General features: G+C 42.9%; 1 protein-coding gene across 1 annotated transcript; it reads right to left on the reverse strand.

Annotated features, from left to right (window-relative positions):
• Positions 1 to 52,319: 52,319 nt before the first annotated feature.
• On the reverse strand, positions 52,320 to 186,028 carry LOC135544395 (leucine-rich repeat transmembrane neuronal protein 4-like). The gene is given in 4 exon segments (XM_064971962.1): positions 52,320 to 54,468; positions 184,482 to 184,787; positions 184,844 to 184,973; positions 184,975 to 186,028. Coding segments are annotated over 4 exon segments (1,773 nt in total). The 5' UTR covers positions 186,018 to 186,028; the 3' UTR covers positions 52,320 to 54,174.
• Positions 186,029 to 288,358: the final 102,330 nt, after the last annotated feature.

Consider the following 288,358-nt stretch of genomic DNA (forward strand, 5'->3'; position numbering starts at 1 on the left):
GACTTTAAATTGTAGCGAATTTAACTAATTTACTCTCTCAAAATGTACCAAGTATAATACTGTCACGCCCTGGCCTTAGTATTCTGTGTTTTGTGTGACATGGGTTGTTTTGTCTAGGGTTTTTGTAGTCTATGGGGTTGTGTTCAATTGAGTTCAGTTGAGTGTTCTAGGTAAGTCTATGGTTGCCTGAAGTGGTTCTCAATCAGTGGCAGGTGTTTATCGTTGTCTCTGATTTGGAACCATATTTAGGCAGCCATATTCTTTAGGTATTTTGTGCGTGATTGTTCCTGTCTCTGTGTTTTGCACCAGTTAGAACAGTTTCGGTTTTTCCACGGTTTCTTATTTTGTATAGTGTTCACGTTTTCATCTTTCATTAAAGATGTTTATAAATAACCACGCTGCATTTTGGTCCTTCTCTCCTTCCCAGGAAGAAAACCATTACAAATATACTATAATTAAACATAGTATTTACATATAAATACAACAATTAAATATTAAACATTCAGATAGTATTTTAAAACTCACACAATGTAGTCTATTTGATTGACAACAATTCTTACTTTTGTAAAAATGTCAAAATGCAAAACTATTCAGAGACTATTTCAAAATGTAAGATTTAGTACAGGCCAAAATGTAGAAAAAGTAGGCTATTTTGACAACAATTCAGCAAATGCAATAAGTATTAGATATAGACAGATAAAGAGAGTAGATACAAACTCCGTAACTATTCAGAGAAAATAAAAGCATTCTAGTACACATTCATATTTCACACTGTGTACGAGTGTATGCATTTAAACTACATCATGTCATAGAACTTCTGCAAGCATGGCCCCTTCCTGCAAAGTCGCACAGAACACATAGAGCACCCAAAGGACGTTTCTACTCATCCCTCACTCTTTGTCCTGCCTCGACTCCAGATGCACACCACACACCCTCTCATACCCTTCAAACTTCACCTGCATTCAAATGAGTGCCTTCTGGGAACAGCACCTGGGATTTCTGGGAAGGGACCTCCACACAATGTACACATTTGTTTTAACTCAACTAGGCAAGTCAGTTAACAAATTCATATTTTCAATGACAGGCTAGGAATAGTGTGTTAAACTGCCTTATTCAGGGGTAGAACGACAGATTTTTACCTTGTCAGCTCAAGCATTGGATCTGGCAAGCTTTGGTTACAAGTCCAACGCTCTAACCACCAGGCTTCGGGATTTCTGTCCACACAATGTACACATTTACCTTTACTCAACTAGGCAAGTCAGTTAACAAATTCATATTTTCTTTAGTGAAACTGCCACGTGAAAGCTTTGGTTACAAGTTCAATACGGTTAAGTCTTTACTTCATCTCTTCAGTAGAGCATCCCAAAAACACACACAAAAACACACACTCCCACCATATTCTGCCTGTGCGTCCAACATTGTAATAGCCCCTCAGTTGGTCAAGATGGTCAACCCCGCACATTCTCTTGGTGTAATCCATTACAAGCTCTGGAATAGATAATGTTCCTACCACTTGTTGAAACAACTGCCACTGTCATTTTAGGCCCAGGTTGTGTGATACAGCAGTGAATGGTAGGACTTAGGGCAGACTCACGCCAAGGAAATGTAGGCTCCCCTCTCAGGTGTGCTCTCCCTCTTCCTCTCTCTCTGCTTTCTCCTCTCCTTCTGCTTCATCCTCTGCCTTTGCATCGCCCTCTCTCTCTGCTTTCTCCTCTCCCTCTGCTTCATCCTCTCCCTTTGCATCGTCCTCTCTCTCTGCTTTCTCCTCTCCCTCTGCTTCATCCTCTCCCTTTGCATCGTCCTCTCTCTCTGCTTTCTCCTCTCCCTCTGCTTCATCCTCTCACTTTGCATCGTCCTCTCTATCTGCTTTCTCCTCTCCCTCTGCTTCATCCTCTCCCTTTGCATCATCCTCTCTCTCTGCTTTCTCCCCTCCCTATGCTTCATCCTCTCCCTTTGCATCGTCCTCTCTCTCTGCTTTCTCCTCTCCCTCTGCTTCATCCTCTCCCTTTGCATTGTCCTCTCTCTCTGCTTCATCCTCTCCCTCTGCTTTGTCCTCTTCCTCCTCCTCCTCCTCCTTCTCCTCTCCCTCTCCCTCCTCTTCACTCTCCTCTTCCTCTCTCCCTTCATTCTCCTCTCACTCCACTCCTCCCTCCTCGCTCCACATCTCTTTACCTCCAATCATCTCTAACTCCTCTTCCTCCCTGCCTTTTGCTGCTGAGCCCTGACTCTCCACATCACTTCCTTTGTTTTCACTGACCTAGAGGAACAGAGGAACAGAGGGAGAAGAGAGGAGCAACAGATAGGCTACAGTTGTAGTCAGGAACATCATCTCTCTCTCGCACACACTCTCTCTTCCTTCCTCCTTCTTTTCTCAACCATACACATACTCGTTTCCATAATAAATTGTGTGATACAGTTACACGCCTCCTATTCACACACACACACACACACACACACACACACACACACACACACACACACACACACACACACACACACACACACACACACACACACACACACACACACACACACACACACACACACACTCTCTCTCTCTCTCTCCAATCAACTCTTGTATTCTTGCTTGACTAACTGCAGAGTTTGCCAATTTTAGGTGATTTGTTACAAAGCTGGGAAAGTTTCCAAAATAATTGTATTGGTAGAAACAGGACAAAACAAGAAACTTGTTAGCGGGCATCTACTACCATAACACAACATCTAAGGTGTCAAATAATAGGAAAATGAGACAATGTATAGCCTATGAATTTCTGCACCTAGCAAACATGACAAACCGTAACCGATTAACATTAATTACTTTAGTCTTCATTTCGGTGACTAGTTAGCAGGTTGTTTGTATAGCTGGCTAGTGCAAGTGACAGCTGAGGTTGAGGCTTCGTAAGCACTACCCAAATTTACCGCAACACACAACTTTTCTTGCATGATAGACTAACTAGTTAGCTAGCTAGCTGTAGCAAAGCATCTTGGGCCGTTTCAGTATGAATTGCATCAGAGGTAACAAGACAAAATAACTAACAAGTTATCAGACTATATAAAGCTAAAGACGATATAAACACTCCCAAAAGAGAGAAAATATCTCACTCGGATTCATTTTAATAGAAATTTAGTGAAAATAGATAAGATAATGCTACCATGGAAAGGAAAATACCTGCCTATTTGTGGAAAAATCCCCCCTGATTAACTCTTTAGTCATATCTCAGTTTACCTATTTGATTGTGGTCTTGCCTACACCTAGTGAACAGTTAAAAATATTCAATTTTATTTAGAATGGCAAGCCAGACAAAATTAAAAAGGCTTATTTATATAGTGAAAATGAATTTGGATGCAGAAATGATTAAATATTAAAGCATTAGACCTCTCACTAAAGGCATCAGTCATACAAAAGTTATACTTAATTCCGAACCGGTTCTCTAACAAATTATTAAGAATGTCTCACCCCATGTTCAGAATGGCCCTTTTCCCTTTATTCAGACTTCAACCTCTCACTTTCGGATATTTTAAAATGAAATCATCTCCAAACTCTTGCTATTTTTTCAACAAGCCATAGAAGGTTGGTTACAATTTCATTTTAATCCACCAGAAAAGACAGAACAAAATAATACAACAAATATTATTGTTAAACTCAAATATACTAATTGATTAAAAAAAACATAAGAAGGGTATAATCTTTGTAAATTCTATCATAATTAGGACTGGTGGAGTTATGTCACACATGCAGCTAACAAAAATATATGGAAATGTCTGTTCCACCCAAAATTATAACCAAATAATTGCCGCAAAGTGGAAGTGGAAGTGGGAAAAAGTAGAGGAACTTGTCGGTCGGCATTAAACACCAAAATTGATTTCCAAAAAATTGTGATAAATAAAAAAGTATACCAGATTCACTTAACGACCCAAAAATTGACCGCTGTCCCGTATAGATTGCAAAATAGTTGGGAACAGATTTTCAATCTAACTATTCTGTGTCACATGGTTTATGAACTGATAAATAAAACAATGCCGGATTCAAAATTAAGAATTTCTCAATTAAAATGATTATACAAAATTCTAGCAACCAATAAAATGTTAAATAAACTCAGCAAAAAAAAAGAAAAGTGCTCTCGCTGTCAACTGCGTTTATTTTCAGCAACATTAACATGTGTAAATATTTGTATGGACATTACACGATTCGACAATTGAGACATAAACTGAACAAGTTCCACAGACTTGTGATTAAAAGAAATGGAATAATGTGTCCCTGAACAAAGGAGGGGTCAAAATCAAAAGTAACAGTCAGTATCTGGTGTGGTCACCAGCTGCATTAAGTACTGCAGTGCATCTCCTTCTTATGGACTGCACAAGATTTGCCAGTTCATGCTGTGAGATGTTACCCTACTCTTCCACCAAGGTTCCTGCAAGTTTCCGGACATTTCTGGGGTGAATGGCCCTAGCCCTCACTCTCCAATACAACAGGTCCCAGACGTGCTTAATAATGGGATTGAGATCCGGGCTCTTCACTGGCCATGGCAAAACACTGACATTCCTGTCTTGCAGGAAATCATGCACAAAATGAGTAGCATGGCTGTTGGCATTGTCATGCTGAAGGGTCATGTCAGGATGAGCCTGCAGGAAGGGTACCACATGATGGAGGAGGATGTCTTCCCTGTGACACACAGCGTTGAGATTGCCTGCAATAACAACAAGCTCAGTCCGATGATGCTGTGACACACTGCTCCAGACCATGACGGACTCTCCACCTCCAAATCGATCCCGCTCCAGAGTACAGGCCTCGGTGTAACGCTCATTCCTTCAACGATAAATGTGAATCTGACCATCACCCCCGGTGAAACAAAACCGTGACTCGCCAGTGAAGAGCACTATGTGCCAGTCCTGTCTGGTCAAGCGACTTTGGGTTTGTGCCCATAGGTGACGTCGTTGCCGGTGATGTCTGGTGAGGACTTGTCTTACAACAGGCCTACAAGTCCTCAGTCTATTGAGGACAGTCTGAGCACTGATGGAGGGATTGTGCATTCCTGGTGTAACTCGGGCAGTTGTTGTTGCCATCCTGTACCTCTCCCACAGGTGTGATGTTCGGCTGCACAGATGCTGTGCAGGTGTTGTTACACGTGGTCTGCCACTGCGAGAACCATCAGCAGTCCATCCTGTCTCCCTGTAGCGATGTCTTAGGCGTCTCACAGTATGGACATTGCAATGTATTGCCCTGGCCACATCTGCAGTCCTCATGTCTCCTTGCAGCATGCAGATGAGCAGGGACCACGGGCATCTTTCTTTTGGTGTTTTTCAGAGTGATTAGAAAGGCCTCTTTCGTGTCCTAAGTTTTCATAACTGTGACCTTAATTGCCTACCGTCTGTAAGCTGTTAGTGCCTTAACGACCTTTCCACAGGTGCATGTTCATTAATTGTTTATTGTTCATTGACCAAGCATGGGAAACAGTGTTTGAACCCTTTACAATGAAGATCTGAAGTTATTTGGATTTTTACAAATTATCTTTGAAAGACAGGGTCCTCAAAAAGGGACGTTTCATTTTCGCTGAGTTTATATGGGGGATACAACCTTCCCAGCTCTGCAGAGTTTGCAGCTGAAGAGACCGAGTCATTAGATCAGTCATTTTGGAACTGTCAATAAGTAGCTTGTTTTTGTTCACAGGTCCAGGATTGGTTGAAGAATTGCAACATTTACCTGCAGCTCCTCTGCAGATAGCACTAATGGGTGATTTGAAAAGTCATACACCATCGATCAATAATATAAGAATACTTTTAGCAAAAAAATGTTTACCTTTAATTAACAACCTGTTTAAACTATGACAGTAGAAAGGTTCAGTACTTTTGTGAAACCTCACAGCACAGTAGAAAAATATATGGCAAATAGAAATCCAATATGGATGATTTTAAGAGATTGATGGGAGGGGTTGAATTGAGCTGAGGGGTGGGACTAATATCTGCAAGATAACTAATGTAAAATATACTTTGTCCGTAAAATGTACATGGGCTCAGAATGTTTGGGAAACAGCACAGCTAAAACTATATGGCAAATAGAAATCAAATTGTATGGACATTATACATAGATGGGAGGGTTTGAGGGCAGAGGAAGGACAGGACCAAAAACAAAGAAAATGTAACTATTGTAAAATAGATTCTGTCCGTAAAATGAATTTAGTATGTATAAGCTGGAAGTAGAAGCCTCAGTGCTGTTATTCATTATTTTACTCCAATTAGAGGACGGGTGAAAGGGTTCGTGGTAAATAATGACGTCAACAATGAAGACGCAACTCCGGGATGTTGGCCTTCTAGGCAGAGTTGCAAAGAAAAAGCCATATCTCGGACTGTCCAATAAAAGGAAAAGATGGGCAAAATAACACGGACACTAGACAGGGGAACTCTGCCTAGAAGGCAGCATCCCGGAGTCGCCTCTTCACTGTTGACGTTGAGACTGGTGTTTTGCGGGTAATATTTAATGAAGCTGCCAGTTGAGGACCTGTGAGGCGTGTGTTAATCAAACTAGACACTCTAATGTACTTGTCCTCTTGCTCAGTTGTGCACCGTGCATTCCCACTCCTCTTTCTGTTCTGGTTAGAGACAGTCTGCGCTGTCCTGTGAAGGGGGTAATACACAGCGTTGTACAAGATCTTCAGTTTCTTGGCAATTTCTCGCATTTAATAGCCTTCATTTCTCAGAACAAGAATAGACTGATGAGTTTCAAAAGAAAGTTCTTTGTTTCTGGCCATTTTGAGCCTGTAATCGAACCCACAAATGATGATGCTCCAGATACTCATCTAGTCTAAAGAACTAGTACTTAAGATTTACATGTAAGATACTTCAAATTAGCCAGCCTTTGCCTTGATGACAGCTTTGCACACTCTTGGCATTCTATCAACCAGCTTCATGAGGAAGTCAACTGGAATGCATTCCAATAGAATTTAAACAGTCACCAAATAGATGCAGCCTCAGGACCACCGGGGCAATCTTTGATAACCTAATTTCTATTCCTATGAAGACTTGTGACTTACTTAATGATGAAGTTTATAATCACCTAGTTAGGGTAAATCAAATCAAATCAAATTGTATTTGTCACATACACATGGTTAGCAGAAGTTTAATGCGAGTGTAGCGAAATGCTTGTGCTTCTAGTTCCGACAATGCAGTAATAACCTACAAGTAATCGAGCTAACAATTCCAAAATGACTACCTTATTGACACAAGTGTAAGGGGATAAAGAATATGTACATAAAGATATATGAATAAGTGATGGTACAGAGCGGCATAGGCAAGATACAGTAGATGGTATCGAGTACAGTATATACATATGAGATGAATATGTAAACAAAGTGGTATAGTTAAAGTGGCTAGTGATACATGTATTACATAAAGATGCAGTAGATGATATAGAGTACAGTATATACGTATACATATGAGAAGAATAATGTAGGGAATGTAAACATTATATTAGGTAGCATTGTTTAAAGTGGCTAGTGATATATTTCCCATCATTTCCCATTATTAATGTGGCTGGAGTTGAGTCAGTGTGTTGGCAGCAGCCACTCAATGTTAGTGGTGGCTGTTTAACAGTCTGATGGCCTTGAGATAGAAGCTGTTTTTCAGTCTCTCGGTCCCAGCTTTGATGCACCTGTACTGACCTCGCCTTCTGGATGATAGCGGGGTGAACAGGCAGTGGCTCGGATGGTTGTTGTCCTTGATGATCTTTATTGCCTTCCTGTGACATCGGGTGGTGTAGGTGTCCTGGAGGGCAGGTAGTTTGCCCCCGGTGATGCGTTGTGCAGACCTCACTACCCTCTGGAGAGCCTTACAGTTGTGGGCGGAGCAGTTGCCGTACCAGGCGGTGATACAGCCCGCCAGGATGCTCTCGATTGTGCATCTGTAGAAGTTTGTGAGTGCGTTTGGTGACAAGCCAAATTTCTTCAGCCTCCTGAGGTTGAAGAGGCGCTGCTGCACCTTCTTCACGATGCTGTCTGTGTGGGTGGACCAATTCAGTTTATCTGTGATGTGTACGCCGAGGAACTTAAAACTTGCTACCCTCTCCACTACTGTTCCATCGATGTGGATAGGGGGTGTTCCCTCTGCTGTTTCCTGAAGTCCACAATCATCTCCTTAGTTTTGTTGACGCTGAGTGTGAGGTTATTTTCCTGACACCACACTCCGAGGGCCCAGTTGCACAGGGCGGGGTCGAGACCCAGGGTCTCGAGCTTGATGACGAGCTTGGAGGGTACTATGGTGTTAAATGCCGAGCTGTAGTCGATGAACAGCATTCTCACATAGGTATTCCTCTTGTCCACATGGGTTAGGGCAGTGTGCAGTGTGGTTGAGATTGGATCGTCTGTGGACCTATTTGGGCGGTAAGCAAATTGGAGTGGGTCTAGGGTGTCAGGTAGGGTGGAGGTGATATGGTCCTTGACTAGTCTCTCAAAGCACTTCATGATGACGGAAGTGAGTGCTACAGGGCGGTAGTCGTTTAGCTCAGTTACCTTAGCTTTCTTGGGAACAGGAACAATGGTGGCCCTCTTGAAGCATGTGGGATCGGGATTGATTGAATATGTCCGTAAACACACCAGCCAGCTGGTCTGCGCATGCTCTGAGGGCGCGGCTGGGGATGCCGTCTGGGCCTGCAGCCTTGCGAGGGTTAACACGTTTAAATGTTTTCTTCACGTCGGCTGCAGTGAAGGAGAGTCCCCATGTTTTGGTTGCGGGTCGTGTCAGTGGCACTGTATTGTCCTCAAAGCGGGCAAAAAAGTTATTTAGTCTGCCTGGGAGCAAGACATCCTGGTCCGTGACGGGGCTGGTTTTCTTTTTGTAATCCGTGATTGACTGTAGACCCTCCCACATACCTCTTGTGTCTGAGCCGTTGAATTGAGATTCTACTCTATACTGACGCTTAGCTTGTTTGATTGCCTTGCGGAGGGAATAGCTACACTGTTTGTATTCGGTCATGTTTCCGGTCACCTTGCCCTGATTAAAAGCAGTGGTTCGCGCTTTCAGTTTCACGCGAATGCTGCCATCAATCCACGGTTTCTGGTTTGGGAATGTTTTAATCGTTGCTATGGCAGCGACATCTTCAACGCACGTTCTAATGAACTCGCTCACCGAATCAGCGTATTCGTCAATGTTCTTGTTTGATGCAATACGAAACATATCCCAGTCCACGTGATGAAAGCAGTCTTGGAGTGTAGAATCAGATTGGTCGGACCAGCGTTGAACAGACCTCAGCGCGGGAGCTTCTTGTTTTAGTTTCTGTCTGTACGCAGGGAGCAACAAAATGAGAGATGACCATGAACCAAAATGTGTATTTGTTGCTGGAGTGTATAGGCTTCCTGCTGCTTTAGTTGATGTGATTCGTATCAGAGCTGAGGATTTAAAACCTTTTTTAATCATCTGAACTGGTGCTCTTAGGTGACTTTAACCTGGACTGGCTGACACCTATCTCAGATAACTTTAAGAACACTTGTCTTGTTCTTGATCTAACCCAGCTAATCACACAACTGACTTGGGTAAATGTGAAAAATCTAGATGGATCCTCATTATTAGATTATATTTCACAAATAACCCCCATAAGTACATGTATTTTGGTGTGTTTGCAAGTGACCTTAGTGATCATTGTATTAGATATACTAGACAGGATAATTTGATTCCCAGTATTACAGTTTTTTTCGCGATTGCTTAAACCTTTTCGGGATAGGGGCAGCATTTTCACTTTTGGATGAATAGCGTGCCCAGAGGGAACTGCCTCCTACTCTGTCCCAGATGCTAATATATGCATATTATACTATTATTAGTTTTGGATAGAAAACACTCTGAAGTTTCTAAAACTGTTTGAATGATGTCTGTGAGTATAACAGAACTCATATGGCAGGTGAAAACCTGAGAAAAATCAAACCAGGAAGTGGGACATCTGAGGTTTGTAGTTTTTCAAAATTTGGCCTACCGAATACACCAAGTCATGAGCCTTGGACTCATGACGTGCGCTCCCGACAGTTACCTCGCGTTTCAGTGCTTTTTCTGAAGACAAAGGAATTCTCAGGTTGGAACATTATTGATGTTTTAAAAACATCCTAACGATTGATTCCATACATCGTTTGACATGTTTCTAAAGGACTGTAACGGAACTTTTCGAGTTTTTGTCTGGATGAAGTTCCTGCCCCTCATGAAGATGGATTACTGGGCTGAACACGCAAACAACAAGTGGCTATTTGGACATAAATGATGGAACTTTATGGAACAAATCAGTCATTAATTGTCGAACTGTGATTCCTGGGAGTGCTTTCTGATGAAGATCATCAAAGGTAAGTGAATATTTATGGTGTTGTTTCTAACTTTGTTGATTCCAAAATGGCGGATATTCCTCTAGCTGTTTAGGGCTCTGAGCACCGTTCTCAGATTATGCTTTTTCCATAAAGTAAAAAAAAAAATCTGACACAGGTGTTGCATTAAGGAGAAGTCTATCTTTAATTCTGTGAATAATACTAGTATCTTTTATGAACGTTTATTATGAGTATTTTTGCAAAATCACTGAATGTTTTGGAATCAAAGCATCTCTGCACGTAAGGCGCCAATGTAAACTGAGATTTTTGGATATAAATATGCACGTTATCGAACAAAACATACATGTATTGTGTAACATGATGTCCTATGAGTGTCATCTGATGAAGATCATCAAAGGTTAGTGTTTAATTGGATCTATATTTCTGCTTTTTGTGACTCATATCTTTGGCTGGAAAAATGGCTGTGTGTTTTTTTGACTTGGCGGTGATCTAACATAATCATATGTTGTGCTTTAGCTATAAAGCATTTTTGAAATTGGACACGATGGGTAGATTAACAAGATATTTATCTTTAATTTGCTGTATTGGACTTGTTGATATGTGAACGTTAGACATTTCTAAAAATATGACTTTTCAGCGGAATGTTGTCGAGGGGTTCCGCTAGCGGAGGTCCGTGGGGCAACGCACAATTGGCCTAGTGTCGACCGGGTTGGGGAGGGTTTGGACGGTAGGGATATCCTTGTCTCATCGCGCACCTGCCTCTCCTGCGGCGGGCCGGGTGCAGTGCGCGCTAACCAAGGTAGCCAGGTGCACGGTGTTTCCTCCAACACATTGGTGCAGCTGGCTTCCTGGTTGGAGGCTCGCTGTGTTAAGAAGCAGTGCGGCTTGGTTGTGTTGTGTTTCAGAGGACGCATGGCTTTCGTCCTTCGTCTCCCCCGTGCCCGTACGGGAGTTGTAGCGATGAGACAAGATAGTAATTATTAACGATTGGATACCACGACATTGGGGAGAAAAAGGGTAAAAAAAAAGGTTAAACACAAAAACTGTTTCCTGTAGCACAAAAATTACCCTTACGTTATTCCCCAAAACACACACACGTTTCCCATAACCAGAAATATTATTCACCTCTTTCCATACGCTTCAATATTCAAAACTCTTTCTGAAAAACTTTACAGAAAAGTGGCCAAATAAATAATTCATTGCACTATGTATTTTGATTCAGCAAACACATTCTCTCAATATTAATTAACTCAAGTCATCACAACCTAAACTCAGTGAGCACACCTTTCTCCAGGTGCAAACACTAGGCCTCAAAATTGTTAACACACCAATCTGAAGTGCAGGATCAATACATAGAGCCTAGAGGCATGTCCATGTGCTTTGGAACAATGGAACCTAACAATGCCAAAGTTGCAAGACAACAGAGAGGAAGAGGAAGAGGACGACAACGACAACAACAAAGACAAGTAATCTCAGATGAAATCCGTGCCACCCTAGTTCATCATGTACTATGAGAGAAGCTGGACAGCTAGTGCACCAATCCTAAGCCATTACACGGTTGCATCCATTGTCCATACTTTCAGAGGGGAAAACAGGTCATTTGCGTCATTGTTACTGTGATACATGTAATGTTGTAGTGCATATAGACTGAATCTCCGCTTTGTTCTCAAGTGTAGTTTTTACCACACTAATGGATGACCATAGATCAGTAATGGTCACATTTTTTTTGCAGAACTGAGAGGCGGCCAACTATTGGAGTTGAACAGGAACAGGTGAACAGGAGACTGCCCTGGTGGATGTGGTGATTGCCAATAATGCCATCCGTTTGAGGGACATTCAAACCCAAATAGTTGAAGACCAGGTATTCTTCCAAGGAACTGACAGCATCAGCATTTCCAACATCGACCGGATCATTCAGAAGAACCACATAAGGACAAAGCAGCTGTGCCGTTTTTTGAAAGGAATTCAGAGTTAAGGATCAACGATTCCAATGTGTGCTTGTAATTGCTATACTGTACAGAATTTTTACAGTATGTAGAGTATGGCCCGTCTCTCCAGCATATCAAAACTGTACTGTATATTACTGCTACAGTAACTGCAGTACACAACATTTCATTCCGGTACAGTAGTACACTACAGTACTGTATTTGTTGTACAGAATTTTGTAAATATTTTTTTTTACTTCTGTAGAGAATCTTTGAGCTGGATGCCATAGCTGACCCACAGGAGTACATATGCATCAACGAGACAAGGTTCAACCTTACAAAAAGGCGCAAAAGGGGGAGCAACATCATTTGTTCACCGTGTCTTCATACAAGTTCCTGGCCAGAGGGGAGGCAACGTCACCCTATGTGCAGCCATCAGCAGTCCTGGCGTCCATGTCAATGTGGGTCCATACAACATGGCACAACTCTTTACATTTCTAGATCAGCTGCACAATAACTTTCTTCAACAGAAAGGGAGCCAGGGTAACCAGAGCAAGCCCAACATGTTGTCATTTGGGATAATGTGAGTTTCCATCGGGCTGCTCTGGTTTGTGCCTGGTTCAATGACCATCCCAGGTTCACCGTTCTTTTTTGCCAGCATATTCCCCATTTCTAAATCCGATTCTCAGCATTGCAGTGGAGAGTGTATGACCTCAAACCCTACGCACATCAACACCTCCTCGAGGCAATGATGGACACCTGTGGTGATGTGTCTGTGGAGTCTATCTAGGGTTTTCTAAGGCACACAGGGGCATTTTTCCCACGCTGCCTGGCAAGAGCAAACATAATGTGTGACGTTGATGAGATATTATGGCCTAACCCAGACCTGAGATGAGATGATAAGAATGCTGATGCTGAGTAATCTGTACATTTGCTGATTTGGAATTAAAGCTTTTGGAAATTGGGTATTTTACCATGCATAGACTCTTCCTTACATGTTTTGTCAGTGTGATATTTCAAAGGTCAGGCTTTTTACCAAAACCACATTTACAGTATAATTCCCTTCATCCACTAATGTAAGAGGTATTTATTACCGTACTGTTGTGAATTTCTCTCGCCAGGGTGTTCCTGAATGGGAAATCTGGATAGTCAGTGCTGTGATTTTACAAAGTTCCAAATAATTTCTCTGAAAATCTATTCTAAACATTTTGGTAGCAGTGGTTTGAATGAATCCCCCCAGTGTGTAACTAACAGTCATGTAGTCTGTGTTTGTCAGCTTGTGTGTGTTGTATGTGTGAAGATTTGAGAAAATGGTGAGTTGTTCCAGGAATTGTGTCTAAGCAATTGAGAAACTGTTTTCGGGAGAGATTTTTAAAACGTCTCTCCAAGCATTTATGCATGACTTCTACTTTTCTGAACTTTCCTCCAAGTACCTATACCTGACCCTAAATTTAGCTCTTGAGCATTTCTCATCTATTTTTATATCACTGGCAGATAAACATGCTTCTTTAAAATGCTATAGACAAAAAATAGATAAAAATCCCTGTTTTTTTTATAGAACTTTCAGATACTTTTAGAACAAGAAAACATGCCTGGGCAAGAGCTAGATTAACTGATGCTGTTGTGGACTGGCAGATTTTCAGGCAACTGAGAAGTAAATGCATGTCCTTAGTTAAAAAGGCTAAATCAAGTTACTTCCAAAGTTCTATCGCTGACACTGCTGGTGATTCATCTACATTTTAGAAAACAGTTAATGCCGCTAGAGTGTGGAAATTCCTCTCCTTCCCTACCCAAGCAAGTTATACTGAACTCTGACATCATTATTTAAAAAAATATATATTAGTCATGCTTTTAATCAACATTTTATGTCCACTGGTTTTTTGTTTGAAAGAAATCTTGGTTTACTACACCCGGGTCAGTCAGTAAACTGATCGTCCCTCTCTCAGCTGGTAGTCGACCCCCAGTGAATACTTGTACTTTATGGAGCAACTGTCTACTTCTGATGTATTGGAACAACTACTTATGACTGATGTAAAAACAATCTACTGGGGCTGAAATGCTTGATCCCTTCTTATTACAGCTTTCTGCTCCATTGACTGTGGAAGCATTAACACATATTTTTAACTTGACAATTATATCAAGTACTATCCCTAGACTTTGGAAAGCTGCCCATGTACTTCCTCTACATAAAGGTGTCGACCCAAGTGATCTAAATAATTACCGTCCCATTTTCAAACTCTCTTGCCTAGCAAAAATCCTGGAATCATTGATTAATACTCAGCTTAGATCCCTTTTAACTGCTACATCTTTTCTGAATGTTAAACAGTCAGGGTTCAGACCAGGTCATAGTACCATCTCTGCTACGTTATGGTTTTAAATGATGTCATAAATTGTTTAGATACAAAGAAACACTGTCCTGCCCGAGTCATTGACATGTCCAAGGTATTCGACACTGTGGATCACACCTTACTTATTCAGAAACTCTCTACGGTTGGTTTAGATCGGGCTGCTTGTAGCTTGTTTGAGAATTATTGAAAAGACAGAACACAGTGTGCACTTACTGATGGTGATAAGATTTCTAGAAAAAAGGTGTCGCACAGGGTTCGGTTCTTGGTCCAGTACTTTTCACTATATATATTAATAGCATTGGTCTATTTGTACAAAACCGCATCTTTCATCTGGACTCAGATGCCACTTTTGTATATGCTACTGTCCCTACGGCTGCTCAGTCTCTGGTGCCTCTTCAGTCTGCTTCTACAACCTTGCAGAAAGCCTTGGTTAACGTGAAGTTGGTACTAAATGCTGATAAAACCAAGTACATGTTATTTTCCAAATCATGTAATAATGTAACTAATGATTTGTACATAAGTACGTTAGATGGTGCCCTCATTGATCGTGTCCCCGCCTAGAAATATTTGGGCATCTGGATTGACGAAAAGCTATCTTTTAAAAAGCATGGTGACAAGTTAGTCTAGAAATTAAGAATTCAATTGGTCTTCTTCTATAGGAATAGGGCTTGTCTTTCATTAAATAGTATAAAACAGATCATTCCGTCTACATTCATTCCTGTGACAGATTATGTTTGTTTTATAACATCTGACAGTTTTGACACTCCACTCACCACTGCATCCTTTATCATAAATTTGGTTGGACCTCGATAAAAACACATAAGGCACTTCATTATTGTTATTTTGTTTATAAAGCCTTACTCAATAAACTGCCAATTTACTTAACATCATTGTTGAAATATAGAAACTCGGATTACAACGCTAGATCATAAGATTGGTGAATGATAGAGAATCCACATGTATTCACAGGTTGTGTAAATCTGCCTTTTCCTACCAGGCCCTAATCATGTGGAATAATCTCCAAGTAATGTTTAATTTGGATGTGTTGTTGTCTCTGGGCCAGTTTAGGAGAAAGGCTAGTGATTTTTATATTGATACATGTATTTGTTTTGTTTGATTGTTTATATAATATTTGGAAAATATTTCAAGTACTTTGAAAGTTGCAGTGGCAAAAACCATCAAGCGCAATGATGAAACTGTCTCTCATGAGGACCATCACAGGAAAGGAAAACCCAGAGTTACCTCTGCTGTGGAGTATAAGTTCAATAGAGTTACCAGAGTCAGAAATTGCAGCCAAAATAAATGAATCACAGAGTACAAGTAAAAGACACATCTCAACATCAACTGTTCAGAGGAGACTGCATGAATCAGGCCTTCATGGTCGAATTGTTTCAATGAAACCACTACTAAAGGACACCAATAATAAGAAGAGACTTGCTTGGGCCAAGAAACACGAGCAATGGACATTAGACCAGTGGAAATCTGTCCTTTGATCTGATGAGTCCAAATTTGAGATGTTTGGTTCAAACCGCTGTGTCAGATGAACAGATGGTGAACAGATGATCACCGCATGTTTGGTTTCCATCTTGAAGCATGGAGGAGGAGTGATGGTGTGGGTGTGCTACGCTGGTGACACTGTCTGTGATTTATTTAGAATGTAATGCACACTTAACCAGCATGGCTGCCACAGCATTCTGCAGCGATACGCCATCTGGTTTGTGCTTAGTGGGACTATCATTTGTTTTTCAACAGGACAATGATCCAACACACCTCCAGGCTGTGTAAGGGCTATTTGACCAAGAAGGAGAGTGATAAAGTGCTGCATCTGATGACATATAGTACCAGTCAAAAGTCTGGATACATTGTAGTATAATAGTGAAGACATCAACACTATGAAATAACACAAATGGAATCATGTAATAATTTTATCAATCAACCTCAGAATCAATCAACCTCAGCCCAATTGAGATGGTTTGGGATGAGTTGGAGTAGAGTGAAGGAAAAGCAGCCAACACGTGTCCAGGATATGTGGGAACTCCTTCAAGACTGTTGGAAAAGCATTCCAGGTGAAGCTGGTTGAGAGAATGCCAAGAGTGTGCAAAGCTGTCATCAAGGCAAAGGGTGGCTAATTTGAAGAATCTAAAATATGTTTTGATTTGTTTAACACTTTTTTGTTTACTACATGATTCCATATGTGTTATTTAAAAAGTTTGATGTGTTCACCACTATTCTACAATGTAGAAAATAGAACAAATAAAGAAAAACACTTGAATGAGTAGGTGTGTCCAAACTTTTGACTGGTACTGTGTAAATATATATATATATATATATATATATATATATACACACACACATATACATATATATATATATATATACACACACACACACATATACATATATATATATATATATATATACACACACACACACATATACATATATATATATATATGTACATATATATACACATATATATATATACATATACATATATATATATATATATATATATATATATATATGTATACATATGTGTGTGTGTGTGTATATGTGTGTGTGTGTGTATATATATATATATATATATATATATTTACACATATTTACACAGTACCAGTCAAAATATATATATAGATATATATGTATCAAAAAAAATAAATGGGGGATTGGAAATTATGCAGACAATTACATTGATGGAAGCTACAATCTACAGTATATGCAATATTAAAGCTGATAAACCCCCTAAAAAATACAAAAATGAAAATAACACTGAAACTATTTCCATGAGACAGAGAACAATCAATCTGCTCGCCTGTCCCAACAAAGTTATCATGACATGACAGGATTTACTAATCTTTTAGCTATTCCCTAAGTTTCACAGCATCAAACATCAACAACACCAAATGTATATCTGCTGTTTACTTATGTCACTAACCTAGACATAATTGCTTTTCAAAGTACAAGAACATGTGCGAATCTGTATCACCAACCAACATAGATAAAGCCTCTTTCACAGTGAAAAGTCATGTCTGTTTTAGCACTTTGATTTTGAATACTGAATTGAAATGACAGCATACCCTGTTTCCGGTTTCTGGTTGATGACAACAGCCACGCGAATATGACAACAGGTTGTTAGCAGGTTCATTTTTCAATATTGACAAAGATATTATTCTTGAAAAATAAGCTAGTTCGCGGCCGCTATAGTAAATTAAAGAAAGCCAGTTGGCGGCTGCTATGTATTCTAAAGGGTTAAATGAATGAGTATTGATCATTTCCACATGGAGGAAACAGCAAAAATAAGGCCAAACAGTGGGTGATAGGACATTATATCAATATTTATCGTTCTTGAAGTGCACAGCAATGTGTATGCGGGCTACATTTTAATTATGTACAGGTACAATGTTTAAAATGTATAAAAATCATTATGTTCAACAATCATTATGTACTGCTGACCTCGCATCTTTGTTCAAATGAACACTTTTCCAGTCCTTGCATTGTGTTTGGATTCAAAGCCAACAGCTGGGTGTCTGTCTTCCTCCATTCCCTATAGATCTCTCACATTCGCTCACTTCTCAGACACAGTGGCAAAGAACAACTTCCGGCCAACGATGCCTCACCACAACACTTATTGAAGCACAGCTATGTATTTTTGAGACCTATTATTCAAACTGTCAGACAGCTCATTTACTCTGTCATCTACTATACACTCTGTCTGAGGATTTTAGCTGTTACACAGAGACAGAAGTCAGACAGAAAATTTTGTAAATGAAGATGGATACACTAGAATATCTGTCATTACAGGCTCCTTCTGAGGTATCTAGACTGCTAATACATTATATTTATCATCTTTGAAACAAACCAAATAAACAAATTGTGTTTTCGACATTGTATTCTGCATAGAAGCGGCCTGCTCATTGATGTATTGTTTCTGAGCAAGGCCATTACAACTCAAAAGGCTTTTCATTAAATGCTGGCATTGATGTGATTGCCATTGAAGCATTACGGTTTGATTGAGAAATGTTTTCGTAGCTCTTTGTAAAGAAGTTTAATACTCACCTTCACAGGATATCTCTTCATCCATCTTTTCCTTCAGGGAGTTAAGTGTTATAGCTGCTGCATACCATACCATAGTTAGGCACATTTGTTTGAACATACACACATGTTCAGATAAAGAGAATCATATTTATTTCCTTGGGAAACCTTCTAAGTAAAGCTTGATGTCTGCCTAGTTAAATCAAAGTAAATACATGATTATGCAAATGAACAGAATACACATGTACACAACATAGCTTAAGGGCTTACATTGCCTAGATACCTCAAACAGAGTAATAAATCAGGAACAGCAGTGATTGTATTGTAATAGGAATCAGGATGACTTATCTTTAAGCTGTAACGGAACAGTGTGCTACTAGCTGAGTACACATTCTGTGCTCTTCCATGGAGCTGGCAGGAGGAGTGATTTCCAAGAGAGGGCATTATGGACGGTTGGGTTCCTCTGTTGCTCCTCCAAGGGAGTTATTGCCTTAGTTAAAATAACTAGTATAAATGATTCACATTTTCAGAGATGCCGAAATGACTCTTCTGTGCTTTACTATATTATATATTTTCTCCAGGAATACAAAAAACCTAGATAAAAGTGTAATACCTATTTTCTATGAGCAGGTATAGTTTTTTTTAAAGCGATATGTCTTTTTGAACAGGACAAATTGTGTCGTCTAGGACAAGCCCTGTCTCAGGATGATGCTCTATCAAAGTGTTGTAAAGGACAGAGTGATGGGAGCTGGTTTATGCCTGTTGCTCTTATCGCTGTGGTGCAATGCATCTCTTTACGAGACAGCAGCATTGATGCCAACTAAAAATAACACGCAAGACATTTTCAAAGACGAAATGCAGGATAAATATTGTTCCTGTTTTGTTGTTGTTGTTGCTGTAAAATACAGAGTTATTTTTGTATTTTTCTTTTTTTTTACACCGTTGAGCTCTCTGGCTGAGACAGATTCGGGACGATAAGGTTTGGACTCCCTGACATTACAGATGACCACAGGTAGAGTTAGAGATTGAAGTTGGGAGTCCGAGAGGAAGGATATCAAAACAGCAGAACTGTTTAATTATTTGTCTTTGAATGAATGTGATGGTCAAAGTACTGTATGTCTACAGGCTGGTGACAAAAAGTTTAACTGTTTCTCTTCAAACATCAATGACTCTCAGACTTATTCCATTAGCTACTTACTATAATGATTTACCGCAAACCTAAACCCATATACAATATACCCATAGAGCTTCAACCCTTTCCTCATAGGCAAAGTTCAAACATATAGTACCAGTCAAAAGTCTGGATACATTGTAGTATAATAGTGAAGACATCAACATTATGAAATAACACAAATGGAATCATGTAATAATTTTTTTTATTTTAGATTCTTCACAGTAGCCACCCTTTGCCTTTTGATGACAGCTTTGCACAGTCTTGGAATTCTCTCAACTAGCTTCACCTGGAACAGTCTTGAAAGAGTTCCCACATATGCTGAACGCTTGTTGGCTGCTTTTCCTTAACTCTGCGGTCCAACTCATCCCAAACCATCTTTTGAGGTCGGGTGATTGTGGAGGCCTGGTCATCTGATGCAGCACTCCATCACTCTCCTTTTTGGTCAAATCAAATTGTATTTGTCACATGCACCAAATACAACAGTGAAATGCTTACTTACAAGCCTTTAGTCAACAATGCTTTAAGAAGTTTTAAGAAAAATAAATGTTAAGTAAAAAATAAATGAGTAAAAAATAGAACATTAAAGTAAAAAATAATAAACAGCAGCAGTAAAACAACAATAGCAAGGCAATATACAGGGGGTACCGGTACAGAGTCAATGTGCGGGGAGCATCGGTTTGTCAAGGTAATTGAGGTAATATGTACTGTACATGTAGGTAGCGTTAAAGTGACTATGCATAGATAATAAACAGAGAGTAGCAGCAGTGTAAAAGAGTGGTCTGGGTAGCCTTTTGATTAGCTGTTCAGGAGTCTTATGGCTTGGAGGTAGAAGCTGTTAAGAAGCCTCTCGTACATAGACTTGGTGCTCCGGTACCACTTGCAGTGCGGTAGCAGAGAGAACACAGCCTGGAGGTGTGTTTTGGGTCATTGTCCAGTTGAAAAGCAAATTATAGTTCCACTACGCGCAAACCAGATGGGATGGCGTATCACTGCAGAATGCTGTGGTAGCCATACTGGTTAAGTGTGCATCAAAATAAATCATTTAAATAAATCACCGACAGTATCACCAGCAAAGCACCCCCAAACCATTACAACTCCTCCTCCATTCTTCACGGTGGGAACCACACATGCGGGGATCATCTGTTCACCTTCTCTGCGTCTCACAAAGACATGGTGGTTGGAACCAAAAATCTCTTATTGGTGTCCTTCAGTAATGGTTTCTTTGCAGCAATTCGTCTATGAAGGCCTGATTCACGCATTCTTCTCTGAACAATTGATATTGAGATGTGTCTGTTATTTGAACTCAGTGAAGCATTTGTTTGGATTGCAATCTGAGGTGCAATGAACTTATCCTCTGTAGCAGAGGTAACTTTGGGTCTTCCTTTCCTGTGGCGGTCCTCATGAGAGCCAATTTCATCATAGCGCTTGATGGTTTTTGCGACTGCCCTTGAAGAAACTTTCAAAGTTCTTGAAATTTTCTGAATTGACTGACCTTCATGTCTTAAAGAAATGACGGATTGTCATTTCTCTTTGCTTATTTGAGCTGTTCTTGCCATACTATCGACTTGGTATTTTACTAAATATTTTACTAAATATCTTCTGTATTCTATCCCTATCTTTTCACAACACAGCTAATTAGCTCAAACGCATTAAGAAATTCCACAAATGAACTTTTAACAAGGCACACCTGTTAATTGAAATGCAATCCAAGTGACTAGCTTATGAAGCTGGTTGAGAGAATGCCAAGAGTGTGCAAGGCTGTCATCAAGGCAAAGGGTGGCTATTTTGAAGAATCTCAAATATATATATATATATATATATATATATATATATATATTTTACACATTATTTTGGGTTGCTGCACACATTATTCCATATGTGTTATTTCATAGTTTTGATGTCTTCACTATTATTCTCCATGTAGAAAATAGTAACAATAAAGAAAAACCATTGAATGAGTAGGTGTGTCCAAACTTTTGACTGGTACTGTATATAAATGAGACTTCTAACTGTGCCACCTGCTCTCCTCCCAGGGACCAAAGCCAAATAATACCCAGCTACAAAACGTTGCTTCCCTGCATCTCCCATAATCCTTCTCTCTCCCAAATTTGCAGGAGCTGGAGGTCGAAGGTTATGGATCCCTCCTATTCTTTGGCCGTCTCTCTTCACCTTGATGATTATTATTTCCCCCTCCAGCCATTAGACCCCTGCCAGCTCATTCCAAACCCTGCAGAGACCAATGTGGCTTGATGAATTTGCCCTATTATTTTGATAAATTGCTGTCTCGTCTAAGCTTTCTGCAGTGCTGGGGTCAAGGCGCCTTTCATTAGCCCAACTAAAAGCCATTTTATCTAAACATAAAATAGCAAGGGAAGATAAAACAACATTTACAGAGTAAATCAGATTGACATTCGCAGCCACATGCTGACACGGACTGTAACGGCTTTTGTCTGGTGAAGGAGAAGCGGACCAAAATGCAGCGTGGTATCCTTGATACATGTTTAATGACGAAGAAAAAACGAACAATACAAAAACAACAAACAGAACGTGAAAACCTATACAGCTTATCTGGTGACTACAAACACAGAGACAGGAACAATCACCCACGAAATACTCAAAGAATATGGCTGCCTAAATATGGTTCCCAATCAGAGACAACGATAATCACCTGACTCTGATTGAGAACCGCCTCAGGCAGCCATAGACTATGCTATACACCCCCAAGACAAAACACACCACAAAAAACCCATGTCACACCCTGGCCTGACCAAATAAATGCAGACAAACACAATATACTACGACCAGGGCGTGACACGGACATTGGATATGTTGATATGAGATGTGAAAATTAGGAAATACACTTGCAAGAATGTAACGTTACATCCTGCAAGACTTTACCAACCAGGGTGCCATTTATTTTCACTATCTATATGGGATAAAAAAGAGCATTATGAATTTCCTTCCGCCTGCCTTCTGTTTATTTCATTCACACTGCCTCTCATCATGTGTAGCCTATTAATAAAATAAAAAATATGTCATTTTGTATTGTACGCAAAATGTGGATTCCATCGTGAGTGCACTTACAGTATATTGTCAACTAAAATGATTGACATTGGGGTTGTTAGTTTTCAATCTTTTTATTTTCCAATTTTGCACAGCACATGACATGTGATTGACTGCAATCTCACCATATTCTCCCCATCCTTATTGGTTTTGCTCTTACATCCTGAGTCTGTAATCCATTATGTACTGCAGTAAGAGTTCATACCGGTAAGCATACTGTAATCCTGTATTATTTACCACCGAGAATCCTCTAAGGCAATTCCAATTTGCATTGGGTAAACATCCGGAGAGAAACAGAGAGCGAGAGAGTAAAAGAAGAGACAATATAAACCAGAACAACACTGTGCAATATTAAATGTTGACCTGGAAATAAATGACCCTTGTGGCCAACCTCTGATATACAGTAGTAGTTTGTGTGTGTGAACATAGGGTCAACAGGAGGACATGGGATGTTGGAGGATTCTGCCGAGGGGAACATGGAGAAGAGCCAGCTCCTCAGCTCCTCAAATACAAAAGGTTCAGACTGTATTGAGATGGTGAGTACAAGAGGTTCAGACTGTACTGAGATCGTGAAAACAACAAGTTCAGACTGTATTGAGCAGTGAAGGCTCCTCGGAGGGGGAAGGGGAGGACCATCCTCATCAGTGATTTTCAGAAAAAAAGTTAAACATTTAAAAAGTTATCATTTGTAGATAAAACTGTGTATAAATATAATCATTAAATAATTCATTAAAACATAATATTTTGCTCTGAAGATCTACAGTAGCCTCAACAGCGCTCTGTAAGGTAGCACAATGGTGTAGACGGAGGACAGCTAGCTTCCGTCCTCCTTTGGATGCATAGACTTCAATACAAAATTTAGGAGGCTCATGGTTCTCACCTCCTTCCATAAACTTACATAGTAATTATGACAACTTCCGGAGGACATCCTCCAACCTATCAGAGCTGTTGCAGCATGAACAGACATGTTGTCCACCCAATGAAAGGATCAGAGAATGAATTTTGTACTGAAAGCATAAGATACAGCTAGTTAGCACTGCAGTGCATACAATGTGGTAAGTAGTTGACTCAAAGAGAGAGAAAAACAATAGTTTTTAACAAGTTAATTTCTTCCAAAATGAAGGAGAAGCAAGAGAGAGATAGAGATTTCATTTTTTTCACTTTCAGTTTCACTTACTTATCTAGCCTATGCAGCTAGCTAGTTTAGCCTACTAAAACACCATGCTCAAGCTAAGCTGGCACATTACATTTTTAACAGTGCTCAGTTTCATAATATTACCATATGTCCCAGTTGCCTGACATAGTTTTGAAGTAATCACACAAAAAAGGCCTTATTTTAGGGCCTTTTTCACCCTGCCAGCTCCTATTAGTTCTATTGAACACACTGGCACCAACTCGCCCTCCGAACATTCCGATCCCAGTTTATTGTACAATGTCACAATGCCCGCTTTGCTATTGTTGGTGCCACAGTGTTGTTTATAGTTAAAATGTAAACAACAAAAAATTACTCATGGAAGGTCATCCCATTGCTTACTAAATGGAAATTGTCACGCCCTGGCCTTAGTATTTTGTGTTTTCTTTATTATTTTGGTCAGGCCAGGGTGTGACATGGGTATTTATGTGGTGTGTTTTGTCTAGGTTTTTTTTATAGGTAATGGGATTGTGGTTTAGTGAAGTCGTCTAGGTAAGTCTATGGTTGCCTAGAGTGGTTCTCAATCAGAGGCAGGTGTTTATCGTTGTCTCTGATTGGGAATCATATTTAGGCAGTTTTGTGGGTGATTGTTCCTGTCTCTGTGTTAGTTTGCCCAGTATAGACTCAGTCACTTTGGATTTTCTTTTTTCCTGGTTTTGGAAGAGAACGTGAGCCGGGTGCGCCATTCTCCTTGCGGAGATGGTGCAAAATCCACCAACACGGTCGGTCCCTGGGATTGGGCTGGCCAACACGATTCGGTTTGCTTGGAAGGAAAAGGAGTTGGAGCCTTTAGGACGGGAAACTTTTGGAAGGACAATCTTGATGGGGATTCTAAAGCTGACGGTGAAGGACGTGTTTTGCTTCCAAGTCAACTCGTTGGAGGGAGCATACGACGTATCACTAAATACAGAGGAGAAACATAATGATTTCCTGAGAAGGGCAAGAGCAGTGGGATGTGAGAGGCCGATGAGTCACTACGAAATAACAAGCCTGGCGAGGAACAACTTTAAGGTTGTAACTGTCAACATTTACAACCCATACGTTAAGGACAAAGAGGTGAGGGCCTTTCTGGGGAGATACATGGATAACGTCTCCTCAGCAAGGCACCTCAAAGACTCCTTTGGGTTTTGGAATGGGAGGAGAGGCTTCCAGGCCCTCCTCAGGGAGGACCTAAAGGGACATGGTGGCTACCTCCATCCTCCTGCTATGTTCTCCCTAGGGACTGACAGGGGGATGTTTTTTTATGCACGTCAGCCCCCATTTTGCAGGCACTGTATGGCCTACGGGCACATCTTCGCTTCGTGCAGCACAAGAAAATGCAGATTTTGAGGATCTGGGGAGCACGAGGCGAAGGATTGTGACAAGCCTAAGGCATGCCACACCTGTGGCGGGGGTGCCTGGCTCGTCACAGGTCATACGCGTCTGCGGCTGGGGGGGAACAGGAGCGGGGGATGGGGGAAGAAGAGGAGGGGAAGGAAGCACGCCTCATGACCAGAGTACAGGTCCAGAGGGAAAGGCCGCAAGGAAGGAGGAGGAGCAAGAAGCGGAGGATGGAAGAGAGAAGGAAACGGAAGGCACGGGAGTCGGAGAACCAGGAAAAGTGGCGGAAGAAGGCAACCGAGTAGAGGAGCATGAGAGAGAAGAAAGCGAGGGAGGGGTGGTGGAGAAGGAGACGGTGGAAGAGCAAGTGGAGTGGGGGGAAAGTGCCCTGGTGGAAGAGATGAGGGGTATGGGGAGGAGCTGGCGGGGGGGGGGGTGGTATCTCTCCACTGCCGCCATCACCAAAGAAGAGAGTGAAGAGGAGGGTGCGATTGGCCGACAGCGAGAGAGAGGGGATGGCCAAGATGTTACGCACGCCTCTATGAAGAGGGAACGCAACACCCTGCTACAACTCAACTCTCCGTGAAGTGAAAAAGGTATGGACTGTAGGTGCGAGTAAGGATGACGACAGACAGAATGTGGTACCGTTTACAAGGAATTTATTCCTTTACACGGTAATATGGGGAAAAGGGGCTGGACGGAACCAAAGCAAAGAAAGTAAATCTCAAAGCCCCCCCCCCATCTTACCTGCCTAACCAATACCTAATTTAGCACCACCTGTTGCCCTAACCAAAATACAGGGGTGGTCCGTCCAGGTCTTACCTATTGTGCCTAGACAGTGAATATGCTACGGGTATATGTATGCCCGCGGGCCTCTTGCCTAAGCACTCCCTAGGTGCCTTCCCCTTCCCCTCTGGGAACAAATGAAACAGGAGAACAAATAATTTCAAACAAACTAAGAAACAAAGGACATCAAATAAGCTCTATCTGAGCAACAAACTCACTGAACATACCAACTGCTACCAACAACTAACATAGTAAATTATCCACAGCCATCAGCCTCCTCTTTCAGCAATGATTCTCTATCACATTCAATCTCTCTGCAATGACCTCCCAGCCATCGAACCTCCTGAACAGAACACTGGCTTTTATATAGCTTCAGAATGAATGTGTAACTGGAGACAGCTGCGTCTTGACGAGGGGGCGGGGTCAGCTCTCCAATTAGCCATGGAGTCGACCAATCAGCTGCTTGAGGGATTTCAGGAAGCCATTTCCTGAAATAAACACATGCAAATACACAAACTACAACACATTAAATGGTGAACGTAACACGCCCACCACAAAAATTGCAAACCAAGTTTTGCAATAACAAAATCCAACGCATCCCCAGTTAGTAAACCCGTGATAGAGTGTCAGCAACCACATTCACGTAAGTGATCTGTACATTATATCCTTGAGCCCTTCACGTAAGTGATCTGTACATTATATCCTTGTACAATCAGAGCCCACCGCATAAGCATATAAGGGAAAACGATACAAGAGTCCTTAGGGTTCAGCCCTGCTGACCTTGTGTGGTTGTACATCTCCTGTTAAAAATCAGTAAGAACACGCTGCATGTGCGTTAGCCCAAAAGTCTCTCTCCTCGGCATTATGACAAAAAGGCTGTTGGCCGTTCATAAAAGGCTGTTGGCCGCTTATCCAGAGCGACTTACAAAATGGGATTATGGTCCGTGAAGAACATTACAGGCAAGGCACTGGAGCCCACATATACCTCAAAGAACTGTAAGGCAAGCAATAAAGCCAGCGTCTCTTGTTCAATTGTAGAGTACCTTGGCTGACACGAGTTGAACTTACGGGAGAAGAAACTGACGGGCCGATCCACTCCGTCTTCATCTTCCTGTAAGAGAACCGCACCCACCCCCACAATACTAGCATCTACCTCCAACTTAAGAGGTTTGTCAAAGTTGGGGGCGGCAAGCACTGGAGCACTGTAAAGTAGCGCTTTAGCGGACTCAAAAGCATAGTTACAGTCCTTGGACCACTTGAATGGTACCTTGGGACTAAGCAGAGATGAAAGGGGAGCTACTACCGTTGAGAAATTCTTACAGAATGTACGATAGTACCCAACCATCCCTAGGAATCTGCGCAACTGGCGGCGAGTCGTGGGAGCAGGAAAAGCAACAATTGCTTCCACTTTGCCAGGTACTGGGCGCACTTGACCTCGTCCCACTTGTTTCCCTAAGTAAGTCACTGTAGCCTTCCCAAACTCACACTTGGCCAAATTGAGGATTAAAGAAGCCTTCGCCAACCGCTGAAACACACTTTTCAAAGTGGAGAGATGATCAGACCAAGTAGACGAATGAATCACCACATCGTCAAGGTAAGCAGTACAATTTGGCACATCTGCAAATACAATGTTAACTAGCCGCTGAAAAATAGCAGGTGCATTACACATGCCAAAGGGCATCACAGTGTATTGTACAAAGTTATCTGGCGTAACAAAAGCCAACATGTCAGAAGCTTGAAAGGTCAGAGGCACCTGCCAATAACCTTTTAGCAAATCTGACTTACTAACGTAAGCAGCAGAGCTAATTCTATCAATGCAGTCATCTAAGCGAGGTAGAGGAAAAGAATCAGACTTTGTAACTGCATTTACGCGACGATAGTCCGTACATAAGCGGGACGCACCGTCAGGCTTAGGAATAAGAATACATGGGGAACTCCAGGAGCTGTTACTGGGTTTTGCCATGTCATTCTGTAATAAAAAAGCTACCTCACTTTTCTTTACCTCCCTTTTCTTAGCATTAACCCGGTACCGATGCTGACGTATAGGAACAGCATTCCCCACATCCACGTCATGTTCCAAGATGGATGTGCGACTTGGAATGTCCTGAAACACACTGAGAAAACTGTTTATCAACAGGATAAGATCCTTAGTTGGATCGTTAACCAAATGTTCCATTTGAGAGGGTAACTTCTTCAGCATCTCTGAATTACATAGGCGTTCACCTTGCTGTAACGTATGGCGTAACTCGAACCCGTCCTCCTTATCCTCATCTAGGTCCCAGCCAGGCTTCAGCACCACCGCAGCCACACTGGAGACGGCGGGCTGGACCGGCTTACTTGAGGACCTGTCGGGAGAATCATGCACATAATGTTTTCAGCATGTTAACATGACACACACAGGAAGAACGCCTTCGATCTGGTGTCTTTATCACATAATTGGTGTCATTGAGTTTCTTTTCCACCAGATATGGTCCAGAAGAACGTGCTGACAGAGATGAGCCAGGGATTGGCAACTAAACTAAAACTTGATCCCCTGGTGCAAATGAACGGCCAACAGCCTTTTTGTCATAATGCAACTTCATGCGTTTTTGAGACGAGGAGAGAGACTTTTGGGCTAACGCACATGCAGCGTACAGTCTCTCCCGCATCTTACTGACATAATCCAACACATTTTTAGGGGCGCTACTGGGTGTAGGAGATAAGATATGCTCCTTCAAAACTTTCAGCGGACCCCGTGGGGTGTGTCCAAACACAAGGTCAGCAGGGCTGAACCCTAAGGACTCTTGTATCGTTTCCCTTATAGCAAATAGGACAAAGGGCACCCCCTCATCCCAATCAGGACTGGTATCCTTACAATACTTGCGTAGCATTGCCTTCAGTGTCTGATTCCAGCGTTCTAGAGCCCCTTGACTCTCTGGATGATACGGACTGGAGACCTGATGGGAAATACACAATGTCTTTAACACATTTGAAAACAGTTTAGACATGAAGTTTGATCCCTGATCAGTTTGGATTACTTTAGGGAGTCCAAACGTAGAGAAGAACTTCACTGGTGCCTTCACCACAGTCTTAGCCGTTATAGTACGGAGAGGAATAGCCTCTGGGTATCGAGTAGCACTGCACATTATTGTTAATATGAACTGGTTACCTGACCTGGTTTTCGGCAATGGACCTACACAATCAATTATCACTCTTTCAAACGGTTCCCCCACCACAGGAATCGGGCAGAGCGGCGCTCAAGGAACTGTTTGATTCACTTTCCCAGTGAGTTGACATCTTTGTGATCCCCAAATGTCCAGACCACGCCTGGTCATGGGCGAGTGACAGCACCTGCTGTCGGAACGGTGTAGGAACAACCACTTGACACACTTCACTCCAGTCATTAATGGTGTCATGAGATGCCCATTTACGCATCAAAACTCCTGCTTCCATAAAGTAGGCAGTCTCTCTAGTTTTAGCTTCCTCAATGGAAATTACTGAAGCAAACACTTGCGAAGACTGGTGTCTTCTTTTTGACATTCAATCACCTTCTCGGGGGTGACAGACAAAAGAATGTCATGTAATTGGGGCGCGATTTCGTTTTTACGGGGGTAAAAACTGTCGGCATTGCAGAAGGCATACTCGGTGCATTGTCTTCTACCTCAACATTCTCAAAAATAGAACTAGCCAAATCCACCACATCTCCTAGCTTGCGAGATTGTGCCCTCGTTAACACACAAGCAGGAAAAACATGTGGAAATGCTTGAACCAATTTCTCATCTGTAGTTCTGATTTCTGGGTTGTCTACTACCTCTAACACAGGAGTGACATTACCACCAGCAATATCATTCCCTAGTAGCAATGTGACTCCTTTTACTGGCAGTGTAGACACTACACCAACACGGAAACGGCCTGATACCAAGTCTGACACTAAGTGGACCCAGTGTAATGGTACGGTTTGTCTCTCTATCCCTGTAATATGACATGCGAGCCACAATACGTTTCAGGAGACCAGGGTAAAGCATCAGTAACGATTACTGATTGCGCCGCCCCGGTGTCTCGTAGGATTTGGATAGGCTTTTGATCAGCTTGTTCTCCTGTTAAGGAAACACAACCGGCAGAGATAAACGGAGCATAGACAGGATCCGATTTCTCAAATGCTGAATCAATTACTTGATCCAATGGACAAGCCAAAGACTTGACTAAACCCACACTTTTCATTTTTGGGGACGGTGACTGGGACTGTTGCGGTTTATTTTTCAAAACCGGGCAGTCCGCAATCACGTGACCTTTTTGGTGACAGTAAAAACATTCACGGATTTCATGAAAAGGCTTAGGGTTGTCAGAAGTAAAGCGACCTGAACGAGGAACTGATGACGTAATCGTCCGGCCTTCAAAACAAGGTGCCCCAAAGACAGTCTTGTGTCAGGACCCGGTTACGAACCCAGGTCTCCAGAGTGAGAAACAGTCACTTAACCAACTGAGCCACGAAATTTAATAAAGTAAAAAGGGAAGTCCTTCAGGCAAACATATAACTCCACAACCTCAAAAGGAATTCCATGAGAACAAAGGTAATTCTCCGAGACAAAAAGGTAAATCCACAAGTTAGTAGGTATAGCATGAAAAAGCCTCAAAATATACACAAAAATAAATAAACAAGAACAAAAACAGAATTCCACAAGAGAGTCCAATGGGAGCAACAAAAGTTCACAGCATGGGTGCTAACATACAAACACAGAGCAAAGAACTGAGGAAAACTAAGGGTTTAAATACAATCAGGGGAAACGACGCACAGGTGCAAATATTAACGGGGAACAAGGGAAAACAAAAGGTCAAAAAGCACAATGGGGGCATCTAGTGACCAAAAACCAGAACAACCCTGGCCAAATCCTGACATCTTGTGTGTCAAAGCGTACTCATCTGGCAACACTGCTGCTTGGGCCAATGTCGCCACTTTCTGTTAATTTAACCTCTTTGAACTCTAGGGGCAGTATTTAATTTTTGGATAAAAAACGTTCCCGTTTTAAACAAGATATTTTGTCACGAAAAGATGCTCGACTATGCATATAATTGACAGCGTTGGAAAGAAAACACTCTGACGTTTCCAAAACAGCAAAGATATTATCTGTGAGTGCCACAGAACTGATGCTACAGGCGAAACCAAGATGAAACTTCAAATAGGAGATGAGCAAAATTTTTGAAGCGCTGTTTTCCAATGTCTCCTTATACGGCTGTGAATGCGCAAGGAGAGAGCCCACATTTTCTGCCATTTCCCCAAGGTGTCTGCAGCATTGTGACGTATTTGTAGGCATATCATTGGAAGATTGACCATAAGAGACCACATTTACCAGGTGTCCGCCCGGTGTCCTGCGTCGAAATTGGTGCGTAAAGCTCAGCTGCAAGTATTTTTCCATTTAATTCAGAGAAGAAAGCAGACTTCCACGAACGATATATCAATGAAGAGATATGTGAATAAATAAAGTTCGGCGTTTTGGTGACTGAATTTTCGGTTTATTTTGGTAGCCAAAAGTGATGTACAAACGGAGCATTTTTCTCCTACACAAAGAATCTTTCAGGAAAAACTGAACATTTGCTATCTAACTGAGAGTCTCCTCATTGAAAACATCCAAAGTTCTTCAAAGGTAAATTATTTTATTTGAATGCTTTTCTGGTTTTTGTGAAAATGTTGCCCGCTAAATGCTACGCTAAATGCTACGCTAGCTATCAATACTCTTACACAAATGCTTGTTTTGCTATGGTTGAAAAGCATATTTTGAAAATCTGAGATGACAGTGTTGTTAACCTCTTGAAACTCTAGGGGCGCTATATCATTTTTGGATAAAAAGACGTGCCCGTTTTAAGCGCAATATTTTGTCACAAAAAGATGCTCGACTATGCATATAATTGGTAGCTTTGGAAAGAAAACACTCTGACGTGTCCAGAACTGCAAAGATATTCTCTGTGCGTGCCCTAGAACGTGAGCTACAGGCAAAACCAAGATGAGACGGCATCCAGGAAATGAGCAGGATTTTTGAGGCTCCGTTTTCCATTGTCTCCTTATATGGCTGTGAATGCGAGAGGAATGAGTCTGCCCTTTCTGTTGTTTCCCCAAGGTGTCTGCAGCATTGTGACGTATTTGTAGGCATATCATTGGAAGATTGACCATAAGAGACCACATTTACCAGGTGTCCGCCCGGTGTCCTGCGCCGAAATCGGTGCGCAAAACTCAGCTGCAAGTATTTTTCCATGGAATTCAGAGAAGAAAGCAGGCTTCCACGAACGATATATCAATGAAGAGATATGTGAAAAAACACCTTGAGGATTGATTCCAAACAACGTTTGCCATGTTTCGGTCGATATTATGGAGTTAATTCGGAAAAAGTTTGACGTTGTTGGTGACTGAATTTTCGGTTCGTTTCGGTAGCCAAATGTGATGTACAAAACGGAGCGATTTCTCCTACACAAAGATGCTTTCAGGAAAAACTGCGCATTTGCTATGTAACTGAGAGTCTCCTCATTGAAAACATCCGAAGCTCTTCAAAGGTAAATTATTTTATTTATTTGGTTATATGGTTTTTGTGAAAATGTTGCGTGCTAAATGCTACTCAAAATGCTAAGCTAGCTTAGCATACTCTTACACAAATTAGTGAATTGCTATGGTTCAAAAGCATATTTTGAAAATCTGAGATGACAGTGTTGTTAAAGAAAAGGCTAAGCTTGAGAGTAGGCGCATTATTTTCATTTTATTTGCGATTTTCAGAAATCGTTAACGTTGCGTTATGCTAATGAGCCTGAGGCTTTATTCACGATCCCGGATCCGGGATGGGGAGTTTCAAGAGGTTTAAGAAAAGGCTAAGCTTGAGAGATAGCATATTTATTTCATTTCATTTGCGATTTTCATAAATAGTTAACGTTACGTTATGCTAATGAGCTTGAGGCTATAACTGGATACAGGTTTTTTTCATAGCCAAACGTGAACAAAACGGAGCGATTTGTCCTACACAAATAATATTTTTTGAAAAACTGAACATTTGCTATCTAACTGAGAGTCTCCTCATTGAAAACATCTGAAGTTCTTCAAAGGTAAATGATTTTATTTGAATGCTTTTCTTGTTTTTGTGAAAATGTTGCTGGCTGAATTCTAGGCTTATAGCTATGCTAGCTATCAATACTCTTACACAAATGTTTGTTTAGCTATGGTTGAAAAGCATATTTTGAAAATCTGAGATGACAAATTCTAAGCTTGAGTGCAAATATATTTATTTAATTTCATTTGTGATTTTCATGAATAGTTAACGTTGCGTTATGCTAATGAGCTTGAGGCTATAAATAGGATCCCGGGATTGGGATTGCTCGACGCAAGAAGTTAAATGAACTACAATTCTATCTGGGAGGTTGATTTTAAAGTCCTCCAACATCATCAACTCCCGAATATCAGCAGAGGTGTTAGCGACTAAACAGAGACTCTTTGTCCCTAGCAAATTCAACAAATGTATGGTGAGATGTTTTTTTGTGGTTCCTGAACCGCTGTCTATAAGCTTCAGGCACCAACTCATAAGCCCGCAACACTGTAGTTTTAACTGTATCGTAGTGTAAACTGTCTTCCAGGGAATGAGCAGCTACTACTTCCTGGGCTTTCCCAGACAATTTACATTGTAGCAGGAGCGGCCACACGCTCAAACGTAGAGAAATAAGAATCAACTTCCGACTCTCGGAATGGAGGGACTAAAGCTATGTTTTTACTCACATTGAAGTGGGTTTGATGAAGAGCGGCTTGTGGAGTCGCACTGGAGCCAGCGTCTAGCTCCAATTGTCGGATCCTCACCTCCTTGTCAGCTTCTATTTTCCTAATTTCAAGTTCAAAATTCATCTGTCTCTCTTTATCTTTTTGCTCCATTTCTAACCGAGCCAGCCTCACCTTCAGCCTAGCAGTCCCATCTGAACGACCTGAAGCAGAAGATAAAGGATAGAATTGGGGCGATGTAAAGGGGGTACGAGGAACCCCTTCCTCCGCCCTGTCCTCCAACTTGGCATCGGAAGGTCTACCCGTCTCCTCTCCTTGCAATGAGAGAATCCGTGTGTCACAAATAGGAAATTAGTGATAGGGGTATTTTAATACAGATTTAGGAATAGGGGGGGATAGCAGTGCAGGCGCCATCACCGGGCTAATGGCTTGCCATGGTCTGGTTGATGGTGGCCTGCACACTACACCGAAAATGGCCGGTCCTACATGACGCAACTCCAGGGGCAGAGGCTCGACTATATTTTTGTACCCAGGTCTTTGGGTAAGTTGTCTGGGCGGCTGTTGCCTGTTTTCTTTTCAGATCACAACGGGGTGCTCCTGCAGGTGGGGTCGCCAGTCTGCCTCTTTGGTAGGGGGTACTGGAAGCTAGATCGGGATGTGCTGGAGGAGCAGGCTTTTGTTGACGGGTTTTTTTGGTTTCTTTTGGAGGCTTAAAGGCCTCCGGTCCATGTGCGAGGGGGTGTTAGAGTGGTGGGAATTAGTTAAGGTGAGGATTAGGGCTTTTATAATAGGGTATTGGAAGAGGAAAAAGGGGAGGCTAGGAGGGCGGTGGATCGTATCCAAAGGTTAATTGAACTCGAGTACGAGGCAGGCAACCTCGGCGGGTCGTTTGACTGGGAGAGATCCGCAACCCTAAAGGCGCAGCTCATGGAGTTGCAGGAGTGGAAGGCTCGAGCTTTCCTGGAGCGTGCGCATAGTGGCTTTCTAGAACACAATGAGACTTGTTCTTCTATGTTTTTTAAGTCGGTTAGGGCCAGACAGAGTAGGAAGGTAATGCATGGCGTTAGGGAAGAAAATGGTAGTATAGTTAGAAAACCAAAGGAAATGGTCAGGGTGACAACTGATCATTTCCAAGGTTTATTTAAGGAAAGGGAAATAGATGTAGAGCAGGGAAATGTGTTTTTAGAACACTTGTCCAGGCGGTTGCCGGAGGAAATTAGAGAAGTGATGGAGGCCCAGATCTCACTAGAAGAGGTTGAGAGCGCTCTTAGGAGGATGGGAAAAGGGAAGATGCCTGGGATGGATGGGCTGCCGGCTGAGTTTTATCTCAAGTTTTGAGGTATACTTGGACCAGTGGTTCTCGAAGTCCTGAAGGCCATCCTTGAGACGGGGGTCCCGGAGGGATCAATGGCTGTGGGTGTGCTGTCACTTTTAAATATAAGAAGGGGGAAGTAACAGACCTTGGCAACTGGCGGCCGTTGACCATGCTGTGCGTAGATTACAAGCTACTTGCAAAGGTTTTAGCAGACCGGTTGCGTACAGCCCTTCCCTACGTCGTCCATGAGGATCAGACGTGCAGGGTAGAGGGCCGCTCTATTAGATGGAACCTACAGTTAATCAGGGACTCCATCGCTTGGGTTGAAGATAGAGGCCTGCCTTTAATGGTAGCAGTGCTAGATCAGGCGAAAGCTTTTGATCGCGTGAATAGATCTTTTCTATTCAGAGTGTTAGGTCGATTAGGATTTGGGGAGAAGTTCATGGGATGGATTGGTACATTATATATCGGAGCGGGGTGCCGAGTTAGTATAAATAGTCACTTGGGTGACGTTTTTGACCTCTCGTCTGGGGTCAGGCAGTGGTGCCCACTCTCGGCTCTATTCTTCGTTCTGTACGTGGAGCCTCTGGGGGCTGCCATTAGGTCAGACACAGGGGTGGAAGGCTTGTTGATCCCTGGAAGTGGTGGGCTGCGTGTTAAGATGACGCAGTATGCCGACGACACTTCCTTGCTGCTGTGCAAGGACTCGTGCCTGACAAGGTCCCTTGTCATCTTTGGAGATTTCACCCGAGCGTCGGGAGCGGTTCTGAACCATGCAAAGTCTTCCGTTAAGTTTTTCGGAAGATGGCGCGGTAGAACGGATGTGCCCGGGGGGTTATCTCTCTGTGAGGGTGCCCTGAGGATTCTCTGGGTCCATTTTGAGACCTCCGGCTCAGCGACACTGAACTGGAACATGGGTATCGCAGTGCTAGCGATGTGGAAGGCTAGGTATTTGTCTTTTATGGGCAAGGTCCTGGTCCTAAAGGTGGATGTGTTGCCGTCTCTTTTGTATTTGGCATACATCTACCCATTGCCAGCTTGTCTGAGGAGGCCTCTAGTGAGGCTTGTGTTTCAGTTCATGTGGAGTGGCAGGTACGAGTGGGTCGCCAGGGCACGAATGCTCTGTCCCATCGGGGAGGGAGGTAGGGGGGTACCACATCTCCCTCTCAAGCTGGACACAGTTTTTGTTTCTTTCTTGTTAACGGAGCTTGCTCATCCAGTAATACACCCGTCCGGTTACCTCCTGCGGGTGTTCTTCTCGTATCAGGCGAGAAGCGTAATGGTGTGGTCTAACACGGGTCCTCGGGCGGAACAGCTGCCGTGGCACTTTGGCCATGCGGCCTGAGGTTGAAGTTGCCCGAGTAGGTTTAGATCACAGGCACCTGTACGAGGAGGTCAGACAGGCGGGGAGTCCGGCGCCTGTAGTGGGCATCTCGGCAGTGGTCTGGGAGGGAGTGCAGGCGCAGGGCCTGGACAACAGGCTCAAGGACCTGAATTGGTTGAGCCTCCACAAGTGCTTGCCGGTACGTTCCATCATGTACCGGCATAGTTTGGAGCAATCCCCCACCTGTCCAAGATCCTCTTGTGGCAGGGAGGAGACTGTGCGCCATGTCTTTTGGGACTGTGCCTTTGCCGGAGTAGTATGGGCTAGGGCACGGGTGTTGTTCTGTTTGGTAAGAGGGGATTTTGTATTGACGTGGGCCAGGTTAGAGAGAGGGACGGATAGGGACAGGTTTCTGCTCTGGCTTCTCATGAGTCTCTTTAAACGGGGGCTGTGGGAAGCCAAGCAGAACATGGTGAAGACAGGGAGAGATTGGGGGGTGGAAGGAGATTTGAGGGGGAGGATGAAGAGGGAGGAGAGGAAGTGGGGGCAGCATGCTGCCCGGGAGAGGTGGAAGGGGGGTTTAGGGCTGGGTATCATTTAGATTTGTAAGGGGATAGATTAGGGACAGGGAGATAGGGAAAGATAGTTTGTAGGATGACGGGGAGGGAAGATGCTCCCCTGAGGTTTTGTTTGGGGTTTTTGTTGAGTTAAATTAAAATACCATTATTGAAGTATGAATGAAAATTATAAGTTGTAAAGAATGAATGGTATTGAATGTAATAAAAAAAAAATCCCCCTCAAAAAAATGTTTTGGTTTTTCACGTTTCTTGTTTTGTATATTGTTCATGTTTCATCTTTTATTAAAGATGTATAAAGATAACCACGCTGCATTTTTGGTCCTCTTTCAACAGAAAACCTTAAAAATATAGGTATGTCTGTATATTTTGCCAAATATCTCGCAATGTGTACATTTACATTTTTTTCAATTGGACACCATTTTAATCATGAGAATCTCCTATTTCTAATTATGTAAGGCTGTGCAGTGTATCTTGCTGTCATCAAACGCTAGCCCCAAAATACCTTTTGCCCTTGGAATGCTGATCTCCCCCCATTGTTTTCCTATGGAGAAGCATGCTGGTACATTTGACCAAATATCTCGCAATGTGTATATTTCGATTTCTTTTTATTTTCATTTCGGACACCATTTTAATCATGAGAATCTCCTCTTTCTAATTATGTAAGGCTGGGCAGTGTATCTCGCTGACATCAAATGCTAGACCAGAAATAGTCCGAATTTGACTTTTTTTCCTAATTCCTCGTTATGCAGACATAAGCACACCTGGCACCATCGAGGTGCAGATGTTAACTTTCTACACAAGTTATTGTTCAGTTTCTTCCTAAGAACAGATTGTAGTGGCAAAATAAAAAAAGGGATACATTTTTTGGTTCCATTTAGGCGAAATGTAATTCTAAGCATCACTCTAGTCAAAACAGCCTCTGCGCAGGTGTTCTAGCTTAGCCAACATTTTTCGGCAACTTTCAGCCTTGGGTGAATTTTTATTCGTTCCATTGTCCAGCCTACTCAAACAGAGGGATGCTATGTTAACTAGCTGACTATCCAACACAACATTGGAAGTCAAGGTAAGCTATTGGTTTTATTAAGTGAGTAGCAGTTATGATATGTTTTAGCTTGGCACGTTTTTTTTTGTTGCCTGGTCACATACATCTGATGTGGTGTTCATTGACATTCACAAGCGATGAAGGGAAAAGGTGAGAGGAGGAGAGCGCATAGATGTGAGAAGGAATACAATGTGGCGGTTGTGAGTGAACTGTTTTTACGCGTGATCAGGGTTGTATTCATTCTGCTGAATCTGTTGAAAAATGTTTCTTAGACGAAACAAAACACATCTTAATTTGTCCATTAAAAACTCACAATTGCAAGTGATGGATTCATGATTACACCCCATTTCAGCTACTGTAGATGCAGGCAAGAGTGTGCAAGGCAGTATTGAATGTGTTACTGTCTGTCCATGTGTCACTGTCACCTCAATTTTTTCTCTCTACCTTTGTGCATCTAAGTTGTAAACGTTCCTTCTTAGGCTAGGTTGTAGCAACCTCATGATGGGTATAGGACAAATTAGAGTATGATGTAGTAACCTGAACCTATCTATGTTACATTGAACTGGGTGAATGGAATATGAATGACAGTAATCCAATATGTTGTAATAGAAATAAGGCCATGCTCATAAATAAAACATTTTTTTGTCCTTCCTCATCTTAAACGGCACTGACCACCACTGGTAGTGAGATGTATAAGAGGTTCAGACTGTACTGAGATTTATAAGAGGTTCAAACAGTAGTGTGATGGTGGCCCTAACCATGTACAATAGTTTCCTTTCTCCCTGCACATTAAATTCATTACTTGACCTGATGTTACCATGTTGCAACAGAATAATTGACTGCATTGCCAGTTGTTTAAAACCTGGACAACACAATAAATCACCATGTATGCAAGAGAGCATCCCCAACCGCTCAACTCTCCACCCCAGCACTTTCTCCTCTTGTTTTTTCGCCTCTCAGCAGCACAGAGGAAAAGGTCAGGAGAAAATCACTCTCCAAATACAGAGGAGGCATCTGACCAATCAGCCACAAGCTGTGTGCCATTTGCTCCAGATTAAAATGAAGAAGGTGTCAGGTGAGAGAGACTGACCTGGCAGGCAACTGCAGGCGGCTAAACAATACCCTTTTATGTTTTGGGGTTTACAGTCTGTTTAGTGCTAGGACTTTAATGACTTCTTTGTTTTGGAGGCCATATCCAGTGCTGGGTTTCAATATAATCAGACACACACCTCAACTTAATTGGAATTAATGTGAAATATTTTTTTTCCTGCTATAAGTATTTTGATTTGTTTGTGTGGGTAATTGAAGGCCAAACAGACTGGTAAATCTCATGGTGACTTAAAAATAATTTTACTGTAAGCAGGCCTACATATACACTACATGACCAAAACTATGTGGACACCTGCTCATTGAAAATCTAATTCCAAAATCAGGGGCATTAATATGGAGTTGGTCATGCACGCCTTTGCTGCTATAAAGGCCTCCACTCTTCTGGGAAGGCTTTCCACTAGATCAAGTCAACTAAAAATGTATTTGTTCACATACCCATATTAGCAGATGTTATTGCGGGTGTAGCGAAATGATTGTGTTCCTAGCTCCACAGAAATACCCACAAATCTACAAGTAAAATAATGGAATTAAGAAGTATATAAATATTAGGATGAGCAATGTCAGAGTGGCTTTGACTAAAATACAGTACATACACAAATGAAATGAGTAAAGCAGTATGCAAACATTATTAAAGTTACTTGTGTTCCATTAGTGACCAGTGATTCCATCTCTATGGAACAGGGTTGAGTAACGGTGTGGTAGCCGGCTAGTGATGACTATTTAACAGTCTTGAGCCTTGAGATAGAAGCTGTTTTCAGTCTTTTGGTCCTAGCTTTGATGCACCTGTATTGACCTCGCCTTCTGGAGGATATCGGTGTCAACAGGCCTTGGCTCGGCTGGTCGATGTCCTTGATGATCTTTTTAACCTTCCTGTGACATCAGGTGCTCTAGGTGTCCTGGAGGGCAGGCAGTGTGCCTGCCTGTCTGGACCGCACCACCCTCTGGGGAGCCCTGCGGTTGCGGGCGGTGCAGGTGCCTTACCAGGCGTCGATACAGCCTGACAGAATGCTCTCAATTGTGCATTTGTAAAAGTTTGTCAGGGTCTTGGGTGCCAAGATGTCCCTTCTTCACCACACTGACTGTGTGGGTGGACCATTTCATACTGTTGGAACATTGCTGCGGGGACTGGCTTCCATTCAGCCACAGGAGCAAAAGTGAGGTCGGGCACTGACGTTGGGCAATTAGGCCTGGCAAACTTTTAACGCCACTCCATTCCAATTAATCCAAAAGGTGTTTGAAGGGGTTAAGATCAGGGCTCTGTGCAGGCCAGTCAAATTCTTCCACACCAATCTCAATTAACCATTTCTGTATGAACCTCGCTTTGTGCACGGGGGCATTGTCATGATGAAACAGGAAAGGGCCTTCCCCAAACTGTTGCCACAATGTTGGAAGCACATAATTATCTAAAATGTCATTGTATGCTGTAGCGTTAAGATTTCCCTTCACTGGAACTAAGCCTTAACCATGAAAAACAGCCCCAGACCATTATTCCTCCTCCTCCAAACTTTACAGTTGGCATTATACATTGGGGCAGGTAGCGTTCTCCTGGCATCCTCCCAACCCAGATTTGTCTGTTGGACTGCCAGATGGTGAAGTGTGATTCATCACTCCAGACAACGTGTTTCCACTGCTCCAGAGTCCAATGACGGCAAGCTTTACACCCCTCCAGCCGACGCTTGCCATTGCGCATGGTGATCTTAGGCTTGTGTGTGCTACTAACTTCAGCACTCAGCGGTCCCGTTCTGTGAGCTTGTGTGGCCTACCACTTCACGACTGAGCGGTTGTTGCTCCTAGACCTTTCTACTTCACAATAACAGCACCTACAGTGGACTGGGGCAGCTCTAGCAGGACAGAAATTTTACGAACTGACTCGTTAGAAAGGTAGTATCTTATGCCGGTGCCACGTTAAAAGTCACTGAGCTCTTCAGCAATGCCATTCTACTGCCATTGTTTGTCTTTTGAGATTACATGGCTGTGTGCACGATTATATACACCTGTCAGCTGGTTGTGGTTGAAATACCGGAGTCCACTAATTTGAAGGTGTGTCCACATACCTTTGGTAATGTAGTCTATATCAGATTCTAGGCAGTGCATTATAGATGCATTTACTGGGATATACATTCACATAGGCTGTTATAAGGAGCCATTAGTTGTTTGAAAGTGCTGTCAATGTTATTAACACCTGTTTTGGTGGTTATGTTCTCATTATATTGATAATGCCGTATTAATAATAATGACGTATTAACCATTCAATTACTCCATATTTAAAGTATTTTAACATCTCTCAGGGTAAGATCATTGGATTGAGAGGCAAAGGATGTCATGCCTCGTGCCATGACAGCCACCGCAAGCTACACTGTAAACTGTGCTGTCATATTCCTCCAACATGCTGATATGTTGATGTGTGCATATGAACTGACAGGCCTCTCAAGCAAGACCGTGCCCGTCTCTGACAGTATATTGTGGCTGAAGGGATTACAGAAGGGATTACATAAATGAGTGACTAGTTTAACATTGTGGCAATAACAAGGAAAGCCAAAGTCCCAAAGGTTGCTTCTAAGAGATCATACAAAGGTTTTCTCAGCACTATTTGTTTATTTTTTTTATTTTGGTCTGATGTATATGAGGAAGTGAATCCAGAAGCAGCACTGGAAGTATTAATTCATGCCAATTGTTGACAAGCATGCACCAGTTCTAACGATCTTCTTCATCTGATGAGGAGTATGAAACATCGGACCAAAACGCAGCGTGGTAAGTGTGCATTTTAATTAAATATATCTGAACACTGAATACAAATTAACCAAAGTGAAACAATGAAAACCGAAACAGTTCTGTGTGGTGAAACAGAGACACAAAAAAACATCTACCCACAAACACCAGGTGGGAACAGGCTACATTAGTATGGTTCTCAATCAGAGACAACGATTGACAGCTGCCTCTGATTGGGAACCATACCAGGTCAAACACATAGAACAGAAAGATAGAATGCCCACCCCAACTCACGCCCTGACCAAACTAAAATAGAGACATAAAAAAGGAACTAAAGTCAGGACGTGACACCAGTTAAGAAATTAACTGTGATAACTGTTATAGCCCCCAAGATTGATGCAGAATTGAAAAAAATATGGTTCATACAAATGATGCAAAAGAGGTGGCAAACAAGTCGGGCTGCTCAGCTGATTGGTTGAAATACTGTAAATTGAGGCATTTGGTGACTAAAGTTAACAAAAATTGGAGTATCTTAAATTATATTATGGGCTGAAAACCCAATTCATCTCCATCATTTATTGAAGTTGATGGGTTAACAATTTTCAATTTTGTCATTAATTTCAATGAGTATTTCACGAATAAAGTGGAAAAACTCAGAAGTGAAATTACAATATTGAATAGTGAACCATTATATTTTTGTATAAAATATCTGAAAGAGAAGGATTGCTGTTTTGAATTTGATCAAGGTAGTGTGGGAGATGTGGAAAAACTATTTTTATCCATCAAAAATGATAAGCCACCAGGAATACAGTGAATTCTGTAAGTATTCAAACCCCTTGACTTTTTCCACATTTAGTTAAGTTACAGCTTTATTCTAAAATTAAGGAAATTGTTTGTTTTTTCTCTCATAAAACTGCCACCACCATGCTTCACCGTCAGGATGGTGCCAGAATTCCTCCAGACGTGACGCTTGGCATTCAGATTGTTTCTCATGGTCTGAAAGTCTTCAGGTGCCTTTTGGCAAACTCCAAGCGAGCTGTCATGTGCCTTTAACTGAGGAGTTCCGTCTGGCCACTCTACCATAAAGGCCTGATTGGTGGAGTGCCGCAGAGATGGTTGTCATTCTGGAAGGTTCTCCTATCTTCACAGAGGAACTCTGGAGCTCTGCCAGCTCTAGGGAGAGTCTTGGTGGTTCCAAACTTCTTCCATTTAAGAATGATGAAGGTCACTGTGTTCTTTGGGACCTGCAATGCTGCAGAAAGTTGTTGGTAACCTTCCCCAGATCTGTGCCTCGACACAATCCTGTCTTGGAGCACTAAGGACAATTTATTTGACCTTATTGCTTTGGTTTTTGCTGTGACATGCACTGTCAACTGTGGGACCTTATTTAGACAGGTGTGTGCCTCTCCAAATCATGTCCAATCAATTCAATCAAGTTGTAGAAACATTTCAAGGATGATCAATGGAAACAGGATGCACCTGAGCTCAATTTTATGTCCCATAGCAATGGGTCTGAATACTTTTTCTTCTTTCTTTAAAAAAAAATACATTTGCAAAAATGTGTTATTATGGTGTATTGTGTGTAGATTGCTGAGGACTTAAAAAAATATATATAATCAATTTTAAAATAAGGCTGTAATGTAACAATGTGGACAGGTTAAGGGGTCTGAATACCTTCTGAAGGCACTGTAGACAACCTTAATGGGAAACGATAGAGAATGGTAGCAGACTGTAGGGAGTTTGTGTGTGTGTGTGTGTGTGTGTGTGTGTGTGTATGTTTTTATAGATATAACTCTGCAAAAACTGAGTTGTTGGTTTTTCCCGTGGATGTCCCCCTGTAGGTCATTCTTGGGACGTTGTTTCATGGTCCCCTGGAGGTTTTTGTGTAATTCCCGGTTTGTCTTGTGGCGTCCCGTAGGATGTTTTTAGGACAGTCTTGGGAAGTTGTGTCACGGTCCACCTGAAGGTTTTTGTCTGGTACCCGGATTGTTCCAGGGACAACACCTGATGGTCGACACCTGATGGTCATAATGAAATAGTTTAAACCTAAATAATTACTATCTACCAGGACACACACAGCCTAGTTTCATTACACATCACCCCTTGTTACTGTTGCCAAGGCCCTGATTGGTGAACCACTGATCCTTTCACAGCGCTTTGTCTTTTGGCAATGTTAGTTAGACAGACACACAAAAACACACATGCACACACAGTGCTTTTTAAAAGTACATATTTGGCACACTTTGACATACTGTACATGATTACATTGTGTAATCATTGTTACTTATTGATGCAGTAATTATTACATGTCCTCACCTGGGATTTCAAGTCACAACCTTTTCCGATCTTCAATGTCTGTGTCAATTTCTTGTATTCCTACACTTTGCACTTAAAAGTAAATCTCAGCTCCATTAAATATACTCAAGAATAACTATTATATGTATCATAGTGATTCTGATGTAACATTAAAACAGAATATTCCCCACCAACATTAGACAACTATAATGACAACTCAAACTGCTGAAAAGCAAGGGAAATCATTGATGAGGAAATGCAGTGCAGATGGCAGAGCTTTATTTTAGGTATGAATGTGTGGGGGACTTATGAAATTCTACAGCCTTTGTGGCACAGAGGTTAAATTTCAACTCAGTGCTAAGTGATCATGTCAAATGTAATCATATTGTCATTGATTCAAGATTTTACACTATTTTAGCTTAACTGTCACGCCCTGGTCGAAATATATTATGTTTATCTTCATTTATTTGGTCAGGCCAGGGTGTGACATGGGTTATTGTGGTGTGTTTTTGTCTTGGGGTTTTGTGGGGTGTCTAGCATAGTCTATGGCTGCCTGAGGCGGTTCTCAATCAGAGTCAGGTGATTATCATTGTCTCTGATTGGGAACCATATTTAGGCAGCCATATTCTTTGAGTGTTTCATGGGTGATTGTTCCTGTCTCTGTGTTTATGGTCACCAGATAGGCTGTATAGTTTTTCACGTTCCGTCTGTTGTTTTTGTACATTCAGTTATTTCATGTCTAGTCGTATTTTCATAAATAAACATGAGTAACCACCACGCTGCATTTTGGTCCGCTCCTCCTTCAACAGAAGAACGTTGTTACATTAACAGCGTACCACTTACCTTAAACACACCATAACTTGAATTACTTTACTTATATTGGTTTGGCATACCTGGGACCATCAAGTGAAAAAAACCTCCGTCGACCATGACACAACGTCCCAAGAACATCCTAAAAAAATTAATTGTGGATGTGCTTGGAAAAAAACGGAAATTAAACATAACCTCCAGCGGACCATGACACAACATCCCAAGAATGTCCTAAAAACACCCAAGGGGATGCCACTGGGACAAACTGGAAACTAGACAAAACCTCCAGTGGACCATGACACAACGTACTTACCACTTTAGGCAACCATTTTGTGACGTGTCGGGGAATTCGTAAAGACACATTGTTGTTTGCAAAGACGTTCCCTTGGGATAATGACTAGTAACATAATACATCTGAGAACGTCCTACAAAGATCCTGACATGGTTCTGAGTGATGTCCTGGTAACCTACAGGAAACTGTGGTCATTGAATGTCCATTGATAACGTTCTATCAGAACCAAATTGAAACCAGAACCAAATGGAAACGTTCCTTAATGGACATCAAAATATCTTATTATAATGTTATGCTGCGACCAAACCGGGACCTGTCCTGAGCGTCCTCTCATGGTTCTGAGGTTAACATCATGTTTTAATGTTCCTAGACTGGGATAACTTCTTGCTGAAACCCTTAACGGGACCTAATGGGAATGTTATCAAATGTCCTTAGGACTTTCCCTGCTTGCTGGGAACTGAGTTGTAGAATGAACTGAACCATACCAGAGAGATGGAGGTGAATCGAGAGCCATATATGTCCAAATATATGTCCACATTAAGCAGATCCTTAATAATTAGGTGAACAGTTTTTGTATGGGGGGCAATGAGAGTATTTCATTTAATCAAGATGAACATGAATTGCTATTTCGATACGTGAGTCTTAGGTTATTACGAGTGATGCACCTAACATCCCAGAAACATTGAGATGAAACACTTTTTATATCGGAATTGTTCCTGTTGAAATTCAAGATGGGCTATGCATATTCATGAGGTCGATGAATTTCAAATACTTTCGCCATAGAATTCAGGCAGTTGACGACAACACCCCTCATCGAATATTCAACACCGCTCATCTTTATATCAGAGTTCGGAGCTTCTTGTTCACATGCATATCTGCACTCTCATTGGCTAGATTGGTCCCACCTGATCTTGCCTCCTCCCGTCTGCGTTCCATCTTTGAGGACATGTATTTGGGGGATCTGGCATGGACCTGCTTCCATATCCACTATTTAGGGCAAAGTGGCCTGGTCAATCAGCAGGGCAGGGTGGCCTAGTGGTTCGAACATTGAACTAGTAACCGAAAGGTTGTAAGTTCAAATCCCTGAGCTGACAAGGTACAAAATCTGTCGTTCTGCCCCTGAAAAGGCAGTTAAGCCACTGTTCCTAGGCTGTCATTGAAAATAAGAATTTGTTCTTAACTGACTTGCCTAGTTCAATAAAGGTAAATCATGGGATAAGTGAAACTCCTGTTGAATTCTTGTGATCATTGGAATTTGGCTAATCACATGACCACAAGGTTTGTCTTGCATCAGTGTTTATTTTTTTCCACACGTTTTCAAGGTCAGAATGGAAGTGTAAAAGTAACAGTTAAATGGGTAAAATAAATGGTTAATAAGATGATACTTGGAGCGGTATTGTTATATTTCAGTGCAGCCTTTGATTCATAGAACCCTATGCCTGGGTCTAGTTTTAGTAATGCACTGTCAGGGTATTGGAACTGACGCTATTTGCTGTCCTCAGCCCAGTCAAAGCTGTTCTTTGTCCTGACACATTTTTATTGAGGAAAAATGAACTTACTATGACTGAGAAACAGTTGAAGTTGGAAGTTTACATACACTTAGGTTGGAGTCATTAAACCTCGTTTTTCAACCACTCCAGACATTTCTTGTTAACAAACAATAGTTTTGGCAAGTCGGTTAGGACATCTACTTTGTGCATGACAAAAGTCCTTTTTCCAACAATTGTTTACAGACACAGATTACTTTACTTATAGTTCCACAATTCCACAATTCCAATGGGTCAGAAGTTTACAAGTTTACACTAAGTTGACTGTGCCTTTCAACAGCTTGGAAAATTCCAGAAAATGATGTCATGGCTTTAGAAGCTTCTGATAGGCTAATTGACATCATTTGAGTCAATTGGAAGTGTAGCTGTGGATGAACGCCTACCTTCAAACTCAGTGCCTCTTCGCTTGGCATCATGGGAAAATCAAAAGAACTCAGCCAAGACCTGAGAAAAAAATAGTAGACCTCCAAAAGTCTGGTGCATACAAAGGTATCTATATCCACAGTAAAATTAGTCCATATATTGACATAACCCGAAAGGCCGCTCAGCAAGGAAGAAGCCACTGCTCCAAAACCACCATATAAAAGCCAGACTACAGTTTGCAACTGCACATGGGGACAAAGATCATACTTTTTTGAGAAATGTCCTCTGGTCTGATGGGGAAGGATTGCAAGCCAAAGAACACCATCCCAACCGGGAAGCACCGGGGTGGCAGCATCATGTTGTGGGGGTGCTTTGCTGAAGGAGGGACTGGTGCACTTCACAAAATAGATGGCATCATGAGACAGGAAAATTATGTGGGTATATTGAAGCAACATCTCAAGACATCAGCCAGGAAGTTAAAGCTTGGTCACAAATGGGTCTTCCAAATGGACAATGACCCCAAGCATACTTCCAAAGTTGTGGCAAAATGGCTTAAGGACTACAAAGTCAAGGTATTGGAGTGGCCATCACAAAGCCCTGAGCTCAATCCGATTGAAGATTTGTGGGCAGAACTTAAAAAGTGTGTGCGAGCAACAAGGCCTACAAACCGGACTCAGTTACACCAGCTCTGTCAGGAGGAATGGGCCAAAATTTACCCAACTTATTGTGGGAAGCTTGTGGAAGGCTACCCGAAACTCTTGACCGAAGTTAAACAATTTAAACACGACTCTACAAAATACTAATTGAGTGTATGTAAACTTCTGACCCACTGGGAATGTGATGAAAGCTCAAATAAATCATTATCTCTATTATTATTCTGACATTTCACGTTCTTAAAATAAAGTGGTGATCTTAACTGACCTAAAACAGGTAACCTTTACTAGGATTAAATGAGCCAGCAGCATACCACCCTGCATACCACTGCTGGTTTGCTTCTGAAGTTAAGCAGGGTTGGTCCTAGTCAGTCCCTCGATGGGAGACCAGATGCTGCTGGAAGTGGTGTTGGAGGGCCAGTCAGAGGCACTCTTTCCTCTGGTCTAAAAAATATCCGAGTGCCCCAGGGCAGTGATTGGGGACACTGCCCTGTATATGATGCTGTCTTACGGATGGGACGTTAAACAGGTGTCCTGACTCTCTGAGGTCATTGAAGATCCCATGGCACTTATTGTAAGAGTAGGGGTGTTAACCCTGGTGGCCTGGCTAAATTCCCAATCTGGCCCTGTAACCATCATAGTCACCTAAGAATCCCCAGTTTACAATTGGCTCATTCCTCTCCCCTGCAACTATTCCCCAGGTTGTTGCTGTAAATGAGAATGTGCTCTCAGTCAACTTACCTGGTAAAATAATGGATAATGGAATAATGGAAAAATAATAATGTCAGGAATTGTGAAAAACTGAGTTTAAATGTATTTGGCTGAGGTGTATGTAAACCTCTGACTTCTACTGTATAGAACATGGTATTGAGACAGTGGTTGGTTATATGATTTGGAGTTACACAACAATAACAACACAGAGGAACATGGCATCACAAATATTAACCTTTAAATTTCTTTATTTTTGATTTCGTCATCAAAATTTTTACAAAACATTTTCTGACAATAATATACTCAAAGAGAAGCCATATTTTGCGTTTGGACCAGGTTTCCACAACACCGCTTTAGGTCTGAGCACAGAAAATAAGAATTGAAACCAAAACAACAACAAACCAACTACAGAATAAACAATGCAGCTCATATTTACATCCCACAGAAATCAATGCCATCAGTAGGAGATAGATGAGGGAAAAGTAGAAATTCACATGGAAATATCATGGGAAAGAACAAGTGATATTGGTGGAAGGGGAGAATGTGGAGAAGCTTGGAGCAAATAAGGAATTATTAAAGAATATGATAATATTGCTTTCTGTCAGTTTTACTGCATGTCTACATCGCCTCTATCAGCAAAATTGATTCTATATGAAATTAGTGTTCCTTTTCTTATTCTGTTCACATAAATCCAATTAGTGGTTTAAACATGCTTTGTTAGACCGAAATAGTTTATATCTCTGAAAGAGGTTAATGGTTATGCTTAGAACCCCTATTGTCTTGACCCTGTTTTGTAACCATTGCTTATGCCAAAGGGCAAAAACCTCCAGCTAATGATGTTAGAGCTTCTCCTACTGTCCTGTATGCCTCAGGTCTCCACATGCTCTGGGCCCTACAGAGGCCCTATAGGGGCTCTATACTGTAACTGTATAATGCCTCAGTTCAGGAGGGAATAGAGAAGATGAGAAGATGACGCAAAGCCACATCTGGCTGGGAATTAATTTGTTAAACGTATTTATCAGGTAATGACATCGTCATTGAATCTCTGAGGTTGGCTTCAGGTGAACTGGAAGGAGAAATGTGTTGTGTTGATGGCAGGGAGGTGAGGCGCTGCAGAGTCCAGAGCCGTGTTGAGATGTAAGGGCCAGATTTGAGACAGCAGAAACTAGGTGTGCACCAGCAGTGACAGAGCCTAGACAACAAAAGCCACGATTCATCAGCAGCAGATGTTACACCCTGTGGGGGGGATGCAGTTCACGATGATGTGTTCACTCACTATACCCTCCTGCATCCTCAGCCATGTGCATTAGGTGTGATCAGACTGCATACAGCCAGGGTGTGGAAGTAGGATTTGGGAGATTTAGGAGGATGCAGGTGTCTGTGTGCCCCATTCAATGTGTTAATGAGGTACTGTACATGTGTACCAAGGTGTTAGGATAGCATCCCTTGGTGTGCATGGGATGCAAAACCTTTGTTTTAAGCAAATACAATGCAATTCTCTTATTCTTACCCCTTTTCTTCATTTCTGTTATTTGCTTCCCATTTTCTCGATTTCTCTTCCCCCCCATCTCTCTTGCCTCATCTCTCTTTCCCCTAGAGATTTGCATTTAGCCATTCCGCTGAGCATAGACATGGAAATATGAAAGGCTTTCTTGCAATACTTCAGACCTTCATTCACCCTCCCTTCAGCTAAATCTGTTCCCAAAAGGGATTTGATCCCAAACTCAGAGGATTGGGGTAGAGGGGGGAACAGATCCCAAAACAAACAAGGCAGAGGAAAAAAACAAAGCCTGTCGGCGTTTCTGGGCGAGACGTTCCTGAATTTCAGCTTAAACTTGCACAAGTTGTATGCATCCCCTGTGCTGAAAGCCCCGTACAGTACAACATTATACAAATGGGACAAAAGACTTGTTCGTGGAAGACAGCAGGGTCCCTTTATTCCAATGGCCTTATCAGGGATGTAGATCATGGTAAACCAATGACTTATTAGCCGCTAATTTAATTGTGGTCACCATGACTCCATTTAAACTTCCAATTACATATTGTTTTGATCGTTGTTGGACTGCTGATGAGTGATTACTGCTCAAGGAAACATATTAATGAAGAAACTAAATAATGATAATTAGTCTGGAAATGCGTTACCATAATAGAAGAGGGAAGCCTCTCTCTGGAGTATAGCCTCGTTCCAACACAAGCATCTCTTTCTGCAATGTGCATAAAGACAGCATGGAGACTGGAGGGCCCATGGGGCGGGAGACATCTACTCTGGAGAGGATGGGCTACAGAGGGGTCAGTGAACAGCTTGCTTGAGAGACACCAAAGTAGCCAGCGTGTGTGTGGAAACACATGCTTGTGGTTCTAGGGCATGTCAGACAGGAAATAGTCTAGCTCTATACTATCTGTTTCTCGTTCAGTGCACACCCTTATATTTTGACGTGGTTTGCCCAATCGTCAGCATGCGGACAGAAATAGAACATTATAAAAAAGGGTCATCGAAGGCAGACATGATATCCAGGCCAGGAGATGGCAGGGGGCAGGGGAGGTTTAAAGAGCAAGGCAAGACAAGACATTGCTAGAACTGAGAGTGGGATGTCCCATTTGTGAAGACATTGGCACAACATTTATTACAAGGTCAACTAAAACCAGCACTGTAGTCAGAAACCATTTTGAGTAAACCAACAGTTTGTATGTAATATGTGGGGCATACAGTATCTCAAAACTCTTCTAGATCATGACATAATTATCAGAGCATTATCGGTGGGTTTTTGCTTGGGGGTTGGTCAATTATTCAATGAAACTAAGTTATCACGGCTTCAGTAGAAATAACTCACTGTATCTCAAGCATACTGAAAACTAGTCATACACGAGAACATGGGTTGATAAAAATAATAATAATTGTAACAGCGGCCTGAACAGCTGCTACTCTGTTTATTATATATCCTGATTGCCTAGTCACTTTTACTCCTACCCACATGTACATACTGTATTACCTCAACTACCTTGTACTTCCTTGTAGCTTCATTATTGTTTTTATTGTGTTACTATTTCCTTTTTTTATTTAGCAAATATTTGTCTGACTTTAAAATTCCGCACCTTTGGGAAGCTTTTCACTGTAATGTGAACAATACTTTTTTAGGGGGGTGCATGTGACCAATAAAATTCTACATTTGACACTTCAAATCTTAATGATTTTGCTCCCAAATTCCTTATCATGTGTGGTTCTGGTAGGGGTGTGACTTTAAGACATTAGTAAAAACCACAGTGATGGACAATGTTTTCAGGAATAGTGACATGCTGGAGGGAGGTGGGAGCAGGTAGAAAAATATTTATAATTAAAACAAGGAGAGGAGAGGATATGGTGGGAATCATCACCTCCCTCCCAAAGCCATCTTCTGGACAGACTCCCTCCCTCACTCCGGCTCGTGGATAAGGCTCCTCTTCTGGCCACAAGCAGTTTGTGTTTCAGAAGAAGCAAAATACGTAACTTTTTCCTTTTTAAAGATTCTCTATTTACAAGATAAATAAGTCCCGAAGGATTTTGTCCTTTTTATGTAGTCTTTTTATAGAATTGCTTGACATCATTGATCATCTCAAAAATGTACACTTTTGCTTCCGATGAAGAAACATACAAAAAAGCACCCCCCCCCCGGCCGGCGGTCTCCTGGCCCTCCCTTCTCTTTGCCCTCTCAGGCTTTCTCCTTCATGGGGAGCCATATACATAGGTGGCTTGATGTGCTCCCTCCTCCATTATACAGACCTCAGGGTGTTGAACTTGACAGATAAAAAAAAAAAAGGACCGCAGTGTGTGTGATTGATTTGGACATGGGGAGTGAGGGGTGGGGAATCTCCGTTGAAAAGCCACCACAACAAAGGATCCAGTCCATCTTCAACCTCCATCAATTGACGGTAAAGGATGTCCAATAGTGCTCATGGGTAACAGAGACAGTGTCCACATTCATCTGGTTGGAGTTGAAACACAGTCAGGCACACTTACTGGCAAAGGGCTGTGTTATTAACAGGCAATATCCATCCCCAGTGGTAGTCCACAACAGTCAATGAGTTTTTCTGGATGCCAAAGACGCACCAACGTGCCAGTCAGTCAGCCCAACAAGCCCCCGTGAGGCACTGGGCTCTTTGTCTGCTGCGTTTCTAAGGGAGTAGAGAGGAGAGGGCAGCACAGGAGCAGTGCATCACCAATCCACCAGCATACCTGCCGCTCACCTCACAGACAGGCCAGTTACAAGAAAATCAAGCGTTGTTTTTAGAAATCAAATATATAAAATGGTTAGTTCGGCCTTTACAGGTGGTAAGAGATTCAACCTTTAGTTGACCCCCTTGACCTCCTTGTTCATTGCTTTGCCCAATTGGATCAAATTGAGCATTACAAAGCATCAGCATGTAAAACACCTTAATTCTGCCCAAACACTTCACATCCAGCAATTCCATTTAAAAGTATTTAATGAAATAGATATACATCTCATGAATTAGTCAGACCATAGATAGTATAATCTGGTGGGCCAACTCGAGCCAGCTGCCAAATCTTGACACCCCATTGCACATGCTTCCTACATTTTCTATCGGACTCCATAAAATTGTATTTTTGTAATGATGACTGAGTAGGCTCTCTCATCCATTTATAGACACAGGACTCGGCAGCCTCTGTAGATTGTACATACTGTATGCAGATGGCAGACGTACATTTATAAAAAGGTAAACCATTTAATGCATGTATTTAATGTGTACCAGTTATGTTTACAGAAACAAAAAGTATAAAGAAAACAAATGCTATTATTGTACATAAAAATAATACATCTTTGGTACGACATGAGCACATGAATAAAACTCAGACCTTGACCTCCATCGTTGAACATACTGACAATACAGTATGGAAACAATACAATAATCTACTTGTTCTCTCACAACAACATTCTTCTTTTTTGAGAATTTACTCATTTGAATGAAATAATGATTTCCATGGCATTATGACCCCTGACTGGCAATTTTAATGGGAAAAAGAGCGAGCCTTTGAGTTCTGGTAAACATTATTTTGTTTCATGACGTTGCTCTCTTTCTTTTCTTGTCCTCCAGACACATAGTTTATTGCACATTCCTTTCTCACTCCTAACACAACATGAGAGACCCGCCATGATCCATTCCTTGGAACAGGCACCATACAGCATTGTCGCCACATTGGCCAGAGCTATAACCAAATGGATGCTTTAACGTGTCATGCACGTTGCATCACGTTTCTATTTCCCAGGAGCCAAGAGGAGGGGAGCAGCAGGTCCACTTTGAAGTGTTTAGAAAAAAAAAAAGAGATAATAGCAGAACTCCCAGGATGCATCAGCCTTCATAATGATCACATTCCAGTTGCCAATGGCCTCGAGCCATGTTTTTAAATTTATCATTTTTGTTCTCCTCTTTTTACCTCTGCCCCCTTGTGGCCATCCCATGCCAATGTGCCGAAAAAGGCCCCACAGAACCCCCCTGCTCCCTTGCCCTCTATTCAAGAGTCATGGTGGATCTGTGGCATCCCCCCCACCTCAAACGACAGACTCTCGCTCCAGTTGTTAGCGTCCAAAGGTGAGCGTGGTGGTGCGCTCTTGGGGAGGGAAAGAGCCACCGGGGACCTGGGACGGGGCTCTGAGGATAGAGGGCGGTGAGCGGGGCCCGGCCCCCACTGTGGCAGCAGAGGGCAGCGATACAGTCTGTATGGTGGTTCTCTCACGTGGCCCCAGCTCCTCCAGGCCCTGCGGGGGACCCTCATAGCCCATGTTGAGCCGCAGGGGCTGATGGGCCTGGCAGTAGTCCACGATAGGCTGCTCGTACCGGTAATACGCCAGCGTGCCCATCTGGTGCGGGACCTGTGTCGAGCAGGGAGGGATGGAGGGTGACAGGGAATGAGAGTGGCAGAGGGAGAGAGAATGTGTGAGTAATTAAGGGAATTTATATGTAGGTGGGAGAGGGAGAGGGGGAGAAAAAAACAGAGAAATATACATTAGAGATGTCAATCTCAATCTGTTGATTGCTCTGATAAACCTTCTAGATACCAACTAGCAGATGGGAACAAATAATCATCAATAATTAAAATAATATCTGCAATTAAAACAAATGTTTTTGTCAAACAGTGATTATTTTGTCAGAAAAACAACAGCAATGTGTATCAACTGCCTAAATGTGATGTTAAAATGTACCCACTAATCCAACCATTACCACTGGGCTGTCATCTCAGTGCCAGGTTCATGGATATGTATGCAGTAAGACAACAGAGATATTTTTACCCAACGTGAGCATACGCCTGTCTTGTCATACAGTGTGAACTCCACTTGCCAGTGACTCATAATGCACACTCAAATTGCACAATGCACTACAACATGCTCATTCACATGTTCAAATAGGTGTGCAGCCGTGCACGTATATAAATGTGTCCATATACTAGCATAAAGGGAGGATCAGTGTAAACTTAAGCAGAGTTCCATAGAGTCTAGACAACCACGATGAGACTAAATCACCCACCCACCCTCCCACACACACACACACCGCTTTTCCAAACAAACAGATGAGCGACTTCCAGGCGTTTTCCCCAACTCACTGCCTGAGTTCATTGCCTTAATAAAGACCAATTAGCGAAGGTTGAAAGGGGCCCAGAAAAAAAGTGGGGAGAGATGGCAGTCGTCAGGAATGAAGTGCTTGACAGGGTTGACAGACAATCAGATCTTACAAGAAGAAATAAGAAAAAACAAAAAAACAAACAACACATAGGAGACCAAGAAAGAAAACAGAGAGATAAATAATGACAAGGGTGCTGTCTGGGTGGATGATGGGAACTGGGCACGGTTCATAAATTCAGCCCTCCTATAGGCTATCGTCTGTTGGCTGACAGAGCAAAAACGAAACAAGGCTCCACTTTGGGTACCCGAGATTCAAGGTCTATGTAAGAGTAGAATTCATGGACCCAGTCAGTAGAGTAAGATCAGTCGTTCAGACAGAAGACTTGCCACAAGCGAAATAACCCTTATGTCTCGAAGAACAATCTATATGTAGCCTTGAGGAAGGTTAAAGAGAACATACAGTACATAAAATATTGTCCCGCTGAGCTAAGTTAATATGATTGCTAAGGAGTGAGGTGTTATGGGTTCCCATTCCTGGCTAGGCTGTAAAGTCAATACACTAACCTGACTGGGAATATATTGGGCTATGTCAATAAATACAGCTAACAAACAAACACTGAAAAAGTATGATAAAGATACTCTTTGAAGTCACGTTGCAAATATCAGACCTCTTTTCACAAATGTGTCTCTCTCCCTTATAATAGACCCTTCCCCCTCTCTCTCTCGAATGGACTCCATTAAGCTAGACCTGTATTCATTACATTATGGGCACTCAGCGGATTACTCCCCTCCCTCTCTGTTGAGCCCCCCACCCTTCCCCCTGACCCCTCTGCTACCCACAGCTCCCTGCTTGCCCAGGTCCTACGAATTAATTAACGGATATTAACTCCTAACCGTTTCAGCGGATTCTGTCCTAGTGCTGGGGCATTAATCTGGCCCGTGTGCTGGGAACGTGTGTGTGTGTGTGTGTGTGTGTGTGTGTGTGTGTGTGTGTGTGTGTGTGTGTGTGTGTGTGTGTGTGTGTGTGTGTGTGTGTGTGTGTGTGTGTGTGTGTGTGTGTGTGTGTGTGTGTGTGTGGGGGGGGGGAATGAGTGTGTGCGTGAGAGAGAGAGGACATGTTAACACACACCTGGCGGTCTAGCAGCATATCCACAGTAGTCTCTGGCCTCAGCGTTTTGTGATTGAATTGTCTCCTCAGAGAGGTGGATTTTAATAGAATTAGGTGTAAATCTCAGACTGATACATTTGGCGTGATGAACCAGTTTAATAGGCTTACATTGTTATTTTTGTCGGTCTCTAAGGAGGTTAAAAAAATCCCCATTAATTGATATTCAAGATTTGTCAGAAATATATTTTCACTGTAGCAACATTATGTTCTTACCCTGTACATAATCCCACAGAGATATAGCTATGAGGAGCCGCCAGTGCCCCACGCAATAAATCCCCAGTCACACACTCCATAAAATGCAGTTTTACTGAGTTTCTCTGCAGCTGGGACGTGGTGTTTCTTTTCTGGGAAATGTTTCCTCTTGGCTTTAGGAAACTTGGATCACTTTGACAAAAAAACTTCAGTTTGTCCTCTCAGTTCTGCCTCGTCGGTCTGTCTGGGCACTAGGATACTGTAGCAAAGGGGAGAGGAGGAGAGCATACCCACACTCATACATGTGCAATGTGACCTTATGTTTCCAGTTAGTCTCTCAGGAAGCAGGAGGTGAGAGGTATTCAGGGCCTCTTATACTCTGTGCTGTGGAGAACAGAAACACACTGTCATTTACAACTGCTAAAATACAATACAGTGTGGAATACATTACCATAATGTATTTAAACAGGATTTCTATATTTAATGCAATGGTATTCACTTGTCATGGAAATAGTTAAGCATTGTGTCCCAGAGAACTGTTTTGGTAGAGTACTTATACTGCCATGTGTGTTTCACTTTGTTTGTCCGTGAGTCTTCATATTGAATGTTGTCCTTTCCTAGCGTGCATGCGTAGTCGGGCACAGATGTTGAACTGGGGGCATCCATCACATGGAGCCCACCAGACAAGCATTCAGCCCAGAGAAAACACACAGAACTGTCTGAGGGGGAGTTTAGCCAAATTTACATCAGATTTACAAAAACAAAGCATGGCCCCAGAGGAAAGCGAACCATGTTCCATCTTAATTTGACCCGAAAATAATCCTGCAGCCGTAGGATTTGAATATCTGAAAAATATTTAGAATCTCTGTCAGGGGGCAGCTAAAAGTAGTGTTTGTATACAATGAAGTACATTACCTACATTATTTATTTAACCTTTATTTAACGAGGCAAGTCAGTTAAGAACTAATTCTTATTTACAATGACAGCCTAGGAACAGTGGGTTCTAACTGCCTTGTTCAGGGGCAGAATTATATATTTTTTACCTTGTCAGCTCAGGGATGCGATCAAGCAAAGTTTCAATTACTAGCAAAGTTTCAAACCACTAGCCTACCTGCCATCCCAAATTTTACCTTAGGCACCAGTTAAAGTTTCCTCTGTAGGCTACGTACAGGCTACAGCACGTCTCATGTGAATTATTGTAATCAATTGACATATTTGTTGGGGTTTAGACTTATTTTTTGTTTGTGAAAATTGTAATTTTTTTGTACATTTTGTAAATCATCCAAACTACTGCGTGAAAAAAGATCATATTTAAATCTGAAATGTTGTAGACTACAAATTGCAAGACATCACATTGGCATCATATGCTAACATAATGTGTCATTTAGCCTATTAAACACAAAAATAATGTATCAAGTGAGAATTGAATTGAATTATCACTATTGTAAAGTGGCTGTTCCACTGGATGTCAGAAGGTGAATTCACCAATTTGTAAGTCGCTCTGGATAAGAGCGTCTGCTAAATGACTTAAATGTAATGTGAATGTAATTAGGGAGGTCTGATGTAAAAAAAATAAAAAAATAAAAAAATAAAAGGAAATTCTTTCCTTCTTCGCCCATATTTAATAGAGTAGTATTTCTAATAGTTAGCTACACTGTGACATGGCAAGAAAGTAATTAACTACTGAAAATCAAATACAATTGTATTAGTTACATGCGCCGAATAAAACAGGTGTAGACCTTACAGTGAACTGCTTACTAACAAGCCCCGAACCAACAGTGCAGTTAATAAAACAGGTGTAGACCTTACAGTGAACTGCTTACTAACAAGCCCCTAACCAACAGTGCAGTTAATAAAACAGGTGTAGACCTTACAGTGAACTGCTTACTAACAAGCCCCTAACCAACAGTGCAGTTAATAAAACAGGTGTAGACCTTACAGTGAACTGCTTACTAACAAGCCCCTAACCAACAGTGCAGTTAATAAAACAGGTGTAGACCTTACAGTGAACTGCTTACTAACAAGCCCCTAACCAACAGTGCAGTTAATAAAACAGGTGTAGACCTTACAGTGAACTGCTTACTAACAAGCCCCTAACCAACAATGCAGTTAATAAAACATTTAAAAATATGGATAAGAATAAGAGATAAAAGTAACAAGTAATTAAAGAGAAGCAGTAAAATAACAATAGCAAGACTATATACAGGTGGTTACCGATACAGAGTCAATGTGCGGTGGCACCGGTTAGCTGAGGTAGTATGTAGGTAGAGTTATTAAAGTGACTATGCATAGACGACAACAGAGAGTAGCAGTGGTGTAAAGAGTGGGTGGGGGGGAGGCACTGCAAATAGTCTGGGTAGCCATTTGACTAGATATTCAGGAGTCTTATGGCTTGGGGGTAGAAGCTGCCTCTTGGACCTAGACTTGGTGCTCTGGTACCTATTGCTGTGCGGTAGCAGAGAGAACAGTCTATGACTAGGGTGGTTAGAGTGTTTGACAATTTTTAGGGCCTTCTTCTGACACCGCCTGGTAAAGAGGTCCTGGATGGAAGGAAGCTTGGCCCCAAAGATGTACTGGGCCATTTGCACTACCCTCTTTAGTGCCTTGCAGTCGGAGGCTGAGCAGTTGCCGTACCAGGCAGTGATTAACCAGTCAGGATACTCTTGTTGGTGCAGCTGTAGAAACTTTTGAGGATCTGAGGACCCATGCCAAATCCTTTCAGTCTCCTGAGGGGGAATAGGTTTTGTCATTCCCTCTTCACAACTGTCCTGGTGTGCTTGGACAATGTTAGTTTGTTGGTGATGTGGACACCAAGGAACTTGAAGCGCTCAACCTGCTCCACTGCAGCTCGGTCCTCTTTTTCCTGTAGTCCATAATCATCTGCTTTGTCTTGATCACGTTAAGGGAGAGGTTGTCGTCCTGGCACCAGACGGCCTGGTCTCGGACTTCCTCCCTATAGGCTGTCTCGCGTTTTCGGTGATCAGGCTGTTGTGTCAATGGCAAATTTAATGATGGTGTTAGAGTCGTGTAGACATGAGTGAATAGGAAGTACAGGAAGGGACTGAGCACGCACCCCTGAGGAGCCCCCGTGTCGAGGATCAGCGTGGTGGATGTGTTGTTACCTACCCTTACCATCTGGTGATAGCTCGTCAGGAAGTCCAGGATCCAATTGCAGAGGAAGGTGTTTAGTCCCAAGGTCCTTAGCTTAGTGATGAAATTTGAGGGCACTATGGTGTTGAAAGCTAAGCTATAGTCAATTAATAGCATTCTCACATAGGTGTTCCTTTTGTCCAGGTGGGAAAGGGCAGTGTGGAATGCAATAGAGATGGCATGATCTGTGGATCTGTTGGGGTGGTATGCAAATTGGAGTGCATCTAGGGTTTCTGGAATGATGGTGTTGAAGTGAGCCATGACCAGCCTTTCAAAGCACTTCATGGCTACAGGCATGAGTGCTATGGGTCAGTAGTCATTTAGGCAGGTTACCTTGGTGTTCTTGGGAACAGAGACTATTGTGAATGTTGACCTGTTTAAAGGTCTTACTCACATCGGGTGCGGAGAGCGTGATCACACAGTCTCCTGGAACAGCTGGTGCTCCCATGCATGTTTCAGTGTTATTTGCCTCAAAGAGTACAGAACTAGTTTTGCTCATCTGGTAGGCTTGTGTCACTGGGCAGCTCTCGGCTGTGGTTCTCTTTATAGTCTTTAATGGTTTGCAAGCCCTGCCACATCCGACAAGCGTCAGAGCCGGTGTAGTGTGATTCGATCTTAGTCCTGTATTGATGCTTTGCCTGTTTGAGGGTTCGTCGGAGGGCATAGCGGTATTTCTTATAAGCTTATAAGTCCCACTCCTTGAAAGCGACATCTCTACCGTTTAGCACAGTGCGGATGCTGCCTGTAATCCATGGCTTCTGGTTGGGGTATGGTCACTGTGGGGATGACGTCATTGATGCACTTACTGATGAAGCCAATGACTGATGTGGTGTACTCCTCAATTCCATTGGAGGAATCCCGGAACATATTCCAATCTGTTCTAGCAAAACAGTCCTGTAGATTAGCATCTGCTTTCTCTGACCACTTTTTAATTGATCTAGTCACTGGTGCTTCCTGCTTTAATTTTTACTTGTAAGCAGGAATCAGGAGGATAGGTCAGATTTGACAAATGGAGGGTGAGGGAGAGCTTTGTATGCATCTCTGTGTGTGGAGTATAGGTGGTCCAGAGTACTTTTTCCTCTGGTTGCACATTTAACATGCTGATAGAAATTTGGTTAAACTGATATACATTTCCCTGCATTAAAGTCACCAGCTACTCGGACCGCCACCACTGGGTGAGCGTTTTCTTGTTTGCTTATGGCGGAATACAGCTCATTCAATGCTGTCTTAGTGCCAGCCTCTGACTGTCGTGTTATGTAAACAGTTACAAAGAATAGATGAAAACTCTCTCTGTTGGTAGTGTGGTATGCAGCTTATCATGAGATACTCTACCTCAGGCAAGCAATAGCTTGAGACTTCCTTAGATATCATGCACCAGCTGTTGTTTACAAAAATACGTAGACCGCCACCCCTTGTCTTACCAGATGCCACTGTTCTATCCTGCCAGTTCGTCGTATAACCAGCCAGCTGTGCATTGATATTGTTGTTGTTCAGCCACGATTCCGTGAAGCATAAGATTTTACAGTTTTTAATGTCCCAGTGGTAGTTTAATCTTCCGCGTAACTCGTTGATTTTATTCTCTAAAGATTGAACATCTGCTAGGAGAATGGAGGGAAGAGGGGGTTTATTCGATCGCCTACAAATTCTCTGAAGGCAGCCCGACCTTCAGTCCCTCTTGCTCCACCTCCTCTTTGCGCAGATCACAGGGATTGGGTCTTGTTCCTGAGGAAGCAGTATATCCTTCACGTCGGGCTCGTCAGAGCCTTGAAAGGAGAAAAAGGATTCTGCTAATCCGTGGTGAGTAATCGCAGTCCTGATGTCTAGAAGTTATTTTTGGTCATAAGAGACGGTAACAGCAATATTATGTACAAAATAAGTTAAAAAGTTACAACCAACACAAATAAACGAACAAAAAAAAACATTGGCTTGGGGCAAGTAAAACTTCTGCCTTCTTCTCTGGCACCATTTTAACATGACCTAGATTAGAATGACCTAGATTAGATTTTAGTTAAACTACCACCAATATACTGCAAAATGTAGTTAATTTACTAGTTGAGCTACATGGAGTTCACTACTCCCCAACACTGACAACAAAGATGACTTCAAATGTTGCCATCAAAATGAAAGTACAGTAGGCCGATGCTACTTTAGCCGGCGCACAATTTAGCAATGGAAATCTTACCCACTGTAAGGGCCATCCACACCAAAGATCGTAACTATATTGACAGATTATACATAGCCTAACTATAAAACGTGGACGAGCATCCAAACTTTAGGAAAGTTTATTGTTTTACAGTAGGCCTACATCTGTCTGTCAACTGATGGCCCAAATCAGCTCATCAACTCAGTCAGGGAAACACAATCTGTAGCCTATTATCAGTTCCCACACCTTTAACTTTGATAATTTATAGGCTAATTGGGAAGCCTACAGAATGTAGCCTATTGGAATATAATCAAATAACATGTGGACCGCCTCCCCTTGTCTTACCAGATGCAGAGAAAGCTAAGGTAACTGAGCTAAACGACTATCGCCCCGTAGCACTCACTTCGTCATCATGAAGTGTTTTGAGAAACTTGACAAGGTTCATATCACCTCCACCCTATCTGAAACCCTAGACCCCACTCCAATTGTCTTACTGCCCCAATAGGTCCACAGATGACGCAATCACAATCACACTGCCCTGACCCATCTGGACAAGAGGAATACCTATACAAGAATGCTGTTCATCAACTACAGCTCAGCATTTAACATCATAGTACCCTCCGAACTCGTCATTAAGCTTGAGACCCTGGGTCTCAACCCCACCCTGTGCAACTGGGTCCTGGACATTCTGACGGGCCACCCCCAGGTGGTGAGGATAGGCAACAACATCTCCACCCTGCTGATCCTGAACACTGGTGCCCCACAAGGGTGCGTTCTCAGACCTCTCCTGTACTCCCTGTTCACCCATGACTGTCTTCCCATGCACGCCTCCAAATCAATCATCAAGTTTGCAGACGACACTACAGTGGTAGGCTTGATTACCAAGACCAACGAGACAGCCTACAGGGAGGAGGTGAAGGTCCTCGGAATGTGGTGTCAGGAAAATATCCTCACACTCGACGTCAACAAATCAAAGGAGATGATTGTGGACTTCAAGAAACAGCAGAGGGAGCACCCCCCTATCCACATCGACGGGACAGTAGTGGAGAAGGTGGAAAGTTTTAAGTTCCTCGGCGTACACATCACGGACAAACTGAAATGGTCCACCCACACAGACAGCGTGGTGAAGAAGGCGCAACAGCGCCTCTTCAACCTCAGGAGGCTGAAGAAATTTGTCTTGTTACCAAAAACACTCAAACCTTTACAGATGCATAATCGAGAACATCCTGTTGGGCTATATCACAGCCTGGTACGGTAACTGCTCAGCCCACAACCGCAAGACTCTCCAGAGGGTAGTGAGGTCTGCCCATCGCATCACCGGGGGCAAACTACCTGCCCTCCAGGACACCTATACCACCCGATGTCACAGTAAGGCCAAAAAGATCATCAAGGACAACAACCACCCGAGCCACTGCATGTTCACCCCGCTATCATCCAGAAGGCGAGGTCAGTACAGATGCATCAAAGCTGGGACCGAGAGGCTGAATAACATCTTCTATCTCAAGGCCATCAGACTGTTAAACAGCCATCACTAACATTGAGTAGCTGCTGCCAACATACTGACTCAAATCTCTAGCCACTTTAATAATAAATAATAATAAATTGGATTAAATAAATGTATCACTCGTCACTTTAAACAATTCCACTTTATATCATGTTTACATACCCTACATTACTCATCTCATATGTATATACTGTACTCTATACCATCTACCGCTTCTTGCCTATGCCGTTCGGCCATCGCTCATTCATATAGTTATATGTACATAATCATATTCATTACTTTACACTTGTGTTTATAAGGTAGTTGTTGTGAAATTGTTAGATTACTTGTGAGATATTACTGCATGGTCAGAACTAGATGCACAAACATTTCGCTACACTCGCATTAACATCTGCTAACCATGTGTACAGTGCCTTGCGAAAGTATTCGGCCCCCTTGAACTTTGCGACCTTTTGCCACATTTCAGGCTTCAAACATAAAGATATAAAACTGTATTTTTTTGTGAAGAATCAACAACAAGTGGGACACAATCATGAAGTGGAACGACATTTATTGGATATTTCAAACTTTTTTAACAAATCAAAAACTGAAAAATTGGGCGTGCAAAATTATTCAGCCCCTTTACTTTCAGTGCAGGAAACTCTCTCCAGAAATTCAGTGAGGATCTCTGAAAGATCCAATGTTGACCTAAATGACTAATGATGATAAATACAATCCACCTGTGTAAAATCAAGTCTCCGTATAAATGCACCTGCACTGTGATAGTCTCAGAGGTCCGTTAAAAGCGCAGAGAGCATCATGAAGAACAAAAGGTCGCAAAGTTCAAGGGGGCCGAATACTTTCGCAGGGCACTGTATGTGAGCAATACAATTTCATTTGATAACAGGGGCCTGTTGCAGTCATTGCTGGCACTAGATTATCATCAGCGAGTCTCATGAAACCATCAATGCGTGCTAAATTCACCTGCACAGCTGATCTCAAGTCCTACCATTGGTCACCTTTACCGCTCCCTAAAATATTATGTTGGTTTTACCTTAGTCCTGCTTGCAACCAAAGTCTTTCAAGATATGTTCGCCCTCTGGTTGGTATTATCATCGCAACAATTTAGTCCTTTTTGAACAATTGCTCTATTTGACAAGCATTTAGTTTCAATAGAAATAAAGTATTTCCCTGTTTACCATGGCAAATCTACTGTGGCAATTTATCCAACACTTTGTATGAATTAAAACTAATTCTGGTTATTTATGTTATCCATTAAATACAACTGTCTTCAAAATGGAGTGTCTGGTACAGTCATTTCTTATTAATATTGGGGGTAATTATCGCCAGATTGTCCACATTTTCAATGTATATCTAAATAAAGTCAATGGGGGGCATTAAGTTATTTGTGCCAGAAGGGCGTTGGCTGGAATCGAACCGCATTCGGAAAATATTCAGACCCCTTGACATTCATTAATACTAAAATGACATTTAAAAAAATGTCCCTCTTGAATCTACACACACTACCTCATAATGACAAATAAAAAAGCGTTTTTCAGAAGTTTTTGCAAATGTAAAAATAAAAACTGATATCACATTTACATACGTTTTTAGACCCATTACTCAAATTTTGTTGAAGCACCTTTGACAGTGTTTACAGCATTGAGTCTTTTTGGGTATGACACTACAAGCTTGGCGCACCTGTATTTGGGGAGTTACTCCCATTTTTCTCTGCAGATCCTCTCAATATCTGTCAGTTTGGATGGGGAGAATCACTGAACAGCTATTTTCAGGTCTCTCCAGAGATGTTCGATCGGGTTCAAGTCCGGGCTCTGGCTGGTCCACTCAATGACATTCAGAGACTTGTCCCGAAGCCACTCCTGCATTGTCTTGGCTGTGTGCTTAGGGTCGTTGTCGTGTTGGAAGGTGAATCGTCGCCCCAGTCTGAGGTCCTTAGCACTCTGGAGCAGGATTTCATCAAGGATCTCTCTGTACATTTCACCGTTCATCTTTCCCTCAATCCTGACCAGTCTCCCTGCTGCGGAAAAACATCCCCACAGCATGATGCTGCCACCACCATGCTTCACCGTATGGAATGGTGCCAGGTTTCCTCCAGACATGACGCTTGGCATTCAACTCCCTGACCAAGGCCCTTCTCCCCTGATTTCCATGTTTGGTGGGGTGGCCAGCTATAGGAAGAGTCTTGGTGGTTCCAAACTTCTTCCATTAAAGAATGAAGGAGGCCACTGTGTTCTTGGCAACCTTCAATGCTGCAGACATTTTTTGGTACCCTTCCCCAGATCTGTGCCTCGACTCAATCCTGTCTCGGGGCTCTACGGACAATTCCTTCAACCTCATGGCTTTGTTTTTGCTCTGACATGCACTGTCAACTATGGGACCTTATATAGACAGGTGTGTGCCTTTCCAAATCATGTCCAATCAATTGAATTTACCACAGGTGGACTCCAATCAAGTTGAAAAACATGTCAAGGATGATCAATGGAAACAGGATGCACCTAAGCTCAATTTCGAGTCTGATAGCAAAGGGTCTGAATACCTTATTTATTTTTAATACAATTGCAACAATTTCAAAGAAACGGTTTTCAATTTCGTTGAATTTGATTACAGCCAACCTGATTAGAATGATTCACCTTCCTGGTTTTAAGTGACAACATCTGTGGCACGCTGGCAATGCAACTTCTGGAGATGTGTGAATGAATGCTATCTGATTTGTAAGATGGTTCCGATTATGTTCATAAAACAAAGGCCTACTTGGGAGCAGTATAACAGTGAGTGGACATTCTCCCTTTCTATTTGTATAGGATCTTTTTCCAGCTCCTGTGAAAAGTATGGATGTGCGTAAAAAAAACTCTCCATAATCTGCATTGTTTTAATATTGTATGTTTTAATTATGGTGCCTGAAAATGTGCCATGGTCTATTTGTAGTTTCATTTTGATTAGAATTTGTTTTAATTATTATTTCTCTTTTTAGGCCTTATCAATAATTAATGTAATCTTGCTTATTGACAATGTTTGGCTAGCCCCTATATCAGTGCGAAGGCTATTGAACCCATGCAATTACTTTGAACAATGTGGATTGCAAATGGGTTTAAGTTAACGGTATTTAGCAAAGATAGGTCTATATTTTGTTATTTAGTTTCTGTAAGCTATTTAACAAACTATAACAGACTAACATTGGAATTGGAGTTAATTCCAAGGCAATACATAAAAGACCCTAAATACACAACTTGAAGCAATCACATATTTTGCCAAGGAGAACATGCTGATTGGCCAGTGAGGGGCCAAACCTGGAGACACCAACAACTTGTTTATTCATCAAAACCCAACCCTTCCGTACAAACCCCAGCAAGTGTGCCGATAATTGAGATCGTGCAAATACAAAAAATATTTCTGACACACCCCTGAACCTAGATTAGATTCAACTTTGTCACTGAACAAAGTACAAGTACAGAACAATGAAATGCAGTTAGCATCTAAACATAAGTGCAAATAAAAGAGTGCAAAAAATGTACAAGTGAAACAATTAAGTACAATGTATGTTATTAAATGGGAAGTACAAATGTTTAGTGAAGGCAAATTGAAAGTGCAAGGGGGCACGCAACTGAAATGCAGGAATAGCAGCAATGAAGATACCGAGGTAGACATGTACATGTACAACTGAATAATGTCCTTCATCAGATTTTGCAAAGCAATATCAGAGTCCAGTAGTACCATGAAGAGTGCAAAGAGAGTAATACAACAAGGTCCCTGAGAGGCAGTACTAAGCGGAGGGCAGGTGGATATGGCTAGTGCCGTGCCACAGAGTTCAGCATGGTTACAGTAGCTGGAAAGAAACTGCTCTTGAGCCTGGCAATGCAGGAACGTAGAGACCTGTACCGCCTGCCTGATGGTAGGAGGACAGTTTGTGGCATGGATGTGAAGGGTCCCTGATGATGCCACGCCCTATGCAGACACCGTTGCGCTGGAAGTCTACGAGGGAGCTGGTCACCAATGATGTGCTGGTCGGATTTCACCAACCGTTGCAGGGTCTTCCTTTTGGCCACGGAGCATCTACCAAACCACACTGTGGCACAGTTTGTCAGAATGCTCTCGACCAGGCAGCGGTAGAAGTTCACCAGGATCTTGGGAGACAGGTGGGCCTTCTTCAGCCTCCTCAAAAAGAACAGGTGCTGCTGCGCCTTTTTGATCAGGGTTGAGGTGTTGACGGTCCAGGAGAGGTACTCGGGGATGTAGACATCCAGGAATTTGAATCTGGGCAAACGCTCCACCTCAGTGCCATCAATGAGAACTGGGGCTTGGCTGCAGCTTTTAGGCTTCCTGTAATCCACAATGAGCTCCTTGGTTTTCTTTGCATTGAGGGCCAGTCTGTTGTCAACGCACCATGCAGCCATATGCTTGACCTCCCTGTAGGCTGACTCGTCATTGTCACTGATCAGGCCTACCACCGTTGTGTCGTTTGTGAACTTGACGTTGGTGTTGGAACCGTGTATAGGAATGCAGTTGTAGGTGAAGAGGGAGTTAAGGAGGGGGCTCAGCATGCAGCCCTGTGGCACACAGGTGTTCAGGTTCAGAGTTGAGGAGGTGAAGTTGCCTAACCTGACAGACTGGGGTCTGTTGGTTAGGAAGTACAAAATCCAGTTACAGAGAGAAGGGATTATCCCTAGGTCATAGAGTTTGGGCCAATGACAGGCCTGGGCCAATGACAGGTTGAAAATGTCAGTGAAGACCTCGGCCAGCTGCCCAGCACTTGCTCAGATCACACGACCGGGGACGTCATCAGGACCAACAGCCTTGCGTGCATTCACCCTGCTCAGTGCAGGCAACACATCTGCGATGGATAGTCTGAGGGGAAAGTCGTCTGGGGGGAACTTTAATGGCTGGACCTTTGTTGTCCTTATCGAAGCGAGTATAGAACCTGTTTAACTTGTCGGCAATGGAGATATCGTTGGCTGTGGTGGTAGGGTTTTTTGGGTGGTAGTCTGTGATGGCTTGGATGCCCTGCCACATGTGTCGAGGGTCGGAGTTGTTGAAGTGCTCCTCAATCGTCAGTTTTTGGTCATGTTTAGCCATCTTGATGCCCTTTTTCAGGTTAGCCCTGGGAGAGCTGTAGGCTTCTGCATCGCCAGATCTGAATGCAGCTTTGCGTGTCTTTAATAGTAGTCCGACCTCTCGGTTCATCCAAGGCTTCCGGTTGGGGAAGGTCTTTATTAGGTTATGGGTGGTGACATTGTTGATGCAGATGTTGATGTAATCCAGAATGGAAGAAGCATATGTTTCAATGTCCTTATGGGAGTCAAGCGTGGCTTGAGGTGCAAACAATCTCCAGTCTGTGTGTTGAAACTGGTGCTGTAGTAATGAGTCTGACCCCTCTGGACACACTTTGACTGTCCTCACTGATGGTTTCACGTGTTTAATGAGGAGCAAATACTTGAGGAGTAGGAAGAGTGAAAGGTGATCAGACTGTCCCACGTGGGGGACGGAAATGACTTTGTAAGCCTCCGGAATGTTTGTATAGACGTGGTCTAGTGTATTGTCTCCTCTAGTGGGGCAGGAGACATTTTGGTGGAATTGTGATTGTGATTCTTAGTCGTATTTCGTCCATTTTGTTCATCAGTGACCGGACGTTAGCAAGGAAAAAGCTAGGTAGTGGAAGATGATGTGGGGTTAGCTTTTGCCTAGCCTGGAGGCCAACCCGCTTCCCTCGCCTTTGTTTGCGATCGGGCACTTCCTCTCGGCGATGTTTCAGTCTCCCGGAGCGTCTTCGCGATCTCCAGTGGAAGATGCAAGTTGTCAAAAACTCTCTTTGTGCATTGTGTTCAAATATCCATGAGTTCTTGTCAACTATATAAAGTGTACGTCAGGCTGTACTGAGTGAATAAACTAAGAACTATTAAGTAAATTACAGCTAATTCGCAAAATCTGGGTAGATGCCGAGCTTCGCTCTGTACACGCTCCGCCATGATGTACCTATAGCGGTACCTTAGATTCACCATGGTGTTAAGTTTGTTAAAATTGAGCCCTGTGTCAGGATTTGGCCAGGCTTGTTCCGGGTTTTGGTCACTAGATGCCCCCATTGTGCTTTTTGACCTTATGTTTTTTCCCTTGTTCCCCATTATTATTTGCACCTGTACCTCGTTTCCCCTGATTGTATTTAAACCCTTAGTTTCCCTCAGTTCTGTGCTCTGTGTTTGTATGTTAGCACCCAGCCCTAGTGTTCTGTGTTTTCTTGTCGATTCCGGTGGATGCTCTTGTGGAATTCTGTTTTTGTTTTTGAGTGTCTCTTGAGGCTTTTTTGTGCTATTCCTACCACCTTTTGGATTTGCCATTTTTGTATTTAAGGACTTCTCCTTTTTACTTTATTAAATACACCGTCTTAAGTACTGCTGTGTCTGCCTCATCTTCTGGGTTCTGCTGACTATTCGTGGCTCAGTTGGTTAAGTGACTGTTTCTCACTCCGGAGACCCAGGTTCGTAACCGAGTCCTGACAGAAACACAGAGCCAAAATGAACCCAGAGGCAGCCAGTTCCCAGGACCTTTTTGCCATGCTGTCCCACCACCAGGAGACTGTCCAACGCCATGAAGCCGCCCTGGTTCAGCAAGAGGCCTTAATGGCTAGACATTCTCATCTTCTGTCGGAGATGCTGACTTCCATTAAGCAAATATCTGATCGTCTTACCCCGGCAACAGTCCCAGTACCTCAGATTCACGTACCCATGGCAGTTAACCCCCTGGCTGAACCTCGTCTTCCACCTCCCCAACGGTTCTCAGGTGATCCAAGTGCTTGTAAAGGGTTTCTCACCCAATGTTCTCTCTCCTTTGAGCTACAACCCTCGTCGTTTCCCACCGACCGGTCTAAGATCGCTTATATCATCACCCTGCTTTCGGAAAAGCCCTGGCCTGGGCTACTGCTGTGTGGGATGCCCATAGTTCCTGCTGTGCCAGCTACTCTGCCTTTGCTGAGGAATTCAAACGAGTGTTTCAAGGCCCAAGCAGTGGTTCTGACTCAGCCAAACAGCTCCTGACTCTCCACCAAGGTTGGCGCAGCGTGACGGACTATGCCATCCAGTTCCGCACGGTGGCAGCAGCAAGTGGCTGGAACAACGAGGCGCTCACGGTGTGCTTTCTGAAAGGCCTTTCCGACACTATCCAAGATCAAGTTGGCCTCACGCATTGACCAGCGTCTGAGAGAGAGAGAACTCAACCGTAGACCTCTAGCCCCTATCAGTCCCAGCTCCGAGTCCCCACCTTTATCCTCGCTGGCTCCATCGGAACCCATGCAGATTGGACGCATCTCCCAGGCTGAGAGAGACCGCCGGATGAGGGAGCGACGCTGTCTATATTGCGGCAAACCGGGCCATTTCCGTTCCACGTGTCCCGGGCTCCAGGGAAACGCTCTGTCCCGTACAGACCGGGGGAACTGTAACGGGAAACATAACCTCCTCCCATCCGTCCAACTCCCGTCTGCTCATTCCAGTCACCCTCTTCTGGGACAACCACAAGCTTCACCTTCAAGCCTTGGTAGACTCTGGAGCCGCAGGTAACTTCATGGATGGTGTCTGGGCGAAGGAGAATGGCGTTCCTCTGAACCTCTAAGTGAACCCATGAGGGTCACTACATTGGATGGAAGCCCTTTGGGATCTGGACTTGTCACTCATGTCACTACCTCCTTGCGACTTTCAGTTTCACAACACCAGGAATTGATGAACTTTCATTTGATCTCCTGTTCCGAGTTCCCTCTCGTCCTTGGATACCCCTGGCTTCACAGCCATAACCCTCACATCGACTGGTCTGTGGGCACTATCAAGCAGTGGGGTCCTGTGCCAAGCTACTTGTATTTTCCAGAATTCCCCGAGTTCTACTCCCGAGTCTTTAGAATCCATCGACCTGACCCGAGTTCCCGAGTGTTACCATGACCTCAAACTGGTGTTTAGCAAACAGAGGGCCACCATGCTACCACCCCATAGACCTTACGATTGCCCCATCGACCTGTTTCCGGGCACTTTCGGATCTTTTCCCTATCTCCACCCGAACGAGCTGCTATGGATACCTACATCAAGGACGCTCTGAAGCAGGCCTGCGTCCATCCACCTCCCCGGCGGGAGCAGGGTTTTTCTTTGTGGCCAAGAAAGACGGTGGATTACGTCCTTGCATCGACTACCGGGGACTCAATGCCATAACCGTCCGTAACCGTTACCCGCTACCCCTTATGGCCACAGCCTTCGAGCTGCTCCAGGAAGCAGTTGTTTTCACTAAGCTTGACCTGCGGAACGCATACCATCTTGTGCGGATCAGACCTGTGACCCTACTGGTCACTATGAATACTTGGTGATGCCCTTCGGCCTGACCAACGACCCAGCGGTGTTTCAAGCGCTCATAAACGATGTGCTTAGGGATATGCTTAACATTTTTGTGTTCGTTTACTTGGATGACATCCTCATCTTTTCGAGCTCCCTTCAAGAACACACTAAGCATGTCAGACAAGTACTCAAACGCCTCCTGGACAGCCATCTGTACGTTAAGCCGGAAAAATGTGAATTCCATTCATCCCGAGTACAATTCCTGGGATTTGTAGTGGAACCCGGTCGAGTCCAAATGGACCCCAGGAAGGTAGGGGCGGTAGCGGATTGGCCCACCCCCAAATCCGTTAAGGAAGTTCAGCGTTTCCTGGGCTTCACAAACTTTTACCGCAAGTTCATCAAGAACTTCAGCTTGGTGGCAGCCCCTCTCTCAGCTTTAACCAAGGGTGGCAATGCAAGGTTTTTGTGGGGAAGAGAAGCTGAGACGGCCTTCCAAGGACTCAAGCAGCGCGTTTCTCTGCTCCCATCCTGATACTACCGACTACGGATGAACCATTTGTGGTGGAGGTAGACGCATCAGAGGTTGGTGTTGGAGCTGTCCTGTCTCAGAGGGGTGAAGACAAGAAGCTTCATCCGTGCGCTTTCTTCTCACACCGGCTTACCCCGACTGAGAGGAACTACGATGTGGGGGATTGTGAACTCCTAGCGGTTAAGATGGCATTGAAGGAATGGAGACACTGGCTCGAGGGGGCTTCTCACCCGTTTCAAGTGCTTACGGACCACAAAAATCTGGAGTATATCCGGCAGGCGAAGCGGTTGAACTCTAGACAAGCTAGATGGTCTCTTTTCTTCAATCGATTCCAGTTTATCCTCACCTATCGGCCCGGGTCGAAGAATCTCAAACCGGATGCCCTGTCCCGAGTCTACGCTCCTGCCATTCGAGATGACACGGACATGCCTGTCCTTCCTGCTGCTAAGATTGTGGCTCCGATCTCGTGGCAAGTTGAGGATACCGTGAGACGTGCTCAAGCTAGCGAACCGGACCCGAAAGGAGGTCCTGCCAATCGGTTGTTTGTCCCCAAGGCAGTGAGGACTCAGGTCCTTCTGTGGGGGCACTCCTCTCGCCTCACCTGTCATCCGGGCGTAGGTCGCACCTTGGAGTTCATCCAGCGTAAGTTCTGGTGGCCTACCATAAGAGAAGACGTTGCCACTTTCGTCAATGCCTGTCCCGTGTGCTGCCAGGGCAAATCTTCTCACCTCCGCCCTCAAGGACTCCTTCACCCTTTACCTGTTCCCCACAGACCCTGGTCCCATATCTCATTGGACTTTATTACTGGACTTCCTCCATCCCATGGCAATACTACTATCCTAGTCATAATCGACAGGTTTTCAAAGGAGGCCAGGTTCGTCCCTCTGACTAAGTTACCTTCTGCCAAGGAAACGGCTGAGTTGGTAATTAATCATGTGTTCCGAGTCTTCGGCATTCCTCAAGATATGGTTTCTGACAGAGGTCCCCAGTTCGCCTCAAGGTTTTGGAAGGCCTTCTGCCAACTCATGGGGGCTTCTGCCAGTCTATCTTCAGGGTACCATCCGGAATCCAACGGCCAAACAGAGATGATGAATCAAGAGCTGGAAACCACCCTCCGATGTATGACTCGTGACAACCCGTCCACATGGTCATCCTTTATTGTTTGGGCCGAATACGCGCACAACACCTTGCGCTCCTCCTCCACTGGTATGTCCCCGCACGAGTGTCAGTTTGGCTATGCTCCTCCATTGTTCCCGGACCAGGAGGCAGAAGTCAGAGTGCCTTCAGCCTTGAAGTTCGTCAGACGCTGTCGGCTTATGTGGAGGAAGACCCGTCTTAATCTTATGCGTTCCTCACAGAGGTACCAACAACAAGCCAACAGACGTCGCCGTCCCGGGCCTACCCTGCGCCCCGGCCAGAGAGTCTGGCTCTCCACAAGAAACTTACCTCTACGGGTGGAGTCTCGCAAGCTGTCCCAAAAATACATCGGTCCCTTCAAGGTTGCCAGGAGAGTTAACCCAGTTTCTTATCGCCTACACTTACCCAGATCCCTTAAGATTAATCCCACATTTCACATTTCATTGTTAAAACCTGTTGTTTTTTCTCCCCTTGTCCCGGCAGACAGACCTCCCCTCCGCCTCGTGTCATTGGAGGCCAGCCGGCTTATACCGTCCATCGGATACTGGATTCCCGCCGGGTGCAGCGGTCCTGGCAGTATCTGGTGGACTGGGAAGGCTACGGTCCTGAGGAGCGCTCCCTGGGTTCCTGCCAAAGACATCCTGGATCCTGACCTCATTCATCAGTTCAGGGCCCTCCACCCTGAGAGAGCTGGTAGGAACGTCAGGAGCCGTTCCTAGGGGGGGGGATTCTGTCAGGATTTGGCCAGGGTTGTTCCGGGTTTTGGTCACTAGATGCCCCCATTGTGCTTTTTGACCTTATGTTTTTTCCCTTGTTCCCCATTATTATTTGCACCTGTACCTCGTTTCCCCTGATTGTATTTAAACCCTTAGTTTCCCTCAGTTCTGTGCTCTGTGTTTGTATGTTAGCACCCAGCCCTAGTGTTCTGTGTTTTCTTGTCGATTCCGGTGGATGCTCTTGTGGAATTCTGTTTTTGTTTTTGAGTGTCTCTTGAGGCTTTTTTGTGCTATTCCTACCACCTTTTGGATTTGCCATTTTTGTATTTAAGGACTTCTCCTTTTTACTTTATTAAATACACCGTCTTAAGTACTGCTGTGTCTGCCTCATCTTCTGGGTTCTGCTGACTATTCGTGGCTCAGTTGGTTAAGTGACTGTTTCTCACTCTGGAGACCCAGGTTCGTAACCGGGTCCTGACACCCTGAGTGTGTTATCCACGTGTTTCTCTAAACAAGCTGCTACCCTCCTGCTAATTCCTTAATGACCGCCCCTCCCTTTATATGCACGGCAGTGTTGATCACAGGTCTCTGACACCCCACAGATAACCCTGCCTCACTCCATTCTACATAGACACACACACAAGTACACACACACGCTCGTTGTTTGCACACACGCACGCGTGCACACTCATATGCCCAATTCAAAAAAATTAGAGCGTTGCCCCCTTCACGCTCCAGCGCCTGCCCATCGTTGGCTTATCACTCTGCTCACACTGTACAGACACCAGAGGAGGTTCTACAGACAGACAGCAAATGGGACGTGAAATGTTACTCAATGCTCAACACTAGTTCTCCTGTAATGCCTGCCCAAGTCTCTTTCCTGTGCTGCATGCCTGAGTATTTTTCTTACACGTTCAACACAGTGCATAATTACCAGTGCTAATGATTTCTCTGCTGACTTTCTGCAGTTGCATATAGAAAAGGTAAGTCTAAGATGGCAAACAACTCTAACCTATCTCTCGCAGTCTGACAGTCTCCAGCTGTCTCACACCTTGCTGCTGTTAAGGAATATAAAACCTTTGCTTTTCCTGTACTCCGAGTGGGAATAAGAGATTGTGTTGTAACATTTCATCTGCTGCTCTCTCAGTCCACAGTTCCCTGCATCGTTCAAGGACAAATCTCTGTCTGCACTGACATGACATAGGGGTCGAAGACCTTAGATATATTCATCAGGGAATCTGTCCATCAACTCCTTTATGGTTTCTTTTTTTATTCAATAGCAGAGCTTAGCGTATTTGCTCATTCAAGGTCATCACCAAGCATCCCTCATGAATAAGGGAGCGGATGGGGCTTATTCAGTTAACTCAAACAAAGTGGATGAGAATGACCATAAAAAGACAACAGAGTGTCTTTGTGGGTACTATACTTCATACAGCTTTCATTTAGTTGAAGTCAGCATGGTAGTGATGTGTAGTTCCGGAACAATTATTTCATGATTCATTTTTCTGAGTGACTTCTTCATTTTAGTTGTTTGTTTGACTCGCTGGCCGCAATTAGTCCTACAGCTGGATTGATACACGCTCCTCTGGATCAGCGGCCCCAGAGACGTGCTCCGACCTACAACTGTCTGTCAGAAATGTGCACAGAAAAATAGACAATGCTGCAGGCAGGCAGCATAGAGAAGAAAAATACATGTATATAACTGATAATTGATTGCATGGTGCAAGAATGACTGCAATTAATGTATTATTGAATGTGATGAATGACACAGCTTTGTAGAACCAAAACATACACACCCTCTGCTCAACAAAAATGTATGATTTAGGGGGCTGATGTTTGCAAAGATATTATGCTTATCACCCTCAATGTAGTCAAGCAATGCACTCCCCAAGAGTCATTCACAATCTAGTCCGGTTGCGGCCACAACTAGACCTCATTTCAAATGTATCAAGAAATAATCTTATTTGTATGCCTAGCAATCAACAAATGTATATTGCTTAAAGCACACTTTTACAAGTCTCAGTCGCAAATGACAGCTCAAAAAGCCCCCTATGGTGAATGACGTGAACTAGAGGATTGTAGAAACATGACTACTCTTTCAAATGCTCTGTTCGTCATTCGCCAGTAGGGAGTCCTGCATGCATTACTGACTCAATTGAACGAAATGAGTTGAAAGATTTGTTCTTTTGACTGAACGAGTAGAGAAAAGACCCAAACTTCCCATCACTACAGCATGGGGCTATACCTTGTAGAGTGAGTCATCTATAGTTCATCGTGCTAATGCTATATTGACTAAAGGCTGTCAACACATCTTTCACATACTGTAATTAGGAGTAAAACTCTGTTTTCGACATAGTCTTAATCTGATGCAAACACTAACAGCAACAGCTAAAACCTCCGCTCTGAATCAGGTGTGTCTGTGGCAATGCACGAAAATGCATATTTTTTTTTTTACCATGAGGTGCTTTTTGTGTCAAAGGGATACCATTCTTTTTCATATTTTTCTCCTGTTCTTTGAGAATTGAAACTTTATAGTTTTCACTTTTCGCTTGGCCTAAAATGGCTGTCTCCTGGGGGTGCTCTGTCAAGGAGGACCATTGGCTGTGTGTCTGAGTGATGAGCGCAGCCCAAAGTAAGCGCTCTGTGGCCAGTCTTGGCTCGATGCTGGGCTGCATCTGTCTGACTTTAATCAAAGATATTGGGAAGGAGTGTGCCTGTCTGTGTACCCAGGCCCAGGCTTTAAAGACCTGACTAATAACACATGTCAGGACGCCCTGGGTGAAGACCAGCCCAATATATACCTTTACCATAGCTCTCTCCATCCCTGTCTCTTCTTCTCTCCAAAGGTAATACGAACAAAAATTATTTTAAAAGACGGGCAGAACTTTGAGTTCACTTAATTTTCAGACATTCTTAGACAGTAAAAGCATTGGGTGCTTTTGCTGGTAAGTACCAGACAAAAGGAAGTATACAAATCACATTTTATTTGTCACATACATGTGTTTAGCAGATGTTATTACTGGTGTAGCAAAATGCTTTTTTCTCAAGTTCCAACAGTGCAGTAATACCTAACAAGTAATATCTAATAATTCCACAACAATACACACAAATCTAAAGTAAAATAATGGAATAAATTAAGAGTATATAAATATTTGGGCGAGCAGTGTCAGAGCAACATGGACTAAGATAGAGTAGAACAGGATAGAATACAGTGTAATGCAAAATATGTAAACATTATTAACTGCATATGGCTGCAGGGGCAGTATTCAGTAGCTTGGATGAAAAGGTGCCCATTGTAAACGGCCAGCTCCTCAGTCTCAGTTGCTAATATATGCATATTGGATATTGGATATTGGATAGTATTGGATAGAAAACACTCTAAAGTTTCCAAAACTGTCAAAATATTGTCTGTGAGTATAACAGAACTGATTTTGCAGGCGAAACCCTGAGGAAAATCTAATCAGGAAGTGGCTTCTATTTTGAAAACTCCATGTTCCATAGCCTCCCTTTGCTGGATTTAAAGGGATATGAACCAGATTCCTTTTCCTATCGCTTCCTCAAGGTGTCAGTCTTCAGACATAGTTTCAGGCTGTTATTTTGAAAAATGAGCCAGAACGATAACATCACGTCAAGTGGTCACATGAGTTTTGCTTGCGCAACAGAGTTTGGTTAGGTATTGCTTTTCCCTATCCTACTGTGACAGACATTTACGATTGATATATTGTCGATAATATATTTTAAAAAAAACCTGAGGATTAATTATAAAAAAGCGTTTGACATGTTTCTGTGGACATTACGGAAACTATTTGGAATTTTCGTCTGCGTTGTCGTGACCGTTCTTTCCTGTGGATTTCTGACCATAGCGTGACAAACTAACGGAGGTATTTTGGATATAAAAATAATCTTTATGGAAGAAAGGGAACATTTGTTGTGTAACTGGGAGTCTCGTGAATGAAAACATCCGAAGATCAAAGGTAAATTATTAATTTGATTGCTTTTCTGATTTTCGTGACCAAACTTCCTGATGCTAAGTGTACTTAATGTTTTGTCGTGCGATCGATAAACTTACACAAATGCTTGGATTGCATTCGCTGTAAAGCATAATTTCAAAATTTTATTCGACAGGTGGGTTAACAAAAGGCTAAGCTGTGTTTTCCTATATTGCACGTGTGATTTCATGAATATAAATATTTGTAGTAATATTTATTGAAATTAGCGCTATGCTATTCAGCAGTTGTTGATGACACTTATCCCAATAGTGGGATTGCAGCCATAACAAGTTAAAGTGACTAATGTTCCATTATTAAAGTGGCCAGTGATTTCAAGTCTATGTATATAGAGCAGCAGCCTCTAATGTGCTAGTGATGGCTATTTAACAGTTTGATGGCCTTGAGATAGAAGCTGTTTTTCAGTATCTCGAGCCCAACTTTGATGCACCTGTACTGACCTCACCTTCTGAATGATAGCAAGGTGAACAGACAGTGGCTCGGGTGGTTGTTGTCCTTGATGATCTTTTTGATCTTTCTGTGATGTCGGGTGCTGTAGGTGTCCTGGAGGGCAGGTAGTGATGATGCGTTGGGTGTTGCGCCTCTGGAGAGCCCTGCGGTTGCGGGGGGCGCAGTTGCCAGACCAGGGGGGGATACAGCCTGACAGGAAGCTCTCAATTGTGCATCTGTAAAGGTTTGTGAAGGTTTTAGGTGCCAAGCCAAATTTCTTCATCCTTCAGCCTTCTTCACCACACTGTCTGTGTAGGTGGACCATTTCCGTTTGTCCGTGATGTGTACGCCATGGAACTTGAAGCTTTGGTCGGCTGTCAGGAAGTCCAGGACCCAGTTGCACAGGGTGGCTTCTCACCGAGGGCCTCGAGCTTAATGATGAGCTTGGAGGGTAATATGGTGTTGAATGCTGAGCTATGAACAGCATTCTTAAATAGGTCATCCTTTTTTCCAGATGGGATAGGGCAGTGTGCAGTGTGATGATGATTGCATCGTCTGTGGATCTATTGGGGTGGTAAGCAAATTGAAGTGGGTCTAGGGCAGTGGTTGCCCTTTTTAAAAATCATGTTGAGCTGTTGCCAGTAGGTGCACTTGACTTCAAAGTCCTGCGCACCGCGTAAGCAAAGTGTTGCCATGAGACAAATCTGTGACTAAATCGAGTGCACCTACTGAGCTGCCCAGTCGGATAGCTCAAATCACCGTGGTTACAGAGCTTCCATGACCCTGGCCACAGCCAAGTTCAGGCTACTTGCCTACGTAAGATTTAATAACTTTTAAAGACATAACCACAGAGAGACTGTCAATGAATACACAAAATAGCTGCTGTTTTTTATGAGTTCATGTTTAAGTTAATATTCAGCACTGTCACTGTTTTTTTTCAACACTATTACAAAACGCGCTTCTCCGTACTTCCGCCCAGGCTGTATCTGCAATGAATGAGTAGTATTGATAGCTCTGCATATTTACTATTATTAGCAGCTCAACGTGTCAATTTTAATATTAAGGAATATTTAACTTTCTTTGGTCATAGGAACAACATGAATTTGTGCATGAGGTGGATGCAGTGCGACTCCAGTTTCACCATCAGGTGGAAGACGGTGTCCCCTCTCCCTGGTCAGTCTCACCAGAGGGAAGAAAGAAGAGATCAGGGACCGTGAGAGGTTGTTGGGAAAAATGGTGTTGAACAGTCATCCAACTCTGAATTCCAATCTTTCTTAGAGCTCCGACTTATAGACCTGAAAATCACTGACGTCGTGATTTGACCTCACTGACCATCAGATGCACCATCAGTCCAGTAAAATAAAAAAGCTAATTATTTCAATTCATGCTCCACAGTGCCTCACAAGTGTTAAACCAACTGACCTATTTTTAAATATATTATTGTCTGATTAACAATATTGGCAGGCCGATCATATAGCCAATATGCTGTGATAATATATTAGGTCAACTGCCCAAACCTCATTCCTACAAAACTGTTTGTGTCAGGTTCATTTAAAATTAAAAAAATCTGAGCAGTAAATCTCAGCCCTCTTTTTGACTGCGAAAGTGATCTTGACTCAGAAAAGGTTGGTGACCACTGGTCGAGGGTGTCAGGTAAGGTAGAGGTGATATAATCCTTGACCAGTCTCTCAAAGCACTTCATGATGACAGAAGTGAGTGTTACGGGGCGATAGTCATTTACATCAGTTGCCTTTGATTTCTTGGGTACAGAAAGCAAAGGGGGGCAGCAGACCCATAGGGAGAGATTGAATATGTCCGTAAACACTCCAGCCAGCTGGTCTGCGCTCTGAGGATGCGGCTGGGGATGCCGTCTGGGCCGGCAGCCTTGCAAGGGTTAATTAATACACTTTAATGTCTTTATCACGATGGCCACAAAAAAGGAGAGCCCACAGTCCTTAGTAGTGGCCTGTGTCAGTGGCACTGTGCTATCCTCAATGCAGGCGAAGAAGGTGTCCGCGATGTGGCTAATTTCCCTTTGTAGTCTGTGATTGTCTGTAGACCCTGCCACATACGTCTTCTGTCTGAGCCGTTGAATTGCGACTCCACTTTGTCTGTATACTTACGTTTTGCCTGTTTGATTGCTTTACTGAGGGATTAACAACACTGTTTGTTTTCGGCCATATTCTCTGTCACCTTACCATGTTTAAATGCAATGTTTCGGGCTTTCAGTTTTGTGCAAATGCTGCCATCTATCAGGGTAGGTTTAATAGTCACAGTGGGTACAACATCTCCTACACACTTCCTGAAAAACACAATTGTCAATGTTATTCTCGGAGGCTACTCGGAACATATCCCAGTCCGCGTGATAAAAACAATCTTGAAGCATGGATTCCGATTGTTCAGACCAGCATTGAATAATCCTCAGCATGGGTACTTCTTTTTGAATTTCTGTCTATAGGAAGGGAGGAGCAAAATGGAGTCGTGATCAGATATGCCGAATGGAGGGCGGGGAAGGGCCTTGTAGGCATCCCGGAAGTTGTAGTAGCAGTGGTTGAGTGTTTTAGCAGCGTGAGAACTACAGTCAATGTGTTGATAGAAATGTGCTTCGTTAAAATCCCCAGGTACAATAAAATGTGTCTTCGGAAGCGGTGGGTGGTGTGCGCGCCTCCTGAGTTGGACTTGTAGTCCACTCCGAGTACCTCTCCTCCACCCGCTGTGTTTTGGGTCAGCCTCTGGAATCAGATCAATTGCCCTGGGGGGTACGAACAAAGGATCTGATTTGGGAAAGTCGTATTTCTGGTCATAATTCTGGTAATGCTGGTGAGTTACCGCCGTTCTGATATCCAATGTTCTTCCCGACTGTATGTAACAACACAAAACATTTTCTGGGCTAGAAATAACACACAAAAAACTAAATACTGCAGAGTTTCCTAAGAGCTAGAAGCACGGCAGCTCTATCTGTCGGCGCTATTTTCTCTAGTATAATGCAGGTGCAGCAGATTCAACAGTGTTTTTACTCTTAACGTTGATTTCCTGGATCAACAGAATTTCGTTTAGGGCTTACACAGATGAGATGGGAAGTTTTCTGTGAAATGCCAGGCTGTAATTAGTTTGATGTAATGCCACTCCTCTCTCATCACCCACCACTCTCTGTGTGATTGCATTAGCGAGAAGGTACCTCAGTGTGTGAAGCAGCCTCGGTGCAACGATGGGTAGCTTATTTGATAGTGTGTGCGTGTGTACAGTATGTCGGTGTGTGTGGTATCGTTTAGTTTTACTTAGTTTTCTTTGTGTGATTAGGCTGTATGTGTTTGAATGAGTGTGTGTGTGCATGTATGTGAGTGTGTGTGAGGGTGTGCATGCATGATACTGGGTGTTGTTATGAGTGAGCATCACAGCCACTAATTTAAATGAAAGCGATAACAACAACATATTTGGCTGTAATTATGATAGATTGTGGAGTGCGGAATTAATGAGGGGGCGTATGTTTTCATCTGCAAAAATAATTAACCATGGGGGCTAAAGTAATGGGGGAAACAATAACCCAGGTAGTTACAAACAGTCCCTAAAGAGACATGTTGTTTGCATACACGCAGCTTACATCGTGATCACAGTTCACAATCAAACATAACCTTTCACTGAGAAACCTTGACCAGGCAGCAGCTCTGAGGCGTGTGCATCACAGCACTGAATATCAATCAGAGGTGATGCATACAGTCTAGGACTGCTAGGCAGGAAGAGTTAGGCTCTATTCAGACAGTGTAGGGCCAGGTAATTAGTGAACAAACTGGGAAACATCCCTAGACCTAGATACCACAATGCAACATCCCTAGACGTAGATACCACAATGCAACATGCCTAGACCTAGATAACACAATGCAGCAGATGGAAATGGCACAGCTGTCTCCCATATAAAGCTTTTCCTTACAATTACTTTTACTCTCTCAGTTCAATTTAAGGGCTTTACTTTCTCTCTCTCATCTCTCTCTTCCACTCATCTCTCTCTCTCTCTCTCTCTCTCTCTCTCTCTCTCTCTCTCTCTTGACAGGCTAGTGCTTTTGCTGTTCGTAAGGCCTACTCATCTTGTTGGCAGACAAAAAGTAGGTTAAATGTGGACAGTTCCAACATCTGTCCATCTTCATTAACTTGTAGCCTACTTCTTTGCTGAAATGACTATGATAAGGACCCAATCACATGACAGGTATTGGCTACATCTGAGACAGCCATGTGAGTGATTGGTGCTTCATAGCACGGTAGCCGGGAGAAGGGAATTATAATCATTATATTCAGCCCAAGGGCACAACGGCCATTTTGGCCGCAAAAGGCATGGATTTTTAGTGGGCATTACAGCCACACAAGGGGGATGCCGGAAAATTTGAGGCCTAGTGAGAATATTGTCAAGTGCTTGTCAAATTGTGAATGAAAGACTGATGAAGTGTGTGCAGCTTGAGACTTTATCATTAGAGTTCCATCATGCAGCCTTAGAATGTATTAAAAAATATAACCATATAACCCAATGTTTATCACAACTAAAGATGCATAAATAACTCTAAATTAAGCATATAGGAAGAACTGATTCTTTCTAAACCGCTTAACACAGAATAGCCACATGTGCACACTTCCTTTGAAATCTTTCAGAGAAGATTTCCTTTCTATTTCATTAAGCTTTGTTCAATTGAGTTCTTCATACCATAAAATAATAATTAAAAAAAGAATGCCATGGAATTCTAAGCAAATGTGGTCTGGTAAAATAACTAGTGTAGCCTACAGCCATATGGCATATCCATATCAGGGCCTAACATAGGGACAACTCAGAGTATGCTATTCCCTTCTTCTGAAATAGACTACATTTTCTTCATATCATGTTTCTTTAGAGTGGTCTACAATAAATGCATTTATTGTAATTGTGTAGACTATATTAAATGGATTTATTAGACTTTTTTAAATGTAGATGTTCCAAAGGTCTGCATCTGGTTTATAGGCTGTGTGGAAGCCAGAAGTTGCTAAAACATGTTTATGTTCATTAACGGTCAATTACCGTGAGACTGGCAGTTAATTCCTTGACAATCACCGCCCCTAGTCATCAGACCATGGAATATTTTGCCTTACTTTTTTGCAAACTCCAGTTGTGCTGACATGTGCCTTTTTTCTCAAGAGCTGCTTCCCTCTGGCCACTCTCCTATAAAGCCCAGATTGGTGAAGTACTGTATAGAATGGTAACCTGGCAGGTTCTATCTCTGCCAAGGCGCTCTGTAGTTCTGTCAGAGTGGTCATTGGGTTCTTGGTCACCTCACTGACCAAGGTCCTTCTTGCCCGGTGGCTCAGTTTGGTCAGTCGGCCAGCTCTAGGCAGAGTCTGGGTAGTTCCTTCCATTTTCCATTTTCCAATGATGGAAACCACTGTGCTCTTGGAAACTTTAGCACTCTAGAAATTGTTTTCCCTAGATATGTACCTCATCACAATTATCTGTGATCTACCGACAGTTTCTTGGACATGGTTTAGTTTCTGCTCTGACATGCTCTGTCAACTGTGGGACCTTATATAGTCAGATGTTTTCCTTTCAAAATCATGTCCAAATAATTGAATCCAATCAAGTAGTAGTGACATCTCAAGGATGATCAAAGTAAATTGGATATACCTGAGCTCAATTTAGAGTGTTTTAGCAAAGGGGTGTGAATACCTATGTAAATTAGATATTTCTGTATGCAATTTTCAATAAATTTGCACAAAAAAAAATCTAAAAACATGTTTTCATTATGGGATATTGTGTGTAGATTGGTGAAAAAAATATTTAATCCATTTTGAATTCAGGCTGAAACCCAACAAAATGTGAAATAAGTCATGGGGTATGAACACTTTCTGAAACCACTGTATGAAATACTTGCTCACAACAGTAATGACACATGCTTGTGCTGGACATAACAACAGACATATCAAACACACACAGGCACACACACAAAGATGTGTTTACATACCAATAATGAATGGCCTTGTTGCCAAATAACAACCGTGCTGGCTGTATAGCAACACGCACCACCACATCCCGGGAATAGGTTATGAATAAAGGGAATAGAAGATCAGAATATGTAAATATTAGCATATGCAGATTAGGACTAAGAAGAATTCACATGTCTAAAATATGAAGATCTGAATTCTTCTGAAAGTTGAGACATTGGAGACCTTGAAGATTGGAGACCTCTTTTCCTCACTTCTCCCCTTCAATCATGTAGCACATACAGTTTCAGTTAAGACGTAAAAGAGGGTCGGTGGTTTTCCCATGTTGCCATCTTCCTGAGGTAATTGCTGTTTCCTGGTGTCTGTGATAGCTCAGGCAGCCTGACTGAGGAACTAAATGACAGCCTTGGGGTAACCCAAGCAGCACTGTCTATATACAGTCAACAGTTTGCACACACCTAATCATTCAAGGGTTTTTCTTTGGTTTTACTATGTTCTACATTGTAGAAAAATAGTGAAGACATCAAAACTATGAACTAACGCATATGGAATCATGTAGTAACCAAAAAAGTATTAAACAAATCAAAATGTATTTTAGATTTGAGATTCTTCAAAGTAGCCACCCTTTGCCTTGATGACTGCTTTGCAAACGCTTAGCATTCTCTCAACCAGCTTCATGAGGAAGTCACCTGGAATGCATTTCAATTAACAGGTGTACCTTGTTAAAAGTTAATTTGTGGAATTTCTTTCCTTCTTAATGCGTTTGAGCCAATCAGTTGTGTTGTCATAAGGTAGGGGAGTTATACAGAAGATAGCCCTATTTGGTAAAATACCAAGTCCATATTATGGCAAGAACAGCGCAAATAAGCAAAGAGAAATGACAGTCCATCATTACTTTAAGATATGAAGGTCAGTCAATCCAGAACATTTCAAGAACTTTGAAAGTTTCTTCAAGTGCAGTCGCAAAACCATGATGGAGATAATTATGATGAAACTGGCTCTCATGAGGATCGCCACAGGAAAGGAAGACCCAGAGTTACCTCTGCTACAGAAGATAAGTTCATTAGAGTTTCCAGCCTCAGAAATTGCAGCTCAAACAAATGCTTCACAGAGTTCAAGTAAGACAGATCTCAACATTAACTGTTTGGAGGAAACTGCTTGAATCAAAATATAAACGCAACATGTAAAGTGGTAGTCCCATGTTTCATGAGCTGAAATACAATATCCTAGAAATGTTCCATATACACAAACCGTTTATTTCTCTCCACTTTTGTGCACATTTGTTTATATCCCTGTTAGTGACCACTCTGCTCCTTTGCCAAGATAATCCATCCACTTGACAGATGAGGCATATCAAGAAGATGATTAACCAGCATGAAAAAAAAGATTCCTGGAATGTGAAAATTTCCCAGTTCTTCCATGGCCTTCATACGCACCAAACATGTCACCCATTAAACATGTCTCCCATTAAGCACGTTTGGGATGCTCGGGATTGACGTGTACAACAGCATGTTCCAGTTCCCGCCAATATCCAGCAACTTCACACTGCTATTGAAGAGGAGTGGGACAACATTCTACAGGCCACAATCAACAGCCTGATCAACTCTATGTGAAGGAGATGTGCTGCACTACATGAGGTAAATAGTGGTCACACCAGATACTGACTGGTTTTCGCTACCTTTCTTTTTAGGAATCTGTGACCAACAGATGCATATTTGTATTGCCAGTCATGTGAGATCCATAGAATAGGACCCCATGAACGTATTTAAATGAACTGATTTCCTTATTCGAACTGTAACTCAATAGAATCTTGAAATTGTTGCATGTAGCGATTATATTTTTGTTCAGCATAATAAGAAAAAGTTGATATCAAAGGAAGCCCAGATTCACAGTACTCCTTTATGCTCCCCGATATAAGTGATCTGAATATGTCAATACATTGTGAACATCTGGCACTGACAAATGGGAACAGGTCGCGATTGACAATAGCTGGTTCAAAACCTCTCACAGGGAGGCTGCTTCGTTATAAAACCGGTAACACTTTACTTGAAGTATACATCATAACAGTACCATAATATATTGTCGTAAACATGACATAATAAATGTAATGAGACTGAATTTCAAGTGACAGGACAGTGAAACAAAAATCAGCATGCAGCACATGCATTAGGAGAGTATGAGGAGAAAATAAAAATATTCCATGCATGTTTTCTCATTAGAGCTTTCAGAAATGTAATCTCTTGTTGTCCTGCTTCGCATGTGCAGCTAAAGTTGCCTTATACTTCCATTATGCTAAGTTGATGTATCTCCTTTGTAGCTGTTGGAGACTATTTGGAGTCATTAAGGAAGGCTCACAGGGGCAGGCATCATTATCAGTGTGTTTATTCACAGCAAGTCAGATGTCTGAAAGGACACAACTGTTCCTGTGTGTCACTCTAGGCCTATTATAGGAAGTACTTTCTCCTTCTAACCACTGCTTCTAGCCACTGTTGGTACATGTACTGTATCTAGGAGACTGCTGTGATATTTCCTAACATATTAGCTATGATTTGTCACCATAGTTAGCTACACATATTTATTCCTATAAACATCAGAGACAGGTTCCAGCCAACAGGTCCTTTCAGATTCTACACCTCTGGAGTAGTTTGCTGTGTTTTTATGTTAAAACAAAAATTGCATTATACTGGTGTACTGTATGATTCCCTAAACCATCCACACAAACAATATAAAAGCAGGGAAACTATTTAAGTTGCATCAAACTCTTTGTTGGATGGAAGGGGTGTGTGTCTACTGGCCTCTCCACTTCCTGCTAGTGGGATACAAATCAGCTGGGCTATAAGCAGGTCTCCTTTTGGCTGATTGGTGCATAATTGAATGGCTTCTGCGGACGTTTTTCAAGGCTAACTCTATAATCATTTTAATTTAACTGTGACTCAGGGTGCAGGCCTAATCAGAGAAGTCAAAGACTCTGTGAAGCCAAGAGCTCTGTGGCTGCAGAACCCACTCAGCAGTAAGAGGGGAGCTTAATCTAGCGCTCTGCTACAGGCTATGGGGAGAACAATAACAGAACAATATCATTATGCTGTGAGCGGAATGTTCGATGCTGTAAAAACAGTTTCGTTTTGGTATGTTGCTTTGATACTTATATCTGTATCATGATATGAAACATGAACAATGCATGTTAGGCCAGTTAGGACCAATGACATGGGCTGTCAAGTGAGTGTTCATGTTTTTTTCCCCAACTTGATTTTAGTTGTGCCGAACTGAAATGACTGCATTACTAACCACCCTTTCCCCTCTGTTTGAGACTAACATAGGCTGATGCTCAACAGTGGGTCTCTCTCTCTTAGTCTTTCTCTCGGTGTCTGGCAGCCCACAGGCAGTGTCATTTCCACTCTTTGAAAGCCAGTTACGGTGACGTGCCACTGAGCTTTCGCTCCGACTTCATGAAAACCCCAGCTGCATCTGAGTGTCACGCCGTCACATCATCCATCGGTCCCCGTTGCTCCAGGATGTCACCCCCAACCGCCCGCCTGCCATCAACCTTCTCCTTACTTATCCTCTGTTTCCATAGCGACGTCAGCCTGTGCCCATGATGACTGTTTGTCTCCATCTAAAGCAATCTAAATCTCTTAGAGTTGAAACAAAATCCCACAATGCCAAAACTCAACACTCTGCTGCATATGCATGTTCACCTATGGGGAACTTAAGGGGGATGTACAGTATGTGCTTTGGCAAAGAAAAGTGCTCACTGCTTACTGACATTTATGTCAGCTTGTGTAACAGGACAGTTCCTTGAGTGTCTTTGTCACGAATAACAGAAGGTAAAATAACGAAGTGTCTTCTAAATCAACTTCCTGAGCATTATATGCTATGTTTTATATTGCTAAAAGCATTGGGGAATTACATTTAGAGTTAGTGGTCTATTTAATGTGTTTTGCGTTTCCGCTTCCTCGGGTGTTGAACCCCAAATTAATTGGACTATGATATTAGTTGCACATAAAGATGTATGTAATTCATCTCTATTGAACACAAAAAAAGGTAATTCTGGAGTCCTAGTTTGACAGTAAAATAACAACTATAGTCCAATTGTTAACCGACAATTCATGACAACCACTGGATTAGGATGCACATCAAAATATCTTGAATTATGCATTTCTGCTTGGACAACTTTTTTCTGTAATACCTTAGCAGTCTATTGATTACACCAGGCTATTGATTACACCAGTCTATTGATTACACCAGTCTATTGATTTTAAAGGTCCAGTGCAGCCAAAAACAATATTCTCCTGGGTTTTAAAAATACACTGAGCATACAAAACATTAGGAACACCTTCTTCATTTCGAGTCAGGGCATGGACTACAGGGTGTTGAAAGCATTCCACGAGGATGCTGGCCCCATGTTGACTCCAACACTTCCCACAGTTGTGCTAAAGTTGGCTGGATGTCCTTTGGTTGGTGGACCGTTCTTGATGCACACGGGAAACTGTTGAGCATGAAAAACCCTACAGCATTGCAGTTCTTGACACACTCAAACCAGTTGGCAGTGTGCCTGGCATCGACACTAATTGAGGTGTAAGGGATCAATAAGGGATCATAGCAACACCTGGATTCACCTTGTCAGTCTATGTCATGGAAAGAGCAGGTATCCTTAATGTTTTGTACACTCAGTGTATTTCCACGCTATAATGTCGGAATAATAGTGTGACATTGATTATAATACCCTTTTAGTTTAAGAGCTGTTGGAAAATACTGCCTGAAATTTCTGCTTGTTTTGGTGGGAGTGGGTTTTGGCCTTACATGGTGACATCCTCATCATGCAATAAATCAGTCAATATGTGCATATATTTCCTGACGTAGTCAGTTAAAGGGATAACCGAGTGGCGCAGTGGTCTAAGGCACTGCATCTCAGTGCTAGAGGCGTCACTACAGACATAGGGCGGAGCACAATTGGCCCAGCGTCGTCAGGGTTTGGCCAGTGTAGGCTGTCCTTGTAAATAAGAATTTGTTCATAACTGACTTGCATAGTTAAATAAATAAGAAAGAGTTCCAAACCCCTCTGCCAACAACAGCCAGTTTTCCATTCCATACTCAGACAGTCCCAGAAAAATGATTGCTTGAGGAATTGCTCTTTTTTTAATTTTTTTTTATTGAAAACAGTCACAGTAAGGTACTTAATTGATATTGAGACATGATTTGATAATAAGATAAAAACGGCTGCATTGGACATTTAATAAAGCACTATGAATTACTTTATAAGATGATTACTCATGATTTGTGTTCGACCAAATCATGAGCTTGTGCAACACAACTCTTAAAGTTAGTGACACATGGGGAAAATGTTAGTCTGGAGCCCTGTAATAGTATTTAACACCTACTGTAGGGTATGTGTAGATTCAGGGGAAGCGAGTGTTGCAAAATGCATTTCGAAATCTATATTATTCAATGATTGTACCCACACTGCTCGGACGGGCCAACACGCGTCTGCGTTGTCAAGGGCTAAAATAGAAGTCAGTTCTATTTGTGATGCAGATCGCGCTGCAAGTCCGGCCTCTCCCATCTCCTCATTGGTTTATAGAAGCAGGTACCCACGTACCATCTCATCATTGGTTATACCCACGTGGGTGACTGAAAGATGAACGAGGTCAGTGGCGGTAATGCACCTAATTTATGAAAGGTGCCAATCACAATATAAAGTCCAGAGAAGAAAAGCCTGGAAGGAGGAGAGATGACCAGAAACGATTCGGTTGACTGTTTTATGTGTGGATTAATTGGCGGAGTAGAGGACCTTGTGTATTTCAGGTAAAATAACAATTCAATGTTTATATCCCAGGACAAATTATCTAGCAACAGCAAGCTAGCTAAATAGGACAAATTAGCTAGCAAGTGCAAGCTAGCTAGCTAAATTGCCATAAATGTTTAATGCTTTTCAAGTCCCCAAACTCTTATAATTGGTTGAGAGTTTGTTTTTATATTTTAACCTGTGTGTCGTGATCGTGTTTGGTGTTGGGAGACAAAATACATTTATGCACGATGGTGCACGTGCGCAGCTGGTTTGAGTTCCGTGTGAGTCATTAACTTGGCGGCGCGCAGTGACGTAGGCTGGTGTAGATAAAATGCCAGGGCCAAATTCTTGTCCTAGTCTGCCCCTGAGTGTACTCGTGGTATGCATAGAACACATCAGTATCAATTCTTAGTAAAATACATGCACATAATAATTCCACCTCAGTAGGAGGGACAGCATACCATTTGTATAGTGATGCAACCTTATGTTTTATGCGCATAGTGATGTGCTGAGCTGGTACAGGTAGGTGATGTGTCTGTGGAGTCTCATTAGCCTGAAGAGAATAGGCTGCCTGCTATAAGCCCTGGCAGCTGCCATCGTAGCTGCTCTCCAACACTAGCCAGCTTTGGCTGTCATCAAGCTGAGGACAGGCCTAAAAACACAGTGCAATAACACAGACCCAAATAGACTTGGACTGGCACTGCAGATCCAACACACTGAATGTGCTACTGCCATGATGTTACTGGGCATGCTCCCTGGGGCAGGGCAGCGAAACTACATACAGCAAGGCTGAGTCTGAGAGAGGACACAGGAGAAGATGAGCACGAATGGGATGTTTCCAACACATGGACCCGCTGTGAACTTTGAACCTCTGTCATAAAGATCTGTGTTAAAGATCGCTCCGCCATTTCCTGGTTGCTAAAATTCAAATAGTTTCAGTTCCTAACAAAACAAGCAAGTATAGTGTAGAGAATCATTGTACCATCTATTTTCTATAACTACACATATTGTATTGTCAGCTGTTTGAAGCTGGTGTACAAAACCGAAAGTAAAAGACGTAAAATCGAAACCTAAGAATGGAAGTCATAGAAATAGCCCACATAGACTTGTTTTCAATGAAAATTACAGATCTACAATGCCCCTTTCTATGAGAATTTGGTCAGGTTGCCCAGAAAGTTACATATTGCAGCTTTAACTCCCATATGTACTTTTAAAATGAAACAAAATGTCATACAGTATATAGACTGATTTGATATTTGCTTTCCTATTTATACCAATAAATGAGAATTACAATCTAAACATTTCAAGCTGTTTGCACGCTAAGCATCACAGCTTCCATCCACTGTCTACAAGTCATCAGAATGGGGGTCAGATAGCAATCCAACTTGTAGGTGATCCCTCCTTCCAGTGTGAACCACTCAGCTATAATTACAACCGCAGAAAGACAAGGCTTGAAATGCTGCGTAACTGCACTGCACCTACCAATCCCCCCTCCAACACACACACACACACACACACACACACACACACACACACACACACACACACACAAACAAGGAGCTACAAGGAGAGAGACATGGATAAGTGTAAAAGGCAGGCTAGATGTGGAGGCTTTCTGTAGTCTTGCTCTCTCCCTTATCCTGCTCAGCAGTAATTGCTTGTGTTGGATTTCAGGTTATTTCTTCAGATCCTTTGAAGGGTGTTAATGGCTTTGTTTGGCATTAAGTGAAACGTCAATAGGTGACACATGCGCTAGATCCCATATTCTTTGTCCCTGCCTACCTCTGGAGGCTGGTGGGAGGAGCTACAAGAAGACAGGTTCATTGTAATTGCTGTAATGGAATAAATGGAACTGTAAAAAACACATCAAACATTTGGAAACCACGTTTGACTCCGTTCCATTTATTCAATTTCAGACATTACAATGAGCCCGTCCTCCTATAGCTCCTCCCACCAGCCTCCACTTCTGCCTACGTTCCAGCTCCTTTTAGGGGTATATAAAAGGAGAGGTACTTATTCTGGTGCTTGATTGACTGAATCATGATGCTTTTTAACCCCATGTGTTAAAATATGTGCTTTTTTTATATCCCGGAGTCACTATAGAACTCATGAACAACAGAGTCCTTGTGCCTGCTAGGATGGTATTACAGTGTAAGAACATGCTGTACTGGGTGACTTGATGGCTTGTACAGTGTCTTGATGGTTTTGTGTAGAATATATTCCAGTGACTAACAGTAGAGCAGTAACCTTCATCACCACATCTAATTTGCTACACTCGGTGCCGAGGGCCCTCATCGTCCCCATGCCTCCTGCGTGGTTGTGGTAAATGTCACACTGTGTGCCGCAGATGTGTGTAATGGAAAAGGGGTGTGCTGGGTCGGGTGTTTGTTCAGCAAATAGGTAATGCAGCTTTCTGTTCCAGCCGCTCACAGGATTATTTACAGCTGTCCTTTAATAGAATCCTGCTTCAAAACACAGGAAGCTGATCAGCAGGCCTTTGAGCTAGGTTTTAAAATGATACATTTCACACTTTTAAATTGTTTTTATTTAACCTTTATTTAACTATGCAAGTCAGTTAAGAACACATTATTATTTATAATGACTACCTACACCGGCCAAACCTGGACAACGCTGGGCCAATTGTGCACTGCCCAATGCAGCCACTTCCCCAAATGATATTTGCACAGGTTTGTTTATTTTCTGCTTTCCCTCCTGATTCGTCTGAGTGCATCCTCAGGACCAGTAAATAAAAAAATGTAATGTCACGGAGGTAAGAAAGAATATCTCCACATAGACCTGTCAGTGATTTTCTGTTCCCCTTTGTCATCGGGAGCAAGTTTAAAGTTCACCTACCTCACAAATTGGACGGGAGAATTATTTTTCCCCTGACATTTCACTTGAGATGTCACTAGGCCCTCTGCTCTTTTGAGAGGGGTGACAGGATGACTGTTGGGTGCCCATCTCCAGTACCTCTCTGGGCCCTTTTATCCCTTTTCGCTCTTCATTATATGCATGAAGACAGCCAGATAAAGACAGGTGTCTACTTTCTCTCAGGTGTTGAGTCAGTGACCTCTTGCTCTTCCTGCTATCCAGGCCATGAATAAAGCGGCAAGGAACACACTTGTTCTCTTTTCACCTTTCCTAATAGTATTATTGCAATAGCCAAACTTCCATATATTCCAAATCTCACAGGGTAATGTGAGACAATCATGATGGTACGGATGGCAGGTGAGAATGTGTATTATGTCAGATAGTAAGGATGACAAATCCCTTCGGCTTTGCAGTATGTGCCCCTGGAATACAAAATGTGTAATTCCCCCGAATATATACACCTCTTCTCTCTCCATGCCCATCCATATACTCATTTCCTTACTTATGATGAGACAGGCAACCATTTGGTATCTCATTGCACCCCCACACCCCTCCCACACTGCAAAATAAACTCTGTATTATCTGGGGAAATAGACAGTGCGATCCTCTGCAAATTAAGAGTATAAGTGACAAATCCCGGTGCATATTTCTGGGGCCTTATAAAACCCCGCTGTCTTTAACATGAGTGCTCATTTACATATGAAAGATTAGGCGTTTCCCAGGAGATCAACATCAAGAGCAAAGACATCAATTCAACCCTCGCAGGCCTTGTGTAATTTTCGAAAAACAATCTGTGCATTACAGTCCACTGTGTTACCACCGGCACAAACAGCCGATTTACCACCGGCACACACGGCCGATTTACCACCGGCACACACGGCCGATTTACCACCGGCACACGGCCGATTTACCACCGGCACACACGGCCGATTTACCACCGGCACACACGGCCGATTTACCACCGGCACACGGCCGATTTACCACCGGCACACGGCCGATTTACCACCGGCACACACGGCCGATTTACCACCGGCACACACGGCCGATTTACCACCGGCACACACGGCCGATTTACCACCGGCACACACGGCCGATTTACCACCGGCACACGGCCGATTTACCACCGGCACACACGGCCGATTTACCACCGGCACACACGGCCGATTTACCACCGGCACACGGCCTATTTACCACCGGCACACGACCGATTTACCACCGGCACACGGCCGATTTACCACCGGCACACACGGCCGATTTACCACCGGCACACACGGCCGATTTACCACCGGCACACACGGCCGATTTACCACCGGCACACACGGCCGATTTACCACCGGCACACGGCCGATTTACCACCGGCACACACGGCCGATTTACCACCGGCACACGGCCTATTTACCACCGGCACACGACCGATTTACCACCGGCACACGGCCCGGGTTACCACCGGCACACACGGCCGATTTACCACCGGCACACACGGCCGATTTACCACCGGCACACGGCCCGGGTTACCACAGGCACACGGCTGGCTGTGATAAATGCTCTAGATTAAGATGCTCTGTGACAGTTGGCAGCTCATGGCCCTCCATTGTGGTGTGACATGGTTGACTGGGTCTTACTTCCGCTGCCTCTCAGGAGGCAGCAAGGGCTGCTGGTAGGGCAGCGTGGGCAACGAGTCCGGGGTTGGGGCAAGGCCAGGTTGGGACCAGGACTCCTCATGGAGATGTCTTCCCATCCAGGCAGATTAGGGGAGTATGACACGGCAAACTCCTAATCCCTTATCTGACTGAGATTATAGGAACATGACACAGTGCACCACCAAATCCTTTTAATCATCCAAATGTTCCTTCGTCTGCCTATGGCTATGCTGAGTTGGGACTGGGAGTCAGCTCCTGGGAACAATAAAGATTCCGGGGAGGAATTGTCTGAGAACATTGTTCTATTCTGAGGTCTCACAGGTCGCACTTATGATACTGACAAGCAGCTTTAGCCTCAGAAACACAGAGGAGTTATTCCAGTAGGGGCCAAGTCAATTAAACAGCAACACATAGTGTGTTTGAGTGATTGGAGACAGAACAGGGCCGTACAGACTATGTGTCTCATCACTGATGCTCTGTGGGGCTGACGTCTCTTTCTGGACTCATTAAAGACTGGGAGCAATTGGTCTGACTCTGATAATGACAGCGGGTTGTTGATAGTCCTAGTCCATCTCAATAATGTCTATGAGATGTCTTATTCATTTCAACCCCAATTATTAGAAAAGCACCCATTAAAAATGCTCACAAATTATATTAAATTGTCAGGGGGGAGTTCAAGGCAAATACTATTGTAATAGAAGTGTAGTTTAACAGAGAGACATTGCACTCTTGTACACTATCATGTATCCATGGTCTTTGTGATGTTTCTATTCTATTTTCTGAACTGAAAGTATAGTTCAGAGATACAGTTGAAGTCGGAAGTTTACATACACCTTAGCCAAATACATTTAAACTCAGTTTTTCACAATTCCTGACATTTAATCCTAGTAAAAAATCCCTCTCTTAGGTCAGTTAGGATCACCACTTTATTTTAAGAATGTGAAATGTCCTCCAGGGTGGTGCAGTGGTCTAGGGCTGTGCCACCAGAGACTCTGGGTTCGCAGTTGGCTGCGACCGGGAGGTCCGTGGGGCGATGGCCTAGCGTCGTCCGGGTTAGGGAGGGTTTGGCTGGTAGAGATATCCTTGTTTCATCGAGCACCAGCGACTCCTGTGGCGGGCCGGGTTCAGTGCGCATTAACCAGGTGCACAGTGTTTCTTCCGACACATTGGTGCAGCTGGCTTCCGGGTTGGATGCGCGCTGTGTTAAAGAAGCAGTGCGGCTTGGTTGGGTTGTGTTGTGTTTCGGAGGACGCGTGGCTTTTGACCTTTGTCTCTCCCGAGCCCGTACGGGAGTTGTAGCGATGAGACAAGATAGTAGCTACTAACAATTGGATACCACGAAATTGGGGAGAAAAAGGGGGTACAATTTTAAAAAATTAAAAAGAATGTGAAATGTCAGAATAATAGTAGAGAGAATGATTTATTTCAGCTTTTATTTCTTTCATCACATTCCCAGTGGGTCAGACATTTACTTACACTCAATTAGTATTTGTTAGCATTGCCTTTAAATTGTTTAACTTGGGTCAAATGTTTTGGGTAGCCTTCCACAAGCTTCCCACAATAATTTTGGCCCATTCCTCCTGACAGAGCTGGTGTAACTGAGTCAGGTTTGTAGGCATCCTTGCTCACACACACTTTTTCAGTTCTGCCCACAAATCTTCTATAGGATGAAGGTCAGGGCTTTGTGATGGCCACTCCAAAACCTTGACTTTGTTGTCCTTAAGCCATTTTCCACAACTTTGGAAGTATGCTTGGGGTCATTGTCCATTTGGAAGACCCATTTGCGACCAAGCTTTAACTTCCTGACTGAAGTCTTGAGATGTTGCTTCAATATATCCACATAATTTTCCTGTCTCATGAGGCCATCTATTTTGTGAAGTGCACCAGCCCCTCCTGCAGCAAAGCACCCACACAACATGATGCTGCCACCCCCGTGCTTCACGGTTGGGATGGTGTACTTCGGCTTGCAAGCCCTCCCCTTTTTTCCTCCAAACATATCGATGGTCATTATGGCCAAACAGTTCTATTTTTGTTTCATCAGACCAGAGGACATTTCTCCAAAAAGTACGATTTTTATAGCCATGTGTAGTTGCAAACTGTAGTCTGGCTTGTATTTGGCAGTTTTGGAGCAGTGGCTTCTTCCTTGCTGAGCGGCCTTTCAGGTTATGTCAATATAGGACTCGTTTTACTGTGGATATAGACATTTTTGTACCTGTTTCCTCCAGCATCTTCACAAGGTCTTGCTGGTGTTCTGGGATTGCATTGTACTTTTCGCACCAAAGTACCTTCATCTCTAGGAGATAGAACAAATCTCCTTCCTGAGCGGTATGATGGCTGCATGGTCTCATGGTTTTTATACTTGCGTACTATTGTTTGTACAGATGAACGTGGTACCTTCAGGCATTTGGAAATTGCTCCCAAGGATGAACCAGACTTGCGGAGGTCTACATTTCTTTTCTGAGGTCTTGGCGGATTTCTTTTGATTTTACCATGATGTCAAGCAAAGAGGCACTGAGTTTAAAGGTAGGCCTTGAAATACATCCACAGGTACACCTTCAATTAACTAAAAGTATTTTAATTAGCCTATCAAAAGCTTCTAAAGCCATGACATCATTTTCTGGAGTTTTCCAAGCTGTTTAAAGGCACAGTCAACTTAGTGTATGTAAACTTCTGACCCACTGGAATTGTGATACAGTGAATTATAAGTGACATAATCTGTCTGTAAACAATTGTTGGAAAAATGACTTGTGTCATGCACAAAGTAGACTGTAGTTAGTTAACAAGACATTTGTGGAGTGGTTGAAAAACGAGTTTTAACCTAAGTGTATATAGACTTCCGACTTCAACTGTACAGTATATGCAGCTTTGTTGTACAGTACAGGGGAAAGGTGCCCTCTTCAGGTTGTTGACCATACAACAGTTCATTGTATACCCATGTAGGATTGTATTGAGCTGGGATGGAAGGGAGATTAATGAAATGCAGGGGATGGAGGACTTGTGACCCAGTGCTTGAGAGCTGTGCCATGCTGCAGCAGGAGAAGCAGCAGCAGCTGTATGTCTGCCATATTCTGGGTAGCTGGGGTGACATCAGACTGATTCCAAGTCATATTCCCAACTCTGGGCTGGCCCTACTATGCCACTATGCACTCCACTCTCAACAAATGGCTCTGAGAGTGTGTGGCTTGCAGAATGTGTTTGTGCGACAGTCTTTCCGACTCTCACTTTCACTATCCCTTTCACAGGCAAACAAAAACACAATGTTAAGCTAAACATGTTTGGGCATGCTGCCAGCATGTTAAGACACATCTTGCACAGCCTCTCCATGCTTCCTTTGGAGAGTTGTACCTTGAGTTTACGGTAATTTTGTTTCCTGTTTCAAAACTTCCGGCCCTTCTGTTGGTTTATTCATGAAGAAACAGACGATAGGGGGATGAGAAGAATGAAGGAGAGGACAAGAGAAAAACCTGCAAAGAAAGGATGAAAGAGCAAATCCAATCTGCCTCAATTTGACTATCAATCAGTCCAGCATGTCTTTGGGAGAGAGGCCCTTATTATAGTCCAAATGAACATTGACTGTTTTCTAATGGAATAATTCAGACGCCCTGTGTTTGTGTATGCTAGTCCCTCGCTCTCTATTCCCATTCATTAGGCTGCATTTCATTTTAGTGGATTTTGGCAGCCGATATTTGCTCAGCGAGTTCAGAAGCCAGATCATCCTCAAAGAGAATTACTTTCCCTTGTCTTCCGTTTTCTCTCCTTCCCTTCCCTCCTCTTTTTTCCTCTAGACTGTTTGGAAGGAGTTTCCGGCACTCGCAGCGCCCTGTTGAGCAAGGCATGGGATTACAGTGGCTTGCAAAAGTATTCACTCCCTTTGGAATTTCCCTATTTTGTTGCCTTTACAACCAGGAATTACAATAGATTTTGGGGGGGTTTGTATCATTTGATTTACACAATATGCCTACCACTTTGAAGATACAAAATATTTTTTCTTGTGAAGCAAACAAGAAATTAGACAAAAACATGTTTTTGGAGCGTGCATTCACCCCCTCAAAGTCAATACTTTGTAGAGCTACCTGTTGCAGCAATTACAGCTGCAAGTCTCTTGGTGTATGTCTCTATAAGCTTGGGACATGGCATTGGCACATCTAGCCACTGAAATTTTTGCCCATTCTTCAAGGCAAAACTGCTGCAGCTCCAGCTCCTTCAAGTTGGATGGGTTACTCTGGTGTAAAGCAATCTTTAGGTCATACTACAGACTCCCAATTGGATTGAGGTATGGGCTTTGACTAGGCCATTCCAAGACCATTAAATATTTCCCCTTAAACCACTCAACTGTTGCTTTAGCATTATGCTTAGGGTCATTGTCCTTCTGGAAGGTGAACCTCTGTCCCAGTCTCAAATCTCTGGAAGACTGAAACAGATTTCCCTCAAGAATTTCCCTGTCTTTAGCGCCATCCATCATTCCTTCAATTCTGACTAGTTTCCCAGTCCCTGCCGATAAATAACATCCCCACAGAATAATGCTGCCACCACCATGCTTCACTGTGGGGATGGTGTTCTCAGGGTGATGAAAGCTGTTGGGTTTCTGCCAGACATAGCATTTTCCTTGATGACCAAAAAGCTTTTAATTTTAGTCTCATCTGACCAGCATCCTTTCTTTCATATGTTTGGGTAGTCTCCCATATTCCTTTTGGTGAACACCAAGCATGTTCGCTTATTTTCATCTGGCCACTCTTCCGTAAAGCCCAGCTCTGTGGGGTGTATGGCTTAAAGTGGTCCTATGGACAGATACTCCAATCACCGCTGTGGAGCTTTGCAGCTCATTCAGGGTTATCTTTGGTCTCTTTGTTGCCTCTCTGATTAATGCCCTCCTTGCTTGGTCCATGAGTTTTGGTGGGCTGCCCTGTCTTGGCATGTTTGTTGTGGTGCCATATTCTTAATTTTTTAAATAATGGATATAATGGTGCTCCGTGGGATGTTCAAAGTTTCTGATATTTTTTATAACCCAACCCTGATCTGTACTTCTCCACAACTTCGTCCCTGACCTGTTTGGAGAGCCTCTTGGTCTTCATAGTGCCGCTTGCTTGGTGGTGCCACTTGCTTAGTGACGTTGCAGACTCTGGGGCCTTTCAGAACAGGTGTATATATACTGAGATCATTTGACACTTAGATTGCTCAAAAGTGGACTTTATTGAACTAATTATGTGACTTCTGAAGGTAATTGGTTGCTCCAGATCGTATTTAGCGACTTCATATCAAAGGGGGTGAATACATATGCATGCACCACTTTTTCGATTTAGAATTTTGGACAATTTTGGACAATTTTGTGTATGCCCATTGCTTGAAATCCAAATAAAATCTATTTAAATTACAGGTTATAATGTAACAAAATAGGAAAAATGCCAAGGGGGTGAATACCTTTGCAAGACCCTGTATATCTCAGTGGCTCAGCAGAAACCATGTGGAAAAGGAAACGCTGTGGACAAACGCGCCGCGTGTTTTCCCGCCCACCGTTGGACATGGACCGGGGTAACCATGGGCAACATGGCACAGCGTGAGACATCACCCTGAACACAGAGGGTGGGAATTGTTGGAGATTGGCATTTAGCCAGGGTGAACCAGACACTGTGAGATACTAGAAGGCTTTGCTGTTTTAATGAGATACTGTGTATGAATATCAATGGAAAAGATTAAGAATTAAAAATGTCAGGTTTAGTCACCCTGTGCATTTAACAGCTCTAAGACTTGCATCTTTTTCTCGGCATGAAATTGATGTTGTATTTGTTTTGGAGAGACATTGTGGTAGAGCGAGCAACATGTTGCCGCCATCATGATACGCCAGGGTTTCCTGAAGCCTGACGGAGACATTATTAAAGATGCATAACATCTTACGACTGCCGACAAGGATGACTTATGTATGACATCTGTCACATTGCGTCATGTTGTCTGTCACTGGAAGTAAAGACACTGTGGTGGTTAGAGCAATCACTGAGAGGATGTATTACTGTAGCTACTGTTGTTTTCACCATATAGCTCCTCCTTCTAATGGCATATATGTAAAGAGGTCACGGGGAGGAGGATATAGACAAACAACAATGGGCTTGCTAGGGAGGGACGCACGATGTCATGGGTAGACCAAGATGCTATGTAGACCAAGATGATATGTAGACCCAGCAGGGTGGGCTGTTTTAGCGTGTTTATGACAAACAGGTATTCTCAGCAGCAGGACAAACAGGTATTCTCAATAAGAAAGTTTCCAAAGTTGAAATATTCTGCCCAAGGACACATTTCACATTTTAATATTGATCTATGTACTTTATTTTCAATAAGATGGAAAAGAGTGAGCAATTGACTCGGGACAAAGTAAACACTACACCATATGCACGCTGATTTGGGAAGTAAAAATTAATAAAGCTATCTTATTGTGTTTAACGTGGGAATGGCAGAGGGGGGCTGTTATTAACGTGAAACCTTGAATCTATCCGTCCCATCTGTAGAGTTCACAGTGGGGCATGAAGAGAGAGAGAGAGAGAGTGCTAAACTCACGGATGAAAGTGTGGATTGCGGAGCAGCGAAAAGATGCAGGAAGGACTTTGCTATCGGGAAAGGCAAAGCTATTTACAGCGGCAATGTCTGGGGAAATAGGAGGGGAGAAAAAAAGAGAAAGCTTCAGGAAACATCTCACTGAAGACTGTTAAAAAAAAGAGGCAAACAAACAAACAAAGCACACGAAATGGAGCGAGAAGGAGAGCTTCAAAGCCTGCAGGTTGATTTTCAAAATGAACTTCATTAGCATATAGTCGACTGAAGGACTTTTGAAAAAGCAGAGACATTGGTCCAGAAGAGAACAGCCTTAATATCACTAATAACAAAGATATAAGAATGATTAGCTTTTACTAACAATGATAATGATTAGCGCATTTAAGAGAAGAGTTTATTCACACTGTGATTTATAATAATAATATGGTGGGTGCGTGAATTTGTGGTATTATACACGTGTGAATTGGTCATGTTTTTTTTGCATATCTCCAAGACACCCTCGGAGAGTGGGGTCACAGAGCCAGGGTCAACTATTATCATTGGCTATCCTGGAGCAATTAGGGTTAAGTGCCTTGCTTAAGGGCACATCGACCTTGTCGGCTCAGGGATTCAAACATGTAACCTTTTGGTTACTGGCCCCACGCTCTAACCGATAGGCTAGTACTCGTTAGTGAGTACGGTACTGCGTGTAAGGGAACATAGTTGAATAATTTACCTGCAAGTAAAGCACGCAAGAGATAGCCTAACCAGTTAAATAGTTAACACTTAGTTGAAGAAGAGAAGCCTGTAGCTCATTGACTCAAGCCCAAATCATGCAACATTCTTTAAAATAATTAACTTTTTTAACAGGCATGAATAGAAATTCCCTTTAGCTACACCACTAGGCTCATGACCTTGACACTACTGTTAGTGTTTGTTTTTCCCGAATAAAGGAATATATTCCATCAACCTCGAGCATCTGTGACTTTATACCCCTCAACAACAGAGTTTGAATCCTTTACTTATGACTTAATCCTGTGTACAATAGAGTGGAGGCTGGTGGGAGGAGCTATGGGAGGACAGGGTCACTGTAATGGCTGGAATGCAATAAATGGAGTGGAGTCAAATGTGGTTTCTATATGCATGATGTGTTTGATACCATTCCATTTATTCCATTCAAGCCATTACAATGAGCCCTTCCTCCTATTGCTTCTCCCACCAGCATCCACTGGTACAGTATAAAGGACAAAACCTGTTGTAGTGCTTTTCCCCTAGCATTTTATCATCAATTGCCTCTCTGAATGGCTTTCTTGTACAACTGTAACCCATTTTACTACTGCTCTGATAAAAGCACGAGAACAGTAACTTCCTAACCGTACCAATCTAGGCATCAAATAGCTTCCACTCTCCTGTGAAGCACCGGAGAGAGAAGTGACTCTCTAAACAGTTTGGCAGATGTCTTATTCTGAATCTATCAGAGGGTAATACCCCAATGTGTTCAACTACATCATCCGACGCATAGAAACACTCTCGTCCTGCTCCATATCCTGAGAGGAAGCATCCAGAACAGAACATGTTGTGTTGTCCGTAGCAACAGCAGACAGAGCATAGACCTATACCACAACCATTCTCCACCATATTGAGTCTGGGGATGGTGGCGTTGATAAAATTACACAATTCTAGTCCAGACGTTGATTTGTCGATTAAAAGATTGCATGAGCAAAGTAACAATCTATATGAGACAGCTGATGGAGCACCGATTCATTATGGAAAATGTCCTTCCACAACTAAGAATGGAATGGGCTCACATTTATAGCACTATGACCATTCTCTGTTCTCTCCGAGGGTAGTTATTAGCAGTCACCTGCAATGTCAAGTCAGGTCTGTACATACATATTCTAGCCTTTTAAGCCTACTGTATATGAACAAATAATTCAGTATTTTCTCTGGTGACTTGTCAAAAGAGGACCGTCACATTCTCCCAAAAGTTTGGTTAGTGCATGGTTGCCCAGGTCTGTCGGCCTGTGAAATTGCAGCAGCATGCTAGCGTCTTGGCCCAATATTCTCTGTGTGCAAACCAAACTTTTGGGAGAATGTGATGGTCCTCTTTTGACAAGTCACCAGAGATTAAACAAAGAAATTGAAATTCATGTTGTATGTAGTGCATGCATTTATGTGCCGGTGGGTGTGTCTGAAAGGCTTTGTTCATATACAGTAGGCTTAAAAGGCTAGAATATGTATGTACAGACCTGACTTGACATCGCAGGTGCCCGCTAATAAATACCCTCTGAGAGAACAGAGAATAGTCATAGTGCCGTAAATGTCAGTCATCCAGTATTCTACATAAACCAATTCCGGTTGAAAACCCACAGAGGCCAAGGATTTTTTTTTCTTTCACTACATTTCATTTTTGACATCTTAAAAGCTATTAGTTCAGCAATGCACACCAATGCTTTATTCAATATAACTGTCGAGACTCCCCCTTAGACTAGATGTGGGGGTGAACTACAAAACAAAAATAGAATAAGAATAGGTAAATGAAAGGAATGGGGAGCCAGAAAGAGGACAGAGGGGTAAAGGGAAGGAGGAAAAAACAAAATGTCTAGTGAAAAATAGAGAATGGTTTGAAACAGGAAGCTCAGACATTTGTCTGGCAAAGCCAACCCATTAACTTTTAATAAAGGTCCATTGTAAGGCCAGTTAACTTGACATGGACTCCATATATATTGACAACATTCTCTCTTTAGTTTTTATTATCAAACAAAGGGCATCAAGCTAGCCTCCAGACACTCTTTAGAGGAAAAGTTATAGTATCTGAATGGATAATCGTATGTATCAAATATTGACTTTGTTTCACTAAGCACCTTGGGCTCTCTCTGGAAGCAGAGTGAATTCAGAGGCCTTTGAACTAAGGCTCCCCTATGCACAGAGACCATTATTCAACAGAAAGCCTCACCATTCTTCATATATATTTTTTTAATGTATTCAACATATTAACAAGAGCAATTCCTGGAGTCATACACTTACTTGTGACTTGACACTTTCACAGTCAAAAGGCACAGTCATGCTGTCCAGAAATGTGCTGTGTACTGGCTGTCTAGCCTACTGTATTTTAGTGGCCACAGCCTTGACTAATGTCCTCTGTCGTCCATCATATCGTTTAAACCTGGTGAGGCTGCTGGCGTGGACAATTTGTCAACCTCAAGACCTATGACTACTCCCCTCATTTCCTTTGATTCCTGTCGTTACCGGGCCTCTGGAGCAGATTATCAAGAGCTCGACCAAGTTAGAAGTGTTTTCTATGAGGCTAACGAATGCTCCATTAAGGGGAGTCAGATCTCTGTGTTTGCCCTCTGTGAGGTAGTTAAGGGACGTGTTATCAGTCTCTCTCAACAACCCTCCCTCTCAAGGCTCTCCTGCTTCCCCTTTCTGACTTTAAAAGTGATAATTTCCATGTATCGCTCTTTCTTTCTTTTCTTTCCCTTCTTTTTGTCTGTATGTAAATGGGAACACGAGATAACAAGGAGAAAAGCTTCGAAAGCTCGTGCTGCTGTATCTGCAGATATGTACTTACAACTTGACTGAGTTTCTCTATTCATGGTAGTTGAGATAAACAGATATTTAGTGTTCGGTACCCAGCTAACATTTCTAGGGTCAGAGAACTTTTTTGTAATGTTCCTCTAATGTTTGAGTGTCCAGTTTTCCATCAGTTAGGGGAACATCCCTTAATGTCAAACAGAACAAACCCAGAAAGTGGTTACCTTTTTCTCAGAATATACACAACATTAATGTTCTATACACATTACATGGGAACGTTCGCGTCCAGTTTTCAGAAGGTTATGAGAATATTATTTCAACTTGCCATGTTCTCAGAATAGATATTAATGTTCTAGACACGTTTCATGCATAGACATTAAAACCAGTAACGTTAGATAGTGATAGCGCTGACGTCATCCACGTATTCCTAATGCAAACTCCTGATGGCGCATGAAGCCGGAAGAATTCGAATTTGATGCGCACCATATTGCTGAATGGCAAAAAAAAAAGTCACTAAGGATCATGGTGAAAAGGGCCATAACTAGCAAAGGATCATGGTCAATGTAGTCATTTTCATCCCGCCGGAGAGAGTCAACCATGGACATTAAAGTCATCATCTTAACTGCTTATCATGAAAACGAAGACGACAAATTTAAGTTAGGTTAGTCGATCAGGTATGCCCATAACCTGCATAATCATGTAATAACCTGATGCTACATACCATCATAACAACCACTCACAACTTTTCATGAGAACGTTGCATGAACATTCTTGTGTCCTGTTTTCTGATGGTTAGGAGAATATTCCATCAATGTCCCACCAAATTTGCCATGTTCTCAGGACAAAAACGTTCTTCAACATTCCCATGAAACGTGCCTAGAACATTAATCTTGAATATTCTGAGAACATGGTAACCATGTTCTAGGTAAGTTCTGTTTGGCATTAAGGGAATTATCTCTTGGAAACAGTCCTTGCACTTCACTGGAACATTCCTATGAAAACGTGGGAACATTTGTTGTTGACTGGGTAGTACCTGTAATTTTATACGCCCACCTGGTCTCAGAGAATTTCGTATTATTCGGTACATAAATCCAAGACACTCCAATTAATATGATATGTTACATTTTGTGGAGTATGTTTTAATTTGTGGATGTCCATCACCCATTTCGTATGATATATTATGAATTATGATTCATATTATATGTTATGAATTTGCAAAACATACAATATATTAAGAATTTGCTAAACTTATGATTTGTTACAAATTCTAGCTAGGTGGCTAACATTAGCTAGGCTAAAGATTAGGGCTTAGGGTTAAGGCTAGGTTTAAGTTTAGGAGTTAGGGGAAGGGTTAGCTAAAAGGTTTAGGGGAAGGGGAAGCTAAAGGGGACAAATCTAGGTTTAGGGTTACGGGAAGGGTTAGCTAACATGCTAAGTAGTTAAAAAGTAGCAAAATATGTGTAAGTAGTTGAAAAGTTTCTAATTGTTGTCCATGAGATTTGAACACACAACCTTTGGGTTGCTAGACATTCGTGTTATACGCCCACTCTTCCACTCTGGCCAACCACCCTACTTTTGTTTTTGCCTTAAATAACCATACCAAACATAACATATTATAGAAATTTGAGTGTCCTGGATTTACAGTTACTATGTTACATTTACTAGTCTATGAAACCAGTCTGTATACGCCCAAATCATGCAAAAGAGGACAAATTCAACATGAATTGTCTTAAATTGGCTTACTTTGCACCATAAAATAAATGATTAAACAATAAATGCAACAGCCAGTTGAATTTGATACTTGGAGACCGGATGAAGTCTAAAAAGGAAAAGATGAAAAAGACAGGAGGTCATTGGATTCGGCTAGCAGATAGTGGGTAATGGGAGGGTGTGTATGTTCTTTGTGGATGTATTACCATTCAGGGCATGCACTCCTCAGCAGTCAGTGGCGTTTACCGCCATTCACCGGCCAGCATCGTTTGATCAGTACTTAATGACACTTAACGCTTCAAGACAACCCTGCCTGTTTAGAGTGGAACAGATGTTTTGCCAAAGCCATCTCACAGTTCTAATTAGCCATTGATACTAAATGCATTAGCACTGGGAAGCAATGCAGTTTGAAATATAGCTGCCTTCGATAGGAGCTGAAAGTGAGCGGCATTGGAATTAGATGGAGGAGAGAGGGGAAGGGTAATAATCAATGGGGCTCATTAAGATAGCAAAATCGTGGGTTGCCATTACAAAGTGCTATTTGACTGTGCTCTCATGCTCGCCTCCTCGGTTGTTGCTGAAGTTGAGCAGATTTATTAGTGTTTTTTGCGATGCTCAAACATCTGGAGCTTTACCTAGAATACAGACTGCATGTTGGGAGTGTTTAGGAGTACATATCTAGTTGCCTACATTACGCCTACATTATACTCCTAATCAGCATGACATAGAGACTCACACTCCTTGTTCATATAGTTGCACAGGTAAGCCAGTATCTATACTCTCCAGGAGAGTTGGTCTTACTGAATGCAATTAAATACAAGGATCCTTACTGTAGATTAGAAGCTTTAACTTTAATACCACTTTTTCTGTGGTATTACGTGAATGTTTAAAGTGCCATTTAAATACAGTAGACAACAAATTGACAACATAAAATTGATATCAGTTACATACTGTATATACAGTATATACACCAGCCTGGTGGCCTTAGTTATCACGACTTCGGCCGAAGTTGATGCCTTTCCCTGTTCGGGTGGTGTTCGGCGGTTGACGTCACCGGTCTTCTAGTCATCGCCAATCCATTTGTCATTTTCCATTTGTTTTGTCTCGTTTTTCCACACACCTGGTTTACATTTCCCAATTACTGGTAATGTATTTAACCCTCTGTTTCCCCCATGTCTTTGTGTGTGATTGTTATTTGTTCAGGTCGGAATGTTCCGGCTGGTTTGTACCGGGTGCTGTTTATCACCCATGTTTTGTGGCAACCGTTCTTTTTGCACCTTGTAAATTGTTTACTTTGTGCTGTCAAGTAAAGTGCGTTGTTTCACTCATGTCTGCTCTCCTGCGCCTGACTTTCTACACCAGCTACACCCACCTGCCTGATATTAGTGGGTGGATAGAAACATTAACCTGAGCTGTTTAGGAGGGATATCACACTTGCACCCAGAGGGGAATAGATCAAAGTCCAGGTACATGGGGTGGCTTGTGTCTAAAAGGATTGTGTGAGCCTTGCTGAGGGCCCTGACCTTAAAGATCTCATCCACCTTTTTTGCTGTGGCAATAATCCTTCTCAGAATATTTGTGAACCGTTTCAAGATACTAGGCTTATGTTGCACATCTCTACCTCACAGGAGAGACATTTAAATGAATTTTATATATATGTTTTGGCAGAAATGCCTTCTGGAACACGTAAACTTTCATGTGCCTTAAAAACAAATGTGTATGTCATCTGTAAATATGAATAAAACTGTTAAATTATGAGCCTAGTTGGTTTAGCGATGGAAAAGTACAGGAACCTTCCCGCTAGCCATGAGTGGCTGAGGTAATGGATGAGCTGGACATGCCAAGAGATGAGTTTGGATTGGTCTGTCATGTACTGTAGCATGCTTCTGTCTATAAAATGAGCTCCTCAGAATGTGTGGATAATCCTGTCTAACACAGCTTTTTTTAAATATATCATGGAGAACTGAAAAAGGACTCTGAAAATGAACCAGACAATGAGGAAATCCCTGATTTAGGTAAAAACACATTCATTGAACTAGACACTGTAGAGTCTTCTGATGACAAAGGTGGGGAAGAAACGGTGTTGTTGTCACGGAAAGAAGTTGACCGAGTTTTAAAATCACTGGAATTCCCAGTGGAGGAAAAGAGAGGATTGCCAAATGTGTAGAGTCCAAAAATAGAACATAGAAAGAAGGCTAGTGAATAACGCACCTGTCATCGGTATACATCTTCAAATTAAGGGCAACCAAGGCATCCATGACAGTGGGAGAAACATTAATTCATGTATATGGGTAATAGTAGCTACATTTTCAGATATTATACATTTCTAATTTTGGCAGAAATAAGTTTTCATTGCAAATTAAAGCATACTTTTAGGTAGGTAGCTAATGTTAGCTGGCTGGCTAGCTAGCTAACATTACGTGTATGATCTGTGTAATAATATTATTTGTATCTCAGAAAGGCATTTGCAATGCTGGTTATAGCTTAATATTAGCTAGCTATCTAACATTGGACCTAGTTGGTTCGCTTCAGCTACCTGCAGATGCATGCATGGTAGTATTGTCGCTTTCAAAACAACTGGGAAGTCAGAAAAATAGAAGGTCAAATCATGACATCAGTGATACATGTCTAAACAAAAGAATGTGACTATTTCAATGTACCGTTTACACCTTCTGTATCCTGTGCATGTGACAAATAAACATTGATTTATTTGATATAGGGTGTGTTTGCTAGAGATGGTAATATGAAGAACTACATGACCTGGACCAAAATCAGATTAGGATATAGGCCAAGGACTAGATTAAGCATATTTTTACTACTACTTTTTGCTACTACTTTCACCACATTTAGTCTTGAAATCTTAGTTTTGTTACTACTCTGTGAATCCTTAAAAAGATGGGTTGGGCTAAGGCTTAAGAGGGTGACGCTGACTGGGCATGGACAAAAAAGAGCTTCCCAGTAGGTGTACCAAAACAGACCATTTTCTCAAAAGTGGGATAACAAGGTTATCCACTTTCAAAGCAGAATTATTTCCCCATTGTACCTAAACTGCAGTATATGATAAACAGACTAAGTATGGTACTTAACATGAATAGATCCCACCTTTTTCAGAAAATACAGTCTCTGCTGACCCTTTTTGTGCATTTAATCCACTGAAGTTTATTGTCCAAGAGGACACCCAGATATTTGTATACAGCTACAATTTCTTCAAATAAAATAAAATACAATATTATTGGTCACATGGTTAGCAGATGGTATTGCGAGTGTAGTGAAATGCTTGTGCTTCTAGTTCCGACAGTGCAGCAATATCTAAAATATAATCTAACAATTCCACAAGAACTACCTAATACACACAGATCTAAGTAAAGGAATGGAATAAAAATATATGCATTTAAATATATGGATGAGCAATGCCAGAGCGGCATAGGCAAGATGCAATAGATGGCACAAAATACAGTATATATATATATATACATTTTGAGATGAGTAATGCAAAATATTTCAACATTATTAGTGGCATTATAAAAGTGACTAGTGATCCATTTAATAAAGTGGCCAATGATTTCAAGTCGGTATGTAGGCAGCAGCCTTTCTGTGTTAGTGATGGCTGTTTAACAGTCTGATGGCCTTGAGATAGAAGCTGTTTTTCAGTCTCTCGGTCCCAGCTTTGATGCACCTCGCCTTATGGATGGTAACGGGGTGAACAGGCAGTGGCTCGGGTGGTTGTTGTCCTTGATGATCTTTTTGGCCTTCCTGTGACATCGGGTGCTGTAGGTGTCCTAGAGGGCAGGTAGTGTTCCCCCGGGGACGCGTTGTGCAGACCGCATCACCCTCTGGAGAGCCTTGCGGTTGTGGGTGGTGCAATTGCCGTACCAGGCGGTGATACAGGCCAACAGGATGCTCTCAATTGTGTATCTGTTAAAGTGTGTGAGGGTTTTAGGTGACAAGCCAAATTTCTTCAGCCTCCTGAGGTTGAAGAGGCACTGTTGCTCCTTCTTCACCATACTGTCTGTGTGGGTGGACCATTTCAGTTTGTCTGTGATGTGTACGCCGAGGAACTTAAAACATTCCAAATTCTCCACTGTTGTTCCATCGGTGTGGATTGGTGGGTGCTCTCTCTGCTGTTTCCTGAAGTTCACGATCATTTCCTTTGTTTTGTTGACGTTGAGTGAGAGGTTGCTGTCCTGACACCACACTATGAGTGCCCCCACCTCTTTCCTGTAGGCTGTCTCCCTTGTGGGGCCCAGTGTCGAGGATCAGCGAAGTGGAGATGTTGTTTCCTACCTTCACCACCTGGGGGCAGCCCACCAGGAAGTCCAGGACCCAATTGCACAGGTCACGGTTGAGACCCAGGGCCTCAAGCCTAATGATGATTTTGGAGGGTACTATGGTGTTGAATGCTGAGCTATAGTCAATGACCAGCATTCTTACATAGGTATTCCTCTTGTCCAGATGGGATAGGGCAGTGTGCAGTGTGATGGCGATTGCGATGGCGATCGTCTCTGGACCTATTAGGGCGGTAAGCAAATGAAAGTGGATCTAGGGTGACAGGTGATATGGTCCTTGACTAGTCTCTATATTCTGCTCTCTGATAGATGTTGCAGAGGTGGCTGTTGTTCGCTTCCTGAGGCCTATGCACATCTCTTTGGTCTTGTTGGTAATGAAGACCAAGTGGGATTCATCACACCACTCTACAAAGTAATTTAGGACTGGCCCACCATCTTCCTCATCATCATGCAACAGGCTGAGCAAGGCAGTGTCATTAGCGAACTTGATGAGGTGTCTGTCAGGATGGGAACTTGTACAACTGTTGGTGTACAAGATGTACAAGAGTGGAGAAAAATCACATCCCTTTATTGAAACCATTTTCTATAACCATTTTTCCTCAACCACGGACATATAATTTGGCAAAGACTACCTGGGTTTCAAGCCGTCAATTGTCAGAATAGAATTATTGAAGTTTATTTTTTTTACTAAACAACACCAAAGCCCTATTCTAACTATAATGAAGACAGTGGGGGCTTTTCAAATAGCTTCTGTGAAGTCTACAGTACAATACCATCCAATCCACCAGCAGCACTCCAACCCTCTTGAAAGGATCACTCCATGATGTACCCAATTCCATCCTCCAACTGATTCCCTTCCACACAATGCCACAGAGCTGATTGCTTTTGAGCCACGTGTGAATGGCCAGCCACCAGCCACCTGCCTCCCCTCCTGCAAAACATCAATAGAGTTTATCAGAGTGGCCAGTGCCAGTGCCCCAGCAGCTGCCCTCTTCAACCTTAAAGACATGGAGCTGAATGTCTTCTCTGCCCTCAATGCCATGTCCCCTGCTCTCCTACAGGCCTAACCACCTGGTTTCTCTTTCGTTCTGCTGACACTGCAGCATGGGCTACTACTAATATGGCCCTGTCCTCTCCATTCTACAGCTCCAAGTACCTTAGCTGTCTTCTCCCTTCAACAGCCCCAAGTACCCTGGCTGTCCTCTCCTGACACTGCTACAGCCTGGGCTACTTCTAACAGTTAACACTGCCATGTATTCTCCCTGCTATCTCTAAGCTGCCTCAGCTTGGCTGCCTCTATGTGCCTCTGTCGTTGACTCCCCAGGCCACAGCCTCATCAAACACCACTACAATGGATCCATGGGCCCTGAGAACTATATAGGGCTGATGTAAACCTTTTGCCTTTAATGGCACAGGAAATTAATCTCCTGTTCGGGATTACTGTGGCGTGTAACAGCCCTTGAGCGGCCCACTTTAAAGGGTTTAACAAGGTTAAATGAGTGTGCAGTGGCGGTGGTGGTATGAGGAGGTGGGCGTGGGGTGGGTGGGGGGGGTTTCATACCCAAATTTATAAAAGGGAGAAGATGCGTCATGAGTCTTTATAAACTCGTAAACACCCCCACTAGCACCGCAAGCATTAAAAAGAAGGCTGGAAGGAGGTGAATTGCGGCAGTAAACGCGGCACAAACACAAGCTGGAACACTAGCTATCTGCAAGTGAAAACACGTATAATAGAAGTGTTTTAATGGAAAATGTCCCCTCTTAGACCTTAATCTATCCAAGCATCCTATTAAACAGGCCTAGTAAAGACCGTGAGGACACAAGACACGTGGTATAGAGAAGGAGAAGTGACGTGGTGTTTAGCTTGGACAACAGCAGTGCTGTTGGTGCCAACTGGTTAATTTGGGGAAGATTGACACTGTGGATTCTGTCACCTTTCTACAGGCCAGGGTCAGGGCTTGGGGCAGAGTAATCTCCTGAGGAAACAAAGAGTGCTTCCACCTCAACTCACACACACACACACACACACACACACACACACACACACACACACACACACACACACACACACACACACACTGAAGCACGCACGTATGTTCTGTGCCTTAGTTGCACCTTTACACTCTAGGCCTGTTATGTAGCCTTTCACTGCGTTTTGTAAGCTCTGACAAAGGTCACATCGACTGAAAGCTTTGCACAATAAATCTGAATTTACATGGACACTAAGTGTGCAGAGGCTTTCTTACGCAAAGTGAATAAAACCAGTCTTGACCCACGGGTTGAAGGTTCACTGCCAAAAAGCAGCATTCAGTAATTTCCTACATTGAGGCATTCAACTGCACAAGCCCTTTATATTTCCATAATAGGTGCTGTGGAGGCCATGTAAGACAACAGATTAAAGCCGGACGGAAGCGATAGAATAACAGGTAAAATGCTGCGACAGAGTGTGTGCCTGTGCATTTGTGGGTGTGGGTTTTTGTTGGAGAGTGTGATTGTATTTCCCTTTTCTCCTGTCCCCTGAGGAGGTGACAGGGTTGGAGAATTCCACTCTCATTTCCTGTATCGCCACGGTGACTGTGGACTTGTCACTCAGAGGAGGCGGAGAATGAGCCTGTCAATCAATCAAGGGCCCATTACGGAAACATTTTCTAAAAAGCCTGCTTTTTCCTTCCTCTTCCTTGTTGGCATAACACAATTTCAACACTTTGTCATTGACATGGAGTGTGATTAGCCTGCTAAGTGAAAGGCGGCTGCAGGGAGAAAGAGAATGAGGAGGAGGGAGAGTAAGGACGGAGAGTGAAAAAAAGCAAAGAGTAGGGGCATCAATACATTACAATGCCCTTATCGTAAGACAAATATATGGTAAGGTATAAATGGAACTGAATGGTATGTTGAAAGGGAAATATTGAAATAAACCGACAGGGTAGATAGGCCAAGGAAATGAAAGGTGAGGAAACATAAAAAGGGTGGGCTTGAGAGAGGAAAAGATCGAGTGAGATTAGGTAATGCAGGTAGACGTGAATATGGTGATGGTGAGTCGAGTGACAGGCGGGGGGAGACGAGATGGAGCCATGCTGTGCGCCTTAAACAAATGCGAGCGTAAACCTGCATATAGTACCATCCTTCACACACGCAGACACGTGTGACATGACAGCTAAAACCACTCTCATCGTCTCAGCAGAAAAAGACAGACAATAGAGAGAGAGAGAGTGAGACAGAAGGAGAGAGGAGGGAGAAGGAGAACACCAGAGAGAAGAGCCCCATCTTGAACTGTATGATTCTGTTTACCCTATTCTGACATTCTGCCTCACATGACAACCATCGCCACGATGAATCCTCACTTCACTGTGGTCTTGCGTCAAACGGAGCAGAGAGCTGCAACCTTGACCAGGCTTACCTGCCCCTCTAGAATGAAGCTTTGACCTCAGCATAGCAAAATACTGCCCTCACACTTCTTCACCATGGCTTTTGTGATCAATGTTTAGTAAAGTTAAAACATTTGGAAAATCTGGACTAGGATTGACATTCTGTTGTCACCATTTGTGTGGTAATGATGCAAATAGCCAAGGGATCTGTATAGTATCAGTGGAGTGATCCCCATTCCCCATAATAGTGCATTTAAGGAGAGAGATACATTTAGGGCAGTGGTTTTCCACTGGTTTTGCCTCAGGGCCCAAATTGAACCTGGTTGTCTCATCCCAAAATATAATCGCCAAAATACAATAAGAAAAAGTGTTTTTAATGCTATATTGATAGTAAATATAGCAATTATATGACAAGGAAAGAACATTCCCACTTCTTTCATTGTCAATAATACAATTTTATTGTATTATTATTCTATTGTTAATGAGGAATGTTAATAAACTCACTAACTTGAGATGACAAAATCAACCAAAATGGTGCTGCTAATAGCTCTTCATTGAAAATGCTGTGATTTAATAAACAATTTTCAGAGATTCAATTATTTGAAAATGTAAATTCATTATAATTTCTACACACTTTCTACCTGGTTTAAATCATTTAAGTTCAATCTGGAGTATTTTCTCATAAAACCCACAAGAATTGAGAATTGACGATTTAGCGATGCTCCTTGAGATGCTGTTCTTTCTCAGTATTTTTCATAAACTGTGGCCCCAACTCAATAGAAACCATTTACTTGGTTTCTGGGGTATAAGAAAACATTATGCTCTTCAGAAGCGGGAATACTGCGGCAATACATGTTTGGATTCAAGCACTCAGTTAAAATAGAGTTTACGGTTTAAGACATCATTTTAATTCAGATATGCTATCTTGGAGAGTAATACATATGTTATTTATAACCAGTTTAGATTGAATAGGGCCATGTGTCTCAAAGGCCTTATTGTTTCCAGGCGAATAGAATCCTGTGTTATTAGTTAGGATCCCCTGGGATCTAGTGAACATCCCCGGAGTTTAAACCCCATCAGTCATAGAGGTGGTTAACTACTCCTCTCCTCCTCTCTCCTCCTCTCCGCCCTTTCATTTCCTTGGTCTCATTTCCCCAGTTGTTTTCTTCATTCTTCACAACGCTCTTCTTCAACCCGCTCTTCTCATTCATCTCCTCTTAGCCACCTCTACCTTTACCCCTCTCTCTCTCTCCACATCCTTCTCTTCTCATCCCTCTCTCCTCCTCTGTCTCCTGCTACTGCTGCTGGCACAGTGAGTAGAGGGCTCCACGGCGGACCAGGTATCGATTGCACTGAGTCAGCTATGTCCACTTTAATTCATTAAACCTCCTCTGTCAATGCCCCTTGGGCAATTCCAATAATCTAAGGGGACGAGCCAGGGCCTACACACATAGGGGTTTAATGTATACCCAGTGGGCATACGACGTGATAAAGACTTATTTTTCTGGTTGAAATCTGGTCGGGAAGTCATAACCAGATCACAACTTGTCACAACTTCCACAGAAGGTGGCTCCCCTGCCTGTTCGGGTGGCGCGGTCGTTGTCGCCGGTCTACTAGGTTCCACCGATCCCCTTTTCCTTTTCTGTTTGTTATGTTTGTTATTGGTTACACCTGTTTCTTGTTTGAGTTTTGGTTCAGGACTATTTAAGCCTGTTAGGCCCGCCTGCTTTTGTGTGAGCTTGTTTTCTATTAGTCTAGGTTGGTTGCGTGTGGTGTTCCCTGTCTGTTTGTGCCCAGTTTTCGGTTGGACACTTTTGTCTTCGCCTGTTGTTGTTGGTGTTAATTGTGGATACCACAATAAAGTTTGGTTTCCCCCATTTTCCTCTGCTCTCTGTGCTTGACTCCGCACCCACCACTCCTGGCTGTGTGACAGAAGCCCGCACCATTACCCATGGAGTCAGCAGGAGCAGCTGCACCCCCTCTCCCATCCATGGAGGAGCGTGTCTTCCATCATACGTCCATTCTCCACCGAATGGGGTCAGCAATGGATCAAATTATGGAGAGAATGGACAGATGGGAGAGGAGTGGTCTCCCTACCTCACCCCCAGCTCCTCCCCCGCCGGCTCAACCTATTCCTCCGGCGGCGTCCGGATCCAGTGCTCTGCGTCTGGCGCTCCCCAGGGAGTACGATGAAACGGCGTCTGGGTGCCAGGGGTTCTTACTTCAGCTTGAGCTGTATCTGGCTACCGTTCGTCCAACTCCCTCGAGCCCTGGAGTGGGCCAATTCAGTGTGGAATGGCCCAGACTATGCGAGGGACCACTATCCAGAGTTCACCCACCGGTTCCGGGCCGTGTTCCACCACCCACCAGAGGGCCGAGCGGCGGGTGAACGGCTGTTTGACCTTCGACAGGAGACGAGGAGCGCGCAGGACTTCGCGCTGGAGTTCCGGACCTTGGCCGTTGGGGTGGGGTGGAACAACAGGACTCTGATGGACCACTACTGATGTAGCCTCCGGGAGGACATCCGCAGGGAGCTAGCTTATCGGGACGCCACCCTCTCCCTCGACGAACTCATTGACTTGCCGATCCGACTGGACAACTTGCTCGCTGTCCGCGGGTGTCCAGAACGGGCACTGTTAGTTCCACCTCCTGGCCCTCCCACTCCAATCCCTATGGAGTTATCGTGGGCGCATCGAGGGGGACCAGCTGTGGTCGGAGAGGACACACTGCCGATCGGTGCTGGAGGAGCTCGTCTGGGAGTCGAGAGGGCAGGCAGAGCACTTCTCGGTCAGCCCAGGTGAGTCAGTACCAGACTCCCTGTTGGTCACATGCTCTTACTATTTTCTTTCTCTGAGTTTTCTCCCTCTCTCCAGCATAAGGAGCTAGTCTATTCAGGCGCAGCTGGGAACTTTATGGATCGTGGACTTGCATTAAGGCTAGGGATTCCGCTGGTGCCGCTAGACCAACCCCTCCCTGTGCACTCCTTAGATAGCAGACCATTAGGGTCAGGGCTTGTCAGGGAGGCCACGGTTCCACTGGACATGGTAACGCAGGGGGATCATAAGGAGCGGATTAGTCTCTTCCTTATTGATTCACCTGCGTTTCCAGTGGTGCTGGGGATTCCCTGACTGGCTAATCACAATCCTGAGATTTCATGGAAACAAGGGGCTCTCCAAGGGTGGTCAGAGGAATGTTCAGGTAGGTGCAGAGGAGTTTCCATCAGTGTGACGATGGTGGAGAGTCCAGACCAGGTTTCCACTGTGCGCATTCCCTCTGAATATGCCAATTTGGCTATCGCTTTCTGTAAAAAGAAGGAGACGCAATTACCACCTCATCGACGAGGGGATTGCGCGATAAACCTCTTGGTAAAGCTGCACTTCCCTGGAGTCACATGTACCCGTTGTCCCAGGAGGAGACAGTGGCTATGGAGACATATGTCAATGAATCTCTGGGACGGGTACATTCGGCCCTCCACGTCACCCATCTCCTCAAGTTTATTTTTTGTGAAGAAAAGGGAGGGAGGTCTGTGTCCGTGCATTGATTTAGAGGTCTAAATTCCCTCACAGTGGGGTTTAGTTACCCTCTACCTCTCATCGCCACGGCAGTAGAATCATTTCAGAGAGCGTGTTTTTTCACAAAACTGGACCTTAGGAGTGCGTATGATTTGGTGCATATCCGGGAGGGAGATGAGTGGAAGACCGCGTTTAGTACCACATCTGGCCATTATGAGTACCTCGTCATGCCGTATGGGTTGAAAAATGCTCCAGCCGTCTTTCAATATTTCGTATGAGAGATTCTCAGAGACCTACACGGGCAGGGTGTGGTGGTGTATATCGATGATATACTGATCTATTCTGCCACACACGTCGCGCATGTGTCTCTGGTGAGTAAAGTACTTGGGCGACTGCTGGAGCATGACCTGTACGTCAAGGCTGAGAAATGTGTGTTCTCCAAACAAGCCGTTTCCTTCCTGGGTTATCGCATTTCCACCTCTGGGGTGGTAATGGAGTGTGACTGCGTTACAGCCATGCGTAATTGGCCGAATCCGACCACGGTAAAGGAGGTGCAGCGGTTTTTATATCCGGGGTTTTGGTCAGGTGGCTGCTCCCATTACCTCACTGCTGAAGTGGGGGCTGGCGCGTTTGAGGTGGTCAGCGGACAGAGCCTTCAACCATCTGAAGAAGCTGTTCACTGACACTCCCGTGCTGGCTCATCCGGACCCCTCTTTGGCGTTCATAATGGAGGTGGACGCGTCCGAGGCTGGGGCTGGAGCCATGCTGTCACAGCGCTCGGGCACGCCACCGAAGCTCTGCCCCTGTGCTTTTTTTTTGAGGAAGCAAGGTCCGGCGGAGCGGAACTATGACGTGGGGGACCGGGAGTTGTTAGCTGTGGTCAAAGCTCTGAAGGTGTGGAGACATTGGCTTGAGGGGGCCAAGCACCCTTTCCTCATCTGGACTGACCATCGTAATCTGGAGTATATCCATGCAGCAAGGAGATTGAATCCTCGTCAGGCAAGGTGGGCCATGTTTTTTACCAGATTTGGGTTCACAATCTCCTATAGGCCAGGCTCACTTAATACTAAGGCCAACGAACTGTCCCGTCTCTATGACACCGAGGAGCGGTCCATCGATCCTACTCCCATCCTTCCAGCTTCATGTCAGGTAGCACCGGTGGTATGGGAGGTGGATGCGGAAATCGAGCGGGCGTTACCGGTGGAACCTGCACATCCTCAGTGTCCCGCTGGTGTTCAGTACGTGTCGCTTGGTGTTCGTGATCGTTTGATTCGATGGGCCCATACGTTACCCTCTTCAGGTCATCCTGGTATTGAGAGGACAGTGCGGGGTCTTAGGGGGAGGTACAGGTGGCCCACTTTGGCCAAGGATGCAAGGTTTTATGTCTCCTCCTGCTCAGTGTGCGCTCAGAGCAAGGCTACTAGACACCTGCCTAGAGGGAAGTTACATCCCCTCCCCGTTCCACAATGGCTGTGGTCTCATTTGTCGGTCTCACCGACCATCCCCAGTCTCAGGGGAACACCACGATCCTGGTCGTTGTGGATTGGTTTTCTAAGTCCTGCCGTTTCATCCCGGTCTCCCTACGGCCCTACAGACTGCGGAGGCCCTGTTTACCCACGTCTTCCGGCACTACGGGGTGCCTGAGGACATTGTTTCTGATCAGGGTCCCCAGTTCACGTCCAGAGTTTGGAGGGCGTTTATGGAGTGTCTGGGGGTCTCGATCAGCCTGACCTCGGCTTTTCACCCCGAGAGTTATGGAGAGAGTGAAGCAGGATGTGGGTAAGTTTCTGAGGTCGTATTGCTAGAACCGGCCAGGTGAATGGGCAAGGTACGTCCCATGGGCGGAGGTGGCTCAGAATTCACTCCGCCACTGCTCCACTAACATGTCACCTTTCCAGTGCGTGTTGGGCTACCGACCGGTCCTGGCCCCATGGCATCAGAGCCAGACCGAAGCTCCTGCAGCGGATGAGTGGGTGCAGCGCTCGAAGGAGACCTCGAGAGCAGTCCAGGAATCACTTAAACAAGCTGGTGGACGACAGAAGAGGAGCGCTGACCGTCACTGCAGTGAGGCCCCCATGTTCGCACCGGGGGACCGGGTCTGGCTCTTGACCCGAAACCTGCCCCTCCGCCTGCCCTGCCGGAAGCTGGGGCCGCAGTGTGTGGGGCCATTTAAAGTCCTGAGGAGGATAAACAAAGTGTGTTATAGGTTACAGCTTCCTTCTAACTATCGTATTAACCCCTCGTTTCATGTGTCTCTCCTCAGGCCGGTGTTGGCTGGTCCCCTGCAGGAAGGTGAGGTGCCGGGAAGGAAGGTGAGGGCCTACAGTACCCCGTGGACTGAGAGTGGTATGGTCCGGAGGAGAGGTGCTGGATACCAGTGGAGGACATATTGGATCCATCACTACTGAGGGAGTTCCACCGCCTCCATCCGGATCGCCCTCGAGGCCGGCGGCGGCGCGCTGGTCTACTACAGTGCCTTGCGAAAGTATTCGGCACCCTTGAACTTTGCGACATTTTGCCACATTTCAGGCTTCAAACATAAAGATATAAAACTGTATTTTTTTGTGAAGAATCAACAACAAGTGGGACACAATCATGAAGTGGAACGACATTTATTGGTTATTTCAAACTTTTTTAACAAATCAAAAACTGAAAAATTGGGCTTGCAAAATTATTCAGCCCCCTTAAGTTAATACTTTGTAGCGCCACCTTTTGCTGCGATTACAACTGTAAGTCGCTTGGGGTATGTCTCTATCAGTTTTGCACATCGAGAGACTGATTTTTTTTCCCATTCCTCCTTGCAAAACAGCTCGAGCTCAGTGAGGTTGGATGGAGAGCATTTGTGAACAGCAGTTTTCAGTTCTTTCCACAGATTCTCGATTGGATTCAGGTCTGGACTTTGACTTGGCCATTCTAACACCTGGATATGTTTATTTTTGAACCATTCCATTGTAGATGGCACAGCCGGAAGAGGACTGGCCACCCCACATATGCTCTCTCTAATTCTCTTTCTTTCTCTCTCTCGGAGGACCTGAGCCCTAGGACCATGCCCCAGGACTACCTGACATGATGACTCCTTGCTGTCCCCAGTCCACCTGCTGCTCCAGTTTCAACTGTTCTGCCTTATTATTATTCGACCGTGCTGGTCATTTATGAACATTTGAACATCTTGTCCATGTTCTGTTATAATCTCTACCCGGCACAGCCAGAAGAGGACTGGCCACCCCACATAGCCTGGTTCCTCTCTAGGTTTCTTCCTAGGTTTTGGCCTTTCTAGGGAGTTTTTCCTAACCACCGTGCTTCTACACCTGCATTGCTTGCTGTTGGGGGTTTTAGGCTTGGTTTCTGTACAGCACTTTGAGATATCAGCTGATGTAAGAAGGGCTATATAAATAAATTTGATTTGATTTGATTTAGATGTTGCTTTATGTTTTGGATCATTGTCTTGTTGGAAGACAAATCTCCGTCTCAGGTCTTTTGCAGACTCCAATCAGGTTCTTCCAGAATGGTCCTGTATTTGGCACCATCCATCTTCCCATCAATTTTAACCATCTTCCCTGTCCCTGTTGAAGAAAAGCAGGCCCAAACCATGATGCTGCCACCACCATGTTTGACAGTGGGGATGGTGTGTTCAGGGTGATGAGCTGTGTTGCTTTTACACCAAACATAACGTTTTGCATTGTTGCCAAAAAGTTCAATTTTGGTTTCATCTGACCAGAGCACCTTTTTCCACATGTTTGGTGTGTCTCCCAGGTGGCTTGTGGCAAACTTTAAACAACACTTTTTATGGATATCTTTAAGAAATGGCTTTCTTCTTGCCACTCTTCCATAAAGGCCAGATTTGTGCAATATACGACTGATTGTTGTCCTATGGACAGAGTCTCCCACCTCAGCTGTAGATCTCTGCAGTTCATGCAGAGTGATCATGGGCCTCTTGGCTGCATCTCTGATCAGTCTTCTCCTTGTATGAGCTGAAAGTTTAGAGGGACGGCCAGGTCTTGGTAGATTTGCAGTGGTCTGATACTCCTTCCATTTCAATATTATCGCTTGCACAGTGCTCCTTGGGATGTTTAAAGCTTGGGAAATCTTTTTGTATCCAAATCCGGCTTTAAACTTCTTTACAACAGTATCTCGGACCTGCGTGGTGTGTTCCTTGTTCTTCATGATGCTCTCTGCGCTTTTAATGGACCTCTGAGACTATCACAGTGCAGGTGCATTTATACAGAGACTTGATTATACACAGGTGGATTGTATTTATCATCATTAGTCATTTAGGTCAACATTGGATCATTCAGAGATCCTCACTGAACTTCTGGAGAGAGTTTGCTGCACTGAAAGTAAAGGGGCTGAATAATTTTGCACGCCCAATATCCAATAAATGTTGTTCCACTTCATGATTGTGTCCCACTTGTTGTTGATTCTTCACAAAAAAATACAGTTTTATATCTTTATGTTTGAAGCCTGAAATGTGGCAAAAGGTCGCAAGGTTCAAGGGGGCCGAATACTTTTGCAAGGCACTGTAGCTGCCACCAATCCCCTTTTCCTTTTCTGTTTGTTATGTCTTATTGGTTGCAACTGTTTCTTGTTTGAGTTTTGGTTCAGGACTATTTAAGCCTGTTAGGCCCGCCTGCTTTTGCGCGGGCTTGTTTTCTGTTAGTCTAGGTTGGTTGCGTGTGGTGTTTCCTGTCCAGTTTTGATTTGGACACTTTTGTCTTCGCCGTTAATTGTGGATACCGCAATAAAGTTTGGTTTCCCCCGTTTTCCTCTGATCACTGTGCTTGACTCCACACCCACCACTCCTGGCTGTGTGACACAACTAGATGAACACTTGTTTTTCATGCAGTCTATAGACATCATGAAAAATCTGTCTTATTTTGGTTGATATCTGTTTTTTGGATGACTACTGACCAGTTATCTAAATGCTACTCAATTAATCCTTTCCCTTGCCCTTAATAGTCACTCGTCTAGATAAACACCTGCATAGTGTTTGTGGGCCATGCACCCATTTGGATATAAGAAACTAGAACCATTAAAATTATTAAAATCGGATACATTTTATTTTTCAGCAAGGTTTGCATGACTCAGTTTAGCACAATTGGCAAACAACAGCTGGCAGAGCGCATCAAAGTGGCTCAGGCTCTCATGGCATACTGTATCCAGTAAAACCGCTGGGCTCGGGCCTATTCCATTAGAGTCTCATGGAATTAGGCATGGAATTGGACTCTGGGGGGGGCATCATGCTTGCAGAGCTCTTCCAGAGTCAGGCAGAATCATACTACTTTGGGCTCGAGTTAATGGTGCTTCAGCCGAGTCCACTTCAGCTCCTCCAGCCCAATTTGACTTTTTCAGGAGTAGGGCCATTTGAGGTTTTTATTCCACAGGTGATTAAATGGCCATTTTTATAACAAAGAAATGTGCTATATTTCACTTCTAGGTCATTGAATATGCAAAGTCAGGTTTTCAGAATTTAACAAATATCATCTAGGCCTATGTAGATTATTTCAATGTCCTAATCAAATTTATTTCCATCTATAATGAGTAAAACATTATTGCACCTTTTATTTAACTAGGCAAGTCAGTTAAGAACAAATTCTCGCATTCAATGACAGCCTAGGAACAGTGCCTTGTTCAGGGGCAGAATGACAGACTTGTACCTTGTCAGCTCAGGGATTTGAATTTGCAACCTTCCGGTAACCAACGCTCTAACCACTAGGCTACCTGCCGCCCCAACCTGAATTTGACCCTGAAAATACGACTATTATATTTTCACTTAAAGCTTTTATGCAATTCACATAATGTGTGCATTCATTTTATTTTAATTTCAGTAGCTAAATAGGGAGGTACTGCATATCAGTTCCAGCTAAAACTTGGAATGGAATATGTGCACAGAAATAGATCTCTACGCGCAGGTAGCCTCCTTGCTCGAGCATCAACATTCCATACTGCCATTGGGACAGAGCGCCCAGTAGGCTACACAACAACACAGCTGGTAAAGTTTCTCTAAATTTACACGCAAACATTTCAGAAGATTTGACTGTTCTCCCCAATTCTTGTTTTACTTTTGTAAGTAAAGCGGCAGTTTGTTGGGGAGAAGAACGTCAAGGAAAGATTTGCTAGCTAGCTAAAGTTAGCTCTGGCTCCTCCTCCATCGAAATGGTACATTTTCATTTTTACCTGTTGTAGCATTTTTACCTGTTGGCAAGCTAATGTTTTGTCATATTGATATTTGTTCAGTTAATGAGAGAGAGAGAGGATTAATAATTTTAAAGTACACTGAGTGTACCAAACATTAAGAACAGCTTCCTAATATTGAACACCCTCCTTCATTTTGCCCTCAGAACAGACTCAATTCTACAGGGTGTTGAAAGCATTCCAACCAATCGACATTGCAGCTATTTACACAAACCATTTTGCAGTCTATCTCTGTATACCTGACTGCCAGATTACTTAGGGGAAACATAGTCAATGTACTTGCTAGGCTAAGTCTAAGTTAGTGAAGACCTTAGCTAACTGTTAATCCTGACTTGTCTCTGTCTTTACTGTTCCTGAAACACATCAATGACTTGATGCATGGTCTCTACAGCAGTGCTTGGCCATCCACTCATTTACCAGTGACCTATTCTGCCGAATACCAGGGAAAGGAAAGAGCAGAACCATCCTTCCTTGAATCCATAGTCATTAGCTAGGTTTTCATCCATTTGGCGACAGATTTTCATGTGAATATAAAACAATCCTCATAAAGAAAATATGCATATTTTCCCACCCACGATGTGTTTCCACCAAACTGTCTTCAGTGCATGATGACATAGTGCACACATTTTTTTTTTAAAGCCCCGAATAAATGACTTTCCATTGCATTTTCTACTCTAGAGATAGTTTTGTCACAAAAACTGTTGTGTTAAATAGCAAATCTACATGATGAGATTATTATGGATAAGAGCGAGAATATTTTTATTTGCCAAATGGCAGTCAAGCATCGATCATAATGTCACCAGAACAAGACCCTCATTATTGATTGGAATGCCACATCAAGCTCATCACCATACACTCTCACCACCCTGCGAAGTACCTCATCATTTATTTCATCTGTAGCCAAAAAAAATGCATGGTTTCCTGAGTCATAGTGGGTGGACCACACAACATATCATTTTGTGACTCCAAATTTACTTCAGTATCATGGTTATTATACCAATATTTGCCCATAAAGGCATTGTCACTGCCATTTTTGCATAATGTTATCCTACCATGTCGTGCAAACAAATGATCTGTCTGCATTTATCATTTTTTACCGAAACGTCCTGTTTCCGTCAAAGCTGTCATGATTTTATATTTACAAACTGTGGATGGAAACATGATTATTGACAGTAAGTTTTGTGTGCTAAATGTTGTATTTTTTGTACTTTGACTTCATAAAAACACATATTTTCAAACAGATTTTGCCCACTGGATACGAGCGAGAAAATAAATACTGTATTGTATCAGTGGTTACATGTACAGTGAAAAAGGATACTCTGAGAGTTCCAATACTGGTATAAATGGGGAAATAATTTTGGTTTTGAATAAATTATTGCTCAATCTAATTATTTGTGAATCAGACATTTTTTGGATAATGAGTATATGCGGTATAATGATATAATTGTAAATGGGCTATCAAAACCTTATGCTTATCAAATTGAATGTAATTAACGACAGAAGAGATGATGATAAACAGATGTATTTTCTCTATGTGTGTGTGGTTTAATGTTTGTGTGTGTGTGTGTGTGTGTGTGTGTGTGTGTGTGTGTGTGTGTGTGTGTGTGTGTGTGTATGTGTGTGTGAATCTGTAAGTGCTTGTGGAGGTATATGATGCGACATGACATGCTAAATGAATACACAAAGAGGCTCATCACATTTCCTTTGATGTAAAATTATGTATAGATGTAGGACCTTAATTTGATTCAGTTTGCTGCAGCAACAGGAAACGTGAATTATTACGTGGATTTTTAATTAATTGACATTTACGTAGGGGTTGATACATTTTCCGTTAGGAAAATTAAGTCTGAAATTTCTAAATGGAAATATCTTACTTCTGAAATAAAATAAAATGTATTGATGAAGTCCTATTTATATTATCAGATGCCACAAAGTGCTTATACGGAAACTCAGCCTAAAACCCCAAATGGCAAGCAATGCAGCTGTAGAGGCACGGTGGCTAGGAAAAACACCCTTGAAAGGCAGGAACCTAGGAAGAAACTTAGAGAGGAACCAGGCTTTCAGGGTTGGCCAGTCCTCTTCTGGCAGTGCCAGGTGGAGAGACATTTAAAAAACGAAAATACAAAATGTAAATGTGGAAGTTCTCCTGCAACAGGGTGATCAAATTGATATCCTACATCTGTAAATCAATTCCACACACCTCCTCAACCAACCAGCATTCTATTATTACATACACTTCAGAGAGGATGGCAACAGAGACCAGAAACAGGGAATATGTGAAAACGGCCACATGTAGACAGCAAAGCGTATCAGAATGGATTTATCTGCAATGAGACATTGGACTGTTCAATCTCTGGCCTGCTTAAAGGGTGAAAGATATCCAAATCGCCATGATCCCCCCTCTCAAGCCCTTATCCTGCAGTGTGAAGAAAGAATATCCAGAACACGCTGGGGCTCTGTGAATGCAATCATATTATACACTAGTCAGTTTAAAAGGTCAACATATTAGTTTGGTCTCTTCTCCAGCTGCTGATTCTATACTCGCCCCATCTTACACAAAATGTTCCGCTCTTGTTACGAAAAGGAGAAAAAATAACTGAACATGTCTCTGAAGAGGAAAAAGGACAGCGAAGGGAAGAACGTTTCAGTGTAATCTATAAACGATTGGCTCACATCCTACTTCCTCTCTTTATCCCCAGTGGTCTGAGTGAATATGAGTAGAGGATGATATTATAATGTGGCCATATGCATCCAAGCGGATAGCCACAGACCAATGTGACAAACCTACATAGACGGATATGTGTGAATGAGGAATCGGGACTTCAACCATCCAACACAGAGGGGGGACACTTGACTGAATCCACGCGGATCTACTCCACTGCATCCGCACTAATCTACTCTAGGCAAGAAGACTAGCGGTTAAGAGTGTCGGACCAGTGACCAAAAGATCGCTGGTTTGAATGAATCCCAGAGCTGACTAGGTGAAACATTTGTAGATGTGCTCGAGCACGGCACTTTACCCTAATGACAAAAAAAAATTAAAAAAAATATCCACACTGAGAGCTTTGGTTAATAACTTAAACCTGCACTGCGTGTTTGTGTGCATTGTAAGCCCATCTGCATTAGTTGCTAGCAGCTCCCATCTATCCAAATCTGTTCTCCTCACAGATACTCTCCAGTCTCTGCTGCACTTGCTAGCTCTGCATGATACATCCCTATGTTCTATAGGCAGAGAATATTTAATCCTATTCCAATGCAGTGTACTGCAATCAATGCAATCCCACGATTCCCTCCTACTCGTCATTGTCACCCAGATGTGTGGCTGCTTGGCTAGATGGAATGTGAAGCTTCCTGTATGCTCCTCTCCTCTCTCCTCGTGTACGCTCCTCTATGCCCTCCTGTGCTGTTCCTGGTTGGGCCTGGACAGGAATGGCATTTGGCTGCTGGTGAGGGCCTTCCCTTGTGGCAGCCTATGCCAGACACTTCATTTGCAGTTTATAGTTTAACCACGGCAGTAATTTAATCATCTGCCCACAGAAACATCTCTGCCAGGCTTCTGCATATGTGTGTCCCTGCCTAAAATATGTGTATATACACTGACAAAAAAATATAAATGCAACATGTAAAGTGTCGGTCCCATGTTTCATGAGCTGAAATAATATATCACAGAATTTTTCCAGAAGCACTAGAAGATTATTTCTCTCAAATTCTTTGCACAAATTTGTTTATATCCCTGTTAGTGAGCATTTCCCCTTGCCAGGATAATCCATTCACCTTACATGTGTGGCATATCAAGAAGCTGAATAAACAACATGATCATTACACAGGTTCCCTTTGTGCTGGGGACAATAAAAGACCACTCTAGAAGTTTTGTCACACAAAACTGCAGTTTTGTCACACAACACAATGCCACAGATATCTCACATTTTAGGGAGTGTGCAATTGGCATGCTGACTGCAGGAATGTTCAGCAGAGCAGTTGCCAAATAATTTTATATTCATTTCTCTACCATAAGCCGACTCCAACGTTGTTATAGAGCAGGTATTCCCAAATTGTGCGTACCCCCAACAGTCCTGTAACGATGTGTTGGGAAGCAATTTCAGGGAGTGAGTGTTTTAATAAATAAACACAACATAATACAAAATAAGAAACAAGAACACCGCACAGACATGACACAGGAATAGAAACAATAACTCCTGGAGAAGGAACCAAAGGAAGTGACATATATAGAGAAGGTAATCCGGGGGGTGATGGAGTCCAGGTGAGTCTGATGACGCGCAGGTGAACATAACTATGGTGACAGGTGTGCGCAATAATGAGCAGTCTGGTGACCTAGAGGCTGGAGAGGGAGCAGAAGTGACAGTACCCCCTCTCCGACACACGGCTCCAGCCGCAGGAGGCAGACCAAAATGACAATCCCAGGGATCAGGAGCGGACCGGTCAACCCTGCTGATGCGTGGGAATCTGTCACCGGCTGGGGCGCGGGAACCAGACAGACCGGCTGAGGCAGGGGGGCCTGGCAATCCAGTTGAGACATGAGAGCCTGATGAGCCGGTGGAAGCAGGGGAGCCTGGCAATCTGTCTGAGGCATAAGAGCCTGTAGCGGCTCCCAGACCCGACAACATTCCCACCAAAACCCCCCAAAAATAACAAATAAAAACTCCCTGATGCTTCCCTTAGGTGAGGTGTTATTCTGTAACGATATGCGTTGAGAGTCGGGAAGCAAGTTCAGGGAGTGAGTGTTAATAAATAAACACAACATAATAAACACGAACAACGCACAGACAAGAAACAGGAACAGAAACAACAACACCTGGGGAAGGAACCAAAGGGAGTGAAATAGAGTTGGATGTTTACATACACCTTAGACAAAAATATTTAAACTCAGTTTTTCACAATTCCTGACATTTAATCCAAGTACAAATTCCCTGTCTTTGGTCAGGTAGGCTAACCACTTTATTTTAAGAATGTGAAATGTCAGAATAATAGTAGAGAGAAAGATTTATTTCAGCTTTTATTTCTTTCATCACATTCCCAGTGGGTCAAAAGTTTACAAACACACAATTGGTATTTGGTAGCATTGCCTTTAAATTGTTTAACTTGGGTCAAACGTTTTGGGTAACCTTCCACAAGCTTCCCACAATAAGTTGGGTGAATTTTGGCTCATTCCTCCTGACAGAGCTGGAATAACTGAGTCAGGTTTGTAGGCCTCCTTGCTTTTTCAGTTCTTCCCACAAACTTTCTATTGGATTGAGGTCAGGGCTTTTTGATGGCCACTCCAATACCTTGACTTTGTTGTCCTTAAGTCATTTAGCCATAACTTCGGAAGTATGCTTGGGGTCATTGTCCATTTGGAAGACCAATTTGCCACTAAGCATTAACTTCCTGACTGATGTCATGAGATGTTGTTTCAATATATCCACATAATTTTCCTGCCTCATGATGCCGTCTATTTTGTGAAGCAACACCACAACATGATGCTGCCACCCCCATGCTTCACGGTCGGGATGGTGTTCTTTGGCTTGCAAGCCTCCCCCTTTTTCATCCAAACATAACAATGGTCATTATGGCCAAAAAGTTCTATTTGTCCCCATGTGCAGTTACAAACCGTAGTCAGGCTTTTTAATGCGGTTTTGGAGCAGTGGCTTCTTCCTTGCTGAGCGGCCTTTCAGTTTATGTCAATATAGGACTCGTTTTAGTGATATAGATACTTCTGTACCTGTTTCCTCCAGCATCTTCACAATGTCCTCGGCTGTTGTTCTGGGATTGATTTGCACTTTTCACACCAAAGTACGTTCATCTCTAGAAGACAGAACACGTCTATGTGGTCCCTTGGTGTTTATACTTGTGTACTAATGTTTGTACAGATGAACGTGGTACCATCAGGCGTTTGGAAATTGCTCCCAAGGATGAACCAGACGTGCGGAGGTCTACAATTTATTTTCTGAGGTCTTGGCTGCTTTCTTATGATTTTCCCATTATGTCAAGCATAGAGGCACTGGGTTTGAAGGTAGGCCTTGAAATACATCCACAGGGACACCTCCAATTGCCTCAAATTATGTCAATTAGTCTATCAGAAGCTTCTAAAGCCAAGCTGTTTAAAGCCACAGTCAACTTAGTGTATGTAAAATACATTTATAAAATAAAAACTTAGTGTATGTAAACATTTGACCCACTGGAATTGTGATACAGTGAATTATAAGTAAAATCATATGTCTGTAAACAATTGTTGGAAATTACTTGTGTCATGGACAAGTAATTACTTGTGTCATGCATCCTAACCGACTTGCCATAACTATAGTTTGTTAACAAGACATTTCTGGAGTGATTCAAACACAAGTTTTAATGACTCCAACCAAAGTGTATGTAAACTTAAAAATTCAACTGTATATAGGGAAGGTAATCAGGGAGGTGATGGAGTCCAGGAGAGTCTGATGAAGCGCAGGTGCATGTAACAATGGTGACAGGTGTGCACCATAATGAGCAGTCTGATGACCTAGAGGCAGAAGAGGGAGGACACGTGACAAGTCCATTTATATTTTCCAACTGGGCTATACATTTTGGATGAGTTTTTTCTCTCATTTGAGTAGCCTCGTTTGACTGCCAAAAATAAATTGAAACCATCTAGTGTTCAGCGAAATAAGAACAATGTCAAATACAGTTAGCCTAGTCAAATAATTAACATTTACTCTCTCCTGGAATTCCACTAACGGTCCATATGTAGCCAAACGTAGCTGCTGCTCATTCCGTTTGCTCGAAATTGATAAATGGTTAAAAAAAGAAAGGCCTGTGTCCATAGAGACACATACCAGCTCTACAGGTAATAATGCTACCACCAGCAGTACTACACCTGCAACTGTCCATGACCACATCCAATGCTAGCATCAGTAATTCTGTTAGCCAAGCTAACTGAGAGACGAGATTAAAGTTTTCTTTACTTTTCTGACTGCTTGCATGATGACGAGTTTCTCACACGACTGGCCTATCTAGGTGATGTTTTTTTCTCGCCTGAATGAACTGAATCTAGGATTACAGGGACTCTCCGCAACAATATTCAATGTGAAGGACAAAATTGAGGCTATGATTAATTAATGTATCCTATAGTGTGTGTGTGGCAGGCTTACAATGATGGCAAAAAACAACATTTGACATTTGAGAGTGCGCTGACCCTAATTCTAGAGGGAGTACTCAGCTGGAGGTTGAATGTTTGAAGGGGTATGGGTCTATACAAAGTTTGGGAACCACTGTTTTAGAGAATTTCGCAGTACGTCCAACTGGCCCCCAACTGTATGGCATTATGTGTGCGAGCGGTTTGCTGATGTGAACGCTGTGAACAGCCCCATGGTGGCAGTGGGGGTTATGGTATGGGTAGCAATAAGCTACGGACAACAAACACAATTGCATTTTATCGCAATTTGAATGTATTCAGACCCTTTACTCAGTACTTTGCTGAAGCACCTTTGGCAGCGAATTCAGCCTTGAATCTTCTAGGGTATAATGCTACAAGCATAGCACACCTGTATTTGGGGAGTTTCTTCTCTGCAGATCCTCTCAAGCTCTGCACAGCTATTTTCAGGTTTATCCATAGATGTTCGATCAGGTTCAAGTCCAGACTCTGGCTGGGCCACTCAAGAACATTCAGAGACTTGTCCCGAAGCCACTCCTGTGTTGTCTTGGTTGTGTGCTTAGGGTCGTTGTCATGTTGGAAGGTGGACATTTGCCCCAGTCTGAGGTCCTAAGCACTCTGGAGCATGTTTTCATTAAGGATCTCTCTGTAGTTTTCTCCGTTCATCTTTCCCTCAATCCTGACTAGTCTCCAATTCCCTGCAGCTGAAAAACATCCCCACACATTGATGCTGACGCCAACATGTTTCACCGTAGGGATAGTGCCAGGTTTCATCCAGAAGAGCCAAAGAGTTCAATCTTGGTTTCGTCAGACCAGAGATTCTTGTTTCTCATGGTCTGAGAGTTATTTAGGTGTATTTTTGCAAACTCCAAGAGGGCTGTCATGTGCCTTTTACCGATTAGTTTTTTTCCGTCTGGCCACTGTACCATAAAGGCCTGATTGATGGAGTGCTGCAGAGTTGATTGTCCTTCTGGAAAGTTATCCTATCTCCATAGAGGAAGTCTGGAGCTCTGTCAGAGTGACCATTTGGTTCTTGGTCACCTCCCTGACCAATGCCCTTCTCCCCTGAATGCTCAGTTTGGCCGGGAGGTCAGCTCTAGGAAGAGTGTTGGTGGTTACAAGCTTCTTCCATTTAAGAATGATAGGGCCACTGTGTTCTCGGGGACCTTCAATGTTGCGTATATTTTAAAGTACTCTTCCCCAGATCTGTGCCTTGACACAATCCTGTCTCGGAGCTCTATGGACAATTCTTTCGATCTCATGGCTTGGTTTTTGCTCTGACATGCACTGTCGACTGTAGGACCTTCTATAGCCAGGTGTGTGCCTTTACAAATCATGTCCACCTTCCGGAGACACTTCTTCAAGGAATACCTAGGATAGGATAAAGCAATCCTTCTCAGATTTAGATGCACTATTGTAAAGTGGCTGTTCCACTGATGTCAGAAGGTGAATTCACCAATTTGTAAGTCGCTCTGGATAAGTCCAAATCTTAAATGTAAATGTAAATGTAATGTCCAATCAATTGAATTTACCACAGGTGGACTCCATTCAAGATGTAGAAACATCTCAAGGATAATCAATGAAAGCAGGATGCACCTAAGCTAAATTTAGAGTCTCATATTATAGGATCTGAATACTTATGTTAATAAGGTATTTAATTTTTTTTTATACATATGGGCAGCAGGTAGCCTAGTGATTAGAGTGTTGCCTAGTAACCTAAAAGGTTGCAAGATCAAATCCCTGAGCTGACAAGATAAAAAGCTGTTGTTCTGCCCCTGAACAAGGCATTCTTAGGGCTAGGCCCCTATTTTCTCCACTTCCTGTCTGACTGACGTGCCCAAAGTACACTGCCTGTTACTCAGGCCCAGAAGCCAGGATATGCATATAATTGGATAGGAAACACTTTGAAGTTTATAGAAATTTTAAAATAATGCATTAGACTATAACACAATTGATATGGTAAGAGAAAAACCAAACAGAATTATTTTTTGGGGGGAGATCCAATGCTCTTCCATTAGAACGTGTTGGGACAATGTTAAATCCGGCTCCCAGATTACAATTCCCATGGCTTCCACTAGATGTCAACAGTCTTTGTTCAAGGTTTCAGGCTTGTTTCTTCCCAAACAAGGAAGAATTTGGAGTTGTGGCATCGGGAGTCATATCTGGAAATCAGTCAGTGCACCTGCTAATTTTAGTTTTCTATTGAACATACTTCTTTCCGTATTAAATAATATTGAATAGAAATGTAGTTTGACTTGTTTTAACAAAGTTTAGCGGTAGCTTTTTGGATTCCTTTGTCTTCAAGTTGAACAAGTGGCTTACTCAAAACGATGGCGCGATATAAATAAGGACTTTATCTAACAAAACGACCATGCATATTGTAGCTGGGACCCTTTGGATTGCAAACTGAGGAAGATTTTCAAAAAGTAAGTGATTATTTCATTGCTATTTGTGATTTTATGAAGCCTGTGCTGGTTGAAAAATATGTTGATGTGGGGTCCCGCCCTCAAACAATCGCATGGTATGCTTTCGCTGCAAAGCCTATTGTAAATCGGATAATGAAGTTAGATTAACAATAATTTAAGTTTTTAAGCGATATAAGATACTTGTATGTACCAAAATGTTAATGTATAAAAAAATACAAAAAATTATAATATTTTCATTGCACACCCTCCAACCTCCAATTTCACCGGAGGTTGTCGACAAGTGTCCTGCTAGCGAAATGCCTATCCCAGAGAGTATTTATTAATCCACTGTTCCTAGGCCATAATTGAAAATAAGAATTTGTTCTTAACTGACTTGCCTTGTAAAATTTAAAATAATATACATTTGCTATAATTTCTGTTTCCGCTTAGTCATTACGGGGTATTGTGTGTAGATTGATAAGGAAAATGTTTTAATTTAATACATTTTAGAATAAGGAATAGGCATTGGTCTGAAGATGAAGAAGAAAGGAAATTCACATGAGCACCACAATGCCTATTCCACCCATGTTTTACCAAGGTTTTCCAGCACACAGCTTTGATCTACTACAGTAGCTATGTTGGTATTGTAGTTCAAACTATGTGTAGGCAGATTGCTTAGGATTCAAAACTTCTCAAACTTCCCAAACAGTGTCTTGCTATTAAAATTATGCATACCAGCATGCATAATTGAATATAATTTGTCTGTATGTATTTTTAGACATAGGCCTATTGTAAATGTGTATTAATGTTGCGTCGTCATGTCTATTGCAAAAATAAAAACAAACATAACCTTAAACTACATATTATTTTGATAGAGATAATGAAGCATCCATTGATCAGCACAGCAATTGATACACAACTGGTTCAATATTTCAAGGGAGGGTAACAGTTGCAGAAATCATTTAGCGTTAGGGTTACAATTAGGGGTTAGGGTTAGGAGTTATGTTTAATTTCAGGTTTGGGTTTGGATTAGAGTTATGAGTTAAGGTTAGGGTTATGGGTTAGGGTTAGAAGGACTGAAAAACAAGTGTTGTCTGCGTGTGTGGGCACATGCAGTCTGCGTGTGGCGTGTTAATATCTGTGTGTGTGGTATGTGGCTGACCCCTGTGGGATGAAGCAGTGCTACTCACAAGGGCATTAAAATGCCAGTCCTGACCTGGTTTCACAGAGTCCGGGAGGGAAGGCAGAGATAGCTGTCCTTGCTTTACCACCCTGAACTGCAGCCCAAGACCTGCTGAATTCTCTCTTCCTCTCTCTCTCTCTGTCTCTCATCCCTCCCTCTCACTCTTTGTAGGCTGCCTAAAGACAGGATGAGAAGACTAGAAGGAGGGACTTTACATAATTACACAGCCACCACAGTCAAATGAGGCAGTAGACTGTCTTTTTTAATGCATGCTGTATAGACTACCCTACTTTATGTTTTGGGTATTTATAAATCCATTACTGTCTATGGAGGCAGTAATAATTAACATTGTTTATCTATCAGTTTAGACAGAGGATTTAACTTTGTCTTGCAATTGGAAGAGCAACACTAAGCACACAGGCTATTCTCACCACCACACAATACAACAGAGTGGCAGGCTAATTGGAGGGCATGGAGTGTTGCTATGCGTGTCCATGGCACTGCATGACTGTTTCATGACTAGTGTTTTCAAAAGGAGCCCTCAACACAGAAGGGACTGCTATTTACTCATCCCTTTGAGGCTCCCCAGCAAACTTGGGACGCCCTGAGGGCATTCAGCGACGTTTCCATTGGGTCCCTTAAAGAGCGACTAAAAAATGCAATTGGAACTTGTGTTTTTCCGTTGCTCATTACACAAAGGAGACATCAGTCTTGGAGGTGTGTTTCCTAACCGATTCCACATTTGATTAATTATGTTTGTTCCGAATGAGACACTGCAGACACGGAAGCCAATTTTACTTTCTCAAAATCCCATGAATGAATCTCAGATTAGTCAAGAAATCTCTAATTTTTACGTTTTGCAGAAGATATTTTATTTGATACATTTTACATCTAACTAAGATGTACCTCTTTTTTTATGTACGACGTGTTGTCTTATGTAGACCAAGTCGGCACTGCTGGGCAGGTCTGTCTCACTGTCTATGCTATTGGATAGAGAGCAATCACCACAGCTGTTCACCCCATATTAGTGGTCAAAATCAAAATCCAACCTTCATTTAACCCGTAGTAACGCACGGATGTCCCAAACTCGTTTTAGATGAGACTGACTTTATGACCAAAATGTATCCTGTTTACACTTTGTAGTCAACTGTTTCCGACTCATCTTGATGCCACATTGGCTGTTTTCAAAGGTATGAATTGGTTTTTAAAGGCAATCACTCTTTAAATGTGCGATGTTATCCCACTGACATTCTGAGAACGGTCTAAGAAAGTCACGTGATGGTCCCAAAGGCAACATTCTCTGGGGGACCTTTGTCTAATTCCCTGTACGTGGGCAACCATTTCGTGACATACTGGGGACGTCCTAACAACTTATTATTGTTGCAGGGTGACTTCTTCTTCTATGACTTCTAAAGGACTTCTTCCTTTCTCTGTATCTAACAAACACTCTGTCTTTGTATGTTACTCTTTATTCGTTTACATGAAAAATAAACATTCGGACTATATTTCACTATAGCATAACTGAAATTTCCCAAAATGAAAATGTTCAACCCAAGGGATATGCGCTTAACTTTCCAGATATGCCTTCCATCTTGCTATTGTTCTTCTCTCTCTCTCTCTCTCTCTCTCTCTCTCTCTGGAAGAGAGCTAAACTTCAGAAGCTAATGAACACATTGGAATTCAATGAATTCTAATTTGCCATTATATTGGAACGAGGAGGAAAAAAGAACAATTTATAAAGAGGGAAAATTGAAAAGGGGGAACTGCACTGCTTGATTTCCTGCATATCCTCCATGAAATAAAAAAAAGCAATTAGCTTTGTGGCTATAATAGTAGTAGAAAGAGGTATTAAAGAGCAGAGAAAAGAAGAGAGGATGTTTCGTGGCTCAGATGTTCCTTGCCCCCTGAGGAGAGGGGGATTAAGATAAGAAGTCCTTCTGGAAAAAACAACACAAACTGCAACAAAAGCTACGTTTATTTTCCCCACTGGCACTATTCTCTTCTTCTAAGCATTGATCAGGTGTAAATTACAGCATAGAAATTTTATTCATGCTTCAAAACTCAGACGTGTTTTGTTTTTTTACGATCTAGATGCACATATGTTTTCTGTGTGTGAGTCAGAGTGTGGGTGAGAATAATAACAGAGTGCAAAATGCATATGACATTCTCTTCAGTTTGACCGAGGGTATGAGCTGTACACAGTAGTATTCCACTTCAGGTGCCCATATATAGCTAGTGGATTAGAGTGCAGCTCTCACTAGCGATTCTGAAAACCATGGCTCATAGAGACATACAGACAGACGCCCTGACAGTCTCCATGCACCTAATTAACAGCTGGCCCAGCAGCAGCAGTAAGAGCAGCAACACATCTCTCTTCTCACATCCTGCCAGGAGCTCCACTCCACCAAGCAATAATGAAATAGAATGAACCCATAGGCCAGCCCACTATATCAGGCTGTATCACATCCGTCTGTGATTGGGAGTCCCATAGGGCGGCGCAACAATTGGCCCAGTGTCGTCCGGGTCTGGCCGGGGTAGGCACTCATTGTAAATAAGAATTTGTTCTTAACTAACTTGCCTAGTTAAATAAAGGTTCAATCAAAATAAAACGTAAAAAAAATGGGGAAAAGACATTTCAACGTCTTCCCACTCATTCAGCAGTTACACTGTTGAGTCATGTGGTGGAGGTCGTGGTGGGAAAGTGAAAAGTGGTAGTGTGATGTAGGTGGATGGTACAGCAACATCCCAATGGAGGGCTTGAGGTTGACGGCTCTGTGCAGAAAGCAGGGCAATGTCACTGGAGAGGTCATTGTGAATTGTCACCAGTGAGCCCGCAGTCATCAACTTTTTCCAGTATCTCACCCCTCCAGCTATATCCATGTTCCTTGGTTCATCCACAAGGGATTTACACCCTCAGTTTTATCATGACCAGATGGGATAACGGCGACGATGAGACTATAGGAAGGAGGTCAGTGACCTGGCAGTGTGTTGCCAGGACAACAACCTCTCCCTCAACATCAGCAAGACAAAGGTCTTGATCGTGGACTACAGGAAACGGAGGGTCGAGCACGCCCTATCTACTTCAACGGGGCCGTAGGGGAGCGAGTCGAAAGCTTCAAGTTCCTCTGTGTCCACATCAACACAGTCGTGAAGAAGGCACCTTCCCCCTCAGGAGGCTGAAAAGATTTGTCACGGGCCCTCAGATCCTCAAAGTTCTACAGCTGAACCATCGAGAGCATTTCGACTGGCTGCATCACCGCTTGATATGGCAACTGCTTGGCATCCGACTGCAAAGTGCTACAGTAGTGCATACGACCCAGTACAGCACTCTGGCGGGCTTAGTTCCCCGTCATCCAGGACCTCTGTGCCAGGTGGTGTCAGAGGAAGGCCGTAGAAATTGTAAAAGACTCCAGCCACCCGAATCATAGACTGTTCTTTCTGCTACAGCACGGGAAGTCTCGAACCAACAGGACCCTGAACATCTTCTACCCCCAAGCCACAAGTCTGCTAAATAGTTAGTTCGTCTGGCTATTGGTTATCTATTTAACTATATGACTTGACCCTTTTTGCGCTAACTCTTTTGACTTATCACATACGCTGCTGCTACTGTTTACTATGTATCCTGTTGCCTAGTCACTTTATCCCTACCTATATGTACATATCTACCTCAATTACCCCGTGCCTCTGCACATCGACTCAGTACTGGTACCCCGTGTATATAGCCAAGTTATCCTTACTCATTGTGTATTTATTCCTAGTGCTATTCTTTTTCTATTCTTTCATTTGTTTCCCTCTGCATTGTTGTGAAGCATTTCACTGTTCATCTACCTTTGTTGTTTACAAAGCATGTCACAAATACAATTTGATTTGATGATTTGAGAAGCTGAGGGACTTCATAGCCAATAAGGTTACACAGCAATATTGAACTTCCAACTCTCCTGACTCAGTTTGTTGCCTGGGTATGCGTGTCTTTTGACATAATGTTAGGTGTGTTGTAACAATTAATGGAAAGTCATGACAATGTTTACTCTTCCACCAAATCCATTGCTTGGAAATATGCATGTCCACCACCTGGAAATTGAAACTGCGATTGCTTACTGTGACACGTTTGTGATGCTTACTGATAGCAATGTACACTGAGTGTATACCTTCCTAATATTGAGTTGCAGCCCCTTCAACCCTCAGAACAGCCTCAATTCATCGGGGCATGGACTCTACAAAGTGTCGGAAGGTGTTGGTCAGTCTATGACATGGAAAGAGCAGGTGTTCCTAATGTTTTATACAGTGTATACCCGAGTCACACTATCTGACCTAGACTAGCATTATGTTGCTTCACTGTGTGTCCCATTCTCATTTCACTGGAACAGATTAACAGCATGAAACACTGTGGTACTGTTTCAGTTGGATGTGGAATTGGAAGTACATTACGGGCTTACCCTGGTGATCGCTCTGAACTACATCCCCAAGTCAAGACAGACCACAGCTAACTCTGCATTCCCCTAATTTAGCCTGTACATCAAAGCAGAACCTTTAAAAGGCACATCTGCACTGTTGCAGCAAGCTAAAAAGCCTTTCTTTATTCCTGAAAGAAGATTAGCACATGACGAAACAGCCTAGATGATGTAGGCTGGGTGTTGAGATTTTCTTACATTTTTAAAAACATTTTAAGAAGAAGGAAATTAAACTCTAGCCTCAGCTTGTAAGATCCCAGAAAATCCAATACGTTTTAAAATACAGAAGCCAGAGAGAGTCCTAATGCTTTATTTTGTTATGAAGTCTTCATTGAGCTTTGGGGTTCAGCAAAGACTGCTTCTTAAGAGTATAAATTAAGACAAATGTTGATATGGTCCTCAATTAAAAATGCAAGGCTACGAATCATCCGTTTAATTGAAAAGTATTTAAATGCATATATGACTTCAAGAGTAATTCTCCTCACCCTTTCCATTCCACTTTGATAAGGCAAATTGCTAATGTATGGCTATTAGTTATTACCAGGGTTATCTATTACATATCTATTAATTGCTATGCTGAATAAAGAATTAGTGGGTTGTAAAGTTTCCTCATCACTATTCTTTAGGGAAAATGGGACCAAAGCATTTCCGTGCTAACTCTGCCATTAACAGAGGCAAGCCTGTGTGCTGCAAGTTGTTACTGTAAAGACTGAGGTCATGTAACTGTAATGCTATGACATGAGTGGACTGGTTACGGACTGGTAACATTTACCTTTAGAAGTAATTGACATGGTTTACACTATAACAGATACAGATCATGATGCAAACATGCAATCCAATTGCAAACGAAACACACCTTCTCTATCTCTCTCGCTCTCTCTCTCGCACACTATTTTTCCCTCTCGCTCTCTTACACACATACACACACACAAACACGTACACACTTCACTCTAACTAACCTTGCTCTCTTCTTTGATTTATATAAAAGGTGTGGGGACTAGCTGCCACTGAACTCCACCTCCATATATCCCCCCTCCTCTGCAGTCTCCATCCCTCAATCCCTGCTCTTTCTCTGTGGGAGTGAGGCAGCCTATCTGCCTGCCTTCCCTTCACTAACCCCCTAGCCCTGTGATGAGGGGCTCATAGTTTGATATCCAAGAGCAAAGCCCACAAAAGATGTGGATTTCAAAAACATCTTCACAACTTGTTCTCAAATGAGTGTATTTAAGGGTGGGAGAGGGGGGGGATAGAGAGGGCGGCTATTGGAATGTGGATTTTCTTGTTGCCTAGAGACCATGCAGGGACAGTCAGTCAGCTAAACGACCCTTATTGTTTGAATTCAAATGGATGATTTCAGATGCAGTGAAAAGATGAACTCGGTGCTCTGGTCAACAGCAAGATGAAGTCAAGGACATAACGGAGTATGATTGCTTTTGAGGAGTTTTTTAACTGCAGTTTTTATGCTTTCTTTGCGTCCTTCTGACATGGCTTTTTGTGACTGACTGTGGCAGAAAAGATATTGAAAGGTCTTCATGAGACTTAGAAAAAACACATTCAACTTAAATTTGAAAGGGAAAAAAAGAAATACTATTCCTTAATTTGCACGGGAGCAAGGGGACTATAACGTACAGATGGATTAACTAAACCTCCAATTCCCCTAGCTTCTTTATGGCACCTCATTCGAGTTGGAAGTCAGAGACTGCGTTGTTATGCCTTCTATAAAGGCACAAGGCGAGACTCAAATGCAGACACAGGAGGCAGATGGTAGGAGTCTTACAATGTTTATTAATCCAAAGGGGTAGATAAGAGAATGGTCGTGGACAGGCAAAAAGGTTAAACCCAAATCAGAGTCCAGGAGGTACAAAGTGGCAGACAGGCTCATGATCAAGGCAGGCAGAATGGTCAGGCAGGCGGGTACAAAGTCCAGAAACAGGCAAGGGTCAAAACCAGGAGGACTAGAAAAAGGAGAATGCAAAAAGCAGGAGACCGGGTAAACCACTGGTTGACTTGGAAACAAACAAGACAACTGGCTCAGAGAGACAGGAAACACAGGGATTCAATCACAAGGACAGGTGAAACAGATCAGGGCATGACACATTCGGCTCTCGATTTTTGCTTCCCAAGCCCAATGGAGAGAGTAGCTGATTACTAGCTTTGAAAGATTGACATGCTATTACAGAACGACTCCAACCAATAATTTATTTAGATGTTTGATTTGTTTACTTATATATTAGAGGGGAAATTAAGTGATTAAAACCCAACGTAATGAAGGCGGTCATGCCTCTTGGAGTGGGTATTGAGTTCTGCAGTGTTTTTTAACATATTTTTTTTTAAGTGAACACATATCCACGGGTTTTTGGGAAGAAGCCGGCTTGAGTTGGAAGGGGAAATCATGAGCCAAGCCGTTAAATTAGCATCTAAAGCTGGCAGTCTTAATTTCCACAAATCAGAGGGAAATAACAACATCGATGAGGTAAAAGACCCTCCTCTAGAGAAAACGCTTCTCTTTGGTACGCTGAGCACTCTTCTGCTATTTTGTAGATTTTGGTACCTTTCTAAAGCCCAATCAGAAGCATCTGTTGTGCAAGTGTAATTTGGCTGTGCAAAATTGGATGGGAGATAAAAATTGGATGGGAGACTACCCTTTGAATGTCCACAGGGATGGCCGATTTCATTGGCTGTAATTGTTTATCACTCATGTATAGAGGAACACACTGGTACCCACTCTGCTGGGGCGTCAGATGAAGGACTGGCTCTGGTTGGAGACATCCTCTTTGTTATAAGCAAATAACTGTTTTGGAACATATGGCTGGTTGCATAATGGCAGTATGCAAAATGGCAGTATAATACAGTACTGTGCAATAAAATCCTATACAACTCTCTAACTGTGCAACAAACAACACATCTAGTACAGAGAGCAACTGTTGAATGTAATAATATAGACACACACATCTATATGGCTCCATCTTGTTATCGATCAGAGCAGCCCCTTTGAGGCTATATCCCATGTGCCTGTGGCAAGCTAGGCGTCCGTGCCCTGTGGGTCTGTGGCAGGCTAGGCATTCGTGCTCTGTAGGTCTATGGAAGGCCTGGTCTACGTGCTCTGTGGGTTTGTGGCAGGCCTCCCAATAGGCCTCCCTGCAGGCTTGTCCTAGAGCCAGTAGAGTGGCCTGGAGCCAGCTAGGGAGCCATGGGTCATGGCCACACGCAGGGGGTAATAGAGGCCAGGGGTGAGTCATGAGCAGTCTGAATAAGAGGAAGAGAGGGAGATGGGAAAGCACCGGGGAGTGGGGAGGGAGGGCAGGGAGACGAGAGATGGAAAAGAAAATAGAATGGGTGAGAGAATGAGAAAGAGAATGGAACACTGTAAGGAATTAGGGGAGAGGGGGTAAACCGAAAATCTGAGAGAGGGAGTGTAAGAAAAGGTAGAGGTTGAAATAGAGTGAGTGGATGGTGGGAGAGGGAGAGGTAACGGGTAGAGTCAAGAGGGAGGGAGGAGGATGGAAAGAAATGTTATAACTCAGGCCTGCTCTCTGGGGGAAGGTCTCTAAATTACAGTGAAATGTGGACAGCTTGTCAATGCCAAGGCCAGGGCCCTTGCTCTGGAAAAACACCACACTCCTTTCATTAGGTCGGCCATGTCAGTGCCTGACTCTAAATCTCTGGACCACTATGTATTTATTTCTACCTCTATATATACAGGTAACTGCCAAAATAATTGAAACACTGAGTGTACAAAAGGACACCTGCTCTTTCCATGACAAACACAACCAGGTGAATCCAGGTGTTGTTATGATCCCTTATTGATGTCACTAGTTAAATCCACTTCAATCAGTATAGATGTAGGGGAGGAAACAGGTTAAAGAATGATTTTTAAGCCTTGAGACATGGATTGCGTATGTGTTCCATTCAGAGGGTGAATGGACAAGACAAAACGTTTAAGTGTCTTTAACGGGGTATGGTAGTAGGTGCCAGTTTGTGTCACAGCTGTGGGAAGCATTGGAGTCAACATGGTCCAGCATCCCTGTAGCACGCTTTCAACACCTTGTAGAGTCCAAGCTCCAACGAATTGAAGCTGTTCTGAGTGCAAAAGGTGGGGGTGCACCTCAATATTAGGAAGGTGTTCTTAATGTTTTGTACACATTACATACTGAACAAAAATATAAATGCAAAATGCAACAATTTCAAAGCTTTTACTGTTACAGTTCATATAAGGAAATCAGTGAATTGAAATAAATTCATTAGGACCAAATTTATATATTTCACATGACTGGGAATACATCTGTCACAGATACCTAAAATAAAAAAGGTAGAGGTGTGGATCAGAAAACCAGTAAGTGTCTGGTGTGACCACCATTTGCCTCATGCTGCGTTACACATCTCATTTGAATAGAGTTGATCAGGCTGTTGATTGTGGCCTGTGGAATGTTGTCCCATCATGCTGAAATATGAGGTGATGGGGGAGGATGAATGACATGACAATGGGCCTCAGGATCTCGTCATGGTATCTATGTGCATTCAAATTGTCACTTTTAAAATGCAATTGTGTTCATTGTTCGTAGCTTATGTCTGTCCATACCATAACCCCACCGCCACCACGGGGCACTCTGTTCACAATGTTGACATCAGTAAACCGCTCACCCACACGACACCACTGCCGTTGTGAGGCTGGTTGGACGTACTGCCAAATTCGCTAAAACTTATGGTAGAGAAAGGCATGCAACAGCTCTGGTTGACATTTCTATAATCAGTATGCCAATTGCACACTCCCTCAAACTTGAGACATCTGTTGCATTGTGTTGTGTGACTAAACGGCACATTTTAGAGTGGCTTTTATTCTCTCCAGAACAAGGTGCACCTGTGTAATGATCATGCTGTTTATTAAGCTTCTTCCATCCATCTGTCAGGTGGATGGATTATCTTGGCAAAGGAGAAATGCTCACTAACAGGGATTTAACCACATTTGTGAACAACATTTGAGAAGAATAAGATTTGTGTGCGTATGAAACATTTCAGGGATCTTTAATTTCAGCTCATGAAACACTTTACATGTTGCGTCTATATTTTTTGTTCAGTGTACGGTATATTGAAAGCAGGTGCTTCCGCACAGGTGTGATTCTTGAGTTAATTAATTAAGCAATTAACATGCCATCACGCTTAGGGTCACAATGCTTATTTGTAAAACCCTCTTTGGCCTCACTCACCCCTATCTGAGATATCTACTGCAGCCCTCATCCTCCACATACAACACCCGTTCTGCTAGTCACATTTTGTTAAAGGTCCCCAAAGCACACACATCCCTGAGTTGCTCCTCTTTTCAGTTTGCTGCAGCTAGCGACTGGAATGAGCTGCATCAAACACTCAAACTGGAAGTTTTATCTCAATCTATTAATTCAAAGACTCAATCATGGACAATCTTACTGACAGTTATGGCTGCTTTGCGTGTTGTATTGTTGTCTCAACCTTCTTGCCCTTTGTGCTGTTGTCTGTGCCCAGTAATGTTTGTACCATGTTTTGTGCTGCTACCATTTTGTGCTGCAACCATGTTGCTACCATGCTGTGTTGTCATGTGTTGCTGCCTTGCTATATTGTTGTCTTAGGTTTCTCTTTATGTGGTGTTGTGTTGTCTGTCTTGTTGTGATGTTTGTTTTATCTTCTATTGATATTTTATTTATTATATTTTTTTAACCCAGGCCCCGGTCCCCGGTCCCCGGTCCCTGCAGAAGGCCTTTTGCCATTGTAAATAAGAATTTGTTTTTAACTGACTTGCCTAGTGAAATAAAGGTTAAATAAAAATAATAATAATAGACGTAACAAAATGCTGGGCAGGCCACTATTTTGGCTGCAATGGCTATGTCCCCATAGGATGAAAATGCCCCCATCCATAGGGCACCAGTGGTCACTGAAGAGTTTGATGAGCATGAAAACGATGTTAACCATTTGTCATGGACGTCTTAGTCACCAAATCTCAACCCAAATGAATATATTTTTCAGAGACTGGAGCGGCTCCTGAGACACCATCCTCAACAAAACACCAAATGATGGAATATCTCCAATAGAGATCCTACGGAAGCCCTGAAGCCCAAAAAAACTATAACTGAAAGGTAAATTATCTCATTTCAACAACATAGTATCTCATTTCAATAGCTTAGTATCTTGTTTGAATGACATAGAAAAATATACAGTCCCTTCAGAAATACACCCCTTGAATTTTTCAAATCTTCTTGCCTTACAGCCTAAATTTAAAATGTATTACATTTGATTAGTTGTGTCACTGGCCTACGCACAATTCCCCATATTATCAAAGTGGAATTATTTTTTGAATTATTTTTTTAATTAATGAAAAATGAAAAACTGAAATGTCTTGAGCCGGGCCTCCCGGGTGGCGCAGTGGCTAAGGGCGCTGCACTGCAGCACCAGCTGTGCCACCAGAGACCCTTGGTTCGCGCCCAGGCTCTGTAGTAACCGCCGCGACTGGGAGGTCCATTCGGCGACGCACAATTGACCTAGCATCGTCCGGGTTAGGGAGGGTTTGGCCAGTAGGAATATCCTTGTCTCATCGCGCACCAGTGACTCCTGTGCCGGGCACAGTACGCGCTAACTCAGTTTGCCAGGTGCACAGTGTTTCCTCCAATACATTGGTGCAGCTGGCTTCTGGGTTGGATGCGTGCTGTGTTAAGAAGCAGTGCGGCTTGGTTGGGTTGTGTATCAGAGGATTCATGACTTGCAACCTTTGTCTCTCCCGAGCCTGTACAGGAGTTGTAGCGATAAGACAAGATAGTAGCTACTAACAATTGGATACCACGAAATTGGGGAGAAAAAGGGATAAAAAAAATAAATGTCTTGAGTCAATAAGTATTCAACCCCTTTGTTAAGGCAAGCCTAAATTAATTCAGGAGTAAAGATTTGCTTAATCTTGAAGCTAGGGGGCACTATTTTTATGTTTGGAAAAATAACGTTCCCAAAGTAAACGGCCTATTTCTCAGGACCAGATACTAGAATATCCATATAATTGACAGATTAGCATAGAAAACACTCTAAAGTTTCCAAAACTGTCCAAATATTGTCTGTGAGTATAACAGAACTGATATTGCAGGCGAAACACTGAGGAAAATCCAATCAGGAAGTGCCTCTTATTTTGAAACCCTTCTGTTCCTTTACATCCCTATCCTCCATTTAAAGGGACATCAACCAGATTCAACCAGATTTTTCTCTGGCTTCCCGAAGGTGTCAACAGTCTTTAGACATACTTTCAGGCTTTTATTTTGAAAAATGAGTGTGGAGGATCACATTGCGTAAGTGGATAGGTGGGGGCTCCCAGAGTGAGTTTTTGCGCTAGTAAAGCCACCATTGTTCCTCCCGCTGTTATTGAAACACCTACACACTCAGTTGATATATTATCGAATATACATATATTTTTAAACTACCGGAGGAATGATTATAAAAAACGTTTGACATGTTTCTGTGGACATTATGAAGACTATTTGGAATTTCCGTCTGCGTTGTCGTGACCACTCTTTCCTGTGGATTTATGAACAGAACGCGACAAACAAACGTCGGTATTTTGGGTATAAAAATAATCTTTATGGAACAAAAGGAACATTTGTTGTGTAACTGGGAGTCTCGTGAGTGAAAACATCCGAAGATCATCAAAGGTAAACGGTTAATTTGATTGCTTTTCTGGTTTTCGTGACCAAGCTTCCTGATGCTAAGTGTACATAATGCTATGCTAGGCTATCGATAAACTTACACAAATGCTTGGATTGCTTTTGCTGTAAAGCATAATTTCAAAATCTGAGACGACAGGTGGATTAACAAAAGGCTAAGCTGTGTTTTGCAATATTGCACTTGTGATTTCATGAATATGAATATTTTTTAGTAATATTATTTGACTGTTTCGCTATGCTATTCAGCGGTTGCTGACGAAAATTATCCAGCGACAGGGATGGGTAGCGTCAAGAAGTTAACAGGTCACATAATAAGTCGCATGGATCACTATGTGTGTAATAATAGTGTTTAACATGATTTTTGAATGACTACCTTGTATCTGTACCCCATATATACAACTATCTGTAAGGTATCTCATTGAAGCAGTAAATTTCAAACACAGATTCACAAAGACACAAAGAACACAAAGACCAGGGAGGTTTTACAATCATTCACAAAGGGCATTTATTGGTAGATGGGTAAAAAAAAGCTGACACTGAATATCCCTTTTAATTACACTTTGGATGGTGAGTCAATGCACCCAGTCACGACAAAGATACGGGATTCCTTCCTAAGTTGCCGGAAATGTAGGAAACTGCTCAGGGATTTCACCTCGAGGCCAATGGTGATTTTAATATAGTCACAGTTTTTTAAATGGCTGGGATAGGAGATAACTGAGGATGGATCAAGAACATTGTAGTTACTTCACAACATGCATCCTGTTTGTAATAAGGCACTAAAGTAATACTGCAAAAGAAATCCTGAATACAAAGCGTTATGTTTGGGAAAAATCCAACACAACATCACTGCATACCACTATTCATGTGTTCAAGAATGGTGGTGGCTGCATCATATTATGCTTGTCATCGGCACAGAGTTTTTTTGGGGGGGATAAAAAGTAACAGAATATAGCTAAGCACATGCAAAATCAGAAAAGGAAACCTTCAGTGGTCTGTCCCGGATCCCTCCAGAACTTTCATTACGCACACCTGTCCCCTATTCCCACTGATTAGTATTTGTATAAATGTGCCCTTTGTTTTCCATTGGGCCGTGAGTACTTGTGCTGTGTGTTTTGGCTATCGTGCCATTGTGGATTGCACAGATGATTATGGGTCTCGTCCCGTGTGTTAATCATTGTGCGCGTGCTATTTATTCGAGGTACTCCTCGCTCTTTTGTTTGGGTTTCAACCCTGTGTTTTTGTTACGTGTTTGTTTGGTCTTCGTCCCCGTGCTTTTTCATGGCACGCTGTAATTTGGGTTAATTGTTTTTGAACTATTACGCATTCCTGCATCTGTCTCCCGATCCTTCATGCCAACGTGACACGGTCAAATGATCTGTGCACAGAAGCAAGCATAAACATTTTGCAGATGTGCATTAAACTTGGAAAATGTGCTCAACAAATTAAATATTATTATTATAAAGACAGACATACATATGTTAAAGCTTAGTTACATAAAGGCATATTATAGCCATAATATAAACAAGAGAAAGAAGAATGGAATATTTTTGAAAAGCCAAACATTTTATAATACATTGAAATGAAACTGCCCCCATATGTGGATGGTTTTCATTTTTTTTCAGTGTCTATTGTAGTCATTTATTTAATTTGATTGTCGAAAGAAAACAATTAGGCAGTCAGTACGGTGCAATAAACTTTGAACTATTTGCAGAAAATATAGACAAAAAACATACAGGAGCAAATCAAAGTGTGTCTACAGCTCCATATATTGTATGTTCATTCCACCTGGGTCTCTTGACCGAGCAGTGGATACGTACTACAGACTGGTGCATAAAGACATATCCAAGCTAGAGCCCTCTATCCCCTATGTCAGGAATAACGTCGCCCGGTCTGAGAAACAAGCCCTTAAATCTCCAGAATGACACCTCTATAGTCATCTGCCCAGCGGACAAGGGAGACGCTGTTACTGTACAAGACTACATTATCTATAAGACACCATTTCAAAATGTTTCTACATAAGAACGAATCGAGCCGGTCGGTCACATATAGACTAATGTGGGTGGGGTCACAGTAATAAATAAATGAATAGTGATAAAGGAAATGAAAAGGCAGAGCATGCCCAGAGCTTGTGGCAAAGCAGTACCAGAGCAAAATTGGAGCGGGAGAGAGACATTGTTTTTTAAATCTGCTCCTCACTCCACACTTGCCCACTTACATGCTCTAGCATTTAAAAGCAGCTTTGTTTTAGGCTATCAAATAACTCTGTCACGCCCTGACCTTAGTATTCTTTGTTTTCTTTATTGTTTTGGTTAGGTCAGGGTGTGACATGGGTGATGTATGTGTTTTTGTACTGTCTAGGGGTTTTGTAGGTTTATGGGGTTGTTTACCATCCAGGTGTTTATGTATGTCTATGGTTGCCTAGATTGGTTCTCAATTAGAGGCAGCTGTTTATCGTTGTCTATGTTTGGGAACCATATTCAGGCAGGCATCTCCTTTGGGTATTTCGTGGGTTATTGTCTATGTGTTAGTTGCCTGTGTCAGCACTATATTTAGCTTCACGGTTGATTTGTAGAATTTGTATAAGTGTTCTTCGTCTTATTAAAGATGTATTCATATCACGCTGCGCCTTGGTCTCCTCCATTCAACGAACGTGACAAACTCTCAATGCATAATAATATAAATGGATGGCATCAGTGACCATTACATGGTCTGACAAGTTGCATAACAAATTAAGCCTAATTAGACAAAAGAACAATTAAGCTGTTCAAAGTCATTCAAACAACTTAGTATTTATTTTGAATGTCTTATTATCTCGTTTGAACGACTTAGTAAAATAAATGTGTGTATATATAAGATACTAAGTTGTTTAAACAAGATACTTCAAAGAATCTATGTTTTTTGTTGTGTGTTTTTGCCTTGGGCTTCAGGGCTTCCATAAATTCCAGACACTTGTAGAATCAAAGCCAAGGTGTATTGAAGCTGTTCTGGCTCGTATGTTGTTAATTTTTTATTTTGGCAGTTACCTGCAGTTACATTAATATTTTATTATAAGTACTTAATTATTTATGTATTAATTTCCATATATGTGTGTATATATATATTTATGTACACTGCTCAAAAAAATAAAGGGAACACTAAAATAACACATCCTAGATCTAAATGAATGAAATATTCTTATTAAATACTTTTTTCTTTACATAGTTGAATGTGCTGACAACAAAATCACCCAAATGATCAATGGAAATCAAATGTATCAACCCATGGAGGTCTGGATTTGGAGTCACACTCAAAATTAAAGTGGAAAACCACACAACAGGCAGATCCAACTTTGATGTAATGCCCTTAAAACAAGTCAAAATGAGGCTCAGTAGTGTGTGGCCTCCACGTGCCTGTATGACCTCCCTACAATGCCTGGGCATGCTCCTGATGAGGTGGCGGATGGTCTCCTGAGGGATCTCCTCCCAGACCTGGAATAAAGCATCCGCCAAGTCCTGCACAGTCCGTGGTGGATGGAGCGAGACATGATGTCCCAGATGTGATCAATTGGATTCAGGTCTGGGGAACGGGCGGGCCAGTCCATAGCATCAATGCCTTCCTCTTGCAGGAACTGCTGACACACTCCAGCCACATGAGGTCTATCATTGTCTTGCATTAGGAGGAACCCAGGGCCAACCGCACCGGCATATGGTCTCACAAGCGGTCTGAGGATCTCATCTCGGTACCGAATGGAAGTCAGGCTACCTCTGGCGAGCACATGGAGGGCTGTGCGGCCCCCCAAAGAAATGCCACCCACACCATGACTGACCCACCGTCAAACCGGTCATGCTGGAGGATGTTGCAGGCAGCAGAACGTTTTCCATGACGTCTCCAGACTGTCACGTCTGTCACATGTGCTCAGTGTGAACCTGCTTTCATCTGTGAAGAGAACAGGGCGCCAGTGGCGAATTTGCCAATCTTGGTGTTCTCTGGCAAATGCCAAACGTCCTGCACGGTGTTGGGCTGTAAGCACAACCCCCAGCTGTGGACGTCGGGCCCTCATACCACCCTCATGGAGTCTGTTTCTGACCATTTGAGCAGACACATGCACATTTGTGGCCTGCTGGAGGTAATTTTGCAGGGCTCTGGCAGTGCTCCTCCTTCCACAAAGGCGGAGGTAGCGGTCCTGCTGCTGGGTTGTTGCCCTCCTATGGCCTCCTTCACTTGTCTTGATGTACTGGCCTGTCTCCTGGTAGCGCCTCCATGCTCTGGACACTACGCTGACAGACATAGCAATCCTTCTTGCCACAGCTTGCATTGATGTGCCATCCTGGATGAGCTGCACTACCTGAGCCACTTGTGTGGGTTGTAGACTCCGTCTCATGCTACCACTAGAGTGAAAACACAGCCAGCATTCAAAAGTGACCAAAACATCAGCCGGGAAGCATAGGAACTGAGAAGTGGTCTGTAGTCACCACCTGCAGAACCACTCCTTTATTGGGGGTGTCTTGCTAACTGCCTATAATTTCCACCTGTTGTCCATTCCATTTGCACAACAGCATGTGACATTTATTGTCAATCAGTGTTGCTTCCGAAGTGGACCGTTTGATTTCACAGAAGTGTGATTGACTTAGAGTTACATTGTGTTGTTTAAGTGTTCCCTTTATTTTTTTGAGCAGTGTATTTACGTGACTCGCTCAGAGCTCTGGATTTCTCTAGTCTAGGATAACCACCCAAACCTTCTACACACATGAGCACCTCCACACACACATGCACCTACTGAAGCAGAAAATGTATTAATAGCCCATCCAAATTCCACACTGGCCACTTTCCCGTATTCAAAGAGGTCTCTCTGAAGCCTACAGTAAAGGCCCTGTCACTCTTGAGTTGATAATTACAATGACAAGTGAAACTCATAATGGCTGATAAGAACCTTTTGTATTGTTCACCTTTGCTTCATCACATAACCTTTCATGGCAACAGCTAAATCATGTTTGAGCAGTAGGAAAAATGTCAAAGAGAATGATAAAAACAATAGGTGTTTATTGTCATAAGTAGTGGTTCCTATTTGGATGTGAATCAGACAATATATGATTTGGTTTTTGTAATGTCAAGTTAGTGTGGCAAAGGAGCACCAAGCTTTTGCTTACGTTACCTAAAACTGTTATTTTTGCTTCACTCAAAAAAGGAAAGTGTTCGCTAACAGGTTCAATGCGAGATACGGATCAATCCAATTTTCATATTCCCTTTTCAGCTTTTTAATGAAGCTATTAGATTTCACATGTAACTTTATACATAAAATGGCAAATGAATTGTGAATGGTAATGTAGCCTGTATGTTTGCATGATAGAAAAGGTATGCGTACTTTCGGTTGCATCCAAAGTTAAATAACTGAGCGTGTGCCTCCATGTTTATATACGACCATTAAATCATACATTACAGTACATGTTCTTCCCACCTCCATTAGTTGATGTGGAACTGGCCTACAGTCTATCTGTTGGAGCTGGCAGAGTCAGGCTTTTCATTTTGGGGGACCGGCTTATGTTTTAGGTAGCTAGCTAAGTCATATACATTATTTACAAATCACAGGTTTGTTCAGAAAAATCTAACACTTCAGTGCAGTGGGGAGGCAGGTGCACCGCATTGGAACACGTCATTTAATACATGGCTGCCTCTGCCGCTGTGCTCAGAAAGACCGTAAGGAACTGCTATTTCGCTGCAGGTATACATCTCCGTTTGTTCAATAATTCAACTGCCCAAATGCCTTATTTAGTAGACCCCCTGGCTCTGTCTAATTCATGTTTCTGTCTCTGGAGAGGCACGACAACGATATCTATAACGGCCAGGAAAAATCCTCAAACCCTGGACAACGATGACTCACCTCTACATATCCATATGTATGCTATTGAAACAGACAAAGTGATAATAGACTACTGTAATTCATTGGTCTCCAGTGAAACAATGAATTTTGTCATTTGCGGCTGCGGGGAAACATGGCGTTGGTCGTTGGAAGCCCCCTGGTCTGCAGTTTCTTCTGAATGCAGTCATACATTGACCAGCTGGAGGACAGTCAATTAGCCCCCGCCCTCCCCTCTCTCCACCCTGCCAAGAGGGTCTGAGGCAAAGCATCAATCAATGCAGATACCTGTCAATCATATAGAGAGTCAATGAAAAATAAAGAAAGTGCCATAGAAGCCCCGCTGGGTTCAAGCAAGTGTGACCGATCTGAAATGGAGTGGCACTGTGGCGGCATGTCTAGGGCCAGGGTCTGATGCCTGGTGGTTTCTGGCTAGCCCACAGCCCACCACAGCCCACAGCTCAGCTGATTCAGAGTCAGCTCTGTTAAATTCGATTTGGTCGCCCTTTCATTCATTTTCTCCAGCTGTGCTGCAGACGTCCTGCCTCAGCCCGTCCTCTGTTCGGCCACTTTAGAGATTGTTTTGGGTTGGGGGATGACCACCAGCTGAGCCCAACTAAAGCTGCCCCATCACTTGCCTGATCCACCATGCAGGACCGTGAAGAACCATAAAGGACACTTAAGACCTGGCCACAAAGAAGTAGGCTCAGAGATAAGAAGTTTATTTTGCCTGAGACTACTGATCGATAGAAGAATCCAAAAAGGATAAAGTGTGTTTAAAATGATGAAAACCCATTCTACTTAACTTTACACAACACAAATTGTAATTAAGAGAGGATAAACAAACAAAATTCTGCTTCTCGGTAAGTAAAATACTAACGCTAAGGCTTTTGGTCCACACACACACACACACACACACACACACACACACGCTTCATCTCCCACTGCGAAGCACACAGGACCACAAGTCCTACAGATCTGGGCTGGGTGAGAAACACTCCATGTAAATAAAGGTAAACAAACACATTAATACACCATTTTAACTTCATGTTCTATAATAGTCTCCTCCTCTTCTTCTACGACATCCTTTTTTTAAATAAGAAGCTGATTCCCAGCCCCTCCTTCCACTAGGCAATTTTCTGGGAAATATTGGCGGATTTGTTCAGCTTAGCCGTGATGGAATCTAAACCAGCTTAGAGAGGAAGAAAGGGGAAGAGAAACAAGGGGGAGGGGGGGGGGTAGAAAATAGAGAGAGAGAGGGATAGAGGACCAGTGAAGCTCATTTCCACAGTCTTCGGTCTCCCTCTGCTTCTGGGCACCCTTTCACCAGGAGAGGGGCTTAGTGGATCTCCCTCCAGTCAAACAGAGACTGAGCTAGCACTGAGGGAATAAGAGGTGGGCCCCGCCATGCCAGGGTGGCACAGTAAACCTCTCCAAGCATAACGATAGGTAGGGGAGGAGGAGGAAGAAGTGAAGGGTGGAGGAGAGGGGGGGAAGGGGAGAGGGAGGAGGCTGCTTGAAATAAACTCGATTTCAGACGATGCTGAGAGAGAGAACGTGAGAGAGCGATATGGAAAGATAAATAGTAAGAGAGGCCAGGGGTATAATTGCTGGATGGTTGTTTGTCTGAAACCACAGGTAGACCCAAGACTGTCTCATCTGCAATTACAGTGCAGTATGCGTTTAAAATAAATAAACTGCCAGAAACTGCAGCATTTTCCAACATAAGTTACCTTACATGCCTCTTTGATAAAATACAGTGTTTGCTGTATTCCAAAGGGAATTTTTTGTAGCTTTTCACATCCCTGAGGATTGAATGGCAGTCTAGGTTATCATGTTGGACCACACCTGTGTACTGGGGAAGGAGCTAAGTACCAAAGAAGAAGAAGTGGATTGAGGATTTGTGAAATCTAGATTTGTGAGACTTCCCATGCAGGTTATTGACTGGTCCTGGTTGAATATGCTGGGGTGTTTTCCGCAGCATCCATACTCCTCCTATCTCCAACAGACGTGGAGGTGAAGAGGGGGGAAGCAGGAATACAGCAACAATATTTACCAGGGGGCTCATTAGACAAACATCAGGTTTGAATCTGTCAAAGCTGGGCAGTGTACACCTCCACAAAACTGGGAGCCCACAGCTCACCATAGCTCACCACAGCTCACCTTACACCTCGCTAATCTAATGGTCGTCGGTGGTCATTAGGGAGGTAGCCTAGTGGTTTGAGCGTTGGACTAGTAACCGGAAGGTTGCAAGTTCAAACCCCTGAGCTGACAAGGTACAAATCTGTTGTTCTGCCCCTGAACAGGCAGTTAACCCACTGTTCCTAGGCTGTCATTGTAAATAAGAATTTGTTCTTAACTGACTTGCCTGGTTAAATAAAGGTAAAAAAAATGATGGCCCTCCAGTGACTCACTCACATGCACATGAATGCAGCCTCCATATCTTCACTGGGACCACTGCTGGGGTTATATGTACAAGCAGAAGGCAGTTGACCATTACTGCTACTGGTGTTATTGATGTTTGTTCTCACTTTTTCTCTATGCAACAAGTTATTTTACCTGCCAGGTAAACCTCACACACAGCACAACACTACACATATACAGCACACTCCATTGCCCTGCCAGGCCACATAATCCTCCTCCCTGGGGCCAGATTCTATACCTGCAAGCTGGGTGATCTAGATATACACACACCTACACAGACCTGCAAAAAAAAAAAAAAAACACGCACACACACACACACACACACACACACACACACACACACACACACACACACACACTCGAATGGAGATCCCTTTCACTGTCTCTGAATGTATCTTTCGTTCTCTGTCCCCCTATCATCTAACCTGGCTGCCACTACTTCAATCGCAGGGAGAGCTGTGACACACTGGTCTGGACAGGAGGCCACTGTACCAGTATTCGCTCAGAAATTGCGACGATGCAGTGATTGGTTCTCTCAAAAGTATTTTTTTCCTGGGGGGTTGAGACCTATCGTTGTTTGGACTTGAAAATCCAACAGCTGTAATGGAAGGGGGTGGTGTGTGGCTTTGTGTGTGGGTGTTTGAATGAGAATGACATGGAGGAGAACAAACCAGTAAAAGCACAGCCCCCTTCATTATCAACGCATCATGCCGACAACATCAAAACAGCCTTTCCAGACTCTGAAGTCAGATCTCTGTCTCTCGCTCCCTCTCTCCCTCCCTCCAGTGGATTAGATCTTTGTGGGTAAACCCGTCTCGATGGGTTGTGTTCCATAAGGAATGTGAGTGGTGGGTCATTTCATCACAGAACTCATCCTTCTTGTGAGAGCTAAAGCACTGTGGGCGAAGTCCCTGCAGTGCCCAGGGATGGCTGGGCTGTGTGGATGCAGCTCATATACCCTCATATAAAACAGTGCTGCAAAATAAAAGCACAAATCATAAAAGGATGTGGGAAATTAATAGGCTCTGAGCTTGGCCCATGGTGACTTTGTGTTTGTGCACAGGGGTGGACAGGTCCATTTTGACAGAGTGTGTGTAAGTCCCCGCTGCGTGAGGGTGAATATATATGAGTTTCCTAGTATTGGTGTTGTGTGTGTGTGTTTGTGTGTGCTGATATCACTGTCAAAGCATGTGTACCTGTGTCGATGCATCAATGCATGTGTCCATGCACATGCCTTGTCTTTCTATGATGTGCTTTTTGTACTGAGAGTAGCAAGAGCATTAGGTTAGTGTACTTCTCTGCCTCACCACTAGTGAGCATCACCCAGCAGGCCCTCTAACCCGTGCAAACCTCCCTGGCTTCCCTGTGGTTTAGTAATTACACCACCCATCAGGGTGGAGCCTGACAGACGAATACCAACATGAGACAAAGGGAGGGAGGACAACAAAGCAGCCATGACAGCATATACACTCATTCATCCATTCATGGCCTCAGCTTCCTCCTCTGAAGCACGGGGCCACTACTACGGATGGATGACACCACTCGCTGGGGATGGCATATAGCAGCTATTCCATAGAAATTCAATTACAAAGTAAAGAATGGAAAACAGAGTGGAAGCGACCCTCAGAAGGAGCACACTGGTTGTCAAATATAATGTGTACTTTATCTACTGACTATGGATTTCTCCTTCTGTTTTTCCCAGTTGACAACAGTGGCATTTCATGGCTATTTGAGTTGGAGAGAGGCTACATTCATACAGGGTAAGATTAAACTTGTTTTATTATTGAGTGGGGCCAATCTCCTCTATCCAAAAACATAGTCCAAGTACATCATATCTCATATAGAGGGGAAATGGCAGGGAGAAGAGACTGGGAAGAAGACACAGCGATCATACACACAGTCCATCTGGCTCTGAATGGTCGAGACGCCAAGGCCTTCTGGGATTCTGGAGGACTAGGATGGTTCCCCTCAGTGCAGACCCTTATCTGGACTGGGATCCTGCACCTCCAGGGCACTGTGGTGACATCACAGCCCAACGGACAGAAATACAAACACACAGACAGACACCCAGAAAGTCTTGCTGCCAGAGGAAAAATTCAAACTGCATCCCAACTTGGCAGAGTGGGTATGGAAACGAGTCCTGTGTTTTCATTGATAAACGGGTGCAGGGAGATGGAGTGGGATTCGTTCCTCGCTCTATCATCCAAATTTCCCTCTTTCCCAGAGGGAGGGCATCCGCTTCCCATACCCCCTTACTGGCTTTTGTCTGACCCTGCTCTGCCAAGCCCCTCGTCCATAGAGTCAAACTGAGACTTATCCCTCACTCACTCCCTCTCTTCCGTCCCTCACTCGCTCCCCTTTTTTAGTGGAGTGAAGCCACTGATAGGCAGATGAGCAGATGGGGATGGACAGAGCTCCCCGGGCTGAAAGCTAATTGGGGATGACTGGGGAGGACTTTGGCGGTGCTGAAACTCTTCCCATGATGGGAAAATCAATGCACACTTTTCAATGCGCTTCCATCAAACTGAACTGAGGGACTCGCTGTGCTAATGTTCCCTCCAGAGGGACTAATTTAGACTCATGTTTCACCCCTGACACTCATTCTGAAGGCCAATGTCTCATCTTGTGTTTCTATGAGGTTCACCACACCATGTAACATAACACATGAAACTAACATGGACATATTGGCATTTAATAGGCCCATAGTTCATGATGATAAACTCCCCTGGTAGTGACCAGGTTGTCATTGTAAAATAGAGGTTAAATAAAAAGAAAGAAATAATAAATAAATAGTGCATCTAAGACACTAGGGGCCAATGCTACAGAGATAACCTCAACACACAAAATCCGATAGGAGCAGATCATTCACGTTCTATGCAGGTGAGGTTACATAAGTGCACTTTGAAGCCAACACCTTCTGTTTGTGACAATGACTCAGTTGTCTGGAGAACATTGGATAGTCAGAGTCAGCCCAGAGTGTGGCCCACCTGCTGCTCTAATAATGAAGAAACGGTCACATAGACGCTGGACAGATCGAATAGCACATCAATGACCTGCCTACAGATCAGTCCGCAGGAGACCTCTCTGCATGCATGGGAGAGAGTTGCTCACCATCTCACTCCTTAGAAGTGCTCTATACTTTTCTTCAGTAAAATATGCAACTTTTCAAACTACCTCTCTGATTTAAGGGATTTGGTTAATGTGTTGATGGCCAAAACATTTATCTTGCCAAATAATCATTACCATTTACTGTTGGTAGGTTCAAGGATCGTATAATGATATGGCAACATTTGTGTGTTTATTACACTGAATATATAAAGTCTTCCACTAGATAGTAACCTATATTCTCCATAGGACGATGCAATATACATAGGTATTTTATATATTTTCACACAGTATCCATCAATGTCGATAGATAAAGAGTATCACTAAGGAGATCCAGGACAAGCACCCTGCTCAAGGATACAGTCACCTTGGGATCTAAACCTGTGAACTCTTTGTTCTTTCTGATCTGCAATCCTTCTTCTGGCTTAGTGGGCGGCTAGCAAAGCCTACACTCTTAGAAAAAATGTCCTATAAGGGTTCTTCGGCTGTCCCCATAGGAGAACCCTTTGAAGAAACATTTTTGGATCCAGGTAGAGCTCTTTCCACAGAGAGCTCTACATGGAACCTTAAAGGGATTTATCCTATGGGGACAGCCAAGAACCCTTTTAGAACCCTTTTTCGGAAGAGTGTAGTCTTTCAGAGATGATGACTTGATTTTTTGACTTTGGTCAGGATGAAAAACATGACATTAGATGGGCGGGGCTCGCCTGATTATAAATTGACTCCCTCCGGCATCATTTGATGTGGGATAAACTCGCTTGGCAATCAAGAGGAGCGGTTTGATTAGACAGATAAAACGCAAACCAAAAAAAGACTAATCTGAAGGGGGAATGAGACGGATGAAAAGGAGTAATAAACAAGGCCCTCGCAGCAAAGGGAGAACAGGGCCGTATTCCACTTTTCAGTTGAGTTAGTTCAGCGAGGGGCGGTCACAGCGAGGGTCCCTATAGTAACGACGAAACGAAAGGGAAAGGACTGTGTTGCCATGGCAACACATGGGTCATGGTGAAATTGCTCTTGTTGAGACAGGCACTCCGGCACCAGTGACAGGTGAAACAAGAACTCTCTTGTCTTTGTCAGTCTCCCGTTAACTAGACTTCCCCATCTCTCACTACTTCATCTCTCTCGACTTCTCCATTATTTTATTTTTGGGGGGGGGGGTTTCATTATGATAATCTCCTCCCCTATCTAGGTTAACCATGTTCTGTCTCTCTTCTGTTCCTTCAAATAAAATCAGACACAAAACTCTGAGAAGTTGTTTATAGGGCAGTCGTTCCCTCATGGGGAACTCCTGTCCCAGAATGCCTTGCAAAATGCTACGTAGTGGGAGATTAACTTTCCGACATTCTTTGTTCTTGATGAGCACACATGCACGCACACAACTCCAACCTAAATATAGTGTCTACGGCGAGATGATGGAAGACTGACACAACAAACTTCTCAGAAATTCAATAGTGTACTGTACTCTCAGCTATAAGTTTGTCAATGCAATATGTGGAAAGAAGAGTGAAATAGCTCCCCAATAGTTTGTTTGTGTGAGAAAGACAATCTATGATATTGAGGACAAACCTAAAGGTACTACACATGATTGTCTGTGGTGAATTTACTATCGGCTCATACTGGTGATTGATTGGCTTAGAGGGCTAGAGCCCAGCATTATCTGGACACACAGATGTGTGATTGGCTCCGAGAGAAACGGGTGGGAGTAATTTGGCTCCTGACGATGCGGAGGGCACAGGCCAAGTGGGCCTTAAGTGTATCATTTCATTGGGGAGGGCCCGCTGGCACTCACGGCAAGTAAAGTGTTTACTGCTCAGGAGCCCCTCGATGGGGGTATTAACTGAACCCCACACAGAACAGAAAGTAGGCCATGCAAATCATACCAAGCATGGACTGAGAGGGAGAGGAGAGGATTGGGGAGAGGCTTGGGAAGAGGGAAAGGGAGTGCAGACAGAATCACACGGAAGAAATGGATTTGTTCACCAGAGCAGAGGAAGAGTGGCTGGGAGCTTTATCCAACCTAACAACACAATACAAGGAACATGCGAGAACAGGGACAAACACATTGAGTTCATGAGTTTTAGAGAAGGGAGCAAGAGGAGCGAGAGAAGATTGAACAATACAGTAAGAGACAGAACAAAGTAAGATGCAAGTCATCAAAAAGTAAATAGGTGAGCGAACAGAGGGGGTGAGAGAGCAAGAGAGAGAACAAGAGAGAAAGAAAGAGTGCGAAAATGTAGAAGATAAACAAAAAATGAATGAACAAGTACATAAAAAGTAGACCGTAATCACAATTAAAGAATTCTTGTTAACTGTGTTAGAGTGTTCTCAACAAACACTCTTTTCAGACCAGGTAGCTATTGCTCTTTCCAAAGTCAAGACAGAACTTAATTTATTGATAAGACAGAGAGCAGAATTTGCCATCCATCGAGTAAGACTTAACCATTACTTCCATGGTAATTGTCCCAGTCTTTTACTGGCCAACAAGCTATGCAGAAATTGTCAATTAGCAGATATAGCAACTATGGAATCTGAAACAGGGGAGTTATCAGACACTAAATTAATCAATCAAAGATTTTCCCACTTCAATAAAGAACTATACACCACTGATTGTAAATCAAGCCAGACTAAGTCCTTTCCAAATCTCACTCAATGCACTCAAAAGGGCATTGGAGAGCATGAATAAAGGCAAATCACCTGGACGTGAGGGATTCCTCTAGGCCTATTTAACATTTTGGAATCAATTAGGTCCACTATTACTAAAAATGAATAATACAGCCATTCACAAAGAGATGTGAATACAGCACTAATTTCAAAATCAGCCCCCGATGGAAGACTACATCTATCAGGGATCAAGGTAAGACCCAGATGCCTGAACGAACAAGACGATCTGGCAAGAAACAGACAGAGAACACAGGTATAAATACACAGGGGATAATTGGGATGAGGGGCGACGAGCACAAGGACAGGTTAAACAGATCAGGATGTGACAGTATCCCCCCATCCCTCTTGGGACGCCACCTGGCATTCCACCTGGGCGGATACCTGGTTGACTGGGGTGCCTGCGGTGCCTGCGGTGAATAGTCGGCGATGAGGGCTGGGTCCAAGATGTCTTTAGCGGAAACCCAGCACCTCTCCTCCGGGTCATAACCCTCCCAGTCAACCAGGTACTGGAAACCCCTGCCGCGTGGTTGAACCCTCAGGAGACATCTCACCGTGTACGCTGACTGGACATCGATGGGGGGGATAGAAACAGAAGACTAGAAACAGAAGACAATGGGCAGTCAGTCATGGTTTTGACTCTAGACATAGAAAAGGTAGAAAAAATACAGAGGGTACAGGGCAAAAGAGGATGAACAGCAAAGGGGCTAATGATCCTGGAGCGGGGGGACAGGTCTCGGCTTCCGGGGGTATAGCCGCGGCCCTATAGCAACGTTCCAGTGCCTTAGACTTGACCTTCTTGGATACCAGTCAGTGCTGCAGAAGCGAAGTGGCCAGGGCTATACTGAACCCCTCCCGGAGGTCCTGGTACTCTGCGTAGCTGGCAGAGATGTCCGGGGCAATTTCCAAGCCCCCAGGAAGACGTCCCGGGGCAAGCAGAGCTGACTTCAGGCAATGAGTGTGGCAGGACGGGGTCCAGCCCACGATGGCACCAGTAGCCCAGTCAATGGAGGGATTGTGTCGCTGGAGCCAAGATAATCCCAATACCATGAGAACCTGCGGAGACTCAACCAGCCGGAATTGGATCACCTCGCTGTGGTTCCCTGACACTGTGGTCTGGTGGATGACCCGGCCTATAGAGCGACCATCCAGTCCTCTAACACCCATGGGAATGGAGAGGAGTTGAGTTGGGATGCCCCGATCAGACGCCAGGGTAACGTCCATTAGATTCACATCGGCCCCAAGTCGATGAGTACCTGGAGAGACTTGGACTGGTTTACCCACAGCAGGGTGGCATAGAGAGGGGGCGAGTAAGGGGAGAAGAACAATTATCTTTAAGACCCACCAGAGTACTCACTCCAACTAATGAGCTGGGTCTCTTGAAGGGACAGGTAGACACATACTGACCGACAGTACCACAATACAGACAATTCTGGGTGTTCAGTCTGCGTATGCGTTCGGCTGAAGGCAGCCTAGCCCTGCCGGGCTGCATCGGCTCGAGTTGTGGGGAATTGGCAGTCGCTTGGAGGGACTCGGGTAAGCACAGATCCTTTCGTGGGTGTAGACGCCGGGGACGTCCAGAGTTTATCAGCTGCAAGGTGGGATCCATGAGTGAGTGGAACAGCAATTGAACCTCTTCTCCCTCCTACGTTCCAGTAGCCAACTATCGATCCGGATGGTTAAAGCGGCGAGTGAGTTGAGATCCGTCGGTAGTTCTAGGGCTGCCAGCTCATCCTTTTCCTCCTCTGATAATACATGCAGGAACGTGTCAAACAGCGCTTCCGCTTCCGAGCTCCACCGCATAGTCTGCCACACTGAGGGTGTCCTGTCGAAGCTGTAGTAACTTCCGGGCAGACTCTCTCCCAGACATTGGAGCCTCGAACACATTTCTCATCTCCGCCACGAATACCTCCAGACTGAGGTAGAAGGCAGATTGTTGCTCCCACACAACCGTGGCCCAGGCGAATGCCCTCCCGGATATCAGTGTAATAATATATGCTATCTTCGACCGGTCCAAAGGGAACGAAGAAGGCTGCAGCTCGAAAATTAGGGAGAACTGGGAGAGAAAGGCCCGGCAGGTTCTGGAATCTCCATCATAGCGCTCCTGGGGAGGTTCCCGGGAAACCGTGATGACGGCGCTGCAACCAGCCAGGTTACAGAGGACTGGGAGGTTACTGTCGTGGTTGGCTGCCGAGTAGGCAACCCACGGACTTGCTACTGCAAATTGTCCAATGCTTGGTTGTGATGTTCGGCCGTGGTCTGGAACCCCTCCATCATACAGCGAAGCAACTCCTCGTGCCTACCAATGGTGGCTCCTTGGGAGGAGATGGTGTAGCAGAGCTGGTCCAAGTCTGCCGGGACAGTTATGGCCAGTTAGTACTATCAGGGATCAAGGTAAGACCCAGATGCAGACTGTCAAAGTAACCATTTTTATTGTAACAACCTGGCAGGCAAAGACAGGTCAAGGCAGGCAGGGGTCAAAAATCCAGGTTAAGGCAAAGGTATAGGACGGCAGGCAGACTCAGGGTCAGGGACGGGCAGAGTTCAATAATCCAGAGGTGGAGCAAAGGTAGAGGACGGCAGACAGGCTCAGGATCAGGCAGAGAGATCAGGTGGGCGGGTACAGTGTCAGGACAGGCAAAGGTCAAAACCAGAAAGACGAGGAAAGAGAGGCTGGAAAACAATAGGAGCTGACAGGAAAAACGCTGGTTAGCTTGAACGAACAAGACAAACTGGAAACAAACAGACAGAACACAGGTATACATATACAGGGGATAATTGAAAACAGGGGTGACAACTGGAGGGGGTGGAGACAAGCACAAGGGCAGGTTAAACAGATCAGGGTGTGACAACATCTCTATATATTTCCTTCCTGAGATAGAACAATAGGCAGAAACTTTAACAGAACGCTCAAATCAATTCAATCTGACCTCAGTTGATGAACTAATATCTGGCAGAATACTTCTTGTCAAAATGTATATACAGTGCCTTGCGAAGGTATTCGGCCCGCTTGAACTTTGCGACCTTTTGCCACATTTCAGGCTTCAAACATAAAGATATAAACTGTATTTTTTTGTGAAGAATCAACAACAAGTGGGACACAATCATGAAGTGGAACGACATTTATTGGATATTTCAAACTTTTTTAACAAATCAAAAACTGAAAAATTGGGCGTGCAAAATTATTCAGCCCCTTTACTTTCAGTGCAGCAAACTCTCTCCAGAAGTTCAGTGAGGATCTCTGAATGATCCAATGTTGACCTAAAATACTAATGATGATAAATACAATCCACCTGTGTGTAATCAAGTCTCCGTATAAATGCACCTGCACTGTGATAGTCTCAGAGGTCCGTTAAAAGCGCAGAGAGCATCATGAAGAACAAGGAACACACCAGGCAGGTCCGAGATACTGTTGTGAAGAAGTTTAAAGCCGGATTTGGATCCAAAAAGATTTCCCAAGCTTTAAACATCCCAAGGAGCACTGTGCAAGCGATAATATTGAAATGGAAGGAGTATCAGACCACTGCAAATCTACCAAGACCTGGCCGTCCCTCTAAACTTTCAGCTCATACAAGGAGAAGACTGATCAGAAATGCAGCCAAGAGGCCCATGATCACTCTGGATGAACTGCAGAGATCTACAGCTGAGGTGGGAGACTCTGTCCATAGGACAACAATCAGTCGTATATTGCACAAATCTGGCCTTTATGGAAGAGTGACAAAAAGAAAGCCATTTCTTAAAGATATCCATAAAAAATGTTGTTTAAAGTTTGCCACAAGCCACCTGGGAGACACACCAAACATGTGGAAGAAGGTGCTCTGGTCAGATGAAACCAAAATTGAACTTTTTGGCAACAATGCAAAACGTTATGTTTGGCGTAAAAGCAACACAGCTCATCACCCTGACCACACCATCCCCACTGTCAAACATGGTGGTGGCAGCATCATGGTTTGGGCCTGCTTTTCTTCAGCAGGGACAGGGAAGATGGTTAAAATTGATGGGAAGATGGATGGAGCCAAATACAGGACCATTCTGGAAGAAAACCTGATGGAGTCTGCAAAGACCTGAGACTGGGACGGAGATTTGTCTTCCAACAAGACAATGATCCAAAACATAAAGCAAAATCTACAATGGAATGGTTCAAAAATAAACATATCCAGGTGTTAGAATGGCCAAGTCAAAGTCCAGACCTGAATCCAATCGAGAATCTGTGGAAAGAACTGAAAACTGCTGTTCACAAATGCTCTCCATCCAACCTCACTGAGCTTGAGCTGTTTTGCAAGGAGGAATGGGAAAAGATTTCAGTCTCTCGATGTGCAAAACTGATAGGGACATACCCCAAGCGACTTACAGCTGTAATCGCAGAAAAAGGTGGCGCTAAAAAGTATTAACTTAAGGGGGCTGAATAATTTTGCACGCCCAATTTTTCAGTTTTTGATTTGTTAAAAAAGTTTGAAATATCCAATAAATGTCGTTCCATTTCATGATTGTGTCCCACTTGTTGTTGATTCTTCACAAAAAAATATAGTTTATATCTTTATGTTTGAAGCCTGAAATGTGGCAAAAGGTCGCAAAGTTCAAGGGGGCCGAATACTTTCGCAAGGCACTGTATTGTCACGACTACATTTCTGTAGTTAAATGCTTTCCATGGCTTACCCTTGTAGCTACAGTTGATGTCAGAAGTTTACATACACTTTGGTTTTAAAACAGGATTAATATTTACTAGGATGAAATGTCAGGAATTGTGAACAACTGAGTTTAAATGTATTTGGCTAAGGTGTATGTAAACTTCCGACTTCAACTGTATTTTTACAACTTAGGTCAGTTATGCTGGCCTATGGAGTCCCGTGGGAAACCCAACTAGTGAGCCATCCAATTATGGGATTTATAAATTATCTGGATTCCCGAAAGGACTGAGCTCTATAATATATATATATACATATTGGAAAGCTCATATTCTAAGCTAGCCATTAAAAAAGTATGGTCAATAGATCAAATTGAATCTGAACAACCCTATAACCTTTTACTGCAGTGAGCTAAATCATGGTCACACAGAGTGTTTATTGGTAGATTTAAAAAAATCTACTTTGAAACAAAAGTATACCCCTCACACATCATTATGGGCTTTAAAAAAATGTAAGACATCCGGACCATGTCATATATAGAGCTGAAATGTATTCCATTTTTAGTTTGCATCCCAATAATACACTTTAAATACACCACAGAAGACTGAAATATAACCAAACCGTTTGACATAGAAACACTTTATTTTCAGCATTTTTTTTTCTATGAAATGATATAGTTAATACACATATGAATGACATTTCACCCATGAGACCCCTAGAGGGCAAGTTGGTCATTTGACTGCAGGAATGGGCTACCTGGAACAGAATATGGCATCCTGAAAACGGCATTGTTTGTAACTTATTTTGTACAAAATGTGCTGCTACCATCTCTTATGACCGAAAAGAGCTTCTGGGTAGCAGAACAGCGATTACTCACCCCAAACTTTAATCTTTAATGAGTCCAACGTGAAGGAAATACTGCTTCTCTGAGACCAGGCCCAAATCCCTGTCATTCGTGTGAAGAAAAGACGGAAATACAGGGGGCGGAGATCGGGGTGCCTTGTGAGAATTCGTCAGCGAGTGGGTAACACGCCTCTACCATCCGTTCTATTGGCCAATGTGTAATCACTGGAGAATAAACTGGATGATATCCTTTCGAGACTATCCTACCAACAGAACATTAACTGTAATATTCATTTTTTTTGTGCAGCGGCAGGACAGAACAGCTACGTCTGGTAGGACAAGGGGTGTGGGTGTGTGTATATTTGTCAATAACAGCTGGTGTACGATGTCTAATATTAAGGACGTCTCTAGGTATTGCCCACAAGATATAGAGTCCATGATAAGCTACAGACCACACTATTTACCAAGAGTTTCAATTTATAATTTTCATAGTCGTCTGTTTACTACCACAAACCGATGCTGGCATTAAGACAGAACTCAACAAGCTGTAAAAGGCCATAAGCAAACAAGAAAATGCTAATCCAGGAATGGAGCTCCTAGTGGCTGGGGACTTTAATGTAGGTAAACTTAAATCAGTTTTAAATAATTTCTACCAGCTTGTCACATGTCCAACCAGAGGGGGAAAAAAACTCTGGACCACCTTTACTCCACACACAGAGACAGATACAAAGCTTTCCCTCAACCTCCACTTGGAAAATCTGACCATAATTCTAACCTCCTGATTCCTGTATACAAGCAAAAACTAAAGCAGGACGTATCAGTGACTCGCTCAATACAGAAGTGGTCAGATGATGCCGATGCCACGCTACAGAACTGTTTTGCTAGCACAGACTGGAATATGTTCCGGGATTCATCCAATGGTATTGCGGAGTATACCACATCAGTCACCGGCTTCATCAATAACTGCATCGACGACGCCATCCCCAAATTGACCGTACGTACATATCCCAACCAGAGGCCATGGGTTACTGGTAACATCCGCACTGAGCTAAACGCTAGAGCTGTGGCATTCAACGAGTGGGCCACTAATCCCAGGTCTTTTTCGCCCTCAGACGAAACATCAAACAGGCAAAGCGTCAATACAGGACTAGGAGTGAATCCTACTACACTGGCTTTGACGGATGAGGCAGGGCTTGCAAACCACTATAGATGACAAAGGCAAACCCAGCTGTGAGCTGCACGGTGACACGAGCCCACCAGACGAGCTAAATGCCTTTTATGCTCCGTTCGATGCAAGCAACACTGACGCATGCATGAGAGCACCAGCTGTTCCGGACGACTATGTGATCAGGCTCTCCGTAGCCAATGTAAGCAAGACCTTTAAACAGGTCAACATTCACAAGGCCGTGTGGCCAGACGGATCACTAGGACATGTACTCAGAGCATGCGCTAACCAACTGGCAATTGTCTTCAATGACATTTTCAACCTCTCCCTAACTGAGTCTGTAATACCTACATGTTTCAAGCAAACCACCATTGTGCCTGTGCCCAAGAAAGTGAAAGTAACCTACCTACATGACTACAGCCCTGTAGCACTCACGTCGGTAGCCATGTAGTTCTTTGAAAGGCTGGTTATGGCTGGTTACATCAACACCATCATCCCGGGAAAACCTAGACCCACTCCAATTCACATACCGCCCTAACAGATCCACAGATGATGCAATCTCAATCGCACTCTGCACTTCCCTTTCCCATCTGGACAAAAGGAAAACCTACGTGAGAATGCTGTTCATTGACTACAGCTCAGAGTTCAACACCATAGTGCCCACAAAGCTCATCACTAAGCTAAGGAACCTGTGACCACACACCTCCCTCTGCAACTGGATACAGCCTCCTGGTTTCTTCTGCTGTACTCCTTGTTCACCAATGACTGCGTGGCCATGCACGCCTCCAACTCAATCATCAAGTTTGCAGATGGCACTACAGTGGTAGGCTTGATTAACAACAACAACGAGACAGCCTACAGGGAGGAGGTGAGAGCCCTCGGAGTGTGGTGTCAGGAAAATAACTTCACACTCAATATCAACAAAACAAAGGAGATGATCGTGAACTTCAGGAAACAGCAGAGGGAGCACCCCCCTATCCACATCGACGGGACAGTAGTGGAGAAAGTGGAAAGTTTTAAGTTCCTCGGCATACACATCACGGACAAACTGAAATGATCCACCCACACAGACATTGTGGTGAAAAAGGCGCAGCAGCGCCTCTTCAACCTCAGGAGGCTGAAGAAATTTGGCTTGTCACCAAAAACACTCACAAACTTTTAGAGATCCACAATCGAGAGCATCCTGTCAGGCTGAATCACCGCCTGGTATGGCAAATGCTCCGCCCACAGCCGTAAGGCTCTCCAGAGGGTAGTGAGATTTGCACAACGCATCACCAGGGGCAAACTACCTGCCCTCCAGGACACCTACACCACCCGATGTCACAGGAAGGCCAAAAAGATAAGCCACTGCCTGTTCACCCCGCTATCATCCAGAAGGCGAGGTCAGTACAGGTCAAAGCGGGGACCGAAAGACTGAAAACAGCTTCTATCTCAAGGCCGTCAGACTGTTAAACAGCCATCACTAACATTGAGTGGCTGCTGCCAACATGCTGACTCATCTCTAGCCACTTTAATAATTAAAAATAGGATGTAATAGATGTATCACTATCCACTTTAAACAGTGCCACTTTATATCATGTTTACATACCCGACATTACTCATCTCATACGTATATACTGTACTCTACACCATCTACTGCATCTTGCCTATGCCGTTCGGCCATCGCTCACCCATATCATTTTATGTACATTTTCTTATTCATTCCTTTACACTTGTGTGTATTAGGTAGTTGTAATGAAAATGTTAGATTACTTGTTAGATATTACTGCATGGTCGGAACTAGAAGCACAAGCATTTCGCTACACTCGCATTAACATCTGCTAACCATAATAATGTGACAAATAAAATTTGATTTGATCCAGGACCTATATACTAGGCGGTGTCAGAGGAAGGCCCAAAAAATTATCAAGGACTCCACTAACCGAAGTCATAGACTGTTCTCTCTGCTACTGCATGGCAAGCGGTACAGGAGTTTCAAGTCTAGTTTCAAAAGGCTCTTTAACAGCTTCTACCCCTTCTATGAGACTACGGAAAAATTCATCAAATGGCCACCCGGACTATTGAACCCCAATCCCCTGCTGAAAAGAAACCACTACTAAAGGACTCCAATAATAAGAAGAGACTTGCTAGGGCAAAGAAACACGAGCAATGGACATTAGACCGGTGGAAATTTGTCCTTTGGTCTGGAATCCAAATTTGCGATTTTTTTTGTTCCAACCGCTATGTCTTTGTGAGACGCGGTGTGGGATGATCTCCGCATGTGTATCTCCCACTGTAAAACACAGAGGAGGAGGTGTTATGGAGTGGGGGTGCTTTGCTGGTGACACTGTTTGTGATTTATTTAGTATTCAAGGTACACTTCATCAGCATGGCTACCACAGCATTCTGCAGTGATAAGCCATCCCATCTGGTATGGGCTTAGTGGGACAATATTTGTTTTTCAACAGGACAATGACCCAACATACCTCCAGGTGGTGTAAGGGTTATTTTACTAAGGAGAGAGATGGAGTGCTGCATCAATGATTCCCTATACTATTAAGCTCTTGTTTTCTCACATAAACTGAAATTGAGCGAACAGTGTAGAACTAGGAAATTAGCGATTTCCACTCGATAACAACAGATGCTGCTTCGGAGGAAAAAAATCAATAGGCAAATATCACATCCAATCACAACATTGGCGGTTAAGTAGTTAAGTAGCTATCATTCCACTATTAGCACCATATATATTATGGACCTTTTCTGAAATGTCTATACAATAATCAAATTAAATCCTTTGTGTAGCACCTTTTAAGTTTGATCCAAACTGTATTTAACACCATGGATACATTTTACGATGAAATTGGACCCATCTACAGTACAAACTGTTCACTGTGTCCCCTAAATCAGTTAGGCACATTCCTTCATATGATGTGGGAGTGCCCTGCAGTTAAAAGCTTTTGTGGAAAAGTTACAAAACTAATTTAGAAGTGCATTAATTTAAATATTCAATGCTTTGCAACTATTATGATGATAGCCCCTTGAATCTCTCAATCAATTAGAGAAGATTACTGCTGGCAGGCAGCACTGCTGCGAAACAAATGTTGGCTTTAAGACGCCAACCACCCCACTCTCTCCCATCAGTTTCTGTTAGAAGTTCTAACATCAGAATTATCCACAGAGAGAATGAATGTTGCTAGTCAAGGAACAATTCAGGCCTGGACAAATATATAAGCGGTGGTATGGGGGAGGGTGTCGGGGGAGACTCAGGGGATGGATAGGTAGAAGGGGGACTGATGGGTAACCTCGGTTTGCTGGGTGGAATGGTAAGGGGTTGGAGGCATTATAAAACTAAATAATAATTTGGTCACAAAAAAAGAAGGAAGTAGATAGTTTTCCAATGAAAGACATATGGTGGAGCCTGAGGGTTATGGTCGTTAAGTCTGCAGCCACACCACGGTGAGCCACCACCGCTGACACCAGCTACACCGCAGAGCCACAGAGCCTCACACACTGTAGAGCCTTCATAGACTGAGCGGAGGTCAGCTGGCACAGGAGGGAGAGATGCAAACTCTCCAGGCTTCTACAGACCAACTAGAGAGAACCAAGCAAACCAAGAAACACTGGAACATGTAAGGCAGAAAGACACCATCTCTGAAAGCAGCAGCTCTATTTCTGGCATGACATGTTGCTTTCTACAGGGTACAGGTGCAGTGTTACAATGTTGTCCACCCTGACCTGTCATTGCTCGAAGTGAGATTGGAGGTTGCTCTTTGCAGGACCATGCTTTACCTTTAGGAAATCTCTGCCTGACGAGGCAACATTTCACAAAGTGAAACTCTAGCCTGTATCAAAATGGGCATGACATTACACAGTATAGAAGTTCAATCAAACCTTTAAAGTGGTCCAAGGTTTTCAAAGGCATGTACCTGAAACATATTAATCATAAAATACCCCCAATATGAACATCTTAAAGTATACATTATAAATAACTAGCTTATAAGCATTTCAGTGGGGCAAAAAAGTATTTAGTCATCCACCAATTGTGCAAGTTCTCCCACTTAAAAAGATGAGAGAGGCCTGTAATTTTCATCATAGGTACAATTCAACTATGATAGACAAAATGAGAAAAAAATCCAGAAAATCACATTGTTGGATTTTTAATGAATTTATTTGCAAATTATGGTGGAAAATACATATTTGGTCACCTACAAACAAGCAAGATTTCTGGCTCTGACAGACCTGTAACTTCTTCTTTAAGAGGCTCCTCTGTCCTCCACTCGTTACCTGTATTAATGGCACCTGTTTGAACTTGTTATCAGTAAAAGACACCTGTCCACAACCTCAAACAGTCACACTCCAAACTCCACTATGGCCAAGACCGAAGAGCTGTCAAAGGACACCAGAAACAAAATTGTAGATCTGCACCAGGCTGGGAAGACTGAATCTGCAATAGGTAAGCAGCTTGGTTTGAAGAAATCAACTGTGGGAGCAATTATTAGGAAATGGAGGACATACAAGACCACTGATAATCTCCCTCGATCTGGGGCTCCACGCAAGATCTCACCCGTGGTGTCAAAATGATCACAAGAACGGTGAGCAAAAATCCCAGAACCACACAGGGGGGACCTAGTGAATGACCTGCAGAGAGCTGGGGCCAAAGTAACAAAGGCTACCATCAGTAACACACTACGCCACCAGGGACTCAAATCCTGCAGTGCCAGACGTGTCCCCCTGCTTAAGCCAGTACATGTCCAGGCCCGTCTGAAGTTTGCTAGAGAGCATTTGGATGATCCAGAAGAAGATTGGGAGAATGTCATATGGTCAGATGAAACCAAAATAGAACTTTTTGGTAAAAACTCAACTCGTCGTGTTTGGAGGACAAAGAATGCTGAGTTGCATCCAAAGAACACCATACCTACTGTGAAGCATGGGGGTGGAAACATCATGCTTTGGGGCTGTTTTTCTGCAAAGGGACCAGGACGACTGATCCGTGGAAAGGAAAGAATGAGTGGGGCCATGTATCATGAGATTTTGAGTGAAACCTCCTTCCATCAGCAAGAGCATTGAAGATGAAATGTGGCTGTGTCTTTCAGCATGACAATGATCCCAAACACACCGCCCGGGCAACGAAGGAGTGGCTTCGTAAGAAGCCTTTCAAGGTCCTGGAGTGGCCGAGCCAGTCTCCAGATCTCAACCCCATAGAACATCTTTGGATGGAGTTGAAAGTCCGTGTTGCCCAGCAACAGCCCCAAAACATCACTGCTCTAGAGGAGATCTGCATGGAGGAATGGGCCAAAATACCAGCAACAGTGTGTGAAGACCTTGTGAAGACTTACAGAAAACGTTTGACCTCTGTCATTGCCAACAAAGGGTACATAACAAAGTATTGAGATAAACTTTTGTTATTTACCAAATACTTATTTTCCACCATAATTTACAAATAAATTCATAAAAAAAAAAAAAAAAATGATTTTCTGGATTTCTTTTCTCATTTTGTCTGTCATAGTTGAAGTGTACCTATGATGAAAATTACAGGCCTCTCTCATTTTTTTAAGTGGGAGAACTTGCACAATTGGTGGCTGACTAAATACTTTTTTGCCCCACTGTACTTAGATTCCGACTCAACATGTGAGAGATCAAACACATTGGATGCCATGATCACATTATCCAAGGGCAGACAGAAAGTAAAGAGATGTTTACATTTCATGACTCAAAGAGAGAGCTTCACCTCTAACCACCCCTTGACCATTACCTCCACTCCTCCGTTACCCATAATCCAACAAAGTGTGTCCTCCCCCATGGAAATGAGAGGTCACAGATGAAAAAGAGTGGGTGATGATAAAAGAGAAAGAGAAAAAGATCTGGCGAGTGTCCTGTTGAAACGCAGTGGGAGAGAACTATGACCTTGATATGCAAATAGACCATCTTTAGAAAGAAATATCTTCCAGAAAGATATTTATCATATCAGGGTCCATTGGCAGTGAGGTAGATTCATTTAATTATCTTCATCTATTCAGCATAATTTTTCATAGTCTTTATTCTATATCCAAATGGGGTTGGGAGCTGTCTTTTACATGCATGTGAGCAATTTAAACACCATTGAGAAACAGCCAAGTTTTACATTGGTAAACTTTTCCTTAATGCCTGCGCTTTCAATACTAACCATAAAGTACTGGTGATGTGTCATAATAAACTGATATGAATGTTAATTCCACAATGCGGTATTAACATTAATACGATGAAGTGCTATGCTGATAAATGAGTTCATGTTGATACAGGTAAAACATATTTTCAATTAAAGTGAGCCTGTACATGGTTTTTCTTTTAGCATTAAATAGCCAAGTCATTCTTATATCAACACTTTTATCTATTTTATTATCCTTAATCTGGCATCAAACTTCACTGAAGACATGTGACAAGGAGAAACCCGGATCAAAACACAAATTAATCATGAAGTTCATCAAAATAGCAGCGAATGAGAATGTTTGTCATGATCAGCAGTACGCTCAGGATGATTGGTCAGGCCAGGGAGGGCTGCTATGGAATAACAGACTTAAGCCATCATTATGCTGGTAACAGACAGAACGCCTGGGACATAGAGAGGGAAACGTCAGTCATGCCGACATCTTGCCTCCCAGCATAGCTGGCACGGTTTAGCAGCAGCAGCAGCAGCACCAGCCACAGCAGCTCGAGCCACAGCCTGACATTCCAGTCTAGCTGGAGGCCACTCTCTCTGTGTTCACCAATGGCATAGGCTGTGGTCCACCAAAGTGATGCATTAGTAATCGACACGAACATGGAGGGAGGTGCAGTGTTCGGGGCTCTGTGCCATCACGCAACACAATGACCACCTGCCTCGCAAGACACGCCGCAGATCTCCCCCAAAACAATGTAAGACCAAAACACCCGCAGCCCTACAGCTGGGCTTTTGTCTCGTCCTCTCGTGGCAACACAGGCGACAGCTCAGACACCTACACCCTCCGTCTAAGCTGCCCTCCACAGCGAAAAGAGCTTGTTTATCACCTTGTAGCATATTGTCACCGTCCTCACAGGCCGAGGGAGAAAGATGGCAAAACAGACAGAGACAGAGAGACATAGAGAGAAAGAGAGAGAGCACTGGAACTTGCATAAGAGAGGGGACATAGGCTAATTAAGGGAGGCTGGATTAATTAGGCTTTCAGTCTGACTGCCTCTCATACTCCCACTGAGCTCAGTGCCAGCTCCCCCCCCCCCACACCCCTACGTCTGCATATTGTTACATGGATTTGCCTGCTTCATTCGCTGTAATGTGCTGCATGTTCCTCGTCATGCCTTAGCTTGCACAATGGGGCGTGGGAGCTCTAGACAAGGTAAACACAAGGTAAAGGCCAATAATCTCAGCAGAAAAACAAGTTAACACTAACTGCATGGCTGTCAGCCTACGGGAGACTAGGAGGAGAATCGAGGTCACATAAATGAGCACTTCATTTGAAGAGGAAATAAACACGTCTAACTTAATACTCTCTCCTCACCAGATGCACTGCCAGAACCCATCATATAGGCAGGAAAACACGAAGTCATGAGCTCACTCACTGAGCACTGAAGGGGTATAGGCTGAGGGTGAGTGTTTGCAGTGCTAAGACACTTACACCCATGTGAAGTGCAATGAGTCAGAGGGCAGGGCTTTGACAAAGCAATCAAATGAAAATCCCTTTATTAGGTTAAAAAAAAACTTTTTGTTGAGTGCTCCAAGAATACTTCAGGACTCTCCAAAAGGTATTCTTGGGTCACAAACTTCAAAGCTTCCTCAATAATCCTGCCCTTTGTTCCCCTGCCTTACACACTCATCTGCCAACTCTACTGTAAGTCATTTAATTTATTATCAATGGATCAAAATCCAGTTTATGCAAGTACCAGGGAGAGGGGGCCCTTACTACTTGTAAAGACAGAATATAGCCTCCCCACTGCATTCAAGAAGACACTTTCAATGGCTCTTGCATCACCCTGCATAATCAAAACAGAGGGAGAAGACTTTGCTGAGTGTTCCTTTGGTTCATTCTACTACCCACACAGACACAGAGAACAGCCAAGCTCCTTCAGCCCTTCCCCACCTAACATCCTTGGCCCTCTCCATGGTGGAGTATGACAAGATTAATATTCATCGGGGTCTTGGCTTTGCCAAGCTCCAGGGAAAGGTTGGGGAAAAACAAAGTGGAAAAACCTGGAGAAGTCCATTTCTGACTGATTGACGCCCAGCCTGGCAGCAAGTAATTCATTTTGAGGGGGAAGCACAAGTGTCCTTGCACCAGCTCCCAGCACAAATTTATGATAATCCTAATAAATTATGATGCGCCACGCAGACAATAAAAACTGTGATTGGCACTAAATAAAGCAGGCTGTACCTCTCAGGTCAGAGTGAGAACTATGTGCAGCCAGGCAGCCTGTCTCTGTCCACATCTCTCCCTACAACTATCCATCTGTCTGTCTCTCTTTCAATAACTCTTCACCTCTTCCCTGCTCTCTGGCTTTTGCCCTTTCCTTCCATAGTTCTATTTAACTTTGTATATTTCAGCTCAGTTGGTATTACTTCTACCTAACTGCACTTCTCCTTTATCTACTATTTGAAGTAAAATGAATGAACTGGTAAACATAATCACTTTAAAACTTTTCAAAGTTGTTTTTTTTTAACCAGAAATGCAGATACAACAGCTAAAACATGTTAAAAAATGATTTGGAAAGTGTTCTACCGGTATTTCTGTGAGACAGGATTTAAAACGTTTGCAAGAAGGAGGTTTTAACTAATTAAACTATAGGCACTCACCATTTACCAATGAAAATACATTTTCCTTTCTCTGTCCTACATTCTATCCATGCTGACCTACTGTATGTATTTTGGGGGGTGTTTTTTTATTTATTATTGATGTAATTCACGCTTCAATTGATAGCCAGATTGAAGTCGCCAGTTTTAATCTCACTCAAGCACTGCACTGTCTACCGCACGGATTAATCCACTTTCATCATCTATAGCGGTCAAACTAAATCTGGTTATTCCACTGACTGTTGATTACTGCCTTTAACATGCCCATTATTATGTGCAAATGGAAGTAGTGGGCCTTGATTAAAACAATAGAAAAAACTAACAGTATTATCTGCCTAATCCTTTAATGTGAAAGTGGTTGGTTTATCTCTGCTCTGACATGGAAATGCCAGCGTAGCTGCCACTGGGCCACATCCTTGGGTCAAACCACAAGGACATCCACACTAGTCACAGGCTTACATTAGAAAATAGCCGTTTCTCTTACCATCATGAGTGTGCAAAGACATAACTCAAGGCATTATGACCATATGAATCTTACTATCTTGTAAAAATGGGAGTCAGCTGAAATCTGTCAGCGGAGAGAAGCTACAGTAGCAATTCAGAAATGCATTAAATGAGAGAGAGAGATTTAAGCCTAAGAGAAATGGACTCAAAGTAGTGTGTGGCATAGTCTGATTAAAAGTGCAGCCCCCCTTTGCACTGATTACACTGCATTTTGGAAAGCTTCCCACTTCAGATAGTAACAACCCAAAGCAAAAGGCAACATGTCCATTGATCTTAACCGGACATACAGTACTGTAACTTGAATGGACTGATGAATGGTCTGAAATGAGAAAGCAGAAGTCCCATCCCTTCAGAGTGAGACTCTAAAAACTCAACAGATGCAGCCATCAAAGGCTAAACATCTGTTGGTATTATATCTCTATCACTGGAAATGAAGCATGATTGATTGGCCACTGATGCAAAAACAATCAGAAAGTACCAGATGACACCATGAGGGGCATTGTGGGATATATTCCCCATAGAGGTCAGTGGGTATGAAGGCCCATTTTAAGAAAATCTCCACATACATTCCCATGAGTTATAATAATCATCATCATTTGGTGGGTGCTTATATTTGTCCTGTTTCACACATATATAAGTGTATATTACATGCATGTGTGAAATGGACAATCTGTTTTTTGCATATCCCACCTCCCCGTGAAGCATCCTCAGAAAGTGGAGTCACAACCATGGTTACGAATCGCTGGTTCTGGACAGATTTCCAAGTATAGTTACCATAATAGTTACCATCATTTCTGTCCCACAATGATATATGTGATTGAAATCCTGAAAAGAGGCTGAGTGAAATTCTGCATTTATGTATCGTCTCTTTCATTGTAATCAATAATTATGATCTTCCAAGAGGCGATCAATGAGTTGGATGTAGGGGCTCTGGTCCATAAGTGTCCTTGCTGGCGTCATGGCACAATCAATCCCAAACACATCCACTGCTGATTTTGTCAATGAAGACCTTTTATTACCTTGCTAATCTAATCGATGAAAGGGAACATTATATTTCAAAGTGAAAGACGGACATAGAATATATTACATTTATGGCAAGCTGTGCTCTCAGGGTTGCTTCATGGGCCAGATAACTCTAGAGAAGTTATGTGGGTGAGTGCCCACGCTCCCTCATCAAACCCTCTCTCTCATGCTCTCTCTCGCTCTGTCTCTCTGTCATGCCGCCATTGCTTCTCTCTACCTCCCTCCCTCCCCCATATCTCTCTCTCTTGCACCCATTCATGCCAGTCAACACTTGGTATGCGTGACATTGATGAAAACACAGGTTGTTGAGACGGTAAATGACTTCAAACACGTGTTTGAATCTATCCTGTCCCTCTATAGTGAAAAGGCTGTACGCTGGACATGTGAGGGTGGAATACTAAACCACGGCATGGGAGAATAGAGCTCATCAATCATGAGTGGCATGCATTTTCCTGCAGTGGAATGCAGCCAAACAGCATTAGAGTCTATGCAGCAGCAACAGTAGCAGTACTGCCATAGAGCAGGAGCCTGGCTGAGGCTAAAGATAGATAGATAGATAATTAACTAAACATGATGTGTGCTTGAAGAAGCATGGGAAAAGGGTAAAAAAATTAACTAATATATGAGACCTCGAAGAATAGCCTAGCATGAGCCAAAGGTTACTTGTATGTGCCCACATGTATATATCCTGCACATGCAGTCAAGCAGAGACACGCACTTAAGCACAGGAAGAAGGTATATGAACTGGGAAACTGTGTCGTACGCCATAAGCAGGAAAGCATGAATACAACTATATACACTACATGACCAAAAATATGCGGACACCTGTTTGTCGAACATCTCATTCCAAAATCATGGGCATTAATATGGACTTGGTCCCCCCTTTGCTGCTACAACAGCCTTCACTCTTCTGGGAAGGTTTTCCACTAGATGTTGCTGCGGGGACCTGCTTCCATTCAGCCACAATAGCTTTCTTGAGGTCTGGCACTGAGGTTAGGCGATTAGGCCTGGCTCGGAGTCTGCGTTCGAATTCATCCGATAGGTGTTCGATGGGGTTGAGGTCAGGGCTCTGTGCAGGCCAGTCAAGTTCTTCCACACCGATCTAGACAAAAAATGTATTTATTTCCTCCCAATTTCAATGTTGTCGGGAGGCAAAGGTCAAGGCATGCATCCTCCAAAACATGACCCGCCAAACGGCACATCTTAACACCCACATGCTTAACCCAGAAGCCAGCCGCACCAACGTGTCAGAGGAAACACCATTCAACTGACGACCAAGGTCAGCCTGCAGGTGCCTGGTCAGCCACAAGGAGTCGCTAAAGTGCGATGAACCAAGTAAAGCCCCCCCCACCCCGGCCAATCCCTACCCTAACTTGTACGACGCTGGGCCAATTGTGCGCAGACCTACTGCGATGCAGTGCTTTAGACCGCTGCAACACCCGAGAGGCCCCTCGACAAACAATTTCTGTATGGACCTCGCTTTGTGCATGGTGGCATTCTGAAACAGGAAAGGGCCTTCCGCAAATGGTTGCCACATAGTTGGAAGTACAGAATCGGCCTAGAATGTAAGTGTGTGCTGTAGCATTAAGATTTCCCTTCACTGGGTCTAAAGGGCCTAGCCCGAACCATGAAAAACAGCCCCAGATTATTATTCTTCTTCCACCAAACTTTACAGTTGGTACTATGCATTGGGGAAGGTAGCGTTGTCCTGATATCCGCCGAACCCAGATTCATCTGTCGGACTGCCATATGGTGAAGCGTGATTCATCACGCCAGAGAACACGTTTCCACTGCTCCAGAGTCCAATGGCAGCGAACTTTACACCACTCCAGCCGACGCTTGGCAATGCGCATGGTGATCTTAGGCCTGTGTGTGGCTGCTCGGCCATGGATACCCATTTCATGAAGCTCCTGGTGAACAGTTCTTGTGCTGATGTTGCTTCCAGACTCGGTTTGGAACTCGGTAGTGAGTGTTGTAATCGAAGACAGATTATTTTTGCATGCTATGCGCTTCAGCAGTCAGTGGTCCTGTTCTGTGAGCTTGCGTGGCCTACCACTTCGCGGCTGAGCCGTTGTTGCTCCTAGACGTTTTCACTTCACAATAACAGCACCTACAGTTGACCGCTGCTCTAGCAGGGCAGAAATTTGACAAACTGACTTGTTGGAAAGGTGGCATCCTATGAAGGTGCCACGTTGAAAGTCCCTGAGCTCTTCATTAAGGTCATTCTACTGCCATTGTTTGTTTATGGAGATTGCATGGCTGTGTTCTTGATTTTCTACACCTGTCAGCAACACGTGTGGCTGAAAAAGCCAAATACACTAATTTGAAGGGAAGTCCACACACTTGTGAATATATAGTGCATTCCTCAAAAGTGAATCTATGAGTAGTAGTGTGTCACATCGTGATATATTCAGCACAGCTTGCCTCAATAAGTTACAGACATACTAATTGACTCAGTCTTAATTAGGTTAAAGGATTTGATATTGGTTTGATAGGATACTTCTTCTCTGTTATTTCCACTTTTGTCTTGCAGTTTGGTCCAGCCAGAGAGGATAACAGGCCAATCTGCTGGACTTTACTCTACAGACCTCTGATCTCCCTAAACAAATGTGTCAGTGATCACAGGATGGACAGCTGTCTGTGGAGAGCTGTCTACGTGTCTGTGTGGACCCAGCCCTTCCAATCCATCTTCTAGTCTGGATGGCTTCCGATTTCTCGGCCTGCCTAACTTCCTTTTCTGTCTGTGTGTCCACGTTCCCTACCATCTAAGCATCCTGCCCTGCAAACTTACCTGCTTTCACCTGTCTTGCTGCCAGCCTACTGTTATACCTGCTTCTCTGCCTATCTCACTGCCTACCTGCCAGCTGACCTCTGCCAGTATCTCCAGCTGTCTATCTGCCTACCTACCAGCTTGCCTGTCTGCCTGTCTGTTGTGCCTGCCTCTCTGCCTACCTGCCAGCTGACCTCTGCCAGTATCTCCAGCTGTCTATCTGCCTGTCTGCCTGTCTGTTGTGCCTGCCTCTCTACCTACCTGCCAGCTGACCTCTGCCAGTATCTCCAGCTGTCTATCTGCCTGTCTGCCTGTCTGTTGTGCCTGCCTCCCAGCTCTCCAGGCTGCTGTGCCTCCAGCACAGGATGCCTCTAATGGCACCGTCAGCCACAATAACCTGACAAGGTTATTTTTGTCCGTAGGAGAAAAAGGTCTGCATTACAATCGCAAGCATCCAGATACGCAACTGCAACAAAAATTCTAACACATGCAAGTAACGCATACATGAATTGACACAGCAACCATTAACATAAAGTACCTGAAAACACACATAGTCTTTTATAAATACTGAAATACAAGTAAACCTATATGCTACAATTCTCTATGCCGCAGTAGGAATAAACAAATTCAGGACACACACATACCCTGGGGTTGGATATACATTACTAGAGAATAGTGGCCGATCATGTTATAAAATAACTATAGAGGCTTAAGTTAAATAAGTATAAGTATATTTTAAAAGGAAAGAGAGGAGAAAGGGCCAGAGAATAAGAACGGAAGATGTAGAGATAATAACATGAGCAGGACAAGGAGAGAAAGAAAGAAGGAGAGATAGCTAGGTAGAGAGTATAAGTGCAGAGTGCCAAGTAGGAGAGCAGTCTTTGCTTCTTTTCCAGGTAATGTGATTGCTATACCGGTGATCTAACACCCTCATTAAGAACGGATCAAACAGAGCTGCGAAAGGCGACGGCACAGAACCGCAGTGTGTAAGAGACAGGATTAGGAGGATGACAGAGTTGTTCTCTCACTAGCGGTGAATGTTTGAAGTTTCACACATGCCTAATTGTCGACCGAAGACACTAGCATCTATACGTTTTTCTATACTATTTTTGCCCACGGCAAGCCTCTGAGGTGTATTGGCTTTCAAGCAATTCACAATCTGACTTTATGACCTTGATATTGATAAGAAATAAATATACAATTACCTCAGGGAACACCCTGATGTCATTAGAAAAAAGTATCATTATATTTTAATGTGATGTTTTTGTATCCTTTTAGCAGACACTGTTTTGCTTGTCACATTTTCAGGCCTGGATAAATATGAGAGTTGCCAAAAGGAGAAGGGGAAAATGACCTGAAATTGCAGTGGAATATTAATGTATCTTTTACCTTTGTACTTGCTGAAGAACCATTTTGAGTCACAGTGGGCCAACTCACCAAAGCCACAAAATCCAGACAGACAGACAGACAGACAGACAGACAGACAGACAGACAGACAGACAGACAGACAGACAGACAGACAGACAGACAGACAGACAGACAGCTTTCAAAGGCAAGAGTCAGAATACAAAAAGACACTTAGCTTTATCAAAGCTTAACAGTCACATTGAACACAGAGAACACTGATCTTAGACCAGTTTATTCAGATCCGTATTTGAGGCCATATGCAAGTTATCTGAGAGAAACAACACATTATATATAATACAATCCTAAAAATAAACCAACCTTTTTTAGATGGTGCAACTTAGAGGACAAAACAGACAGTAGGAGTACATGGAAACTTTTAAATTACAATGAAATGTATGCTTAATTTATCTCTGTTGAGACTGTGCCATGTTGTCAAAAAAGAACTGGACATTTGTTTATTTTAATTTTAAACATTCCCAAGCAGTGGCACTCCTTGTGGGAGTTTCAGACACTGCATCTTTGCAGTAGTACATGTACCACTGTGTGGTGTGTGGTGTGTGTTTGTCTATTTTGTTTAGAGGACATGTTGCTGTAAATGGAAATGTTGCAGTCCTACATCATACTTTGGACATCGTTAGTGACTCATACTATAGAGCAGCTAGCTAATCATTTTATAATAAGGTTAGCATCTTATAGTAAAGTTAAAATGCTTTGTGACATTTCAGAGCTGGGGTTTTTTTTCACTATAATGTGTGTGTGTGTGTGTGTTTGTTTGTGGGGAGGGGTTTGAGGTGTGTGTGTGTGTGTGTGTGTGTGTGTGTGTGTGTGTGTGTGTGTGTGTGTGTGTGTGTGTGTGTGTGTGTGTGTGTGTGTGTGTGTGTGTGTGTGTGTGTGTGCCGTGTGTGTGGCCGTGTGTGTGGCCGTGTGTGTGGCCGTGTGTGTGTGTGTGGCTTTGAGGCCATGTGTGGCTGTGAGGCCGTGTGTGGCTGTGAGGCCGTGTGTAGCTGTGAGGCCGTGTGTGACTGTGTGGCCGCGTGTGGCTGTGTGGCCATGAGGCCGTGTTTGGCTGTGAGGCCGTGTGTGGCTGTGAGGCCGTGTGTGGCTGTGTGGCCGTGTGTGGCTTTGAGGCCGTGTTTGGCTGTGAGGCCGTGTGTGGCTGTGAGGCCGTGTGTGGCTGTGTGGCCGTGTGTAGCTGTGAGGCCGTGTGTGGCTGTGAGGCCGTGTGTGGCTGTGAGGCCGTGTGTGGCTGTGAGGCCGTGTGTGGCTGTGAGGCCGTGTGTGGCTGTGAGGCCGTGTGTGGCTGAGGCCGTGTGTGGCTGTGAGACCGTGTGTGGCTGTGAGGCCGTGTGTGGCTGTGAGGCCGTGTGTGGCTGTGAGGCCGTGTGTGGCTGTGAGGCCGTGTGTAGCTGTGAGGCCGTGTGTGGCTGTGAGGCCGTGTGTGGCTGTGAGGCCGTGTGTAGCTGTGAGGCCGTGTGTGGCTGTGAGGCCGTGTGTGGCTGTGTCTGAAACCTGCACTTGTGTTCTAAATAGCAGGCATGTGGGGTTTGTGAAAAGAGAACATCTTGTAGTATGTGACATTTAGAAAATGTTGTATGCTTTAATTGCCAGGATGTCATACTCATTTCAGCTTTCATCTACTAGAATTTGCTGCTTACTATTGAGGAAGAGAATCGTCCTTCTAGACCCAAGCGTGTTTGACAACAACTGATAATCACATAAGGTGACATGCTGTACCAAAATGAACTAACGGCTGGAATAAACGCAACTTGTGCATTAGATGACTCATTATCAGTGTAGATGAGCCTAGTACAGTACGCTGAGATGTGTTGCTTACTGCATTTGTTAAATTAAACAGTGCCTTTTAAAAAGCATTAGCACACAGCATGCCGTTTTAGTAAGTAGTAGGCAAGACTACGGCCACAGTCTGTGTGAGTGTGTGTAACTTACACCTGTAATTATGAATGTAAGATGAAGAAAGAGAGGCAAAGGTGGAAATACATTGTGAGTCATTGCTATATCAGGAATAAGATGAAGTCATCAATGGAGTTTGAACCTCTTTGCTGTCACAACAGTGACCATCACGAACATGTGTCCAGGGACGAATCCGAACAAAGTGGCTCATCAAAAACAGACCCGAGATAAAGGTAAACACACACAAAACAATGCCTTTGCCATTTTGGAGAAAAAAAACCTGCACCAAAATAAGCAATTGAAACTACCTCTCAGAATTCATGGGAAAAAAAGCTATCACTCATCACAAAAAGCCAGCAGCACACTTTGAGCTAGTGATATTATTTAGGATCGTAAATGTAATTGTTTGTACTTATTTGCGTTTCAACACAATTTTACATCAAACAACGTTTTCCTCTCAACAGAGACAAGGGTGTAAGTGAATACCGAAACTCTTCTTTGAACACAATGAAAACTACTCAAGGAAATCCCAAAGCGATCCTAAAGCGGCGCGTAACTTCTACCCGTCACAACACACCATTCCTAACCTCTAAAAAAGAGATACAGTCAATCCAAGAGGGGAGATACTAAAGTAAAAGCCACAGATGTTAATATCTATCAAAAGCAGTGTAAGAATTTACCTCAGATAGCCTCGCTGTGGAAGAGATTTGTTTAGGAGGGGTGGCGGGTGGTGTGGTTCATACCTCGCATTCCCTGGAGCCTGAGATGGTGCAGGTGCAGGAGCCAGTCCCGTTGACAAGCACGTCCATGGCCTCCGAATTGGTGGGCTTGTAGTCCACATAGTACTCCTGCAGTGGGGAGCTCAGCGTGTGCTCTGTCTCTCTAGCTTTTTTCCGCCGTTTGCGAGCCGCGGCAGAGTGCTCCTGCAACTGCTTGACGCTGCTGGGATAGCGCTTCCACGACACGTAGATCACCAACAGGATCATCGCTACAGACAAAAACAGGGCAACGCTCCCCGCCACAATCTTGTGAAAGGACACAGGCTCAAACTCATGCCCAGGTGGTGGTTCCATGGGTGGGGTGACAGCTGAAGATGTAGGGCCACCTCTAGATCCCTCTCCCCTCTTCCCAGCTCCGGTGTGGGGCGTGGGGTAGGCTGGGTGGTGTTCTGTCTGGTCTGGGCCTTTAGAGGGGGTGGGCTGGGTGCTGGCTGTGAGGGGTGTGATGGCGGTAGCCCGACACACACCGTGGGTGTCTATGGCATCCATGACCTTCTCACCTTGGGCCTCCTTGGGGGCGGCACAGATCATGGTGGTCTCCTTGTTCCCCTTGAAGTTCCTCAGCCAGACCACCAAGGGGCAGATCACAGGGCCACAGTCCCACACGTTCCCCGCCAGGCTGATGGTGGTCAGGGAGATCCAGGCCGACACGGTCTCCTGGGACACGTTGGTCAGTTTGTTGGAATCCAGATTGAGTGTTTGAAGGTTGGGCAGGCATTGGTAGACAGTAGCATCCACCTCTTGCAGATCATTGCCAGACAGGTCCAGTTTCTGCAGGGAGGTCCAGGTCCAGGTCAGGCCCTGGCTCATGGAACGGATGCGGTTCCACTGCAGGTACAGCGCCCGCAGGTTGTAGAGGCGTGGGAAGTGGGAGAAGTTGATCTTGGAGAACTGGTTGTGCTCCAGGTGCAGCTCAGTCAGTTTCAGCAGGCCTGAAAAGGCGTTGCGGGTGATGCTGCGCAGGCGGTTGTAGCCCAGGTCCAGGAACTCCAGGTTTCTGCAGTCCTGGAACAGACGCACAGGGATGCTCTTCAAGGAGTTGGAGCGCATGTGCAGGCTGAGGAGCTTGCGGAGGCCCTGGAACTGGCCCGGCTGCAGGGCTGCCAGTTTGTTGTAAGACAAGTCCAGGTTGCGGAGGTTGGGTATAGGGTGGAAAGTGGTGTTGTGGAGCATTGTGATCTTGTTGGAACTCAGGATCAGCTCCTTGAGCCTCCGAACGCCTTGGAAAGCCAGTACGTCCACAGAGGCAATGTAGTTGTGGTCCAAGTAGAGCCAGATGAGCTGGTTGAGGCCCACAAACTGTCCGGCTCTGAGACTCGCCAGACTGTTGTAACGTAAGGACAGGCCTTGGCAGCCCCCTGAGAGGTTCTTGGGAACATCACGAAAGGCGCTTGACTCACAGTAGACGATTTTCCCATCGCAGCGACAGCTTTTGGGGCATGGACGCTCGCTGAGGGACGGAGATGCAGCCAGCCACACCTGCATGAGCAGCGGTACCATCAGCCAGCGGCGCCGCATAGCAGAGCCTGCAGAGAGGGACAGATTGAGAGAGAGAGAATATCACTTTTTAGTGAAAGCATCTAACAACATCCCATCTGTCACGTTAAATGTGGGTGGCAATGATGGTCCATGTTATTATCAACCATGTGGGTCAATCATTCCTTAGCACCCAAGACTACCACTACCTGCTTACTGTTCAGATATAATGTATTCAACAGGTGAAGAAAATGGTGGTTTTAATTTGGTTTTAACTGCAACCTGTCTCTGTCTGAATTTAGTCTTCCCACAAGCCGCCACAGTGCTTAAGGCAAACAAGACAAGTCATAAAAGCAACCCGGCTCCCAGCAAATTAACATTCAGGAGCTGGCGGTTGTGTATACAAATCCGGAAGAGTATCAATTTAGAATTTAGCCACTTCACATTGAACCATAACAGAGTAGTTAAGGGGTCTGAGTAAATCATGGTGTTCACTTCCACCAAGTTCAAATAAAGAGTCAGTTCTCTAGAAACTCTATGGAGTTAAACAATTCTGCTGTGCACAAGCAACATATATAAATGTTCTGTAAGTGCCAAAATAATAGAAACACTTGAGGGATATGAGGGATACAAAGGGGATTGAAAGCAGGTGCTTCCACACAGGTGTGGTTCATGAGATAATTAAGCAATTAAAATCCCACCATGATTAAGGTACAAAAATGTCACGTAAAAGAAAAAGTCAAATACTTCAGCCACCCAAGTCATAGATTGATCTCTCTGCTACCGCGGTACCGGAACGCCAAGTCTGGGAACAAAAGGCTCCTGAACAGCTTCTACTACCAAGCAATAAGACTGCTGAACAGTTCATCAAAATGGCCACCCGGACTATTTACATTGACCCCCTTTTTATTTGCACTGACCCACTTGCACTGGCTCTATGCATACTCACTGGACTCTATCCATACACTCACACACACCACACCGATACTCCAATACACACACACACACCCTACATACTCTCACACCCGTGCGTATTGACGCACCACACACTCACACTCTTTAACACTCTTAACATTATTATCTATCCTGAATGACTTGTCACTTTTGCCCCTACCTACAGTACATGTACTCTATATATTACCTCAACTATCTCGTACCCCTGCACATTGACTCAGTACTCAGTACTGGTACTCCTTGTATAACGATGTCTAAGAGCCACTCCAGAAAAGGGCTCATAAGTAAGCGTTACACGCTAAAGTCTATACCTGTTGTATTTGGCGCATGTGACAAATACCGTTTTATTTTATTTGATGTATAAAAATGCTGTTCAGGCCATTATTTTGAATACCATGGCTACTCCCCCATAGGATGACAATGCCCCCATCAACAGGGCACAATTGGTCACTGAATGCTTTGATGAGCATTAAAATTATGTAAACCATATGCCATGGCCTTCTCAGTCATCAGATCTCAACCCAACTGAACACTTACGGGAGATTCTGGAGTGGCCCTTAGACAGAGTTTTCTACCACCATCAACTAAACACCAAAATGATGGAATTCCTCCTGGAAAAATGGTGTTGCATCCCTCCAATATAGTTCCAGACACTTGTAGTATCTATGCCAAGGTGCATTGAAGCTGTTCTGGCTTGTGTTGGCCCAACGCCCTATTAAGACACTTTATGTTGGTAGTTACCTGTACATGAACACTAACCAATTGAATATGAGTACAGACAAAAACAGTTATCTGATCATGCTGTGCTGTGTCCTTAGATATAATGTTACTGCTACTTGGGACAAGAGATGATATAGAAGAAATACTGCAGATGCAGACTATTGAACCACTGATGGTGATAATGAGAATCGGTCGGTATGTAGCAAGGTTTGATATCCCACTGGGCCTAGACGTCAATTCAATGTCTATTCCATGTTGGTTCTACGTAATTTCATTGAAATGACATGGAAACAACGTTGATTCAACCAGTGTGTGCCCAGTGCAATCGGTCTTTGTCCGTAGGTGAGAGTGAGCTGTTTCCATTAAAAGCACTCCCCTTACAGAGTCACTAACGATCTGTCATTAAGATGCATTGATTTCCTCTTGAGGAGAGCTTCCACTGGTTGTGTGCTCTTTTCTCTGGGCTAAACCCCTGTAATACCTGGTTAACATCCTTTAATCCAAAGGTAGGATAAATGTGTGGTTTAATATAGCTCATAGTTGTTTTGAAATTGGTTATCATATGTATGTCATAAGCTAGGTTGGCGACAGATTTTCATGCAAATATAAAAGACAATCAGCATAAAGAAAATATGCATGTTTCCCAACCTGTAGTGTTTCCACCAAACAGACTTGTTCAGGAGAGAAATCTGTGCGTGCTGACATAATGCATATAAATTGTACTTTTCAGCTTAAGTTTTCAGGTACCTAATAAAAATCTAAAGTTCAACGCATGTCCATTGCATTTTTAACTCGATAGTTTTGCCACAGGAACTGTTGTGTTAAAAGTTGCCTAGTTAAATAAAAAATAATAAAATAGCAAATTTGCCTAGTCTGGTCTTGACACGTGTGCTCTAGACAACAGCTCACAGATACAGTGAAAGTAGGCTGTGTGGATAGGCTAGTCTACATGAGGAAATGATTATGGATAAGAGTGAGAATATTAAGCATCAATCATCATGTAAACCAGAATAATATCTTTATGATATGTTTTTTGTAAAGGAGCATCAAGATCATCACCATGCACTGTCACCACCCTGTGAAGTTCATCATAATTGATTTCATCTGTCGCCTAATAAACTGCATGGTTTCCCCAGTCGTAGTAGGAGGACCAGACACCCTATCATCACTAGACTCCAAGTTTACTTCAATATAATGGTTATTATATCAATATTTGCACATAAAGGCATTTCCACAGCCATTTGTTGCATAATTGTTTTTATTGACACAAAAATATCCCACCATGTCAAAAGAACAAATTACAGTGTATATCAGCATTTATCAAACTGTAGGGAAAGTTTCCATTACAGCTGTTGTGATTTTTTTTACACAGTCTGACTTCACTCACATAAAAACCGTGGATGGAAACGTGGTTAGTGTGACACTCCAATCATCCTAGATGTTCCTCTATGATGGGAAATGTGACAGTGATGGTGTATGCATGCTAACGTTTCAGATGTGTTGCAAAACTGAACAAATTATGAACCCAGAGTATCAGTGAGATAGAATAAAATGCCTTTGACCGTACTTGAGGCTTAAAGATAAAATTCTTAGTTGAAACAATAACAAAAGCAATCACCCCTCTTTTTGTAAAAAGCTGAGGAACGGGCCTGGAGAAATGAAACCACTCTCAAATTCATCCATGATATCAAATGTATAGTTTTAACCATGTTTTGAGCCTACAGTGTTTGTTTCCATTTTATTAAATTACAAACACTGGAGTAAAACAAGCTTATATTTTGGGTTCTGATGAGGTAGTTGAACTAAGCCTATGATGCCCACATAATGTATTTACTCTTCAAGAATCCATAGGCATATAGTATTAATGTACAGTATACAGATACCCGGCTTAAAACCCCAAAGAGCAAGCATCCTTATTCCTTGCTGAAAATCTGCTCCAGAGTGCTCAGACTGTGGCAAAGGTTCACCTTCCAACAGGACAATGACCCTAAGCACACAGCCAAGACAACGGGACCAGTCTCTGAATGTCCTTGAGTGGCCCAGCCAGAGCCCGGACTTGAACCCGATCGAACATCTCTGGAGACCTGCAGCAACGCTCCACATCCAACCAAACAGAGATTGAGAGGATCTGCAGAGAAGAATGGGAGAAACTCCCCATAGTAGCATCATTACCCAAGAAGACGCAAGGCTGTAATCGCTGCCAAAGTAATGAGTAACGGGGCTGAACACTTATGTAAATGTGATATTTAAAAAATAACATTTTAATGAATTAGCAAAAAAAATTAGGGGAAAAAAAAATCTGAAAAAAATGTTGCTTTGGCATTATGGGTCATTGTGTGTAGATTGGTACACAACTTTTTGTTAGAATAAGGCTGTAACGTAATAAAATATGGTAAAAGGATCTGAATACATTCCCAATGCACTGTAAGCACTTTGTGATAACTGCTGATGTAAAAATGGCTTTATAAAATACATTTTATTGATTGATTCTCTGTGTGTGTGTGTGTGTGTGTGTGTGTGTGTGTGTGTGTGTGTGTGTGTGTGTGTGTGTGTGTGTGTGTGTGTGTGTGTGTGTGTGTGTGTGTGTGTGTGTGTGTGTGTGTGTGTGTGTGTGTGTGTGTGGAAAACCTTGGGATTCTAAAGATAATGTATGACAGTTTTTGATTGTACCAGGTCCTCCATCAATTATTTTGTTTTCTTTAGTTAGTCTCTAGTCTAGTAGTTAAATTACTAACAGGAAAATGCTGATCAAAGGCTTAACAAATTATTTCTCTATCTGCAGTGTTTTTTACTCATGTCAAATTTGTTACAATATCAGTACAACAGAAAAGCAAAACATGTATATTCCTGTATTTCAAAAGCTTACAAAGTTTTGTATTTTTTTTATACTCTAATTAGGCAAGTCAACATTATAGAACACAACATTGTTTATTTACTGTGAAGAAAATGTCATTGGATGTTTTTCCATGTCTTTCATGTGATGCATTGTGGGCAGCTTAAACAAATTGTGTGTTCATCAGATTTAGTGTACATTTACACATCCTCATAAGAGATGTGTAGCTTTATTAACATAGCTTGTGAGATACATACTTTAGCTTGAGCCTTCTTCATTAGGCACCTTTATGCCCTGACTGACACTATGTGTGGTTTAATGAGCACTCTGTGCACTAATGATTCACTAAGCCATCTTCCTCTCCTCATATAACTCTTATCTTATTCAGAGAAGAACATAGGTTGCCTTCAGTGGTGTCACTCATAAGCTGTGTATATCGATTACCACCTCTCTACCATACTTCCCTAATCATTACCATTTGGTTACCATATCAGCCGATTAACTATATATCACCTCTTCATGCCTAACACTCCCCTATTACCACTTCAGTTGTTAGACTTATTTTTTCCCCTTGAACTGCATAGCCATAATCATCCATGTTCCAATCATTGGTTTGTTCCCCATATCCTTGGTACACCTTTGCTTTTTATTGTGATTACCATGCTAGGATTAACTGTATAAGTCAATTTACTACTTATCCCCTTATAATAACAGAATCTCTCTGCTTCAGCTACTCCTACTACCAATACTACTACCACTACTACTAAGATTGCTACAATACAACTAAGATGGCAGGGATATGGATCCTTTTTGTTTTTAAACTTTAACAAAGAATGAGAGGAAGAGCACAAAGCTGACCCACTGTCAAGATAAATAAATCATAGCTTGGAAAATATACACTACGGTATGATCTTTGAACACCCAAGTGGCTCATTGTTGTGTTTTTTTTTTGCCATTAACAAAACTGCTATCAGGCGCAGCCATGCCCACATTGTGTCTGGACACGAGCCTAATGCTTAGGGAAGGACGTCCTTTCAGACCAGCCTAAGCCATCCTATTAGTCTCCAATTAACATTGAGATGAGTACTAGCCAGCCCAAGCAGTCCAATTTCCCTGGTGCTTGGGAACCAGCGCTTCCTGTCCTGTGTGTATTGCCTCAATGTTCTGAGGATACAGAGATGTATTTGTGTAATCACAGAAATGCAGAGCAGATACATTGGCTATTTGCCGTTACTGAAGTAGGTGGTCTACAGTACAATCAAGGGCAACTGGATGAAGAGAAAGTTTGTGGTGGATTCTCCTCAATACACCAGTATCCAAAAGCGCGTGCACGCACACAGAGACGTGTGTTAGTGTCGAGTTGTTTTGTCCTTGTGTCTGTTTTCTGATTTCCCCTGGCGGGAAGGGTTCCGTCAGGTTGGAGTGACTGAGAATAACCAATCAACCTCCAGCACTCACAACACTATTGATGACTCTGTCACATCCTCTCTCAGAGCCACCCCTGCCCTGCTGCCCTCTCGAGGGGCCTCATTTATCAACCATGCGTACATTTCTTACTAAATTCTGCCGTATGTGGAGGTTCTAGGATTTGCGTGCGCAACAAATTATTGTTATTTATCAAACTGTCACATGCAACATACAGGCATGTTTTCATTGATAAATCAGAACCATATTATATGTGTGGTCGTAAAACGAGCGCTACAACCTCGACTAGAAAACGCCCTCCATTTACCTTTTTTGTTAATAACTACTTACACCCCCCCCCCCCCACACACAATGGCAAATGTGATTTCTGTAGAGGTGTGGGCAGAACGTTCTAGTGACTTATCCAAATAAAAAATGCATGCTGCTTAGCGAGTTCCAAACAGTGGCTGCGCATTCTACAAGATTACAAACAAATGAAAAGTAAATGCTACAACCCACACCTCTATGCGAAAGACAAATTGTTATTCAACATTTTGTTTATCAATACATGATTGAGTTTTTCTATACTGCCTTTGTAGCCTATAGGCTCTGAAATTAAATAGACTTTGATGTCGTGCTCCTAAACCTATCGCACAGCAAAACAGTAGCAATCCCATACTGTCAATTTACCGTTCTATTTAGACTGAACAAAAATATTAACGCAACATGTAAAGTGTTGGTCCCATGTTTCATGAGCTGAAATAAAAGATGTTCCATACGCACAAATGGCTTATTTCTCTTATATTTTGTGCACAAATTTGATTACATCCCTGAGAGTGAGCATTTCTCCTTTGCCAAGATACTTGGAACAAAGATGTCTCAAGTTTTGAGGGAGCATTCAATTGGCATACTGACTGCAGGAATGTCCTCCAGAGCAGTTGCTAGAGAATTTAATGTTTTCTTCTCTACCATAAGCCACCTCCAACATTGTTTTAGAGAATGTGGCAGTACGTCCAACACGCCTTACAGCCGCAGACCACGTGTAACCAGCCCAGGACCTCCTGTGGGATCGTCTGAGACCAGCCACCAAGACAGCATTTGAAAATGTGGGTTTGCACAACCGAATCATCTCTGCACTAAACTGTCAGAAACCATTTCAAGGAAGCTCATCTACAAGCTCCTCGTCCTCATCAGGGTCTTGACCTGACTGCAGTTTGGCGTCGTAACCAACTTCAGTGGGCAAATGCTCACCTTCGATGGCCACTGGATCATCTGAGACCAGCCAGAGGGACAGCAGATGAAAATGTGAGTTTGCACAACCTAATAACTTCTGCACAAACTGTCAGAAATTGTCTCAGAGAATCTCATCCGCATGCTCGTTGTCCTCACCAGGGTCTTGACCTGACTATCGTAACCAACTTCATTCGGCAAATACTCACCTTCGATGGCCACTGGCACGCTGGAGAAGTGTGCTCTTCACGAATGAATTCCGGTTTCAACTTTACTGGGCAGATGGCAGACAGCATGTATGGCGTTGTGTGGGCAATCGGTTTGCTGTCATCGCTGTGAACAGAGTACCCCACGGGTTATGGTATGGGAAGGCATAAGCTATGGACAACGAACATAATTGCATTTTATTGATGGCATTTTGAATGGACAGAGATACCGTGACGAGATCCTGAGGCCCATTGTCGTGCCATTCATCTGCTGATATCACCTCATGTTTCAGTATGATAATGCATGTCACAAGGATCTATACACAATTCCTGGAAGCTGAAAATGTCCCAGTTCTTCCACTGCAAACTCACCACACATGCCACCCATTGAGCATGTGTGGGATGCTCTGGATCGACATGTATGACAGTGTGTTCCAGTTCCCGTCAATATCCAGCAACTTCACACAGCCATTGAAGAGGAGTGGGACAACATTCCACAGGCCACAATCAACCGCCTGATCAACTCTATGTGAAAGAGATGTGTCGCGCTGCATTAGGCAAATGGTGTTCACACCAGATACTGACTAGTTTTCTGATCTACGCCCCTATCTTTTTTTAAGGTGTCTGTGACCAACAGATGCATATCTGTATTCCCAGGCATGTGAAATCCATAGATTTAGGCCTAATGAATATATTTCAATTGACTGATTTCCTTATATGAACTGTAACTCAGTTAAAACTTTGAAATTGTAACATGTTGCATTTATATTCCCGTTCAGTGTACAGTACTTTCGAGCATGCTTTTCTATTGAATGAGCGATTGATAAATGGTAGTGGGAATAATTTAAACCAGTTATGTCAGAAAAGGAGAGACATGTCCTGCGATATGATTATGATTTAGGCCTATAATAAAAGTTAAATAAACACATTAGATGACATGCTGCTATGCAATCTCTTTACCAAACGGCAAATGCATCTGTTTTATCATCAGGTCTATATCTAATGCTTTTCCTGTCATTATTATAATTCCAGTGCATCAAACACCTACCATTTCCCCAAACAAACAATAAGCCTATTTCTTGCAATACAGTAGATCCTTCTAGAAGTTGTGTGCACTCATGGTTTGAGATTTGCGTGGAGATACGCACACTTCCCATCAAGTTCAAAACCTTTGCGGGAAAACGGGCACACACAAGTTTTAGAGTCTTTTATGTGACCACACCCCTTTGATAAATGATGCCCCAGGGGCCTCAACCGAGTATACATACAAAATTTACCCCAAAATGTGCATGCGCCAGTTCTCACAAACGTTGGCATTGATAAAAAATGTACGTGATGTGAGAATGTGCTCTCCACCCCATAAACTTTAGACCATACATATGCATCTGCTAGAGGTTGAAATATTGTATTGCAAGCTGGCAAGTATGTTGTGCAAATGGGGGATATGATAAAACAGCCTGGTCTCATAGACTAGATATAACATAGCAAATGTTATGTTTGGTATGGTTACATAAGACAGATGGTTACTTAAGTCAAAAACGAAAGTAGGGTGGTTGGTCAGCGATATATTGGGAATGTCTAGCAATATAAAGGTTGCGAGGTCGAATCTCATCACTGACAACTTTAGCATTTTTGCTAATTAACAACTTTTCAACTACTTACTACTTCTTAGCTATTTTGCAATTACTTAGCATGTTAGCTAACCCTTCCCCTAACCTTAACCATTTTAGCTAACCCTTTTAGCTAATCCTTCCCCTAACCCTAACACCTTAACCTAACTCTTAAACTTAACCCTAACCTCTAACCCTAATCCCTAGTCTAGCTAATGTTAGCCAGCTAGCTAATGTTAGCCACCTAGTTAAAATTAGTAAGATATCAAAGGTTTCGCTAATTTGTATAGTATGTTTTGCAAATGTGTCAAATATTGTACGTTATGCAAATTTGGAACATATAATGTGAGTTGTAATTAGTAACAAGTCATACGAAACGGGTGATGGACATCCACAACTAAATACATACCATATGAAACGTGACATATCACACTAAATGGAGTGTCTCAGATTTACATACAGAATAATATGAAATGCTCTGAGACCAGGTTGGATTGAAAAGCTTATTCATAGAAAACAAACAAACAAACAAACAAACAAACAAACAAAAAACAGGAAACAATGCATTAAAATACAAGTATACGAGTATTTTGCCTGTTGCTTAAGGAAGAGAGAAAAAAGCATGATCAATGCAATCCATATCTATATAGACTAAACTCTTAGAGAAAAGATTCTAGATATAACCAAAAAGGGTTCAATGCTTGCTTCATATATGGCACCCCTAAAGGTTCAATATAGAACTGAAATTGGTTCCATAGAAAACCCTATATGCTACCCAAGGCTTCTATATGGAACCAATTCTGGTTCAGTGAGGAACCTTTAGAGGTGCCATATATGAATCAAGCAATATAAACCTTATTGGTTCTATCCAGAATCTTTTTTTTCCTAAGAGTGGACGGGCTAGTGCAAAACTAACTATTAAATAATGTGCAGTCATATTTATATGTGCGCATTTAGAATTATTATTATTGTTATTTCAGAGCAAGTGTACAATTTAAAACTGAGCCCATATACATTGCATTGGCTCTTTGATTCCAATGTTCTTTTAGGTAAACAATGTATCGATGCAGTGCAGTAGCCTACTGTAGGTCGATACATCGTGCCACCTTACAATTAATGGCACTGCATAGCCAGCGCACTTGGCCATCTGTAAGTTAAATAAAGGCTGTGGAGATTAGGCTATACCTCGGGCGACAATAACAGAGGTAGCAAAGACAGAGAGAAAAACACGTAGGCCTAAATGAACTGTCAACACAAAAATACTGATGATTTAAATAGTCAGAAACTCAAGCAACCACATGCATAGACACACGCACCGAACACACACACACACACTTGAATGAACATGCTCACACAATTTGATGCACGATTTGCAGTCTGTTCGCGCTCCATATTGCATTCATTAAGCCTATTGTAGATGCCAGGTCAAATAACAGAAATGCTTCCCAATCGGCTCTCAACGATCAAAGAGCAAGAGAGAACATAACAGACTGTCTTCACCGCTTAACAAAGAGCAGGTGCACACACGACACTAGCCTATATGTATGATTTGATATAGCAAAGCAAAATGATGATCTCATGAGTAAAGTTTATCTGCGTAATTAATCTGCATGTAGCTTAATGTATCGAACTACAGATCAAAATTACAGTTTATAACAGATAAAAATGCACCTTATGGATCAGCGGGGACTGTGAAGAGAAACACAGACACACGCATACACACTCACACATGATAACATACGCACTATACACACGTACATGGATTTTGTGTTGTAGTATGTAGTGGTAGAGTAGCGGCCTGAGTGCACACACTTAATCTGTTGTGGAATCAGTTGTGAAATGTAATGCAATGTTTTTAATTGTAAATAACTGCCTTAATGTTGCAGGACCCCAGCCAGAGTAGCTGCTGCAAAGCAGTAAATACAAAATACAAAACGCATATATACTCATGAAACTCAAATGATCTGTTCTCGGTTATTGTTGGACATAGGCTACCACTGACACGTTAGATCATTAAATGAAAGAAAACACAACCATGAACGGGTTGTCGATAATTATGCAGGACCACGCTTTGTGAAGTTGACTTGCATCCAACATAAAACATGATTAGCATTTCAGTCCCAATCAATGATCCGGATTCAGTCTGCTTCTTAAAGCAGTAAAGAAGAAATAGGAGGCTCCAGACATAAGCTAATGAACGGATGCATTCGACTATAGAGCTTTTTGTAAACGGAACAGTTATTTCAGATGCAATCACAGGCTAAACTAGAACGGCATATTTGCATATTTGTTATGTGTCCAATTCTTAATCTCACAAAGACATTCATCGCATGTAATACCGCAAGGAGATAGAAAAAACGAACCATATTGCAGCTCTGACTGTTGACTGTTTTGGGCACATGATGGCTATTCAAAACGATAAGAGTGTGCTGAATTTGTTTTATAACACTTACAAATTAACAATATTTTGGGAAATCTCGAAATTGCATAGTTTTTTTTATCTGAACATCCCAGATCTTTTCGCGTTACCGGCATTGTGTGAGTGAATTTTAGGGAAAATACGCATTAGCTTACTCTCGTTTTCCCTACATGAAGCAGATATGGTACATTTACATGCACATATAACCTACTTACCCATATCCGCTTATCTGTCAGCTCCTGACCACAGGTTTTAAAGCCTTCCAGCGTGCGACACCCGAGTCCGCATGACACGCGCTCTCCTCAAACGGTGTGGTTCTAATCCACGACCCCAGTCACTGCGCGCAGCCGCCGATTCCAACACGCACCTGCCCGTCGCTGACCCCGAATTTAAGCGAGTCAGAGGGGTATCCGTGTGTCAATCCCTTAGTTTCACCATGGAACATATCTCACTATTCCCAACGACAGACGAAAATCCCGATCTAGTTTTCTATCATATCCGTGCATATAATTCCCGCGTAAAATTGTTGGGTCCAATATCAACAGCGCCACAGAGAGTAAACAATGCCACATCCAAGTCATAAATGACAATTCAAAAATAAGCATGACAGTTGAAAGAGTCCAGTTGATACTTTCTCGTCACTCTCTATCCATCCATTATCGCATATAGCTCAAACAACGATTTGCCCAAGAGGCTTTGTGAACACCAGAAGATCTCCCCAGTGAAAAGCGACATATAAATCTTGCGATGACTGACAGGGAATTCACACCTAAAGAATCTTTACCTGATCAGAGGAAAATTCAAAAGGGTCTGCTAACGGTAGTTTAACTCGTTAAACAAACCAAAATCATTCAGTATGAACATTCCCCCTTTTCACCTCTATTATCTCTCCTTGTCGCTGAAACCAAATAGAACATAAATGCAAGCGTTTGAGTCGTTAACACTTCCGCGTGTATCACGGCAACTTTTTCAGGCAGAATCGGAATGCCCTCTTCTGGTGAGAGAGTACCCCCCGCATAAATATATATTTCCCTCGGCTCTCCCTCAGCATACAGTACACGTCTCTGCAGGCTGTGTATATGTTGAAAGTAGCACGTAGCAAAAATTTGACAGAGAGAAAGGGACATTCTCTGATGCTGACAATTGACACGCTCTTGCACGATAGCAATTAGCACACTAGCCTACATTTATGCCTAATGAAAGGCTACATGTACTTTCACCGTTTTCGAATTGTTTGATTGTGCGATTTGAGATTGTGTTTTTACCGTAGCCGAATGTACGAGAGAGAAAACGCATTAGCCTAGATACCACAGAGAATAGAAACCAGGAAATAGTATGCACCAATCCTCAATTTTATTTGCGATGAAACAAGCAACCCAGAACTTGGGTTGGTTGGGGAATGAAGTTAATTTGAGCGTGTCACATTGGCTGGCTGCGGTGCATTTAGTCTCTGAAGGTTTCAAGCATAAATAGGGGTTGCGCACAACGACACTTAAAATGAAACAAGATGCCCGGTCATTGGCTGTCATTTTTATCGGACGTGTCTCCCGCGGCTCCTCGTCGCAGAACTAATTACGGATGATGTTCACTTTACCTCCCGCCTTTAATGCAGAAACCTACAGTTGGCCCGTGCTGTTGGTTGTATTCTCATGCAATGAGAGTAATAAACAACTCTGTGCTGTAAGGCTGTTTGATGGATTGTTAAATCAAATAATATCTGGACCTTTGCAGCAGTGTTTGTATGCCACTTTTGTTTTGGGAATACAACATTAACCCAAAGAAAGAAACAAGTAGCGTATTTGCCGTACCTCTGTTTTATCAGGTTTCACTATTGTGCAAATAACCCAAACAGCATGCGTGACCAGATGTCGTTGTCCAGTGCTGAAATGGAAGCAGGGCGCATTGAAGTGCAATGGAGTGCACGAGCAGCTCGCCCTGATCGCTGTTCAGGTGCTGAACTGGCTGGCTGTTGTTGCCAGTCTCCAATGTACGTTGAGGGAATTTACTGAGATCCTGCGTTGCATTTATTATCGCTGGAACGATGTGTAACTGACTACAGAATGATGCTGATTAGACACATACAAGATAATTGATTTACATACAAGATAATAATCATGAGCCTCACTGGAAACATAAACTGGATGCTTATATAAACACTAAAGATCAAAAGTTTTAGAACGCCTGCTCATTCAAGGGTTTTTCTTAATTTGTATAATATTCTACATTGTAGAATAATAGTGAAGCTATCAACCAAAATAGTGTTAAACAAATCAAAATATATGTTATATTTGCCTTGATGACACCTTTGTACACTCTTGACCTTCTCTCAGCTTCATGATGTAGTCACCTGGAATGCATATCAATTCACAGGTGTGCCTTGTAAAAAGTTCATTTGTGGAATTCCTTTCCTTCTCAAAGCGTTTGAGCAAATCAGTTGTTGTGACAAGGTAGGGGGCTATTCAAAAGATAGCTATATTTGGTAAAAGATCAAGTCCAAATAATGGGAAGAAGAGCTCAAATAAGCAAAGAGAAACGACAGTACATCATTACTTTAAGACATGAAGGTCAGTCAATATGGAACATTTCAAGAACTTTGAATGTGTCTTCAAGTGCAGTCGCAAAAACCATCAAGTGCTATGATGAAACTAACTTTCTTGAGGACCGCACAGAAATGGAAGACCCAGAGTTACCTCTGCTGCAGAGGAGAAGTTCGTTAGAGTTACCAGCCTTGGAAATTGCAGCTCAAATAAATGCTTCACAGAGTTCAAGTAACAGAAACATCTCAACATCAACTGTTCAGAGGAGACTGTGTGAGTCAGGCCTTCATGGTAGAATTGCTGCAAAGAAACCAATACTAAAGGACACCAATAAGAAGAAGACACTTGCTGGGGCAAAGAAACACGAGCAATGGACATTAGACCTGTGAAAATTTGTCTTTGGTCTGTAATCCAAATTGGAGATCTTTGGTGCCAACCGCCGTGTCTTTGTGAGACACGGTGTGGGTGAACGGACAATCTCTGCATGTGTATTTCCCACCGTGAAGCATGGAGGAGGAGGTGTTATGGTGTGGGTGTACTTTGCTGGTGACACTGTTGGTGATTTATTTAGAATTCAAGGCACAATTAACCAGCGATACGCCATCCCATCTGGTTTGGACTTAGTGGCACTATCATTTGTTTTTCAACAGGACAATGACCCAACACACCTCCAGGCTGTGTAAGGGCTATTTGACCAAGAAGGAGAGTGATAAAGTGCTGCATCAGATGACATATAGTACCAGTCAAAAGTCTGGATACATTGTAGTATAATAGTGAAGACATCAACACTATGAAGTGCTGCATCACATGACCTGGCCTCCACAATCCCCCAACCTCAACCAAATTGAGATGGTTTAGGAAGAGTCAGAATGAAGGAAAAGCAGCCAACAAGTGTTCAGCATATGTTGGAACCACTTCTAGACTGTTGGAAAAGCAATCCAGGTGACGCTGACGCTGGTTGAGAGAATGCCAAGAGTGTACAAAGCTGTCATCAAGGCGAAGGGTGACTATTTGAAGAATCTCAAAATATAAAATCTTATTTGATTTATCTAACACCTTTTTGGTTACTGCATGATTCCATAGTGTTATTTCATAGTTTTGATGTCAAAAAAATATTATTCCACAATGTAGAAAATAGTAAATATAAAGAAAAACCATTGAATGAGTAGGTGTTTTAAAACTTTTGACCAGTGTGTGTATATATATACTGTATAAATATATACAGTGTATATATATATACAGTGTATATATATATATATATATATATATACACACACACACACATACACTACACACTACGGTTCAAAAGTTTGGGGTTACTTAGAAATGTCCTTGTTTTTGAAAGAAAATCTTATTTTTTTGTCCATTAAAATAACATCAAATTAATCAGAAATAAAGTGAGGACATTGTTAGTGTTGTAAATTACTATTTTAGCTGGAAACAGCTGACCTACACAGGTGTACAGAGGCCCATTATCCGCAACCATCACTCCTGTGTTCCAATGGTACGCAGTGTTAGCTAATTAGCAATGTCTACACTGTATTTCTTATCAATTTTATTTTATTTTAATGGACAAAAATGTGCTTTTCTTTCAAAAACATGGACATTTCTAAGTCCTTGTTTAGAACGGTAGATTATATATATGTACAGTTGAAGTTGGAAGTTTACATACACATAGTTTGCAGTCTTTCAACCACTCCACAAATTTCTTGTTAACAAACTATAGTTTTGGCAAGTCGGTTAGGGCATCTACTTTGTGAATGACACAAGTAATGTTTCCAACAATTGTTTACAGACAGGTTATTTCACCTATAAATCAATGTATCATAATTCCAGTGGGTCAGAAGTTTACATATACTAAGTTGACTGTGCCTTTAAACAGCTTGGAGAATTACAGAAACTGATGGCAGGGCTTTAGAAGCTTCTGATAGGCTAATTGACATAATTTGAGTCAAATGGAGGTGTACCTGTGGATGTATTTCAAGGCCTACCTTCAAACTCAGTGCCTCTTTGCTTGACATCATGGGACAATCAAAAGAAATCCTCCAAAACCTCAGAAAAAACATTGTAGACCCCCACAAGCCTGGTTCATCCTTGGGAGCAATTTCCAAATCCCTGAAGGTACCACGTTCATCTGTACAAACAATAGTACGCAACTATAAACACCATGGGACCACACAGCCGTCATTCTGCTCAGGAAGGAGACGTGTTATGTCTCCTAGAGATTAACGTACTTTGGTGCGGAAAGTGCAAATCAATCCCAGAACAACAGTAAAGGACCTTGTGAAGATGCTGGAGGAAACGGGTACAAAAGTATCTATATCCACAGTAAGACGAGTCCTATATTGACAAACCTGAAAAGCCGCTCAGCAAGGAAGATGCCACTGCTCCAAAACCACAATAAAAAAGCCAGACTATGGTTTGCAACTGCACATGGGTACAAAGATCGTACTTCTGGAGAAATATCCTCTGGTCTGATGAAATAATAATAGAACTGTTTGGCCATAATGACCATCATTATGTTTGGAGGAAATAGGGGGAGGCTTGCAAGCCGAAGGACACCATCCCAACCATGAAGCACAGGGGTGGCAGCATCATGTTGTGTGGGTTCTTTGCTGCAGGAGGGTCTGGTGCACTTCACAAATAGATGGCATCATGAGGTTGGAAAATTATATGGATATATTGAAACAACATCTCAAGACATCAGTCAGGAAGTTAAAGCTTGGTCGCAAATGGATCTTCCAAATGGACAATGACCCCAAGCATACTTCCAAATTTGTGGCAAAATGGCTTAAAGACAACAAAGTCAAGGTATTGGACTGGCCATCATTAAGCCCTGACCTCAATCACATAGAATATTTGTGGGCAGAACTGAAAAAGTGTGTGCGAGAAAGCATGCCTACAAACCTGACTCAGTTACACCTGCTCTGTCAGGAGGAATGGATGAATACTAACTGAGTATGTATGTAAACTTCTGACCCACTGGGAATGTCATGAAAAAATTAAAATCGGAAACAAATAATGCTGTACTATTATTCTGACGTTTCACATTCTTAAAATAAAGTGGTGATGCTAACTAGCCTAAAACAGGGATTTTTTACTCTGATTAAATGTCAGGAATTGTGAAAAACTGAGTTTAAATGTATTTGGCTAAGGTGTATGTAAACTTCCGATTTCAACTGTATATTATTTTTACTATTATCTGCAATTACCTGACCTCACCCCAATTGAGATGGCTTGGGATGAGTTGGACCGCAGAGTGAAGGAAAAGCAGCCAACACGTGCTCAACATATGTGATAACTCCTTCAAGACGGTTAGAAAAGCATTCCAAGTGAAACTGCTTGAGACAATGCCAAGATTGTGCAAAGCTGTCATCAAGGCGAAGGGTGGCTACTTTGAGGAATGTCAAATATAACATTCATTTTGATTTGAATAACACTTGTTTGGTTACTACATGATTCCATATGTGTTATTTCATAGTTTTGATGTCTTCACTATTATTCTGCAATGTAGAAAATTAAGAAAAACTCTTGAATTAGTTGGTGTGTCCAAACTTTTGACTGGTACTGTATATGCTGAACAAAAATATCAATGCAACATGCAACAATTTCAAAGATGTTATATATCTTTTTTATATATTGTTATAGTTCATAGGAAATCAGTCAATTGAAAGAGATTCATTAGGCCCTAATCTATGGGTTTCACATGACTGGGCAGCCATGGTTGCAGCTATGGGCATAGGCCCACCCACTTGGAAGCCAGGCTCACACACTGGGGAACCAGGCTCAGCCAATCAGAATACGTTTTTCCCCACAAAAGGACTTTATTACGGAGAGAAATACTCCTCACCCCTCCTCAGACGATCCCGCAGATGAAGAAGACGGATGTGGAATTCCTAGGCTGGTGTGGTTACATGTGGTCTGAGGTTGTGAAACCGGTTGGACACACTGCCAAATTCTCTAAAACGGCATTGGAAGCAGCTTAAGGTAGAGAAATTAACTTTAAATTATCTGGCAACAGCTCTGTTGGACATTCCTGCAGTCAGCATGCCAAGTGCATGCTCTGTAGCATTGTGTTGTGTGACAAAACTGCACATTTTAAAATGGCCTTTTATTGTCCCCAGCACAAGGTGCACCTGTGTAATTATCATGCCGTTTAATCAGCTTCTTGATATGACACACCTGTAAGGTAGAGGGATTATCTTGGCAAAGTAGAAATGCTCACTAACAGGAATGTAAACAAATGTGTGCACAGACTTTGAGAGAAATAAGCTTTTTGTGCATATGGAACATATCTGGGACTATTTATTTGAGCTCATGAAACCAGACCAACACTTTACATGTTGCGTGGACATTTTGTTCAGTGTATATCTTGCAACTTCAATTGTAAATGTACATGATACTCAATCATAGTCTTTCAGGTTTGACTGTAACTGTATAGGGAAAAACAAGCAAAAGCTCACAGCTGATCTAGTTAGGGATAGCATGCTTGCTCAATGTTAAGAATAACTTCAAGACTAGAGGAGATATTTCCTGTTTATTTTTCTGCCGAAGTTTCAGGATATTGAACTCTAACACATCTATGGTGAAGTAATCAAGGATAAATATATCCAGTAAAAATAGTGTAAAATATGTAGCCAGTAAATTTCTGATCTAAATATGTATTTTAGCTGTTGTTGTTTGTTGTTGATGTCTGTAGCATTTTACTATGTGGTTTCTGACACTAATCTCTATTGGAATGCCAGTGGCACTTTGTCGATTCTATTCCCTCGGCACCAACCCAAGCAACATTTGCAGTGCTGGATGTTTTAAAACAAGCAATAACACAGCTGAATGTGTAATGTGTCATTGACTCTGGGGTAGTAACATTTATTAACTCCAAGGTGAAACAGACTTTACAGATATAGGAATATAACATATTGTCATATTAAATATGTATGCCATGTCTCATTTGATAATTTCATGTGTGTAGTATTTTTAGATGTTTTATTTGAAAGCACTCTGCACTTTTATGGAGGTGTCAACCCTTGGAGGTTCTGAGGGTTTGAGTGTAACATCTTTGAAATGTGTTGGGAGGCATTCAGAGCATACAGTATAACAATGTGTATCTGAGCACACTGTTGTTCATCAGACATTATAATGTTGTTCAGTGTGTACCACTCACAGGAACATTTAGAGTTTACTTAGAACTCCATGCTGCTGCCACAGTAACATGTTATCACAGAGCCTTTTGTGATATCAATAGAAATAACACTTCTAAAAATCATTAAGAATCAATGCTAGCATATTGCGAAAACATTTTTTTATTTTTCCTTTATTTAACTAGGCAAGTCAGGCAAGAACAAAATCTTATTTTCAATGACAGCCTAGGAACAGTGGGTTAACTGCCTGTTCAGGGGCAGAACAACAGATTTGTACCTTGTCAGCTCGGGGGTTTGAACTTGCAACTTTCCGGTTACTAGTCCAACACTCTAACCACTAGGCTACCCTGCCGACTTTAGATGAAAGGCCCTGAGCATTAGAAAGTGGAGTGAAGTTTAGGGGAGTGGGTTTATTTGAGTTGAGGCCAATTAAAGTGAGTTCTGTTAAGTTGAGAGAACTGGACACAACCTTTTCAGTAACTCCATCCCTCAGAATGGCATCAGGGCATGAATAGGTCACCGTGATCATAGCTGTCTTTTATGGTACATTTTGTATCTAAATATCTTTCCATCTGTCAACCATGCTGGAATCCCTTCCTGCTTATCCTCCGTATCCCCTTGATGATGGGCATTAACCAAAAAGGCTGTGACATTTTACCTGTGTTCAGCGCACTCCTTCAAATGGAGCCAGACACTTATTCGGACACTTTCTCTGCTCCTTTTAAAACACACCACCCTGTAGAGGGACGTATATCCAATTTGGCTGATGAGTTTACTTTTGGATGGAGTTCAACCAGCCGAGACCATTCTGCTGACAGGGGTGAAACAATAAATAGCCTGTGATGTTCTGGATCCAGCAGCAACGCCAGCCCATGGACCACAGCTGTGAATTCTCCTCCTCCGGAAAAACAGCCCATGGATGTCACGACTTCCGCCGAAGTTGGCTCCCCTGCCTGTTCGGGCGGTGCTCGGCAGTTGTTGTCACCGTCCTACTTGCCGCCACCGATCCCTTTTTCGTTTGTCTGTTTGTTTTGTCTTATTCGTTTCACCTGTGTTTCTGTTGTTTGGTTTAATGAGCTTCCCTATTTTTAGTAGGTGGACCCGCCCTTGTTTTGTGCGGATTGTCTTTATGTTATTTTAGATAGAGGTGGATTTTAGGTAGAGGTGGATTTATTTTCTTAACTTGGCACCCTGTGTTTTTGGGGTTGTCACGTTGTTGTCCGCGCCCTTTATTGTTGGGCTTATCATTTTGTGTGCCGAAGTAAAGAGCACTTTTCCCCAGTGGAACTCTCTGCGTCTGATTCCTTCACCCACCTAGTCCCGCGTGACAGAATCCTGCACCAACATGGAATCAGCAGGAGCAGCCGCACCTCCTCTCCCATCGATGGAGGAAAGGGTCCTCCATCATACCAGTGCTCTCCACAGGATTGGTTCTGCAATGGATCTAATGATGGAGAGGATGGATCGATGGGAGAGGAGTGGCCTTCCCACCTCATCTCCAGCACCCTCTCCTCCAGCACCTCCTGTTCCTGCTGCCGCATCCGGCTCCGGGGCTCTTCGGCTGGCGCTCCCACAGGTGTCAGGGTTTCCTCCTACAACTGGAACTTTACAAGGTGACCGTACGTCGTACTCCCTCCGGAGAGGAGAGTGTGAGCGCCCTCGTCTCCTGTCTTACTGGACGAGCCCTAGTGTGGGCAAACGCAGTGTGGATTGGTCCAGACTCGGCGAGGGATCATTTCCCAGAGTTCACCCGCCGATTCCGAGCTGTATTTTGACCACCCACCAGAGGGTCGTGCGGTGGGTGAACGGCTGCTCCACCTGCGTCAGGAGACGAGGAGCACGCAGGACTTTGCCCTGGAGTTCAGGACCTTGGCCGCAGGAGCGGGGTGGAATGACAGGGCCTTGATAGACCATTTCCGATGCAGCCTCAGGGAGGATGTCCGCAGGGAGCTAGCGTGTCGGGACACCACCCTCACGCTGGATGAGCTCATCGACATGGCCATCCATCTCGACAACCTGCTGGCTGCCCGCGGGCGTTCGGAACAGGTCCTGTCGTTTCCACCTCCTAGCCCTCCTGCTCCTATCCCTATGGAGTTAGGGGGGCAGCTTCGAGGGGGACCGGAGGAGGAGTGTCCTAATGCACCAGTTGTGGTCGGCGAGGACACACGGCCGACCGGTGCTGGAGGACCTCGTCTGGGAGTTGGGAGGGCAGGTGGAGCACTACTCGATCACCCCAGGTGAGTCAGCACCAGAATCACCCAGAGCTTCCTGTCGGTCATATGTTTATGTTAACCTCTTTCCCTGGTTTTTCTCCCTCTCTACAGCATAAGGCGCTAGTCGATTCAGGCGCTGCTGGGAGTTTCATGGATTGGGGGCTCGCGTTAAAGGCTAGGGATTCCCCTTGTGTCGTTAGACCTACTGTACCTTTCTCCGTGCACTCCTTAGATAGCCGACCATTAGGGTCAGGAGTGGTCAGGGAGTCCAGGGTGCCACTGGACATGGTAACGCAGGGGAGACATAAGGAGCAGATTAGTCTGTTCCTTATCTATTCACCTGCGTTTCCAGTGGTGTTGGGAATTCCCTGGCTAGCTCAGCACAACCCTGTGATTTCCTGGCAACAGGGGGCTCTTAAGGGGTGGTCAGAGGACTGTTCAGGCAGGTGTATAGGAGTTGCCGTTGGTGTGACTACGGTGGAGAGTCCAGACCAGGTTTCCACCGTGCGCATTCCCTCTGAATATGCCGATTTGGCTATCGCCTTCAGTAAAAAGAATGTGAACCAATTACCACCCCATCGTCAAGGGACTGTGCGATAGACCTCCTGGAGAACGCTGCACTTCCTAGGAGTCACGTGTATCCATTGACCCAGGAGGAGACAGTAGCTATGGAGACATTTGTTGTTGAAGCGCTGGGATAGGGGTACATTCGGCCCTCCGTATCACCTGTCTCCTCGAGCTCCTTTTTTGTGAAGAAGAAGGATGGAGGTCTGCGTCCGTGTATTGATTATAGAGGTCTGAATTCCATCACAGTGGGGTTTAGTTACCCACTACCTCTCATCGCTACGGTGGTGGAATCATTTCACGGGGCGCACTTCTTCACAAGACTGGACCTGAGGAGTGCGTATAATCTGGTGCGTATCCGAGGAGGAGATGAGTGGAAAACCGTCACCGTCCTACTAGCCGCCACCGATGCCTTTTTAGTTTGTCTGTTTGTTTTGTATTATTAGTTTCACCTGTGTTTCTGTTGTTTAGTTTAATGAGCTTCCCTATTTTTAGTAGGTGGACCCGCCCTTGTTTTGTGCGGGATTGTCTTTATGTTACGTGTGTGCGTTTCAGGTAGAGGTGGATTTATTTTCTTAACTTGGCACCCTGTGTTTTTTGGGTTGTCACGTTGTTGTCCGCGCCCTGTATTGTTGGGCTCTCTGCATCTGATTCCTTCACCCACCTAGTCCCGCAGCCCATGGACCACGGCTGTGAATTCTCCTCCTCGGAAATACAGCCCATGGGCACACCTGTGTCATCGCTCTGCACTTTATGGATTGATCTTTCAATTGTCTTTTTAAGGTCCCTCACTGATACCTTCTTTTAACTGTGCTGTAGGAAGCTGAGGTAGTGGATTCAGATATGATGGTGCATTGTATATTTTTCATGCACAAAAAAACGTCCTTATTGACATATATTTACTGTACCTACAGTACCCAATCAACACCGCCATTAACTAGTAGTTCTGCATTCACAATGATTTAAATAAAATAAAATAAAACATTTGCTAATGATCTTGTGAGAAAGAGACATTTACATAATGTGACATGACAATGATATATAAAGAAGACAGAAACTGAAACCTCTAAGGATGAAAGAACTAATGAGTTTAGAAAAAAAAAAACGTTTTAATGGATGTCCATGTTGATTAACACCTGAATAGATGGCGAATGTAGAGACCCGGCTTGTGTGTGTGTGCGTGTGTTTGTGTGCGTGCCTGTGTCTGCAGCATGTGTATGCAAAGTGGCTGTGACAGAATCCTCCCTTTCAGACACCTATCTCCAGGGTGTGATGGACAGCCCTGTTCTATCACCTTCATGTTCCCATTAAGCTAGGCCATGTTGTTAGTGCTGCTGGATCATGTCTAAACCCATTTCCTCTGATCTTAACTCTGCCACAATCACCTCCATCTGCCTCCAGCGTTTCTCTTCCTGACACCAAATTCAGGTGATGACACTTGAATGGGAATCATCTGTGAAACGGTCTATACAGAGAAAAAGATCCTAACGTAAACTGAAGATAAAGAACAAGTTCTGTTTTTTTTATGTTACCATGTCTTTTTTTCAGTGTTTCTCCAGGAATTAGGAGGTGTTGATGCCAAGGTTGCAGCAACACAAGCTGGGGCCGGTGAATCCTTATTTGTGGGTCAACTCCATTAACCTTTACCCCAAGCTGTGGGCCAATCTGGAGGCTTGTGTTACAAACAGTGTAGCAGAGGTTGCTGCAAGTGGCTGTACATGGAAACAGATAAATGGGCGATTGTTTAACTACCCGGAAGACAAAAAGCACAAAGCACCTCCATCAGATGAGATCAGAGAGTAGGATTGTTGAGTTGTTGATATACACATTTTGGCACTGCACTGCCATAATCCTTTGAAAGATGTCACAAAACATATCTCCCGCACATTAGATGTAATCACTTGCAAAGAGAGAGGGTGGAGCTCCTCGTTCCTGTTCCGCTCCTTGTTTTAACGTTTCTTCATCTCTTCTCTTCTCTGGGCCCAGAACTTCATCAAGCAGCTGACCAATCACAGGAGACTTTAGTTCTGGGTTAATCGAGATGACACTAGATGTGATTTTTGAATCAGACTCAAAACTTTCAGTGTGGCTGTTCAGGCTCACTGATTTGCTGTGTTTTGATTTTACTATTAGTGTTTTTTCATAAAGAGCCTGTATTTCTTCCACTCTGTGTTTGTCCTATAAAGACATGGTAAAGATAGCTAATACGTGGGCATTATATGTGTGGTATGTGGTAGAGAGTGCCTTTCCATCTATCTCTGCCCGCGGGGTCTCCATGGACACAAGCTCACACGGGTAGAACATGGGCAGGCCACTAATCTCAAGTGTGTAAGCATATACTCAGTTCACAGTAGATCAATACATCTCACCACCATGTGAATGGAATTGAAACAATGAGAACAGGTCCTTCACAAATTAACATCACTTCCAATTTTGTTATTGACAACAGAGTCACTGCTTTCCACATGGTACCATGTTTACATTCTCAACATGTCAAGAGCACCTGCCTTAAACATGGTCATACATTGTGCACTTGGCTGACACTGCCACTCTACCCTGTGTGTCATAAAGGCCCACGGCAGCTGTTCCACGGTGATTTAAATAAAAGGAACGGGATATTTGCTAATGCTCTTGTGAGGAAGAGACATTTACATAATGTGACATGATAATGATCTATAAATCCGAACGGATCAATGAGGTCCAATTACAGACTGCTGAAGTTTCTTATCTTCTCCGGTTTAACTTTGAGCAGCCTGTGGTCTTCCACTTTCATTCCATCTCCAATGTGATTAGAGACACTCATCGGCACAAATGAAAGATAATCATCAAACAGAATCACTATTTACTGGCTTCGTCTTTTTCCAATTTAATTGCATGAGCAAAACATTCTCAAGGGCACATGTTTAATGTTGTTGGTGCTAAATATTAATGTGTTGGGTTTTGTTGTTTCCTTAGAAAAGTCATTGTTTGTTTGGTCCAGCTAATCTGTTTGACTTGTTTGAGTTTGTTGTTTCATTTCATATCTAATGTTCCCTATATGAGAAGAACTGTTCATGCAACATGAACCTCCTTTACCTCTGCCATTTGTTAAATGATAGAAGGCAGAAACAGAGGGGAAAAAAGGATAACCCACAGTTTCTGGGGCCTTTGGGAGCAGGCTGAGCTATAGGAGGCTGCACCTTTGTTGAAGTGCATTCACCTGTGATGGAGAAGCAGAGCCATCCAAGGTCAGTGCCAGAAGGGAATGGGGAAAATAACCTATTTTACACTCACACAAACACACAAAAGACAATGTGACTGACTTGAGACTTGTTTTAAATCGGTTTATAATTGTATAATTAACCTAGCGTTAGCAATTATAGTGTTATGGGTTTGATGGAATGATCTACAGTATGTGCATCGTATTTGGGCAGAGGAAAGTACAAAGGGGGCCTGTCTCTGACTGCAAGAATGATTCCATAAGGGTTCAATAGGAGCCTGGGGGTTAGAGTTGATAGATTGTAAATTACTGTTCTATAAAACTATCTTAACTGTTTCATATCATTACATACAGTGCGTTGCAAAATAATTAATGCCCCTTGGGTATTTTGTTGCCTTACAATGTGGAATTAAAATGTTTTTTTTGGGGGGGGTTTGATTTGATTTACACAACATACCTATCAATTTGATGATGAAACAAACAAGAAATAAGACATAAAAACAGAACGCCACATTTTGCAGCAATTACAGCTGCAAGTCTCTTGGGGTATGTCTCTATAAGCCTGGCACATCTAGCCACTGGGATTTTTGCCCATTCTTCAATGCAAAAACTGCTCCAGCTCCTTCAAGTTGGATGGGTTCCACTTGTGTACAGCAATCTTTAAGTAATACACCACAGATTCTCAGTTGGATTGAGGTCTGGGCTTTGACTAGGCCATTCCAAGACATTTAACTGTTTCCCCTTAAACCAAACCAAGTGTTGCTTTAGCAGTATGCTTAGGGTCCTGCTGGAAGGTGAACCTGTCCCAGTCTCAAATCTAAGGTAGACTGAAGCAGGTTTCCCTCAAGGATTTCCATATATTTAGTGGCATCCATCATTGTTTCAATTCTGACCAGTTTCCCAGTCCCTGCCGATGGAAAAACACCCCACAGCATGATGCTGCCACCACCATGCTTCATTGTGGGGATGATCTTCTCAGGGTGATGAGAGGTGTTGAGTTTGTGCCAGACATAGCATTTTCCTTGATGGCCAAAAAGTTCAATTTTAGTCTCATCTGACCAGAGTACAAAATGGGGTGAATATATATGCACGCACCACTTTTCCGTTTTTATTTTTTATATTTTGAAACAAGTCATTTTTTTCATTTCACTTCACCAATTTGGACTATTTTATGTATGTCCATTACATGAAATCCAAATAAAAATCCATTTAAATTACAGGTTGTAATGGTTGTATAATGCAACAAATAGGAAAAACTCCAAGGGGGTGAATACTTTTGCAAGACAATGTACTCTTAGTACAAATTATTATTATTATTTTTATTTTTATTTTTTATTAATTAACAGACTGCAGTAGACTAGAATGTGGGCCTCTCCTGACTGATAAGAATTCCTTATGCACAGAGGAGCACAAAGCCTCCTGAATCAGGCTGGGCAATGATAGTAGCAATAGGAGGACAAGACTCAGTTATTTCCCAGCAACAGAAACGGATTGTTTATCCTCAAAATACAAGGAGGGGATTCCACCTAATTGGAAGGTATAAATATACAGTGCATTCGGGAAAATATTCAGACCCCTTCCCTTTTTCTAAAATTGATTAAATGACATGTTTTCCTCATCAATCTACACACGCTCACAATACCAGAGCGAAAACAGGTTTTTACAAATGTTTGCAAAAAAATGAAAAACAGAAATACACTTATTTACATAAAAATATTCAGACCCTTTGCTATGAGACTCGAAATTGAGCTCATGTGCATCCTGTTTCCATTGATCACCCTTGAGATGTTTCTACAACTTGATTGGAGTCCACCTGTGGTAAATTCAATTGATTGGACATGATTTGGAAAGGCACACACCTGTCTATATAAAGTCCCACAGTTGACAGTGCATGGTCAGAGCAAAAACCAAGTCATGAGGTCGAAGGAACTGTCCATAGAGCTCCAAGACAGGATTGTGTCGAGGCACAGAACAGGGGAAGGGTACCAAAACATTTCTGCAGCATAGAAGGTCCCCAAGAACACAGTGGCATCAATCATTCTTATATGGAAGATGTTTGTAACCACCAAGACTCGTCCTAGAGCAGGCACCTGGCCAAACTGAGCAATCGGGGGAGAATGGCCTTGGTCAGGGAGGTGACCAAGAACCCGATGGTCACTCTGCCAGAGCTCCAGAGTTCCTCTTTGGAGATGGGAGAACCTTCCAGAAGGACAACCATCTCTGCAGCACTCCAACAATCAGGCCTTTATGGTATAGTAGCCAGACAGAAGCCACTCCTCAGTAAATGCCACATGACAGCACACTTGAAAATTGCCAAAAGGCACCTACAGACTCAGACCATGAGAAAAAAGATTCTCTGGTCTGATGAAACCAAGATTGAACTCTTTGGCCGGAATGCCAAGAGTCATGTTTGGAGGAAACCTGGCACCATCCCTACGGTGAAGCATGGTGGTGGAAGCATCATGCTGTGGGGAAGTTTTTCAGTGGCAGGTGCTGGGAGAGTAGTCATGATCAAGGGAAAGATGAACGGAGCAAAGTACAGAGAGATCCTTAATGAAAACGTCCTCTAGAGTGCTCAGGACCTCAGACTGGGGGCGAAGGTTCACCTTCCAACAGGACAACGACCCTAAGCACACAGCCAAGACAATGCAGGAGTGACTTCGGTCAGGTCTCAAAGTCCTTGAGTGGCCCAGCGAGAGCGCGGACTTGAACCTGATCAAATATCTCTTGAGAAACCTGAAAATAGCTATGCTGCGACACTCCCCATCCAACCTGACAGAGCTTGAGATGATCTGCAGAGAAGAATTAGGAGAAAATCCCCAAATACAGGTGTGCCACGCTTGTAGCATCATACCCAAGAAGACTCGATGCTGTAATCGCAAACTATTTAATACATTTTAGAATAAGGCTGTAACGTAAAAAAAAAATGTGTATCAAGTCAAGGGGTCTGAATACTTTCCGAATGCACTTTATGCTTGTATGAATTGTATGGGTGTGTTTGCAGCTGCAATGCCCATTGTGGTGAATAAATATTTTGGTGTCTGACTGGATTTGTACCAGACTTTAGAACTTAACAGCGCATTAACTTTAACTCTAAAATAAGCATTATAGTTTACCTTAGCACTTTAGATTTTTGATAACATGCTTTATTAGTAAAACACATTTTAAATATCATTATTGACATGCAGTATGAAGATTCATATTGTGTCATTGTTTAATAATGAAAATATAATTTGCATTTGATTGCATTTATTCTTGAAGTTGAAGCTCTTTCCTGCAGTCAAATGACCAAAGTCCTATCTAGTGGCTCCATGGGTGGAATGTCATTACTTTTTTCCTAATTTCATATTTAATAAACATTATATATACATTTTCTGCAGAAAATCCAGTGTTTCTATTTCAAATGGTTTTGCTATTTTTCAGTATTCTGTGATGCATGTAAAGTGTAATATTGGGATTCAGACTCAAAATTGAATACATTCCAACTCTACATATGACATGTTATAGGTGCTTTCTTCTTTTAAGCCCATTACCAATTGTGTGAGGTGTTTACTTTTGTTTCAAAGTAGATTTGTTTAAGACTACATGATTTAGCCCACTGCAGTAAAAGGTTAAATTACTCCAAAAGAAACAAGAGAAGCTATAAGTGTATTTGTGTCTGTCACTGTGTTCTCCGTGTCTGACTTTGTTTACTAGGGGGTAATGTAAATTAATTATTTGTCTGCCATCTTGAATTAATTACATTAAGACTTCAAAAGAAGATGTCCTTTCTATTAAATAAAATACTCCATTGTTGTTTGGTGAATGACAGACAGCCAAGACATCCCTTTTAGTGAGCAGGCTGTGGACAGGGCTATACTATAAGTAAATAGCACACACAGTGTTTGGATCATGGTACACAGAGACAGACACAGCTGAATAGAGCTCAGAAGAGCAACTCTTGTGTGACTCAGCAAGACTGGCAGATATCCCAGCATGCCACATTGTCCCATCCCTAGACACACCCACTCTTTCTCATCCTGTCTTATCTGTCCCTCCCTTCATCCCTCCTTTCTTGGCATTAGCCATTCCAGGCACAAAGACCTTAGCACAATGTAAATTATTCAGCTTTGACTGCCGGAGGCTGGGAGCGAATCATATAACGTGCACAGTCTGGGGCTATTACATACAGGTAACCATGCTTAAACACCAAAGCAAAAAATGATTTCCAAACTCACACAAAAATAAGGTTGCATTGTTTGCAACCTATTTGATTAAATGTTAAATTCTACCATTTCATTTATTTCATTTAAAATGTTGTGGTTTGTTTGGACTTTGTGTCGTCAGGTAGATACTTGGGTGGGCTTCAAAGGGGACTGAGAGACTGATTAACCCTTAATTAATGCACAAAAACCTGGGGCTTTGTGCAACCGCTTAAATAATGCATGACCTCTGAATCACTACAGTACCTAACACTGTTCTCCCCGTCCTCCATCTTTCTTCCTCTTTCTCCCTTTTTCTCTGTAAAATAAAAAAAACCCGTTATAATAAGCTTTATCGCTAAATGTATAAATCTTATGCTTTTTCTTTTTCTTTGTTCTATTTGAAAAATGATGAATATCCATCAGAATGTTTTGCTTAGTGGCAGCATTTGCAATTCAGAGGGAGCAATTTAATATCTTTCTTTTTTTCTTCTGTTTACAGATTTGGCAAGCAGTGGGTTCCTTCATCATGTCAGCAGCTGGACCAACTGCTTATGAAATGCTTTTAGGCAATAAGGATTATGATAATGAGATCAATATGGTGGGGAAAACACATTTAAACAGGGACAGGAAATAAAGCTGAAAAACGACCTCCCTTCATACAGCAAAAATAAAAATCCCCATGATTCATGTTCTTTAGCATACTTACAAAAGTCCTCAACTATTTAAGAGGGGGAGGTAGGCTAGGAGGTACTTAAGTTGACCAGCACAAGGACTTGTTTGTATTACTAAGCAGGCAGGTAGGTCGCCATACCGTACACGTTGAAATATGGTCACAGCACAGGGAGAGACTAAATAGTTCCAAACTTTCTTTCACAACAAGACATTATGCTAATAGCATCTACCTTTCTGTCTCTGAAAGCCATTATGAGGCACTTTTAGATGTGTTACTTATGTCTGGATTATAGCCTGTCAGGCTGATGGTTTGGTGCACTTTTTTCTCTGATGCTCGTTACCTTGTTTGACGGAGTGATGAGTACCATGAGAAGTGGGTGATGACTGCCAGTCTGGTGGTGTTGGGCACAGATGCCAGTTTGTGGATGAGCTTAGCAGGGCAGCGGCCATGTTTAGTGAAGCAGTTTGTTGTTTAATTACGCACTGTGGGAGGCATCTTCCTCAGAGTGACTCTGTTCACATGCCTGGGCCAAGGGCTGGGGCTCTCTACCTCCTGTACATGTAGGAGCGCACACACACACACACACACACACACACACACACACACACACACACACACACACACACACACACACACACACACACACACACAAAGACACACAAAGACACACACACACCATTGTTATTGTACTCTTCTAACTCACGTTGGAATTTCAATTCAGAAAAATTCAATAGATTACTAACAGATTCCTGGTAGAACCTAAGAAGCAAGATGGCGATCGGGAAGTTTGGCATGGTGGCAGAACTTTTACTTCATGTGTTTATTTTAAACCTCACTGGAAGTAGTCACATCTGCAATCTAAATGGCAGACTGGTAAATCGTCAGCAACTTCTCAGTCATGTCAACACATCTGACGGCATCCAGCACTTCGGATTTGGAAGGGATGTTACATACCAACCTTTCATTACACCTTGGCACAAACCATAATTATCATCCAAGACCAGTCTGAAACGCCACTTAAATGTTGGAGATCTTATAACTCCATGCCTTCTCTTATAGGGTGAAATTCATCAATGCACTGGTCCTCAGTTTATCATGAACACCATCAAACGGCCTAGGCACCCATCCACCTCCTGCGAACATGGGGTTAAAGGGATAATAAGGGATTTTGGCAATGAGGCACTTTATCTTCTTCCCCAGAGTCAGATTAACTCTTTGTATCTAGTATGAAGGAAGTTAGAGGAAGTTTCGCAAGCCCATGCTAACTAGCGTTAGCGCAATGACTGGAAGTGTATGGGTATTCTGCAAGCAGGCTTGTAGATACCCATAGACTTCCAGTCATTGCGCTAATGCTAGTTAGCATAAAGGGAAGCGGTGCAGCGGGACATGAGCTGGCAATACACCCACCTGGGAGAATACGCCCACCTGGGGAAGGGTGCTCCACAGCGTCGGAGCGGCCGCCTAGGCCAGAGAGATGGGGGACGCGGCGGTGAGGATGGCAGCGTGAGCCGAGCCACAACTGGATCGGGAATTCAACAAGGCCTTTGGGAAGAAAGGTTTATATTTTGTGGTATGCCTGGTTCATAAATTAGAGGTGGATGTCATCTGCTTTACAGAGACAGAGTTGTATTAATCTGTTCGTGACTCAGAAATTGAGATAGGCAATTACCCTGTTGTCAGGAAGGATTAGAATCGGGACGGTGGGGGATATGTGTCTTTGTTAGATCAGACATTGCTTATAACGTCAGATCGGACTTAATCAATAAACTGGAGATTCTCTGGCTGGATATTTGCCTTCCCAAAACCAAGCCAATTTTCTTGGGGGTGTGTTACAGGCTGCCCAATCAGAACACATTCTACGAAGGTCTCAATTTTTTTTTTGTCAAACTGTAATGATTCGCTGGAGAAGGAAATCATTTTGTTAGGTGATTTCAATACTGATGTTTGAAAAAAAGCTTAACCCAACCCACAATGTATTATTGCACTTCTGTAGATCATTTGCTCTGACCCAAATGATAAAAGATCCCTCCAGGGTATGTGAACAGTGCAAAGTATGATTTACTTAAAACTGATAATCCAAAATATAGCAGAATAATAGTCTATGGAATCAGTGACAATTTTATAACATTTTGCGCTAGGGTTTTAAACATATATTTAACTGTCACAAAACTGTTAGAATCAGAGCACTCAAAAAATACTGTGTTGAAATTCTTTGGGAGCAACTAGGTAAAATTGACTGGTAACCTGTGCTGGATAGTGTGAGTGTAGCGTAGACATTGGCTGGGAAGCCTTTAAATGTAGATTCCTTAATGTGGTGAATGCTTTGGCACCCATTAGACAGGTCATATTAAAGCAGGGGTCTAGGCCTTGGTTTAATCATGATATCCTAGAATATATCCAAGCTAGGAATAAGGCATCTAAGATATTTTAGAACTCTCAAGAGCAGTATAATTCTCTCCTATATAAACACCACAGAAATGAAGCACAGCACAGGATGAATGAAGCTGAGAGGGGACACTTTTCAGATAAAATCACTGAGAACAAAAATGACCCTCAAAAGCCTGGAAATCATTCAAGGAACTACGCTGTAGTAGTCCTACCAAAACCAAATTCAACAGTATAGGACTGAACATCAGGATGAAGACGGTACATAAAAAATCAGAAGTTGCCAATGAATTCAACTTTTTTTTTTACTTCTGTTGCCAGCAAGCTGCCCACCAAGCTGCCCACCAAGCTGCCCACCAAGCTGCCCACCAAGCTGCCCTCCAAGCTGCCCACCAAGCTGCCCACCAAGCTGCCCTCCAAGCTGCCCACCAAGCTGCCCACCAAGCTGCCCTCCAAGCTGCCCAACAAGCTGCCCTCCAAGCTGCCCACCAAGTTGCCCACCAAGCTGCCCTCCAAGCTGCCCACCAAGCTGCCCACCAAGCTGCCCACCAAGCTGCCCACCAAGCTGCCCACCAGTTCTGGTTTGTATGGAAATGACTAAGTCAAGAAGTATTATGCCGAGTTGGGGATTCAAGCAAACACTTTTTCTTTTGCAAGGTAACAACGGCCAAAGTAGCCAGTATGATAGCAAAACTTAAGCGCTCCAAAGGCACAGGCCTGGATAAGATGCTTGCAATGTTCCTTAGAGATTCTGCTGAGCAAATGTCCACTTGTATAACGCATTTTTTTATTATTATTATTATTTTTCACCTTTATTTAACCAGGTCTGCTGGTTGAGAACATGTTCTCATTTGCAACTGCGACCTGGCCAAGATAAAGCATAGCAGTGTGAACAGACAACACAGAGTTACACATGGAGTAAACAATTAACAAGTCAATAACACAGTAGAAAATTTGAAAAAAAGAGTCTATATACATTGTGTGCAAAAGGCATGAGGAGGTAGGCGAATAATTACCATTTTACAGATTAACACTGGAGTGATAAATGATCAGATGGTCATGTACAGGTAGAGATATTGGTGTGCAAAAAAGCAGAAAAGTAAATAAATAAAAACAGTATGGGGATGAGGTAGGTAAAAATGGGTGGGCTATTTACCGATAGACTATGTACAGCTGCAGCGATTGGTTAGCTGCTCAGATAGCAGATGTTTGAAGTTGGTGAGGGAGATAAAAGTCTCAAACTTCAGCGATTTTTGCAATTCGTTCCAGTCACAGGCAGCAGAGAACTGGAACGAAAGGCGGCCAAATGAGGTGTTGCCTTTAGGGATGATCAGTGAGATACACCTGCTGGAGCGCGTGCTATGGGTGGGTGTTGCCATCGTGACCAGTGAACTGAGATAAGGCGGAGCTTTACCTAGCATGGACTTGTAGATGACCTGGAGCCAGAGGGTCTGGCGACGAATATGTAGCGAGGGCCAGCCGACTAGAGCATACAGGTTGCAGTGGTGGGTGGTATAAGGTGCTTTAGTGACAAAACGGATGGCACTGTGATAAACCGCATCCAGTTTGCTGAGTAGAGTGTTGGAAGCTATTTTGTAGATAACATCGCCGAAGTCGAGGATCGGTAGGATAGTCAGTTTTACTAGGGTAAGTTTGGCGGCGTGAGTGAAGGAGGCTTTGTTGTGGAATAGAAAGCCGACTCTAGATTTGATTTCAGATTGGAGATGTTTGATATGAGTCTGGAAGGAGAGTTTACAGTCTTGCCAGACACCTAGGTACTTATAGATGTCCACATATTCAAGGTCGGAACCATCCAGTGTGGTGATGCTAGTCGGGCGTGCGGGTGCAGGCAGCGAACGGTTGAAAAGCATGCATTTGGTTTTACTAGCGTTTAAGAGCAGTTGGAGGCCACGGAAGGAGTGTTGTATGGCATTGAAGCTCGTTTGGAGGTTAGATGGCACAGTGTTCAAGGACGGGCCGGAAGTATACAGAATGGTGTCGTCTGCGTAGAGGTGGATCAGGGAATCGCCCGCAGCAAGAGCAACATCATTGATATATACAGAGAAAAGAGTCGGCCCGAGAATTGAACCCTGTGGCACCCCCATAGAGACTGCCAGAGGACCGGACAGCATATCGTTAATCTCTCTTGAACAAGGCATCTTTCCCAAGGTCATGAAACAAGCTAAAGTTATACTTCTGTCAAAAAAGGGGATATTATAGGGAAGTACAGGCCTGAATCTATTCTCAGTGTAACTTCAAAGATCCTGGACAGAGTTGTTCATGAGCAGATTTATGAATATGTCAACAAACAAAGCCTAATGTATGATTTTCAGTCGGGGTTTAGAAAAACACTGCACAGATTCATGTCAATTGTACTTGACTGACTTCATCAGTAAAGCGATTGATGAGGGAAATCTTTGTGGAATGGTACTGCTTGACTGACAGAAGGCCTTTGATACAGTTAACCGCTGCCTCCTAATCTCCAAACTGGAGTTAAGCAGTATCACTCGAGGCAGGGTAAAGTCCTACTTGTCAGGTCGGGAGCAAATGGTGGTGGTTATTGGTTCACTGTATCAGGCAAAACGAATAAGCTGTGACGTTCCGCAGGGGAGTGTGCTTGGGCTACTACGGTTTTTACTGTAGATAAGCAATATGAAAGATGCATATTCTTGTCGTCTTTTTCTTTATGCAGACAACTCTACACTTTTTAAGTAAAACCATGTTAGAGAGCATACTTAGCACAGAGCTTACTAACATTAGCTCATGGCTTGGACATAATATGCTATCTCTGCACTTAGGTAAAACTGAGGCAATTCTTTATGGGTCCAGGCCTAAATTGTGTAGGTCCTCTGAAATCAGAGTGGAGTTAGGGGCTGAGATGCTGACTGCCAGAATCTCTGTTAGCTACCTGAGGTGTATCCTTGATGGAACTTGGGGGGTTTGACCATGGCCCCAAAAGTGCTAGGTGGGGTTAATGCTAGGACCAAGTTTTTGGCTCGAAAGTCCATGCTGCTTGATAATAAGGACTCCATAAGAATGCTAGTGTAACCGATTTGAAATGGCTAGCTAGTTAGCTAGTAGCGTTTCAATCGGTGACGTCACTCGCTCTGAGAACTTGAAGTAGTTGTTCCCCTTAATCTGCAAGGGCTGTGGCTTTTGTGGAGCGATGGGTAATGAGGCTTCGTGGGTGTCAGTTGTTGATATGTGCAGAGGGTCCCCGGTTCGAGCCCAGGTAGGGGCGAGGAGAGGGATGGAAGCTATACTGTTACACTAGCATCTGCCCTCATTCAATGCCATTTTGACTATGGTGACAATTCATGGTTTGGGGGCTTATCGAAGCCTCTGAAGGGGAAGCTCCATATAGCCCAGAATAAGCTGATCAGGGTAGTATTGAAGGTGAGTCCAAGTACTTACAATGGCAGGAGCTGCTTTCAGGAACTCAACTTGCTGCACATTGAGGCTCGGGTGTCCCTGATTAGACCGTGTCTGGTAAACAGGATTATTTATGGTTCTGCGCCCAGATATCTGACTGATTACATTCCCCATGTTAGGGATGCACACAACCACAGCAACAGATCAGGTGTTGCTAATGTGTGCTTATAAAGGTTCAGGAGTAAAGCTGGGAAAGGTACTTTCTTGCATACAGGAGCCTCAGAGTGGAATGAGCTTCCTCCGCACACAATGTCCTCTCTGGGCAACTTTAAAAATAACGTTAAAAACTGTCCATGTCATGCCCATATGAATGTCCCCTACGATGTAACTGCAATAATGTATATTTTTCTTCTTTGTTTTACTGTTTTATATATCTCACTGCAATACTGTGTCCAACCGTTTTCCTGATTTTTTTGCCAAGCTATCTTGTCACAAGCGGACCACAATGGAAATCAGTCCCAGAGTTTGTGTGTTGTTCTCAATGATTTTACTCAAATGCATGTATGTCTTTTTCTAGTTTTATGTGTGCTTGTTTTTAAAATGGTCAAATGTATAAACTATACGAAGAATACGACTGTACATCAGATGGAGACCGTACATCAGTGGCGGTCGGTGCCGTTTCAGAAGAGGAAGGACGATTATTATTTTCATGAGCATGGCCTTATTTCTAATACAGCATATTGGATGACTGTCATTCATATTCCATTCACCCAGCTCAATGTAACATTGATTGGTTTAGGCTACCACATGATACTGAAATGTCCCTATACCCATCAGGAGGTAGCTACAACCTAGCCTATGAATGAAAGTTTCCAACGTTAGTGCACAGTTCGAGAGAAATTAGAGTAATCAAGGTGACAGATAGACACATTCATTACCGCCTGCATCTAGCTGATCTAGGGTGCAATCATTTGTCAGTTGCAAACGAGTTTCAATTGGATAAATTCAGGTATGTTTATCCCCATTTCGTTCAGTTTACTTCCGCTTAAGAAAGGTTTTTCAACAGAATTGGCAGAATGAATACCCCCCTGATCACACACGAACACAGTTCACTTTCATAGCAGCCACATAACAGCATGATCACTTTGATCGTTGTATTCCTCCTAGCATCTACCCACTCTCCTCCTCTCACCTTTGTAACTAGATGAGAAAAAAAAATCATATTATAACCGCCAACCACTACAAACAGCCCACATTGTTGTCACCATATTAATATCATAGTCAACATAGCTACTAGAATTAACGCCTTAGTAAACCTGCTACTGTCATGTAGTATAGTGTACAGTCAGCTGCAAGCAGTTTAGCAGTTACACCAGTAGGCCCCGATAGAAATAAGTTAATAAAACTAAACACTCAGCTTGACTTGGAAGAGTTCCAGTGCTAGATAATCATAGCCGGTTAGCTAACTTAGCATCTCTCCGTTGGAGCCGGGGGTTTGAGTAGGCTAAACTAGTTAGCTGCATTCGCTAGCTAAGTAAATGAAAGTGAAACAAAAAAATAACAACAAAATACAGCTATCACTCTCTCTCTCTTGCTTCTCCTTCATTTTTGAAGAAATTAATATGTTCAAAACTGTTCAACTATTGTCTTTCTCTCTGAGTCAACTACTCACCACATTTTATGCACTGCAGCGCTAGCTAGGTTTAGCTTATGCTTTCAGTACTAGATTCATTCTCTGATCTTTTGATTGGATGGACAACAAGTCAGTTCATGCTGGAAGAGCTCTGATAGGTTGGAGTACGTCCTCCAGATGTTGTCATAATTACTGTGTAAGTCTATGGAAGGGGGTGAGAACCACAAGCCTCCTAGGTTTTGTATTGAAGTCAATGTGCCCAGAGAGGACAGAAACGATCTGTCCTCTGTTTACACCAGGCATGGGCAATTATTTTCCATGGAGGGCCACATTAGAATATGTTTTTTCTATTGCAGGCAATAATCAAATTACATGATTACAATGATGACCGTGTTGACAGATATATCTACTGTAAATAACGTCCAGATATGCTACTTATTTTACTTTTTTAACATGCACAGAAATAATCCACATCCATGTTCTCCTTTTGGTAGGTATTTTCATTATTAAACATGAAAAAACTACACAGAGGGAAAAGTACACTGTGCATTCAGCACCACGGACAGAACTCAGAACTCTGCATAAAAACACAAGAACAAGAGAGAGCTCAACATTACATTTAAACTACTCAATCAGTGTGAGGAGTGAAGTCTCTGATGGGCATTGACTAGAGCAGTGAAGTCAGGTATAGTTTCTGACTATTACTATGCTCAGGATTGCTGAGGTGAGAGTCGGTAAGATTACCTTGACGTGTTATATTTCATCACTGAAAATGTATTTTCACATGCCAAAGGTTGACCCAAACAGTACAAAATAAAATCGTCTGAGCATGACTCCTAATCTTTGGAAAGTTTTGTTCATTGAGACATGCATAGTACCTCGTCAGTAACATTGTTTTGAATAGTTCTTCAATCACTGTACCAGACTGAAGATCGATAAGCTAAAGTTGCAGGTCAGTGAGAGTGTTATCCACATTGAAGGTGAAAGGAGAGGAAACCAACAGCATGTCATTTTCCAATACTTTGACATCCTAAAAACTACTCACCAGTCAAAGCACGCAGCAGAAATGTATACTTCTCCCGCTGGTCATGTGATATGGATCAGACCAGTAGTGTCGGAAGGTCGGTGAGATTGTTGGCTTCTACTTAGAGGGTCAGGAGTAATTTTCCCTTGAAGGCTGTACATCTGATGTGCAAAAAGGCTACCAAAAAACATACATTAATTGTCTACTTTCCTTTTCTTTGACATCTTTGAAAAACTCATTTTTGCGCAATTTATAGCTCGCTACTATTTGTAACTGTGTCAGCCTGTCAGTCACTGTCTGTCCTTGTGCAGCTGTTATTTATACGTGCCTTCAAAATAAATGTCCCACAGTAGTTGAGAGATAAATCAATGCACAAAGGCAAGTGTTCACTGGGCTTTTAATTTGAATAACAAATAAGTTTTTCAAAACTTTACTATCGCAAATTCTTTATGTGATCCGAGCATGATTCCGTGGGCCACATTGAAATCAGGTCACGGTTTGCATACTACCCCCGGCCCGGCCTTTGCCGAGACCTGGTCTACACCACGGTGCTACCCTACAGAGTGCTGTTGAAGCTACTGTAGACCTTCATTGCAAAATAGTGTGTTTTAATCAATTATTTGGTGACGTGAAGATATGTAGTATCGTTATTTAGTAAAGGATCACTTTTTAAATGTTTCACAATTTACATTTTTTTTATTCACTGAGGAGGATGGTCCTCCCGTTCCTTCTCTGAGGAGCCTAATCTGCAGTACATACAGTACCAGTCAAAAGTTTGGACATACTTACTCCTTCAAGGGTTTTTCTTTATTTTCACTATTTTCTACATTGTAGAATAATAGTGAAGACATCAAAACTGTGAAATAACACATATGGTATCATGCAGTAACCAACAAATTATTAAACAAATCAAAATATATTTTAGATTCTTCAAAGTAGCCACCCTTTGCCTTGATGACAGTTTTGCAAACTCTTGGCATTGTCTCAACTAGATTGACCACCGTGTAAAAGGAGTTCCCACATATGCTGAGCATTGTTGGCTGCTTTTCTTTTACCCTGTGGTCCAACTCATCCCAAACCATCTCATTTGGGTTAAGGTTGGGTTATTGTGGATGCCAGGTCATCTGATGCAGCACTCCATCACTCTCCTTCTTGGTCAAATAGCCTTTACAAAGCCTGGAGGTGTGTTGGGTCATTGTCCTGTTGAAAAACAAATGGTTGTCCCACTAAGCACAAACCAGATGGGATGGTGTATCCCTGCAGAATACTGTGGAAGCCATGCTGGTTAAGTGTGCCTTGAATTCTAAATAAATCACTGACACTGTCATCAGCAAAAGACCCCCACACCATCACACCTCCCCCTCCATGCTTCACGGTGGGAACCATGCAGAGAACACATGCAGAGATCATTCATTCACCTGCTCTACGTCTCACAGAGCGCTTGGAACCAAAAATCTCAAAATTATACTCTTCAGACCAAAAGACAGATTTCTGTCGGTTCAATGACCATTGCTCGTGTTTCTTGGCCCAGGCAAGTCTCTTCTTCTTATTGATGTCCTTTAGTAGTGGTTTCTTTGCAGCAATTCGACCATGAAGGCCTGATTCACGCAGTCTCCTCTGAACAATTGATGTTGAGATGTGTCTGTTACTTGAACTCTGTGAAACATTTATTTTTGCTGCATTTTCTGGAGCTGGTAGCTCTAATCTTCTGCAGCAGAGGTAACTCTGAGTCTTCCAGTCCTGTGGTTGTCCTCATGAGATATAGTTTCATCATAGCACTTGATTGTTTTTGTGACTGCACTTGAAGAAACTTTCAAAGTTCTTGAAATGTTTCTATTTGACTGACCTTCATGTCTTAAAGTAATGATGGACTGTCATTTCTCTTGGCTTATTTGAGCTATTCTTGCCATAATATGGACTTGGTCTTTTACCAAATAGGTCTGATTGGCTCAAACGCATTAAGAAGGAAAGAGATTCCACATATTAACTTTTAACAAGGCACAAGTGTAACTGAAATGCATTCCAAGTGATTACCTAATGCAGCCGGTTGAGAGAATGCTAAGAGTGTGCAAAGCTGTCATCAAGGCAAAGGGTGGCTACTTTGTAGAATCTCAAATATAAAATATATTTTGATTTGTTTAAAACTTTTTTTGTTTGCTACATGATTCCATATGTGTTATTTCATAGTTTTGATGTCTTCATTATTATTAATCTACACTACCATTCAAAGGTTTGGTGTCACTAAGAAATGTCCTTGTTTCTGTAAGAAAAGTAAACATTTTTGTCCATTAAAATAACATCAAAATGATCTTAAATACAGTGTAGACATTGTTAATGTTGTAAACGACTATTGTAGTTGGAAACGGCTGATTTTTTAAATGGAATATCTACATAGGCGTACAGAGGCCCATTATCAGGAACCATCACTATTGTGTTCCAATGGCACGTTGTGTTAGCTAATCCAAGTTTATCATTTTAAAAGGCTAATTGATCATTTGCAATTATGTTAGCACAGCTGAAAACTGTTGTTCTCAATATAGAAGCAATAAATCTGGCCTTCTTTCGACTAGTTGAGTATCTGGAGCATCAGCAGTTGTGGGTTCGGTTACAGGTTCAAAATGGCCAGAAACAAAGAACTTTCTTCTGAAACTCGTCAGTCTATTCTTGTTCTGAGATATGATTGCTATTCCATGCAAGAAATTGCCTCGAAATTAAAGATCTGGTACAACGCTTTGTACTACTCCCATCACAGAACAGCGCAAACCGGCTCTAACCAGAATAGAAAGAGGAGTGGGAGGCCCCGGTGCACAACTCAGCAAGAGAACAAGTACATTAGAGTGTCTAGTATGAGAAACAGATGCCTCACAAGTCCTCAACTGGCAGCTTCGTTAAATAGTACCCACAAAACACCAGTCTCAACGTCAACAGTAAAGAGGCGACTCCGGGATGCTGGCGTTCTAGGCAGAGTTGCAAAGAAAAAGCCATATCTCAACTGGTCAATAAAAATAAAAGATTAAGATGGGCAACATAACACAGACACTGGACAGACAATTATCAATTAGTTCCTCTGTCTAGTGTCTGTGTTATTTTGCCCATCTTAATCTTTTCTTATTATAGGCCAGTCTGAGATATGGCTTTTTCTTTGTAACTCCCGTTCTGGACCAGTGATTATAACTCCCGTTCTGGACCAGTGATTATAACTCCCGCTCTGGACCAGTGATTATAACTCCCGCTCTGGACCAGTGATTATAACTCCCGCTCTGGACCAGTGATTATAACTCTGGACCAGTGATTATAACTCCCGCTCTGGACCAGTGATTATAACTCCCGCTCTGGACCAGTGATTATAACTCCCGCTCTGGACCAGTGATTATAACTCCCGCTCTGAACCAGTGATTATAACTCCCGCTCTGGACCAGTGATTATAACTCCCGCTCTGGACCAGTGATTATAACTCCCGCTCTGGACCAGTGATTATAACTCCCGCTCTGGACCAGTGATTATAACTCCCGCTCTGGACCAGTGATTATAACTCCCGCTCTGGACCAGTGATTATAACTCCCGTTCTGGACCAGTGATTATAACTCCCGCTCTGGACCAGTGATTATAACTCCCGCTCTGGACCAGTGATTATAACTCCCGCTCTGGACCCGTGATTATAACTCCCGCTCTGGACCAGTGATTATAACTCCCGCTCTGGACCAGTGATTATAACTCCCGCTCTGGACCAGTGATTATAACTCCCGCTCTGGACCAGTGATTATAACTCCCGCTCCCAGTGATTATAACTCCCGCTCTGGACCAGTGATTATAACTCCCGCTCTGGACCAGTGATTATAACTCCCGCTCTGGACCAGTGATTATAACTCCCGCTCTGGACCAGTGATTTATAACTCCCGCTCTGGACCAGTGATTATAACTCCCGCTCTGGACCAGTGATTATAACTCCCGCTCTGGACCAGTGATTATAACTCCCGCTCTGGACCAGTGATTATAACTCCCGCTCTGGACCAGTGATTATAACTCCCGCTCTGAACCAGTGATTATAACTCCCGCTCTGGACCAGTGATTATAACTCCCGGACCAGTGATTATAACTCCCGCTCTGGACCAGTGATTATAACTCCCGCTCTGGACCAGTGATTATAACTCCCGCTCTGGACCAGTGATTATAACTCCCGCTCTGGACCAGTGATTATAACTCCCGCTCTGGACCAGTGATTATAACTCCCGCTCTGGACCAGTGATTATAACTCCCGCTCTGGACCAGTGATTATAACTCCCGCTCTGGACCAGTGATTATAACTCCCGCTCTGGACCAGTGATTATAACTCCCGCTCTGGACCAGTGATTATAACTCCCGCTAACCAGTGATTATAACCCGCTCTGGACCAGTGATTATAACTCCCGCTCTGGACCAGTGATTATAACTCCCGCTCTGGACCAGTGATTATAACTCCCGCTCTGGACCAGTGATTATAACTCCCGCTCTGGACCAGTGATTATAACTCCCGCTCTGGACCAGTGATTATAACTCCCGCTCTGGACCAGTGATTATAACTCCCGACCAGTGATTATAACTCCCGCTCTGGACCAGTGATTATAACTCCCGCTCTGGACCAGTGATTATAACTCCCGCTCTGGACCAGTGATTATAACTCCCGCTCTGGACCAGTGATTATAACTCCCGCTCTGGACCAGTGATTATAACTCCCGCTCTGGACCAGTGATTATAACTCCCGCTCTGGACCAGTGATTATAACTCCCGCTCTGGACCAGTGATTATAAACACTCCATCTACACTGAAGATAATGACTGTGGCTCTGTATTTCACACTGTCTGTATGACATATCCAATGCTCTGTCCATCCCTGCTCATGCTAATCTCCCGTAATCATCAGTGGGGGATAAAGAAACTAGGGGCCTCTTGGCCATTGCTAAAAAGTCGAAGCCTCTTACCCCGCCATGATTACAGACAGGCTCTTTTGTGCACTGTGGAGCGAAGCCCAATAAATCCTCATTGATGCACCAGCAGTGTAATTATCACAGGGCCCAGAGGCACAAATCCAATCACTCTGATGCTATTGACAACTCCTCCTGATACAAACCGTTATGTTAGAGGCTGCCACTGGAGAAACCACGTTGAGGTATCTGTCTGAACAGTCATCCTTATCATCAGCAACAGATCGCTTATGACACCCTACCTCAATTCCCCTGCTCCTCAGTTCATCAGTAGGGTTCTGACACATCAGCAGATTACCACATATGGTTACTCTTTATAAGGAGACACTATATCAGAGTTGGGGAGCAGACTAATCTAGAGTTGACACATAGGTGGATGACATTGTTCAACTCGGTGATGTATTGATCAACTCAGATATGGAAAAACGTTTTATTTTCACCACTGAGATATTCAGTAAGCCTATTTTCTCAGAACACATTGACGAGGAAATATGATGACGGCAATGACAATAATGATAATGATGCACCCTGAGGATGTATAAAGAAGACAAACAGTGCCAATATGATTCAAAAACATTTCAGTCATTATTGTAAAGTGTAAAAAGACTCCATCAACCATTCTGCATCTGCATCCCTGAAGAAACTGTCTAAACTGACATTTGTCAAATAATGACACATTGTATTTGGGGAAATAAATATTTTCTCATTGAAGTTAGTATTTTTTTTGTGCATTTTGGCTGCAAAATATGCAAAAATTGTTCTTAGCAATTGTACTTCAATTCTTTACACTATCTGTGTAAGCAGGCATTGGAGGGTGAGTGACAGTTTCCCACCCCAAATCCTAATTTGTTATTGATGGAGCTTTGCTGCTCTGGAAGTAGAGGAAACACAAGCTAATTTCTGAATGGCAGAGAGAGAAAGAAATAGAAAAAGAGAAAACCCCCCTCTTGCATTCTCTTCTTTTCTCAGCATGTCTGCTCTGTATGTGTTTCTGTGCCTCCAGCAGGACCAATGTTTGTGTGCACACTGATGATTTTGACAGCCAGGCTGTATCAGCAGAAACAAAGCCCATAAGTTGCTATAGTTTCACATATCTCATGCTACATTAGCATTGACTGCCAATGCCTTGGCCTTCCCTGGAATAGGTCTATAGTAACACACAAGTCTACACACATGCATACACATACTATGCCGGAGCTTACTGTACTTCTCTCTCTGTCTCACTTGAAATTGATATTTGGATGTATTTCCACATCCGTGTGTAATATCGATGATTAGTTCTATTTTAGTTGCATGTAAACCAACAGACTCAGCAGGTCCTCTGATTACTGTGTCCTGCACTATGGCACTGTAAGGCTTAAAGTATATAATGTGGAAAATGCACTTTATTGCCAGAAGATATGGAAATGTCTCATCAAATGTTGATCATAAGTCTGGAGGACATTGATCTGATAAAATGTGTTTGCTGCATCAGCTTAACAGTGTCTGTGCCTATTTTGGTGCTGTATAATCCTACTGTTATACTCTACTCTCAAAGCCCTGGCCAGCCTGTCATGACTACGAATCACTATGAAGAATACCATCACAGAGATTGATGTCACATTGGAATATAAAAGTTGCATCCAAACTGTGACCGCCCCATTGCTCCCTTGTCAATCAAATGGAAACAGCATTGTTACATCAGTTTCTGTTACAATACGTCACCGTAAACATACAAATACAGTACATGAAATCACAGAATTCCTGTATTTTGTTTTGCTATTTAAGATGTCCAGGTAACAGTGTAAGCGTTTGTCAGGACCGTTCCCAAAATGACACCATAGTGCGATGGATAGAGATCTGAGAGACAGTCAGTATGTAAATACAGTATTTGGGGATGAACTAAGTCAGTGCTCTTTGGGCTATGGTCAGGTTCAGAGGGCACTGATCCATATTCTGGTGAGGATCAGGGATTTAAAGGCCTCCATTCATTCTCATTAGAGAACTTGTAGGCCCATGAACCAAGCTGGGGCATGATCATCACCATGTAGTGTTCATCTTTACATTGCCAAAAGGTGGTGGGGCTTCCTGTTGGAGAGGAGGGAAGGCTGGCAGATGCCAAGTTAGTTGAGGGTTGGTCAGAGGCTTTGGTTCTAATAGAGTTAATGGGCTGCTCAAAGAAAGCAGATGCCATCCATCTCTGCACTGGCCTGAGTTGGTTTGAAATTAAGTGTCATGTTGGAGACATGATATTGCTTGTTAGAAAGCAGAGTAGGAAGTTTGCCTTATGTTGAATCTGTACTAACATATTGTATCTCCTGATTGACATGTTTGTGTGACGTTTTTAAGAAGATGCTGGAGGCTATACAAGCATTTTCCATGAGGAACCCTTCATAATGACATAGTTTCAGGTTGATTACATTCTTCCTTAGCCCTGTTTGTGTTGGGATTCATAGCGGGTCTAAAGATACAGGATTATTAAAACCGCTGGAAACAGAGAGTTGCTCCTTTCCTTGTGTGTGTGTGGAGTCTTAAAGCTCAACATTCATTTTCATGACATGCTGTCAGTGAGGACCATTACCCAGGCTAGAGGATAATCACCTACCCAGAGTGGTGACCCGTTTATAGCACTGGACGGGGTTAAGGAAAACAGCCCACCTTAGATGTACCGACGCAAGGCTGCGTGCACAACACAAACAATAAGCATTCTAGAAACAGCTTGTTTTGTTTTAACAATGCATCCAGCATCAAGTCTTAGGAAATTAGAAATATTCTGGTCATTGGTAAATATTATTGGTTTTATAAATTCATGTGTAAATGGTGATAAAGTGCAATTTAGGGAGTAACCTCAGTTTGTTTGATAACAAGCCCCTATGGCCATGGGCTCTCAAGACAGTCCCACGGCTCCAATAGTGTTGTCTTTCAATGTATGCTAGAAAGTGTTGGGGTTTTTTCACCCCAATGAGCTGGATTAAGTTATGGTGGTTATTTTTTATGAGAATTATATGGCCGGGATTCTGTGGGATTATGGTATTTATGTGGACATCCTATTAATAAACAAACTCTTCAGATTATGTACCAACAGTAGTTACTCTATCTTTTGTGGTGGGAAAGGATGACAGATGACATTTTATATGATATGATACTGTACACAGTACATTTGGTCTTCTCCAGGAATAATCCAATCATCATGTATTACATGTTGGATAAAATAAAAGCTTAAGGCCTTGGGATTGCACCGTGCATATGGACCTGAGGGCTGGACCCAACTGGACTGTTTTCATCTGACAGATACCATGATCTATATATGATGTGAATAAATAAGTCTCAGTAGCATTGGATATACAGTGCATTCAGACCTCTTGACTTTTTCCACTTTATTTAACGTTAAAGCCTTACTCTAAAATGGATTAGATTAAAAAAATTCCTCATCAATCTACACACAACACCCCATAATCACAAAGAGAAATCAGGTCAAAATAAATGTAACATTTACGTATCACATTTTTAACTCCAGGCTCTGTCTGGGCCACTCAAGGACATTCAGAGACTTGTTCCGGAGCCACTCCTGTGTTGTCCTGGCTGTGTGCTTAGGGTCATTGTCCTATTGGAAGGTGAACCTTCACCCCAGTCTGAGGTCCTGAGCATTCTGGAGCAGGTTTTCATCAAAGATCTCTGTTACGGATACAGTTATCCTGTGTGTGTGTGTATCCTGTGTGTGTGTTTCTTTTCTCTCCTTCTCCCCTCACAGGTGAAAATCATCACTCCCCAATCAGTCAACAATCAATCATCAATCAGAAGACACACCTCCTCCTATTTCCTAACCTATCACAGTTCCTTCCCCATGGTTTAAAAACCCCATCATTTGTTTGTTCTAGAGCTCAATCTCTCTGTAAATGCCATGTCTGTAGCTCTCTGTGTTTCACTCTCGCTTTGTGTCTTAACCTCTCTTTTGTTTAAGCACCTCATAGCACTTTGTCATCACCTGTGAGTATTGTTTTTGGTTATGGTGTTTGATTGTTGCTGGTGGGAAAAGGGGGAAACCAAGACAAGTCGCCCATGGGCATACACTACCCGTAGGTGAACTTTGTTAAATACACTAGTTAGAACTGGGCGGACCACCCACTGTATTTTTGGTTAGTTAGCTGTTGTTAAAGTAGGCTAGTCTAGCTTAGGGGTGTTTTTGAATACTTATTGTTTCTTTCCTTGGGTCCAGCTCAGCCCCTTTTCCTGCTCCCCTCATTACCGTGTGTTTATAAATAAACCTGGAGTTTGACGGTAGATTTCTGTTGTCGTGGTTATTTCGCTCACACTTTTACTTTGTCACAATAATTTGCATGAGTTATGTTACGGGTCTCATTACCATCCCCCCCCCCCCCCCTAGACTGTCGGGCCAAAAGGGATTCGTAACAATCTCTCTGCACTTTGCTTGGTTCATCTTTCTATTGATCCTGAATAGTCTCCCAGCCCCTGTTGATGAAAAACTTCCCCACAGCATGGTGCTGCCACAACAATGTTTCACTGTAAGGATGGTGCTAGGTTTCCTCCAGACATGATGCTTGGAATTCAGGCCCAAGAGTTCAATACTGGTTTCATCAGACCAGAGAATCTTGTTTCTCATTGTCATTTGGCAAACTCCAAGTGTGCTGTCATGTGCCTTTTACTGAGGAGTGGCTTCCATCTGGCTACTCTACCATAAATGCCTGTTAATGGAGTGCTGCAGAGATGGTTGTCCTTCTGGAAGGTTCTCCCTTCTCCAAAGAGGAACTCTGGAGCTCAGCCAGAATGACCATTGGGTTCTTGGTCACCTCCCTGACCAAGGACCTTCTTCCCGATTGCTCAGTTTATCAGGGTGGCCAGCTCTAGAAAGAGGCTTGGTTGTTCTAAAATTCTTCCATTTAAGAATGGAGGCCACTGTATTCTTGGAGACCTTCAATGCTGTCAACATTATTTGAAACACTTCCTCAGATCTGTGCCTCGACACAATCCTGTCTCTGAGCTCTATATGGAAAATTCCTTTGCCCTCATGGCTTGGTTTTTGCTCTGTCATGCACTCTCAACTGTGGGACCTTATAAAGACAGGCGTGTGTCTTTCCAAATCATGTCCCATCAATTGAATTCATCGCAGGTGGACTCCAATCAAGCTGTAGAAACATCTGAAGGATCATCAATGGAAACAGGATCCACCTGATATCAATTTCGAGTCTCAGAGCAAAGAATCTGAATAGTTATGTAAATAAGTGTTCATACATTTGCATTTCATAAATTTCTTATACCTGATTCCGTTTCGTCATTATAGGGTATTGTGTGTAGATTGATGGGGAAAAATGGTTTTATTCAATTTTATAATAAGGCTGTAACGTAACAACATTTGTTTTAAAGGGAAGGGGTCTGAATACTTCCCGAATGCACTGTAAAACCTCTAGATAGCAAGAGTGTCTAGTAATTGTCTAGTAATTGCCTCCCACCCAACCAAAACCACTATCTGAAAGAAAGCCAGAGTCCTTCGGAAAAAACCAACTCATTATATATTCATACAGCGTGCAGGTATAAAGTTAAGTGTTTTGCACTGTCAATTCAATGGTTGTCAATTCAGTGGTTGACAATTCAATTGTTGTCAGTTACATTTTTGTCACAGTGGTATTATGTCTTTTGGTTTTAATTCATACATTCACACAATATATTTATTTGATTCTATCGTTTTAAAATGGTTGCTTTGCTTTTCCACTGCATTCATCTTGTGCTGCATTACTTGTCTTAATTTACCATTGTGTTTTCATTTGTAGGATTAAAAACGCACAAGGGACTTGCGCAAGCAAATACACTCATTATTTCTTAAAATGTTGGAGTTACACATAGTAGGACAGCTACAGTAGCTTGTGTATTTTGCACAGGGGATGCAAGATTGTTGAATATCTGGTCCTGCACTGTCTATCATTTACTTAAACCAGTCCGAAACCTTGCAAACCACACAGAAACACATTGCTGTACAAAGAGTGCATTTTCCCTTGTCGTGTGGATGCTTCATAACTGTCAATCTGAAAAGATGTATCTTTAGATAGCAGCACTCCTGGTAATCTCCAGAGGAGTTGATTAAAAAAAACCTACACTGAGAAAAAGCTCAGAGCAGAAAAGGTGAGGTTCCGTGAGGAACGATGGTGGCATTTCCCAATCTGCATTTGAGTAGAGAAAGCGATAGCAGACTTATCACTGAGAGAAGAAGTCTACCTTTGCTACCAGGTCAGGAGGAAGACCTGATCAACATGGTGCTTCTCCACCTGGGAGAGAGGTCTTACAGAACACACACTCACGCAACATTTTTAAATCACATTACAGTCAAGAAGGATTCTGACATTTCAAAGGACACCTATACCTGTACACTTATGGATACAGAAAGCACCTTCTTCTCCAAGCAGCTAAGCTGCCCGTGACCGTTGACACAGAGCATTACCTAGCTAGCTTCTTTGCCTTTGTCCTATACAGGCCTGCAACCATGCAGGCGCGCAAACACGCACACACACACACACACACACACACACACACACACACACACACACACACACACACACACACACACACACATTATAGTGGAAACAAAAAGGGACCAACCCAGCTCTGAAATGTCACAAAGCATTTTAACCTTACTATAAAATGCTAACCTTATTATAAAATGATTAGCTAGCTGCTCTATAGTATAAGTCACTAACGATGTCCAAAGTATGATGTAGGCTGTTCATAGTTCCATTTAACATACTCACAGAAACGCTACAGATCTGTCAGGCAGCCTCTCCTCATACCATTAGCATAACCAAATGACTGGGGTGCATAATACACATGCAGATGTAGGATCATAATTTGACCTATTGTCACAGCAAATTAACATTTTGTCCATAATGTTGCTTGACCCGTGGTTAGACTATTAGCTGGCCAAAAGTAGGCTACATGCAAAGTGCAATACTGTTAATGAGAAATGAGTGAATGAGTGTGTGAGTTTGAGTTTTTCAGTGAATTTATGTAAATCAGGAAGCTCATCTGCATTACCAAGAAAATGTTCAACAATATCCTACACCTTTTCAACAGTAGCACCATCTCTGAAGAAGAAAATAAACAACTCTAATCTGACAAATTTAGATGCAAAATAAACTACGTTCTTACATTATCTATACAAAAGTATGTGGACCCCTTCTAATTAGTGGATTTCGCCATTTCAGCCACACCCGTTGCTGACAGGTGTATAAAATCAAGCACACAGCCATGCAATCTCCATAGACAAACATCGGCAGTAAAATGGCCTTATGCAGAGTTCAGTGACTTTCAAACTGGCACCGTCATAGGATGCCACATTTCCAACATGTCAGTTTGTAAAATTCTACCCTGCTAGAACTTCCCCGGTCAACTGTAAGTACTGTTATTGTGAAGTGGAGGACGTCTAGGACCAACAACGACTCAGCCGCGAAGTGGTAGGTCACACAAGCTCACATAACTGGACCGTCGAATGCTGAAGCGTATAATGGGTAAAAATGCCTGTCCTCGGTTGCAACACTCACTACCGAGTTCCAAACTGCTGCTGGAAGCAACATCAGCACAATAACTGTTCATCAGCAGCTTCATGAAAGGGGATTTCCATGGCAGAGCAGCCGCACACAAGCCTAAGATCACCATGCGCATCACCATTCGGTGTAAAGCTTGCCGCCATTGGACTCTGGAGCAGTGGAAACGCGTTCTCTGTAGTGATGAATCATCCTTCATCATCTGGCAATCCAACAGATGAATCTGAGTTTGGCGGATACCAGGAGAACGCTGCTTGCCCCAATGCATAGAGCCAAATGTAAAGTTTGGTGGAGGAGGAATAATGTTCTGTGGCTGTTTTTCAACCCCAAATTCGAAAAAAATATATAATTTCTTCAAACAGATTGTTTCACTGCAATCATTGCATTATCTTACATTCTGTACTACCTTGAACATAATCACAGTCATCTTGTCAATGAAAGAACAGACTAGCTCTCGTTCAAAGTTTGGGTTTGGTTTTGACATTTGACATGTGATTGCACTGTCTCAGTGTTTCTATGGTGCTGAATTACATAAAACAGAGGTTTTCATACCTAATCCCTAATGCTTTTTCAACAGTTCCACAGCACACCACCTCAAATCAATTCCATCATCAGACAAAAGCATAGAATCTTAAATAACACATCATTTTGATTATGCATTCGAGGCTTATGTGAAAGGTTTGTGGCCAGTCAAACAGACGGCAAGTAAGAGCCCCTTGTGCTTGACAACAGATTATATGCAGCTATTCTTCAACTCCAATATAGATGCAATTGTGGCTTAGGACATACAGATTTGTAATGCTAGAAATTACCCCCCCTCCCTGTAATGTACCGGATACAACTGTACACAACTCATTCTTTACTACAAAATATGGGCAATCGTCCATTTCTACAGGGGTATTGATAGATGTTGCCAGCCCCTGTGTGAAGACTCCAACGCCCAGGGAAGCTTGGTGGGAAGCTTGGTGGGAAGCTTGGTGGGAACCCAGCAGTAGATGTTTCACACCCAAGAGGGTAAACATCAATTGAAGGGCATGAAATTGAGTCAAAGCTTTTTGATGGAGGAAAATAGAAAGAGAAACATTAAGTAAAACTAAACAGGCAAGTAGAAAGAAAGACAAAAAAGGAAAGATTGAAATCAGTGCTTTTGAGTCATAATTTGAATGAAATATGCTGTGTCACTTTCTGGGGTATGTTTGGGCTTTGCCTGGCTGACAGGGTAAGTGAACATTGTGCTGGGACTGGTAGGATATCCTTGGCAAACTGCACTTCATACATAACATTGTTGCCTAACGGTTTGTGAAAGGCCTCTGCTGAGAGAAGAAGTGACATCTTATTAAAGTACTGTGAGCTGTCAGGCCTGAGGCTAGTGTGACCAACAGGACAAAAAGATTGATTATCAACTCTACATGGCCAAGCAACACACTATTACAGCTTATTGTGAAAAAGACACAAATTACTTATTAGAAATTGTGACAAGCACAGAAAAAAGTATTACACAATTTTCTTTCTTTATAACGCATCCGTATACATTACACAAATTGCAATTTGTTGTGGCTAACGTTAGCTAGGCTAGGGTGATCAATTATGCCTCTATAGTCTATAGTCATTGTATCATTAATTCAATTCCTGGTACCTCTTGAGTTTCCATGTACTGTAGCTGATCCCATTACTGATTGAAGCGGTGCACGTAGATTGTGGACAAGAAGGGAAATTAGGTTTAAAGACCATATTCATATTGTATGATTTAAAAAAAGAGGTATTTTCAGTTATGTTTGTCTGAGAACAGGGACTGTCTTAGAGTACATATCAACCTTCCTAGTCGTACAGATCAACTTTCCTGGTCGTCAGTCTCCACTCAAAGGACTAACATCACAATGTGTCAATTCATTTCCATGTATCTGTTTACATCAATCTAGGTAGCTCCAAATACAGTTGTCATCATTTTGATATAAAACACTCACATCTACTATGTCTACAGGCAGCCTAAAGCCTCTCCGAGGACATGTAGGTTAAAGCAGAGGAATAGATGGACTAGATTCTGTCAGTTGTAAAGCTCTATTGTTCAATACAAATTCACTCCGTGCGAATAGAGGGTGGAAACAAAAGACAGCAGATGTTGTGTGGGAGTAATCACCTAAACCTAGTTTCACTGCCTACTGCAGTCAGAGTCAGGGGAGTAATAGTAAATCAAACACACAGCAATATGACAGTGCGTTCGGTCCCAAGAGGTAGTTTGAGGGGAATAAAGATTAACCAATACCTCAAGGAGCAAACACTATTCCACCATGCTTTTCTTTCTGCTGAAATACATTCAGACTTTCTCAACTTTTTCCGGGAATGTATTTTAAATTCACTATAGCTAACGTGAGTGCTGGCCCTGAATGGTTCTCAGTGGACTTCAGAGGCTCTGACAGTGTACCTCAGGCAGCTCCATGAGGTTTCCCAGCCAAACACAGAGCTCTCTCCTCACCACGCTCCCTGAGTAATCCATGATCAAAGGTCCCAGCGAAATGGGGATGGATTCTCTTCGGAAATGGCCACATGGGAATAAAAATGAAGCCACATTCTTTATCTTGGTCCTGCAGGTTAGTTCCCACGGCTGTTGTAGATAGACTTTGTGATAAGGAAGTTTGGCACAATAGAAGAAATGCAGACAGTCTGTAATACATTCATCTCAGTCTATTTGATATCTGTTTATACTGTATGTGTCATGTTCTGACCATCATTCTTGTGTGTTTTCCTTGTTTTAGTGTTGGTCAGGACGTGAGCTGGGTGGGCATTGTATGTTGTGTGTCTGGTTTGTCTATTTCTATGTTTGGCCTGATATGGTTCTCAATCAGAGGCAGGTGTTATTCATTGTCTCTGATTGTGAACCATATTTAGGTAGCCTGTTTTGTGGGTGACTGTTCCTGTCTTTGTGGCACCAGATAGGACTGTTTTGGTTTTTCCACGTTTCTTGTTTTGTAGATTGTTGTATTTTCATCTTTATTAAAGATGTACAAAAATAACCACGCTGCATTTTGGTCCGCCTCTCTATCACCAGAAGAAAACCGTTACAGTATGTGTCTTTATTTCCCTAGAAGCATTAAACAGCATAGGGCAGTAATACACATAACATGCATATTTTGGAAGCCGATAAACATATCTGTATCAAACCTATGAAATGGCAATCAATCTCACAAACAAGGTTAATATATTATCTAGAACCATAAATAAATGTGATTGCTTGATATTGAGTTGTATTTGATCCTCACACATCAGAAAATCTCACTTTCTTACCTTATCACTTCTCAGTGTCTTTTTCATTGTTTTGAATCATGATCAACATCACTGCTTCTCCTTGCAAAATGCCTTTATGTCCAGAACCCTGGGATTTGTGAGAAAGCACTGGCAAGCCAATCAGCCAATGCTGTCTGAATTAAAGATGGAGGAAGATAAGAAAGAGCACCTTTTTGTGCCCTGACAGTTCAAAAAGTTAACAGTTGACTCTCAGGGGAGTGGCGTCCTGTGGTTACTGTCATAGATCTGGGGCTCCCAAGTGGTGCAGCGGTCTAGGACACTGCATCTCAGTACAAGAGGTGTCACTACAGTCCCAGGCTGTATCATATCCAGTCGTGATTGGGAGTCCTATATCCAGTCGTGATTGGGAGTCCTATATCCAGTCGTGATTGGGAGTCCTATATCCAGTCGTGATTGGGAGTCCTATATCCAGTCGTGATTGGGAGTCCTATATCCAGTCGTGATTGGGAGTCCTATATCCAGTCGTGATTGGGAGTCCTATATCCAGTCGTGATTGGGAGTCCTATATCCAGTCGTGATTGGGAGTCCTATATCCAGTCGTGATTGGGAGTCCTATATCCAGTCGTGATTGGGAGTCCTATATCCAGTCGTGATTGGGAGTCCTATATCCAGTCGTGATTGGGAGTCCTATATCCAGTCGTGATTGGGAGTCCTATAGGGTGGTGCACAATCGGCCCAGCGTCATCCGGGTTTGGCCGTCATTGTAAATAAGAATTTGTTCTTAACTGACTTAGTTGATTCAAGGTTAAAAAAAGATACAACAAATCTACACTGCCCTCTAAGTACTGTGACGGTAAATCGTTTTTTTCTTGTTTTGTCTCTGTACTCAAAGTTTAGATTTGAAATCAAACAATGACTATGGTTAAAGTGCAGACTTGTGTGCATTAATTGGAAGATATTTTCATCCGTATCGGGTGAACCGTTTATAAATTATATAACTTTTTGTACATAGTCCCCCTATTTTAAGGTACCAAAAGTATTGGGTCAAATTCACTTAAGTGTACTAAAGTAAAACAAATTAAGTATTTGGTCCCATATTCATACTACGCGATGACTACAAATTTGATAGATGCATTTGCTGTTTGTTTTGGTTGGATTTCAGATTATTTTGTGCCCAATGAATGGTAATTAATTTATTGTGTCATTTTTGGTCATAGAATAGAACATTTTCTTCAATACTTCTGTATTAATGTGGATGCTACCATGATTACAAATAATCCTGAATGAATATAAAAATATATATCATACCCCCAAGGTATGCTAACCTCCCCGTTGTTGTAATAGGGAGATGTTAGCACAGGGCTTCAGAATTTATTTTGGCCCAAAACCCCATTCTGATATCTGAAAATGTTCACAACCCCAACCATGTGAAAAAAATGTTTAATTAACAACCAATGTAAGTTTTTTATTTGGGGCTATGGCAGTCAATTGAACAGCATTCTTATAATATTTCTGATTGTGTTCTCAACTCACCATCACATACTTTTAATGTGAGGCAATGACAGTCAATTGAAAATGAGTCTGACATAATGTCTCTTATCTCACCACCACTAAGGAGATGGGTGTGTGAGCTGGCGAAGGGTGTGAGTTTTATGGTGCTTTCAAGACTGGGAAATCTGAAAAATACGAGGTAAAATAATAATGTCAATGATGTTCAGGTTGGAAAGTCAGAGATCTAGAAAGAGGCCCAAGTTGGTGACCGATTTAAAAAAAAACTCAGTTGGAGCTCGTTTTTTCAGAGTCACCAGTTCTCTTGAATGCATTGAAATTAGAGATTTGAGTTCCCAGTTATAAGTTCCCAGTTGTTTTGAACAAGGCATTAATACTCAATTAATGCTCAGAGGGAGACGGCAGGGTATTCCTTTTGAATAAGGAACCAAAACTCCTCCGTACTGACCCGTGAATGCATTCGGTCACATGACAGCTCGATCAGCTGTTCAATTTCACTTACCGTCATGTCAACTGAGCCAGGGTCACTGTACAAACTAATTGGGAAGCAGGTCCAAAATGCTCTTCCAAGCGTTGGAGGTGAGCAGTCATCAGTCATCGACACTTACTAATGCTTTTTTCTTTTTGAAACATACACAGCCGAGGGAATGGGGGCATGGTTCGCTTTGAATGACTCTCTCCAAAAATAATGATTTCCTCTGAATCCCCTGATTTCCCCTGCATGCTTGCGTTCAGTTTGTTCAGTTTCCCAAATATGTCAGTTACATATTTTCATTACACAGAAAATCAACCAAGTCAGGTTTTTTAAATGATTCATTGTGAATATTTCCATTTCCTCTCTCAATGCAAAAAAATATTTCCATCACTCTCCCTCGATAACCACCAAGCCTTGTTATGAAATAGAACATTGTCATGCTCTGATCCCATGTATCCACATTGTTTTGTGAACAGGCGTGTGCACAGTGTATATGGTTTGATGTAGTTACCTGCTGCAGAATACTGTTTCTCCAAGTTCTGTGCTCAGCTCTTATTCTGCCAGTTGCTCTTGATGCATCATGCAATGCCTCCATATGGCAGAGGGAGACACATTCATAACTAGAGTGCAGAGGCATATCTGGAGCCCTATTTTTGCAAAAGCCCACCATTCAATCCCATGGAATCTGTTTGTCGTCACTATAGCCATGCAGCACACTGAACATCCCCTGTGACGTTTCATGCTCGGGAATCATGAGACAGTATGTCCTTGTGAATAGCATTCCCCGGCATATATATCGAGCGAAAGTCAATGCATGGGCATCTCGGCCCTCACAGCTAACACCCATTTGGAGAGCACAGCTGGGGAGTTTGAGTCGTTCAGTCAAAGTTTCCTCTTGATTGCTTCCAATAGCATAAATCATTTGTTTAACAGTGTTATCTGACAAATACAGTGTGGTGTGTTTCTGTGCCTCTGCCTCCCCACACATTGTTTTCACCATATCAATTGCAGCCAGTAATATCAGTCTCTGAAATAGTGTGTGGTTTCTTAGTGTAGCGGGACTAGCCATTCCTTGGGAATGATTCAAGTGCAACGGTCAGGTGTGACCTTTCTTATGATCTAAGGATGCTCATTGGTTGAATTCTATGTATTTATTTATTATTTACTTTTTTTTATTTAGGAAACTCTCCCATGACCCGTTTTCATATGAAGGACCCCTAGTTTTGGAACCGCAGGGTAAGGATGTGTGGCACTTTAACCTCATAACCTTAACCTTGTCCCAATAATTACGGAGGGCACTGTGTTGAGGATTTGATCCTGTTGATTTGTACTGAAGCCCTCCAGCATGATGTCCACATGATACCCATTCCTCCTCTCAAATTCTGGAATTTTATTTTTCGCAAGGAGGCAATGCCAGTTCACTAAACTCCCTCCTTCGATATCCAGGGTCACTGACAGATTATGGACGCAGATAACGCCTGGATTATAGGGACGGATGGGGGCCTTTGAACTAAATGTCCAGAAAAGGAGAAATCTAGGATTAGAGAGTAAAAGTAGGTAGGCTGTAGTAGTACGGGTGAGTAGGTGGATTTCTGTGGATTCTGTGGCGATTTATTAATTTAGGCCTCTAAGGATCCTCTGTGGTTCTGAGCAGATGTGTTGTGCATGAGCTGTGTCTATTCACTCAGACAGAGAGGTCACATGACTGGCAGCAGAATCCAGAGAATGGAAATACTGGACTAATCCCCCCCCCCACACACACACACTAAAAACATCACTGTCATCAACCTCTTAAACCTCCCACCACAGACCCACATACACACAAGCACACTACGAATTCTGTAAATTAGTGGATGTGGGCTCACTGCTCCCGTTCCTTGCTGGTCTATTAAAATATGGCCAGCTCCTGTCTAGGATTTATGCAGCCAATCCATTGCCCTAATGCCTGGCCTCAGTCATGCAACCATGTTTGTTTCTTATTAAGTGTTGTTTCAATTATATACGGCCATGAAGGGCCGTATATCAGTTGTGATTGGAAAGTGATACTGTGTCTGTTTGTTAGCATGTTTATCCATCTATCTTTCATCTATCTTTTATCCATCTATCTTTCATCTATCTTTCATCTATCTATCATCTATCTATCTTTACGTCTGTTGACTGTGGTCTGACAAATCCTTGAAAGACCATTTACAGCAGGATCCGGTAGATGTTGCAAAATCTGCTTAAACTTCACACTAAGTACTAAACTCCTGGAGGTGGCACACCAGCCAGCCTGTAAGCAGCTCTGAGAGGCAGCATGTGAGTTCCAAACAGACAATAGGGCTATTAGATCCAAGGCATGAACATATGTCCTCTGCACATGTTGGATGACTGGCCAGAGCAAACTAAATACTAATCATGTTTGACTGACGTGTGAAATTGTGGACAAACTCAAATTGCTGTTGTGCACAAAAAGTTATGGAAAATATAGCCAGTTGTTGACTGTTTGTTTCACCATGCAGACAAATAGCATTTTTGTCAATATCTTCTCTTGATTGTCAGCCCAACACAATTGTTCATCAATTTTCCAATTCAATCAGGCTATAGTACACTGATTGCAGCTGTAGTCCAACAAGTCAGTCTCACTGGCAGTCTGGCAGAACTGTAATGAGTCATACTTACCCAACAGTATGAAGCCATCTTCCCAACACATTTCAGAACAGAGATAGTGAGAAATGTATATAACATATATAACATATCATTTTTAATTAGGCAGCAACAAAAAATGTGTCCACACAAAAGAAAGGCATGACAAAAACACTTGCCAGGTCAGAAAACCATTTTGAGCCTTACATCACTCTTTTCCCTTCCCCTCTGTTCTCCTCGGCAGTTGATGATAGACGTAACCCCAGACAAGGGTACACTTTGTCAATCCATACTTTCATTTGCAATTTGAACACCCGTTGAAAGAGGGGAAGAACAAACTGATATTCTAAAGGTTGTTCATGTTATTTTCTACAGCAGGAATACAATCATCAGATGCATCTCTGAATCATCAGCATCCTCCCACACATTGCTGTCTTTAAAAATCACAATGACATGTAAAGGAACACAATGTCCGTGCCACAATATAAGCCAAAGCACAACATGTCCTATTTCTATCGACAGAAGGACTCAAAGAGAAATAGACAGAAAGGTTATAATGAGATGGTTCAAATGGATATCCTTGCTCAAGATAATTCTTTCAATTACCTGAATTCTATCTCTGTTCATTATCTGTCCATTATCTATGATGCTTTGATCCCGCATGGATAAACATCCTTCTTCACTATGGGATGGATCAAATGGTTAAGATAGAGCACTGTATATGTTTTCCTGTGACTCATTTAATATAATAACATCATTCCATTGCTCATTTGAAGTACAGTATATACTATTATTCATAAATTGACAATAGATATAGCAGTACCAAATCCCCTTTAAGGAGGAGCCCTGACCACAAAGGCAGTAGTGTCCCTGTTTACTGACAGACAGTCAAGGGCTCTGATTGTGTTTGTGTGTATACAGTGCCTTCAGAAAGTATTTATACCCCTTGACTTATTCCACATTTGGTTGGGTTACAGCCTGAACTTAAAATGGATTCAAAATTTTTTTAAATCCTCACCAATCTACACACAATAGCCCATAATAAAAAGTGAAAACACGTTTTTATAAATGTTTGCAAATGTTTTATGTGATTCTCTTGCTGAAAGGTGAATTTGTCTCCCAGTGACTGAATCAGTTTTTCTTTTTTTTTTGCTGATGACAAGCAAAACCATAACATGATGCAGCCACCACCATGATTGTAAATATGAAGAGTGGTACTCGGTGTTGTGTTGGATTTGCCTCAAAGATAAAGCTTTGTATTCAGGACATAAAGTAAAACATTTTGCCACATGTTTTGTAGCTTTACTTTAGTGGCTTATTGCACAAAGTATGCATGCTTTGTAATATTTGTAATATATGCAGGCTTCCTTCTTTTCACTCTGTCAGTTAGGTTAGTATTGAGGAGTAACTACAATGCTGTTGATCTGTCCAGTTTTCTCACATCCATTAAACTCTGTAACTGTTTTAATGTCACCATTGGCCTCATGGTGAAATCCCTGAGTGGTTTCCTTCCTCTCCAGGAACTGAGTTAGGTCTTTTTGGTTGAGTCTGTGTTTGAAATTCACTGCTTGACTGGGGGATCTTCATATAGCTGTATGTGTGAGGTACAGAGATGAGGTAGTCATTAGGGGCGGCAGATAGCCTAGTGGTTAGAGCTTTGGACTAGTAACTGATTGAATCCCCGAGCTGACAAGGTAAAAATCTGACGTTCTACCCCTGAACAAGGCAGTTAATCCACTGTTCCTAGGCCGTCATTGAAAATAAGAATTTGTTCTTAACTGACTTGCCTAGTTAAATAAAGATACAATGTTTTAAAATTATGCTAAACACTATTATTGCACACAGAGTGAGTGAGTCCATGCAATTTATTATGTGACCTGATAAGCACATGTTTTTCTTCTGATTTTATTTAGGCTTGCCAATAACCAAGGGGTTGAAAACTTATTGACACAAGACATTTCATCTTTCAATTTTAAACTACGTAATTTGTAAATATTTCTAAAAACATAATTCACCTTTGACATTATGGGGTATTGTGTGTAGGCCAGTGATAGAAAATATCAATGTAATCCATTTTAAAATTCAGGCTGTAACACATCAAAATGTGGAAAAAGACAAGGGGTGAGAATACTTTCTGAAGGCACAGTATGCATATCTGGCTTCTCTTGATATTCTCTCAAATTACCCCATGCTAACACGGGATGAGAACATCGGTACCAAAGCTGACATAGATCGAAACTTCAATATTGTACTTTGCAATACAGCACAGAAAACTGCAATGGAAAAAAGTATAGCTTACAGAGTAACTAACCTGTGTCCTATGATTCAATATTTCCTTGTATTGTTTTCTCCCTTTTTTGCATGCTGTTCACAGAACACGCCGGATTTGAACAAAATAACTATAGCATGAAATTAAAAGCTCTGTGGCAGAACCCAAGTTAGACCCGTGTTGAAGAACAAACACAGGTTTCAGTAGATAGATATCCTATCATCTAAACATCGCTGCAGAGAATGACATTCATCCCTCAACACAGAGAGTTATTAAATTCAAAGTGAACAGATCAACCAATACTGTAAGAGGGCTGCATTCAATAAGATATCTTGACTTAGTATAAAGACAGTAAAAACCGTAATATTGCTTTCTGGCAGCCTTCTAAAATTATTTAATTCAAGTGCCTGAACCCACAATCCTATTTGCCGTTTGCATATTGAATGGAACGTGGTTGGGAGTGAAAGGGAAACCTAAGATGAATCCTTCTCTTTTGTATGACCTTCACAGTCCCGCTATAGAGGCAATCACAAACATGCACATCTGGTCAACCACAGTCTGGTGGTCTGGTCATCTGGTCAATCACAGTCCCTCCTCTCTCTCTCTCTCTCTCTCTCTCACGCATGCACACACGCAAGCCTTGTACACGTCCATAGGTACACGGGCATGCTTGCACACACATAGGCAGGTGCGTTTAGACAAGCACACATGCACGCTCAGACATGCATACATGCACTCTTAAACACACACACTCACTCACACACACACACTATCCTTGTGGGCACCAAACAATTTATTCTAATTGAAAATCCTATTTTGCCTAACCCCTAACCCTAACCTTAACCATAACCCTATTAAACCCTAAACCTAACCCTAACACCTAACCTTAACGCATAAACCCTAACTCTAAACCAAACCTCGAAGCCAAAAATGGCCCTTTTCCTTGTTGGGACCGGCGAAATGTCCCCCCAATTTTCTTTGTTTTACAATCCTTGTGAGGACATCTGGTCTGCACGAGGATAGTAAAACAAAAATCCACATGTTTTACTGTTGGTGTTTGCCAAACCAGGCTGTGTGATGCTGACACAGCCTCTCTGTGACCTGGCCTGTGTTTGGTGTTTATCAGGGCCAGTCCAAGACATCCAGTCCCTCCCTGCTGTGCTTGGAAAGAGAGGATGAGGAAACAGTTCACAGAGAGAGGAGAAGATAAGATGACAGGCTGGCGGGCAGAAGAAAGAGATAAGAATCTTGTCAGTCTGTTGCGTGACAATAACTGATCGTAAACAAAGAGTTTTCACTACCATAAAATAGGACCTTACTGTTTATCATGCAAAGAAAATAGTGTAACGATAGTGATCTATTAGTGAGGCAATCTTCCGTCTTCTTTTCGTGAACTATGTTAGATTGCCATTTTTTTGTTCGATCCATTGACAAACAAATGTCAATGTTAGCTAATTACCATTAATCTAACCCTATATCCATTTGAGTACACCAAACACCCTGCAGCCGAGTGGCTTACCCCTCCCATTGCCTCATATATTCAATCCTGTCAGATGTTTTATTTAATAATCTTCCAACCTTACATTTCACATGATATACAGTATACAGTATGGAGACTGGCCTACTACAGTCTCTTGACACCATTTCGATATTTATCTCACTCTCTCCCATTGATTCTGTTAAGTTGATTCATAGATTTTGGCCTGTGAATATTAGATGGCCAGTTGTATGGATTCAAGGTAGAAAATGTGTTTGCGTGATAGCCAAGAAATGTGCCTGAATTTCTGGTCCAATTTACAGAAAGCTAAACAAATCTGGAAATAAACACGAGACAGAGTTGCACTGAAAATGTCCCGATAAACACATTTGGCACATTGTTTGGGTGTTGATAGTGTTTCAAAGAGATTCAGATTAAAGATCACAAGCAATGACATGTCAGTGTTTATTTTTGCAGTTATACACCTTGATATCTGGCAGTATCACACATTCAAAACTTTATTGCCATTAAAAACTCTAAACACTTGTACCTGTCTCATTACCATCAATTGAGACAACATGAACACGTAACAATGACTTAGCATGCCTAACTTTCAGACAGGAAATACACAGCATGCTGCGTGACATACACTGGGGAAAAAAAGTATTGAGTCAGCCACCAATTGTGCAAGTTCTCTCCCCTTAAAAGATGAGAGAGGCCTGTAATTTTCATCATAGGTACACTTCAACTATGACAGACAAAATGAGAAAAAAATTAAGAAAATCCCATTGTAGGATTTTTTATGAATTTATTTGCAAATTATGGTGGAAAATAAGTATTTGGTCACCTACAAACAAGCAAGATTTCTGGCTCTCACAGACCTGTAACTTCTTCTTTAAGAGGCTCCTCTGTCCTCCACTCGTTACCTGTATTAATGGCACCTGTTTGAACGTGTTATCAGTATAAAAGACACCTGTCCACAACCACAAACAGTCAAACTCCACTATGGCCAAGACCAAAGAGCTGTCAAAGGACACCAGAAACAAACTTGTAGACCTGCACCAGGCTGGGAAGACTGAATCTGCAATAGGTAAGCAGCTTGGTTTGAAGAAATCAACTGTGGGAGCAATTATTGGGAAATGGAATACATACAAGACCACTGATAATCTCCCTCGATCTGGGGCTCCACGCAAGATCTCACCCCATGGGGTCAAAATGATCACAAGAACGGTGAGCAAAAATCCCAGAACCACACGGGGGGACCTAGTGAATGACCTGCAGATAGCTGGGACCAAAGTAACAAAGCCTACCATCAGTAACACACTACGCCGCCAGGGACTCAAATCCTGCAGTGCCAGAACTGTCCCCCTGCTTAAGCCAGTACATGTCCAGGCCCGTCTGAAGTTTTCTAGAGAGCATTTGGATGATCCAGAAGATTGGGAGAACGTCATATGGTCAGATGAAACCAAAATATAACTTTTTGGTAAAAACTCAACTCGTCGTGTTTGGAGGACAAAGAATGCTGAGTTGCATCCAAAGAACACCATACCTACTGTGAAGTATGGGGGTGGAAACATCATGCTTTGGGGCTGTTTTTCTGCAAAGGGACCAGGACGACTGATCCATGTAAAGGAATGAATGAATGGGGCCATGTATTGTGAGATTTTGTGTGAAAACCTCCTTCCATCAGCAAGGGCATTGAAGATGAAACGTGGCTGGGTCTTTCAGCATGACAATGATCCCAAACACACCGCACGGGCAACGAAGGAGTGACTTCGTAAGAAGCATTTCAATGTCCTGGAGTGGCCTAGCCAGTCTCCAGATCTCAACCCCATAGAAAATCTTTGGAGGGAGTTGAAAGTCCGTGTTGCCCAGCAACAGCCCCAAAACATGATGTGATCTTGGGTTGACGCCCTCCCCTTGGGTTGTGCTGTGGCGGAGATCTTTGTGGACTATACTCGGCCTTGTCTCAGGATGGTAATTTGGTGGTTGAAGTTATCCCTCTAGTGGTGTGGGGTCTGTGCTTTGGCAAAGTGAGTGGGGTTATATCCTTCCTGTTTGGCCCTGTCCGGGGGTGTCATCAGATGGGGCCACAGTGTCCCCGGACCCCTCCTGTCTCAGCCTCCAGTATTTATGCTGCAGTAGTTTATATGTCGGGGGGCTAGGGTCAGTTTGTTATATGTGGAGTACTTCTCCTGTCCTATCCAATGTCCTGTGTGAATTTAAGTATGCTCTCTCTAATTCTCTCTTTCTCTCTCTCGGAGGACCTGAGCCCTAGGACCATGCCTCAGGACTACCTGACATGATGACTCCTTGCTGTCCCCAGTGCACCTGGCCGTGCTGCTGCTCCAGTTTCAACTGTTCTGCCTGTGACTATTATTATTTGACCATGCTGGTCATTTATGAAAATTTGAACATCTTGGCCATGTTCTGTTATAATCTCCACCCGGCACAGCCAGAAGAGGACTGGCCACCCCACATAGTCCGGTTCCTCTCTAGGTTTCTTCCTAGGTTTTGGCCTTTCTAGGGAGTTTTTCCTAGCCACTGTGCTTCTACATCTGCATTGCTTGCTGTTTGGGGTTTTAGGCTGGGTTTCTGTACAGCACTTTGAGATATCAGCTGATGTACGAGGGGCTATATAAATACATTTGATTTGATTTGATCACTGCTCTAGAGGAGATCTGCATGGAGGAATGGGCCAAAATACCAGCAACAGCGTGTGAAAACCTTGCGAAGACTTACAGAAAACTTTTGACCTCTGTCATTGCCAACAAAGGGTATATAACAAAGTATTGAGAAACTTTTGTTATTGACCGAATACTTATTTTCCACCATAATTTGCAAATAAATTCATAAAAAATTCTACAATGTGATTTTCTGGATTTTTCTCATTTTGTCTGTCATAGTTGAAGTGTACCTATGTTGAAAATTACAGGCCTCTCATCTTTTTAAGTGCACAATTGGTGACTGACTAAATACTTTTTTGCCCCACTGTAAATTAGATATTAAGTTAAGTATTAAGATATAAGTATTGCTTTGGGTGTTTAATAGTAACAATCTATTTGAAGAGATCCAATATGATGTAAAAGTAACTTTTTATTTCTTATAGAGTTGCCATTAACTTCTAATTAAATATTAGGTTCCCGATATGTATGTGAGGGTCTGCAGTGCTATATGGTCTTGGCCAAGAGCCATGTATCATTGTGGATATAACAAGGACTGTTCAGACAGCTAGACCTACAGAGGCCTACAGAGACGAGCAGCTCCATCAGTAGTCACCAGCAGTCAGTGAAGGCCATTGTTTAGCACTGAGCTAATTCCAGAATACTTCTAATGAGCTGTGACAAAATAAATTTAAAATAAGCTAAAATAATCACCCAAGGAAAGATGGGATAATCAGGAAACAATTTGTGTTTGTCACTTAATAACAGACCAGACCTAGTTTAGTGAGGAATGTCTCACTATCGTAATTACAATGTTACATAGCACCCTGAGAGAGAGCAGTAGGGGAGGGAGGGGGAGTCATGCAATTTTAGCCAACAGGTTGAGATTGTCCCATGACATACTGTGTAAAATAGGCACAATATGGCCCTACTATCTAAACAAAATACTGTGGCATTATTAAATTATATACTAAGCTCTAAGACTAAATATAATTTACCCAGTATTTTACATCCATACCACAGTGGGTCATTTGGTGTAATATTTATTTTACAGTATATTATCTCAATGATTGTCCTTTGACTCAGTAAATCCAATGAATAAGAGTTTGAGCATCTCACACCCAAACACAAAGTCGTTTTCTCTCTTGGTCTTTTGAGATTCAACCAGGCAAAAGCTCTGGTAATTAGAAATGGGAAAATAATTATGAAGTGGAGAGGTAGATAGAGTAGCGGTTAAGAGCGTTGGGCCGGTAACCAAAAGGTTGCTTGTTCGAAACCCCAAGTCAACTAGCCCTTAAGCAAGGCACTTAATCCTAATTGGGTTAAGTGCCTCCTGTTATTTGCTCTGGATAAGAGAGTCTGCTAAATGAGAAGAAATGCACCAAAAATGTGAGAGAAAAACAATGACATAGGGTGTGTGTTCCACAACCAGACAGAGAGAGATGAATCATCATGGTGATCTGCAGTATTCAACACACTGAACCGTGTAGAAGAGCTCTAGACAGGTTATCAACCATCTACCCTTAAAGCTAGAATCCATGTTTGGTGAAACTGCCACGTCCGTTTGGGATGTTACAACCAACAAAAAAGTGACTTCAAAAAATGACATCATTGCACGGCATTATAACGGCCGATTGTGTGCCGCAATTCTGTTCTACCGCGCTGCCAGACACTCCTGTCCTCCGGTTCATCAACGAAACAAAGGTGTTGGGGCGAACAGTGGTGCAGATTCACCAAATGCAGATTCAGCTTTAATTGCCACATGTACTCTTAAGTCTCTACGCAGTACATCCAAAAGAGGACTGACCACCAGTAGGAGCTTGATTCCTCTCTAGCGTTCTTCCTAGTTTCCGGCCAGCTAGGGAGATTTTCCAGGCCCCTGAATTGCTTGCTCTTTGGGGTTTTAGGCTCGGTATCTGTAAAGCACGTTGTGATAACTGCTGATGTAAAAAGGACTTTATAAAATACATTTGATTGATTGATTTTGCCAAAGATGTACTTGGCCAAAGAAAATGTCAGCAACAACGCTGAGATAGATGACTGATTTTAGAAGTTAAAGGGCAAACACATTAAAAAACATGTTTCCTGAATTCCAGGATCTTGAACTGAGTACACAGGCAATATAAATTATATTATCAGTTTAGTACATGGTGAAAGACTCAGCACCATAGACAGCAGGCTCCTAGGTATTGAAGGCTCCATTGTCATAACATAGCCGATGCATACTGCAGGTAGTGTAGAATTCTTTTAGAGATAATAATGAATTGCAACGATTTTCAACCTATTACACAATTTCACCCTGACGTTTCATACAAAAACCAGACTTAAGGTGTCAGTCAAATTAAAACTATTTTTGAAAAGAGAGAACCTTTTAAAAGTGAGTGTACAAAAAGCTACCCTGAACCTAAGTGACTGGGAAGTCAGAATGAACGCATAAATACACTTTGATCCCATCCCATCAATCAACAAACTGCAAATCAGCTCACATCCTTCAAAACCTCATGGGAAAAGGCTTGTCAAACCAAAAATGGGGCTGTGACTTACAATAACTCTGCCATTTGCTGCTTTCCAGAGCCTACAGTGCCTTGCGAAATTATTCGGCCCCCTTGAACTTTGCGACCTTTTGCCACATTTCAGGCTTCAAACATAAAGATATAAAACTGTATTTTTTTGTGAAGAATCAACAACAAGTGGGACACAATCATGAAGTGGAACGACATTTATTGGATATTTCAAACTTTTTTAACAAATCAAAAACTGAAAAATTGGGCGTGCAAAATTATTCAGCCCCCTTAAGTTAATACATTGTAGCGCCACCTTTTGCTGCGATTACAGCTGTAAGTCGCTTGGGGTATGTCTCTATCAGATTTGCACATCGAGAGACTGAAACTTTTCCCCATTCCTCCTTGAAAAACAGCTCGAGCTCAGTGAGGTTGGATGGAGAGCATTTGTGAACAGCAGTTTTCAGCTCTTTCCACAGATTCTCGATTGGATTCAGGTCTGGACTTTGACTTGGCCATTCTAACACCTGGATATGTTTATTTTTGAACCATTCCATTGTAGATTTTGCTTTATGTTTTGGATCATTGTCTTGTTGGAAGACAAATCTCCATCCCAGTCTCAGGTCTTTTGCAGACTCCATCAGGTTTTCTTCCAGAATGGTCCTGTATTTGGCTCCATCCATCTTCCTATCAATTTTAACCATCTTCCCTGTCCCTGCTGAAGAAAAGCAGGCCCAAACCATGATGCTGCCATCACCATGTTTGACAGTGGGGATGGTGTGATGAGCTGTGAGCTGCTTTTACGTCAAACATAACGTTTTGCATTGTTGCCAAAAAGTTCGATTTTAGTTTCATCTGACCAGAGCACCTTCTTCCACATGTTTGGTGTGTCTCCCAGGTGGCTTGTGGCAAACTTTAAACGACACTTTTTATGGATATCTTTAAGAAATGGCTTTCTTCTTGCCACTCTTCCATAAAGGCCAGATTTGTGCAATATACAACCGATTGTTGTCCTATGGACAGAGTCTCCCACCTCAGCTGTAGATCTCTGCAGTTCATCCAGAGTGATCATGGGCCTCTTGGCTGCATCTCTGATCAGTCTTCTCCCTGTATGAGCTGAAAGTTTAGAGGGACGGCCAGGTCTTGGTAGATTTGCAGTGGTCTGATACTCCTTCCATTTCAATATTATCGCTTGCACAGTGCTCCTTGGGATGTTTAAAGCTTGGGAAATCTTTTTGTATCCAAATCCGGCTTTAAACTTCTTCACAACAGTATCTCGGACCTGCCTGGTGTGTTTCTTGTTCTTCATGATGCTCTCTGCGCTTTTAACTGACCTCTGAGACTATCACAGTGCAGGTGCATTTATACGGAGACTTGATTACACACAGGTAGATTGTATTTATCATCATTAGTCATTTAGGTCAACATTGGATCATTCAGCGATCCTCACTGAACTTCTGGAGAGAGTTTGCCGCACTGAAAGTAAAGGGGCTGAATAATTTTGCACTACCAATTTTTCAGTTTTTGATTTGTTAAAAAAGTTTGAAATATCCAATAAATGTCGTTCCACTTCATGATTGTGTCCCACTTGTTGTTGATTCTTCACAAAAAAATACAGTTTTATATCTTTATGTTTGAAGCCTGAAATGTGGCAAAAGGTCGCAAAGTTCAAGGGGGCCGAATACTTTCGCAAGCCACTGTATGTATATTTGTTAACTAAACCAATCAATTACCTGAACAATACATTTAGTGAAGGTCATCATCTACTGTACATGTTGTTCTGAAAGCAATAATGTTCAGTTCATACATACAGCTTGATTTGATGCGCATCTATTTGTCACCCTAGCTTGCACCGTCCAGTAATGTCCTGTTCAATGGACAATGAGGGAGCTCAAACAAATCATATGAATGATCTTCTTTAACTCATCTAAATGCACTGTGCTTCAGATAGCAGCTTAATAGATGTTTAGACTGTAAATGTGCTGGCTCCTTCCAATGTTTGGCTCCACCCATCCTTTAGGACTCCAACACACTTGGTCCAGCAAAACACATTAAAGGGATAGTCCAAGATTTTGGCAATGCAGAGACACAACGCAGAGCCACAAAAATGGGTTCATCTGACAGGGAAGTAGATAAAGGGCTTCATTGTCAAGATCTGGAACTTTCCCTTTAAAAGCTTAATGGGGAGAGCTGGGAAAGTTTATCAAGTTTATTAAGTCTGCCTCACTTCATATGTAGAGTCTGACTCTCACGTGGTCTATCTACTACAGGGATTGTGTAGGATGAGGCAGAGTGGATGTGAAATGTAGGCACAAGCTGTGGGCAATATCCACTTTGTCTGTCTCCATTGGAAATGACAGGGAGACAAGAAGGTCTTCTGCACAATAGCCTGTCACTAATTCAAGATGGCAGCTGGAGTCAGAGTGCCTGGTAACTTATGATAATGTGTGTGAGGAGGGCATTGCTAGTACCATGGAGCAAAACATCTGTTTAGAACATCTTTAATAGGCACTCTGTATCATGTTTGGCTTGATGTGGCATTGTCCTCTACCATCTGTCTACTCTGTGACATTTTAACATGACACATTTCCCATTGTGTAAAACATAATGTAAATGCATTACTATAGCACTTAAACAATAACATATGCACTGTGGACCAGCATATCTATTCCTATTTGCCTTGGGATGCATAATTTAGGTCCTAATGAATGTTTATTTTGCACAGTGTGTAATACAGACTGGACAGGATTAGCTGGATACACAGTACATCATTCATCTCTTTTGATAAACTCAGCACATATCACAAATGGCCTGTGATTTCAGGACCATGTCAATAAGTCAAGTGTGGAGAGATAAGGGTTTGACTGTCCTCATCCAAAAAGAGACCCACTGCTGGGAATAGAGGACAGCAAAAGCTCTCTGAGTGAGAAGGCTTTAAAAGATATTGTTTGTCCAAAAGTGCTTTAAACATGCGTCGTCAGAGTGTGTCTGCCACTAATATTATCCTGAATTCAGTGAGCAAATGGACTCCAACATACTGTCTGTGAGTTTAAGATTGAGTCGAAGCATTTGAGAACCATTGTGTGATTCAGGTCCAAAAAGAACATCACTCTGTTTTGCCCACCCTGTGGAGATACAAGGTCACAAACCTGTGCCCAATGATAAGCTTGTCTGCTTTGATAACTCTAATTCTCCACTCTTACTTGCATAACTCTCCTTGCTTCCCTCCCTCATGCTATGAAGGTACTTGTCGTTGGTTGTCTCCTGACTTCAAAAGGCTGTTGAAAAGATCAGTGTTGAGATAAGCCGGATCTACTTGTGTTCCCCGAATAGTGATGAAGCCTTCCCCAAGTGGCTGTCATTATGCTGGCGCTGTGTTTAACACTTGACTTCAATAGTTTTGATTCGCTAACCTCGGGTTATCCCTCATCCACAACCGTTTAGCAGGGCTTTGAACATGGCCTGTGATTTCAGGACCATGTCAATAAGTCAAGTGTGGAGAGATAAGGGTTTGACTGTCCTCATCCAAAAAGAGACCCACTGCTGGGAATAGAGGACAGCAAAAGCTCTCTGAGTGACAAGGCTTTAAAAGATCTTGTTAGTCCAAAAGTGCTTTAACATGCGTCGTCAGAGTGTGTGACTGACACAGTTGATATTGGCCCAACAGCACTCAGCTCAAACGAGTGAAACTCTGCTCACTGATTTCAGACCTCCAATCAGACTGGATCAAATATGGAGTCATCCTGCTATCTTTCCCTCTCCTGTAGTCACCTGGCTCAGTGAAGGGCTCAGTCCTGATCGAGTTTGGAATGGACTTAGTGAAGGGCTCAGTCTTGTTCTAGTGAAATTAGCTCTAGTTGCTCTGAATATTGAAAGGTTGCGCATGCTCTCTGATTTGCTCATTTCCTCTCATTCATCAGATCCATGATCCAGGACAGAGGAGCTGCAGCCGCTGACAGCTAATCAACTTCTCATTCATATCACCTCAAGACAGAAATTTTCGGACTCCTCCGCCATTTAATATTGTGTTATGCACCAGCTTTATATCATTCTGACAATTCATAAAAGGCTGCAATACCTGACAATGCGCTCAAGTAATGCCCAATCTGCCCTGTTTGAGCTGGCTGAGGGGAACAGCAGAGTGACTCCAGAGAAGAGAGTGTTTTGGTTGAATACTTTAGTCTCCATACGCATAGGATACACACAGTCCCTTTATTAAGCACGAGTCTCTGTGTTCAGACCATTCATCAACAGAAACCGGAATAGAGGCTCTGAGCCATTGGCTGAGCTGAAGTTCATATTTCATACACAAACAAGGGGTTTTTCTTTTGCGTTTTTCTTCAGGCATTGTTGGGCTGACCGAGCCAGATGAGTCTATGTTGGAAAGACTCCATTGTTTCAAAAAGATAGCCAGCTCTTTAACTATGAATTTGCAGAGGTGTGGCTATTTAAATACTAGATTTTAATGGCTATACCCAGTTCTCCCATGAATTCATAAGTCACATGAAACACAACATTTGATCAAACCTGTGGAGGAAATGACTTCAACACATACTGTATATACGTAAAGATGTTATGATATAGCCTATGAGATATTCTTAGATCCACATATGTCCTTAAACATTTTCATGAGAGAGGGGGGATATGACAGAGACGGAGGAGAGAGAGAGGATTGGGGTGGTCTCTGTAGGATAGACCCCCTCTCTCTGTCTCCACAGTGAAGAATAGAGGAGCAAAGCAGAGAGGAGGGAGGCCACACAGCCACATTCTTATCAGTGTTGTGCTGACTCAGCTGAACTCTCCCTATGAGAGGCTGATGAGGAGGAATGGCCTTGTGGAGGAGCCGGCCGTGTGCATCCATAGCTGTCATCATCGTCTCAATACAGGACTGCTGAGTCTGCAGCCCAGGCCCCCTGCATGGATGGGAAATGACCTGTCTGAATCAGACTGACACCCTCTCTGTCTTCACCAAGCCTCCACACAACATACCCCATGTGCAACCTGTCCTACACGGGTTGACAACCTCTTTGTCTTCTACAGACTGACACCAGTTCCCTTTCATCCCTGTATCTCCACCCTTCATTTCACAACTTGGCCATTTCAAATGAAAAACATAATCTAGTCAATGGTCTTAATCCTGCTTTCTCAGCTCTGACCTATAGTTTGTGATGCATGGTGCTTTCAGGAGCTCAGCAGGAACATGCCCATGGAAGCTTCCAGTTCCGTCTGCTGTGGTCTGCCAAGCTGGCTGGGCCCTCAGCATTAGCGGGGGCAGGAGGTGGATAGGACGGGTTGTTGGCTACTGGCCCATGCATGAAGTGGAGAGTTGGGAGACTCACGGAGAGCAAAGATTAATATCTATAGCTCTGTGAATTTGTGTAACGTGTTGCATTTGCATGTTTCTCTCACAGGAAGGAGGTTAGAGTGAGACTGAAATTCACAGCCCTACTATTTGGATAATTTAACTTTTAGGTATTTTTTCAAGTTTGGAAAACGGTGTGAAAAATAACTGTTCCAGATAAACCCTCATTATCTTATTCTATTTTCACTTACAGTAAATACAGATACTTCCTCAAGACCTGAGGCTATTTTCTCCTGGGAAGTTTAGATTAGTTCCAAGCCCTATTGAAGTTACTGGGAAACAGTAGGTAGATTTGCTTCTGTGCCCTAATTACAGATTGTTTGCAAACAATGTCACACTGTCTAAAAAATAGTAAGATTTGGAGATTAAAACTGGATGCTTCAGCAAACCAGCCCTGCCTATATAAGGCCTCAACTCCACCCCAAAGGCCCCCTCAAATAAATACACGTGAATTAAAAGTGAAAAAAAATGAAAAGTTATGATTTGTATATTCTTTGATTGCAGTTTGTGGACCGAATCTATATTTATGGGCGTCCGTCAGCATTCTTTGCCTTCGGCATTCTGTGCCGAGCTGTAAATCGAATTCCGTCATGGTAGAGCTCTTTGACAGAATGCTAAGTAAGTGAAAGGATCTAAATTTCATTGAACTGGTTGACTGGAGAGCTGCATATACTACTGAATGTGAATGATATGCAACGAATGAAAGGACACATGACACCTGACAGTTCAGTGGAATATAGTGATGGGGTCTTAAGGGAGAGTGAAATCAAGTTTTTGTATTGCAACTTCTTTGTGTATTGTGTTGTCTGATATTGTTATTGAGGAACATGATTTATAATTAAGCTTTTTCGACCTTGATTAACTATTGGTGCTGTCTAACAGACACAATTTCACAAAACGACATAATCTCTACTTGCTTGAGAATCAAAGCAAACTTCTTAAAACGAATCTTACTGCATTATTGATATCAATAGGATCAAAAATGGTGTAATCTGAAAGAGTTGATAAAAAAACATTGATGCTAATTAGGTAATGGATAAGAAACATCATCGAACATAAGTGCAAAATAAATTACACTACATCTGAGAGAGTTTTGATCATATAATATCTAAGACGTTTCCCTGTTCCCCTTAGCAACTCCTGAGTGAATCTTCTCAGAGACATTCAGACAGTGCAGTGTTCTGCCACTGTGAATCTATTGATCTGTCAGATCTCTGAAAAGAACACTGTGTCATCAAGAGTTTTCCTTCGATCTGACTTCTACATTCTTTGCAAATACAAGAACATCACTTCTCACAAACACACAAACGCACACAGGCACACAGGCACTGGCCTTTTGTAAATGCAGGACTTGCTTAATAAGTCACATAATAAGGTGCATGGACTCACTCTGGGTGCAATAATAGTGTTTAACATGATTGTTTAATAACTACCTAATTGTTCTATGCCACAGACACAATTCTTTGTAAGGTCCCTGAGTCGAGCAGTTCATTTCCATCAAAGATTCAACCACAAAGACCAGGGATGTTTTCCAATGCCTCGCAAAGAAGGGCACCGATTGGTCCTTTGCACATTGTAAAGTTATTAACTGCACTTTGGATGGTGTATCAATACTCCCAATTAGAACAATGATTCAGACGTCCTTCTTCACTTGCTAGAGAGGAAGGAAACCGCTCCGGGGATTTCACCGTGAGGCCATTGATGACTTTAATAAAACAGTTACAGAGTTTAATGGCTGTGATGGGAGAAAACTGAGGATGGATCAACAACATTGTAGCTACTCCACAACACTAACCTAAATAAGAGAGTGTAAAGAAGGAAGCCTGTGCACAATAAAAAAAATATTTCAGAACATGAATCCTGTTTGCAATAAGGTACTAAACTAAAACTGCAAAAAATGTGACAAAGAAATGTATGTCCTGAACACAAAGCGTTATGTTTGGGGCAAATGCAACACAACACATCACTAAGTACCACTCTTCATATTTTAAAGCATGGTGGTGACTACATCATGTATAGGTATGATTGTCATCGGCAAGGACTAGAGAGTTTTTTAGAATAAAAAAAGGAATAGAGTTTTAAGAAAGGCAAAATCCAAGAGGAAAACCTAGGTCTGCTTTCAACAGACACTGGGAGACAAATTCACCTATGAGCAGGCCAATAACATAAAAAATAATAATATAATAATAATAATAATAAGACCAAATATGCACTGGTAGTTGCTAAGTCGCTTTGGACAAAAGAAATGGGATATATTATTATTATTAAAAAATAAGACCAAATATGCACTGGAGTTGCTTACCAAGACAAAATTGGATGTTCCTGAGTTGGTCTAGTTACAGTTTTGACTTAAATTGGCTTGAAAATCTATGGCAAAACGTGAAAATACTTTCTAGCAATGATCAACAACCAACTTGACAGAGCTTAAAGACTTTAAAAGAATTCTGGGCAAATAATCTACAATCCAGGTGTGCAAAGCCCTAAAAGACTTACAGCTGTAATCGCTGCCAAAGTTTCTTCTATTATGTACTGTATTGACTGAAGGGTGTGAACATTGGAAAGCATTTGGAAAGTATTTGGAAAGTATTCAGACCTCTTCCGCTTTTCGACATTTTGTTACATTACAGCCATATTCCAAAAGTATTTTTTCCCCTCATCAATCTACACACAATACCCCATAATAACAAAGCGAAAAACAGGTGTATATACACTTTTGGAAATGTATTAAAAATAAAAAGAGAAATGTCCTTATTTACATAAGTACTCAGACCATTTGCAATGAGACTCAAAATTGAGCTCAGGTGCGTCCTGTTTCCATTGATCATCCTTGAGATGTTTCTACAACTTGATTGCAGTCCACCTGTGGTAAATACAACTGATTGGACAAGATTTGGAAAGACACACACCTGCCTATATAAGGTCTGTCACACCTTGGTCTTAGTATTTTGTGTTTTAGTTAATTAGTTGGTCAGGCCAGGGTGTGACATGGGTTTATTGTTTGTTGTATTCTTAGTGGGGTTTTTTAGTTATTGGGATTGTAGCTGATTAGGGGTGTGTGTTACATAGGTTTGGCTGCCTGAGGCGGTTCTCAATCAGAGTCAGGTGATTCTCGTTGTCTCTGATTGGGAACCGTATTTAGGTAGCCTGGGTTTCGCTTTGTATTTCGTGGGTGATTGTAACCGGTCTCTGTGTAGTGTTCACCAGATAGGCTGTAATAAGTTTCACATTCCGTTTGTTGTTTTGTATTTATTCGTTATTTCATGTATAGTTCCGTTATTTGTTTCATTAATAAACATGAGTAACCAACACGCTGCATTTCGGTCCGACTCTCTTTCGACAAACGAAGAACGTCGTTACAGAATCACCCACCACACTCAGACCGAGCAGCGTGTTAACAGGCAGCGACAGCTGGAGCAGCAAAGGGAGGAGGAATTATTCGGTGCATGGACATGGGAAGACGTGCTGGATGGTAAAGGTTGTTACACTTGGGAGGAGATATTGGCCGGAAGAGATCGCCTCCCATGGGAACAGGTGGAGGCACTAAGGAGAGCAGAGGCAGCCGGAGATAGGAGCCGACGATACGAGGGTACACGGTTGGCAAGGAAGCCCGAAAAGCAGCACCAAAAATGTATTGGGGGGGGGCTATCAGGGAGTATGGCTACGCCAGGTAGGAGACCTGCGCAAACTCCCTGTGCTTACCGGGGGGCTAGAGAGACCGGGCAGGCACCGTGTTATGCAGTGGTGGTGTCCCCAGTGCGGGTGCATAGCCCGGTGCGGTATATTTCAGCTCCGCGTATCGGCCGGGCTAGATTGAGCGTCGAGCTAAATGCCATGAAGCCGGCTCTACGCATCTGGTCCCCAGTGCGTCTCCTTGGGCCGGCTTACAGCCTTGCGCTCGGTGTCTCCGGTTCGCCTACATAGCCCAGTGCGGGCTATTTCTCCTCACAGCACTGGCAGGGCAACCGAGAGTATTCAACCAGGTAAGGTTGGGCAGGCTCGGTGCTCAAGAGCTCCAGTGCGCCTGCACGGTCCGGTCTATCCAGTACCACCTCCACACCCCAGCCCTCCGGTAGCAGCTCCCCGCACTAGGCTTCCTGTGCGTGTCCTCGGCCCAATACCACCAGTGCCAGCACCATGCATCAGGCCAACAGTGCGCCTCGCCTCTCCTGTCCTGTCGGAGCTTTTCTCCTCTCCAGCGCTGCCGGAGCCTCCTGCCTGTTCGGAGCAGCCTGAGCTGCTAGTCTGCATGGAGCAGCTAGAGCTGCCAGTCTGCAAGGAGCTGCCAGTCTGCATGGAGCAGCCAGAGCTGCTAGTCTGCATGGAGCAGCTAGAGCTGCCAGTCTGCATGGAGCAGCCAGAGCTGCCAGTCTGCATGGAGCAGCTAGAGCTGCCAGTCAGCATGGAGCAGCCAGACGTGCGAGTCTGTATGGAGCAGCTAGAGCTGCCAGTCTGCATGGGGCAGCCAGAGCTGTTAGTCTGCTTGGAGCAGCCAGAGTTGCCAGTCTGCATGGAGTTGCCAGTCTGCAAGGAGCTGACAGTCTGCAAGGAGCTGCCAGTCTGCAAGGAGCTGCCAGTCTGCAAGGAGCTGTCAGTCTGCAAGAAGCCGCCAGAGCTGTCAATCTGCATGGAGCAGCCAGAGCCGCCAGTCAGCATGGCACAGCCAGAGCCGTCAGTCAGCATGAAGCAGCCAGAGCCGTCAGTCTGCCAGACTCTTCCAGATCTGCCAGTCAGCCAGACTCTTCCAGATCTGCCAGTCAGCCAGACTCTTCCAGATCTGCCAGTCAACCAGACTCTTCCAGATCTGCCAGTCAACCAGACTCTTCCAGATCTGCCAGTCAGCCAGACTCTTCCAGATCTGCCAGTCAGCCAGACTCTTCCAGATCTGCCAGTCAGCCAGACTCTTCCAGATCTGCCAGTCAGCCAGACTCTTCCAGATCTGCCAGTCAGCCAGACTCTTCCAGATCTGCCAGTCAACCAGACTCTTCCAGATCTGCCAGTCAGCCAGACTCTTCCAGATCTGCCAGTCAGCCAGACTCTTCCAGATCTGCCAGTCAGCCAGACTCTTCCAGATCTGCCAGTCAGCCAGACTCTTCCAGATCTGCCAGTCAGCCAGACCCTTCCAGATCTGCCAGTCAACCAGACTCTTCCAGATCTGCCAGTCAACCAGACTCTTCCAGATCCGCCAGTCAGCCAGGATCCGCCAGTCAGCCAGGATCTGCCAGATCTGCTAGTCAGCCAGGATCCGCCAGTCGGTCAGGATCCGCCAGTCAGCCAGGATCCGCCAGTCAGTCAGGATCCGCCAGTCAGCCAGGATCCGCCAGTCAGCCAGGATCTGCCGGATTCAACTGCCTGGCTGGGCTTCATCTCAGTACTGGGCGTCTTCTCAGTACTGGGCTGCCTCTCAGTGCTGGGCTGCCTCTCAGTGCTGGGCTGCCCCTCAGTCCCGAGCTGTCCCTCAGTCCCGAGCTGCTCCTCAGTCCCGAGCTGCCTCAGTCCCGAGCTGCCCCTCAGTCACGAGCTGCTCCTCTGTTCAGTAGATTTCTGGGTGAGGACTATTCGGCCATGGTCGGCGGCGAGGGTGGATCATCCCAGGACGCGAAGGGGAGGAACAATGACATTTATGAAGTGGGGTCCACGTCCCGAGCCGGAACCGCCACCATGGACAGACGCCCACCCGGACCCTCCCTATGGTTTTGAGGTGCGTTCGGGAGTCCGCACCTTAGGGGGGTTCTGTCACGCCTTGGTCTTAGTATTTTGTGTTTTAGTTAATTAGTTGGTCAGGCCAGGGTGTGACATGGGTTTATTGTTTGTTGTATTCTTAGTGGGGTTTTTTAGTTATTGGGATTGTAGCTGATTAGAGGTGTGTGTTAGATAGGTTTGGCTGCCTGAGGCGGTTCTCAATCAGAGTCAGGTGATTCTCGTTGTCTCTGATTGGGAACCGTATTTAGGTAGCCTGGGTTTCGCTTTGTATTTCGTGGGTGATTGTTCCTGTCTCTGTGTAGTGTTCACCAGATAGGCTGTAATAAGTTTCACGTTCCGTTTGTTGTTTTGTATTTATTAGTTATTTTCATGTATAGTTCCGCTATTTGTTTCATTAATAAACATGAGTAACCAACACGCTGCATTTCGGTCCGACTCCCTTTCGACAAACGAAGAACGTCGTTACAAGGTCCCACAGTTAACAGTACATGTCAGAGCAAAAACCAAGTCACGAGGTCAAATTAATTGTCTGTAGAGCTTTTACATTTACAATTAATAATAACAAAAATGTTAAAAATGAAAACAACATATTGACCTAAAAGGTTAGCCCAATCGCTAGCTTATCCAGGGTCAGCGATACATAGAGCAGCCATGTACTGTCTATCATTTTACAATCAACATTGCTAAACTGAAAGAAAGAAAATAAAATGAACCTCGCAATGCTTATCTCCTATAGCCTAATTGTCATCTCCTTATTTTTATTCTAATTTACAAGGGTTGGATTTGAAATAAACATTGTATATGTCAGCAGTTAAATGGTTAAAAGGCATTTACAAAATATGGTATATGGTTTGTCTCATTTTATCTACTGGTATCATTTTAATTTGAGAATAGCTATTCTCCACTTCAGATGACATGTGCCCATAAGGCCAGTAATGTAGGCGGGTCATTCCTACTATGCTGTGCCTTTTCTATCCACGGGAAGTTTCACTTCTCATTTAGTATAAAATGTGGATTCAAATAGGCTTTGAATATGAGGTCAGGTGTCTTTTTCCTTAAAAACACAAAAATATGGATCAAGAAAGGGGATTTTATGATTTTTTAACACTTTTTTTCAGTGGATATAGGCATTTTTGCCATGCCCCCTGGTGTTATCAAATTCCACGATAAATATGATTTTTCATGATTATTGCATTTAGTATTATTTTCTTTAAGATTTTCTATGTCCCTGATATCACTTTCCACCCTGTAAGTTGGTCTATTAAGCTATATGGAATTGTTTTAACAAGTTCATACACAAAGGATCATTTCGCTATTTGATTTGGAATTTTAAGACTCCCTGAAGTATCAAAAAAATATCAAAAAATGTTTGGTCCTTACTGCTATTAGTCCATACAAATGCATTGAATAACAGATTCACTACATTAAACAACAGATAGTCCCCCCATAAAATCTAATGGAAATGTGTTCTGAAATGTCTGTCATATCTTAGAGATATAAGAAATATGAGGAAACATACATGTTTTTACATGTATTACATATTTTTGGCAACAAACAGTCTCCATATACTCCCCATTAACTTCCATTAATTTCAACTGTTACCGGGGGACCTTCCGACGAGTCGTGTGAGGGCTGTGGGAATCCTAGAGCAAAACAACTGACATGTATGTGTTTGTGAATGTCTCACCTTAGTGTGTAGCCCAACTGTTCGGAAGTACAAACAGAAGTTGGCAGATCGGCTGCACCGACTTCAGACGAGTCCCAAGGTGCTTCTGGGGATTGTAGAGCAAAACAGAGAGCACCATCGTGTTCAGACACTACAGATGATTTTGTGAGAAGACCGATTTTAAGGAAGTCTCATGGTCTGACAAACACCTCTCTAGGTCTGTCACCGCAGATGCGGAAGTGCAACATTGGTAGATGCGGGGGATTGAGACGCATCCAAATAAAATAATCCGATATCTCTAGTTGAAATGGACAGATTTTAAAACTAGCATAGGCAACAACTACCCGGACGGAAAACAGTGAGGCACAAAATACACAGCACCCCTTCTACCAGTGTGAGTGAGCGATATTAAAATGTAACATTCAATCAAAGTCTTGCAGCTGGGAAACAGCGGACCATTCAAACTGTTTTTGCAATACAAAATTCTCCAGACCTCCAAGGGAGACATGACAACGACGTGATTTTTGAGGCATGGCAATGCGAGGCTAGCAGAGAGCTAACAAGTCTAAGCCTCTCTTTACAAATGCCAAGGACAGCATATTCCTGCTAATCACTACACTTCCTCAAAGGCTGTGTCTGATCTGTACAGGTATTCATTCATTCCTATAAATTACTGGGGGAGTGTTTAAGAGCAATTAAAAGAGCTAGAAATTATATTGATCACTGACATACCCATTAATTCTTATCTAGGCTCCTTTAATTAACCAGAAACCCCCTCACAACTGTTATCTACAAAGGCTCATGTGTGAATATTGAAGGGTGAGGCATAGAAGGAATGACACCCTTCGTTTATTCAACTGGGGATCTTATAGTTAGAATATAATATATGCTATTTAGCAGATGCTTTTACCCGACGCGACATACAGTCATGCGAGCATAAAGTTTACATATGGGTGGCCCCGGGAATCAAACCCATGATGCTGTCATTTCAAGTGCCAAAGCTGGGGAACAATAATATGTTAAGATGGGGGGAAAGGGAGGATAAACATTGGAACATTTTTGAAAAAAAATAAAAATGTGGTGTTCATGATTTATTATGATAAGCTGAAAAACAATGAAAATGTTGCCTTTTCCTGTGTTTGAGGAAGGAGGAGAGTGGACCCGAAGTTCCCCAGTTCAAATCCCCAAAATATAATTTCTAAACAAACACTATAGTCTCCAAAAGTGTTATTATTTTTCAGATTGGTGAGTTTAAGATCACCTCAGTTAATGGAATAATGATATTATAATCATAACATATAGAAGTGTTGTTCTAATGAGATTTATTACTGTACTATACCCCCATTACCTTGTTTATGCAATTAGTATCTTAAATGCTCAGTTATCTGTTGTGGTTTCTTGTGGACTGCATATTACCTGATATAATTATAAATACATCACATCCCACTGTGCACAGATGGCAATTCAATTTACTCAGAGCCACACACTACAATCTACTATATAGAAACATGTTTATTATGTGAAACGCTACACACACACACACACACACACACACACACACACACACACACACACACACACACACACACACACACACACACACACACACACACACACACACACACACACACACACACACCCTAGGGGCCCAAGGTAATGAGTGGGTATGACAACTCAGTGAACAGCACAACCACATAGCAGTTGTTTTGGAGGTGTCGGAGGTGGAAATACATTAGAGCTGTCAAATCTACAAGCGGCTCATTGTGTTACCTTATTTCCTACATTGAGCTTCGATGCAACAATGCCATGCAGCCGCGTTACAAGTAGGCTATAGGCCCTACTCCCGATTAGACTGTTAGGCTTTAAATCCCTCCATCCAAAATAATGACATTTATGCAATAGCCTACACTTTCTATTGCCGTTTTGAACTTCTAACGTGGTAGGGATAATAGCCCACTGGGCACAGACATCAATTCAACATCTATTCCACGTTGGTCCAACATAATTTAATTGAATCAGTCTCCTCCGAGTAGGGGTTCATGTCCTGCATGGCTTTCCCAGTCTGCCTGAGCAGGTAGTTCACACGCCAATCAGCTCTCCTGAAAATGAAAAAGACAACAGAATGCAAAAACAAGACAAAAATAGATGAATACGATTACTCACAATATCTTCATCAAATCAAAACACTGACACATAGTTTTGTTTCTGCCTTGTTTTAGTGGATGCCATGATATTTGTTAAGAAATGACAGTGTGTTATGTACTGAGGTTCCTCTTAGAGGCTTTAGTAGAGCTAGCGGTGCCCTGAGAGACAACAGAGACAGTGGTGGTCTTCACAAAGGCTGTAGCAGAGGTGGTATGGGACAAAGGCGAGATGGTCTTCACAGAGGCCTGTAGCCGCCTGGAGAGGGGCCGGGAGAAAGTGGAAATGGTAGGAGATTACTATATAACCTATATGAAAATTATTTGAGGGTAAACAGTATTCCAAAATATATATATAATCAAACAAGCTCTTGACAAGTTGATCTATATCATATTTACTCTAAATGTCTTTCTAGGCACATAATGCTGAAACTATAAAGGAAATTTGAGATTTTTCAAATATCCACCCTTTGCCTTGACAGCTTTGCATTCTCTTGGCATTCTCTATGAAATAAGAATGTAAAACAAATCAAAATACATTTTCTATTTGAGATTTTTCAACACCTCACTCTGATCATTTTATTTGTCTCATCACTGTTATTCTATCATGAAGAAATAAATAAAGAAGACCACTTAAATGAGTAGGTGTTCTAAAACTTTTGACCGGAGGTGTAGGTGCACACATCAAGAGAATTTTGAGTAATCAAGGTGGCAGACAGTGACACATTCAATACCACCTTGCACATTATTGCCTGAACCTAGCTGATCTAGGGTGTAATCATTAGTCTAACAATTGCAAATTGGAATTTGTATTTGACAAATTCACCTGTTTAACCCCATTTCTTTCTGTTTGCTTCTGTATCAGAAATGTATTTTCAACAGAATCGGTGGAATTTAATACACCACTGATCACACGTAAAACAGTTCACTTTTCATAGCAGTCACACAAAAACAGCATGATCACTTTACTCGTTGTATATATAATTCTATCTACGTGCTATCCTCCTCTCAAGTTTTCCCTTCGCTTGTGGACTCCTCGCAGAACAACTGATGAATTCACAAATGCGCAATTCCCGCTGGATTTGACCGGTGTCAGTAAACGCAGGCAAAAAATGTCATAGTCAGTCAAGAACTTTCTAGATAACATGTAAACAGCCTAACCAGCTCTATTGAGACAAATAAAATGATCAGAGTGAGGTGTTCTCTCATTTGTGTCTGGAAGTAGCTAGCTAGCAAGCTAGCCAACTTTAGCCAGTTAGCTTGGGTGCTTGGTTGGGACAAGCATGCGTTAGCAGGCAAGCTGCAGAAGGATGAGGAAGCTACAATTCCACATTGTTTATCAGTGACATTTTGATGGCTTACTAAATAAAAAAGTTTGAGAAGGTTTATCTAATGTTCCTTTGTTAGATATTAGCTCATCTTGCTCTGGCTAGCATTAGTTGTGTATCTTGTTGCTGTTGATGTGCATAACTAAGGGAGAGCCTACCTGTTCATGGTTGTTTGGTCAATAGGACTGTAAAGTTCCCAGATGTAAGAGGACTCCCGTTGTGTTTGCATATTTGCAGAAATTCAGGTGTATTTTGTGGCTTTTGGCGAATGGGTTCTAATGATCTAAAGTTGCGCTGTTGCAACTGCCTGTAAAAACACAGTCCAGTTTAAAGCGAATCATGGCAGGCCCATGTGGCAAATGGCTTGTGTGTACAGAGGCCTACTGTAAATCTGATTGGTTTTAGCACACCAGTCTGTATTGACTTTGGCCCTGGACAAGATAATAATATAATAATAATGATAATAATATACTACTATTTTCAATGATGCTCTGATTTAATCTCTAATCATTATTTTATTCATCCTTAGCCCTTCTCTGATGGCATAGAAGGCCCATGGTTCCCCACTGTGTTTAGATTAGTACTAATTTGTAGAGTGGCTCTATTTTTCCTCAGCATGCATTTATTCTGAATGTCTAAAGAATCCATATGTTGTTCTGAAATCTGAACACAGAAATACTGGACATTTTAAACTCTTATTGTGGTGGTGATTTGACAAAATTACAATCATGGTCTTGAATTGGACTGCCGTTTTTCTGATCAGGTTCTTGACTCGGTCTCGGATTTCTTGTCCCCCTCCCGGTCTCGTTCTTGACACGGTCTCGCCCCCACTTCTGTCTTGGTCTTGACTGGTACTCGATTTGGTCTTGCTTTAGGTGGTCTTGAACACAACACTGGTGAGAACCATGAGCCTCCTAGGTTTTGTATTGAAGTCAATGTACCCAGAGGAGGACAGAAAGTAGATGTCCTCTGGCTACACAATGGTGCTACCAACAGAGTTAACTTACAATTAACTGGTGACTTGAATATACACTACATGGCCAAAAGTATGTTAACACACCTTCAAATTAGTGGCTTCATCTATTTCAGCCACACTCGTTGCTGACAGGTATATACAATCGAGCAAACATTGGCCCGTACTGAAGAGCTTAGTGACTTTGAACATGGCACTGTCATAGGATGCCATATTTTCAACAAGTCAGTTCATCAAATTAGTGCTGCCCCAGAGCTTAGCTGCAAAGTGGTAGGCCACACAAGTTCACAGAACAGAACAGTTCCAAACTGCCTCTGGAAGCACAATAACTGTTGTTCGGGAGCTACATGAAATGGGTTTCCATGGCTGAGCAGCTGCACATAAGCCTAAGATCACCATGCGCATTGCCAAAGTTCGGCTGGAGTGGTGTAAAGCTCACCGCCATTGGACTCTGGTGCAACTGAAACGCTTTCTCTGGAGTGATGAATTGCGATTCACCATCTAGCAGTCCGATGGATGAATCTGGGTTTGGTGGATGCCAAGAGACCGCAACCTGCCCAAATGCATAGCTCCAGCTGTTAAGTTTTGTGGAGGAGGAATAATGGTCTAGGGCTGTTATTCATGGCTCAGGATAGGTCCCTTAATTCTAGTGAAAGGAAATCGTAACGCTACAGCATACAATGACATTCTAGATTATTCTCTGCTTCCAAATTTGTGGCAGTTTGGGGAAGGCCCATACCTGTTTCAGCATGACGATGCCCCCCATGCACAAAGTGAGGTCCATACAGAAATGGTTTGTCAAGATCGGTGTGGAAGAACTTTACTGGCCTGCACAGAGCCCTGACCTCAACCCCATCGAACACCTTTGGGATGAATTGGAACGCCAACTGCGTGCCAGGCCTACTCGCCCAACATCAGTGCCCAACCTCACTAATGCTCTTGTGGCTGAATGGAAGCAAATCCCTGCAGCAATGTTCCAACATCTATTTGAAAGCCTTCCCAGAAGAGTGGAAGCTGTTATAGCAGCAAAGGGGAGACCAACTCTATATAAATGCCTATGATTTTGGAATGAGATGTTCGGTGAATAGGTCTCCATCCACATACTTTTGGTTATGTAGAGTAGTGTATGTCATCTTCTTATCTATCTAGATTTTGGTATGAGATGTCCACACACTTTTGGCCATGTAGTTTATTTAGTATCGTAGTTTTATCTAAAAAGGATAACTTTTTAAATATTTTTATATATTTATGAAATTCACTGAGGAACCTCTACTGGGTAAGACATGTTTTTACTCTTAAGTTAAGATTCGCCCGCATTTTTCAGTATGGGCCCATATGCTAAATATGTTTCATCCAATGGAAGCCTACAAAAGAATATATGGAAATACGACTGGAAATTATTCCTTGTCTTTTATTTATTCACCCCCCTATACTATCCCTTGAGTAAAGTAGTGGGGAACATACAAAAAAAACACTATTCATCTGAAATCAGCAATTCCCACACAAACCTGGACCCCCCAGGGCTATCCACATAATGGATGGCATGCAGAGATACCCAGGAAAAGTACACAACTTGCTTCAGGCCCAGAAAACCGAGCCACTAAGTCTGGGTTTTAAGACACTTTCCCCATCTCATTTTCTACATATTTGCCATAGATGTACATTGCTCAGGGGACTAAATCTAGTCTCTTTACGGTGTGGGTATAATGGTATTTGCAGCAGCAGGGACCAAGATCTGGCCTCAGACTGAGATTCATCTAGGGAGAGATAAAGGCTTTGTTGGTTATGCTTACCATTATCTCCCTATACCCCAGTGCATTGTTCACTAAATCAACAATTAACAATGGACCTTTCATCTTGACACAAGATACAGTGATAGGCCAAGCAGCACATTTAGGCTTAGGGATCTTCATCTCAGACGTATGAGAAAGCACAGAAATCATGACAGGCCAAGCTAGTAGCTCCCGGTAAAGCAGGAGACGCCAGCCAGTTGTCATCCGTTTCCATTAGTGTCTTATCTGAGGAGAGAGCTGCTTGTTGTTACTGTTGTTTCGGCCCAGCTCCAGGGTAATTAATGTCACTACTCAGCCAGGAGCAGATGAAGGCAGGGGAGAGGAATAAAGGTGAGAGATTGGATCAGAGATGCTGAGCGATCGAACATGCTTACACGACCGTTAGCCCACGTATATTGACAGATTTCACTTGGGCATGGCCGACGTCAGCTGTTTCCCTGAGAGCAGGAACCATCCAGAGTCAGGGGAGGAGCACAGCAGCACATATCCTCATTGTGTGGCTCTGGGACACTGTCTCACACCACACTGGACTCAACTATCTGGGGTTCTTCTGAAGCATCCACTAGTCCCTTCTAATGACCGCTGAGTCAGTAAGTCAAACTAAAGGGGAAGTGTATCAGCTCCTTCACCATTTCTTCCCAGTCATCCAGGTCTGATGCAATCAATAGTTAGGCAGGACATGTCCCCACATGTCCCCTCTTGTTTATATCAGACGGAAGCTATGGATCAGTCCACTATTTGTGTGACTGATTTATACAGAGGACGCTATAGCTGTAAGAGTATGGATCCCACTTAACAAGGTAATTGTTTTACTGTAGACACTGGTCAGTCAACGTTAATGGCAAAGTTGTGGATTGTTGGTTAGGTGCAGAGCATACCCACTGCCCTCCAGAGGACAGCTGATGCTCCCCTGCTATGAACATCAACAGTGACAATCAAGCTACTCTCATCGGTTTCCACATGACTGGAATGGTCAACACAGAGAGCGGTCATCCCTCTGAAGCGGACATGCTAATTGGCAGACTATTGCTCTGCCATCATATTTTCCATAGTCTAGAGACTCTTTTGTAAAAATCCACCATGTCCTCTTGGATCAGGGTATCTATTCCAGGTACAAACTACAAGGAAAAAAGTGCACGTTCATCTTAGATGGAGACGAAGGGGTCTCATTTATAGTTGAATGTGTTCTGGTTGAAATGATCATATCACATTTAACAATGTGAGTTCCCTGCATCCTGACAAAAACATCCCTTTAGTGAAATGACAGAGGGAGATTTCGACTGATTATACAGACTCCTTCCCCTCAGCGGGAACCACTAATTCTAACACTTGCATGCACAAAATAATTAATCAGTTAATGCTCCCAATTACGCATGAGACAGCTCATTCATTCACACCTTGCTTTTCCTTTCTGGTCCATTTCAGCTGCCAGGCTGTCTGCAGAGAGAGGTGGTAAGAGACAAAACTAAAGAGAAAGAGCCAGCCAGTAGAAAGAAGGGAGAGTGATGGAACATTTCTAGATAGAATCTTTTATTTCAGCTCATGAAACATGGGACCAACGCTTTACATTATACATGCAGCAGTTTATTCTGGATCAGTATGTGCACAAGTGTGTGTGTGTGTGTGTGTGTGTGTGTGTGTGTGTGTGTGTGTGTGTGTGTGTGTGTGTGTGTGTGTGTGTGTGTGTGTGTGTGTGTGTGTGTGTGTGTGTGTGTGTGTGTGTGTGTGTGTGTAAGCAGGAAAGAAAGATAGTTGTGTTTGTGTGAGGATGCAGTGGAGAAGAAGACTGGAGCAGATGGTGTTGAATTTTCTGGGTTTATTTCTGGAGATTTCAGTCTTTACGGCTCATATACTGACTTAATTATGAGACAGAGGGGAGAATGAACCCCTGGAAGAGGGATTTAAAAGGGGAAGGACATCTTCATTAAGCCCACCAGGTGCCAGCAGCACTGTTAAAAATGACTTTACACTCCCTCGAAGATCCCTTAAACTTTGACAACTACAGTGATTGTGAGAGAAGGCACAACAGTTCAAATATGTTATAGTACAATAGAAGTAAATAACAAAGTATGTTTGTGAGGGCCTTGCATCTGACTAGATAGAATTTGAACTTTTATCGGGCAAGTATAACATTAAAATGTTAAATACTATATAGACTAAAGTAGAACAAATTAAATACAATAAAATCTAACAATAGATAGCAGACAATACTGCAGGGTAGATCTGAGGGGTTGCCAACAAAGGAAGCTAGATCTACTTTGGGTTTTCTAAAGCTAACCAGCTTCAGTTAGCTTCACATTCCAGCACATTCCATACCTTGCAAATTCAGCAGGCTAAGGTGTGAAATAGGCTTTAGGAAGTGCCATCTTTATTTCATTTCGTTAATGCCGACATTGGTGTGCTTTGGTGTGCTTATCATTGCATAACCACAAGCATCTTTTTTTCGCACTCCTATCGAGTGTTATTGCGTGTGGAGTTTAAAATGCATTCTGTCATTACTAAATGTGTAATGCAATATATACAATACTAATAATAAATTACACAAAAAAAAAACATTTGATTAATCAAATATTTAACCAGTCGTCTTTCTCAAATGAAGGTGGATGTTGATGCAATCTTTTCAAAAGGGAGGGAATCTGTTTTCTTTGGTCATCAACTCGTGGCTCGGATTATACTTTTTTGCCCATGCTACAGACTGCTGTATCAATCTACTAATACAGGGATAGTAAAGGCCAAGTGCAATACTTTTTATTTTTATATATTTTTCTAGGGGGTCTGTAGCACCCTCACTCAGCGCCCCTACTTCCTGTGGCTATGTCGTAGGATCCCCTCAGGAAGATGATTGAATAAAACTGCTATTCCACAACAATCAACAGTTACAGTAGATACCCAATTTGGAGCTTTGTGGCTGAGTTTAGACGGGGGGCCCAATTCTGATCTTTTTTCCACTATTTAGTAATTTGACCAATCACATCAGCTCTGAAAATTTCTGATGTGAAAAGATCTGATTGTGCAAAAAAAATATCAGAATTGGAATGTCTGTCTAAACATAGCCTTAGATGTGTGATTCCTCGCAAATGAAACAGGTTTAGTGTCTGTTTATCGTTTTTTTTACAAAATGAGATAAGAGGACAGAAAATGTAAAATAATGTTTTCTTTATGGACATTCCATCCACAGTCACAAATATTCTACGTACTGTAACGGCTGTTTGAAGAAGATGACCAAGGTGCAGCGTGGGACGTGTTCATGATTTAAATAAAACTTAACACGCGAACAAAAAAGAACACAGCAGCACAAACAAAACAGTTGTGTCTTGTGCAGACACACAAAACAGAACATAACTACCCACAGAACACAGGTGGGAAAAGGCTACTTAAGTATCGTTCAGAGACAACTATAGACAGCTGCCTCTGATTGAGAACCAAACACACAGAAATAGAAAACATAGAATGCCCACATAAAAAGGATCTCTAAGGTCAGGGCGTGACACGTACATCATGTGCATAAAGGAGATTTGAGAAAAACCACAGTATGCTTTGAGCTCTTGTAAAGACTGCCCCATGAGAGAAAAATAGCTTTCAAAATCAATAGTAAAATAGGTTTAGAATTGAAGGAGCTGCAATGTTGTAGCCACAAAGAGCCATATGAATCATGAACAGAGTAAGGCTTATCCTCAAGTCTTAAGGGGGAAAAATACATCCAGTGCTTCACCTCATCTTGTTCAATGGCCCAATGTGTTTCACCACAGGGAACTGTATTGAAGAGACTGAGAATGAGATCATAAATCCTATAGCCTGCTGGAGTATGGTAATGTATCCTCGGTCAAGACAGAGTAATATGATAATGGAATCCTCTTCTCATTATCCTATTTCAATCCACAGAAGACACAAGGAGCTCGACCAATGCTTAAAATGGGATGCTTGTTCTGATGCTTGTTCTTTAACTGTAGGCTCCTGATAGATTCTGACTGAGAATATCATGTACAGTGAGAGGGTGAGGGGATAGTTAGTGAGACCATGAGATTTTTTCTAGGTCAATTTGTAGTTCTCACATTTTGTATTTCATATATTGGCATCTTGGTAAAGCAGAGTGGAAGTTGCAGTAGTGGTTGTCAGTGCTGTCTGAGGCAGAGAGAGGTCGATGCCCTCGACTTGTCTGTATGTGCTCAAACTCTGTGCATCGTTAACATCTTGTTCAGCAGACAGTGGTTACACATACAGTTATGCAAGGGTTTCTCCTCTGTACCATCAAACCTTATTCTCTTTCATAAAATCAACTGTATATCTGTAAAGGAACACTGCTCAGAGTCACAAACACCCACACCCCGACACCCACACCCACACCCACACCCACAACCACACCCACACGCAAAGACTGGAATGTACTGCATCCTCTTTTTCCTCTGATATAATATGATATACCAAGGAAAATGGTCACATTGTACATTTGTTCTTAGAGGGCAGTCTATCACTAAACTTATTCTCTCAGGAAAGGAAGACAATCCATACTATCAGTCATCTAAGTACACCTAGACAAATAGCCAACTAAAGGAGGACGATTAAATGTGTGTGTGTGTCTGTGTGCATGTGTGTGTGTTTGAGAGAGAGAGAGGCTCTCCCCACCAAAAGAAACCCCAGACTTTACGAATGACTTAATGACAAACCCGGCTGGAATTTAGAGATTGGATTACTTTTACAGCGGTCAATTACCACAAAATGTATGTGGACAAAGGCAAGTCGGGCATAGTCATTACAAAATGAAATGTCATTTAGCAAAATTAGAAAGCTGGAGAAAATGCCACACGATGAAATGCCACAGCAACCCTCTGCTCATAATTCACTGTGCCTTACACACGTGTGTTTAAAAACTGCAGCAGCAAACATACTTCATCTCCCACTTTTGCATATATTTAGCTTTTAGTAGAATCCTCAATGGTATGTCCCATTTCATGGACAAGTCCTCTGGAGTTGATAATGGTTCTCAGGGTGAATTGTCTTTCATTTGAAGAATATGAATATATTAATAAATAATGTTGAAAGCAATTCCAATGAAAGAACTCTCACTAGTAACTCATGCTTTTAACTTTAGCCACTACGGAAACCCCCTAATGGATGAGTGCTGTACTTATTATCCACATTGTTGCCATCTAACCGTAAAATGGCACTGTAAGTGAACTGGATTTGCACTCAGCGTGGTAAATCAAATTAACCTGCCTTACTGACACAACAAAATGCATATGTCAATTATGTAGATGCTAATGGATCAAATGGAAAAGACTGTTTCTTCTGACATCAAAATATAATTAATCAAATGTATATATGCATTCTACACTGAAATGAGCCTAATGGTCTCATTCAGAATGTTCTATGAGGACCAAAGACATGTCATAGAATTTTGGATGACGGTAATTGACCAGCCAAATGACTGCGGTCCCCGTAATACCCGCTCTATAGCAAAAAATACACAGTCAATACAACATTGGCCACATATTAGTACTTACAGTATATGTCTTTATCCTGTCACTGTCTCCATAACAACTCAAATTGGACAGTATATCTTTTTTTAAGACACATGCTACTGGCTGCATGTGCTGCCATAGAAATAGAATGTATGGAATGGGCGTCCCAATTCAAGTCAATGACGACACCATTCTGTATACTTCTGGCCCTTTTTTGCACTCTGTGTTAACAACCCTCCAGATGAGCTTCAATGCCATACAACTCTCCTTCCGTGGCCTCCAATTGCTCTTAAATACAAGTAAAATTAAATGCATGCTCTTCAACCGATCGCTGCCTGCACCTGTCCGCCCATGCAGCATCACTACTCTGGACGGTTCTGACTTAGAATATGTGGACAACTACAAGTACCTGGTTGTCTGGTTAGACTGTAAACTCTCCTTTCAAACATGTCCAATACAAAGTTAAATCTAGAATTGGATTCCTAATTCGCAACAAAGCATCCTTCACTCATGCTGCCAAACATACCCTTGTAAAACGGACCATTCTACCAATCCTTGACTTCGGCGACGCCATTTACAAAATAGCCTCCAATACCCTACTCAATAAATTGGATGCAGTCTATCACAGTGCCATCCGTTTTGTTACCAAAGCCCCATATGCTACCCCCCACTGTGACCTGTATGCTCTCGTTGGCTGGCCCTCGCTTCATACTCGTCGCCAAACCCACTGTCTCCAGGTCATCTACAAGACCCTGCTAGGTAAAGTCCCCCCTTATCTCAGCTCGCTGGTCACCTTAGCATCACCCACCTGTAGCACGCGCTCCAGCAGGTATATCTCTCTGGTCACCCCCAAAACCAATTCTTCCTTTGGCCGCCTCTCCTTCCAGTTCTCTGCTGCCAATGACTGGAACAAACTACAAAAATCTCTGAAACTGGAAACACTTATCTCCCTCACTAGCTTTAAGCACCAGCTGTCAGAGCAGCTCACAGATTACTGCACCTGTACATAGTCCATCTATAATTTAGCCCAAACAACTACCTCTCCCCCTACTGTATGTATTTATTTATTTATTTTGCTCCTTTGACCCAATTATTTCTATCTCTACTTTGCACATTCTTCCACTGCAAATCTCCCATTCCAGTGTTTTACTTGCCATATTGTATTTACTTCACCTCCATGGCCTTTTTTTTGCCTTTACCTCCCTTATCTCACCTCTCTTGCTCACATTGTATATAGACTTATTTTTCTACTGTATTATTTACTGTCTGTTTGTTTTACTCCATGTGTAACTCTGTGTTGTTGTATGTGTCGAACTGCTTTGCTTTATCTTGGCCAGGTCGCATTGTAAATGAGAACTTGTTCTCAACTTGCCTACATGGTTAAATAAAGGTGAAATAAAAATAAAATAAAAACAATGGCATAAAAGTCCGTTAAGAAAACATTCTTAATTACAATGACGACCTCCCCCAGCCAAACCCAGACGAACTGTGCACCGTCCTATGGGACTCCCAATCACAGCCAGATGTGATGCAGCCTGGATTTGAACCAAGGAATGTAGTGATGACCTCTTGCATTGAAATGCAGAGATGCAGTGTCTTAGACCACTGTGCCACTAGGGAGCCCATAATGGGTGGAATGGCAGCCATTTCGAGGAGCAAAGCACTAAGTAAAAGTGTACCCATCAAAATGTGCTGTGATTTGTTGATTCAACTCAACTGACAGTACAAAAAATACATTCCATTGCATGAACCCGATCAGTTAACATAATTTGAAAGGACATTCTACAACACCATGCAAATGATTGTGTCACAATACCAGGAGGCCATTCAAATCAAATCAAATGTTATTTGTCACAAGCGCCGAATACAACAAGCTTGTTCTATTTATTATATGTATTTATACAATGGGTGGGTCTAGTCCTTGATGCCGATTGGTTAAAACCGTATTCCAGCCACTGACAATTCCACAAGTTACCAGGGGCTAAATCTGTGACATTAAAATGCCTATTTACTCTGTTCCATCTGTTTGCGCAATCCACTGTCTCATCCACTGTCTCATATAAACTTGATCTCCACAGTAAAAAGCATCTAGACATAATCTCCCAATTGCCTCGACGAACAACACCCATGCAAAAATATCCTCCAAACACCAGTTTCTCGAGGACTATCACATAAATGTGTGCTGCTGCTGCGGGGAGAGGGGTGTTGTCTAGGCAACTGAAAGCTTGTTTGCTACAACACCCTGCTTGTTTCAGCAAGGAGCAACAAAGTTTCATCACGTTCACATCCATGTTACCGCAGAAACGAACTGAACTGCACGAATGCCCTGCCTATAGAAATAGAATGAATAGAACAAGCTTGGAAATTCTAACCTTGACCATGGCTGCCTGGAATTGTGATGCAATAATACCCATGGTCATTTGGAATGTTCTATCAAGTCCCAGTCGGTATTAAGTCGTCGCTGTCCCGCCTGCCCGTCATGAAAACAACCTGTAGTTAGTTACCTAGGTTATCCCAATGGCTCACAGAAAAAAAATCAATTTTGTTGTTGTCTGCTTGTTTAAGTCAACTACAAAACTAGATTTAAGAAAAGTACAACATGTCTAAATATTACATTTCAACATTGCCTGCTCCAGAGAGTTCTAAGTACCTGTAATAATGTAATATTGTAGGGCTTCCCTCAAGCCCTTTTTCATGACGGTGCAAGCGGCCACGTGAGTGAGTGCTAGCTAGCTACCGACCAGAGCATTAAAGCCAAGACCAACAACACAAACAAACACACAATACAGCTACAAGTAGTGTGTGGACTAAACCAGCTACATGTCTTAGCTGTGATTACATTTTTTCCACACACATAGCTACGTGTAGTCTACTTAGACACGGGTCGCCACATTTCCCACTCTCCCACGCCGAAATGCCTGAAGCCACAGGGCTTTTCTCGCAGGCTCTATTTCCTTACGTGGGAGCTGGTTATATGTACATTGAACAACACAGCAGCATTTTGGAATGTGTTGTTATTTCTGTATAGCAAAAGGGAAAGAATGTTTGTTTTCACCAATTTGTGGGCCTGGTCGAGGGGAATTCCTTCTTATGAAGTGAATATCAACTCGGAGTAGGCTGGATTGCCATGGTGGTGTAGAATGTGGGTCGTGCAATGGAATGCATGTTTTGTTGTATGTCAGTTGTGTTGACTCAACAAATCATAACACAGATTGTAGAGCACACTTCCTGCTTTGACTTTTGGGCACACTAAAAGTATGCCGTCATTGACTTGAAAGGGCACACCCATTTTATTCATTCTATTTCTATGGCCTGGCCGTTGCGTCTTCAATCAGCTGTTCGTTCCTCTTCCATAACTGTCGGTTACATAGTTATTCAGCAAATGTGACAGCCCTAAACTGTTGGAGGCTTGAAACACTGAAAACTTTCAACTTGCTCAAAATCATATACAGTGCATTCAGAAAGTATTCAGACCCCTTGACTTTTCCACATTTTGTTATGTTACAGCCTTATTCTAAACGGGATTCAATTGTTTTCCCCCCTCATTAATCTACACACATTACCCCATAATGACAAAGCAAAAACAGGTTAAAAAAAATGTATATCACATTTACATAAGTATTCAGACCCTTCACTCGGTACTTTACATTTACATTTAACATTTAAGTCATCTGACATCAGTGGAACAGCCACTTTACAATAGTGCATCTAAATCATTTAAGGGGGGGGTGAGAAGGATTGCTTTATCCTATCCTAGGTATTCCTTGAAGAGGTGGGGTTTCAGGTGTCTCCGGAAGGTGGTGATTGACTCCGCTGTCCTGGCGTCGTGAGGGAGTTTGTTCCACCATTGGGGGCCAGAGCAGCGAACAGTTTTGACTGGGCTGAGCGGGAACTGTACTTCCTCAGTGGTAGGGAGGCGAGCAGGCCAGAGGTGGATGAACGCAGTGCCCTTGTTTGGGTGTAGGGCCTGATCAGAGCCTGGAGGTACTGCGGTGCCGTTCCCCTCACAGCTCCGTAGGCAAGCACCATGGTCTTGTAGCGGATGCGAGCTTCAACTGGAAGCCAGTGGAGAGAGCGGAGGAGCGGGGTGACGTGAGAGAACTTGGGAAGGTTGAACACCAGACGGGCTGCGGCGTTCTGGATGAGTTGTAGGGTTTAATGGCACAGGCAGGGAGCCCAGCCAACAGCGAGTTGCAGTAATCCAGACGGGAGATGACAAGTGCCTGGATTAGGACCTGCGCCGCTTCCTGTGTGAGGCAGGGGCGTACTCTGCGGATGTTGTAGAGCATGAACCTACAGGAACGGGCCACCGCCTTGATGTTAGTTGAGAACGACAGGGTGTTGTCCAGGATCACGCCAAGGTTCTTAGCGCTCTGGGAGGAGGAAACAATGGAGTTGTCAACCGTGATGGCGAGATCATGGAACGGGCAGTCCTTCCCCGGGAGGAAGAGCAGCTCCGTCTTGCCGAGGTTCAGCTTGAGGTGGTGATCCGTCATCCACACTGATATGTCTGCCAGACATGCAGAGATGCGATTCGCCACCTGGTCATCAGAAGGGGGAAAGGAGAAGATTAATTGTGTGTCGTCTGCATAGCAATGATAGGAGAGACCATGTGAGGTTATGACAGAGCCAAGTGACTTGGTGTATAGCGAGAATAGGAGAGGGCCTAGAACAGAGCCCTGGGGGACACCAGTGGTGAGAGCGCGTGGCGGGAGACAGATTCTCGCCACGCCACCTGGTAGGAGCAACCTGTCAGGTAGGACGCAATCCAAGCGTGGGCCGCACCGGAGATGCCCAACTCGGAGAGGGTGGAGAGGAGGATCTGATGGTTCACAGTGTCGAAGGCAGCCGATAGGTCTAGAAGGATGAGAGCAGAGGAGAGAGAGTTAGCTTTAGCAGTGCGGAGCGCCTCCGTGATACAGAGAAGAGCAGTCTCAGTTGAATGACTAGTCTTGAAACCTGACTGATTTGGATCAAGAAGGTCATTCTGAGAGAGATAGCGGGAGAGCTGGCCAAGGACGGCACGTTCAAGAGTTTTGGAGAGAAAAGAAAGAAGGGATACTGGTCTGTAGTTGTTGACATCGGAGGGATCGAGTGTAGGTTTTTTCAGAAGGGGTGCAACTCTCGCTCTCTTGAAGACGGAAGGGACGTAGCCAGCGGTCAGGGATGAGTTGATGAGCGAGGTGAGGTAAGGGAGAAGGTCTCCGGAAATGGTCTGGAGAAGAGAGGAGGGGATAGGGTCAAGCGGGCAGGTTGTTGGGCGGCCGGCCGTCACAAGAAGCGAGATTTCATCTGGAGAGAGAGGGGAGAAAGAGGTCAGAGCACAGGGTAGGGCAGTGTGAGCAGAACCAGCGGTGTCGTTTGACTTAGCAAACGAGGATCGGATGTCGTCGACCTTCTTTTCAAAATGGTTGACGAAGTCATCTGCAGAGAGGGAGGAGGGGGGAGGGGGAGGAGGATTCAGAAGGGAGGAGAAGGTGGCAAAGAGCTTCCTAGGGTTAGAGGCAGATGCTTGGAATTTAGAGTGGAAGAAAGTGGCTTTAGCAGCAGAGACAGAGAAGGAAAATATAGAGAGGAGGGAGTGAAAGGATGCCAGGTCCGCAGGGAGGCGGTTTTTCCTCCATTTCCGCTCGGCTGCCCGGAGCACTGTTCTGTGAGCTCGCAATGAGTCGTCGAGCCACGGAGCGGGAGAGGGGAGGACCGAGCCGGCCTGGAGGATAGGGGACATAGAGAGTCAAAGGATGCAGAAAGGGAAGAGAGGAGGGTTGAGGAGGCAGAATCAGGAGATAGGTTGGAGAAGGTATGAGCAGAGGGAAGAGATGATAGGATGGAAGAGGAGAGAGTAGCGGGGGAGAGAGAGCGAAGGTTGGGACGGCGCGATACCATCCGAGTAGGGGCAGTGTGGGAAGCGTTGGATGAGAGCGAGAGGGAAAAGGATACAAGGTAGTGGTCGGAGACTTGGAGGGGAGTTGCAATGAGGTTAGTGGAAGAACAGCATCTAGTAAAGATGAGGTCGAGCGTATTGCCTGCCTCGTGAGTAGGGGGGGAATGTGAGAGGGTGAGGTCAAAAGAGGAGAGGAGTGGAAAGAAGGAGGCAGAGAGGAATGAGTCAAAGGTAGACGTGGGGAGGTTAAAGTCGCCCAGGACTGTGAGAGGTGAGCCATCCTCAGGAAAGGAGCTTATCAAGGCATCAAGCTCATTGATGAACTCTCCGAGGGAACCTGGAGGGCGATAAATGATAAGGATGTTAAGCTTGAAAGGGCTGGTAACTGTGACAGCATGGAATTCAAAGGAGGCGATAGACAGATGGGTAAGGGGAGAAAGAGAGAATGACCACTTGGGAGAGATGAGGATCCCGGTGCCACCACCCCGCTGACCAGAAGCTCTCGGGGTGTGCGAGAACACGTGGGCGGACGAAGAGAGAGCAGTAGGAGTAGCAGTGTTGTCTGTGGTGATCCATGTTTCCGTCAGTGCCAAGAAGTCGAGGGACTGGAGGGAGGCATAGGCTGAGATGAACTCTGCCTTGTTGGCCGCAGATCAGCAGTTCCAGAGGCTACCGGAGACCTGGAACTCCACGTGGGTCGTGCGCTGGGACCACCAGATTAGGGTGGCCGCGGCCACGCGGTGTGGAGCGTTTGTATGGTCTGTGCAGAGAGGAGAGAACAGGGATAGATAGACACATAGTTGACAGGCTACAGAAGAGGCTACGCTAATGCAAAGGAGATTGGAATGACAAGTGGGCTACACTTATCGAATGTTCAGAACGTTAAGCTTACGTAGCAAGAATCTTATTGACTAAAATGATTGAAATGATACAGTACTGCTGGAGTAGGCTAGCTGGCAGTGGCTACGTTGTTGCCACTACACTAATCAAGTCGTTCCGTCGAGTGTAATAGTTTCTACAGTGCTGCTATTCGGGGGCTAGCTGGCTAGCTAGCAGTGTTGATTACGTAACGTTACGTTAAAAGAACGACAATAGCTGGCTAGCTAACCTAGAAAATCGCTCCAGACTACACAATTGTCTTAGATACAAAGACGGCTATGTAGCTAGCTAGCTACGATCAAACAAATCAAACCGTTGTACTGTAATGAAGTGAAATGAAAATGTGATACTACCTGTGGAGCGAGGCGGAATGTTGACCGGGTTGTTGAAGTTCAATTCGGAAGACGTTGGCTAGCTGTTGGCTAGCTAGCTAGCAGTGACTCCTACGTTAAGGACGACAAATAGCTGGCTAGCTAACCTCGGTAAATTAAGATAATCACTCTAAGTCTACACACTCTAAACTACACAATTACCTTGGTTACGAAGAGAGCAAAGACAACTATGTAGCTAGCTAACACTACACTAATCGAGTCGTTGAGTGTAATAGTAGCTTGTTGAAGTAGCTTTGGCAGCGATTACATAAACCGATGCTCACTCTGACAGAGATCCAGAGTTCCTCTGTGGAGATGGGAGAACCTTCCAGAAGGACAACCATCTCTGCATCACTCCACCAATCATGCCTTTATGGTAGAGTGGCCAGACGGAAACCACTCCTCGGTAAACGACACATGACAACCCGCTTCGAGTTTGCCAAAAGGCACCTAAAGGACTCTCAGACCATGAAAAACAAGATTCTCTGGTCTGATGAAACCAAGATTGAACTATTTGGCCTGCATGTCAAGCGTCACGTCTGGAGGAAACCTGGCACCATCCCTACTGTGAAGTACAGTGGTGGCAGCATCATGTTGTGGGGATGTTTTTCAGCGGCAGGGACTGGGAGACAAGTGGACTGAGGAAACAATTAACAGAGCAAAGTACAGAGAGATCCTTGATGAAAACATGCTCCAGAGTGCTGAGGACCTCAGCTGGAGCGAAGGTTCACCTTCCAACAGGACAACGACCCAAAGCACACAGTCAAGACAACGCAGGAGTGGCTTCGAGACAAGTCTCTGAATGTCCTAGAGTGGCCCAGTCAGAGCCTGGACTTGAACCCAATCAATCATCTCTGGAAAGACTTGAATATCTGCAGAGAAGAATGGGAGATACTCCCCAAATACAGGTGTGCCAAGCTTGTAGAGTCATACCCAAGAGGACTCGAGTCTGTAATCGCTGCCAAAGGTGCTTCAACAAAGTACTGAGTCAAGGGTCTGAATACTTACAGTATGTAAATGTAATATTTCCATAATAAAAAATATAAAAAATACGCAAAAGAAATTATAAAATGTTTTTGCTTTGTCATTATGGGGTATTGTGTGTAGATTGAGGGAAAAATAATTTAGGCTGTAATGTAATAAAATGTGGAAAACGTCAAGGGGTCTGAGTAATGTCCGAATGCACTGTACATATTTCAACCGTTTTCCATCCAAAAGTTTGGAATAAGCAAAGACTTTTATTTCTTGTCTGATGGAAAAACTGTCTTAGAAAACATCTACCAGAAAAAGTCTTAAAAAGTGTTAGAAATACATCAAAAGACAACCATGCCTTTTGTAATTATAAGAAACGTTGCCTTGTGCCTTGAAATTCCGTTACCAAAAACCCACATATCTTCAATATTTTTCTAAAGTAACAAGTAAAGGTAGACCCACAGCATCAATTAGTTGTAGTGTTTTGCTTATGTCAATTTTTTTATGAATTATAAAGCGATTCAAACGCGAAATTCTGTGACCAAATTGGTGAATTGGCTACTAATTGGCCGACGTGAGTAAGATATTTAAACGTGTTAACCCTTGCAAGGCTGGCGGCCCAGACTGCATCCCTAGCCGCGACCTCAGAGCATGTACAGTCCAGCTGGCTGGTGTGTTTACAGACATATTTAATCTCTCCCTATCCTAGTTTGCTCTCCCCACATACATCAAGATGGCCATCATTGTTCCTGTACCCAAGCAGGCAAAGGTAACTGAACTAAATGACTATCGCCCCTCGTAGAACTCACTTCTGTCATCATGAAGGGCTTTGAGAGTCAAGGATCATATCACCTCCACCTTATCTGTCACCCTAGACGCACTTCAATTTGCTTACCGCCCCAATAGATCCACAGACGATGCAATCGCCATCACACTTCACACTGCCCTGTCCCATCTGGACAAGAGGAATACCTATGTAAGAATGCTGTTATATATATATATCATATATATATCCCATTTAGCAGACGCTTTTGTCCAAAGCGACTTACAAGTCGGCTGGGGCCACTACTTTTTACATATGGGTGGCCCCAGCGGGAATCGAGCCCACGACGCTTGGCGTTGCAAGCGCCATGCTCTACCGACTGAGCCACACTGTTCATTGTCTATTGCTCAGCATTCAACACCAGAGTAGCCTCCAAGCTCATCATTAAGCTTGAGGCCCTGGGTCTCAACCCCGCCCTCTGCAATTGGATCTTGGACTTCCTGGCGGCCCGCCCCCAGGTGGTGACGATAGGAAACAACATTTCCACTTCGCTGATCCTCAACACCGGGGCCACACAAGGGTGCATGCTCAATCCTCTCCTGTACACCATGTTCACCCATGACTGAATGGCCATGCAACTCAATCATCAAGTTTACAGATGACACAACAGTAGTAGGCTTGATTACCAACAACGACAAGACAGACTACAGAGAGGAAGTGGGGGCTCTCGGAGTGTGGTGTCAGGAAAACAACCTAACACTCAACGTCAACAAACACACGAGATGATCTTGGACTTTAGGAGACAGCAGAGGGAGCAGCCCCCTATCCACATGAACGGGACTGTAGTTGAGAAGGTGGAAAGTTTAAGGTCCTCTGCGTACACATCATCACAGTACCTTTGCACAATTGAGAGCATCCTGTCGGAATGTATCACCTCCTGGTACGGCAACTGCGCCGCCTACAACCGCAAGGCTCTCCAGAGGGTGGTGCGGTCTGCACAGCGAGTCACCGGGGGCAAACTACCTGCCCTCCAGGACACATTCAGCACCCGATGTCACAGGAAGGCCAAAATGATCATCAAGGACAACAACCACCCGAGCCACTGTCTGTTCACTCCGCTACCATCCAGAATGCAAGGTGCATCAAAGCTGAGACTGAGAGAATGAAAAACATCTTCTTTCTCAAGGCCATCAGACTGTTAAACAGCCATCACTAAACACAGAGAGGCTGCTGCCTACATACAGACTAAATCATCGGCCCCTTTAAAAAGTGGATCAATATTTACTTTAATAATGTCACTTTAATAATGTTTACATATATTGCATTACTCCTCTCATATGTGTATACTGTATTTTATATTTCATCTTGTCTATGCCGCTCTGTCATTACTCATCCATATACTTTGATGTATATTCTTATTCCATTCCATAACTTAGATTTGTGTGTTTTAGGTAGTTGTTGTGGAATTGTTAGATTACATGTTAGACATTGCTGCACTGTTGGAACTAGAAGCACAAGCATT

Source organism: Oncorhynchus masou, chromosome 8, assembly GCF_036934945.1.
Source record: "Oncorhynchus masou masou isolate Uvic2021 chromosome 8, UVic_Omas_1.1, whole genome shotgun sequence".
NCBI lineage: Eukaryota > Metazoa > Chordata > Actinopteri > Salmoniformes > Salmonidae > Oncorhynchus > Oncorhynchus masou.